Source organism: Anolis sagrei, chromosome 2 (assembly GCF_037176765.1).
Source record: "Anolis sagrei isolate rAnoSag1 chromosome 2, rAnoSag1.mat, whole genome shotgun sequence".
NCBI lineage: Eukaryota > Metazoa > Chordata > Lepidosauria > Squamata > Dactyloidae > Anolis > Anolis sagrei.
In genome coordinates, this window is record NC_090022.1 from 190,053,755 (window position 1) to 190,304,497 (window position 250,743).

At 40.9% G+C, this 250,743-nt stretch overlaps 2 protein-coding genes and 1 long non-coding RNA gene across 4 annotated transcripts; 2 read left to right on the forward strand and 1 right to left on the reverse strand.

The window, feature by feature from the left end:
* The first annotated feature begins 96,606 nt into the window (after nucleotides 1-96,606).
* On the forward strand, nucleotides 96,607-106,883 carry ATP5MC2 (ATP synthase membrane subunit c locus 2). Its single transcript, XM_060762880.2, has 5 exons — nucleotides 96,607-96,832; nucleotides 100,101-100,174; nucleotides 101,757-101,834; nucleotides 103,774-103,964; nucleotides 106,608-106,883. The coding sequence occupies exons 1-5, from the start codon at nucleotides 96,622-96,624 to the stop codon at nucleotides 106,720-106,722; spliced, it is 669 nt and encodes a 222-aa protein (XP_060618863.2). The 5' UTR covers nucleotides 96,607-96,621; the 3' UTR covers nucleotides 106,723-106,883.
* An 11,821-nt stretch (nucleotides 106,884-118,704) lies between these two features.
* ATF7 (activating transcription factor 7) lies at nucleotides 118,705-240,764 on the forward strand. 2 transcript variants are annotated; one of them, XM_060762877.2, is made up of 12 exons: nucleotides 118,705-118,939; nucleotides 152,609-152,673; nucleotides 199,062-199,158; nucleotides 203,130-203,248; nucleotides 210,210-210,344; nucleotides 213,231-213,388; nucleotides 215,168-215,267; nucleotides 217,239-217,352; nucleotides 217,791-217,931; nucleotides 220,381-220,578; nucleotides 224,896-225,004; nucleotides 228,701-240,764. In XM_060762877.2, the coding sequence occupies exons 2-12, from the start codon at nucleotides 152,626-152,628 to the stop codon at nucleotides 228,916-228,918; spliced, it is 1,437 nt and encodes a 478-aa protein (XP_060618860.2). In that variant the 5' UTR covers nucleotides 118,705-118,939; nucleotides 152,609-152,625; the 3' UTR covers nucleotides 228,919-240,764. The 2 variants fall into 2 exon arrangements, with proteins under 2 accessions (XP_060618860.2, XP_060618861.2); XM_060762878.2 differs by having other exon boundaries at nucleotides 118,705-118,858.
* Nucleotides 134,567-163,577, reverse strand: LOC137096116 (uncharacterized). Its single transcript, XR_010909287.1, has 4 exons — nucleotides 163,322-163,577; nucleotides 146,560-146,681; nucleotides 145,005-145,095; nucleotides 134,567-134,945 (listed from the first exon to the last, which is right to left on the reverse strand). It is a non-coding gene; the product is annotated as an uncharacterized lncRNA (long non-coding RNA).
* Nucleotides 240,765-250,743: the final 9,979 nt, after the last annotated feature.

Genomic DNA, 250,743 nt, shown 5'->3' on the forward strand with positions numbered 1-250,743 from the left:
GATAGATATAGATATATATAGATATATAGAAAGGATTAGCTAGTGTTAGACAAAATGGTTGCACCATGAAGCCTACAACCATGTCCAGAAGGCCACAGTCAGACATAAGGGAGCAATTTAATGAAGATTTGTATTTTGGAACTGGTGTGTGTGTGTGTGCCTTGTTCTGAGGCTAAAAGACTGTGACTTCCAATAAAAGGATGGATGAAAGAAGACAAAATAAATTGGGAAAGGGATGGAAAGAAAGAGAAAGAAGAGGATTGAAAGAAAGGCAGGAAAGGACAAAAAAAGGAGTTAAGAAAGAAAAAGAAGGAAAGAGAAAATAAGGACAAGAAAAGGGAAAGAAATGAATGAATTAAAGAACAAAAGAAGAGCAGGGAAGGTGTAAGAAGAAATACAAGAAAAGAAAAGGAAGGAAAGAGAAAGTTACCAAGAAAAGGCAAATTTTGGCAACACTGGTTATATACACTAGTAGCAACATAAAATGTATACAGAAGTAGTAATACTGATGATGATGATAAAACTTTATTTATACCCCGCCACCATCTCTCCAAGGGACTCGGAGCGGCAGATAGCATGTGTATGTATGTGTTTGATGTACTGAAAGGTGCAGTCTCTAACCCTAACCCTTTGCCTTCTTCCAAAGCTAAGGGAGTGTGACTTGCCCTGGCCCATCCAGTGGCTGAACAGGAATTTGAACTCTGGTCTCCAATGCTTTGTGCGTGTGTGTGTCAGAAGCAACTTGAGAAACTGCAAGTCGCTTCTGGTGTGAGAGAATTGGCGGTCAGCAAAGACATTGCCCAGGGGACGCCCAGATGTTTTGATGTTTTACCATCCTTATGGGAGGCTTCTCTCATGTCTCTGCATGGGGAGCTGGAGCTGACAGAGGGAGCTCATCTGCACTCTCGCCAGATTCGAACCTACAACCTGTTGATCTTCAGTCCTGCCGGCACAAAGGTTTAACCCATTGCGACACCAAGGGCTCCAGTGCTGAAAACACTATACAATGCTAGCCCCAGTTCTATATTTAGAAGATCTCTGCAATTCTTGTTACAGCAGATATGGAGAGGGACCTGTAGCGGACTACCTGTTCCACAAACTGTTCTCCATTGTATCCCCACAGAGATATTACAGCAAGGGTCCTCAAACTAAGGCCCGGGGGCCGGATGCAGCTCTCCAAGGTCATTTACCCGGCCCTCGCTAAGGGTCAACCTAAATCTGAAATGACTTGAAAGCACACAATGACAACAACAATCCTATCTCATCAGCCAAAAGCAGGCCCACACTTCCCATTGAAATACTAATAAGTTTATATATTTTTAAATTGTTCTTCATTTTAATTATTGTATTGTTTTGATTTTAATTATTGTATTGTTTTTCTCTTATTTGCACTACAAATAAGATATGTGCAGTGTGCATAGGAATTCATTCATGTTTTTTTCAAATTATAATCCGGCCCTCCAACAGTTTGAGGGACTGTGACCTGGCCTTCTGTTTAAAAAGTTTGAGGACCCCTGTATTACAGGGACTAATGTGAGAGTTTTCAATGACACCCCAATCCACAGTCTTTTCCTGACAAGTAGATCTCTCCAAATGACCCTGCTATGGTGGGGCCCATTTGATCTTTTTGCATCTGGCTTCCCAAGGAGCTCTCCGAGGTCCTGAACCTGTCACCTGCTCTCTGTTCTCATTATGGAGCTACTCCCATTGAATTGCAATCCCGCCAAGGCTGTTTCGCATAACACCTTGAAGGGCTCGCACAGCCGTGACAAAACAGGACAGCATGTAGATCTATTGCGCCCATTTACATCCCTGAGACAGGAGCCCACAAAGATGCATTCTCTCATGCAGTGCACATAAAACATGTGTTTTTCTCTCTCTCTCCATAATCCCTAAGGATCAGTAATGGTGTGAGGTTTTGCCTTTTCTCACGTATCCAGTTCCAATAAATATGTCTGCTCTCTCATTCTGGTTCAGCATATGGTTGTGTACCCATTCCCATATGCTTTCAGTGGTATACATATACACACACACACACACTTGCTTCGATTCCAGAAAGCAACGCATCTTATATGGACCTGCCTCCAATCCAGACAGGGACACTCACCCACACACATAGAAAAAGAGCTGGGCTCTTTAAATCAGTCGGCTGTGACATAGCCCCCTTCTCGCAGCCCTGCTAGCTCTCATCCCCCCCTTTCCTTTCTGCCCCCGCCAGCCCTATAATATATAGCAGGTCCTGAATGCATTCCAGTAAAATCGGCCATAATGGATGGGCACTATTTCAATCCAGGCTCCTCTTTATTGATTTTCCTTTAATGAAAGTTAATTATAACAATGATTTAATTAATAGAATTTCTCTCTTCCTTTATTGCTTCCCGCATTAGGACTATTAATAAATATGACCCAGACTGACAGCAGAATGAATCACAGCTGTGGAGTCCCGTCCCCACGGCCGCGCCTCCGTTCCCCTCCTCCCCTCCCTTAACCCCCCTTGCACCCCCGTAGCTCCCAGCCCATAAAATTTACAAGGGTGGGAGGGTTAATAATACGGGAATTATTATCAAACTTTTACATTCTTAAGTAGGTTTATGAAATCGTCTGTTGAGTTATGTCTAATGGCGTCTGGGATAGCCAAGCAGGGAGGCCAGAGTTTGTGTGTGTGTGTGTGCGGTGTGTAAAAGACATCCTACCTGCCTGAGAGATAAAAATCACACACAGCAATGCATGCTTGCTTTCCTTTTTTAATAGCCACCCACGTGCATGCAAAATAGCTGTCATCTGCTAAATCATTCTTCTCTAACCTGGAAGCCTCTGTCCATGGAAGACTACAACTCCCATCATCCCCAGTCAGCAGCTGGAAGAGCCCTGGGTTGATTGAGGAAAGCTGTGTTCAGCCATCTGAATATGCTTTTATATAAATTGAGTATTTGTATAAATGAATTTATCTATATATAAATAGCCAAGAAGCATTTTAGAAATAAACACTAGCCATCCCCTGCCATGCGTTGCTGTGGCCCAAATGGGGGTTCTGTGTGGGAGGTTTGGCCCAATTCTATCGTTGGTGGGGTTCAGAATGCTCTGTGATTGTAGGTGAACTATAAATCCCAGCAACTACAACTCCCACATGACAACATTCTATTTTTTCCCAAATTCCACCACTGTTCATATTTGGGCATATTGAGTATTCGTGTGGAGTTTGGTCCAGATCCATCATTGTTTGAGTTCACAGTGATCTCTGGATGTAGGTGAACTACAACTCCAAAACTAAAGGACACTGCCCACCAAACCCTTCCAGTATTTTCTGTTGGTCATGGGAGAACTGTGTGCCAAGTTTGGTTCAATTCCATCATTGGTGGGGTTCAGAATGCTCTTTGATTGTAGTGAACTATAAATCCCAGCAACTACAACTCTGAAATGACAAAATCAGTTTTTTTGAGTGAAGGACATACATTGGGTTGTTAGGTGTCTTGTGTCCAAATTTGGTGTCAATTTGTCCAGTGGTTTTTGAGTTCTGTTAATTCTACAAACTAACATTACATTTTTATTTATATAGATTGTAATATGCGGTAATGGCGCTCCATGCAGTCATGCTGGGCACATGACCTAGGAGGTATCTATGGACAATGTTGGCTCTTCGGCTTAGAAATGGAATTGAGCACCAACCCCCAGAGTTGGAAACGACTAGACTTAATGTCAGGGGAAAACCTTTACCTTTACTTTTTTATGGTAGCTATTGAAAAGTGGTTCAAATTTTAGAGACAAATGTTATTTCCTCTTGCCTACAAACATTTTAAATAGTGTGGAGATAGGAAGCAATAACATTCCTTTATCACTAACAAAAGGTCTAGGATGCTAAGGAATCCATTTTGTATTCAGATATTGGCTAAATCAAAATGCTGCCCACCTCTTCCTATCTTAGAAAAGATTTTTAAAATAAGTGTATGCCTGAAATAGAAATAATGGGAACTAGGAGAATGAAAACCTTTGGATTACCCCATAGTTCCTGAGAGTTTAAGCTCTGAACTGTAAAAAGAGTAGAAACCATCAGGAACAGCTAATCACCTCTCAACAAAGAATTCCCCCAGGCAGTAACAAGGCATGCCTAAAAACTGTCAGACCATCAAATGCTAATCAAGGCACATTCACACCTAGCTCCAATAGACAAGAGTTCTTTCTCCCACTCTGGACATTCCACAGATATATAAACCCAATTTTCCTAGTTTCCAACAGACCTCAAAACCTCTGAGGATGCCTGCCACAGATGCAGGCGAAACATCAGGAGAGAATGCTTCTAGAACATGGCCATACAATCAAAAAAACCTACAATAACCCTGTAAAAAGTTTATATAATATAATCTCACAACCACAAGCTATGAGATTTTACCAGACATTAGGAACCATGATGGTGCAATGGTTTACACCCTTGTGCCAGCTGAACTGCTGACCTGAAGATCAGCGGTTTGAATCCGTGAGATGGTGTGAGCTGCCATCTGTTGGCTCCAGCTTCCCATGCAGGGACATGAGAGAAGCCTCCCACAGGATGGTAACACATCCGGGCATCCCCTGGGCAACATCTCTGCAGATGGCCAGTTCTCTCACACTAGAAGCCACTTGCAGTTTCTCAAGTCACTTCTGACATGATAAAAAATAGACACTGCCTATCTGCCTTCAGAGATCTCATTGTAACTCATAAGTGCTAGAAACTTGGCTTTTAATAAAAGCTGATGACAATCTCTTCTGTGTCGAATGTCTATTTCTACATATTGTTTATTTGCCTTTAAACCCCATTTTTGAAGTGAAATATTTAATCTGTTCTGGCTTTAATATTCTGTTTGCCAACTTGAATCCCACTGTTGGGGAAAGGCAGGATATAAATGAATAAAACTATTATTATGATTGGGTCTATATGGCCATGTTCTAGAGGCATTCTCTCCTGATGTTTTGCCTGCATCCATGGCAAGCATCCTCAGAGGTAGTGAGGTAATAAATAGAAATCATAAATTATTATGATTTCTATTTCTATAAATAATGCAGCAACAGTAGCAACAGCAGCAATCATTCTTTTTTTCAACCCACCTTGAGCCCAAGCAGTTCAAGGTAGCACACATGGTCCTAGGTTAGGTAAGGCAAACGTTTTCCCCTGACATTAAGTCCAGTCATGTCCAAATCTCTGGGTTGATGCTCATTTTCATTTCTAAGCCGAAGAGCCAGCATTGTCCGTAGGCACCTCCAAGGTCATGAGGCCAGCATGGAGCACCATTACCTTCCTGCTGAAGTGGTAGCTGTTGATCTACTCACATTTACATGTTTTCAAACTACTAGGTTGGCAAAAGCTGGGGCTAACAGTGGGAGCTCACTCGCTCTCTGGATTCAAACCAGTCAGCAAGTTCAGCAGCTCAGCGGTTTAACCTGTAGCACCACTGGAGGCTACTTGCCCCAATTTAGTTCTCATAACAACCCAGAAACATAGGCTAAGCTGAGAAGAGGGTCTAACCGAAGTTTGCCCAGGAAGCTTCATAAAATACAGAGAACCCAACACTTTAGCATTTTTGTACTTGTTTTCAATTATGTCTCTTTGCATCCAAACCCTGTGCCCAATATTCAAAGCAATACAGGACTGAGAAACAGGGAGGAATGACAAAGGAAGGTGAAGATAAAGATGTAAGTGTAATGAAATGACAGGCATCAAGGATTCTATGGGACAAAAACAGAGAGCAGCTTCCAAGAGGAGAGTTGGTACACAAGTCTGCGGAAGAAATCTGCATCCTTTGAGTTAAAGGCTGTAAATCACACGCCCTTTGAGAGATGAGGTTAGATTGGCTGGGTGAGTGATTATTTCAGCCCGATATAGTTTATGAACTTGGTTGGGCCCACCTCTGGGATCTGAAATGGGATGAAAGCCACCGGTACCCTTGAAGATGATGAAGTGCCTTGAACAGCCTCATTCGCTTGGTGGAGAGCACCTTTTATTCTCCAGCGTGTCACTTCTGCATGTTGTGGATGCTATCAAGAAAAGTGGAAGAGAGCAGTTTGTAAATCGAAATGCGCATTCAAGTCAATGTAGCCTTTTCCTTTCAATGCTACTGATGTCAGAAATAAACAGAGAGAAAAAAATCCAAACTTCACTTGTTTGGCACATTCATGGAGGCAAGCCAAGGAGTAATGTTCATTAACAATACAGTATTTTGCACTCAGCACCATTTACATACTTTAGATTTTAATTGTTTTTTATTATTTTTCCCCATTTTCCTGGTTTGAGAGGTTTTTTGCAAAGGCAATGAATAAACATAGTCAATGAGCTTATGAACAAAAGAATGACAAGGTTGTTGTAGGGTTTTTTCGGGCTATATGGCCATGGTCTAGAGGCATTCTCTCCTGACGTTTCACCTGCATCTATGGCAAGCATCCTCAGAGGTAGTGAGGTCTGTTGGAACTAGGAAAAAGGGTTTATATATCTGTGGTATGACCAACTTGAGGACAAGAGGGATCCTCTCACTTCTGCAGGAGTCTACTGTGTACCATGCAGCTGTGGACAAGTCTACATAGGGACCACCAAACACAATATTGCCCAAACACGAATCAAGGAACATGAAAGGCACTGCAGACTACTTCAACCAGAGAAATCAGCCATAGCAGAGCACCTGATGAACCAACCTGGACACAGCATATTATTTGAGAACCCAGAAATGCTGGACCACTCTCACAACCACCATGTCAGACTACACAGAGAAGCCATTGAAATCCACAAGCATGTGGACAATTTCAACAGAAAGGAGGAAACCATGAAAATGAACCAAATCTGGCTACCAGTATTAAAAGAACTCTAAAATTACAACAGCACAACAACAGAGAGGAAACAAACAAGGACATCTAATCACCTCTCAACAAAAGTTTGCTCGAGGCGCTGTAAGACCATTATATGCTAATCAAGGTGGCCGGCTGAAACATTCACACCTAGCTCCTGCAGACAAGAGTCCTTTGTCCCACCCTGGTCATTCCACACATATATAAACCCTTTTTCCTAGTTCCAACAGACCTCACTACCTCTGAGGATGCTTGCCATAGATGCAGGCGAAATGTCAGGAGAGAATGCCTCTAGACCATGGTCATATAGCTCGAAAAAACCTACAACAATCCAGTGATTCCAGCCATGAAAGCCTTCGACAATACAAAAGAATGACAATACATCTTTTCCAGTTTTTTCTTTCTCTTTCTCTCTCTCTCTGAACATAAAGTTCAGCTGGCATACTTAGACAGCAATAACATTTTGCAGACAATGTTCTAGTGACCAATCTGGGAGCTTCCTGTGTCTGTTCTAGTTGATAATATGGTTCACGAGGGCCAGAACCAACACACTAGACCAGACTTGAAGCAGGTGAATTAAAAACTGCTTGTATAAAGGGGTTCTGGATACCTCTTTCTACAACAGTGGTTCCCAACCTATGGTCCATGGACTACCAGTGGTCTGCAAGAATGAAAATATGGTCTGCAGCCTCACCATTACTACACTGTCGCCTCAAAATCATGTGACAACAAGAGTGACTGGTCTCGCAAAACCCTCTTATAGTGCTGAGGCAATGGGGATGTCGGGAGGGAAAAGACTGACTACCCACGAAAGATTACTACTACCACATCAGCTCTAGATGATTAAATATGTTTTTCTGTGGGCAGATGGCGACTACTGGAATATTAAATATGTTTTTCTATGAGCAGATGGCAACTACTGGATGGCATATGTTCTGTATCAGAAACTAGAGCTGATGTGTTCTATCCAATGCAATTTTCTGAATCAGCACCCCAAATAACCAAACCAAATCCAAAGTCAACCAAAAAGTGATTCGTAACCCTTTTGGTACTAATTTTGGAGAGTGGTCCCTGGTCAAAGTGGTCCCTGGTCAAGTGGGCGCTGGTCAAAAACAGGTTGCACGTTATTGTGTAAGTATGGATGTAGCTACATGTTGTGTGTGTATCTGGGCTTTCAAGTTGCCTGCCAACTTATAGCGACCCATGATTTTAATCGGTTTCCTTAAGGCAAAGAATGCTCAGATGTAATTTATTAATTTCTAGCTCCAAAATATAGCCTTAGCATGTGTTATTTGTTGGATGCCTTCTGTCCAAGTACTAACTAGGATGGACCCTGTTCAGCTTCCAAAATCTGATGGTATCTGGCGCCTTAAGGTAAGTAACATCACTGTAATGTCCCAAAAGTATTCTAGCACATTTGGTACAATGGGGGGGGGGGGTCACCTTCCCCCTCTTTGCAGTCAGTACCTGAAATTATGGGCTATCATTGGCAGGAAGGCACTGCCAATCTAACAGTGGTCAGAATCCTGGAGACATTTTCCACGTGTGCACATTATACAATGGAAGCAGTTGGACCTTTTTGTCTGATGCAGAATATCTGCACCCATTTCAAGTGGAATTGCACGTGAAGGCTGATGTGCCTGAGATACACATATGTATAAGTTTGGTGTACACTCCATTCAACTCAAGAGCTGTGGGATCAATGTGTAACTGCACATGCAGGAATTTATACTGGGCAGTCCCAATATAAGATCTCAGGGTGTGTGTCAGCCCCTGAAGATGTTTAGTACTCTAGAAAGATTTTCAAACTATGTGTCAGGCAAGCCTGGGCTTCTTCATTGCCAAAACAGATTTTTTTTCCTCCTTGGAGTGCTTCCAAACAAGCCTTTTATTATGCAATCATACTGCCTCGAGTACAAAATTTTATATCTTCAATTTGTAGCTCTCTAATATTTTCCTATCGTTTTATCTCTCTTTTTTTCTACCAGAAATAAGTTCAGGAAAAAGGGGAAAGATGGAAAATAATACCATGCTGTTAGACTGTTAAAGTGAAGACTATTTTGGGCATTTCCAAGGCATGGGTTCCCTGCCCTAGGAAGATAAAGGTAAAGGTTTTCCCCTGACATTAAGTCCAGTCGTGTCAAACTCTGGAGGGTAGTGCTCATCTCCATTTCTAAACCAAAGACCCGGCGTTGTCCGTAGACACCTCCAGGGTCATGTAGCCAGCATGACTGCATGGAGCGCCGTTACCTTCCTGCCGGAGCGGTACCTATTGATCTACTCACATTTACTAGGTTGACGGAAGCTGGGGCTGACAGCTGAAGCTCACGCCGCTCCCCCGATTCAAACCTGCAATCTTTCGGTCCACAAGTTTAGCAGCTCAGCAGTTTAACCCACTGCACCACCGGGGGCTCCTTGTTTTCAGGGAATGGCTTATATTATGCATATGTTTAAAAAATCTGCTACAGCTTATTTTATGAGTATGTCTTATTTTCAGGGAAACACAGTAGCCATATATGCATTTGGAAACGGCTCTGCCTACTATGACCACAGCACATACTCAATGTGAAATTTGGGGTGCACTGTCAATTCAAAATGCCAGTAAAAGTAGACTAGGACCTAAAACCAAGACCATGAAATGTAGGGAAGACCCAATGGCTCTTAGGTTCAGGTCTCCATAGGGTTTCACATACACTATGAGAAGTCAAGAAGACTGGTTTCTAAACTCTCTGTAACTAGCTTTTCCATACTTAGTAGGGATTCCTAAGATGAGCTTGTTCTTTGGCAGGGATTCCTTAGAATAGCTCCCCTCCTTTGTTGCCCCCCCCCCTTTGTAATAAATCTAGGCAGATTCTGAAAGGTTTTTAAAATTTCTGATATTCATTACTTTTACAGTTAGCCAAGGCCAATGTTGCTATTTTTAATCAACGATGTTAATACTGTGAATATTCAAATTGTTATTTTGTGTGCCTTCAAATATATTCAGACTTCTAGCGACCTCAAGGTAAATCTATAATTGGGTTTTCTGAGGCTGAGACTGTGTGATTTGCCCAGGGTCACTCAGCTGGTTTCATGGCCAAGCAGAGAACTGTAGTCCAAAATTCAAACCACTATACCACACTGACTCTCTTGGAGGTTTTAAGTGGAAAACAATTATTTCTTCTCACTTTAGTGAGAACTGGAGAATTGGTCAAATTTTTGGCATTTTAAATAGTTAATTAATTCAAATTCAATTATTAAAAATGTACTTTTATTTAAATCTTATTTAATTTAATTAGTTACCAATAATGTTACTAACTAGTAACTGTCAACCTTTTTTTCATTTCCATTGGGTAGCTTTTTAAATGTTTAATTGAGGGGTGCAGTGTGAACTGAAGTGGGGGAAGAGAAAGAGACAAAAAATGGGAATTTCTGTCTTTATCCCTGTCTACTTTTAACTTTAAATCACCGATTGCTGGTGTTTAATTATTTATTTTAAACACTTGAAGCCAAACATTACTCCACAAAACTTTCACAAGTTTTTTTTAACATCAAGTCAACTCCAGTTCATGGTGACCCTATGAATGAGGCCCTTCTACACTGCCATATAATCCAGATTATCAAAACAGATAATCCACATTATGAGTTCTGAACTGGATTATATGAGTCTACACTTCCATACACTGTAATCCAGTTCAAAACAGCTAGCCTGGATTTTATATGGCAGTGTAGAAGAGGCCTGAGATACTTCCAAAAGCCCCGATCATCAATGCCTCTTGCCACGTTTTACAAACTTGGTTCCTGTGGCTTAATAAAAGTTAATTCATCTGTAATGCCATCTTTTTTTTCCCTACTTCTAGTTTACTCATCTTCTCTTCTATTTATATTTCAGGCTTGATTTGGTCTAAGATTTGGCTTTTTGACAATGAGTTGATTTTCCTTCCATCAGCTTTCTTCACTATCTGGCTTTCACACCCATGTGAAGTGTATGGGTGGCTCTCACATGGTTAAAGCAGTACAACCATAAATGTCTGATTTAATAAAAGCCAAGGGCAATAATAAAAATCCCAGCCAAATAAAAAAAAACTAATGTTCAAACAACTGCATTTAATGAAAAGACACACAAATCAAAGCCATGCAGGACCTAGACAGCTACCAACAAAACAGTATTCCTCATGCCTACTATTGGGGAAAGGCAACAACATACCATGGATTCATCCTACAATATGAGAGCCCAGAAAAATCAGGATCTTATAAAATCTTGTTGTTAGACCTTTTCCTTTACATTCTGTATACCACCTTTTACACTATAAAATTTATATATTTTATAGTAAATCATGTTAGACCTGACTAGTGTAAACTCACTGTATCAATGTATTGATTATTGATTGAACAGTTGATTTAATGAATCTGCTCCAGTTAGGACTAATCAACAGGATGTCAGCTTAATGTTTTTGTACAAACCTTGAGAGATTCTGGGAGATAAAAGTCACATTGCCCATCCAGGCCAGCAACTAATTGAGTCCCTCTGTGGAAGTCGAGATAGGACGGGATATACATGACCTAAATAAATAAATGGCAAAGACTGCATTTAACAAGAAATAAAATAAACAAGGTTACCCCTGGTTAGTATTTGGGCAGAAGTCTGACAATGAATGCCTCCAGCTGTATGGTACATTTAAGAGGAAGGAATTGGAAATACCATCTCTGAGAAGCCCTTTCCTAAGAAAATTAAGTGAAATGCACAAGGTCACCATAAATAAGTGTTTCCCAACCTGAGCTATGTGGATCACCTGTTTTCTTCAAGAACTAAAATATGATCCACAGCCTCACCATTACAACACTGTTGCAACAAGAGCGGCTGGTCTCACGAAACCCTTATAGTGTGAAGGCTTATAAAATACAGTAGAGTCTCGCTTATCCAACTCTTACTTATCCGATATTCCATCTTATCCAATGCCTCCCTTTTTCTCCAACATTTCCCCTTCAATTAAAGGAGTGCTCCCCAACTCTCACTCCATTCCCAATAAGTGAAAAAGGCGTGAAAAAGGCAAGAAAAGGAGGAGGAGGAGGAGGAGGAGGAGGAGGAGGAGGAGGAGGGAGGAAAGGGGGAAAATAGGCAGGATAGGAAGCATCCTCTTGCCTTCCCTCCGTGATTTTCATGCCCCTCTTCCGTATCCTGGAACTTCCTGCTGGGCCGCTCTAGTCCCGAGGCATTGCCTTGCCTTAATCCTCTGAGTCCCTGTTGTTAGTATTCAAGGTTTCTAGCACTGTGTCAGATAGGTAACAGTAGGAGACTCTATATTACCTGACATTTTCATTTATCCAACGTTCTGCCGGCCAGTTTATGTCTGATAAGTGAGACTCTACTGTATGATTTTCTGTAGGCGAGCAGATGGTGACTACTGGATGCCATATGTTCTGTATCAGAAACTAGAGCTGATGTGGTCTATCCAATGCAATTATCTGATGTATCAACACCCTAAATAATCAAACCGAATCTAAAGTTGACCAAAAACTGATTCGTAACCCTTTTGGTACTAATGTTGGAGTGGTCCCTGGTCAAAGTGGCCCCTGGTCAAGTGGCCCCTGGTCAAAGTGTTCCTTGATCAAAAAAAGGTTGGGAACCACTGCCATAAATCGACCGGCAACTTGAAGATGCAAACACCCCCAGGCACCCTGATGCTGGCAAGTCAAAGGGAGAGAAAGTACAGACTCTCATCTAATGGTATTTCCCAAACTAGATTTGAACTCAAGGCAAACAAAAAATCTTAGCACTCCTTTAAGTGCTGGAGGGCACTGTGCTTGTTTTGCAAAGAGGAGTAACCCATATCTCATATTACCTTTAATTGACATATAAAGGAAGACAACGGGGAAAGCCATGCCTGCAGTAACTTGACAATGTGGATACAATTCCCAGAAAGGGCTGGGCAAGTTAAGGACATAACATTTATTTATTTATTTATTTATTCATATTATAGTGTGTATATCCAGCCCTCTAGCTGGAAATCTCAGGATAATGTACAATAAAACCGATCTGCCAGATTTAAAACCGTTTCGAGATTTCAAATTTGATAGACAGGCTGGACCAGTGGCAGATGGATGGAGAGTGTTTATGTGAACTAATTGGAAAAAATTGACAAATTCCTATGCACACTGCACATATCTCATTTGTAGTGCAAAAAAACAAAAGAAAGAACAATACAGTATTAAAAATTTAAAAAAACAATTTTAACCAACTTAATGGTATTTCAGTGGCCCTTTCAGTCCAACCTGCCTTCTTCTAGATAGCCAACCTGGCGTAGTTGTTTGAGTGCGGGACTACAACTCTGAAGACTAGGGTCCAATTCCCCAATTGGTCATAGAAACCCACTGTGTATCTGAGTGAGTCACATCCTTCCAGCCCCAGAAACCCCTGTGATAGTGTCACTTATGATCATCATAGGTCAGAAATGATGTGAAGGAACACAACAACAACAACAACAACAACAACAACAACAACAACAAAGAATATGCAGACAATACTAAGGCAAAATACCATTACTCTATATTAATCAGCACACCAATATTAAAAACACCCTATCATTATTTATAACAATTTTAAACATACTTTACATTCAAAAATAATATATAGGAATGCTTATATTTTCTCTTTTCCCAAATGAGAGTATTGGATCCTTAAAGCCAAATTAGTCCTTCTGATGTCACAAAAAACTCATGTGTAAACATTACTGGCCTCTTGGATAAGTCATTTAATACCATAAATCCTATGGTGTGGTGAAATAACCAAGGAAGAGCTCATGCATTAAAACATCTAACAGCACCTGAAGAAAAAGAAAACAATACATTGTATTTCAAGAACTGGTCCAATGATAAAGGTAAAGGTTTCCCCTTGACATTAAGTCCAGTTGTGTCCAACTCTGGGGGTGGTGCTCATATCCATTTCTCAGCCGAAGAGCCGGCATTGTCCATAGACACCTCCAAGGTCATGTGGCCGGCATGACTGCTTGGAGTGCCGTTACCTTCCTGCCAGAGCAGTACCTATCAGTCTACTCATATTTGCATGTTTTCTTACTACTAGGTTGGCAGAAGCTGGGGCTAACAGCGGGAGCTCACCACACTCCCTAGATTCGAACCACCGACCTTTCAGACAGCAAGTTCAGCAGCTCCATGATTTAACCCACTGCTTCACCGGGGGCTCCAGTGGTCCAAGGGTAGAACTAGCCAAAATCCAAAATGGCAACCAGAATTGCCATGTACTGTATATCAATATACAAAATACACAGAACAGTGATGCCTTTATTGGGTCAACTCCAAAGCCAAAAAGTACATTGGGCAAGCTTTTGAACCTTCATCAGACAAAGATCTTTTAGAAAGGTGACAGTGATAGAGTCACAGGCCTAAATTTGTCTCAGGTATTGCTCTGTTGTCGGTTAAGATGGTCTGAAGGGATCCCAATGCAGGTCATTCCCCTTCTTGGTCCTATAAGGACAAAGGGCAATAAAGGCAGGACATATAATTTCAACTCCATTAGCAGCAGAAAAGTAACTTCCCAAAGAATTGCCGTGGAAATCTTTTAGAACTCAAGCGGAAAGAAGATAAATAAACAGAATGCCCCCTCCTTTTGTTTTCATTATGCACATAATTCACTTTAATACCACTTTTCACGGTGATAAAGCAAAATGAGCCCTTCTTCATTTTGCATTTAATTTCATTAAATCCTGAATTCGTTTAGGAAGACTCGGCTTCAAATATAGAAAAAAAAATAACTAAGTTAAGATTACTGCCAGCTTTACTGTGGTAGAAATGGGGGGTAGACAGGGTGGTGGGGAATGATTCTAATTATAAATATGAATATAAGTGGATATAATTTCACCATAAGGAAGAAACTACATTCAACCCAACCCAAATTAGTACAAGCTCCATATAAGACAAGGAACAGAGAGTTGAGTATTTCCTTATATCCATCTGTCTCTTTATTTATGGCCCCAACTTCCCATCAATATAAGAAATATTATTAAAGCAGTGTTAACAAAATCAAAATCATTTGAAATATTAATGAAAACATAAATAAGCAATCCTCCAACTCTTTTGTAGACATTACTGTATATACTCGGGTATAAGCCTAGTTTTTCAGCCCTTTTTTAAGGCTTAAAAAGTCCCACTCGGCTTATACTCGAACCAAGATTATTTATTATTTTACTCTGCTATTATTATTATTATTATTATTATTATTATATTACTTTTAATTTACTCTATTTATTATTTTTGTTATTATTACATTTATCATTTTGCTCTATTATTACTGTTATTATTGCATTTCCATTATTTTGCTATATTATTATTATAATTATTAAGTTTATTATGTACAGTTATTATATTTCCATTATTTTACTCTATTATTACTGTTATTATTACATTTCCATTATTTTTCTATATTATTATTATTATGTGTATTATTTTACTCTCTTTATTATTGGAAGATATGTACACACATTCACATTGAAGAAGGTTAGAATAATAGTTTAATCAGAGTTGGGCAGTCTTATCTTAAATGACAGTTTTATGTAAATATTCAAAAACATTTAACCAACTCATGCCTCAATTAATGTAATTATATTGGTATCTATTTTTATTTTGAAATTCACCAGTAGCTGCTGCATTTCCCACCCTTGGCTTATACTTGAGTCAATCCGTTTTCCCAGTTTTTTGTGGTAAAATTAGGCACCTCGGCTTATATTTGGGTCGGCTTATACTCGAGTATATATGGTATTTTTTGAAGGGCCTCAGAATTGACCCTGCTGTGCTTTAAATCTTCTATCTTGCTTCCAATTTTCCCTGCTGAATTATTAGAGGGAAACCTATATATACAGATTATTTGCTCCTGTCACATCCCATTCTTATCTAAGGGTCAGTTACAAAAAGTGTTGCTTGTTCTATGGTGAATTGGCAAGAGTCGGAAAGTGTTTGGGGGTGGAAACTATAACATCCAAAATCTTCTAACAACAGGGCTGCTGCGCAGTGAGTTAGGCTCCAAAAAGTAAATTTTCAAACTTTGCAGCTGACCCCATCTGTTGCACTAGGATGCATCTTTTCCTGTATCGGGCGGTGCATCCTGAGTAACTGATCTCAGATTGTTTCTTTTACACTGTTTTCCCTGACCTTTGCCTCGTCAATGGCATTGGCTGCAAATTCATCCAAGAATCCAATTTTTGCATGTACAGAGTGAGGGATGTTTCTCCAAGGCCTTTTACAGCCGTTTCTGCATTAATAATAAACCTGTTTTCATGTGCATTGAAGTCATTTCTTACTATCATGGACATTTCCTGATAAGATTGGTTCACCAAGGGTTGCCTTTCCCTTCTTATGAGTCTGGAAGAGTGTGACTTGCCCAAGTTCATGGCCAAGCAGAGTTTCAAACTCAAATTATTACACCACACTGGTTTTTTGTAAACCTTGTACTATACAGTTGTGAAGGATCTCCACAGTTGCAACTGTAGTGCCCTTTTTGTCTTCAAAATCCCTCACTCTATATTAATTCCAGCAGCTCTATCTTGTTCAGACCAGAACCCGTTTTTGGTTTGTTTGTTTTTTGCGGGGGGAGGGGGTGTTTTTGTTTGTTTTTTGTTTTTTATAAAGAATGACTTGAGAAACTGCAAGTTGCTTCTGGTGTGAGAAAATTGGTTGTCTGCAAGGACGTTGCCCAGATGTTTTACCATCCTGTGGGAGTCTTCTCTCATGTCCTCGCATGAGAAGCTGGAACCGATGGATTGGAGCTCACCCCACTCCCCAGATTCGAACAGCCAATCTTTCGGTCAGCAGTCCTGCCAGCACAAGGGTTTAACCCATTTGCACCATCGGGGGCAAGAGTGGGGAATGGGAGAAATCACCTCAAGTAATGTTCAGTATTGCTGTCTCAATCCACACAATCGCCTTCTGAATCCCGGTAAGAAATAATAAGAAACATGCCCAACAATCAGTTGAGAAGAAAACTAACAGGGGTTATAAAGGGCATTACCATTACCAGTATCCACTCTTTCTCCTCCATATGTTTTTTTTTTTTTAAGATGGGGTCATTTTCTCATTTTGTGTCAGAGTTTCCTAACACTCTCCTAACAGTTTCCCAACAGTTTTCTTTCCATCTTAAAACCGAACTACATATTAGAGCCAGTATGGGATAGCAGTTTGAGTGTTGGTCTCTGACCGAAATTTCAGTCTCCACTCAGTTATCTATCTGTCTGTCTGTCTGTCTGTCTGTCTGTCTGTCTATCTATCTATCTATCTATCTATCCATCATCTATCTATCCATCCATCTCATTAAGGAGCCCCCGATGACACAGTGGGTTGAACCCCTGTGCTGGCAGGACTGAAGACCCTCAGGTCGCAGGTTCAAATCCGGGGAGAGCACGGATGAGCTTCCTCTGTCAGTTCCAGCTCCTCTTGCGGGGACATGAGAGAAGCCTCCCAGAAGGATGCTAACACATCAAAACATCTGGGCATCCCCGGGCAATGTCCTTGCAGACAGCGAATTCTCTCACACCAGAAGCGACTTGCAGTTTCTCAAGTCATTCCTGACACAACAAAAAAACCTAAGTAGCCCTGGGCAAGTCACACTTCCACAACCCCAGAGGAAAGCAATAGCTAACTCTTTCTGAACAAATGTTGCCCATGCTAGGATCACTATAAATAAAAAGTGACTTGAAGGCACACAATTTTATAATCACTTGCACATTGCCAAAAATAAAAAGAAGGAACAAAGAAAGAGCTTTGCCAAACATTTCTGCATCATAGTCACATATACAAATGTATAGATATGGGCACTCCTTCAGAAATAAGTGTGTGTGTGTGTGTGTGCGCGCGCGCGCGTGTGTGTGTACTGCATGGTTCCTGTTGGGGGACCATACAGTCAATTTCACAGAAACAGCCCTGCCCTTGAAAGGTTTGTAGCTGAAGATGCATTGGAAAGGAGAAGAGGGGATGGCGTTAAGAAGCACTAAAATTGTCCATCTGACATCAGTGTTGCAGATTGAGGGATGCACATGGGTCACCCAGTCACAGTCTTCCTCACTGCATCAGATGTTAGCATTTCAAATTAAACTGTAAAATCCACCAGTAAAAATACCCTAAAGACACCAGATCATGTCTGATTTTGGAGCTGAGCAAGGTCAGCCTTGGCTAGTACTTGAATGGGAAACCACAAACGAATACCAGGTGCTCTAGGCTATGCTCCAGGGAAAGCAACTGGCAAAACCATTTCACCCTTAACAGTGGTTCCCTTTAATGACTGACATGATAAACATGGGGATGGCCTTCTCCAGGTGTCTCACAAATGTTCCCTTTGGTATCCCATCTCCAAGTGTGCAAAACCTTTTAATACCAGCAGGTACAATGCTCAAAATCCCTGCCAGAGTGTTGGGAGCCATTTTATTTTCGAATAATGCTCTCAGTGTCTCATTGTTCCTGGACACTATTTCAAATCTCAGCAAATGCCAGATGTAGATTCTGGGAGGAGAGGGCGAGAACAAGTGCCAGCTGTGATGCCAGCAGCTGCCCAAAAATGCTGCCAAAGCATAAGGAATGGACCATCATGTTCCTTCCTATCCACCCACACACAGAGATCAAAACCCTCCATTTCAAATTTCTCCAAACCAGCAAGTGACTCTGTCTATAACCATTATTTGAAATTCCAGTGGGTCCTTAGCCTTTGCTAGGGTTTGGTTCCATGGATGCTCAAATCCAGTGGTGCAGTAAACTTGTAATGCACCACCCTGAGTCCCCTTGGGGAGATAGGGTGGGTTATATATAAAGTATTATTATTATTATTATTATTATTATTATTATTATTATTATTCTGACACAAAAACACGATATGTCACAGCAAACAAGATCTAAATGCTGGATTTCATATCACAAAATTACAAGTCAAACACTTCCCAAGCGTCTAGGACTATGTCATTTATTTTTTAATTATGTGCGCAGATCCAAGTAAGGTGGCCTTTTGCAGTTGGCAGATTGTGATTTTGTCAATGTTTATTGTTTCAAATGCTGGTTGAGATCTTTTGGCATGGCACCCAGTGTGCCGATGACCTCTGGGATCATCTGTACTGATTTTTGGCTCACACGTCGGACACTTCATTGTCCAGGACTGTGTGATGTATCGGCGAATGACGTGTGCAGATCCCAGTAAGGTGACCTTCTGCAGCTGACAGATGGTAATTTTGTCAGCGCTGATTGTGTTTAAGTGCAGGCCAAGGTCTTTAGGCACTGCACCCAGTGTGCTGATCACCACTGGGACCACCTTGACTGGCATGTGCCACAGTCTTTGCAGCATCGATTACAACATCGACAATCCATACTTTTTTTTTTAACATGATCATGACGTCAGGAGTGGTATGCTCCAAAACTCTGTCTGAATCCGGAAGTCCCAGAGTAGCTTGACGTGTTCATTCTCTGTAACTTTTTCCAGCTTGTGATCCCACCAGTTCTTTGTTGCAGGCAGATGGTATTTGTGGCACAAGTTCCTATTATTATTATTACTATTACTATTATTATTATTATTTGCTATTATTATTTGCTATTATTATTATTATGTTCATTATTCTGCTTTTTGGATTCTTTTGTAATATGTTCAAGCCATGGGTGGTTGAATCAGAATCTGCTGATATAGAAAGTCACCTGTATTAGGGTGTTGTGTGGTTTCCGGGTTGTATGTCCTTTTTGTAACAGCATTTTCTCCTGACGTTTTGCCTGCATCTGTGGCTGGCATCTAAAGAGGATGGCAGCCACAGATCCTCTGAAGATACCAGCCACAGATGCAAACAAAACATCAGAAGAAAATGCTGCTAGAACCCGGTCATACAGCCCGAAAACCACAAAACACCCCAGTGATTCATTTGCATCTCAATCCTGCTATTATTCCAAGAAATTCCAGGCAACATATATGGTTCTCCTCCTCCTTGTATCCTAACTCCTGTGAATTATGTCAGGCTGAGATCAAGTGACTGGCCCAAGGTCACTCAGTGTGTTTTGTGGCTCAGTGGGACTGCCAATTTGGATTTGCTTCAATCAAGTCAAACTAACCACCGCCCAGGTAGGATCCCCCAAGATTCTGTGTGCAACACAAATTGCTACATTCAGATGATGTGTCAAATGATGAAGCATTCACTTCTATGCTCTATCTTTCAGTGGTGGAGGAGGGAGACGGTGAAGGGAGAGGGTCTCAGCCTTGGTTTTCCTGTGCTTCGTTTCCAATTTTCCAGACCATCCATCATTTGGCAGATTGTCTGAATTGAGCCTTATAAGGAAGCCAAGAGAAAAATACGCAGAGCTGTGGCAAGAGCTCCATGTCTCTTGTACAGCAACTACTTTGATCCCTATTTGATTCAGCAACTCTCATTTTCCTCCTTTTTCCTACCTGTTTATCTTCTTCAGATTGGAAATCTGCAGGCAACCTCTGCTTTTGCCCTCCCCTCCCCCTTTTATTTTATTTTTATTATGTTTGGGGTTTTTTGCATAACATTTTGGACAAGGCATCAATCATCATCGTTATTATTGTTTATTTTTGGATGTGGCAGAGACAATCCTGAAGGGTATCCACACAAGGCTTTGCTCAGTCCCAAGCACATCGCTCAGTCAAGGTCAGGTAGCTCAGACGCCAGCCTCCAACAAAAGCAGGTTTGGGGCAATGTGACAGAAGCTGAGAAAATAAGGGATTTTTTCATCCTTGTCTCCCTTGACTGTTTGAGCCACAATTCTTGATGTACTAGAGACCCCTGCTGGCCACTCCTCAGACTCTCCGAGCAAAATGGCCCCCAAGTTTGCCTTCCATACAAAGGATAAAAGCACAACCTCTTCCAGGGACAAATCTGGAGGCAATGCTCCTGGACTGTGTGCAGCAAAGGCATAGTTCCCTGCGGTGCTTTGCAGTCCCTTCTTTCCATTGCTCATGAAAAATAAGATCATAGTTGGTTAAACAAAGCATAGCCTATGCATTCATATGAAGTTTTTTTATTTAAAAAATCATTATTTTACCTCCCTCCCTCCCCCAGTTTTTTGCTCTTTTGCTTTTTCCCATCTTCTGCTGATTATTCCTGAGTTTATCAGAGGCTTATATTAGTCATACTGTGGGGGTTCACTCCTGTTTGCAGTTTCAAAAAGAGGTGAGGGCTGGCACAGCAATGCTTATTGCAGAGGAGAAAATGATGGAGAGCCCTGCAGCATTTTAATATCCACCGTGTTTTCTTTGGTACAAGCTTCACTAGGCTACAGACAACTTCATCAGACATATGGAGCATCATGTCAATTGGCAGATTTATACACCAGTGTTTCTCAACCTTCCTAATGCCGAGACCCCTTAATACAGTTCCTCATGTTGCGGTGACCCCCAAACATAAAATTATTTTTGTTGCTACTTCATAACTGTAATTTTGCTATTGTTATGAATCGTAATGTAAATATCTAATGTGCAGGATGCATTTTCATTCACTGGACCAAATTTGGAACAAATACCCAATATGCCCAAATTTGCATACTGTTGGGGTTGGGAGGGGTATTTTATTTTGTTATTTGAGAGTTGTAGTTGCTGGGATTAATAGTTCACCTAGAATCAAAGAGCATTCCAAACTCCACCAATGATGGAATTGAACCAAACTTGGCACACAAGACTCCCATGACTAACAGAAAATACTGGAAGGGTTTGGTGGGCATTGAACTTGAGTTTTGGAGTTGGAGTTAACCAACCTCCAGAGAGCACTGTGGACTCAAACAAAGATGGATCTGGACCAACCTTGGCATGAATACTCAATATGCCCAAATGTGAACACTGGCAACGTTTGGGGAAAATAGACCTTGGCATTTGGGTGTTGTAGTTGCTGGGATTTATAGTTCACCTACAATCAAAGAGCATTCTGAACATCATCAATGATAGAATTCAGCCAAACTTCCCACATAGTACTGTTTTTCAGAAATACTGTTTTTCTGATGGTCTTTGGCAACCCCTCTGACACCCCTTCATGACCTCCCCAGGGGTTCTGACCCCCAGGTAGAGAAACACTGTTATACACAATCAAAACAGAACCAACAGCCTTTTAGAATGGTTTTCATTCACCCACTTAAAGAGGTGTTACTGCTATAGAATATTACTTGGGTTGGTTTTTTGGGAGACAATCCAAAACAAGGCAAGATGGGATGTTCAGCCGACAGCCATGGAGTACAGTGGCCCTTGGTATCCACTGAGATTTGGTTCTAGGATACACGCACGCACGCACGCACGCACACACACACACACACACACACACGGATACCGAATCTGTGGATGCTCAAGTCCTGTTGTACAATGGTGTAGTTAAATTGCCACCCTTATATACAATAGAAAAATGAAGATTTTATTGTTATTTGTTCACCTCCTTCTGACTCTTCGTGACCTTCTGTACCAGCCCACACCAGAGCTCCCTGTTGGTCATGGCCACCCCAAACTTCTTCAAGGTCAAGCCAGTCACTTCAAGGATACCATCCATCCATCTTGCCCTTGGTCGGCCCCTCTTCCTTTTTTCTTCCATTTTCCAGTGAGCAGTCAGGCATTATTTCCCGAAGTATGGACTGGTAGGGTCTTCTTGCAGTCCAATGTAGGCTTACTTTGGGGATTTAAAAAAATACTTTTGAGTTATGATGGTTGAATCCACACACACAGAATCTGGGGATTTTGAGGGCCAACTGTACTGACTTTAATACTAACTAGTAATAGATTACTGCCTAGAACAACATTGTACCAAATGCACTGCTGACTTTTAGCCAATACACTGCTTGAATACATTGGTGCCATCGGGGCAGGAGTCAGAAACAGAAGTCCAGGAGGATGAAGGAGGTTGAGCTTAACAACTTTTTGAAAGAATGAGCAATTCACATCTAAAGATAAGAAAGAAAGGTTCAAGAATTACAGAGTTTAAAATGACCTAACTGTATTACAGATAGCAAGTGCAAGGCAGTGACTAGCATGCTGGAGATCAGGGACACTATTAAATTTCAAATTACTTGAAGGCACGAAAGAACAATAACAACTGCATGAGTAACACTTTTTTTTACTATCAGTGAGGTATTGTTCCATCACATTTCGCTGGGAACATGTATGAGTGGACCTTGAGAACTTGGGGGCAATCCCTTACATATGTTGATGGTTAATTTTGAGACAGGGATTCCTTCAGCTTTGGGTTGCTGTGAGTTTTGCGGGCTGTATGGCCATGTTCCAGGCTGCTTCCTGCCTGGACATTCCACAGATATACAAACCCCACTTGCCTATGGAATTTCCAGACAGGAAGCAGCCAGTCTTTGAAGTTGCAGGGCTATTCAATGCTAATCAAGGTCATCAACTGCAACATTCACACTTGCCTCAAGCTGGCAAGAGTTTTTTCTCCCACCCTAGACATTTCAGAGATCTATAAACCCTACTTGTCTACTTTCCAACAGACCTCACAACCTCTGAGGATGCCTGCCATAAATGTGGGTGAAATGTCAAGAGAGAATGCTTCTGGAACATAGCCATACAGCCTGGAAAACTCACAGCAACCCAGTGATTCCAGCCATTCCAATTCTATTATTCTATAATTCTATGATAGATTCCCAGCCAAACTACAGTTAACCAAAACCACATATATGACCAAATGGCATTAAATAACATGACTTCTGGTCCTGGAATACCACCGAGCTGCATTGAAAAAATTAGAGATGCCAAATTTAATGCCATTTGGTCATATATATTCCCTATGAATTTTCTAGATCTTTCAATGCAACTCCAAGGTAATTTCTGGAAGAAGTATAGAATCCACTGGATGAACTAGCAAATTCCATCCCCCACCCCCAGATGCAGGTAAGTGAAACCAGATATGGGTTCTGCAGTTACAGAGGTATTACTGTATAGCCCATTCCAAGTCAGAATTCATGAAGATAAGCCAAAAGGGTGTTATGCCTCTGAAAAATCCTGCAAATCTCTTGGGAAGACAGGCTGACAAATGTCAGCATGCTGGAAGAAGCAAAGACCACCAGCATTAAAGCGATGCTTCTATGCCATCAACTCCGCTGGACTGGCCACGTTGTCAGAATGCCCTATCATCATCTCCCAAAGCAGTTACTATACTCCCAACTCAAGAATGGGAAATGTAATGTTGGTGGACAGAAAAAGAGACTTAAAGATGGGCTTAAAGCCAACCTTAAAAACTGTGGCATAGACACGGAGAACTGGGCAGCCCTGGCCCTTGAGTGCTCTAACTGGGGGTCACCAGTGACCAGAAGCACTGCAAAATTCGAAGAGGCACGAACGGAGGGCGAGAGGGAGAAACATGCCAGGAGGAAGGCACATCAAGGGACCGCGTTCCACCTGGAAACCGATGCCCTCACTGGAGGAGGACATGCGGATCAAGAATAGGGCTCCACAGCCATCTACGAACCCACTGCCAAGACACCAGACTTTGAGGACCATCATCCTTAGGCTATGAGGGATCGCCTAAGTAAGTATGAATTTTTATAATAATAATAAAAAATTGTTCAATTTTCTTACAGGGTGCTAACAATTTTGAAGGCAGGGAAATAGTTATGACAACATTTTAGCTGTTGAAGGTGAAGGGACAATAGGACAGTGCTTTATAGCAGGTCAGATTCCTTGTCCAAAATAGTCACAATGGACTTGCTCTTCAGGCAATGACCAATGCAAAAGCATCAGTCCTTGCATCAGGGAAAGAAGTGGCAGGAGGGATGTGCCTCCTTGCTTTCTCTTTCCTTCCAAGGCAGGAAAGCGTTTCACCATCTTGCACAAACAAAAGCCCAGCAATTATCGCACACTTGCATGAATACTCATCTATCAATATTCACATGCGTGTTTCAGCAAAAACATTGAGGGCAGCTTTAGCATAACATCTTGTAAAGCGTCGTAAAAGAGCAATAAACCACCAGGATAAAGACCGAGTCTTAAAGCAGGGAGTTAATGAAACAAACAGAGGGGTTGCAGAGCGGCTCCACTACAGGGCATAAAATATAGGGATGGGGGAGGGGGAGTGGTAATGTTGCAGAGCAGAAGATCCCAAAGGCTGTGTCTTGCACCACACAGGATAAAAACAGGATGGAACCCTTTTCTCCTCATTTATTTCCATTACAATCATTACAACAACTACTCTTTGTCTGCCCAACATGCCAGCTTTCATCTCAGTGATGGTAGTAAAGGACATCACCAGAAAAACGCTTGGTTGGCAGAGAAAGTCTTTTCAATTTCAACGGCATGCTGGAATTTTATTTTTGCCCCTTTTCTTTCAGTTTGGCAGGCGTGCTACCAACACGGCAAAGTAATGCTTTGAGAAAATACTGGTAAAGCTGTCAGTCACTTTCCCCCTTGATTATCTTTGTCAAAGTATTTGACAGAAATTTGGAACTGGTGATGAAATTGATAACATGCCTCCTCCAATGCAGCCCCAAAGCTACTTCTATGGTCTCCCCAAACACTCTTGCCTCCCAAAAATGTATAGCAAATAAAAATGAACTCATATAAAGTTGAACATTCCTTTCTTCTCCCATTTGGATTGTGTTCCACATTTCAAAGAATCATAGAACCATAAAGTTGGAGGAGACCTCATGGGCCATCCAGTCCAACCTCCGCCAAGAAGCAGGAAAATCGCATTCAAAGCACCTCCGACAGATGACTATCTAGCCTCTGTTTAAAAGCCTCCAAAGAAGGAGCCTCCACCACACTCCAAAGCAGAGAGTCCCACTACTAAACACTGTAAACAGCTCTCATAGTCAGGAAGTTCTTCCTAATGTTCAGATGGAATCTCCTTTCCCATAGTTTGAAGCCATTGTTCTGTGTCTTAGTCTCTGAAGCTGTTGTTCCACATCCTAGTCCCTGAAGCCATTGTTCTTCATTTAAGTGCTGTGACATAATTTAGGGAGTAAAGAATGGACCCAGGGGCACATAATGTAACAGAATATCCTGCTTCTACCACTCTTACCGGAAGGATTGTAGTGAAATGAAAAGAAAGGAAAGGCAATCCTGTTGGTAAGATAGAAAAGTGTGAAGCTAAATTAAAGCCATCTCAACTAAGTTTTTTGGGCATTGCTTAGGTCGGAATTCCGTTCCAACAAGGCAACAACTGAAAGCTGCCTCCAAACCCACCCTACAAATCATGGAGCCCATCTCCCCAACTCCAGGCATACTCCAAACGTTGAGGTCGGTGAAGGTGCCATCAGAGTTCATCTAATTTTGTAAGGTCTTTAGCCTTTTCTGCCAGAGAGTCCTGGTGCTGCACTAAACTACAAATTCCAGGATTCCATAACAGTTAAAGTGGTGTTGGACTAGATTAATTCGACAGTGTAGATACGCCCATAGACACAGAGATGTTGTTACATGATACATATATATCTCCCAATTGGAGATTGCAGTCAATATTTATGATGGAAGTAATGCACTTTATCTGAACAAGGGAGTGATTCTCAAATCATTGATTAATGAACAAGGCAGTGATTCTCAAATTGGTACGTTTAGGCCTTGCTCAAGTCCCACTGAACTCAAGGAGACTTGCACTGGAGTTGGCACATGCAGGACTAACCTGCAGATACATGTGGATTTTATCTACAGTACACTTTAGGAATTGAAACACTAGTGTGCAGGTGTTTCTAGATACATTAGCATGTCAAGGAGGTACATTACACTTCAACTTTGTGTTCCCATACTTTCTAAGAGACAAGGAACACGTAACAGGCTCACCAGCTGTGGTTGCCTTCACCAGCTGTTCCTGGAAATCCAGAGAACTAAACACCATGTAACTTCAGCTGTTGGCTTTGTGATATGGGGCTAATCCCAACCACTGGAACTGGGGGGGGGGGGGGGGGGAGAATACAAAGATATGAGAGAAGTAAAGACTACAGGCTGAAGAATTGCCCATTTGAAGGCCAAATGAGGTTATGATGATAAATTTAAAAAAACATTGAAAAGGTTATGTGTACAAAATTATAGGCAAGGAAAGAATTAAAATGAATTACAAAATCCATGAATGGCCAAACTTTGGCTACTGCTTCATACATCTGTGAACAGTCTGATCTTTTCGGAACCTGGAAAGGTTGCCAGATGTGCTCTCTGGGGATTCTGGAAGTTGTGATACAAGCAAGCAAGCAAAATTTCCAAGTTCTGCTCTAAGCTTGCAATACAAGAGGTCACTCTTGTGAATGAGATGTGTTCCCTACAGGTTTCCTTCCTTCATCCAGAGTTGGTGGGTATGTATCAGCATTCTCGTTAAATCCCTGTTCCTTAATTTACCTATTCAAGCTAACTTGATACATCACAGAGTCTATCCCTAATACAAGGTAATGGTGTCCAAGGCTGTTGTACATCATCTGCCCCAAAGCAACAACAACACATAAAAGCATCCATGGGAAAATTAAGAAAATACTAAATTGAAATTACCTCACAACCTCTGACCTCACAACCTCTGAGGATGCTTGCCATAGATGCAGGCGAAACGTCAGGAGAAATGCCTCTAGAACATGGCTCTATAGCCCGAAAAAACCCACAAGAACCTAGTGATTCCAGCCATGAAAGCCTTCGACAATACATTAAATTGAAATTATTGAGTGGTGGAGATGTACAAGAAGCAAGACCTTTTTGGTGGTGGCACTTTCTCTATGGAAACTCAACAGGTCAACTCAGCAGAGAACTTTTGAAGGCTTCTACAATCTTTTAGCTCCACTAACTATTGGGAAGTTGATTCAATCTTTCATTGGGCATTCCTGCTGCTGTCTGTATTTTGATTGTGTATTTGCTTCTGACTATTTTATTGGTTCTTGTAGTGTTTTATGGATACATTTAATTGCTCTCTTTATGATATTGTTTTTATGCCTTTCTGTTGGGAGATTTCTTGAGTGCAGAAAAGTAACCTACAAATAAAATTATTTTTATTGTGACATATTATGCAAATATAATATTTTATTGTAAATTCATTTTATAATTGTATTGTTTTGTTACAGAACTATTTTATTTATTTGTTTTTATTACAAACAAATGTGCAACTGTCACTGATCAGAAGAAAACACTATCTTTGCATGGGAATATTCAGTCTCTCAGTTCATGCTAGTATTCTTAACTTAGGAAACTGACAGATTTTCCTAACTTGAATACAAGCACATGAGAAAAGGTTAATAAATATGGGGCATGGGCCAGATGGTATTTGATGTACATCATGCATTGTATCATCTAATTTAACTCCTTCTGATGAGTGAGTGTTAGATTGTTGGAGTAAGGTTTAATGCTCAAAGTAAGCCCACTACTTTTTTTTATCGTGTCAGAAGCAAATTGAGAATACCATTATAATGTATAAATAAACAACAAACAAAGTTAGACACTTGGCATTATGCTAAATGTCCTTTTACCAGTAGCTGGCCACTTGGAGTGTTTCTAGTGTTGCTATAAGGAGGTCCTCCATTGTGCATGTGGCAGGGCTCAGGTTGCATTGTAGTAAGTGGTCTGTGGTTTTCTCGTCTCCACACTTGCATGTTGTGGACTCCTGGAAACCATGGCTAATAGCGCCAAACAAAACAAAACAAAACAGCTTCAAGCAAAACAAAATTGACATAGTAGGACAGTGCCCTTTCTCAGAACTCTTTTTCAAGCATACTCACTATCTCTGCACCTCCTTGATATCAATTTCTTCATCGGTACTGTGGTGACATTAGGACTCAGCCTGACTGAAGACATTTTGCTGCCTAGCATCAAAACAAGACGCACCAAAATCAAAGACTAAAAGCCCCATCACACTGAGGACCTGAAGCCAGGAAACAGTGGGGAGGAGGAGGATACACCAGGTAGCATGGCAAATCCGTGAAACAGCAGGGAAAACTGTCACCCCACATCACCCGCTGTGCTGCTTTCCCGATCACATGGAGGAAAGTGTCGCTGCCCAGCTTCCACATGTTCTATCTAATGAGAATATGGGAAGCCTCCCGTGTTCTCTGAACGCTATCAGGATGCTTCCTTTGTGGAGCCCTGCCAGAAGTATCCTGAAGTTATGTGATGGGTTCCGGTGAGGAAATGTCCTGGAAAGACACTCCCCAAATTCCATGTGATGAGGTTCTTGGGGGTACTTACAGCCTACTTTCTTATTTAGGCACATAACATAGAAAGGTCTCCATAAGCATTTTTTCCCAACGATAGTAAATAAAAAAATAGCAATAGCCCTTTCAGTGACATCAAATATCTGCTATCTGAAGCACTGGTCTCATTCTAACAATCCCAGCCATAGTAACACATACTGATATGATTTCAGAGAATCTCAACTTTTCCATTCATATATTTTACCAAAAAAACCAACATGGTGTAGCTGGCATGTAGACCGGGGGGGGGGGGCTTGACGGGCTTCAGCCCCCCCCCTCCGAAATTCTCATGGTGGTCCACGAAAAGGCCTTACTGGTACATTATTTAAACTGTTATGTTTATCCATATCATGATCTGATCACCATGCTCAATATATCCCATATGCATGGGGGTATTGGGGTAACGATACAAAAGGTTTGCTAGGGTAGACCCTCTTTCACTCAGACTCAGCCCCCCGCCCCCGAACCAAACTCAGCCTCCCCTCCCCCCCCCCCCAATCAAAATCCTGGCTACGGGCCTGTGGTGTAGTGGTTTGACTTGGGCTCTGGAGAACAGAGTTTGACTCAACCATGAAACCCATTGGGTGACCTTTGACAAGTTATGCTCTCTCAGTCCAAGGAAAGCAATGGCAAAGCTCTTCTGAACAAATATTGCAAAGAAAGCCTTGAGATAGTTTCATCCTAGGATTGCCATAGATAGTAAATGACTTGAAGGTCCTGCTGAGCCATCTTGTGTGGTGGCTTGGAGCATGCTCTTATTTTAGGGAAACAGGGTGGCTTATGTGCCAGCTTATGAGTTATATCCTGATTTGGATGCTACCTTCAATTCATCAAATTTATGAGTTATTTCCGAAGTGACTTACAAAAGAAAGCATACAAACACAGCCAATGCAACACTGTATAATGCATAATCAATGTAATAAGGGAATTGCTCAGAGTAACACCGGTGACAGAGTGGGTTAAACCACTGAGCTGCTGAACTTGTTGATCAGCACAGGTTTGAATCCAGGGAGCGGCATAAGCTCCCGCTGTTAGCTCTAGCTATTGCCAACCTAGCAGTTCGAAAACATGCAAATGTGAGTAGATCAATGGGTAGATCAATGGGTACCACTCCGGCGGGAAGGTAACGGTGCTCCATGCAGTCATGCCAGCCACATGACCTTGGAGGCATCTACAGACAATGCCGGCAATTCAGCTTAGAAATGGAGATAAGCACCAACCCCCAGAGTCAGACACGATTAGACTTAATGTCAGGGGAAAACCTTTACCTTAACACCAAGAAAAAGAAAGAAGTGAAAACATATTCACATCACATAGTTAACCAACCCAGTCCAAGGGAGCTTTGATGGTAGTCCTAAGATTTGGAATGCTAGCAACTTTACTGCAGATGTTGTCACAGACACACATGCTGACAACCCAGATGGCCCCTCATAATACAAACCAAACTTCCTGCGACATACACGCATGGAATTCTATCACACCCAAAATAGGCATTCAGTGCTTTCTCCTTATCTTTGGAAATTCCCATGTGTGCATGCATACAGACACAAGCAGATGGTAGCCCACTAAAACATAAATACTTCTCTTCTCTCCCACACGAAGAAGTCTTCTTTGTCAGATGGGCCCTGCTGAGTCAAGAGTGGCATTTCACTTCCAAAGCCAGTCTAAGCAATCAATAATCTCTCCCATCAGGAATTCATTGACATCTGCTACCATGACTGAGCTGGCAGGACCACCCAACTTCTCCAGGAGGCCCTCCATTGTCTCTTTTAGCACTTCAAGCCACCCAAGCAGTCTTCTTCCTGCGGAAATGTAATACAGGTTGCCAACACTATAGTGGGAATGCTAAAAGGAATGAAACTATGAAGCATCCGGAAAAGGCAAACACACAGTTCAGTTACAGTCTCTAGCCTATAATTTCCTAGAGCTGGAGTTTTTTTTCCCCTGGTGTTGCTTATCTCCTCAGAAGGCAGGGCAATACTAGTCCTCTTCAGTTTAATTGAGCAGAAGTCCCTTTTAAAATAAGATCTTCCTCTGAGTTCTTGGCTATTTTAATTAACATTACCAGAAATCAACTGTTCAAATGTTATATTGTGTAGTCACTCCACATCAAGCATAAGATTTTTCCAGAGGTCCATATATAGTTTTGTAACAGAATTCTCCTGTAGTTTTGCATCATTTCTTTTTCTTTTACCACCCCCCTTTTCCAAAGTTAAAGAAGGGAAACAAATTTATTGCCTTTTGACAGGTAGCATTAGAACCCATCTGTTTGGATGTACCCAAAACATACAGCCTCACAGCCCGTAACAGATATAGGATGTGGAGAAAATTGGGATAAACCCATGAACGGTGCTGTTGTTGGAGGAACTGTGTCTAATCCTGTGTTGACATGGATGTTTGTCACTGTGTAGCGTTGAAACGGATGCTATAGCTCCCTGGCATATATCATTCCGTCCTGCCAAACAACACACATTCTTTTTACATTATTTTACACATTCTTTTTACAATCTGTGCCCAAGCATAACACAGTTAATGTAAATGCAGATGAAGGAGCTGTGTTAATACACAAAAGAGGGAAATCGGTCACTCTGGCCTTTATACTATTGGTGTTAGAATTTTTTCCTTCCATACGTCCTGTGATTGATCTGGTATCGGATACTTTTTTGATCTTGATTATCCATAGTTACCCTGCCTGTGTGACAAGTTTGAAGGACTGAAAGCTTTTTCTGTTGTACTAAACCTAAACTATGACAGGTAGTTGAGCGTCAGTAATATCCATGATATCTCTGGTACTTGAGATATCTCTGATCAAGTATCTCTGGTACTTCATCAGAAAAAAACAAGCCAAGTTGATTTTCTTGGTTATCCATGTATCCCATTATTTACTTCTTTTGGTACTATTCCTTCCTCTTTTTTCATGTCAGGAGTGACTTGAGAAACTACAAGTCATTTCTGGTGTGAAAGAATTGGCTGTCTGCAAGGACATTGCTCAGGGGATGCCCAGATGTTTTACCATCCTGTGGGAGGCTTCTTCTTTCATGTCCCCGCATGAGAAGCTGTAGCTGACAGATCAGAGGTCACCCTGCTCCCCGGATTTGAACCACCAACCTTTCGGTCAGCAGTCCTGCCAGCACAAGGGTTTAACCCATTACACCATGGGGGCTCTTTCCTTCCTCTTATTCATGCTGTGTTGTTGTAGTTGTGTGCCAAAATTTTAAAAAGCTGGACACTTGCTGAAATCAGTGAGCCTTAACATGTGTGAACTTGGCTGGATCATGGCTATCATTTGAACACAAATCGCATTCCTCCCAAGTACAGCTTAAGTGAGTCTGCTTTTCAAATTTTGCTCTGAATCTTTTTAAGTGTGCAAGAAGGAACTCAACACTCAGATTCCTTGCATGCATGATACCCTTGGCCCATAATGATAAACAGACTGGACACAAGAAAACAACCTGACTTGCTCTTTAAAATAATAATGATATAATGACAGTGGAATAGCACAGTATGGCAACATGTGTGTGTGTGTGTTTAATGGATGCCACCTACGCAATTTATTCCATTCATCCTTAGGATTGGGAGAGTATGCTTTTTTTTGGTTGCATCAGAAATGACTTAAGAACATACTGCAAGTTGGGTTGTTGTAGGTTTTTTCAGACTGTATGGCCATGGTCTAGAGGCATTCTCTCCTGATGTTTTGCCTGCATCTATGGCAAGCATCCTCAGAGGTAGTGAGGTCTGTTAGAACTAGGAAAAAGGGTTTATATATCTGTGGAATGATCAGGGTGAGACAAAGGACTATTGTCTGCTGGAGCTAGGTGTGAATGTTTCAACTGACCACCTTGATTAGTATACAATGGCTGACTTGCCTGGAGCAAACTTTTGTTGAGAGGTAATTAGAGGTCCCTGCCTGCTTCCTCTCTGTTGTTGTGCTGTTGCAAGTTGCTTCTGGAGTGAGAAAATAGGCCATCTACAGAGATGTTGCCTAGGGGATGCCTCGATGTATTCACATCCTGCTAGGAGGTTTCTCTCATGTCCCTGCAAGCTGGAACTGACAGATGGGAGCTCACCCCATCTCGCAGATTTGAACCAGCAACCTTCAGGTCAGCAGTCCAGCCGGCACTAGGGTTTAACCCATTGTGCCACTGTGGCTCCTCAGTATGCTGGAAAATGTGAAGAGCCATCTGTCATAGCTTCCTCTTGCTGGTTACCTTGGAATTTCTCTGAAAGGAGAACTGAGTCTTTCAAAAACAAAACCCAAAGAGAAAGGAATGAAAGTCCAAGAAGTATTCCCACCTGCTTTCAGATCCCAGTGAAAAGAAAACTCTGTGAATAAACAAGTGACTCACTATAATTGCATTTAGCAAGAGGAAAGTCTTAATCGGCTTAAAATTTATCTCTTTAGCCCAAAACTCCAGTCCAAAGATTATGGGCAGCAGATGCTATTGCTAATATTTCAGGATCGGGGGAAACCTTTCCAGCTGCGCTCTGCCCAGGAGGGGTCTGGTCCTGCTCCAGCAGTTGTTTGGCTTCTTTTTCTGCCCTCTGTCTTCTAAGAATTATCACCGTTGGGTTCCTCCTAGCTAAAGGGCATTTGAGCTGTCACCAGCTGGTGTTCCGACCTCCTGTGTCTTCAGGCGGCAAGCTCCCTTAAGGGGCCTACCTCCCACAGAGCTCCAAAGCACCTTCACCTGCAGAGAAAGGCTTTAGTCTGCAGCTGCAGCCTTTTTCCTTCCCGGCCCCAGCAGTTGAGGCAGTGAGGAGGCAGTGTGGCTTTTGATGACAATGAAATAAAGATTAAAATACCAAGCCAGAATGATTTACGGGCATGAGAGAACACAGCTCAGAACTGGCAGGTTCATGGTGCCCAACACCAAGGAGACGACTCAAGGATAATTGTGCAAAGCGTGTTAATGCCAGAAAGGGATGATGTAAAGCAGGGATGAGGAAAACTAGACCTAGACATTTTGGTAGATCTCAGGACGATTTCTGTCTTCCAGTTGTTTAACAATAATACAAACAAAATCATCCTTTTCCTCCTACACTAAATTTTACTGTTGAAATAAAGAAAGATCGGTGTGACTAGAAGGGATTGGGGAAAGTATGGGCTTTGTTTTGTCTTGGATGTCAAATCAATTCTGTATTCAAAGTGCATGCCTTTTTGGAGACTTCTGAATGAGGGAATATCAGAGTTCTAAGAAATGCAAGACAAGATATACCATAAAGTTGGCCATCCTATTAAGTCTGTAAGGTGAACCTATTACCATTTTTCTAGCAAGATTTCATGGAATCATAGAGTTAGAAGAGACCTCGTGGGCCATCCAGTCCAACCCCTGGCCAAAAAGCAGGAAAATCACATTCAAAGCACCTCCGATAGATGGCCATCTAGCCTCTGTTTTGTTGTTCATTCATTCAGTCATTTCTGACTCTTTGTGACTTCATGGACCAGTCCATGCCAGAGTTCCCTGTCAGTCGTCGCCACCCCCAGCTCCTTCAAGGTCAATCCAGTCACTTCAAGAATATCATCCATCTTGCCCTTGTTTGGCCCCTCTTCCTTTTTCCTTCAATTTTCCCCACATAATTGTCTTCTCTAAGCTTTACTTTCTTCTCATGATGTGGCCAAAGTACTTCATCTTGGCCTCTACTATTCTTCCCTCCAATGAGCAGTTAGGCTTTATTTCTCGAAGTATGGACTGGTTGGATCTTCTCGCTGTCCAAGGCACTCTCAGCACTTTCCTCCAACACCACAGTTCAAAAGCATCTATCTTCCTTTGCTCAGCCTTCCCTATGGTCCAGCTCTCACATCCGTAGATTACTACGGGGAATACCATGGCTTTGACTATGCAGATCTTTGTTGCCAGTGTTTAAAAGCCTCCAAAGAGGGAGCCTCCACCACACTGCAGGGCAGAGAGTTCCACTGCCGAACAGCTCTCACAGCCAGGAAGTTCTTCCTAATGTTCAGTTGGAATCTCCTTTCCTGTAATTTGAAGCCATTGTTCCGTGTCCAGGGCAGCACAAAACAAGCCTGCTCCCTCCTCCCTATGACCTCCCCTCACACATTTATATATGGCTATCATTTCTCCTCTCAGACTTCTCTTTTGCAAGCCAAACATGCCCAGCTCTTTAAGCCACTCCTCATAGAGGAGGAGTTTATTCAGAAGAGGCTTCTCATTGCCTCCCTCAAAAGCAGCAGGAGTGTTATTTGCCCAAGTCACATAGTGGGTTTCATGGCCGAGCAGAGATTGAAACCATGATCTCTAGAGTCATAATCCAAAGCTCAAAACATGCTGAGTTTAACTGTACATCAGGGAGGAAACCGAGCCCACCTCAAATAAAAATCCCATTTGACTTCTCTTTAAATATAATCTCTCTTTTCATCCTAAACGGCTAAGACCCAAATAAGGAGCCTTTGAGATGGAACAGTTCTGTTGTTTGGCTTCTTTACAATCAATCCTCCTACTCAGTATCTCCATGTAGCCAAGAGCAAAAGTCTGCTCAGCAAGTAACTTTTCACACTTCCCTAGTTTAGTGTCTGATATGAGCAAACATCTGTCTCAAATAGTGTACCGTAATGAATGCAGAATATCCACCTGGGCAAAATCAATACTGGCAAGCTAAAGTTCTCCAAAAGGACTGGTTTTCCTCCCTTGGTTTCACCTGCTTGCTGGATCACCCACCTGCCTGTTTACCCCAGTCCCTTGGCAGCTCTTGGATCTGTGCTCCTGACAAGCTTGATGCTCTGTAGTTCAAGAAATGTGCCTGCCCGGCCTCTCCCGATAAATTAGCCAGGAAAAGTTTATGGAGATGAATTCTCCACCATTACTTCTGCTCCAACCAATTACCTGCCCAGAGAAGTTCACTCCCCTCAAAGCATAAACCCTTGGCAGCTGCATAATTCCTTTCCAGTTTTTTATGCATATGTACAGTATATGTATATTTACTTAGTTTGAGTTGATGGCCTTTTTTATGACCAAGGTTGTAAAAGTACTAGAGAGCCTTCTATACAGCTTGTGCTCTGCAGCCTGGTAAATCCAGGTCAGAGGCAGGTGGGGGAAGGAGAGAAACAGGAAGATGGGTTATAAAAGTGGCCACTGTTAACCTGGATGGCATATACACACTTTCCTCTGTTTTCCCCTTCTATCTTTGTTAATAAGAAACCACAGGAAGCCTTTCAAGTAATGCTGGGTACCTGAAGAACCCAATCCATTTCAATGGAAGATACCTATCATGATGGAGGTCCACTCTGCAATAAGTTGGAGCAAGGTGCATCTGCACCAGTGGCTTCCACCCTTTGGGCCTCCAGGTGTTTTGGATTTCAACTCCCAGAAATCCCAGTTTACCAGCTGTGGGAGCAAGTCCAAGACACCTGGAGGCCCAAAGGTTGGGATCCACTGATTTACACTGTAGAAATAATGCAGTTTGACATTAACTGTTATGGTTCAGTGCTATGGAGTCACGGGAGTTCTAATCAGGCATAGCCAGTGAAGAGGAATGCTGGGAGCTGAAGTCCAAGGACAGCAGAGTTATAATATCAAATAAAAAATAACAATACTACAGCAGAAGCTTACTTTATTATAGCTTCATAGTGGAAACTCAGAAATCAGACATCAGACCCTAAACAAAAACCTCCAACCAAATCCAAGACCAATACCTAAAGACTGCAGGCAGATGCAAACCATTATAACAGCAGCAATGAGATCCACCTGCACCCAATTGACCAAACCCAAACCACAAGCATTTCAGCAATTAAAGGCACAAACTTACTTACACAAATATAACCAAATACATACAATGAACAATATAATTTTGCACATTTTACAATACTTCTAACACTCCTCCACAAAATTATATTAGTTCATATTTATACATTCATAAATTCAATTTTTCACAAAACTGGTTATGTTTTTCACAAGTAAGAGGTTTCGTCAAAATATCTGCAACATTTTCAACTGAAGGAACATAATTGAGAACAATTCTTTTGTCCTTAACAAATTGTTGCACATTTGAATATCTAACATTAATGTATCTAGACTTCGTTTTCATATTTTGACTTTTACTCAAAGCGATGCAGGTTTGAGAATCAACATAAACTTGTATTGGCAATTCTAAATCAATGTTCAGACTTTTAATCAAAGATTCTAGCCATTCTGCTGATGTCAAAGCATCAGACAACGCTGAGAATTCAGCTTCTCCAGTACTTAATGCCACAATGTTCTGTTTTCTGCTCTTCCAGCACACTGGTGTATTTGCGTATTTTATTACAAATCCAGTAACAGATTTATTTTCCTTTAGATTTGCGAAAGAACTATCGCAATGTATTTCTAAAGACTTTTTGTCATCTGGACAAATTCTGAAAACTTTTTCAGCAGTTTGTTTTAAATATCTCAGAACTCTTTTTACTCCAGCCCAGTCTGTATGTGAGGGATTTTGAATCCTTTGACTTAGGATACCAACAGAAAAAGAAATGTCAGGCCTTGTGTTGTTTGCAATGTACAATAAAGAGCCAATAACTGAACGATAAATGAAATTGTTATCAAACACTTCTCCATCTACATGTTGTAAAAACTGAAGAGCCATGGGTGTATTAACAGTGTTTGCATTTTCCATTCTGGTTCTTCTCAAAAGATCATAAATCTTGTCAGTTTGGTTTAATTCAAAACCACTTTCATTTCTGGCAATATTTATGCCAAGATATCTATTAACATCTCCAAGATTGTCTCCGGTTGGATTTCCACATCTCATCACACTAAAACAGTGGATGTGGCTCTTAATGAGACATGCCGCATTATCACGGGGTGTCTGCGACCCACACCACTGGAGAAATTACACTGCTTAGCCGGTATTGCACCACCTGACATCCGCCGGGAAGTAGCAGCCAATAGTGAAAGGACCAAGGCAGAGACATCTCCAGCTCATCCCCTGTTTGGGTATCAGCCAGCACGTCAACGACTTAAATCAAGACATAGTTTTCTTAGAACTACAGAGACACTCGCTGGAACACCCCAGCAAGCAAGAGTCCAAAAGTGGCAGGCCCAAACCCAGCACCTCAATTCATGGGTGATACCAGATGAGAGACTCCCCCCTGGGCACTCAGAAGACTGGGCGACTTGGAAGGCGCTGAACAGATTGCGCTCTGGCACCACGAGATGCAGAGCCAATCTTAAGAAATGGGGCTACAGGGTGGAATCCTCGGCATGTGAGTGCGGAGAAGAACAAACCACTGACCACCTGCTGCAATGCACCCTGAGCCCTGCCACATGCACGATGGAGGACCTTCTTGCGGCAACCCCAGAGGCACTCCAAGTGGCCAGATACTGGTCAAAGGACATTTAACCAAATACCAAATTTACAAAATCTGTGTGGTTTTTTTTTCTTTCTTTTTTTTCTTTTTCTTTTTAATCTCTGTGTTTGTTTTGCTCTGTTGGAATTGTAATACAATGGTTGCTGATGACACGATAAATAAAATAAATCTCCAAGATTTTTGATTTTCAATACTTTGCTCAAATTCTGAAATACTTCCTGAATTTGTTCCTCAGATCCAATACATAACACATCATCCACATAAATTACAATAAACATTTGTGTGTCTCCACTTCCTTTTGAGTACAAACAAGGATCAAAACTATTGGCAACAAAATTCAACTTTGTCAACACTTTGTCTAAATGTAGGTTCCAATTACGTGCACTTTGTTTAAGACCATAAAGACTTTTCTTAAGAAGATAAGTCCCTTCAGGAAGGTCAGATTCAAAACCTGGGATAGCAGATATATAAACTTTCTCCTCCAAGTCTGCATGAAGATACGCAGTATTCACATCAAAATGTTTGACTTTTAAATTCCTATTACTGGCAATTGCAAGGGTTATTTTTAGTGCTTCCCCAGACACTGTGGGGCTAAATATCTCATTAAAATTTTCTCCATATATCTGTTCAAAACCTCTAGCAACTAACCTGGCTTTGTACAAAAAACCACCATCCTTTGTTTGTTTACGTCTATAAACCCAACGACAACTTAGAACCTTTACATTGTCAACTGTTTTAGACTTCTCCATGACTTGCAAATCTTTCAAAGCATCAAATTCACTTTGCATTGCTTTTAACCAAAGATTTCTCTCAGTCTCATCTCTTTTCAACATCTCTTTATAACTTTGAGGTTCAGACCAGTCATGTTCTTGTATTTTCATAACTTCACAATGGTATCTCTTTGGAGGAATACCCTTAGTTGTCCTAGAACTGCGCCTAGGAATGGTCCTAGTACTATCTCCTCCATCAGTCTCATCAGTTTCTGAATTACTAGAGCTAGTACTTTCTGAACTAGAAGATTCAGCTTCAGCTTTTCTCTTCTGAGGTTCTGTCCTTTTAATTACAGGACTACTGCCTTGTAACTGACTAGAAACAGATTCTTGCTTCACTTGCACTTGTGTTCCAAACTGTGTATCTTGAGATGTGCTTGGTTGTATATTTTGCTGTGCAGTCTGTTGTGAAACTGATTGCACTTGTGTAGCAGGCCGCTGTGAAACTTGCTGTGTAGTTGGCTGTGTGGTTAGTGGTGTGTGCATTTGAGTAGCATTGAAAGGCAGAAACACTTCCTTATTTGAATGAATCCTTTCCCAACCACTGTGTTGTTGGAACTTCACATTTTTAGAAACTAACACCCTATTATTACCACACCAAAATCTCCAACCTTTTGACTCAGAAGCAGGGCCTAGATATTTCAATTTCTTCCAAATAGAATCCTTTTTATGTCTTTGTTGAGAAGGAATTAAGACATATGAGTCACTTCCAAAAACTCTGATTGAACTCAAATCAGGAGTTTTTCCAAAAAACAACACATAAGGAATACTATTGACACTTTTGCAAAAAGAACGATTGAGCACAAAAGTGGCGTTTGCCACGGCTTCAGCCCACAATCCATCAGATAAACTAGCATCTCTTAACATTTTTCTAGCCACAACCTTTACAACACCTATCCACCTTTCTGCAACCCCATTTTCACTGGGTGAGTAAGGATTTGTTAACCTGTGAACTATGCCAAACTTTTCAAGCAAATTTTGCATTTGTTTGGACATAAACTCAGCACCACGATCACTCTGAAAAGCTTGTACTGGGTACTCAGGAAACTGTGTTTGCATTAGCTTCAGCCAAGCAGAAATTTTTTGAAAAACTTCACCTTTAGTTCTTAGAAAGAAGGTGAACTTCAGCCTTGAAAAATCATCTACCAAAATCAAAAAATATTTTGACCCGCCTACAGAAGTAGGATGAGGACCAGATACATCAATATGGACAAGCTCTAAGATCCTTTTTGAAACTCTAGCACTGTATTTTGCTATAGGAGCTTTCTTAAGATTTTCTGCTGCACAAATTTCACAATCTAGAAAATTCTTACATCCTTGAATAGGAATCTCACACAACTCAGCTGTCTGTCTTAGATACTGCCATGACAAATGACCCATTTTCCTGTGAAATTCATGAATACATTTGTCGTGTAATGGCCTGGGATTATCAGGTATCTGCTTAATGCAAGCAGACACATTTGTAGCAGACTTTAAAACAAAAAATCCCTTTTCTTGTCTCAGTTGCACTTCATTACCTTGAAGATCAATTAGCATAGACTTTTCTTTCTTTAAAGACACCTCAAAACCTTCATCCAAAAGTTTGTTGACACTGAGAATATTATACATAATTTCTGGTACATAGTACACATTCTCAAGAGTACATTTCAGACTGTCAATATAAAGATCACCACAAGAAAATACTTTAACTTTTCTATCATCTGCCAAAGAAATAAAGTTTATATCAGAGTCTCTCACATTTGTCAACAGTTCTATAGTTTTTACCAAATGCTGAGAACAGCCTGAGTCAATAATGAAAGAGTTCATTGTATCCTTCTTAGAGGTCACCAGGAAAGCATGCTGTAAGTCTTTTGAAGAACTAGGTCTCTCCACTTGCTTGTTTCTCCATTGTCCTGGATTCTGTTTGCAATTCTTAGCATAATGCCCTTTCTTTTTACATTTAAAGCACACAATTTGTGACTTTGGCTTAGCAACACAAGCAGTGTCATTAGAAGCAGTCCCAGAACTTGAACTCTTCTGCATAGGAGCAAAACTTCTCAATTTGCGTTGAGCTTCAAATTCCATAATTACCTTTGAGCCACTTGATTGTCTTTGAAACAAGTCTTTAAACAGATTCCACGCAGTTTGTGCATGAGGAATATTATGAAGGTGAACCAACAAAGAATCTGACACAGACAACTGAAGAAGCGCCAAAGCTCTTTCATCTTTTTGTTGATCCGCAGGAGTTAGTTGAGCTGGCAAATTCTCAATTATGTCCCATAAATTCTGGGAAACAAGATAAGCTTTAAATCTGATGCTCCAACTGAGCCAGTTACTATCAGATAGTTTATCAAAAGGGAGTGAACCAACTTGAAGAGGCGGCAAAGCCATTTTGGTATTTCACTTTAAAGTCCCAAAGTTCCAGAAACAAATACTTACTGCACCAAAAAAGAAAGGACCCCCAGTATACCCGGGTTTCAGCCCAGCCAATTTATATTCACTTCTTCAAGTAAAATTGGCTTCTAGCAGTCCAATATCTTTCAAAACTTTGCAGTCATTCTCTGGAATTCAAACACAGGGTCTGACTCACAAACTGTTTGCTTCTTCTTTTGGCTTCAGAAACATTTGCTGAAAAAACCTTTTGTGCAAGGCAAGACAGGAAAGCAACATAGTTGGCCCTTGCTGCTCAGGCACGTAGAAGGCAAATTCTCCAACATAGCAAGCCATAAATCTTCTTGATTTCTCTGAAGGCAAATCTTCCAAGGTTTAGTGTTCAGCAGCAAGCTATCACTTTAAACCTCGCTGCTCACCAAAGCAGCCAGGAGCAGAAGACTCAAAAAATGCCTTCAAAAAACTTCTTAATGTTCCACCACATATTTCAAAAAACAAACATCACCTCAGACACATGGATTATGCAGCGTATCTGGGCCCATAACCTGTCAGCAGAGTTATAATATCAAATAAAAAATAACAATACTACAGCAGAAGCTTACTTTATTATAGCTTCATAGTGGAAACTCAGAAATCAGACATCAGACCCTAAACAAAAACCTCCAACCAAATCCAAGACCAATACCTAAAGACTGCAGGCAGATGCAAACCATTATAACAGCAGCAATGAGATCCACCTGCACCCAATTGACCAAACCCAAACCACAAGCATTTCAGCAATTAAAGGCACAAACTTACTTACACAAATATAACCAAATACATACAATGAACAATATAATTTTGCACATTTTACAATACTTCTAACAACCTAGAGGGCCACACTGAGGCAAGGATGAATTACTGCATAATTCAATGTCATATATTGGCTCCTCGAATGTTTGGACTACTACTCCTAAAATCCTTTACCGTCAGCCCTGTTGGATAGAGCTAAGTGGAATTTTAGGCACAAGTTTATATTCTTCTCATGTTATTTTTAAAATATGCTAAAGAAGGGATTCCTAGGAATACAACAATTTTGTTAACTAAGGCCCTTTCAACACAGCTGAATAAAATTCCACATTATCTGCTTTGAATTGCAATATATGGCAATGTGGACTCAGATAACCCAGTTCAGTTTTTTCTGAATGAAGCAGAGAGTGTTTGAGGACCGGGACATCTGTAGAGATACCAAGGTGCTTGTTTATAAAGCTATTGTCCTCCCAACCCTGCGACATGCCTGCGAAACATGGACTGTCTACAGATGTCATACACAACTCCTGGAACAATTCCATTAGTATTGCCACTGAAAAATCCTTCAAATCTCTTGGGAAGACAGGCAGACAAATGTCAGCGTGCTGGAAGAAGCAAAGACCACCAGTATTGAAGCGATACTCCTACGCCATCAACTCCTCTGGACTGATCACTGTCTCCCAAAGCAGTTACTATACTCTGAATTCAAGAATGGGAAGTATAATGTAAGTGGACAGGAAAAGAGATTTAAAGATGGGCTTAAAGCAAGCTTTAGAAACTGTGAGAGCCCTTAAGAACTGGGAAGCCCTGGCCCTTGAGCACTCTAACTGGAGGTCAGTTATGACCAGCAGTGCTGCAGAATACAAAGAGGCACGAATGGCAGGCGAAAAGGAGAAACGAGCCAAGAGGAAGGCACGTCAAGCTAACATTAACTGGAACTGTCTTCCACCTCGAAACCAATGTCCTCACTGTGGGAGAAGATGCAGATCAAGAATTGGGCTCCACAGCCACCTACAGACCTACCGTAAAGACACTGAACTTGGAGGACCGTCATCCCTGGGCTACGAGGGATCACCTAAGTAAGTAACACAGTGCAAAACAGATATTGTGGAATTTTTTTACATTGATATTCTGGGATATAGGACTGTGTGGAAGGGCCCTGCTCTTAGATTTGTGCAAAGGAACATTTGTGTGGATCCAGGTCAAAAGAACATTGAAGATTGCAGGATTGTTAGAACGCATTTGTTATGGGACTGGTAAATCCCTCAGTTAGGAGCCTGTAGGAAGCCCACGAAGAAGAAAGATAAGTATCACAAATAAGTATCAGTGAAAACAGGTTTGTGGTTGGGTGAAATCTACCCTCCCATCTCCCCAGACCCTGCAGGTGTGAGAATATTTCTATAGCTCACTTATCATTCAGAGCCTTGTGGAGCCTGGCTGTGGGGTCATTCCTTTGCTGCCCATTTTCCACACCAGGGGTGATCTAATTACACAGAAATTAGTGGCGAGAAGAATCATTTCATTTTATAGCACTAGGAGGCTAAGCTTGCTATAAATCAAGGAGAGAGAATTGACGAGTGGGCTGTCTCAAGGTAGGTGGGAATCATTGCTCATTGTATCTCCCTGGCAGAGATGCCATTTACAAATGATAGGCTGGCATTTCCCCGGTCCCCATTTTCCTTGCCCAGTTCACAGACTCTACACACACTACTCACTGAGCAACCATTGTTATCTCCAGTTGTGTGTGTTTGTACATCAGGACCTAAATCCAAATGATACGAGTTCCAAACGAAGTCAGTTCAAATAAAGTAAACACTGCTCTCCCTGTTTCTCTTTTTTGGCACATTAATGTGACATATTAAAGCAGAGTTGGTCGATTGAGGCTGTGCATATATTGTCTGACTGCAATTTCCATGATTCTTTGTCATTGGGTCTACTGACTGATGGGACTTGTGCTTCAATAACACCTGCAAGTTATAGGTTCCCCAACCCTACTTCAAACCTTCCAGAGAGGCTAAGCCAGGAGACATGGAATCAGACTTTGGGGTATGTGGAAAATATAATGCCTCAAAGAGCAACAAAGAAACAGATCAAGGGGAAGACTAGTTTACTCAAAACCTTGCTGTTCCCTTCATTAAATTTCAGTGAATCCTCTTTTAAAGCAAATATGTGAATGGGAAAACTAAATCTCAAATCTAGGTTCCTACTTACTTTCATTGCATTTGGCTGGTTATCTCTGGATCAGAGTTGGACTGAAGTGACCGCTGGGGGAGAAACAGAAACACATTTCAGAGCAGTTTTACATCTGTTGTTCCATTCTTTCACAATCAAACTGACACAGAAATATGAGCTGGGAGCGGATCAATTTTGTGATCTGTTCTTGGAGCACTTGTATGCAACTGGATCCATATTTACTCCACCAACACCAGGCCTGGCTCTGAGAGATTGGTAGCAGGGCTATAAAATGTTTAATTTATCAGCAACGGTTTATGATAGGTCACTTTTGGGTCACAATAAAATGGAAAAGACATGAAGGCCCATAACAACAAATTTGCAAAATGGATTCATGCAACCTTAACTACAAATAGGCACACTGAGCCTCCAGTTATTGTTGGGCTTGAGAATGATGTGATATTATTATTATTATTATTGTGTCAGGAGCGACTTGAGAAACTGCAAGTTGCTTCTGGTATGAGAGAACTGGCTGTCTGCAGGGAAGCCCAGGGGACGGCCAAATGTTTTACCATCCTGTAGGAGGCTTCTCTCATGTCCCATATGGGAAGCTGGAGCTGACAGACAGGAACTCACCCTGTCTTGAACTGCCAACCTTCAAGTCAGTAGTTCAGCCAGCATAGGGGTTTAACCCATTGTGCCACTGCAGCTCTGATGGGAATTGAAGCCCAGCAACATCTATAGAATCACAAGTCTCGCCCCCCAGCTGAATATTTTTAAAGCACTACTGGGTTTCTTATTCCACACCTGGAATATTGTGTCCAATTCTGGGCACCACAATTCAAGAGAGATATTGACAAGCTGGAATATGTCCAGAGGAGGGTGACTAAAATGATCAAGAGTCTGGAGAACAAGCCCTATGAGGAGTGGCTTAAGGAGCTGGGCATGTTTAGCCTGAAGAAGAGAAGGCTGAGAAGAGATATGATAGCCATGTATAAATATGTGAGAGGAAGCCACAGGGAGGAGGAGCAAGCTTGTTTTCTGCTGCCTTGGAGACTAGGATGCGGAACAATGGCTTCAAACTACAAGAAAGGAGATTCCACCTGAACATGAGGAAGAACTTCCTGACTGTGAGAGCTGTTCAGCAGTGGAACTCTCTGCCCCGGAGTGTGGTAGAGGCTCATTCTTTGGGAGCTTTAAAACAGAGGCTGGATGGCCATCTGTCAAGGGTGCTTTGAATGCAATATTCCTGCTTCTTGGCAGGGGGTTGGACTGGATGGCCCATGAGATCTCTTCCAACTCTTTGATTCTATGATGCTAAGTCCATTCCCACTTTAAACTGGGATTAGCAACTGGAAGTCTAAAAGCCAAATCTGTGTCTGCTCTCATTCAATTCACTCCGTTCCCTGTGCAAAGGTAACTGAGACATGGAGCAGTAATCACAGAGGCAATGTTTTGCTGACAATCTACCTGTGAAGCAGCGAGAGGGAAGCCCCCACCATATGCCCCTTTCAGTGCATCTCTTCCCTAGAATTAACTACTTGCTGATCAGGGCCATAGAAAGATCAGCCATGTCCCAGCTGATGCTGACTGGCTGTTTTTTAAATGGGAAGTATAGGGGCAGGCGGAATTAACCAGACATAAAATGCCTTTGCTCTCTAGATAAGAAACTTTCAGGAGGGTCAGTTCATCTCATAAAGCATTAAGCTTTCTCCCATCATTTAATAATTGCTAATAATTTTAACAATTGTTTTAATATTGCTGCTGATTTTTGGCTTTAATGTATATGTCTATTTTTACTGTATGTATGTGCATGCCATCAAATTGCTGCCTTTTTGTAAGGCCGCTCTGAGTCCCCCTTTTGGGGTGAGAAGGACAGGATACAAACATAGTAAATAAATAAATAAATCATGATGAGTAGTTGGCTATTCTTTGATCCACTTTGAACACCACTACCCCTAAACAGTGGAGCCCCCAGTGGCGCAGTGGGTTAATCAGCTAAATTTGCTGATTGAAAGGTCACAAGTTCAAATCCAGGGAGTGGCATGAGCTCCCATTGTTAGCCCCAGCTTCTGCCAACCTATCAGTTTGAAAACATGCAAATGTGAATAAATCAATAGATACAGCTCCAGGGGGAAGATAACTACTCCAAGCAGTCATGCCAGCCACATGATGTTGGAGGTGTCTACGGACAACGCCGACTCTTCAGCTTAGAAATTGAGATGTGCACCACTCCCCAGAGCTGACTGGACTTAATGTCAAAGGAAAACCTTTACCTTTACCTACCTCTCAACAGGAGTAATCAGCAGCTTTTCCATTGACGTGATGCAAACTGCTTGGTAAAATACACACACCCTGGGTTTGACAATGCCCAGATTCACTTACAGACACAATTTATTAACCTGACCTAGAAGCGCCTTGGGCCATAGCAACTTCCCTCCAAGAGACTCCTGCATATCCCATTTCCCACTCCCTGGTGCATCCCAACAAGTCCATGCAATGCCATAATGTCTTAGTTACTGCTCAATGGGTAAGAAATGTGATGCCAGATTTTTCCCTGTGGGAAAAAAAACATTAAAGCAGTAGAGGCTGGCGGCTTCCATGTCAGTGAAGCTGTAAATCCAAGTTTTAAGGTGCTGTCCAAGGTGCCGACTCCTATCCCTATAATAATTTCAACGTTTTGGTACATCCATTTGTCGCTGCGCCAAAAACTTTTAAAAGCAATAATCAGTATTTTTATAGTGGGTCTCTCAGTGGCACAATGGGTTAAACTGTTGTGTTGGTAGGACTGCTGACCTGCCCGCACACCAGTTTGAATCTGGAGAGAGCGGGTTGAGCTCCCTCTGTCAGCTCCAGCCCCCCATGCAGGGATATGAGAGAAGCCTCCCACAAAGATGGTAAAACATCAAAATGTCAGGGCGTTCCCTGGGCAATGTCCTTGCAGATGGCCAATTGTCTCACACCAGAAGTGACTTGGAGTTTCTCAAGTCACTCCTGACATGAAAAAAAGTATTATTACAGTATGTTTTAAGGCAGCACAAATGGTCAATGTCCAACTAATTCTGCAGGGAAACTTAACACACACTTAAGGCATCAACAGGAGTCCCATCACCGCTTCATTTTGCACCACATCCCCTTGACAGTTTCCTGCAGATGCTGTTCCTTTGTTCTTCTGTTCTCTCATGTTTCTTTCTGAAATTCTGGAAACCATTTGTATTTCTGGAATGTGGTGTCAGCACGTTGTGCTTATTGTCATGCAAATGCCTGACATTTAAATGTCATAATGACCTTCCTGAGCTGCAAGGGAAATCTGTTTGGTGAAATACATGTTGCAAAAAATGGACTCTGTGAGAGTGGTATTTGGCATACTAAGATCAATGCCTGGGAGGGAGGAGAGGAATTTTCTGTTCCTCTTTACAAATCAAACTTCAACCCTCTACCACACCCAGCACCTTGGAGTTGAATTAAGGTGCCAGCCACCATCTAGTAAATCCTCTCTTTACCATGTAAATACTTTTTCCTTGCATCCTGCTCTCTCCCCACTTCTCTCCCATCACAGAGAAGGAGATTCAGGGCTGCCTTTATGGCTCATAATAAGAATAATAAGCAGCCGGAGCTCTTGGCTCCGGGGGAACAGCCGGGAATGTCATTAGATGGATTCTTGTGGCAGCCACGGTGGAATGCCGTTGGCCTTGGGCCCAACCATGCAATGTTCCCCTCGGCCAGTGCTGTACGCTTTTACTTGGGAACCAAGCCAGGACTAGATGAGATTGGAGGGCCTGGAGGGGAACAAGAAGAGGCAGCAAGAGCAAAACTGGAGGTTGCCTCCACTCCCCACATGTTGTTTCTTTGAGTCATAAACATCCCTGCTGCCATCCCTCCAATCTTCACTGGCAAGCTAGAAATATTGCCTGACAGACCTCATAACATTCTGCACTACTTTGTTCCTCAAAGGCTCAGAGTCAGTGCTTGGGAAAGTAGCTTTTTCAAGAGTATATTGTCTAAAACAGTTTGTTTTGAAATTTTTCTAAAAGTAAAATTTTCCCAGCTAAACAACAGGATTACACAGGAATGATCCATGGCTGCTGAAGTAGAATCATAGCGCTATAATTTTAGAGTGAATGTGTCCCAGACTAAATGATCTTTGGTTTCCCTCCCAATTCTATTGTTTTGTGTCAACTCCTGTCGTGTTTTTCTCTTACCCAGCCTTCATCATCTCCATACCTTCCAATTGATGCTTGTTTGAAAGGATAATCCAAGTTGTAGTCCAATATTACTGGAGGAGGCAGCTCCATCATCAGGCAGAGTGAGGTAACCATCTCAAGCTGTAGATGTGGAAAGACTTCTTCCTGAGCCTCCAAACTTATCTTGAAAGACAGAGTTGTGTGTGCCGCACACTCTAAATGGGTCTGCTGCCCTTAACTTTAGTAGGAGATCCTATCCCATGGCTTATGTTCACTTTCCACTCCAGTCAGCTTCTACGCTTGGAATGAAAGTGGGGTAGCATCTTGGGGCTTGACTCAGTCAACAAAATGTATGGTCTGGTCCTGGGTGGTCAACAGATCAGAAAGGGCTATTCAAACCACCTATTTATTGATTGATTGACTGATTTATTATTTTATTTCATCTATTTACATCCCACCTTTCTCTACCCTGAAGAGGACACAAGGCAGCTTTACATATGGGCAACTATTCAATGACTTTGGACAATATACAGTTAAAATACAAGCACAGGGCCTCCCCAGATGAACTTAATCTTTGAGGTGGTTCATAGGAGGAGATATGTTCGGACAGGTAAGCTGGGCCAAAACCGTTTGAATTATGTTCTGCAGCAGTCATGCAGCCAGTGGAGCTGGCATAACAGGGGGTTGTGTGCTCCCTGTACACCACTCCGGTATGCAACTCCATTGAACCACTTGAAGCTTGAACGCTACTCCAAATAGAGCGCATTGCAGTAGTCAATTTGGGATGTAACCAAAGCATGGACATACTCACATGCATAAAAGCACAGATAGAAAAAGCCAGTATCCCAGCCAATATCTGGTGCAGTGTGATAGGTGTGCTTGTCGACGGACTTTGAATCACCCTGTGTCATGAATCACCCTGTGTCATGAGGGGGCATGGGGAACCCGGAGCCCCATGCCCCGCACTGCCCAACTTCTGAATCAGGTGATCCCATAAATTCCCTCCTTGGCTTCCTATGGCAACACAGGAAGCCTCCTGTGTTGCCAGGAGCAGTGACATGCACCGGTTCCTCCCTACTTCACCCACCGATCCCAGCCAATGTCATCTGAAGGGAACCAGCAGGCTCCGTGGGTGATATAGGGTGTAGCTGGCATATACTGCAGAAATCCTGCCCTTGTGATGAGATTGTAGTAGGTGAAGAGTCTTAAAAATAATTGAAGAAACATATTTGAGAACCATTAATATTTGTTAACTCAGTTATTAGCTAAGCCTAAAGAGGTGGAAATGGCAGTTCAAAAATGTTTTCTACTGGAACTGTGTTAGTAATGGTCTCCTGATACTGTTCAGTCCATTAGAACTGTCCTAGCATATTTCAAAGGAAGTAACAGTTCTCCAGCGTGGTAATTTGAATTTTCAAGCTCCCTCTGCCAGTTCCAGTTCCCCATGTGGGGACATGAGAGAAGCCTCCCACAAGGATGGTAAAACATCAAATCAAACATCCAGGCATCCCCTGGGCAACGTCCTTGCAGATGGCTAATGATCTCACACATGCAGGTTCTAAAATGTCCATGGATGAGTATCTCTGCTCAGGGGTAACTGATAGCTGCACTGTTTTTTAATCTGAAAGATTGAGGGTACAGCATTCAATTCCCTGAATAACTCCTTTAATATTCAGACTAAAAGCTGCAACAGGTACATCAGCCTCTATTGATTTTTCCATCTTGGCCAATATTGTTTATTTTGACTGCTAGTTTTAAGACTCCAAAGTTTTAGGGAGAGATTTTCCTGTCACCTATTATTGGATCCTAAGCATGTACGAGCAACTATTTATTGCCCAGATGTTGTTGGAATTCAGTTCTCTTTAGTCAACTCATCATTACCTCATCACACTAGAGCGGTAGTTCTTAATTTGTGGGAGCCGCCAGTGAGCCGCGAGGATGAAAATCTGGTCAGCGAGCCTCCTTCCTCTTTATTTTATTTCCGCTCCTTTTGCACCACCTGCCACTTCTTCCCTGACACTAATCATGGCATATGTTCTGTATCAGAAACTAAAGTTGATATGGTCTATCCAAATCATTTTTCTGAATCAGCACCCCAAATAACAAAACCAAATCTAGTTGACCCCAAACTAATTTGTAACCATTTTGATCCTAATGCTGGAGAGTGGTCCCTGGTCAAAGTGGATCCTGGTCAAGTACTCCCTGGTCAAACAAAGGTTGGGAACCACTGCACTAGAGCTTAAAGAGTAAGTAAAGATTGTGCATCCCACTTGAAATCCTGTTTCTTCCTCCTGCAGAATTCTGAGGTTTGTAGTAGAGTGAGTGATACAAGATTATAGGAAATGCAGCCCAGCATCTAGATATAGATACGGGAGTGACTAAACTCGGAAATGAGCTCAGCCGCTAATTTATAGTCTTTCTTCCCTATGGACCAGATGCAACAGGAAACATACCACAACAAAGCTGTCACAATGACTTTGAATAGTATTTTCCACTGGAGGCATGTCAATTATTCAGACTGAAGTCATCAGGCAATAAATTACCAGGGACCAAATTTCTGAGGAATGCACGCTTGCTTCAGAACTGGATTTCAAGTCCCATTCTGGGTAGGAGATGGGAAAATTCAGTGGTCATTGACCACGTTGTTCTTTTCCCTTGATGTGAGATCTGTTTTAGTTATGAAGCAGTCTGAGAGCAGAGTGGTGACTTGTGAAATAGCTGGTGATGTCACAAAGGCACAATATGACCCAAGGGAATATTCCTGTTGTTTTGCTATGCCTGGAAATGAGAAGTATGTGGCTTACCAGATGTTGTTGGACTACAGTCTCCATGATCCATCACCATTGGCTATGCTGGCTGAAGCTGCTGATTGCTGCACTCAGTAACATTTGTAGAGGTCCATGTTTCCCAACTTTGTCTTAAGTAATGACAAAGGAGAAGAGGCATTTCAGACATTGCATACACACAGAGGAAAGGTTTCAGATAGTACAGAGAGATACACAGTCTAGTGGCTGAATGTGGAACCTCTTTCAGCCTGAGGGTTGTATCAAATTTTGAAGTTGTTGGGTGGCACATTCCAGTGGTGGATGGAACTGAAGAATAAACAGTGGGGCTGCACTTACTAGCGTGTTGAGTGGAAAATTCTCTGATTTTCTATAATTGGTTTCATTTTCTTTTGACTATTGCTGTTCAGCCCACTCTGATTTATAGCAACCCCTATCCACGAATTTTCTTCTTAAAATAACCGTTTTGTATGTTCTTTCATATGGATCAGTTTTATTCAGTCTTCCTCTAGAGCAGTGGTTCTCCACCTGTAGATCCCTAGGTTTTTAAAGTGGATAGATGATCTAGTGCAGGGGTCCTCAAACTTTTTAAACAGAGGGCCAGGTCACAGTCCCTCAAACTGTTGGAGGACCGGATTATAATTTGAAAAAAGCATGAATGAATTCCTATGTACACTGCACATATCTTATTTGTAGTGGAGAAAACACAAAAACAATACAATTTGAGAACAATTTGAGCATTTAAATTGGAAGTGTGGGCATGCTTTTGGCTAATGAGATAGGGTTGTTGTTGTTGTGTGCTTTCAAGTCATTTCAGACTTAGGTTGACCCTGAGCGAGGGCCAGGTAAATGACCTTGGAGGGCCTTAGTTTGAGGGCCCCTGATCTAGTGTGACCTTACCCTCATCTAGGAAAAAACAGCCTTTCTAGAAATTTTCTAGGTCTTCCAGATGATTCTATGGTATGGTTTCCCTGAATGTTACTGTAGATCAGTGGTTCTCAGCCTGTGGGTCCCCAGATGTTTGGGCCTACAACTCCCAGAAATCCCAGCCAGTTCACCAGCTGTTAGGATTTCTGGGAGTTGAAGGCCAAAACCTCTGGGGACCCACAGGTTGAGAATCACTGCTCTAGAGAGAGTGATTTGCCTAATATCACTGAGTAGGTTTCTACAGCTGACTGGGCCTCTTATTCCAATTCTATCAACTTCAATTCACTCACATAAAAAAGTGTCCTGTGATGCTTCCACCCTATCTTGGGGATAGAGCTCCGCCCTGGTCATCACACAACATTGTGTCCCCAACCAGGGTAGAAGCATCATTGGACACTTCTCCATAACACAGAAGGTTTCCCATGTTGTGTGGGCTCCAATGGAGTCGGCACATATCCACAGCAGAATGGCAACACTTCCCACATGTGATGGTGAAAGCGTTACCAAGAGGAAGCTGCGCACAGGGTGATGGATTCGCCCTGCTGCCCCTCTCTTTTTGCTGCAAAGCCAGGCAAAGCGGGACACTTTGCCTGACCTTAGTGATGAGACCCTAGACTATTCTCCATAGAAGAGGCACTTCCAACTTTGAAAAGAGGAGAAAGGTGAACACATGCTGGGTTGGAAAAGAGGCATGGGCATGCCCAAAAGGACAAACTGGAATTACAAAAGGATTGGATTCAGCCCAAAGTCTTCAGGTCCTTCGCTCCTGTGGAATATCTTCTGCTATTTCTCTAATAGCATGTCTTCTATACACAGAATGCTGTTTAGAAAGAGATGCGCTAAACTCAAACCTTCCCTCCTGCTCCATGAACCATTTACCTCCCTGTTCCACTCTACATAAGATACAGAGTGAGCCAAACCTGCCACATTCTGGAGAAATTGGCCTTTATAGTCTCTCTTTCATCCTGCTACCTGGGCAGAGTCTCCTTGGACAACCTACCCTTTGTTTTCCCATACCCTACACACACACACCCCTGCTTTTCTCTTCAAGCTGTATGCTCCTCCAGCCCATCTCCCCACTCCATTGCTTCCCTCGTGCTTCTCTCTGACCTTCCTCTCCCCACAGCTGCAGCCAGTTTATCTAACAGGGTGTCTAATTTATGTATAACACCGATGTGTACAAACTGCAACTTATCTATTTTAGCACCTCACGTTAAACTTTCCCCAGGGAGGGATAATAAAAACCTGCAGGCCTTCCGTTCGCTTCGACTCCCCGCCTCCCTCCCCTGCTTTTTTTTCTTCCCCCATCACCAATTCGTGCCTTTTCCAAAATTGCACCTTCCCAGCAGATAGAAGGCAGATCCCACCTGCCCCCTCCGCCCGCAGGTTGTTATTTTATCAGCTGTGTCTGTCTAAACAACCTGCCTCTTGTCACCTCTGAGGGAAAGCAGTGCCAAGCAAAGTGGCGAACGGTCAGCGCAGGGGTCATAAATTGAGGGGTTGCTCCCAGCCCGAACGTTAGGAAGAAGAAATGATAACCAAAGACAGGGAGCATCACATTTATGAGTCGGGGCTGGTATATAGGTAGACCATGGCTGGTGCTACCATTGGGCTGAGCGAGGCTTTTGCCTCAAGCTGTTGATTTGGGATGTCACAAAAGGGCATTTTTCATGATTCATTATTCTAGATAGTATTATTGTATTTTTTACTGTCGGGGAGAGACATTTGTGGATGTTTTGTGCCTCAGGTGCCAAAATAACTTCCCGACCTTGAATAGTAAGTGCCTTTACTTCAGGGAGGGAGGAAGCCTTATTCTGCCTTGTTTCAGGTAGCCAAATATTTTGGGAGACCCTGAGAAAATGCAGAGTGAAGTGGGGGAGACTCCAGTTAGGGCTGGTTGCTGAAAGGCTGTATCCTGACCCAGAGAACTACAGCTTGCCAGGAGAGAAAAGCAGCCCATGTCAGACTCTTACTGAAGCCTGTCTCCTGGGGGCTACTTAGCATTCAGGCTGCGCACTCCATCAGCAATGAGCAAGATGAGCCCGCTCAGTTTTCTCGGCACGTTCGCAAGTCATTGGCAGGTTTAAGGCCCTGCAAAGGCAAACCCGGAATGAGGCAGTGATAGAGTGATGGGGGCACACAGCAACACATGCCCATGCACAGATAAGAGAATGGGACAGACGCATGCAGCACACTGATGTGGTTTTCACAGGCAAGCTCCATAACCCATTTATGCTCACAGTGTCCCTTTCACAGTGAGAAAGACATGCATATGCATACAACATCTTGTTGTACAGGCCATCCTCTGCACCCATAGATTCTGTATCCATAATTCAATAATCCATGGCTTCAAAATATTTTTTTAAATCCAAAAAGCAAACCTTGATTTTGTCATTTTGTATAAGTAAGCCATTTTATTACACTGTCTATATAAATAAAAATGTAATGTTCATTTGTGGGATGCACATAACGCAAAAATCACTGGATGAATTGCCACCAAATTTGGCCTCAAGACACCTACTAACCCAAGAAGTGACCATCACTCAAAAAATTCACCAAAAAATAGCGAAAAGAACTTTAAAATCAAAAAAAGGCAAATGAATTCCATAGCCCCGCTCCCTCCTGTGCAAGGACACAGAAAGCATGAGAGGCAACACCAACCATCCTCCCTCTTCCGGCCAGAGCAGGAGCTAGGAACAATGGTGGGTTTGGTGAGGTGGGAGCCTCATTCGCCACCAGGGAAGGAAGGAAAGAGGGAGGGAGGGAAGGAAAGAAGGAAAGAAAAAGGAAGAGAAGGAAAGAAGGAAAGAGAGAAGGAAGGATGGAAGCAAAGAGTGAAGGAAAGAAGGTAGAGAAGGAAAGAAGAAAGGAGAGAAAGAGGCAGAGAAGGAAAAAAGAGAAAGAGGTAGAGAGGGAAGAAAGATGAGAAAGCAGAAGGAAAAGAAAAGGGGGAAAGGAGGGGAAGAAGCAGAGAAGGAAGGAAGGAGAGAAGGAAAATAAAAAGGGGAAGGAAAGATGGAGATAAAAAGAAAGAGAAGCAAAGAAGGAAAGAGAGAAGGAAGGATGGAAGCAAAGAGCAAAGGAAGGAAGGAGGTAGAGAAGAAAGGAAGGGGAGAAAGAGGTAGAGAATGAAGAAAGGAGATAAAGGGGCAGGGGAGGAAGAAAGGAGAGAAAGGGGTAGAGAGGGACGAAAGGAGAGAAAGAGGTAGAGAAGTAAGAAAGGAAAGAGGTAGAGAAGGAAGAAAAGAGAGAAAGGGGTAGAGAAGGAAGAAAGGAGAGAAAGAGGTAGAGAAGGAAGAAAGGAAAGAGGTAAAGAAGGAAGAAAGGAGAGAAAGGGGTAGAGAGGGACGAAAAGAGAGAAAGAGGTAGAGAGGAAAGAAAGGAGAGAAAAGGGTAGAGAAAGAAGAAAGGAGAGAAAAGGGTAGAGAAAGAAGAAAGGAGAGAAAGAGGTAGAGGAGTGAAGATAGAGATAGAGATAGAGAGGAAAGAAAGGAGAGAAAGAGGTATAGAAGGAAGAAAGGACAGAAAGAGGTAGAGGGAGAAGAAAGGAGAGAAAGAGGTAGGGAAAGAAAAAGGGGGAAGGCATCATGTATTTTCTCCATAGTATAATTTCTAAGCTACAGTGTTTCTGAATTTAAAAATTCAGAGTTAGCATTAAAACAGTGTCTAATCTACTGTCCTCAATGGGGAGTAGAGTGTTTCCATTCGGGGAAGACTCCTAGAGGCATACGCTCAAAAGCAATGCAGATCTATTCTGGCTTGGATGGAAAGAATATTTGTCATTATTTATTCCAAGGACACAAAAAACATGTTTCCCAAAGGGCAGGAAACCCTGTCAGAAAGAGTAGAAGACAAGTGAGAATTTTATGCAATTTTCTGCTAATATTCAGTATCTTGAAATAATCTGTGTGTGCACATGCAAGTTCAAGTCACCTTGCTACTTGTGCCAACCCCATGAGTGTCATAAGGAGCTTTTTCAAGGCAAGGAATACTCAGAAGAGGTTTGCGATTGACTTTCTATACAATATAGCAAACAGCCCCTGGTAATATTCTTACTACTGGCACTTGTTGTTGCAGTTGTTTCTTACCTGCCTCTCCCTGTGGCAGTCCTTGGTGGTTCCCCATCCAAGTATAACCCTGACCCTGTTTAGCTTCCAAGCTCAGATGGGATCTGGTGCCTTTAAGACTGTGATTCTCAACCTGTGGGTTCCCTGGGGGGTGTTTTGGCCTACATTACCCAGAAATCCCAGCCAGTTTACCAGCTGTTGGGATTCCTGGGAGTTAAAGACCAAAACATCTGGGAACCCACAAGTTGAGAACCACTGCTTTAAGATATTTGGGCCTTTCCTGAAGTGTAGCTTAGGAATTATACTATGGAGAAAATGAATTGGATGCTCTTTGTTTTTTTGCCATTTCCAGTGCAGAACGCAAGGTTTTGCATTCTAAAAAAAGTATATATTTTCCTCCAAAGATTGGTTCCACTACAACACTTCAGTAGGTTTGAATATTGAAAATAAAGCAACAGTGAAGGAAAAGAAAGGAAACAGCTTGTATTTTTTGCCTTTCTCCATTTTGCCTAAATGAAGAAACTGCTGTTACTGCCAGCCGGAGAAAGAGAAAAAAATCACACAAGCGCCAGGAAAGCCTGCTTTACCAGCCTAGTTGCTCCAAATACTGGAATGGGTGGCATACTTGGACTGGCTTTCTTTGTGTAAATTGAACGAGAGAGTTTAAAAACATTGCAATTATTTCTCTGCTTCTCTGATGTTGGCGGAGTGCAATTGCTGGGGGAGAGGGAGATGGGAAAGGAAGAGGAATGGAGTGAGTGATTGCTTCTCTGCACCTGCTCAAAGCATCTGTATGCATCTCCATGGTTTGCTATGCAGTGCCAGGATGGGTAGGCGCCATTGGGAAATAGAAATGCAGAAAACCAATATTTTTCAATGGCACAATAATAATAGATATTAAATAACACTATATAGTAGTTTGTTGTTGTTCATTCGTTCAATCGTCTCCGACTCTTCATGACCTCATGGACTGGCCCACGCCAGAGCTCCCTGTCGGCCGTCATATAGTAGTTACTAAGTAAGTAATTATTATTCTGGGAGAGCAAGGTTTGAGTCCTCACTCAGCCATGGAAATCCAGCAGGTGAAGTGGAGCAAGTCACAGGTAATGGCAAACCGCTTTTTATAGAAGCTAACATATATTGAGTGTTTGACTCAATCCACTGGGTGACCTTGATTAAGTCATACTCTCTTAGCCTCAGAAGGAGGCAATGGCAAGCCTCCACTGAATACATCTTGCAAATAATAATAATAATAATAATAATAATAATAATACACAATACACCAGACATCACGATTGTGGAAAAGTCTGGATTATTGATGTCACCATATTGGGTGACAGTCGGATTGAGGAAAAACAACAGGAAAAACTCCGCCGCTATCAAGACCTCAAAATTGAACTGCAAAGGCCCTGGCATAAACCAGCACGGATGGTCCCACTAGTCATCGGCACACTGGGTACCGTGCTAAGATCTCATCCAGCACTTGGAAACAATAAACATTGACAATCACGTTCTGTCAATTGCAAAAGGCCACCTTACTTGGATCTGCACGCATCATTTGAAAATACATCACACAGTCCTACACGCTTGGGAAGTGTTCGACTTGTGATTTTGTGATACGAAATCCAGCATATAGATCTCATTTGCTGTGACATACTGTGTTTTTGTGTCAGTAAAATAATAATAATAATCTTTATTTATACCCCGCCACTATCTCCCCCAACGGGGACTCGGGGCAGCTTACACAAGGCCAAGCCCAAACAACAAATTACAATAAAATAAAATGCAAATTACAATAAAATAAACAACATATACAATAAACAATATACACAAAACATTTTTAAAAAGTAAACCAAACATAGTGACAATGAGCGGGTCGCATGTACATAAAATGATTAAAAAACTCAGGGTGAGATAAAGGAGCAGAATTATTTGTAAGGGGAAAATCGTAGAGAGACGGTGATAGACAGACCTTCGTACAAGGGTGGGGGGGAGTGTACTCCTAGGACAAGAACGTTGAGGGGAGCAATAGCTTAAAATTATGTGACTACTCTCCAAAAGCGCAATGGCAGAGCCAGGTCTCGAGATTCTTTTTAAAGGTTTCTAAGGTATGGGCTCTCCGGGCAATGACTTCTAGAGTCGGGGGGCACAGAGGAGAAGGCTCTCTCCCTTATACCCACAAGGCGAGTCTGAGAAACTGGCAAGGGCGAAAGGAGGGCCTCCCCCGAAGATCGAAGAGTTCGGGCTGGTTCATGGAGAGAGATACGATCATGAAGGTAGGCGGGTCCCAAACCGTTTAGGGCTTGATAGGTAAGAGCCTGTACCTTGAATTTTGACTGGAAAATGAACGGCAGCCAATGGAGCTCCTGTGGTGGGATCGCCACAGTCTGGACTCCCTTGAAGGTATACTGCAACAACAACAAAAGGGAAGTTTTTATATAAAATACAAAATTAATGGATAGTGCAGAGAAAATGGATATGAATACAGAATCTTTCAAAATACTAGGTTCTTACTCTATTGCAGTGGTTCTCAACCTGGGGTCCCCAGATGTTTTTGGCCTTCAACTCCCAGAAATCCTAATAGCTGGTAAACTGGCTGGGATTTCTGGGAGTTGTAGGACAAAAACATCTGGGGACCCCAGGTTGAGAACCACTGCTCTATTGGCTGTGAGCCAGTTTGGGATGTCTGCCATCTAATGACTGAGGGTGGTATTTCAGGCTTATGGAAATAATTAAAATTAATTGCTATAATTCAATAAACAATATCCAGGTTGCTCCAAGTTTTCATGTTAGATTTCAGTTTGCATTATCTTGAAACTATGTTTTCAGGCAGGCAGACATCTTTTATTATAATTTTAGATTGACTTTGCACAACTGACCACATGATCAGACTGCCAAGAAGGTGGTGGTTGTTATGAGTCTTCAAGTTGTTTCTAATTTATGGCCATACTAAAGTGAACTTATTTTTTTTAAATAAATTTTTATTAATCAGTTTAAAACATAAATACATGGAAAGAGGGGGAATATTCAGAAAGAAGATAGAAAAGTAGGAAATACAGTCAGTAAAAGCAAACACCAAAAAAAAGAAGAAAAAAAGAGAAAAATAAAAAAATACAAAAATAAAAATTAAAAATAAAATAAAATTACTTCCATTCCAATCTCAGGATCTTCTTATCTTTTATTTCATTATTATTTACCTCTTCTTTGTTTCTTTCTTTTTTCTATTTTTTTCATAGTCATAAAAAAGAACCCAATCTGTCTTTTTTATAGATTTACGCTTGCTGTAAACCGCGTTGAGTCGCCTGTCGGGCTGAGAAACTGCGGTATACAAGTAAAGTAAATAAATAAATAAATAAATAATTTCCCAGTATTTTTCTTTAGCAAAGAAGTTAATTCATCCATGTCTCTTATTTATTTAACCTTGTCCACCCACTCATCAATCGTGGGGATATGTTCCTTTTTCCAAAGTTTTGCAAAAATAATTCTAGCCACTGTTGTAATAAACGTTAATAGTTTGTCTTCATTTTCATCCAGTTGTAATTCCAAGTCAGTAAAGCCTAACAAATAATACTCTGTTTTTTCTTAAACTTTTTGTTTAATTTTTTTTTGTGTTTCATCACCTAAAGTGAACTTATTGTGGGGTTTTCTTGGTAAGATTTTAGTAGGAAATTGACTTTCCCTTCCTCTGAGACAGAAAGTGTGATTTGTCCAAGATAGCCCAGAAAAAATATATCCTCTGAATCCAAAGGCATATAATATAGAATCTGGGTTTGAACCGTTGACCTGGCAGTGAGAAGTGCTGCCAGCACAAGGGTTTAACCCATTGCGCCACCTTGGAGATATAATCGAATTAATTGCAGGGTGTCCTTATGTTTTATTTCAGTTAATATTTAAAAGAAAAAATCAGATCAACTTATCAAATTTAATTCAGTGTCTTACTCGGGATTGGAAATGTATTTTTAAAATGAACCCTGGGATTTGTTGACTTGCTTATTGGAACACTCTATGAGAATTTTCAGGTCACGCAAAAGCTCTTGTGTAGTAATTATTCCTGACAGAAAATCAAAATGACTAATCAAAAATTATATGCCACATCAACAGATAATTCCTTCTCGATATTGCAAAAAACATTACTCTCTGCAATACTGAGGAGAGACCATTGACTCTATGTGTTTGCCTTCAAGTCACCTGTTGAATTATGGCCACCCTATACATTTCATGGGAGCCCATAGTGGTGCAGCAGGTTAAACTGCTGAGCTGCTGAACTTACTGACCAAAAGATCAGCAGTTTGAATCTGGGGAGTGGGATGAGCTCCCGCTGTTAGCCCCAGCTTCTGCCAACCTAGCAGTTAGAAAAAATGCAAGTGTGAGTAGATCAGTAGGTACCATTCCAGCCAGATGGTAACAGTGCTCCATGCAGTCAGGCCGGCCACATGACCTTGGAGGTATCTATGGATAACGCCGGCTATTCGGCTTAGAAATGTAGATGAGCACCACCACCCCTAGTTGACTCGACTAGACAATATCAAGGGGAAACCTTTACTTTTTTATAAATAGGCAAAGGATTTTGTTAAATAGGAAATACTCCAAGATGGCTTGCCATTGTTATCCTCAGAAAGGCTCACATTGAGACAGCATTTTATTTATTTATTTATTTATTTATTTAGGGCTTTTATATCCCTGTCCTATCTCACCCTCCGCAGAGGGACTCAGGAGGGCTAACGAAGCGGCACCCCATGGCGCCCACATCAAAAGATAAATATACAATAACAGCAATGTAATGATAACAATATAAAACAGAATAAACAGTATAAAACCATATAAACAATATAAAAACAATATAAAAAGAGACAACAAATAGTCAGCGGTCACCGATTTAAATCATTATCCAAGGGCAGTCCATCAGTTCTAAATAAGTCAACACGTCAGTAGATCAGCCTACTCCCCAAAGGCCAGATCTCATAGCCAGGATTTTACTTGTTTCCAGAAGGTCAAGAGGGATGCAGCAGATCTAATTTCACTCGGAGGGAGTTCCATAGCTGGGGGGCCACCACAGAAAAGGCCCTGTCCCTTGTCTCCCCCAGACGCGATTGCTACATATGAAAGAGTTCCGTCTACATTGGACATCTGAAAAGTCATATGGAAAGATATTGGAAGGCCTCTGTATTTTGCCACATCTATATATATATAAATGCTCTGTGCATAATGAGTACATTAAAAACAAAAGAACCAATGAACGAAATCACACCAAATTTGGCAACAAAACATCTCACTACACAAGGAGTGACCATCACTCAAAAAATTATGATTTCGTCATTTGGGAGTTGTAGTTGTTGGGATTTATAGTTCACCCATAATCAAAGAGCATTCTGGACTCCACCAATGATGGAATTGAACAAAACTTGGCACACAGGATTCCCCTGACCAACAGAAAATACTAGCAGTGTTTGGTGGGCATTGACTTGAGTTTTGTAGTTGTAGTTCACCTACATCAAGAGGGCACTGTGGACTCAAACAGTGATGGATCTGGACCAAACTTGGCATGATTATTCCATATGCCCAAATATGAACACAGATGGAGTTTGGGGGAAATAGACCTTGGCATTTGGGAGTTGTAGTTACTGGGATTTATAGTTCACCTACACTCAAAGACCATTCTGAATGAACCCCACGAATGACAGAACTGGGGCAAACTTCCCACACAGAACCCCTATGACCAACAGAAAATACTTAAGGCCACCCAGTCCAACTCCCTTCACCAGGGCAAAAAAACGTAATCAAAGCCCTCCTGACAGAGAGCCATCCAGCCATAGATATAGATAGATATATATGATTCACACACAGACAGATAAAGTACATTTGACTAACCCTGTATTATAGATTTGAAAGGGACTCCTAAAGATGGACAATGATATGTTGCATGTTCCAGAGTAAGCAAACCAGACAATCTCTACGTCAACACCGTCAAAGAAACATCAAGAAATACTGTTTACCCACAAGCATAAAGACATTACATATATTAGAAACCAGCACTTTCTGTTACTTTATTTTCCATATCATCAGACTGGGCCACAGCAACACGTGGCAGGGGACCGCTAGTGGTATATAAATATGGGACTTGGATATAACCACTGAGCAATCCTTCCTGAAAGTAGTCCCAAATGAATACAAACACGTATTGTTGAAGGCTTTCATGGCTGGAATCACTAAGTTCTTGTGGGTTTTTTCGGGCTATATGGCCATGTTCTAGAGGCATTTCTCCTGACGTTTCGCCTGCATCTATGGCAAGCCTCCTCAGAGGTGAGGTCTGTTGGAACTGGGAAAAGGGGGTTTATATATCTGTGGAATAACCAGCGTGAGACAAAGAACTGTTGTCAGTTGGGCTTGGTGTGAATGTTTCAACTGACCACCTTGATTAGCATACAATAGGCTGACTGTGCCTGGAGCAAACTCTTCTTGAAAGGTAATTAGATGTCCCTGCCTGTTTCCTCCCTGCTGTTTTTGCTGTTGCAATTTTAGAATTTTTTAATACTGGTAGCCAGATCTTGTTCATTTTCATGGTTTCCTCCTTTCTGTTGAAATTGTCCACATGTTTGTGTATTTCAATGGCTTCTCTGTGTAGTCTGACATGGTGGTTGTGAGAGTGGTCCAGCATTTTTGTGTTCTCAAATAAAATGCTGTGTCCAGGCTGGTTCATCAGGTGCTCTGCTATGGCTGACTTCTCTGGTTGAAGTAGTCTGCGGTGCCTTTCATGTTCCTTGATTCTTGTTTGGGCTCTGCGTTTGGTGGTCCCTATGTAGACTTGTCCACAGCTGCATGGTACATGGTAGACTCCTGCAGAGGTCCTTTGTCTCACGCTGGTCATTCCACAGATATATAAACCCCTTTTTTCCCAGTTCCAACAGACCTCACCTCTGAGGATGCTTGCCATAGATGCAGGCGAAACGTCAGGAGAAATGCCTCTAGAACATGGCCATATAGCCCGAAAAAACCCACAAGAACTTAGAATACAAACACGTTCCCATTCAGTCGGATATGGGGATCCCAGCCATAGATAGCTGAACAACTAGCCATGCTATTTCAGCACTCCTTTTTAAATAAAATAAAAATAGTAAATCAAAGAACCCTTGCTCAAAATCAAAGAGAAGAAGAGAAAAGAAGGTCACTGTGCTTTTTTTAAAAAATCCCCTCCTTCTTTCTCCTTTTCTCTCTCTGCTTGGATGATAACAACCCAGGGAGACTGAAAAGAGGAGGAGGACAAGGCAGGAGGAGGGGATGGAGGGTTTGGAAATGGCAAGATAAGTTTCATTTAGCCGGATGGGTGAGCAGCAGCAAGAAGGGGGTGTCAGGCAGAGAGAGCAAGAGAGAGCAATGAAGAATAGCAGAGTGACTCTCTGCATATGTGCTCCTTCAGCGCTCTGAAAAATATCTCTAGCCGAGGAGGCGATAGTGGCGTGAAGGGCAGGCAGCTCGCTGGATTCTCCTTCCCTGTTGTAGTTTTGCTTAACTCTATACTCATTGTATCAAAGAGCTAGCGGTGGGACAAGCCGTAAAGATGAGTTATTGGCCCACGACAGGCAGAAATATAACATCATGGAAATGCTAATGACTCCGCGCTGCCTTTCTTTATGGCGAGTGTAATACAGACTTCAATCATAAAAACAATCTTCCAACATTTTAATGGGCTCCATCATGCGCACGCTTGTCCGTATATTTGAAAGATAAATCAAGGCCCCCAGTTGGAATGAATTTCCCGTCAAACTCTGCTACTCGTTGGAAATTGATTGGCTTTAAGTCTGGATAGTTTTCACAGGCAGGTTTGGCTGTAGAAGGGGGGTGCAAAAAGGAAGGGGGATGAAAGCAGGAATGTGGGGAGGTGATTGGGAAGATGGAGGTAGGAGAGAGTGCAGGGATCCATCCTTGCCCATTTGGCCTCCAGGGCTTTTTGTTTGCCATCTTGGTTGCCAAAGGCAGGCAGCCAGTCTTGCCTCTTTCATTTCCCTCACTGAAATACAGGGAAGAGGCACCAATTCATCCACTCTCTCCTTCCCCCATAAGCATTTGACAGACTTCCCATCTTTTTCTGTGTAATGAAAGAAGCTTGTTCTAGGAAAGGCTACCAAATAAATCCACCGTGAAAATTCGGCATCCGTATAGAGCGCAGATAAGCCTCACAGCATAGGTAAAGGTAAAGGTAGTCCCCTGACATTAAGTCCAGTCACGTCTGACTCCGGGGTGTGGTGCTCATCTCCATTTCTAAGCCGAAGAGCCGGCGTTGTCCATAGACACCTCCAAGGTCATGTGGCCGGCATGACTGCATGGAGCGCCTCACAGCATAGTAGAGGGGAAATTAGCTTTCAAAAATGCTTGGCCTAGCTCTCTTCAGGAGATTTTTGCTTTTAGTTCAGTTTCAGGGTTCCCATGGAAGGCCCAAGACATTTTGTTGTCTGAGGCAAAGGATGAGAAAATGTACTCCCCCCCCCATCCACCCCCTATTCCATGTATACTAGACTTCATCAACACTTCATCAATGGAGCCCCCAGTGGTGCAATGGGTTAAATCCTTGTGACAGCAGGACTGCTGACCAACAGGTCAGCAGTTCGAATTCGGGGAGAGTGGGTTGAGTTCCCTCTGTCAGCTCCAGCTCCCTATGTGGGGACATGAGAGAAGCCTCCCACAGGGATGATAAAACACCCAGGCGTCCCCTGGGCAAGGTCCTTGCAGTTCTCTCACACCAAAAGTGACTTGCAGTTTCTCAAGTCGCTCCTGACACACACACAAAAATCAACACTTCGAAGGGGAGCAGATTGGCAGAAGACGGACAGGGTGGGGTACTTATGGGACATACCGCCATTTCTCTTCCAACCAAGTCGAACTGTATGAAGAGTCCCAACTCAATGAAACAGCAGGTCTGGTGAAACAGCCAACCCACTCCACAACTTCCATTGCCTGAGACAGCTATCTCATTCAGTGTAATGTTAGGGAAGGCAGACCTCCAAATAATGTAAGCTCATGAGGGTCCAGGATTTTTTGTGTGTGTGTAATACAATTTTCCCATAATCTCGAATTCTGTCTTGAACAATGTCTTGGGCTTCAAGCTGAAATAGGGAAAGGATGTCTCTAGGCCTCTGACATGGTTGTAGAATCATGTCAGAGGTCTAGAGACATCTTTTCCCTATTTTCTAAGTCCTCCAGAGTGATTCTGTGGTATTCAAAACTCTGTATGTTTAAACAAAACAGCATTCAAACAAGATCATGTAATAAATGTGCCTACTGCATTATCAAATGGCAAGCCAAAAACCTGCAATGTGAGGATATAGGTAGAGGACATTTGGTTTTAAACAACTGTTGAAGTATGCAGTAAAATTATAAAATTGACCTGAAGTTGGGATAATGTTGTCATCGTCCCGTTTCCCCCCCCCCACACACACACACACACACACACACAACTCTTGAAGCTACAACATCTCCCCTTGCTGAATCCCCAGGCAATCATGGCTTCAACTATCCCACATAGGTTAAGGTATGATCTGCAGACTTCCAGATCCTCTTATTCATGTAGCTAATGATACCAGACCTTGTCCTCCCTCCTTTCCTTGAACACAGTTGTCCCAGAAACACATTTATCTTCACTGAAGATGGTCTTTTGTTGATCATTCCAAAGTCCACCTTCAATGCAGACTAACAACGGGAGGCCTCCCATCTAGGCATCAATGGGCTTTAGCAAGGTGGTTGTAACACTGCCAACACACATTTTTGTGCTTCAAATGTTAGCCCTGTTTCTAGGTATATTTGACCTGCTGCTGATTCCAAAAATGGTATCACCACCCACATCCCACACCCCACCAGCATCAGCTCTAGTTTTTGAGATACATAACATACGCTATCTACCAGTCTACATCTACTCACCTATAAAGAATCATAATAAGCATATATAAGAAACTAGAGTTGATGTGGTCTATCCAAGGCAAATTTTCTGAATCAGTGCTCCAAGTAACCCCAGGAGCAGATCTAAAAACCAAGACAAATGTTTTTGTTGGGCTGTGTTATAGGCCTTGAGACTATGTTGTACATGTAATGTTACCATCCTTCTTTCATGATGGATCCTTGTATTCTCCTTATATTCCTACATATCGTGCAAAATTCCTATCTTATGACACTCCACTGTGAATGGTTCCCCACACTATATCTGTGTGAGCTCTTTGTTGCCTTCTCACCCATACTCCCACTCACATGTGCTTCACCAAAAAACCAATTGGATATTAAAAGCCATAAATTATTCCACACAGTTGTTCAATCAATGCTAGCAAGTCGGTTCCATGCTCAGAAACTCAATAATCACATGGCTGGGTTTTTCTGATTATTTCTTGTCACGTAGATTGAGTAAAAACCTATTTAGATTGAGAATGTGCTAAAGCAGGATCTTCAATATCAAGCTACTGTTGTACAAAATGGGCAACCACATTACAAACAGCATTCCCTCATTTTCTCCAATATAAATAATAACTAGAGACTTATATAGACTTTGAGCCTCTCTTGTGCTATTGAAGTTAACATTTTGTGGTTGTTCTTGCAGAAGAGAAGGCTAAGTGTTGTCGTTACTGATGTATGCCTTCAAGTCATTCCCACCTTAAGGCAATCCTAAGGCAAATCTATCACAGGTCTTCCTGGGACTGAAAGGGTATGATTCTCCCAGTGGTCATTCTATGCCTCTATGGGTTTCTATGGTCAAGTGGAGAATTACACCTGGTCTTCAGAATCATAATCCAATATCCAAACCATTTCACCAGGCTGTGGAGGCAAAGGGAATCCCCGAAAAAAAATCTTACCAAGGAAACGCCATAAACTCCATGAATCACTACAACTTAGAAATGATTTAAAGACAAACAGTAACAAGGCTAATGAGTATTTTAGCCAAATTTATCTCATCCTTTCTCTAGGAAATGCATAGGGCCAAAACAGGTTCTGTTTCTCCATTGACTTCCAAACTTTGCCCTCCATTAAGAAAGATTTCTCCAATCTAATATCATTTAGGGCTTTTGGACTACAATCCCTCATGTCCCTAATAACTGAAAGGGTAATCAATGTGCCTCATCACATTATTGAATCCTAGTGTTGTGATTCACCAGCCTCCGTAGTGAATCGGTGAAGCAGTGGGACAATCCCGGTGTCCTGCACCTGCCTCGCTTGCAGTGACACTTCCCCATCACACGTGGGAAAGCATTGCAACATAGAGCCCTGCTGGAAGCAACCATGCGTAGTGTGATGGGCACTGTGGGGCTCCGTAGATCAACTGTGCTGCCAACGTGCTACAACATTAGCAGCAACCCATTTGATGAAGTTGTAAAATATGTAGGAGGACACCATGTTGGGTAAGACTTGTGTAGGACTTAACCAAATGTGGACAGAACACATGCACAAAAACCTATCTCATTCATACATATTGAACCACACATTCCCCCTAACTCCAAGAGAAGACAAAATGTGGCCAATAAGCCACATGTAGGTTGCAGGGAGCCCTTGAATGTGTACATTCCAACATTCAGCATAGAAGTGGACTATAGTACTTCCCAAACTTCATGTGGAACATAACTGGCCATTTAAATACCATCCCTGAATTTAAATAAATGGAAATGACTAGAGACAAATGAGCCAATTATATATACGAGTATGTATGTATAGTGTGTGTGTTGACAACATGACATAGTGGTATAATGTAACCAGTATTTTTTTAAAAAATAGAACAAATGAGAAACTTACGAGGCATTGCAAATTATTGCTCCCAAAAGAAAGATTTTCAGGGTTTATAAGAAATTTTTGTTTCATAGGTTCACAGCATGAGAAAATAACAATGAATTTATCACTCAAGTAAAGCATCTCTCCAAAGGTCCAAATGTGACCACTGAGGAGATGAAAACTCCCCACTGTCACTGCTGAAATTAATAAAAGGAAACCATGTTGAAAAGAAGCTTAGTTCTGACTAGTACTAGAACAGTAGATGGTAGATTTCCTTAGGTGCTATTTCACAATGAGCTATTTTAACATGATTTTTAATTATATATATTAATGGAAGATATTTTGGGTAAGTGGAGACTGCTGTAGTCCAAAGAAAGGCAAAGCAACCCACCAAAGCTTCCCATTGTGCTTTAATAGCAATGGCTCTATGCTATGGGATCCTGAGATTTGTAGTTTGGTGTGGCACCAACACACTGACAGAAAAGGCAAAAGACCTGGTAAAACTACAACTCCCACCCTTCCATAGCACTGAGTCATGGCAGTCAAAGTGGTGTCAAACTGCATTAATCCGAAAACCCTTGGTGAGAAAATAGCACTATGCAGGGTGACTTATTTGCATCTTCTAACTGTAGAAGTAGCAGAGTTGCACATGTTATGCATTGCACTTGTGAATTGTACTACAGAACCCAGTCGTGGACATGTCTTCTGCAGTGTTGCTATTCTGCAATGGGACATCTCAAAATTCAACAGTACAATAGCCACCAGAAGGAGAAAAACAGAAAATGGACTAATTTTAGGAGGGGGAAAGGATTAAATATGAAAAACACTCTTAGGCTAATGATAGTTAATTAAAGTTCCCAAAAGATCTCAGGAGCTTACCCCTTAAATAAGTTTTGGGTTTTTTGCAGCAGCTGCAAAACCATGCTGGTGAGATACATTTCCTGGCAGCCTGGGCTACCCAATGAGCTGAGTCCCGAGTTCATTAGGAAGTACGCAAGTAGGAATAAGCTGTACGATTGCCCAATTGCTTTAATTTGTATTCAATTGGATTTGAAGATTTATTCTTGGAAAGAAATCTTTTGAATTTCATTTGCACATCAGAGAAGCATGACTCATCCCTGCACTGGTCTCATCCGATTTTATTTGCAATAATGATAATACTAATACCGTTATAATTGCCAGGATTACGGCATCAGTTCATGACAGTCAATTGGCCTTGTCTATAAATACTGTCACTGGGGATAACGTTTTTAAAAAGTGAAGTCCATTGATGTGGCCGGGAAAGGAAGCCAATGTCAACGCAAGCAGGCATTTGTTGTCTCAGGCTGTCGGCTTTCCAGAAACTAAGGGAGCCACTGTTTGTCTCTTGGGAGACTATGCTGCCTCCCAGGACCTGTTATAAACATAGAAGCATAGAATTGGAAGGGTCCTCATAGGCCATCGAGTCAAACCCTCTTCCATTGACACATACATACAACGTTCATTTTTTTTCATCACGATCCAAGCCCATGAGAGATAACACCCTCATATTGCCAAAAAGTACCACATGCTTCAGTCAAAATCAGGACAAAATGTGATGAAGATTTGGATATGTTTGGCATAGAATCATATAGTTGGATGAGACCTCATGGGCCATCCAGTCCAACTCCTTGTCAAGAAGCAGGAAAATCATATTCAAAACATCCCTGACAGATGGCCATCCAGCCTCTGTTTAAAAACCTCCAGGGAAGGAGCCTCTACCACACTCCAGGGCAGGAAGTTTCACTGCATATACAATTAGATAATATATTGTTGTTGATTTTGGTTTTGTGTGCCTTCAACTTGTTTCTAACTTACGGCAACTCTAAGACAAACATCTCATGGGGTTTTCTGAGGCTGAAAGTATATCACTTGTGCATGATTACCCAGTGAGTTTCCACAGCCGAGTAGGGAATCAAACCCTGCTCTAGAGAACCATAGTCCAAAGCTGGATCTAAACTACCAAATAATGTAGCTGAAACCACAATATATAGTCAATGTAGACCCATATAAGGCATGTTCAATGCAGTTCAAATAGTCAACAATGGACTCCATGCTTGATTGTTCTTAAGTATTCAATGATTATGATATGAGGACAGCAACAAATACAGTCACAGAAAGTATAGTTTCCTTACTCCTGTAAGTTATGTATACATATTAAAATAACCATATAGTCACACTTTCCCCCTTTTTCAGAAAAAAGGGTGGGCACTGTTACAGATAGAGAGGGAGCCTTTCTTTTTTCTTCCAAAACAGTAACTTTTTAATAAAATGAAGTCGAAACTACTTGAGAAAATATACAAGAGTGTCCAGAAACACAAGTTTACATATTTAAACATATAAATCTTCCTTTTCAGACTTTGCACCATGATCATTACTTTTATTATCTGATGCGCTGTCCTCAGCACTGCTCAGGTCAGATGTTTTTGTCCTTCCCATCACTCTCCCACTGTGCATCATTTTCTAGTTCATCCAGTTTCACAAGGATGTCCTCTGTGATATAGTCCCAACTCTTCATTGCCCATGTTCACATCTTTCCTAAGGATGGGCGTCTCACATTTTCAGCAGGTGTCAATTGTTGATCACCACTCATAGTCCAAGATGCAATTGGTTTTTAAAGAGTTTGTTCACTGATACATCCAGTGTCTGCAATATAGAAGTTAAACTACTAGGAATCACTACCTTGGAAACTTGCAGAGCTGACTGATTTTGTAGTGCACCTGATATTCTGTTCCACACAGTTTTAACCCAATCTACTATCAGTTCTAAGTCCATCCAACCTTTTCCTCCACCCATACATGAATCCCAAGGCACATTGTTTTCCTCTTGAAAATGATGTAAGGTAGTAAATTCCTTACATCAGCTAATGGCAAACATTACTCTCTCATGACCATTGGTTCTCATGGTGACACTAGATCATTCTTTCAGTGCAACAGTGCTGTTGCAGGACATATCAAAGAACACAGCAGACGTCATCATTTCCAATTTGAGAAGTGGGTATGCATATGCAAGACAAAGAGATGAAAGCTTTCCACCTTCTTGGTGCACTCAGGTGATAGCTTTTAGTACAGGGTGATTCTCCTTCGCACAGACAGGTTGTGTTGATGCATGAACCTTATAACCCAACCACACCTTGCCTTAAACTGAGTTGGGGGAATGTTGTGTTTGCGAGCTGCCTTCTGTACTTTCATCTGCAACATCTCATTGTCACACATCTCCCTCACATATGCAAACAGTTCCTCATCAATTTGTGGAAACTTGCCTGTTTGGGGACCTCTAAATGCACACTGAGTAAGAGTGGTTTTTCCAAGCTTGTCTTTAACTTCCCAAGCTTGTCACACACTAACTTCTCATTCACACAAAACTGACTCCCTGCAGTTCTGTTTTCATGCTCCTGCAAAAGCAATGACTTTCAGCTTGAACCCTGATGAGTAACCTCATTATTTACCCCCTATTCATGGTCAGCAGTTCTGTGGAAGAGGGCAATCTCCAAGATGTAAACACTCAATTGTTCCCTCCATGTGTCTTGCTACCCTGCCCTGAAAAGCTTTACCGCTTTAGCAAGGGCGCATGGCTCACTTTCCCATCCTTCTGGCCAAAGACCTGCCTGTACACTGCTTCACTCACTCACTCTCTCACCCACCCACCTATCCACCCATCCACCTACTCACCTACCCACTCACGCACTTGTGCACTCACATGCCTATCCATCCATCTACTCGCCCACCTCCTTCCAGGAATACCACTTGAAAGGGTGGTACTCCACCATTTACTCACACATGGATTCACCCATCCATCTGCTCACCCACCCGCTTCTAGGAATGCTACTTCAAGTGGTATTCCTGAAAGGGGATGGGCAAGTGGATGGACGGATGGGCAAGTGTGTGTGTGCATGGCTGCATGGGCAAGTGGAAGAGAGTCCTAAGCTGTCTACAGTAGGGAGGAAGTTAATACTGAAAATGGGACTCTGAAAAGGGGGTACAACTATTATACAATGGTGACTATTATGGGATGAAATACAGTATTTTGTAGAGTTATACACCGGTTTTATTGTTTAATCATCATTTGCCTTATGTTTATTTGTAATATTTTGTTAGTTTCATACTGTCTTGACTTCAGATGCACCTACACTGTAGAATGTATGCATATTGACACCATTCCAACTGCCATGGCCAAGGGCTATGGAATCCTGGGAATTGTAGGGGGCGTTTTTAGGTATTTAGACTTCTCTACCAAAAATGTGGTGCCTCACCAAATTACAAATCCAATTATTTCATAGCATTAAACTTTGACATTTAAAATGGTGACAAACTGCATCAATTTTACAGTGTAAATGTACCTACAAAATCCTGGCATTTGTAATTTGGTGCCCAACTTATAATTATCAGCAGAATTCTAGTTTGCTCACCTGAATGACAGTTGGTAAGACACTGAAGGGAGGAATTAAGAATTAGGATAGTTTAGTTCTGTACTGTAAACAGGTACCATTACATAATTAAATTTCTATGCAAAGTACTATTTTGACTCAGCCTAACCATCTGTTCTGTGTCTTTCTGAGCTATGAAAGGAAATCCTAGGGAAGCCTGTTTTTCTCCATATATATTCTCTTCTGCAGTAAAGCAACCAGAACAATAGCAACATCGGCTTCCAAGGAGAAACAGTGGTGCCCCGACTTTTAAGCCACGGCAATTAAAACATACTTATTAATGAGGATTTTTGTTGTCAAAATGCTTGCAGAGCTGGCATTCTGGCACAGATGGGTTGCCATGTACAGATGATCTCAGAGGGTGAGGACCTGTTCACATGCCCATCTGGCACATGATGCCAGCCTATGCTGGAAAGAGAGCTCCGCATGCTTGTTCTCAACCCACAGGGAGCGAATCTTCTGAATTGCCAGGCAAAACAGGATTCATCCTTTGGGGAAGCATGTCCAGGAACACTTGGAAAGTGTTCCTGGAAATGCTTTCATTTTAGGGTTTTTAAAATTTAGTTGTGTCAGTAGCAGAGTTGAGTGGACGGACCTAGAGCCCTTCCACAAAGCCCTATATCCCAGAATATCAAGGCAGAAAATCCCACATTATCTGAGTGTGAACTTTGATAGCCCAGTTCAAAGCAGATATTGTGGGATTTTCTTGATATTCTGGGATATAGGGCTGTGTGGAAGGGCCCCTGGATTGCAATATCTTAAAAGTAAGAGCAAGGACCTAATGATTGTCATCCTTAGCAGAAAATGGCTGACAGTATAGCTTTTCTTGCTTTCTCTCCTCTTTGCCCAAGAGATTTTGTTATTGGAGATGTTCCCTCACCCCATCTATGGTTCTGACAAAAGCTGCCCAACCTTGCAGTTGAATCTTAGCAAGAGGATAACATCTTCTACCAAACAATAGAACAGCAGGGTAACTGATGGGGTGCATGGCAGAATATCTGACATGGGGAACCAACATCTGCTGTTAAAGTTAGGTGCTTCACTCATGGCAAGATCAGTAACAGCAAGGCCACACTGTGTTTGCATAGCAAACCAACCCACAGCTGAAAAAAAACCTGTGGGTTTTTTAAAAAAGAAAAAAGAAATTGAGCATTTTGGCAAGCATGAGGTATGGATAGGATGTTGCACGATTTCTTGTATGTGCCTGCAAGTCATCAATGGATCCATGGCAATTCCATGACTTTCATGGGGTTTCTTAGGGAATAAATACTTACTTAAGTATGGTTTTGTCAGTTCTTTTCTCTGAAATATAGCCAACAACACCAGGGCAGACACTGACTAGTTTCAAGATCAGATGAGATCTGTTGCTTTAGGGTATTCTTTTACCAAGGAGAAATGCCACAAGCAACTTCAGAAGCAAGAGATGCACCAGAATCAGGGGGAGGGATTATTCTCCAGAGGCAGACATGACCTGCAATACAAGCTCACCACTTTAAAAGGAAGAAGTGTGGACTTTGCACAACAGGTAATGAGCATCCATCACGTTTGTTTGTTTTCAAATGATGGCACAAAAAGCAGTGGAGTGGGAAAAGGCGGTTGTCCATCTTGGCTGTGAAAGAACATTGAGAGCTGCGATTGGCAGTCCCAGACCTGGCTGCTGGCCATCTCTTCCGAAGATGTTTCTGGGTGAGTGAAGCTGGCCAGGTTCCAATAGATTTTTTAAAAATTTATTTTATTGGCCAATAAATGCCAACTCCGCTCTTCGTTGAAGGGCTGGATGGGGAAGCAGGGAACTGAACCGTATCAAACTGCTCTTCTTCTCCAGCCACTTCAGTCTGCCAGATGCAGAAGCCCACAGAAGAACAATCCCTTCACTCCTGTTCCCTGGGAGGAGAAAGGCAGAACACTTTGTCCTTCCAGTCATCTCTTGCCTCCCTTCCCCAAACAATTGAAAACCTATTGTCGAAGGCTTTCATGGCTGGAATCACTGGGTTGTTGTAGGTTTTTCAGGCTATATGGCCATGTTCTAGAAGCATTTTCTCCTGATGTTTCACCCGCTTCTATGGCAAGCATCCTCAGAGATTGTGAGGACCTCAATGCCCACCAAACCTTTCTAGTGTTTTCTGATGGTCACGGGAGTCCTGTGTGCCAAGTTTGATTCAATTCCATCGTTGGTGGAATTCAGAATGCCCTCTGATTGCAGGTTAACTATAAATCCCAGCAACTACAACTCCCAAATGACAAAATCCATTTTTGAGTGATGGTCACTCCTTGGGTTAGTAGGTTTCTTGTGGCCAGCAGTTTTTGAGTTATGATGTCACAACGAACAGAGCATTTATATATAGAGAGATAGATAGATAATACATTTCTGCTGAAACACAACAAAAATATTATAGACAGCCATGTTACCAAAGGTTTTCATGGCTGGAATCGCTGGGTTACTGTGTGTTGGCCATACAGACTGGAAAATTTCGCCTCATCACACTAGAGAATGAGTCCACTTTAAATCCGGTTTCTTCCTCCTACAGAATTCTGGGGTTTGTTGTTTAAGAAGAAGCCTTTAACAGCCTCACTAAACTACAAACCCCAGAATTCTGCAGGAGGCAGAAACTAGATTTAAAGTAGATTCATTCTCTAGTGTGATGAAGTAGACAACACACAGCCTTTTGGCATCCCCCTCTCGGTTGGTGTCACACAGTGCAGTTCATACCCTATACCCATACCACTTGTGCCTATAAGTTGGGTGTTACGGGGTCTGTTTTCATGGAAAGCATAATGGTAGGCTTACAAGTCTAACTGAGTCCACTCTGCTTTCAATTTGTGCTTTTACAACTGGTGTACCCTATACTTTAAACCATGTATTGTTATGTGCCTTTAAATCAACCCTGACTTATGGCAACTCTATCATGGGGTTTTCTTAGAAGGATTTATTTAAAGGTTTGCCATTGCCTTCCTCTGATAGAATATGTATTTCGATGACTGAATGGAGATTCGAACCCTGGCCTCCCAGGATCCTATCCCTACACTCAAACTAGTATACCGTATCACCCTGGCTCTTTTAACCTGATACATCCAAAATGTATTGATTGAGTATGGTTTGCTGTGTGGTAAACTCTATACACGGAGAGTTCTGTGCCAAGATTGACTGGATTTCATATCCAGCAAAGTTGAATTTTGTGACCTTTATGCATTATGCAAATTAATGTAATATGCATTGCTTTGCAGAATTTATTCCATTTCTGCTGGGCCTCATTACAGTGTCACGGTCTTGCAGCACTCCCAGTCTAGCCCCCCTGACCTTGCCCAGCATGGACAAAATGTGTTAATGGGAAACAATTCAGCACTTAGAAAAGTTACTTTTGAGGACTTCAGTTTCCAAGACCTCCCAGATAAGGTGGTTCTGGCAACAGGGGCGGGGGGGAAGAACCTCCCCAAGCTCTTTCTCCCAATTTCTGTTGCCCCTACAAGCTGGGGGCCACAACTAGACTTCTCTAGTCCAATCTACATTGAACTTCATCATGTGGTGCAAGGCAGTTGACCTGCATTATGAAACTGCATTATATGGCAGTGTAGATGATGCCAAAGTCTAGACCTCCAGACTTTCCCAATTGCCTTCACTAGCCCTGCTCCATATTACTGATAATATTTCCTCAAAATTGTTCTGTGTGGAAAGTTTGCCCCAATTCTGTTGTTGGTGAAGTTCAAAATGCTCTTTGATTGTAGGTGAACTATAAATCCCAGCAACTACAACTTCCAAATGTCAAGGTCTATTTCCCCCAAACTCCATTTGTGTGCATTATGGAATATTCATGCCAAGTTTGGTCCAGATCCATCATTGTTTGAGTCCACAGTACTCTCTGGATGTAGGTGAACTACAACTCCCAAACTCAAAGTCAATGCCCACCAAACCCTTCTAGTGTTTTCTGTTAGTCAGGGGAGTTTTGTGTCCCACGATTGGTTCAATTCCATCATTGGTGGAGTTCAGAATGCTCTTTGATTGTAGGTGAACTATAAATCCCAGCAACTACAACTCCCAAATGACTAAATCTTTTTTTTTTTTTAGTGATGGGCACTCGTTGGCCTGATAGGTGTCTTGTGTCCAAATTTGGTGTCAATTCGTCCAATGGTTTTGAGTTATGTTAATCAGACAAACGAACATTACATTTTATTTATATAGATTAATCCCACAGACAGGGGAAATAGATGCAAATGTATGCAGGGAGAGTGTTGTCATGACATACTGACAGACAAAGGCAAGAGTCTAGATTCTTCACACTACACAGTTATAGCACTATGATTCCACTTTAACTTTCATCATTCCAACCTATGCAGCCGATGGAGCTTTATCTGCCATGACTCAATGCTGTGGAATCCTAGAAGCTATAGTTTTACAAGGTCTTTAGCCTTCTCTGCCAAAGAGTGCTGGCGCCTCACCAGCAGTTCCCATGTCCCATAGCACTGAGCCATGACAGTTCAAGTAGTGTCAAACTGCATTAATTCTGCAGTGTGGATCCACCTCCAGCAGCCTTTAGGAGGGATCCATGGATGTTTGTGCTCTAGGCTTTGCTGCCCCTAGTGACAGCAATGTGAATAGACCAAACCAGAGCATTGATGCATAACCAATGTCCAAACACTGCTCAGCTGCTTTCATTCAAATGCAAATGCATCTTATTGTTATGTTAATTTGGATGTGATTTAAAGAAAACATTCCCCAGCTGGGCAGAGACCACTTTACCACACGTGCAACTTTCATATTTTTTTTGTAATTGAGGATGATGAGGTTGCTGGTTTTGCTGATTAAAAAAAACGACAGTAAATTACATGCATAGAAGTGGGGCGGGGGGGGGGGGGGCGCTCTTATTAATCACAGATTTGAACTGTCGCTGAATTAGGTAGCTGGTAAATCTCCCTTGGCACGAGCCATGTCCACTGCGGCCTATTAGAAAATAAATCTGGGCTTCTCCAGCCCTCAAACGCATCTTTTCCCGAGTCAATTAATCTAGTAATTGGTTTTGAAAGGACATCAAGAGATTATCAAAGACAGATAGTTGGAGATGGCAAGAGGAGGGGGGCAGAGCCCATTGTAGCTCCACACAAGGTGTAAAAGAGCACTTAAGACTCCAGGGCAAGGCAGGAAACTATCTGGATTGGCCTGTCAAAGGTAGAATATGTGCAATCTGACTGTCTGCATATGTCTACATGTATATATCATGTGACAGAAAAAAACCCACTCTGCTTTTACATATGGTGTATGTATGTATACGTGTATGTATATTTATATGTATGTATGTGTTGTTGTTTATTCATTCGGGTCGCTTCTGACTCTTCATGACCTCATGGACCAGCCAGCGCCAGAGCTCCCTGTTGCACCACCCCCAGTGTCTTCAAGGCCAAGCCAGTAACTTCAAGGATACCATCTATTCATCTTGCCCTTGGTCGGCCCCTCTTCCTTTTTCCTTTCATTTCCCAAGCATCATTGTCTTCTCCAAGCTTTCCTGTCTTCTCATTATGGGACCAAAGTATTTCATCTTTGCCTCTAATCTACTTCCCTCCAGTGAGCCGCCGGGCATTATTTCCTGAAGGATGGATGGGTTGGATCTTCTCGCGGTCCAAGGCACTCAGAATTTTCCTCCAGCACCACAGTTCAAAAGCATCTATCTTCCTTCACTCAGCCTTCCTTATGGTCCAGCTCTCACTTCCATAGGTTGCTACAGGGCAGGCATGTAGCCGGGGGGGGGGGGGGGGGCTTGAGGGGCTTCACCCCCCCCCCCCCGAAATTCTCCTGGTGGTTCGCGAAAAGGCCTTACTGGTGCATTATTTAAACTGTTATGTTTATTCATATCATGATCTGATCACCATACCCAATATATCCCATATGCATGGGGGTATTAGGGTAATGATACAAAAGGTTTGCTAGGCTAGACCCTCTTTCACTCAGACTCAGCCCCCCCCCGAAACTCACCCCACCGAACCCCTCCCCTGAAAAAAAATCAGCCCCCCCCCCCCCAAAACAAAATCCTGGCTACGGGCCTGCTACAGGGAATACCAGACCTTAATTGCCAGTGTAATGTCTCTACTCTTAATTATTTTATCGAGATTGGCCATTGCTCTCCTCCCAAGAAGCAAATGTCTTCTCATTTCCTGGCTGCAGTCTGCATCTGCAGTAATCTTTGCACCTAGAAATACAAAGTCTGTCACTGCCTCCACGTTTTCTCCTTCTATTTGCCAGTTATCAATCAGTCTGGTTGCCATAATCTTGGTTTTTTTTATGTTTAACTGCAACCCAGTTTTTGCACTTTCTTCTTTCACCTTGGATAGAAGGCTCCTCAGCTCTTCCTCACTTTCAACCATCATCTACATATCTAAGGTTGTTAATGTTTCTTCCAGCAATTTTCACCCCAGCCTTGCATTTGTCAAGCCCCGCACATCGCATGATGTGTTCTGCATACAAGTTGAATAGGTTGGGTGAGAGTATACAACGCTGCCATACGCCTTTCCCAATCTTGAACCAGTCTGTTGTTCCTTGGTCAATTCTTACTGTTGCTACTTGGTCCTTATACAGATTCCTCAGGAGAGAGACAAGGTGGCTTGGTATGCCCATACCGCCAAGAACTTGCCATAATTTATTATGATCCACACAGCCAAGCTCAACAGCACATTACAATAAAGTAAAACCAAAACAAAATAACAACACAGTAAAATACATACAACATATGAGTACAAAAATGATAAAGCTAAATCATACACAGTAAAATAAAATAAAATAAAATAACAACAAGCGGGCCGCATGTGCAAGATAAAACTAACATACTAAAAATACTAAAATCAGGACGAGATAGGGATGGAGCAGATTGTTTGTGGGGGAGAAACTCATAAAGGAATGGGATCATAAATATAGACCTTCGTACAGGTGGGGAAATATACTCTTGGGACAAAAACCGTTGGGTAGGAGCAAACCGGAAATACATACTCCTGGTTACTGCTGAAACCGTCCAGCACAGGCTGAATCCTGTTGACCGACCAGGAGCACCTCTATCTTGTCTGGAATACATTTCAATTTATTGGCCCTCATTACTGGTTTAGAACTGAAACTGCTTCCTTGGTTTGTGATGGAAAGGAGTCATAGAGTTGACTGCCTCTCAGCTCACAGGAAAGAGGAAAATTGATGTGGGTGGCATGTGACATCATTGTGCCTGCTGATGTAACTGCTCTGGCTCCACAACAACTTGTCCTGTGTGAGTCAGATTTAATAAACTATTAAAATGGAAAACAGGGAAAAGCCTAAGGGTTGTAATTCCATACTAGCCTTCTGCACACACACCCCTTTTTTTTTGAAGTGACATGTTTCCTCCCCCCAGACCTTATGTTTTCTTTATCTCCCAGTTTTGGCAGTAGGTAATTGGCTGTCCTACCAAAGAATCAGCTAAGTGGATTTATTTTGACAGTTCTCAGTGGATTTTTTTTTCTGTAACAATGCATTGGGAGCATTTTCCCTGCCCCAAACTTACTTTATTTATTTATTTATTTATTTCCTGGGTTGTTGTAAGTTTTTTTGGGCTATATGGCCATGTTCTAGAGGCATTCTCTCCTGACATTTCGCCTGCATTTACGGCAAGCATCCTCAGAGGTAGTGAGGTCTGTTGGAACTAGGAAAATGGGTTTATATAACTGTGGAAAGACCAGGGTGGCACAAAGGACTCTTGTCTGCTGGAGCTAGGTGTGAACGTTTCAATTGACCACCTTGATTAGCATTTGACAACCTGGCAGTTCCTGGAGCAATCTTTTGTTGAGAGGTGATTAGATGTCCCTAATTGTTTTCCCTCTGCTGTTTTGCTGTTTTAATTTTAGAGTTTTTTAATACTAGTAGCCAGATTTTGTTCATCTTCATGGTTTCCTCTTTTCTGTTGAAATTGTCCACATGCTTGTGGATTTCAATGGCTTCTCTGTGTAGTCTGACATGGTGGTTGTTGGAGTGGTCCAGCATTTCTGTGTTCTCAAATAAAATGCTGTGTCCAGGTTGGTTCATCAGGGGCTCTGCTATGGCTGATTTCTCTGGTTGAAGTAGTCTGCAGTGCCTTTCATGTTCCTTGATTCGTGTTTAGGCACTGCTGCATTTGGTGGTCCCTATGTAGACTTGTCCACAGCTGCATGGTATACGGTAGACTCCTGCAGAAGTGAAGTATTTTTTTCCTGTTTGTATCTCTATGATTGAGATGCAAACAAATTGCATTGGAACTGACAGCCTATGGTTTATTTCAGAGGAAGGCACACAAGGCATTTCATTGTTTTCTGGTTTGTGCAAGCTATTCCTTTGGAATATAGTTCAGGAAAAACAAATCTCACTCTGCCTCACACACATATGCTCCAAAGCACCACATTAATAGTTAATCGCAAGATATTTTCAGTATGTATCTTTTCATAGCAGTAGTTCTCTTAATGTTCTAAACTTCAGTTCTCAGAATCCCTGACCATTTACTATCCTGGCAAGGACTTCTTGGAATGGAAGCCCAACAATACATGAAAGTCCTGATCATTGTTTGAAAAGACTCATTCATAGGCTTTGAAACCCATAACTACAATGAAAGGGACACTTGTTCCTCATGCTCAAGGTCAAAAAGAATGCCCACTATTGCTGGCCACTGCCTGCAACAATAGGGATGGATAAAAATTGATCAGCTGGTTGAACATCCCCTAAAGATGCAGCCCTGAGGACTCTCAAATTAAAAGCAGTGTGACTGTGCAGCTCTTAATTCCTCTCCCAGCTGACAACAGAATAGTGATGCTAAAGTGGTGCTAAAGGCACTATCCAACTGCGTTAACAACCTCGGAAGTTAGATCCATTCAAATCAACAAGACTTCCTTCCTGGAACATTAACTCTGATGTTGCTTTTCATTGTGCTGTGAGGTTTAAATTGTTACACACACTGTGCCCATTGTTTGTGGGTGAAGGTTTTTAGATAAAGGTTGCTGCTGTTGTGTGCCTTTGGGTCCTTTTCAACTTTTGGCAACCACAAGGCAAAAATATCATGGGATTCCCTTGGCAAGATTTGTTCAGAGGAGGGTTGCACTTGCCTTTCTCTAGGGGTGAGAGAAGCAGACTTGCCCAAGTTCACCCAATGGATTTCCAATGACAAGCAGGGACTTAGAATATATGTGTTTTCAAGCAGTGTCAGATTTTCCAAGAACTTAGTGAAGGCAACAAGCTTGTTGGGGGAAACTACCTTATACCATCCCAGGGTATTTGTTCACCTGTCCCAGATGAGTATATACTCTGATTGGCAGCAGTGCTCATCTCTCCAAAGTCTTCAATCATTTGCCGTCGGATCCTAACTGAAGATGCCAGGAAGCAAAGCTGGATCTACTACATTGAGACCATGCCATTGGAGCATGGCATGGTCCCTTCCAGATTAGACCATCCCTAGCACAACAAAGCACATTTAGTCATGAAATATTGCTGATGCAGGGGCATAGAACTGTGTCTACCTGCTGCTGATAGTAGAGCTGCACTTAGAAGGGATACACCTGCATCTCAGCAATGGAAACATGCAATTACACTAGATATAGCCTTGAAGACTTCCACACATCCTTTTATTTTGGAATAAGTGCTCCCTGTTGTATGAAATTTTGTAAAGAAATATTTACCAGTGTTGTATATAATTTTCAAATGAACCATGTGTGTGTGTTCCTGGGCATAAAAAGGGCTATGGTTATGGTGCACTGCCATCCAGCTGTGTTAGACATAATGATGGCATGGAGAGAGAGAAAATCCATTAAGGTTCCTGTTTCCTGACATCTCGGCCTCCTAAGTGTGACAATCACCCACCCTTTAATACCTTTGCTCCAGAGATGATGAGGCTGACTTCCCAAATTCAAGGACGGCTGTGTCTCTGCTCAGCGGGAGCTGAAATGTGATGGCATCCTTCTCTGGGCAGAGGCAAGTGCCCCCTGCTGCTTCTTCTTAACTTAGCTGGGCCCCCTGCTAGCTCTGATTCAATTACATTTTTTACACAAGCTTTGTTCCAAACCATAAAGGCAAACCCCTGAGTCTCCAAAGGCAGGAAGCTGCACTGCAGGCTGTGGCGATTAAACGGTAGGAGAAGCCATTCCACCTCCCAGTCTAAAGAAACACAGCTTGGTTGCTCAGAAATGACTCTCCCTTCCTCGAAGGTCACTGTTTCATGCTTGCCCCCCACCCCACAGATGAATGTGCATATGAGACCCTTGAAAAGACAGGTACACATTCATGCATGCCCTCCTATCACCAGGAGGAGTCAGAGCTCACCTTATTGTAAGTCTTCCAAAGGGCTGTTTGGGAGATCTGAAAGGTGAAGTTGCCATCAGTGGCGGCCCTAGGTAATTTTCAATGGTAAGCAAACAGTATTTTGGCACCCCTCCCCCCCAACCAATCACTGATATATATTTTCTGTTCGTCGTGGGAGTTCTGTGTGCCATATTTGGTTCAATTCCATCATTGGTAGAGTTCAGATGCTCTTTGATTGTAGGTGAACTATACATCCCAGTAAGTACAACTCGCATATGTCAAGGTCTGTTTTCCCCCAAGAGCACCTCAAGAGCGCCCCTGGGCAAAATCAACTATCCTGCAAATGCTTATTTTGCGTAATGGGTTGAGCCGCCCCTGGTTGCCATTTCCATTTCTAAGCCTCCTGCCTCAGGTTGTCCCTTGTGTCTAATCTATTCTTCTGGATCTGTTTTACTCATTGTATAAAGAAAGGAAAGAGGCAGAGGTTGGAAAATTGGGTGGAGTTTGCGTCCAGTAATGAATAGTGAAAAAGCAGGTGGGCAAAACCTTGGTCCCGAGTGCAGGAACTGGTGGGATTTATGGCGTGATGGGCAAAGTCAACAGAGGTGAAGTAAACTAGAGTTGGAGCCCTGTATCCAGCTGCGTGATGATTACCTGAAACCATAGATATGCTCAAATGCTATTAAGTCACCTGTCTTCCAATTCCAACATACCATAAGGTCATCCTGGAGGACCTAGAAATTCTAAGAGGGGTATCATCTCTAGGAATTTGATAGTTCCCCTAAGCAGGACTTTTAAAACTTTTTCCACTCTCAACCCCTTTCTGCCTAAGAAATTTCAGCATGTCCCCTGGGATAAAGGTACATAAATAGGCATATAAATAAAGCATTTACTTATAACAAATCAGCACTTGCAAGGTTTGCCAAACAGGCTGATTTCCCTTTTTATTAAGTATAACTGAAGCATCTTCTGCAGAGTCCACTGTAAACACTGCATGTTGCTATAAATGGGCGACATTCAAAAACTATTTACTGTTGCCAAATTTTTCGTGAGCTAAGGAGTCGAGACACACAGTTTAAAATGCAATGTTCTAAAGGTGTCCCTACAGTAACATCAAGGGAAACCATACCATAGAATTACCTGGAAGACTTAGAAAATTCCTAGAGATTCCATTTTTTCTGGATGAGGGTAAGATCATGCTAGAACATCTATCCACTTTAAATCCATTGGCTGCCTCCTGCAGAATTCTGGGGTTTGTCATTTAGCGAGGCCCAGGATCTCTCTGGTTGAGCAGTTCAAAGGCCCCTCCCTTAAACTGCAAAATTTTGTGTGAGGAGGTACTAAGTGATATGGGTTTCGCTGTTATAAGGGTCTTATTGTACATGTAGTTTTCTGCCAGTCTTCCTTTCCTTCAAGATATATAACTTTAGCTTAAATACTTTGAAGGCATCAGATCCTATCTGATCTTGGAAGCTAAGAGGGAGGAGACCTGGTTAATACTTGGAAGAGAAGAAAACAAAGACAAACCACTTCTGAGAACTCTTTGTTTAAAAAAAAACTATGAAATCAATGGGATCACCATAAACCAACAAGCAATTTGGAGGCACATACTGTTAGTATAACTATTACTATTTTGATCCTATACTCGCCACAGAATAAAACTCCTTGCAGGGTATATTGCTCAACAAAGAATAGCTCCACTATCTATGTCCCTTTAGGATCCACCCCTCCAGAAGACTGTTGATGAATTTCTCACCTCAAAAGTTGAGCTTTTTTTGATAATTTGAACCCAACCGCCTGACGAAGGCTCTTGTGAATCAAAACCGGTTGCAAGTTGGACTCAATTCATGTGACTACTGGAGTCTACTCATATGTAATAAAGAACAGGACATTTTCTCAAATGAAGACTTTGTTTTATACTTCAAGAGAAGAACCACTTGTTTCTACTTAATGTGAATGTGGCAGGGTTTTTTTGATATGTGTATTTGTAATATATACATTGAGTTAATTTAGTTATTTTCATATTACCACAATCAGTGTATTTTGGTCTCCACATTGACTAGAAGCCCCAGATCCAAATGCCCACTCAACAAGGAAGATTATTTAAACTAGTCACCAAGATGCATCTACACTGTAGATTTAAACCACTTTAACTCACTAATTTAGAATTAGTTTCAGTTTGGTGAGGCACCCCTACTCTTTGGCAGAGAAAACTAAAGAGCTTGAAAAGCTACAACTCAAAGGATTCTATAGAATGGAGCAATGGCAATTAAAGTGATGTCAAGCTACATTCATTCTATGGTGTAGAATTAGATGCATCCTCAGACAAACCTGGAAAGAATTCATTGCAGCTAAGTAGTTAACTTATTGCTAATTATTTTCATATTAAAACTAATTTAAATTGCTTCATGCATGAAAGCTGATATGGGACAAGACCCCTTTTAAGCTATACCTAACTTTTCAGTAGGTTTCATAGTTATTGTTGTGTGGTCTTCCTAAATGACAGATGAGGATGTGAGAAGCCAGGTTCCCTCCTTTACGCCCTTCCAAGCAAATTCTGAAACAAGTCTTGAAAAAGAGCTCTGTTTTCCTCCATCAGCCATTGATGTGGATGCCCTATGATGGCTAGGCATTAACCAAGATCTTTTTTTTTTTTACAGTTTTTACAGATGTCAAAGTGATGGGGCACTTAATTGGTGGCTTGACTTTATGCCCCCAATATACCCTCATGCCAGTATCTTCCGTAGCTCCCAGCTAACCTAAGCTCCTGCTTTGCCCATCTCATCACTAGCCGTCTTGCTTCTGCAACATCTGAGTCATCACCAGCTGGCTGTTGTCTTGCCAACCTGAACCCTGACCCTCTTAATGGCTATATCAGATGGTTATTTATGGTAGCGATTAGGCGCTCTGCCAGATTTATGGCTCCTCTTACTCTCACAAGGCAGACGGTGCCTGAGTAGCCCAGGAAAGAGCAGGGAGGCACAAGGCTTGCCCGCTGAGATCAGAGCGGTCCACCAACCCTAGGCACCCCACATCTGGCCTGCCTCCTTTTTCACATACAGACAGATGCAAAGGGAATCAGCAGCTGTGAATTCAACACAACAGCTGGAGGGAAGACGATGCTGGTATTACTCAATCCCTGTGCCATTAAACTCCGGAGATACACAGCAGGGAACATTCCTACTGGGCTCCTATATCTTTAATGGTTGTGTGGAAGGATGGATTCGGCACAAGGGTTTCTTATTATGCAACCAGGTAAGAAGCCACACCTGCTCTTTTATGTAATAACTAAAAGTAGAGGAGCCCTCTCCAGTTCTCCCTCTCCAGTTCTCCCTCTGGCAACCCTAACAGCAGGAGAATGGGAATTTTTTGGCTGCAACGGACTAGTACTGGAATTGGCACCACAAAGAGCCTCTAAGTCACAGAACCAAAAACCAACCAGGTTACTTTGGATGAGAGTCAGAAAAAGTTCACAAGCATGTCCCTCCATCCCAATTAGTAAAATTAGAATCATATTGTTGAAAGAGATCCCAAGAGCCATCCAATCCAATCCATTCCAATCCAAGAAAAGTGTTCAATCAAAGCACTCTCAACAAATAAACATGCAACCTCTATTTAAAAACCTCCAGAGAAGGAGACCACCACTCTCTGAGAATGGACTATCAGACTGTCTTAGCATCCGGAAATTCTTCCCAATGCTCAAGGAAAATCTCTTTTCTTGGCATTTGAATCCAATTATAATGACACATTGTACAACTAAGAACCGGTGCAGTCAGTTACATGTGTACAAAGACAGCCAGATTGCACAGTAGTGTAGTAATTCACATGTAACATTCAGCACAAGGACATTGTACACAGATTGCTGATCTGTACACATATACTTTTACCATATATACTTGAGTTGATTTGTACTAAAATTTCTAAATTTATCCATGAAGATATGGGAATTCCCAAATAATTGTTGGAAATTACAACCTTCTTCAAGCCTCCACTAGTAATTTGTTTATCTATCATGTTGCTGACTTATTCTATGTATGTTCTGGTATGCAGCTTTCTTTCCTTGCACTATGTTTTCTCCTGAGAAGTTTAGAGAAGCGGGGGCTACAGACCACATGATCTGCGCTGGGATGAGCACAGACTTCTTTAGACTTTGGGACTGCTCAGATTGCAGACTTGCAAACATTTGCCTACGTTTTATTATAAGAGAGATATTCTGACCGGATGGCACAGAAACAATCTCAAACATATCTGTAACTGACTTATAAGTTGTGTACCTGTGTATGCTAAACATATGAAGGTTGTGAGTAAGCCAAATACATTATTTTTTTTACCAAAGTCTACTTTATTTGTCTCTTGAGTGCATAATATAAAACAAGTTGTTTTATGGGAGAGTAGATATATTTTTGGGCACTGAAAAACACTTCTGAAGAACTGCTATTTTATGCACTGGCATAAGCTCTATTTCCTAACAGATCAGAGACAACAGGTTGTTCAGTCTAACAACTGAAGCCAATTGCTTTCCATAATTACATTTGGTTGTTATACCACTTGAGAAGATTCAAATGGGTCTTAGGTTATGATTTCTAAAAGGTCATGTTTTCTAAAATGAATGGATTGGGTTTGTGGATATATATGTGTTCACACAGAGATTTCTGGGTTTGTGCTGCCATTTGAAGAATCCAGACTTCAGGAATTAAATAGGAGAAATTAAACATGTTAGAGTCTTGTGTAAATTTATTTGTAACTAGCTTAGGTACCCAGGGATGCCTGAGTTGGATATTTTGTAGTGTTATTAGTTAGACATAACCAGTGTTTGTTTTTGGATTTTATGAATTATAAAATTCATAGGTATGTGGCGTAAACTGCAACTTGCATCACCATCTCTCATTGCCCCCAAACCATACCAATAGCTAAAATTGGTCATAATGGGTATGTGTGCCAAGTTTCATCCAAATCCACTGTCAGTGGAGTTCACGGTCATTTCTGTATGTGAGTGACCCCGTCATCCTGGGTCAATCCCCCCAAACCCTACCAGTACTTACATGTTGATCATGTTACATATGTGTGCCATGTTTGGTCCAGACCCATCATCAGTGGGAGTCACAAAGCTCTTTGAATGCGTTTTCGACATACATACATATATAGATATATCGATATATATGTATATTTACTTTTATATATATATAGATTTGGTGAGGTTCCAGAACTCTCTGGTAGTGAAGGCTAAAGAGCTTCTAAAACTGCCAATCAAGCTTCATTTCTTCTATGGCGTAGAAGGCATCCACGGACTCTTCTCAGGCAGACACTCCCAGCCTCTTTTTATGACAGCAATCTTTTCAATTCACTGCTGCTGTTTTTGTCTTATGTTCCACTGCTTGCGGATTACATTTTTGTGTGTTTTGTATGATTTATTTTTAATTTTGCTCTTTGTTATTTATAGCTGTTGCTTTGTTATGGTTGATTGTAAAGTGCTGTTTGAATTGTTAGTGATGCTTCTGTTTTTAACTGTGCTGAGGTGCTTGGGGACCATTTAGTTGAAAACTTATTGGTTTTATTTATTGCAAGGCTCTGAAAATATCTTTCAAGATGCACTGTATTAAAAAAAACTCTACCAAATGTAACACTACAGAAAAATTAAAGTCCTGTCATGCCACCAAACAAATGTGAAACAGGAGCATAGCAACTGAACCAAGTTGTTGTTATTGGTGTGTGCTTTCAAATGGTTTCTGACTTACAGGAACTCTAAGGTGAACCCATACAGGATTTTCTCTGCAAGATGAAAAGCGGGATATATGAGGCCAAGCAACATTGGAATGATTAAGATGACAAAATGTATTAATGAAGAAGCACACATAAACAGTAGAGGTTGCAGCAATTTGCTTTTGCCTAAGTCTACTGGGGAAACATGATTCTATATTTTCCTCTCTTCTCTCACCCTGAGAGATAAGAGAGGAAAATATAGTTACTATCAATCTAGATCAGTGTTTCTCAATCTGGGGGTCGGGACCTCTGAGGGGGTCGCGAGGGGGTGTCAGAGGGGTCGCCAAAGACCATAAGAAAACACAGTATTTTCTGATGGTCATGGGGATTCCATGTGGGAAGTTTGAGCCAATTCTATCGTTGGTGGAGTTCAGAATATTCTTTGATTGTAATGAACTATAAATCCCAGCAACTACAACTCCCAAATGTCAAGATCTATTTTCCCCAGACTCCACCAGTGTTGACATTTGGGCATATTGAGTATTCGTGCCAAGTTTGGTCCAGATCCACCATTGCATGAGTCGACAGTGCTCTCTGGATATAGGTGAACTACAACTCCCAAACTCAAGGTCAATGCCCATCAAACCCTTCCAGTGTTTTTCATTCACCATGGGAGCCAAGTTTGGTTCAAATCCATCACTGGTGGAGTTCAGAATGCTCTTTGATAATAAGTGAACTATAAATCCCAGCAACTACAACTCCCAAATTACAAAATCAATCCTCCCCAACCCCACTAGCATTCACATTTGGGCATATTGGGTACTTGTGCCCAGTTTGGTCCAGTGAATGAAAGTGCATCCTGCATATCAGATATTTATATTATGATTTATAACAGTAGTAAAATGACTGTTATGAAGTAGCAATGAAAACAACATTATGGTTGGGGGTCACCACAACATGAGGAACTGTATTCAGGGGTCACGGCATTAGGAAGGTTGAGAACCACTGATCTAGATAAACCAAAGGGGAGACATGGGAAGAGTCTACTTGCCTTGTTTCCCTCTCTTCAGTCTTGATGGGAGAAAGGCAAATCTATATTCATCCAAGAAGGGACGTTGTGCCCTCTAATCGGAGAACGAGTGACTGAGAGGTTTGTGGCAAGTGATAAAATCTAGCTGTAGGAGGTGAGATGGATGGGTGGATAGATAGATATAGGAAAAGAAGGAGAGCTAGTAAGGGGGTGGAACAAAAAGCAGGACAAGCACGTAGCAGACTGCATTCATGAATCCATTAATTGTGCCTTTTTCTTCCACTGTGTTTTTTAAAAAGAAGGCACATGTTAAAATTAATAATCATAGGAATAAATAATCACATCGAATACCAAAGTGGCATTTCATTCTCTGCCTCTTCTTCTCATGCACACTTGGGTAACCATTCTTTTAATAATCTTAATAAGTGGGAGATTTATTTTGAATATGATGAATATCTATATTAAATCCACTGTTTCAGAGGAATGTCATTGTCTGAATATCCAGTTAATAATGATTTTGTTCTTAACCCTCTTCTTGTGTTGGTCCAGGGGCAGACCAGGCAATGAACTAGACTAGACTAATTGTTGAATCCTCCTGAGGCAGCAAGTAAATGTGGTGGATGCAAGTGGCCTGTGCTCTCCATATTCATGGATTTGGTATACATACATTCAACCATAGAATCATAGAGTTGGAAGAGACCTTGTGGGCCATCCAGTCCAACCATCCATTGTTTGAAAATATTCCAAAAAATAAAATTCCACAAAGCACAGTTTGATTTTGCCATTTTATATCAGGGGACCCCATTTTACTATATATGATGAGACTTGATCATCCATGGATTTGGGTATCCCATAGGGAGTCTTGGAACCAAACTCCTGTGGATATTAAGGGCACACTGTATGTGCATAAGACTATTGCAGAATGATGGACACAGCAAAATCTTTACGTTTCAAGCATAAACCATCTCACTTCAGCACCGCTCAGTTACTACTTGTACTATCAGCAGCACAAATTCTTACCATAGCAATTCTGTGCCTTTTCTCTCTCTCTTTCAATTCATAAATGTGAATTTTGCTGCTTGAAGCAAAACACAACACACATGCATACACAACATGCATTGAAAGGAACTGAACTGGCTGCTAAATTCACTTGTGGGGAGAGAGTGCACTTATGAACACCAAATAAGGGTTTGCTCCACCACTAGGATTCACTGTAACATAGAAGGTTACACACTCACTGATGGAGCCCCCCCGGTGGCAGCAAGACTGCTGACCGAAAGGTCAGTGGTTGGAATCCGGGGAGTGGGGTGAGCTCCTGTCAGCTCCAGCTTCTCATGTGGGGACATGAGAAAAGCCTTCCACAGGATGGTAAAATATCCGGGCATCCCCTGGGCAACGTCCTTGCAGACGGCCAATTCTCTCACACCAGAAACAACTAGTCTCTCATGACACACACACACACAAACACACAAAACAATGAATGATTTCTATTAGAGTAAATCCACTCAATCTATTGTTGTCTGGTGAGCCAACGACTCTATGAATGTTTTGCCTTAGGGTTGCCGTAAATTGGAAACAATTTGAAGGCACACAACAACCCAGGACCAGCAACAGTATTTAGGCCAATACACTCAACTGTCCATATTCAGTTGGTTTAGGAGTCTCGGATTCCCTTTCCATTCGGAATAAATTTCTGAATAAAATTAAGAAAATTGGGGCATCCAAATGAAATTCATGCTCAGAGCAGCATCTCAGATGCACTCTGTTTTTTACTCTGAAGTTGCATGTGTTTGCTCTTGACTTCATATGGCTGCTCTAAATATTCTTTGTGTTTACAAAGTAGATGTTAGAGTTATGAAGTTTACATCTATTCTGGACTATATATTTGAGATTATTGTGTGTAATTATTAATCTTCGTAAACCACTAAGGGAGCCTTTTTCAAAAGAGAAAAAAGCACTTTTAATAATCCCCCCCCCCCTTTAAATCACAGGGAAATTTTAATCTATTCAAGTAAGTAAAATATAATATGACATGCCAGGCCTATGAGCTACAATCATGTCATTTCCATATATCACCTTTTTTTCCTTTCTTCTTTCATCCTCAAACTAGTCATGAAACATCTATACCTGGATTTTGCTTCTTTGCATGTCCCTTTTAACCCTTTCTAGCTTGCTTTTGACCTTTGTTCTATCGATCTTCAGGGATCAATAGCAACATTGCATGTAAATCGATCAATCTTTTCTTTCCTTGGTTTTTTTTTCTTCATTGGGATTTTTTCCTGCCTTGGTTTAATTTCTCCGTTGCTAATTATGCACTGAAAGATTGAATCAGCAGTTCTCTTTCTCGTCTAGTTTATCCCCCACAATCCCTTCAATAATTTGGGGAGGTCCTCCTTTCGCTCACATCTCCGTCGCAAGTGCAACTTGTGGGAGAGGGAGAGGGCTTTCTCTGTGGTGGCCCCTAGACTTTGGAACTTGCTACCCGGTGAGATTAGGCAAGTATCCACTCTGGCAGCCTTCAGGAAGAGCCTAAAAACTTGGCTGTTCCAGTGTGCCTTCGAGGATTAAACAAGTTCCTTACTTTGACCAACTCAGCACATAATGTTCTTCGATGCACTTTATCTCACCTTTCAGTGAATTAAAACCCATTGTTTGTCCCATTTGAATCTCCCACCGATACATTACCCTATTCATCCATCTCACCTAGGATTTTAAAAATCCTATTTGTTGTATTTAGTCCTGCCCACTTGGTTTAATGTTTTGTTATTTATGTTATACTCTTGTGTTTATTTTGTATTATTTTCTTTTAATTTATTTTATTGTATTCTATTTGTTGTATTATTTTATGATTTTATGTTGTATTATTTTGCCTTATTGTTAGCCGCCCTGAGTCCCCTTGGGGAGATGGAGACTCCACACTGATCTAGTTGTAACAAAGCTTGGAAAGTTACTGTTAATTCCAGAAACTTTTTTTTGTGGCTGCCACAAACTATGTTGAATTGGTTGAGACTCAATGAGATAGTCATTGAAAAAGATAGCAAAATTTGCTGCAGGATGTCCCGCAAAAACAAAAACAAAATTGCAGTTTAGTAAACTTTTTCCATATTTTTATGATAGAACCTATTAGGAAATGACATTTATAACCCTGGAACAAAAATGCTTTACATAGTGTAATATGCTTCCTCCAGAAGTGATTTCTTCACTCTATTTTACTATTTTCTGCAGTTTCGTGTATCCCTGCAAAGTCTTCTGCCTGAGACCCCAGAGACAATTTATGCCTATTGATAGTAGGTACTATGGGGTGGGAATCCTGAGATCCTTTTGCTGTTTTGGACTGCAACTCCCAGTGTTCTTCTCTTTTGGCCATTCTGTCAGCTGGAAGCTTCAGTCCAGCAATCTGTGGAGGATTTAAGGATATCCATCCCTGGAGCAGACGGACAAATAGTCTGAATCAACCTAAGGCAGTTTCCTACATTCCTAAACTGTGTACAATACAGGCACATTGTTTTCCCAAACTTACCGGGGGTACTTGTTTTTCTACACACAACACTACAGCAACACTGAGGTCACTAGTGAACAGTTACAAATCCGCAGTGTCCATCCCTCTCCCCTGACACATGCACACACACTGACTTTGCCTGATCGCAAAGCAATTATCCTAAGAAACTTGACCCTGCAAAGGATGAAATACCTTAAGCTGCATCCTGAGTTTTTCCCCTCAGCCATAAAGATGAGTTAACGGCTTTTCTTGGCCCAAAGAGCAGGTGTATAAATTACAAGCTCCGAAACCTTGGGTTAAGCAAAGACAACTTGATACGGTGCCATGGCTCCCAGCCTCCTCCCTTGAGAGGAAGCCGGCTAGGCAGCTACAAGGAGAAAGGGGAGGCAGGGGTGGAAAAGTTAATGGGAAGGGTACTTCAAGAAAGAATGAATGTTTATTACAAACCGCTGTATAATGCCCATGGTGTGTTTATTCGCCACGGTGTGCAGGATCTGTGGTTAAGGGAGAATTTACTGCTTGTCCCTGTATCCAACCTTAACTTTGTGGGGTGGGGGGAGTTCTTAGATGGATTCTGATTATGAGCATCAAGGTGGTGCTGGGGAATTTCTTTAGATAAAAGATTATCTTTTTCTGCTCAAGGAGATCAGAGTTTCAGGTCCACACATCACAGATTTGTGTGTCACTTTGAGTCTTCCTCAGCTTCCCATTTGTTGAATTTTCCCTTTCACTTCTCTCCGCTGCCAAGATTATGGAAAGGGCAAGTTCAAAAAATACGTTTAAGCTCTCTAAGGCTCCTTCTACACTGACCTATATTCCAGGATCTGATCCCAGATTATGTTTATACCAGATTATATGACAGTGGAGACTCATATAATCCAGTTCAAAGAAAATAACCTGAGGTCGGATACTGGGATATAAGGTCAGTGTACATAAAAATAAAGGTTTTCCCCTGACATTAAGTCCAGTCGTGTCCAACTCTGGGGGTTGGTGCTCATCTCCATTTCTAAGCCGAAGAGCCAGTGTTGTCCGTAAACACTTCCAAGGTCATGTGGCCGCATGACTGCATGGAGCGCTGTTTCCTTCCCGCCAGAGCAGTGCCTATTGATCTACTCACATTTGCATGTTTTTGAACTGCTAGGTTGGCAGAAGCTGGGGCTAGCAGCAGGAGCTCACGCCGCTCCCCAGATTCGAACCTGCAACCTTTTGGTCAAAAAGCTCAGCAGCTCAGCGGTTTAATCCACTGAGCCTATGGGGGCTCCCTTAAGGACAGTGTAGAAGGGGCCTAAAGTGTGAAAGCATGCCTGTGTTCAAAGGATGTTCACACTGATATGAAATCCCATGGACTCTGATGTGACTCCCCAGGAAATATGTAAAGATCGCAGCCTATCCCTATCTTTGGAACTATGTCAATAAACCTACTTTCCACAAATAAACTAACTATAACCCTTTGTTCATACCCTTGATCATGGGCTGGTATCTCTGAATATAATTCAGTTTTAGCTATTTCTCTTTCTAGTCTAATGGCGGCCAATCCATTTTACAGCTTTGCCTGAGAGCAATTTATAGACACTATACCAAACTACATATATTGGTCTTCGATTCCTTGTTACTGCACATAAAGTATCTCAGAGAAAGCTTTGAACCCTGGGAAACTGGGGGCCTTTCCACATAGACCTATAAAGCTATTGTCCTCCCAACCCTGCTATATGACTGCGAAATGTGGACTGTCTACAGATGCCACATGCAATTCCTGGAACGATTCCATCAGCGCTGCCTCCAGAAAATCCTGCAAATCTCTTGGGAAGACAAGCGGACAAATGTCAGCATGCTGGAAGAAGCAAAGACCACCAGCACTGAAGCGATGCTCCTCCGCCGTCAACTCCGCTGGACCAGCCACGTTGTCCGGATGCCTAACCACCGTCTCCCAAAGCAGTTACTATACTCCCAACTCAATAATGGGAAATGTAGCATTGGTGGGCAGGAAAAGGGATTTAAAGATGGGCTCAAAGCCAACCTTAAAAATTCTGGCATAGACACTGAGAACTGGGAAGCCCTGGCCCTTGAGTGCTCCAGTTGGAGGTCAGCTGTGACCAGCAGTGCTGCAGAATTTGAAGAGGCACGAATGGAGGGTGAAAGAGAAAAACATGCTAAGAGGAAGGCGCGTCAAGCCAACCCCGACCGGCACCGCCTTCCACCTGGAAACCGATGCCCTCACTGTGGGAGAAGATGCAGATCAAGAATAGGGGTCCACAGTCACCTACGGACCCACCCTGGAGGATTATCCTACTCGGACAGCGAGGGATTGTCTAAGTAAGTAAGTAAGATAACCCAGATCAAGGTAGAAAATCCCCCAATATCTGCTTTGAACTGAGTTATCTTAATGTATTGTCGAAGGCTTTCATGGCCGGAATCACTGGGTTGTTGTAGGTTTTTTCGGGCTATATGGCCATGGTCTAGAGCAGGGGTCCTCAAACTTTTTAAACAGAGGGCCAGGTCACTGTCCCTCAAACTGTTGGAGGGCCAGATTATAATTTAGAAAAAAAAAACATGAATGAATTCCTATGCACACTGCACATATCTTTTTTTAGTGCAAAAAACACTTAAAAACAATACAATAATTGAAATGAAGAACAATTTCAACGAATATAAAATTATTAGTATTTCAATGGGAAGTGTGGTCCTACTTTTGGCTGATGAGATAGGATTGTTGTTGTTTTTGTGTGCTTTCAAGTCGCTTCAGACTTAGGTTGACCCTGAGCGAGGGCTGGGTCAATGACCTTGGAGGGCCACATCCAGCCCCCGGGCCTTAGTTTGAGGACCCCTGGTCTAGAGGCACTCTCTCCTGACGTTTCGCCTGCATCTATGGCAAGCATCCTCAGAGGTAGTGAGTTATCTTAGTCCACACTGGCATATAATGTCTTGATGTACCGCTATTGTCGTTATTTTGCTTATTGTTTTGATTTGCTTTGTATTGTTGTGTTATGTTTCTACTGTATTGTGTTTTGAGGCTTTGGCCTGTGTAAGCCGCATCGAGTCCTTCGGGAGATGCTAGCGGGGTACAAATAAAGTTAATAATAATAATAATATGATCCACTTCAAAGCAAAGATTTTATTCAGCTGTGTGGAGGGGGGCCTGACTTTCAGTTGCTAAAAGTATTGTTTTCTCCCATCAATACTAACCAACCACTGTAAAGATCTGAAAAATTTGCACCACTCTGCCCAGCACTTTGGAAATTTGGGGCATATTATTCCTGGGTTTTATTACAGTCTATTGAATAAATACGCTTTATAATCCTGAGTGCCTTTGGTTTTATATCCACGGAAGCCTGTGCTAATAGAAGAGTTCATCACACTATAGAAAAAAAATCCACTTTAAATCTGGTTTCTGCCTCCTGCAGAATTCTGGGGTTTGTAGTTGAGTGAGGCTGTTAAAGGCTCCTCCCTAAACTACAAACCCCAGAATTCTGCACGAGGAAGCAACCGGATTTAAGGTGGATTGTGGTTCTCAACCTGGGGTCCCCAGATGTTTTTGGCCTACAACTCCCAGAAATCCCAGCTAGTTTACCAGCGGTTAGGATTTCTGGGAGTTGTAGGCCAAAAACATCTGGGGACCCCAGGTTGAGAACCACTAGGCTACAGCCTAAATCCCGTTCCATCCGACTAATTTCTTTTCCCGCGAGAAAATGTTTAAGGACACTGCAGTACCGCCTCCGCGGCCAAGAGGTGGCGCTGTGGCACACCAAGGGACGCCTCGCATCGGCACGGCAGCAGCTCTAGCCTCCGAACTCGAAGGAGAAAGCTTTTCCGGGCGGCGGGAGGATGCCGTCATTCGTCCTTCCGCTGGCGCATGCGCGGAAGGCGGCCCTTCTCTCCCTCTCTTCCCACGAGCAGCAGGTAGGGTCATGGAAGTGCCGGCCGGAGAGGCTCGGGAGCCTTTCCTTCTCCTCGCCCGGCCGCGAGCTTCCTTTCCTGGGTTCCTTTCCTCGCCGAGACTGCCTTCCGCCCTTGCTCGGCTCTGAAAGGACGAATGGGGGAGGGTCGCCTGGGGCACGCGCCGCATTGGCAGCGCCAGGGGGCGGGGCTAATGGCGGGGGCGGGGCCAGGCCTGGCTCAGTTCCTCCCTGTCACGTGGTCGGGGCTTAGAGTACAAGGTTCTTTCCCATCTAGATTGGTTCAGGGGCACAATCTGCGCATGCGCTGGCTCCTAACCCTGAGGCATTGATAGAGGAGAGAGCTAGGCCTCAATCTTTTTGAAGAGATTGCCACTCTCCCTCAGCACCTATGCTTTGGCTGTTTTTTTATTATTACTTTCTTTATCAAATTGTTGCAACCTAGCCGCCTACTTGATCCCCTTTTCACCCAAACACACAGATGAACAAGAGTCATAAGTTTGTGAAGAAAAGAGTAATATAAAAAACAGTTTCAAAATACACCCAGGAGCTAGATTTCCATAAGCTTAACAAAAAGCAAGAACCAACTTTGAGTATGAATTCAAAAAATCACTTAAGGCAAAAGCAAGAAATGTTAATCCAAGGGTTTAGAATATATCCAAAAGCTTGAAAGAATAATAACAATGGGATGTTGTAAGTTTTTCGGACTGTATGGCCATGTTCCAGAAGCATTCCCTCCTGATATTTCACCTGCATCTATGGCAGGCAACTTCAGAAGTTGTGCAGGTGAAGCGTCAGGAGAGAATGCTTCTGGAACATGGCCATACAGCCCGAAAAACTTACAACAACCCAGTGATTCCAGCCATGAAAACCTTCAACAATACAATAATGATAATAATAATAATCCACCTTATCTCCCCAACTTAGCAGTTCAAAAACATGCAAATGTGAGTAAATCAAACTCCAGCAGGAAGGTAACGTCGCTCCATGCAGTCATGCGGGACACATAACCTTGGAGGCATCTACTGACAATGGTGGCTCTTCAGTTTAGAAATGGAGATGAGCACCAACCCCCAGAGTCAGACATGACTAGACTTAATGTCGTGAAAATCCAACATTGATCTCCCCACCAAATATTGACTCTCAATTCCTTAAGAATACCCCCTCTTGCCCATGACATCACTCTTTCTTACACCTCCCCTCCCTTTGTTTATCTTTCAGTCTCTGGGAACACCGGATTTGTCTCTGTTTCACACTATCCTGTTGGATCTGTAAACGTTGGGTTATTTGTAATCCTCCTCTCTCCTCCACATTCCTTTCAGAGTCAATCCCTGGACAACAGATCTACCCAAAACATTCCCATCATCTCAAAAAAAAAAAAACCCTTTACCGAGCATCTCTCTTGTGTACTGACCAATGGCTTTTCCTCATCCTAGAGATAAGTGACACTTGGGTGCCACAGGGTTCTGTCCCAGTGTTACTCCACATCTTTATCAATGATTTGGATAATAGAAAAGAGGTCTTGCTTATCAGATTTGCAGATGACATCAAAATAAGAGGAGTAACTAACACCCCAGAGGACAGGATCAGAATCCAAAATTATCTTAACAGATTAGCTGGACCAAAACTAACAAAATGAATTTCAGCAGGGAAAAACTGAGGGTATTACACTTAAAAATTAAAAAAAATCAATTTGAATACGTATTCCTACATGACCGTGTTGGACCAGATCAGTGGTTCCCAACCTTTATTTGACCAAGGACTACTTTGACAGAGACCACTTGACCAGAGACCACACTGCGACAGTACCAAAAGGGTTACGAATAGGTTTTTGGTAAACTTTAGATTCCGTTTGGTAATTTGGAGTTCTGATTCAGAAAATTGTATTGACTGTACCACATCAATTCTAGTTTCTAATACAGAACATATGCAATACAGTAGTCACCTTCTGCTCACTCACAGAAAACCATATTTAATCATCTAGAGCCACGGATCTTATTTTAGGTCTCGCAGCCCACATGTTGAGAACCACAGGACTAGATGGTTTTATAGCCTCTGGAAATGCTTATTCCATCCTTATGGTACTGGTAATAACGCTGCCAGGACAAGTGGCCATAATGTATTCCTATATTAACTAATTACATTAGTTAGTCATTACATGTTTTTCACAATAGATTATAGTCCCAACAATGAATCACAGATCATCTTAGCATATGTGATTAAATGCCCTTTTACAGTTCCCAGAATTCTGCAGGAGGCATCCTCACAAGAGGAAAACAGGCTCCTCCTCTTTAAAACACTAATATGATATCTTCCCTCATCCCCCATATAAATTGCTTTGTGGACTTTCTCTGAAGTATTTGCATCTGGGTCAATGTGGAGCAGTAAGTCACTTGGCCAAGACACATCATAGGACAGCTCACTGCCAATGCTGTTTTTTCTAACATAGACATTGAAAGCCTCTTCATATCAACATATCTGAAAAGCAGTGATAAAAAAATAGGAGCAGTAAGTAATTCATTATCATTTGGAGGAGGTAAAAGCAAAGGTTGCTCATGATTCTGTGGTAATGCAAGTGCAGCCTGCATTCACTTAAACTTAAGTAGAGATGAAGAAATGCTGACATTTGAAGCAGCTGTCTTTCTGAATGCTATTCTCTCTTTAAAGGGTCTCTAAAGAGATCTACTTCAAATCAGGAAAATGCTCAGAACAGATATTTAGATACAGCGTATGTTCTGAACATTTTCCAGAATGATGTAAAGCCTAGTATTTGGAACTAGAAAAGGAAAAATTTGTTACAGGTTTTAAAGGAATAGCACTAGATCTATTTGATAGTAGAATATCCTCATTTGGGCAGTATCTTTCATTGAAACCACTGTCTTAGCAGAAAATGTGGCCTTGAGGGCTGAATAGAACAGACAAGCAGAATTCAAGTGCAAGAACCATATGTGGAGGGGTCAGAACCAAATCTTTGGGCATTCTGCTTAGGCAGGACAGATGTGGCTAAATTCTTGGACCGCACTTAGTGTTACCTGATGTGTGCCAACAAATTACATCTTTCTACCCATTTCATATGCTGTGAGTTGATCTTGTATAGTCATCTGAATTATGATCACCTTTCCATTTATTACTGCCATGGATTTGATTGCTTTGCTCTCCATAAATCAGCACTGCCATTTCAGTCTTCCCACTCTTCTTGAATTCTTTGGGTAGCAAGAAATAGAAGCTATGGGCACTTGCTTGTAACGTCATGCTGTTTTGTTCTATTCCAGCTGTTGAGTGTCGCCACCCCCCAACATCCCTGAATATGTATGCCTGTGCAAAGTTCGTCTCCGCTCCTACCCTTGTGAGTAACTAAGATCTGTCATCTTTGACTTATTACAGATAATACATTCTTTATCATCTGCCCTGTTTGGCAAAGAGGCACTAAACATTGATTATCTGGATAATGATAAGTCTGCCATAAAGCACAAGTTTTGTTTGGCTTTTATAGGCAGAGAATCTCTTGTCTGAAATGCTTAGGACCAGAAGTGTTCCTTATTTCAGATTTTGGAATATTTGGATATACATACATAATGAGATATTTTGAAGATGGGAATCAAGTCTAAACATGAAATTCATTGGTTTAATATGTACCTTATTATACACAGATCTTGGATGTAATTGATGTGCCATTTTAAAAAATAATTTTGTACATGAAAAAAAAGTTTGCGTACTTAAGAATCATCAAAACCCAAAAGTGTCACTATCTCAGCCACCCAAGTAGATGATTTTAGAACATTTTGGATTTTTAAATTCCAGTAAGTGATACTCAATGTGTATATTCTTCAAGTCCTTTTTTTTATTCCACTTTCTGTTTCTTATCACAGCAAATAAATATCTGAAATCTTGGTATCCTGCTGTCATAGAATTATTACTCAGGGCCCTTCCACACAGGCCTATATCCCAGAATACCAAGGCAGAAAATCCCACATTATATGAGTGTGGATTCAGATAACCCTGTTCAAAGCAGATATTGTGGGATTTTCTGCCTTGATATTCTAGGATATAGGCCTGTGTGGAGGGGCCCTCAGTAGCATGTTGGATAGACTTTTCGTGTTGGGTGGATGGCACTTACCTCTTCGGCACCCCTTCTTCCTGTCATTAGCTTCCATGAGTCCAAATTTTCTCACCAATGTGTGCACACAGTGCCAGTCTTCTGTTTTAAGTAAAATGATTCAACTTTTTGCACACACCATTTCTTGAGATTGTGGTGTGAAGAATAGGCTCTTTCCTGCATCTTCACCAGACCACTATTAGCTGGCTACTGCCAGTCAGAGATAGGCAGAATGGAACCCCTCTGCACCAAGGCAGGAAGAGGTACCATTGCTTCTGGAAGATTAGGATATGATTTGTATTCACCCCTGCAATGCCACCAGTAAGGTATGCCTGGCTTGGACAACTTTGCCTTTGTTTAAACCATTTGTGTCCTATTAATCATTCCTACCATTCAGTTCCCATGTATCCAATTCAACTTTTTATCAACACAGCCCACTTCTACACTGCCATATAATCTATATTATCATAGCAGATAATCCACATTATCTGCTTTGAACAGAAATATCTGAGTCTACACTGCCATATAATCCAGTTCAAAGCCGATAATCTGGATTTTATATGGCAGCGTAGAAGTGGCCCCAATTAGGAAGTGCTACACCATTGCTGTGCTCTGCAAGTTATTTGACAGCAGAGGATAGTGTCAGCAAGCATTATTGCTATAGTTACAGTGCCCAGAGAAGTTTTGTTCGTCACTGCTTTTGTTTTCTGGCTTTTAGTGATGCTGCTCATCTGTGCAAAATTGGAGAGTGCTTGAAAAAAGAGGTTTCTTTTGTCTGTGGGCCCTTCCCGCTGTTATACATACTCAACATGACCACTTTCCCTTTTTGCAGGTGAAGAACAGTACCCGGTTGCTCTACAGGCCCATTTCTGCTTCTATACTGAATAGGCCTGAGGTCCGGACAGATGAGGTAAATTGACCACATTTATAGGTCTGTAAGTTTTTTGTGCAAGGAAAAGGTCCCATATATGTAATGTTTATGTTTTCTGTCAGTCTTCTGCAAGGAAGTGACTCGTAATCAAGAGTGTTTATGAAAGCACTGATTGCTGGGTTTAAATTCTGCATGCAGCCGCAATCTGTCCTTCATGATTTATGCTTTTGATCTCACTGAGTCACTAGGGGGCATCATGGTACCACCGGGATGTCTTTGTAGGACTACAAATTGGAGGTGCCAGCTACAAATCTGACTACAAATCTGAGGATTGTTTAAATTTTTTCAGCATTACACTGAGGCATGTAATAATCACACTTATGTGGTGCTTTTCATCAAGGGGGTTACCCCATTTGATCTTACAAGAAGAGCAAAGTACGTCAGTAGTGTAACAGCAAGACTTTTATCAATTTGCAAATTTTAAATTTCATGATCTGTTCCCCCCTCGCCCCCGGCTTTTTCTCGTTTCAAGGAAAACTTTCCACATTTATTTTTTGTTGATATATTCCAATTTTATCCTGCTTTTCCAGAGAGACAAAGCAATATTTGTTTTTCTCTTTCCCCAATTTTGTTGTCACTTAACAACCTGGTGAGGTATGTTAGTCCGGCTTACCAGTGTCCTCCTGTGCACTTCATTTTGGATAGTAAAGATAAAGGTTTCCCCTTAACATTAAGTCAAGTCGTGTCTGACTCTGGGGGGTGGTGCGCATCTCCATTTCTAAGCCGAAGAGCTGGCCTTGTCTGTAAATCATGTGGCTGGAATGACTTCATGGGGTGCGGTCACCTTTCCGCCAGAGTGGTACCTATTGACCTATTCATATTGGCATGTTTTCAAACTGCTAGGTTGGCAGAAGCTATGGCTAACACCAGGAGCTCACCCCACTCTTCGGATTTGAATCGCCAACCATTTGGTCAGCAAGTTCAGTAGCTCAGTGGTTTAAGTCGCTGCGCTACCAGGGGGGCTAATTTTGGATAGTAGATCTAAATCCACATGTCCTTATATAAATTGTTAAAACTGCAACTCTCAACAGAGCTAGTTAGAAGTAGGGACTGACAGGATCTGTTGTGCAGGATTATCTGGAGGGCCACAAATTGCCCATTTTTGTCCTCATCACAGGAGCATGCTTTGTCATTTGGGGATCCCATTCATGTTGTAGCTGATGCTTTGCTGTTATTTTTCACAGGAAGGCTGTACCCCATAGTGTGCTCAAGTCTCCCCATGGCTTGCTTACTTTACTCTTTGCACAACTTGGAGTCCAACAGACAACAGTTGAGCAGACTGTCCCCTCCTCTAACCTCAAGGAAGCAAGTCATTGGATTATGATCCAATTTAGAAATCCCATAATTCTCTTGAACAGTGCTGGGGGAGAAAACTATCTGTATTACATTAGAGTGACTTTGGTTTCTGGAGGTAGAACCCTGCTGCACCAGTGATAAGCATGAGCATCAGAGATCGGCAATGGCTATTGGTATTGGGAGTTCCCAGTGGTGCAGCGGGTTAAACTGCTGAGCTGCTGAACTTGCTGACAGAAAGGTCAGCAATTCGAATCCAGGGAGCAGGGTGAGCTCCTGCTGTTAGCCCCAGCTTCTGCCAACCTAGCAGTTTGAAAACATGCAACTATGAGTAGATTAATAGGTACCGCTCTGGCGGAAAGGTAACAGCGCTCCATGTAGTCATGCCAGCCACATAGCTTTGGAGGCGTCTACGGACAACAGCGGTTCTTTGGCTTAGAAATGGAGATGAACACCATCCCCCAGAGTCGGACATGACTAGACTTAATGTCAGGGGAAAATCTTTACCTTTTATTGGTAGTGTTCTGAAGTGCTTGTTGTCTCAGAAGCTGCATCTAGTCACTTTCTGTTGCAATGCTTTCCCTTCTCACCGCCATTTTCTCTCTTTCTTCTTGGCTCCTTGCAGCCCCGTTCCATCACAGCTGCTCGGAATGAGCTCCTGCCAGTTTTACGCCGGGAGCTCCAAACCAGCGCTGTTTCCAGGGACATCGACACAGCTGCCAAGTTTATCGGCGCCGGCGCTGCCACTGTAGGAGTAGCTGGCTCCGGTGCTGGCATTGGGACTGTATTTGGCAGTCTCATCATCGGCTATGCCAGGTATATGGGATGGTTAAGCAGCAGAGAAGAAGCATCCACAGATGTGGAAAGATCAAACAGTGGGTTGGAAGTAGCGAGGTTGGCATCTGTGCACATATCCCTTGGCAATAAGCCTGTCACAGTAGGCTACATTTCAGGAGAAGGAACTGGCAAAACCACCTTTGAGTATTCCTTGCCTAAGAAAACCATTTGAAATTCAGTGGGTCTCTGTAGGCTGGTAGGTGACTTGAAGGCACTGACGTGACACATACAAAAGCAACCCGAAGAGCAACTATACCCTCACATAATGGGCAAGTAATGATAAATATTTGTATTTGAAATACTATAGTTTGTTAAAATGCATTTTCCATAAATCAAAACTTTACAGAGATGACTCTGGGTACTCATTAAAAAACAGTGAGTCACCTGGTTTCTGTGGCAAATAAATAATGTTTATTTTATTTATTTACAGTATTTATATTACACCCTTCTCACCCTGCAGGGGACTCAGGTTGGATTACAATGTACACATATATGGCAAACATTCAATGCCAAAGACACACAACACATATAGACAGACAATCAGAGGCTATTTAACTTTTCTGGCCACCAGGGGAGCTATCGCTTTCGTCCATCTGCGACACTGATGAAGTACTTCCACATTCCCCGCATTCTTTGCTGGAGTACTTTGCTGGAGTCTTTTTTATGGCCTCGTAAATTAGTTAAATTAGCCTCCCCACACATAGGTAGTACCTAATTTTCCTACTTGACAGATGCAACTGTCTTTCGGGTGCAAAGGTTGACAACAAGCTACACAATTGGTCGGAAACTCACTCCGACCCGGGCTGGCTTCGAACTCATTACCTTTTGGTCAGAAGTGATCTTAATTCAGCTGACACTCAGCCAGCTGCGCCACAGTCCCGGCGCTGATCTAGAAAAGTCAATTGGGCCCAAATAACTGTGGGTAAGCTAAGTTGCTTTCGCACTAGAAATGTTCTCTGCAGCTGTAAATAATTGTTTGGACTTTTAATGAATTTGCATTCCATCATTTTTGACATTAATAATTTTTAGACATAGTATGATCATTAAACTATGCCTTTAATATCACATTGACCATGTCCATGTTGATCAAAAAAGACTTACTGAAAATTTATCGAGGCTTCTGGTATTCTAAGAAGCTTTTTTTTATAGTAAATGCCTCCAGGGGTTGGAATTGTATGTCGTTGTATGTTGAAGTCCATCTCCTAGTATTCTTCCCCATTGCCTAAGGAGGTTCCACACAGCTGAATAAAATCCCACATTTTCTGCTTTGAACTGGAATATATGGCAGTGTGGACTCAGATAACCCAGTTCAAAGCAGATATTGACATTCCACACTCATCTCAAAGGGCACTCAGAGTAGAGCACAACATATAAACGGCAAACACTCAACTCTAACATAAGTTCTCCTCAGCCTGTGGCCTCCGGGTGTTTTGGACTTCAGCTCACAGGATTCTTGGCCATTGGACTAGCTGTCTAGGGCTTCTAGGAGTTGGAGGCCCAAACACCTGGAGGTCCACAGGCAGTGCAGACTTGACTTAAGTATTCATTGACTACGAAAACTGTATGAACTTCATAGGGTCACCATAAGTTGACATGTAATACCATGAATAGGACAAAATGCTAGGCAAAGAGCAAAAAAGAAAGATACTAATATTGAAATGGTGTGTTTTCCAGCTTATGGTGACCTCATCACAGTATTTTCTTGGCAATATTTGTTCAGAGAGTGTTTGCCACTCCCTGAATAAGATTATCTTCTGCATAAGCATTGTTAGATATTTTTGTCCATAAAATTTGACAATCTGTTATCTCATATAGCTAACTTGCTTTCCTTCCTTCCTTCCTTTTTCCTTCCTCCCTCCCTCCCTCTCTCCCTTCCTTTCCTTCATACTAAATGCCCCATGAAGGCAAAGATAAAGGTTTCCCCTGACATTAAGTCTAGTCATTTCTGACTCATCTCCATTTCTAAGCAGAAGAGCCAGCATTTTTCGTAGACATCTCCAAGGTCATGTGGCCAGCATGATTGCATAGAGAGTTGTTACCTTCCCACAGAAGCAGTACCTATTGATATACTCAGATTTGCATGTTTTCGAACTGCTAGGTTGGCAGGAACTGGGGCTAACAGCGGGAGCTCACCCCGCTCCCTGGATTCAAACCGTCGACCTTTCAGTTGGCAAGTTCAGAAGCTCAGCAGTTTAATCCATTGCATTACTGGGGGCTATATATAATACTAAGTGCCCTGTAAAGCCACTCTTAATTTAATTATTATAAAATACGGAATATAAAATGGTAAAGGATGTTACCAGATAATCCATTGTAACCAGTCGTTTATTACAACAGTAGGAATAGATAACTTTCCAGATAGTCTCAGAGCATGCCTCACCATTGGTTGTCCTGTCTAGGACTGGTGGGATCCACAGTCCAAGAATATTGGGCTCTAAACGGCTGTGCAGTTATCACTTATGCTTAACAGGCTATGTGGCTTTGTGTACCAAATGGCTGTACCAAGCAGCTACTGCTTTCCTTCTCTGTTAGAACAATGATCAGTTCAGCAGAAGATACTAGGGCAGCAAGAAGACTTTCCATCGTTTGTGTGTCACTGACTGGTTTCCCATTCCTTTGCAGAAACCCCTCCTTGAAGCAACAGCTCTTCTCCTACGCCATCCTGGGTTTTGCGCTCTCTGAGGCCATGGGGCTCTTCTGCTTAATGGTGGCCTTCCTCATTCTCTTCGCTATGTGAAGGAGCCAGATAATGCTGCCAGTCCTGAGCTCCCCCTCTTCCCCCTGCGTTTAGTCCAGTGTGTATACGGCCTGATTGTTCTGTGGCAGATAGGAGAAGCCCATCTGTTAACCAAATCCGTCCGACTTGGAAGGAGCAAGTTAATAAATACTGTATCGGTATACACGTTCCAGTTTCTTCATGTATAGTTGGTTTATTGACAAATATATGGGTTCCAAATCACCCCTGATCATGTCAATGCCTGTTTGGGGACTAGACTGATTCACTGCATAGCACAAAACAATTACATTAAAACATAAAAGATACTGAATGCATCTTTTAGGTGATCAAAAATCACAGTCCTAAAATGTCCCTTAAACCTTTGTTTCATCCTTCTCTATTTCCCTGAGACAGCTGTTATAATCTATATAAATAAAAATGTAATGTTTGGACACAAGACACCTAACAACTCAATGTATGTCCTTCAGTAAAAAAAATGATTTTGTCATTTGGGAGTTGTTGCTGGGATTTATAGTTCACCTACAATCACAGAGCATTCTGAACCCCACCAATGATGGAATTGAACCAAACTTAGCACACAGTTCTCCTATGACCAACAGAAAACACTGGAAGGTTTAGTGGGCAGTGTCCTTTGGTTTTGGAGTTGTAGTTCACCTACATCCAGAGATCACTGTGGACTCAAACAATGATGGATCTGGACCAAACTCTACACAAATACTCAATATGCCTAAACGTGAACACTGGTGGAGTTTGGGGGAAATAGAATTGTGACATTTGGGAGTTGTAGTTGCTGGAATTTATAGTTCACCTACAATCACAGAGCATTCTGAACCCCACTAACGATAGAATTGGGCCAAACCTCCCACACAGAATCCTCATGTGGGCCACAGCAATGCATAGCAGGGGGCGGCTAGTTGCAATATATATTTATCTCCCATAGTTTGGTGGCATCCATGTTTACCCAACTCCATGCATTTAAGGCTGTAGACTTAGGATACATCTATACTGTAGAATTAATATGGTTTGACACAATTTTAACCGTTATGGTTCAGTGCTATAGAATCAAGGGAGTTGTAATTTTACTACATATTCATGTAATTTTACTACATACTGCTGGTGTCACAAGAAATCCCTGGATTTCTTTGGAAGCTTTTAAACAGAGGCTGGATGGCCATTTGTCGGGGGGTGCTTTGAATACAATTTCCCTGCTTCTTGGCAGGGGGGTGGAGTGAATGACCCACGAGGTCTCTTCCAACTCTATGATTCCATAGCACTGAGCCATGGCAGTTAAAAGTGGTGTCAAACTGCGTTAATTCTACAGTGTAGAATTACGCAATAAGTGATGAAGTAAAGGACCCTTTGTCTACAAAAGATTATGCTACTAACTTTATTCTCTCAGTCTGTAAAGTGTTACAAGATCTCTTTATGTACCAATATTCTAAACTAATATTGCTGTGTCTTTGAAATCTACCCAACAGACTTAATCCTCAGTAAGCATGCACAGGATTTTGGCACTAGGAATATTATATTATTGACTATTATATTATTGACCCTTTTTTCAGAAGCCAGGATTGTCTTGCTATGTGATGTTTCTAAGAGCCTGCTGTGGGTGTGTGACACACAATAGCAGCTTTGTAGAACAGGATGCAGAAGATCAAACATAAGACCTGCCTTGATAGCTTGGACCAAGGTTTAAAATTATGTTTCCCAGAGCTACCCCTTTAATGCCTCTGGGAAGCTCAGGGTGTGGCAGTGATGCAGCCCCATGATTTGCCTGTTCTTCTCTAGTACTTTAATCTTTCAGATGTAAACCACCTTGACACATGGTTTGTTCCTCTGTCGTTCTATTGACCAGTTGAAGGCACAACTTCACAGGGGACAGGATGAATAATGTTTTACAAAATATTTCCATTAGAGTTCATCACTACATTATCACTACAATAAATACACAGTTTTGGGGAAAATGGAAGGAAAAAGGAAGAGGGACCGACCAAGGGAAATATTTATTCATTTATTTATAGTATTTGTATACCGCCCTTCACACCCCGAGGGGGACTCAAAGCGGTTTACATATAAGTAGTGGCAAAATTCAATGCCAGTACAAACAATTACAGTTATACACTACAATTAGACATGAATCAAGTTTAAAACAGTACATCCACAAGCATTAAAACAATAAAACAGTCCATCGAATCGCCGTTCCAGTCATTGTCTTTTTGAAATGCTGCATACATTTACTTCTACTGCCCGAAGGCCTGGTCCCAAAACCATGATTTTAATTTTTTTTTCTAAAAGCCAGGAGGGAGGGAGCAGATCTTACCTCATTTGGGAGTGTGTTCCATAGGCGGGGAGCCACAGCCGAGAAGGCCCTGTCTCTCGTCCCCACCAGACGCATCTGTGCTGTTGACGGGAGCAAGAGCAAGGCCTCCCTGGATGATCTTAGATGACAAGGTGGGACGTAGGCGTGGATGCGTTGGGACAAGTAAGCTGGGCCAGAACTGTACAGAGCTTTATGGGTGGATGGCATCCTTGAAGTGACTGGCTTGACCTTGAAGGAGCTGAGGGTGGTGACAGCTGACAGGGAGCTCTGGTGTGGGCTGGTCCATGAGGTCACGAAGAGTCAGAAGCGACTGAATGAATGAACAACAAAAAATACACAGTCTACAAAATCTTGGTTGTGAAGTTGCAGATGGTCATCTTCAACAGCCCCAAATTTAAAACGGTGGTTGGATCCTACAGTCCTTGGGAGGGCAACCATGGGGCAATAGGAATGCAGCCAAAACAGAAACTGGATGACTATCTGTCAGAGGTGCTTTGAATGTGATTCCTTCTTCTTGGCAGGGGGTTGGACTGGGTGGCTCATGAGGTTTCTTCTAACTCTAGGGTTCTATGCTTCCGTCATCATGAAATTACACTATCCACTTTGGATTGTTCTGCCCATCATATACTAGAAATTGAATTTCCCTTGTTCCACACAGTTCTTAATCTGCTAAGTTCTTGTTTTCCCTCTCCCACACTCATTCTCCCACCTTCATTAATTTGTTTTCTTTAGTTCCAGTTTTTGTCCGAATGCTCCCCTCCTCCCCCGGGAATGTGCATTGGCCCACTGGTTGTTTTTAGCTGCTCTCTTCTGTACATTTTCCAGATTTATGATCAAGGAAGTCTGTATGCCTCATTCGTCTGACACACTCATGACCCCAACTGTGGCTGCCACTGCTTGAGCAAATGGTTGGAAACTATTTTGGAGGTTCAAAGGAGCCTGGACCTGTATCAGTTAGTGTTGCTGCTTATTACGGGGCTCACAGCTGGTCGTGGCAATCTGCTCTTGGAGTTGCTTAGGAACCAGCTGAACTGGCTGTTACAGTTGTGCCTGTGTTTTGGAAACCTGTTGTTGATGCCAGGCTGGTCTCTGAAAAAAAACCACACACACACACAACAGCCAAGTGAGGGATGCAAAATGTTCCAGGGAATGCGATGAAGTTTGTATCTGAACCTTTTGAATATCATGTCTCCTGTGCAAGAAAGGAAGGAAAAAAGATCCTTTCCATTAAGGGAGATTCAGTTCTTGCCATTGAACTGCTTTGGGAACATTGATTTGATTTAGAACACACATCGTGAATTAAAAGAGAAAGTGTACTGAATTTGAAAAAGTGGCTCTTTAAGACTACAGTCGTCATCTTTAGTCCTGGAAGCTGTTGTCCAAATGTAGTTTTCCCAAAGTCTGGAAGAGACTAAACCATATTATGTGTAACTTGATTCGCTCGAAATTTTCAAATCGTGCAGACGTTGTAACCCTCCCCTTTCCAAACCAGGTTACTTTCTCTTCTAGCTCTGTGGAAAATATGAATTTAGGGGTTGTTATTAGGTAAAGGTAAAGGTTTCCCCTGACATTAAGTCTACTTGTGTCTGACTCTGGGGTGGTGCTCATCTCCATTTCTAAGAGCCAGTGTTGTCCATAGACACCTCCAAGGTCATGTGGCCAGCATGACTGCATATAGTGCCGTTACTTTCCTACAGAAGCGGTACCTATTGATCTACTCACATTTGCTTGTTTTCGAACTACTAGGTTGGCCGAAGCTGGGGCTAACAACAGGAACTCACCCCACTCCTCAGATTCGAATTGCCAACTTTTTGGTCAGCAAGTTTAGCAGCTCAGCGGTTTAACCCGCTGCACCACCAGAGGACCCTTAAAAGTTATTATCCACAACAATTGAGAAGTTGTGAAACTATTTTATTATTGAAACATAGAAGATGGACTGTTAGATTATTATAGATTGTTAATGAAAAGATACAGTGGGGGGGGATTGCTTTTGTTGTGTAGAACTCTGCAGTGTTACTGACACAAAGGGTCTATTTCTCTTTTCATGTAAGCAGTTTTCAGGCGTGATTGGTTGCACACAAAGGCAGTCCTTTTTGCCACAAAGAACTAGGTTGTCCATTCTGCCGGACTCCATAAATTATAAGCTGAGCACTTGTGCATTTGCCAGTGGCAGTTCCATGCTTTGATTCACCAACCAGGCATTGAAGTAATATTAGATTTAACACACTCAGATCTCCCCTTTTAAGTAATGTAAGTGTCATGGTATTAAATGCTGCATAAATAAACCAAATGTAATGTAAGCAGCTCGGCCTCCCAAATGCACGTGGAACTCCGCTAAGGCCCCAGAGGACAATTCTTGTGGCAGGGAAGAGATTTACACTGCGGGATTTTGCAGGAGAGGCATCTTCAGGTCATCTAAGTAAGAAGATAATTTAATAATTTTGAGAAGAAGGGCACATTGTGCAGCCTGGATCCATGTTTTTCATTCATTCCTTTCTATTTGAAATGGGGTGGCTGGGAGAAAGGGAATGCTCCTTTTTCACTTGGCAAAAACTGAGAGCTGGCATGCTTTCACACACAAGCCAATAAAAGGGATTTGGGCACGGATCCATGATGGTCTCCCTATGGTTAAAAAAGAAAAAGCAAATGCTTCATGTTCGTGCCATGTTTAGGTCTTTGTCTAGATCAATTTATAAGGCTTTCTATTTCTATCCTGTGCCAGATTAAACACTTCACAAGAGGTGACATTAAAGGTTGGGGAGACCCTTTCCACAGAGTTCTACCCTTCCTCAAGGAAACTCCATAATTACCATGAGGAATACACATGGGGTTATGTACCCAAAATGCACACGGTTATGTCTGATTTTGTGTGCTAAGCAGGGTTAGTCCTGTTTAGTACTTGGATGGGAGACTGTAGATGATCATCTGCTGCTGTAAACTCTACAAATTGAATATCCCTTACTTTATATTCTTGGGACCAAAAGTGTTTTTGGATTCTGTGTGACATGCTATTGAGAAAGGGTGCTAGACCAAGACCACTACAGCAAGGAAAATTCTACCTTTTACACAAGATATTTTTGACCATATGCACTTGCCTCCCCCAATTCCACTATGACTTAGTGTATGCATGTGTATTTCTGGCCAGATTCCTATGCCATTAATAGCTGTGTGACAAACAATTCCAACAGGTGTACCTCTGGGTTGCGAAAAATTGTCCTGCTGCCCGTCACATTTAAGGAGACAAGCGCATTTCCAGAAATGAAGGGGGTCGGTTCTAATAATAGCAGCACCTAGCTTGCCTCTTTTGAGGGGTGAGAAATGTGTTTCGTTGCTTCCCATCGCACACACTACCAACAGCTGTAGATGGATGAAACCTCTCATGTTGTGAGAAATGAGTAAGATTATTATTATTATTATTATTATTATTATTATTATTATTATTATTATTACAACAGCATCTGCCAGCATGAGGATGAAAGCCATAGTCCAGCACACATGGAAAACATCACATTGAGTTGGAAGGAGCTCAAGATTGGAGTTGAGCCAAGGCAAAGAGTGAAGAAAGGAGGAAGATGTATCTTCTTCTTTGAGCACCATTTTTACACAAGAAGAGCATCTATTCCTGGCAAGCAAAAGCCGAGTGGCTGATTGTTTTTAAACAAGGGGGCCATTCCCTATGCCATATGGTGTGCCCACTATCCTGCCCTGCTTTCAATCAATGCCTCTTGAGCTCTCTTGGCCCAGGGGTATTTTGCAGTTCATTCACCAGCATGCTGGGAGAGTGCTGTGGATTAAATAGCAGCATGGATCATAAATTTAATTAATGGAAATGGCACCAAATAGTATCTGGTTCACTTACATATCATTTGCTTAATCTTTGTCAATTTTGAGCTTATTGCTTTCAGTGACACAGTGTTAACAAGGCAATTAGGCTGTCTTTATATTCGGTCTCAGATTAATTGACATTCTCTCCCTCCATCCTTTTCGCCATGGCATCTGGTGTCATATAGCCCATGCAGCACTCCAGGACAATTTGGGGCTTCAGCCTGTTCAGTCAGGGATCCATTATGGGCAACATCTGGCTCTCCAAATGTTGTGGGGCTGTGAGTCCCACCATTTCTAAGCAGCATAGCCAATGGTGAGAGAGGATAGTAATTCCACTACAACAACCTCTGGAAGGTCTGATATTTCCCATTCCTGGTGTAAGAAGCTATCTTCTAGTTGCCGGTTGACTTAATAAGGTTTCCGAAGGCAAGGAATTCTCAGCAGTGTTTTTCCATTTCCTTCTTCCAAAATGGCTTGCAGCATCTGGTATTCCCTGGTGGTATAAGAACTAATCCTGTTTAGCTTCCAAGATCAGAACTTTATGCAATAAAAAAAAATCTGAGATCTGCTTATGAGATTTGGTACTTTTTGGGTACTTACATAGCCCTAAGGGACCACTAAATCAGTGGTTCCCAACCTTTTTTTTTTTAACCAGGAACCACTTGACCAGGGACCGCTCTACTTACTTACTTACTTACTTACTTACTTACTTAGGCGATCCCTCGTAGTCTGAGGATGATGGTCCTCCAAGTGTAGTATCCTGTCGGTGGGTCCGTAGGTGACTGTGGAGCCCTATTCTTGATCTGCAACTTCTCCCACAGTGAGGACATCGGTTTCCAGATGGAAGGCGGTCCCAGTTGGGGTTGGCTTGACGCACCTTCCTCTTGACACATTTCTCTCTTTCACCCTCCATTCGTGCCTCTTCAAATTCTGCAGCACTGCTGGTCACAGCTGACCTCTAACTGGAGTGCCCAAGGTCCAGGGCTTCCCAGTTCTCAGTGTCTATGCCAGAGTTTTTAAGGCTGGCTTTGAGCTCGTCTTTAAATCTCTTTTCCTGTCCTCCAGCATTCCATTTTCCATTCTTGAGTTCGGAGTAGAGCAACTGCTTTGGGAGACGGTGGTTGGGCATCTGGACAACATGGCCAGTCCAGCGGAGTTGATGGCGGAGGACCATCGTTTCAATGCTGGTGGTCTTTGCTTCTTCCAGCATGCTGACATTTGTCCGCTTGTCTTCCCAAGAGATTTGCAGGATTTTTTGGAGGCAGGCGTATAGCAGGGTTGGGAGGACAATAGCTTTATACCACTCTCCAACATTAGTACCAAAAAGGGTTACGAATCAGTTTTTGATCAACTTTAAATTCGGTGTGGTTATTTGGGGTGCTGATTCAGAAAATTGCTTTGGATAGACCACATCAGCTCTAGTTTCTAATACAGAACATATATCATCCAGTAGATGCCATTTGTTCGCACACAGAAAACTATTTTTAATAATCTAGAGCTGATGTGTCTATCCAATGTAATTTTTTGAATCAGAACCCCAAATAACCCGAGGAACAGGCCTAAAATTGAGGACATCAAGGCGGCCCCACTTCCAGGCACCACATGGAACGGCTCCGCTCAGGAGGAGGGAGGAGGAGGAGAAGCAGCAGTCAGGAGGCTTGTCGCGCCTTTCATGGGTAGTCAGCCTCCCCCCTCCCGATATCCCCGTTGCCTCGGCAGTATAAGAAGTTTTCGTGAGACCCATCGTGCTCTTTGCAACTGTGTAGTAACGTTGAGGCCGTGGACCATATTTTAGTTCTTGCGGACCACTGATCGTCCGTGGACCACAGATTGGGAACAACTGCACTAAATACATCAGAATCCAACCCTTTAACTAGACTCCTTTGACCTCTTCCTTCCTTCTTTGACTCTCCTTTCTAACTAGTCCCGTCCCTGTATGTGGCTTGGTTTCCAGTTCCCCTTTTTAGCATATACACATTTATTTCCTGCAAAGCCTGTTCCTTTTTAAAGAACTGGCCTGCTGCCTGGGGGATTCTAGGAATTGTAATCTAGAAGATAAATGTGTAAAGCTTTGATCTCTTGCAGGAAAATCCCAGTTCTACTTTTTTTGCCATTATCCTTTTCCCCTGGCTTCTTCTATCACAGTCACCCTCAACCCTTCATGGTCTACAACAATCTACATTTCCAGGATGAGGAACATCCTCAGATTTGTTAATTCCCCTTAACCTCATAATTTGATATTCTGGATAGCAGGACTGACAGAATTTGTAATCCAACAAAATGTGGAGGTCTATAGTTTCCCAACCCTGCTATATACAGACTACAGAGCTACAGATTACATTTCCTTTTTGTACAGAACCTGCCTTCTATGTACTAATCCATTTAATATAATCTTGTATAGAATTTCCAACTCCATCCATATCAGTTACTGAGAGTAATATGTTACTTTTTGTATTGTGATATTGGTAATATTAAGAAGTAACAGAATTTCTTTTCTCTTTAAAGTGCAATAAATTTGTTACCCTCAAAATGTTACTCGGGGGCTTCATTTCGGGGGGGGGGGGTTAAAAAGACAAATACAACTTTACATTTCAAAAACAGTATTCCAGGTAAAAGAGGAATATCCCTTACCCAGAATTCCAAAATCTAAAATATTCCAGAATCTGAAATTGTTCACATGGGTAGCTATGACAGTGACATCTTTGTTTTTTCAGGATTCAACATACACAAATGCTGTATAATAAACCATATTATTTAATACATTGTGTATAAACTTACCTTCTGGCAATCAAATCCCATCTTCAAAATATCTCGTGTATATATGTGTAAAAACAAATTTTCCCAAATCTGAAAAAATACTTCTAGTCCCAAGCATTTTGGATAAAATAGACTCAACCTATACTGATCACAGCCCTATGCATTAGGACGATCAAATATTGTGAAACACCAATTTCTCTAAGAATTTGTCATAATCTAAACAGTCAAAGGACTTACTATCGCTATATACAAAAGTGAACATTTATTTATTTATTTATGGTATTTTTACCCTGCCTTTCTTGAACCTGAAGGTGACTCAAGGTGGCTTTACAACATAGGCAGCTATTCAATGCCATTAAAACAATGTAAAAATTACAGAATTATAAAATGCATACATTAAAACCTTTAAAAGCATAAAAAAACCACTACCTTCACTATTGGCCTTGTCATCCTAAAACATCATCTAAGCCGTTCCAGTATTTGATTTCACATAGTTTCGTGTTTATCTATTGCACTAGTTTCCCAAAGGCTTGTTCAAGAAGCCATGTTTTAACTTTTCTGCGGAAGGTCAGGAGGGAAGGAGCTGATCTAATATCCTTTGGGAGGGAGTTCGATAGCCGAGGGGCCACCATTGAGAAGGCCCTGTCTCTCGTCCCCACCAGTTGCGCTTGTGAGGAAGGCGGGACTGAGAACAGGGCCTCCCCAGATGATATTAAACTCCTAGATGGTTCATAGGGAGAGATACATTCAGACAGATAAGCTGGGCCGGAACCATTTAGGGCTTTATAGCCAGCACTTGTATGTATGTATGTATGTATGTATGTATGTTCCACAAAGGCTCCTACATGGCGCGATGGATCTGGACCATGCTTGGTATAGTCCCTTCCCTTCCCCAACCTAAAATTTTGGCAGGCAGGGTGTCAATTAAAAAACCCACCCCTTTCATGGCCAAGGCTTCATGCATATACATATGTATGGTGTAGAGCTCAGGTGTAAATACAAGAGGGTGCTATAGAGATAGAAAAGGTACCCTCAAGAGGGAGATTAAAAAAACGGAAATATGCTATTAGAATGTGAGCTGGGCGACATTCTAAAGCCACTCTACACTGCCATATGATCCAGATTATCAAGGCAGATAATCCACATTATCTGCTTTGAACTGGGTTATTTTGCTTGGGCTTGGGAGATGGTGGTGGGGTATAAATAAAGATTATTATTATTATTGTTATTATTTTACTGACACAAAAAAAACAGTATGTCACAGCAAACGAGATCTATATGCTGGATTTCGTATCACAAAATCACAAGTCGAACACTTCCCAAGTGTCTAGGACTGTGTAATGATGCGCACAGATCCAAGTAAGGTGGCCTTTTGCAGTTGACAGATTGTGATTTTGTCAATGTTTATTGTTTCCAATTATCATTACTGACACAAAAGCACAGTATGTCACAGCAAACGAGATCTATATGCTGGATTTCATATCACAAAACCACAAGTTGAACACTTCCCAAGCGTCTAGGACTGTGTGATGTATTTTCGAATGATGCGCGCAGATCCAAGTAAGGTGGCCTTTTGCAGTTGACGGATTGTGATTTTGTCGATGTTTATTGTTTCCAAATGCCGGCTGAGATCTTTTGGCACGGCACCCAGTGCGCCAATGACCACCTGGACTGGTTTATGCCAGAGCCTTTGCAGTTCGATTTTGAGGTATTCATAGAGGCTGAGTCTTTCCTGTTGTTTTTCCTCAATGTGACTGTCACCCGGTATGGCGACATCAATAATCCAGACTTTTTTCTTTTCCACAATCGTGATGTCTGGTGTATTGTGTTCCAAAACTTGGTCATTCTGGATTCGAAAGTCCCACAGTATTTTTGCATGTTCATTTTCCACGACCTTTGTGGGTTTATGATCCCAACAATTCTTTACTGTTGGCAGGTGGTACTTGTGACATAAGTTCCAGTGAATCACCTGGGCCACAGAGTTTTTATTATTGGAATCATAGAATCAAAGAGTTGGAAGAGACCTCATGGGCCATCAAGTCCAACACCCTGCCAAGAAGCAGGAATATTGCTTTCAAATCTGGAGAACAAGCCCTATGAGGAGTGGCTTAAGGAGCTGGGCATGTTTAGCCTGAAGAAGAGAAGGCTGAGAGGAGATATGTGAGAGGAAGCCACAGGGAGGAGGGAGCAAGCTTGTTTTCTGCTTCCTTGGAGACTAGGACGCGGAACAATGGCTTCAAACTATAAGAGAGGAGATTCCACCTGAACATGAGGAAGAACTTCCTGACTGTGAGAGCCGTTCAGCAGTGGAACTCTCTGCCCCGGAGTGTGGTGGAGGCTCCTTCTTTGGAGGCTTTTAAACAGGGGCTGGATGGCGATCTGTCAGGGGTGATTTGAATGCAATATTCCTGCTTCTTGGCAGGGGGTTGGACTGGATGGCCCATGAGGTCTCTTCCAACTCTTTCTGTGATTCTATGAAATCACCCCTGACATGACAGATAGCCAGAGTTGGCCAGACAGATGGCCAAGAGTAGAGTTTGCGACATTTCGCATTTTTATGGCAGTGTAGACTCTATTATTATTATTATTATTATTATTATTATTATATGAGTCTACACTGCCATATAAATGCGAAACATCCCAAACTCTAGTCTTCCAAGTGTTTTGGACTCCAGCTCCCAGGATCCCTGGTCATTGATCAAGGCAACTGAGGCTTCTGGGAGCTGAAGTCCAAATCAGCTGCAGCACTAGTTTGAGAACTTATAGGCCCCTTCCACACAGCTGAATAAAATCCCATATTTTCTGCTTTGAACTGGATTATATGGCGGTGTGGACTGAGATAAACCAGTTCAAAGCTGATATTGTGGGTTTTATGGCTGTGTGGAAGGGCCCATAGAAATCTAACAGTGAGCAGAGTCCTTGCTTGCTTTCACCCTGAGGCTAAGTAACTGAATAGCTCGCACTGTAACACCTAGGTAGCCTAGGCCCCGCCCCTATGCTTGTAACCCCGCCCCCTTCCCGTCTCATTGGTTCAAGGAGTGACTGGCCACGCCCCCTCGCCAACTCTCGCGAGAATCTCGGGCGCGCAGAAAGCGGAGGAGGGGGCCTCAGCACACCACCGCCAGCCTCGCGAGTGGGGAGAGCCCCGTGAGTTGGCGGAGCGACCCGGGGCCCGACCGTGAAGGCGGGGAGGAAAAGCCGCGTTGCCTCTCCTTTCTGCCTCCGTTGCCCGCGGTGAGTTTGGCCCGCTGCCTCCGCCCGCTCCTCTCCTCTCCTCCCCCTCAAGAAAAACCGAACTCCTCCAAGACTTGAGAGGTGGGTTCCGCCTCACCGTGTGACGGGCGGTTGGGTTGAGCCAATCAGCGGCGCCGTCGCGGAGGACGGGCGGCCGGTGGGGCCAATGAGGGCGCGCGGCCAGAATCAGGGCCCGCCCCGTCTCAGGGGGATGGGCGGGGCTTCCAGGAGCCTGCGAGGAAGCGCTTGAGGAGGGGCCCGGGCGGTGGCCTGGTTGAGGCTGCGGAGGGGAGCTCCTCAAGGGGCTGCTGAGGCAAATGTGGGCTCCATGGGGAAAGCACATACTCTAGGAAAGGAAGGAAGGAAGCCTGAGCGGTTTGGGATTATTATCATGGTATTGGCAGAAGTTAGGGAGAAGATTGGCTGTGAAGTGAGACCCCACAATAATACAGGATGCCCCACAAAATGTAGACACCTCCCCCCTTAACAGCTGATAGTCTCTCAGGTGATTATTTGAAAGCGAAGGGTGCATCTACCTGTCCGAACGTATCTCCTACCTCGAACCATCACAAAGTTTAAGATGTTCAGGAGAGGCCCTGCTCTCGATCCCACCACTACCTCTGAGGATGCTTGCCGTAGATGCAGGCGAAACATCAGGAGAAAATGCCTCTACAACAGTGGTTCTCAACCTGTGGGTCCCCAGGTGTTTTGGCCTACAACTCCCAGAAATCCCAACCAGTTTACCAGCTGATAGGATTTCTGGGAGTTGAAGGCCAAAAACATCTGGGGACCCCAGGTTGAGAACCACTGCTCTAGAACATGGCCATATAGCCCGAAAAAACCTACAACAACCCGATCCCACCACTATTGCAAGCATGGTTGATGTGGACGACAGTCAGGGCCTTCTCAGCAGTGGCCCCACACCTATAGAACACCCTCCCTAGAGATATCAGATTGGCCACCTCCCTCTTATCTTGTAGAAGGAAAATCAATACCTGGTTAATGGGACCAAGTGTTTGATCAGTGAGCAGCAAGTGCAAGAAGATCACACAACTTATGGCAATGAATTGGCCCAGAAGGGTTTTTGGATTTTGATTTTAATGGATGTGTCTTAATTAATTGTTTTAATTTTTAATATTTTGATTGTACTGTGGGTGTTTTTATGATGCTAGCATCGTATGATGCTTTTGTTAGGCCGCCCCGAGTCCCCTTTCGGGGGGAGAAGGGTGGGGTATAAATGTAGGAAATAAATGAATAAATAAAATACTACACCTTAGGTTTAATGCAGTTTGACACCACTCTAGTTGCCATGACTAGGAGCAATGGAATCCAGTTTGGTAAGGCCCCAGCACTCTTTGGCAGACAAGCCTAGAGATCTTATGAAACTGCAACTCCTATACCTCCATAGAATTGAACCATTGTGTCAAAGTGCATTATTTCTACAGTGAAGATGCACCCCTAAGTCTGCGCATTTATCTTGAAAGTGAAATGTTATAATTGATAGGGAATTTTCCCAAAAATAACAGAGCATCCAAAAGTACAGACAGGATACTTAATTGAACAGTCAGCTCACAGCAAGTGGAAAGGTGAAGTGTGTGGCAGCAAAAGTATTTTTGAGCTTAGCAGGCAAAGATGCAGAGCCCAGTCCTTAAAAATTACCAAAAAGGTTTATTTACAAATAAGAATCACATTGTGTTGTCCAAAGCTTTCATGGCCAGAATCACTGGGTTGCTGTGAGCTTTCTGGGCTGTATGGTCATTTTCCAGAAGCATTCCCTCCTGACATTTTGCCTGCATCTATGGCAGGCATCCTCAGAGGTTGTGAGATCTGTTGGAAACTAGGCAAGTGGTATTTATATATTTATATATTTTTCAAATGTGCGTTTGAGGCAAGCGTGAATGTTGGAATTGACTACCTCGATTAGCATTGAATAGCCTTGCAGGTTCAAAGCCTGGCTGTTTCCTGCCTGAGCATTCCAAAATATATAAACCCCACTTGCCTAGTTTCCAACACATCTCACAACTTCTGAGGATGGCTGCCAACACATCTCACAACCTCTGAGGATGGCTGCCATAAATGTGGGAAAAAGTCAGGAGAGAATGCTTCTGGAATGCAGTCCAGAAAATGCAGTCCAGAAAACTCACAGCAGTCCAGAAAACTCACAGCAATCAAGAACTACATTCCTTGATAGGAAAGAATTGGATCTAAGTTTCTCTCTAACTCTCTAACTTCTAATTTCCAAAACAAAAGAAACATCCAAACACTACATTTCTTCAAACACACAGAGTAGAGTGGGTTCTGAGTGCAAAGATGAAAAACAGAAGTCTTAAACAAACACATGCAACTTGAAGAGTATTCATGCTACACCACCAGTCAGGATAGGAATAGAAAGAGAGAGAATGAATAGATATATTCCAACTGACATTCAGGAGTCGGGGGGTTCTCTCAGCCTATTCTAAAGCTAACTAACTGTTCCTCATTGAGGCCTGCAGACTTGGGCGGTGTGAATTCCAACAGTAATAAGGATCTAATCAGACTTACAAATGGCACCTGAAATTACAGTTTGATGGCAGTTCTTCTGATAGTTGTCCCTGCATTGCCATCCACTGTTCTCCTTGTCACAAAGTTGCAAATGCTGCTAAAAGCTTCTCTTGTTAATTTGTAACACTTCTCTCCTGTTGGGATCCTATTAATCCTGTTAAGGATGTATCCTTTTTTTAAATTGGGAGGAGGGGAGAAATTCCAGAATTGCTGCGATCATTGCATCCAAGAAGTAATTGATGCTTCCCTGCTCTTTCTGGACCGTGTTCCTGATGGGATGTGGCTCACAGCACCATCCAGAAGGAGGAGGTGAATGACATTTTCAGTGCCGCCATCGCTTTCCTGCTTGTTCACACTTGAAGCAACTTCTACTTATTTTCATATAGCAACCTTTTTCTCTGAGTGGCGATGGGACACAATCCAAAATACTCCTTAGAGCATGTAGGAAGCTGAATGAGGTGTTACTTGCTCTCCTTGTCTGAGAGAGATACAGGGAAACAGAGGTGTTTTTGGTACAAGAGGTGGCCGCCCGGCTGTACACACTTTTGACACATCTCAGGAATAGTAGTGGCTCTTGCTCCTACCTGGGAATTTGTATTAGTGGGCCTACCAAGATTTAGAAGAGAGGGGTGGAGCAAGGTAGGAGACGGAGTGTCAGGTTGGCTCCCTTTTCTTGAAACATAATGATGGTTGGGTTGTAGTAGGTTTTTTTCGGGCTATATGGCCATGTTCTAGAAGCATTTTCTCTTGACGTTTCGCCTGCATCTATGGCAAGCATCCTCAGAGGTAGTGAGATGAGGATACCTCTGAGGATGCTTGCCATAGATGCAGGCGAAACGTCAGGAGAGAATGCCTCTAGAACATGGCCATATAGCCTGAAAAAAAAAACTACAACCCAGTGATTCCGGCCATGAAAGCCTTCGACAATATAATGATGGTTGATTTGGGCTTCCACAGCATGATCTATGACAGAGATGGGAAAAATCTGATACAAAATGGTTCAAAATTAGACAGATATTCTTGTGTTGTGTAGATAGTGAGTTTACTAACAGCTAATAGAACTAGAATTCTTTCACCTAGCTTTCCAAACTCTTCATGGGTTGGATGAGTATTTATTTATTGTATCAGAAGTGAACCAAAGGTACAGTTGTAATGTAGTTTTGAAAAAAACAGAGTTTAAAAACTTGTCTTTTGACCAATAGCTGGCTACTTGGAGTGCCTCTGGTGTTGCTGTAAGAAGGTCTTCCATTGTGCATGTGGCAGGGTTCAGACTACATTGTAATAGGTGGTCTGTGATTTGCTCTTCTCTACACTTGTATGCCATGGACTCCATTTGTGGCCCCGTTGTTGGCTCTGCATTCATGGTGCCAGAGCGCAGTCTGTTCAGCGCCTTCCAAGTCGCCCGGTCTTCTGTGTGCCCAGGAGGAAGTCTGTCATTGGGTATCAGCCATAGTTTGAGGTTCCAGGTTATAGCCTGCCACTTTTAGACTCTTGCTTGTTGAGGTGTTCCTGCGAGAATCTCTGTAGATCTTAGAAAACTTTTTCTTGATTTAAGGCATTGGTGTGCTGGCTGATATCCGAACAGAGGATGGGCTGGAGATGTCACTGCCTTGGTACTTTCATTATTGGCTGCTACTTCCTGGCGGATGTCAGGGGGTGCAATACTGGCTAAACAGTATAATTTCTCCAGTGTTGTAGGGTGTATACAACCTGTCCTGGGTGGGTGAGTGGAGCCAATGATTGCTGACTTTCCTGAGCTGGCAACCAAACAGTGAAAATAACCATAAAGTGCATTCTCGGCCCACCTCATTTTGTCACTGGGCAAGTGGTTTGTACATTAGATTATGACTTTGGAGTAAAGGGTTTTAATCCTTGTTCAACGCAGAAACCTACTGTGTTATGTAAGCAAGTCACACTCTTTCAGTCGCAGAGGAAGTCAATGGTAAGCCTCCTCAGCCTAGAAACCCCTGCTATAGATTCGTCTTAGGGTCACCATCATTTGGAAAGAACTTGAAGGCATACAACAGCATCAAATCTTTGCAAGCAATTGTTATTTCTGTTTGTGTATGTGTGTGTATTCACAGAACTGTATTAGAAAGACTTAGTTTGTTAGCCAGCTGGTTTTATGCCATTATATTGGGAATCAGGTAATAGTTATAATTTCAGACAACCTATCTGTTCTTCCTGTGCTCCATCTTAAAATAAATAGTCTCATTACTGTGGCAATAAAATGCCCTTATTTATAAATTAATTGTTGTTTAGTAGTCATAACAGATTTTTAACCATCCCACATGTTATTGGTGCAGGGTATTATATGCAGTTTATATGGGTGCTGCAGGATCAGTAGCAGACTGGGCCTAAAAATATTGGTTGCCAGGAGACAAAGGAGACATGGCATTCACAACTATAAGGCTGAGCTTCATGGTGGAGTCACAGTAGTGAAGATTTGAGCCTATATAACATGCATCAGCTTCACATAACTTGAATTGGGGGATACTTATTTAGAGTTATTTATCATATAACGTATCCTTAATATGATGTTAGTATTATTTTTAATCCAACTTATATTATATTTGTATACAGTAATAATATTGGAACTCCTATTATATTTTCAAACTACTAAAAGGACATTAACATATTTAACATATTGTGTACGTTTTGTGGGGGGTTGCTATTAGGCAAGCAGACACCCTGGCCTCTGCACAGGACAATAATGGGTTTCATTAAAGTGGTAAAAAGAAATTCTTATTTCAGTGACTGGACTTTTTTTAACCAAAGTTGCCCATTATATAACTTATTCTAAGCTATATGAGTTCAGATCCTTCACATGTGACCTTAGTAACTGCAGCTTGTATTCTTATTCAGTGCAAATAGGAGATAGGAGAATGAGATAAAAATAGCGTGATTTCCCCAGGCCAGTTTGTAGCCAATGTTGGATTTTCTGGCCTCACTTTCATAGCTCTTATGCTTTATCATTCTTTATCTTGTAACTGCAAGGGTTAATGCACAAGCATTTCCTGTATACCAATGGTTATGTTACAGTGCCAATTAGGAAGTTGTTATCCACATGGGAAAGTGATTTTACAGTAAGTGAAGCATAAGAAAGATTACATCTTGTACACATCTGAAGAAGATCATTTCAAAGCCTTGAGAAATGACATTAAAAATAATGTAAACAAACTTCCATGCAGTTTCAGTCTGCAAAGAAAATCTCTGAAATACATCCAGGCAGACCATCCCCTACTTAACTAGCTGCAGTTCAATACTGGGGCTATTAAATGTTGAATTTTGGGGTTGATGTTCACATAATGTTTACATAGCTCTATTGCTTGCATGATTTCCAGCTCTTTGTAGTTCTTTTGGCTGTCAGTTTTTTTAAAAACGCCTGCAGTATTGTCCAATTATCAGGATGTTTACTTCAATGACAGAAATTTGCTTGTTTTAGTCTAGTTGTGCAAAGAGGAATTGTACATCACTTGATTGACTTTGATGTCCAAAGAGTCTAATACAGTGGGTCTCAACTTGGGGTCCCCAGATGTTTTTGGCCTACAACTCCCAGAAATCCCAGCCAGTTTACCAGCTGTTAGGATTTCTGGGAGCTGAAGGCCAAAAACATCTGGGGACCCCAGGTTGAGAACCACTGGTCTAATAGCAACAGCAAAGCAGAAATATTGAGTAGTGCTATTACTATATGGATGAGAGAAAGGGAATGCATGTGATTCTATGGATATGAAATCCTCACCTGTTCACAACCAAATCCAACAACGTATATGCCCCAAGCTTCCACATGAAAGATGAAAAAGTTTGTTCACTCTGCTCTAGTCTTACAAAGCTCTATATTTTGAAATTTTGGGAAGCAGCCACCAGAGGTGGAAAATCCTAGGAGCCTGTTTGCCAGTGTGCCTTAATGTTTTGTTACAACATGTAGGATAGGAATTACTGTAATCTTTCTTCAACTTAGGAAATATTTGTTTTTGTTTACCCTTTGCAGATGCAAATAGAAAGTTGTGTGCATAAGTGGTTAAATCTCTGTGCATCTGTTGGCCCAGCAGGAAGAATATCTAATGAAAGGAAAGTTGCTTCAGTCTTCTGTTATAACACATGTAATTACAGATTTCTTTTCAGTACCAAGTGGCATGGCTATCCAGTTTTAGTATCTCCTTCAGTAATACAAGGGGAAAAAATGACAATTTTGTGATAAAATATTTTTATTTGTGGCTCTTTTTACATCATGTTTATGTTGCCGTGTCTACATACAGCATAAAGAGTGAAAATAAGAAACACTGTTTTCTCTATTTGTGCGCAAAACAATACCGGGAAAGTGTTCTCCCTATGATAATTCCATATTGTATCAGATAATCCAAAAACATGCCCAGATATAGTTGGATGAGTACAAAACCAGAAAATTATCTATAGTTTTGTTCACACTGGTCTTATCTTGCAAATAATTTAACAGAAAAATTGTAGTTCTCAAATTTTATGTATCTGCCTAGTACAAAATCAGCAGGAGTCATTAATGGAAGACCAAACTCCTGAAAGGGCAAATGTGCCAGCCAGCTCTTTTCCAGTTCACACAGCCATCCTTGCTGATTATGTAAAACCATTTTATGCCCAAAAGATTGGGCATATAGCTCCTAGAAATGCTGATGGACATAACTCCTATCATTTGTAGTTAAGACAGAGAGGATGGCATGTGCACAAAATAGAGAAATACGACATGATCCCTGTTCTTCTGTCAAGTCTAGCTCAGTAGCCATCTCTGGCCATGAATTTAGTTCAGGAAACCTTTTTTTTTTGTCGTGTCAGGAGTGACCTGAGAAACAGCAGGTCGCTTCTCGTATGAGAGAAATGGCCGTCTGCAAGGACGTTGCCCAGGGGACGCCCGGATGATTTGATGTTTTACCATCCTTGTGGGAGGCTTCTTTCATGTCCCCTCATGAGGAGCTGGAGCTGATAGAGGGAGCTCACCCTCCTCTCCCCGGATTCGAATCTCCGACCTGTCAGTCTTCAGTCCTGCCGGCACAGGGGTTTAACCCACTGCACCCCACTGTGGGCTCAATAGGATCAGGAAAGCAGTGGGATCAGGCAACAGTAATAGGCTCTAGTGGCTGCCCAAGAATACTGATGTCACCATGGCTTTTCAATACTGTTTTCAGCCTTCAGCAGACAGATTCTAGGGGCAGAAGAAGCTGGTAACTTATTTATGAGGCTGTTCAGATATTTCTGAATTTCTCTGGTTGGTTTAAGTTCTGACTGTCTTATATGTGTGCTGCTTGGGTATTTGAAAGACATAACCTAGAGTTTAGAGCAAACTGGTTTGCAACTGCTCAGTGCCAGCCAGCACATTCATGCAGCCAAACATGCAGAATTCCCCACAAGCAATCAAGTAGGCTGATGATGAAGGAGCCAAATGCTTTGTTCCTCTTCTGCCAGCGTACTTTGCTTCTATACTGGCTGTGGAGGAAGATCCTTCTCATTATGGAAGCTGAATGGACCAGCAGAGAAGAAGCAAAGTGTTTTCTTTCTCCTTTGCCAGCCTATTGCTCTTCCCCCCTCAAGACATAACTAGCCTGTTTTCTTTTTCCAGCACACTGGCTAGGAAATACAGTTGTTTGAAAACTAATAACTTTTGGAGGCTTAGTAACAAGACTGCGTTTTGATCTACAGTTGTGACTAAGAATAAAAAAGAGTCAGGAAGTCCCCAAGTCAAATCTCATTTTACCTAGGCCTCATCTACACTGCCATATAATCCAGTTTCTGAACCCAGATTATCTGCTTTGAAGTTGATTATATGACACTGTAGACTTTGAACTGGACTATATGGCAGTGTAGACTCAATCAGACCTGATTGGGTTCCGAAACTGGATTATATTGCAGTGTAGATCCAGCCCTAGAACATAAGCAAACCACTATAGTCTTAGCTGCAGTGCAGTGCATTTGCAGTAAGTCAAGAGCAATACTGACCTGTCTTACAAAACGTCTACATACTGTTTTTGAAAATGTGTTTGAAGCACTTTGGAACTCTTGCAATGGTTTGTGTGAGTGCTCTTGTTTTGTTTTGAAAATATTTCTATTCCATTTGTATATGTTGGCAAACCCCATCGGTTTTTTATATTCCCCACTATACATGTCCACCACAGGTAGCATATGTGACCTCCTGTTAGGTGCCTGTTCCCCTTTGCTGCAGAAGAGTTGGCAGGCGCTTTCACCTCGCTATTGAAATTTCAGTGGCTTCCTCTCTTCTTGTCACTCAGGGAAAGAAATAGACATGCTGTACTGCAATTCTTGTAAGGCTCTGTTTTGTGACTGCTCTGGCCAGCATGGTAAAACACTACTGCAGCTGTTGACAGATTTCAGCTCTAGTGACAGTGTCAAATCCAGCAAGGTGCAGACCCTGTTGGGTTTAAAATAGAGGGAGGGAACAGTCTAGTGAGACTCCTTGATCCTGAGAGATTGCCCACCATTGTCCTATAGAAATGCAAAATATAGCATTCCCTAAGCATATTTGTTATGGAATAAATTTTCTGAAAAAATAGTGTCTTTTGTCATTTTTAATTATTGGGTAACTGGAGTATTTTTTTTTAAAGCATTCAAAAAGTTTTCATAGTGATACATGTTTTGGACAGGTCTGTGGGCTTTTCCAGCTCAACAGATAAGGTGACTTTTAAAAATGCTCCTCCTTACACTGTGTTAGAGAATTTGGCATCCAGTATGGTGGGGCGATGAACTTTCTTATGAACGGATTCTACCTGATTGCTACATCATCTTTTCAAAGTTGGAATCATAGCTAATAAACTCTGGAGTATCAATAATAGTTGGTACAATTAGACAATGGATAGCAATTACATCGCCTTAATGCTTTCATTTGCAATTAGTTATGTATGCATTTATGTATGTAATATATTTAATAAAATATTTAAAACATTGAGATGGAGCTGGAATACAGTTATCAAAACTTTTATGAGTACAGTTATAATGTTATACTATGCAAACTGCAATTAAAACGACATTGGTAAAGAAGAGAGCTAACTGCTCTGAATACAGCAGTTAGAACTGGACTTCACCTAACAGATCATTTGTATTTCCTGGGAGGGTTGGGCCTGATACAACACGAGGTGCCTTGTTGCTCAGAACATTATAAATTTTATATTGGTCCCCAAGGACATCAAATATTTGTTGCAGACTTTGCGAAAATGCCTCCTAAAATGTGATATTGGCTTATTTTAAGAGATGCATAAATGTGTTACTGTGTGAAGTCAGTCTTTTACTGCAGATAAACTTGCTTTCTAATAGGGATGGGAATCATATGCTAACATTTCTTGCCATCATCAATGCTGGTTAGATATGATAAGAAGTGTAGTTCTACGACTTCTGGTAAACTGCATAATTTACACTCCTGCTCTGCAGTTCACTATCATTGGGATGTTTGTTCAACAAGACTGCAGTTGGTTATGGGTCACCTATGTTACATCCTATATCGTTTTGTCATTTAGACAGTTGAATATCCTGTCAATATCAAAGTATCAAAATTGTAATTGTTATAGGTAAAGGTAAAGGTTTTCCTCTGACATTAAGTCCAATCATGTCCGACTCTGGGGGTTGGTGCTCACCTCTATTTCTAAGCCGAAGAGCCGGCATTGTCCGTAGACAGCTCTAAGGTTGTGTGGCTGACATGACTGCATGGAGCGCTGTTACCTTCCAACCAGAGCAGTAACTGTTGATCTACTCACATTTTCATATTTTTGAACTGCTAGGTTGGCAGAAGCTGGGCCTAACAGTGGGAAGTTACACCAGTCCACAAATTCAAACCTGCGATTTTTTGGTAAGCAAGTTCAGCAGCTCAGCGGTTTAACCCACTGTGCCAGTGGGGGCTCCTAGTAATCATTATAGCAATGCTAATAACAGTATTAAGAATAATGCATGCAGTCGCTATAATTATAAAGGGTTAAATAGGTTATAAAGAGGAGACAAAGTGATTTTCAGTGAAAGTGTACATGTGTCTTCAAGTTATTTGTTGATTTATGAATTTCTTGGTCAAGGAATCCTCAGAGATGGTTTTGTCTATTCTTTCTTCCGAAATGTATCCTGCAGCATCTGGTATTAGTTGGTGATATCCCATCCAAGCATTAGCCATTGCTGACATGTTTAGCTTTAAAGATTAGATATGATCTGATGCCTCCTATCACAACCAGGTTGTATTATAAATGATTGTCTTCCTGGCATGTGAATCTCATGTGACTAGAGATCAAAAATCTGATAATAAAGAAAATGTATGTACATTCCACACATTGAAGACTATAAAACATAGACATCTGGAACTTGGTACACGTTCTTGGAATACCAGTAGGGTCAGCTTGGTGGTTACATGGTTATTGGAACTGATTAATAAATATACCAGTAAATATTCTTATATTAGAAGTTTTCAGTAACACATTCAATCATTTAGATGGCATTTGCCTAACATTTCCAGTGCATAGATTTGTTGTCAAGATGGTTTGAAGTGAGAAAGGAGTGATTTGAGAGAAGGCCCTATAGGACTGCCTCCTCCAAAAATTGCCATATTGACTTGTGGTGGTAAAAGCCCTCTTCATCAAGCATGAAGGGTTGCATCATGCAAGTGAGTGTGCTCATTGGTCCCAGTATTCATGACTTTACTCCAAGTGGATGCTAAGATTGTTGGCAGCTGTGTAGCAACTGTGAGACTAGAGAGATCATCCTGTGGAAAAAGTGTAATCCATGCAGTAAGCTTGTAGTAAAAGTATAGCTACTGGATTTCTGTGAGGAAGCCTCCCTCAGAGGAAGTCAAAAGATATGTCTGTGATGTCGCAGTCCATGACTTCAGTTACAGAGAGAAGAACAATGTGTCTGCCTATGATATTTTTGTAAAGTTGCTGTTTGTATGTGCAGTCAGATACTATTAGAAAGAAGAGGTCTCACTGATTTGTGGATTCTGCCTTTTGGCTATAGATTGTCAGGTGACATGGCACACAGGTTAGAATAAGAAGTGGCCTTTGTCTTCACCTGTTTTGTTGTTGTTTTTGCCAAAACCTAGAGTAGGAAGAGGAACCTATCTGTTGAAGGGCTGATATTGCCCTCTGTGGATCTGAGCCTGCCCATGCTAAACTAGGAGATGGTGATCATGCCATCTTTGAGTGATTAGAGATGGTGTGAGGAAAATCCCTTTCCTAATTCTTAGTTCCTCATTCTGCTCATTACATCCTGCACATGCTTTACAGGGTAAGGAGCAACCTCTGGTATCATAGGCATAACTTTCTCATGTTGTCTGAGTAAGGCTTTTGTAAAGGAATGTGTAGGTAAAATAAAATGCTCTCAATGAATGCTTTTAGAGCACCATGTAAGTAAGGGGAAATGGGGAAAACCCCAAACCCAACCAAAAGCCTATGTAGAAATAATGCCACTTGGTTCTTTGGAGAGGACTCTGATGATGTCAGTGTGTATGGCTCTCTCACTGCCATCTGATCCTTCCTGTTTTTCCCCATCTCGGATCTAGAGGTATATCACAAACATTATCTCAGGATCCTTGTAACTTGGGCCCCATCTATACTGCCAGATAAAATCTAGATTATCTGCTTTGAACTTGATTATATGGCAGTGTAGACTAATACAATCCGGTTCAAAGCAGATAATCTGGATTTTATCTGGCAGTGTAGATAGGGCCTTGCTCATGGTAATATGAGGCAGATAATGGCCTGATTGGTTTTGCTCTCTTCAGTGGTGACCAGCCATCCGGAGTATGCCATTTTAACCTTTAGCAGGAGATGATGGCAGAATGTGAACACAGAACTCCCACAATGAACAGAAAATATATATCAGTAATTGGTTGGGGGGGCGGGGGTGCCAAAATACTGTTTGCTTGCCATTGAAAATTACCTAGAGCCACCTTTGCATCCAAGGCAGGTCTGTCTATGCATGGTGGATGATTATCCTCAGAGGAATAAGCGAGTAATGGGACTAACAGTGGCAAAGATAATTTCATTCCAACCTGACATTTTACAGATATAGTGAACAATTGTGCTCGTCTGAACCAAGCATGCTGGCTGGGGTGTCGGAAATTGTAGTTCAGCTCATCTGGAAAGTACCACATTCTGGAAGATCTTGTCTTCAGTGTCATCAGTTGGGAGCCCCTCCCCATAACACCAACTGTTACTCTGGGACCAGAGTAAAGAGAGGGGCAAAGAAGATATTGTATTTATTTTATTTATTGTATTGTATATTACTTGTAAGCTGCTCTGAGTCCCCTTCATGGTGAGAAGGATGGCATATAAATGTCATAAATAATAAATACATATGATCGTAAATTGAAATTGCCCCCAGATAAGAAATGAACTCTCTAATGGGCTTAATTTAGAATTAAGTCCATTAGTGTTTGGTCTTGCTACAATTCTGTCCCACCTCTACCACTGTAGTCTTGGAATTGGTGCCATTTCAACATGTTGAATAGTAACAGTCATGGAAACGACATTGGAAACCTCCCATTTGAAAACAGTGATTATCTAGGATGGATTTGTTTAAAAAGAAGCCTCTTGGGTATAATTAAAGCTGAATTTAAAGTCTGTTTTTCCCATTTCACTTAATTTATTAGCCACAGGTTTCAATGTTTCTCAAATTTTGCTAAAACCCAGCACTCAAATCTATGTGGAATTCTATGGTTACAACCTCCTCCCTCCTCTTCAGATTTCCATATGGCTGAAAGAGTTAAACTTTGTCTGCCCCTAAAATTACAATAGATTAAAAGCATAATTGTCAACATGGTTTTTTAAAACTTGCTATTTGTATTTGGTTTTGATGTGTTTTGGGCGAAACCCAATTTTGTTGGATTAAAGTTAGCATAGCTTTATACATAAACCAAAATAAGTATTAACACATGGTTTTGCAACTGGGTATATTTTTGAATTGCAACTTTAGAAATGGGTGTGTGGCTGCATTGGGGAAAGCCAGTGAGGACTTCAGGCATTGCTTACGAAGCGCATAGGATCATCTTCGAACTCTGGGAATACCTGTTGTCATTTGTTCAGGGTTTTCCTGTGGCCATAATTACAAATACATTTGAAATGGCAGTTACAAAAAGTTAATCGATCAACAAGAACCAAGTAAGATTTTCACTCAAAACACCATGATTTTTCAAGTGCTCATGTTCAAATTTGCATGTAATTGTTTCAGGTTATCCTCAGCATATTGTGAGCCAGGAGCTGCATGTCTCTGGTGGCTGAGAGATCCTTGCAGTGGATTCTTAGGTGTCGGACTCTCAGTGGGCCATTATATGAGAGCTTCCCAGAGTTCTTGAAGAATTCCATAAGTAGTAACTGGAGAGCAGACTTTGTTTTCTTCAGGGCCTAACTAATTCTTATGACGAACAAGGAAACAGTGATGGCAGAGCTTCTGCTAAAATCTTCAGGATCATTTCCCCAATTTCACAATTGTTATATGCATGACATTGTCTGAATGCTTCCATACAATTGTCAGTTGATTGGTTGGGATGAGTTCCAATATCAGAACTTGAACATGATTTTTTTTATCATAACTCCCAGAATTCTCCAGTCAGCATGTGTCCAAGCTCTGCCCAGAATGCAGATTAAGAAAGAGGTCTAATGCTAAAAATATGTAATTTCACTTCTCATGTAATAAGAACATGCCAAATCTTTTACGTGCTGCTAAGATAATGCTAGTAAAGCAAGGTCTGTCTTATTATATTTTTGCTGGGTGGTCTCTCACACAAAAAGTTACCTCTGGGTTTCAAGAAAACGGTAGTTTCCTGAATCTAGCTCAACATTGTTAACTTCTTGAAACTCCTATCAACATTTCCTCCCAGTGTTTTTTTCTTAAATATTTTAGATATTGTACACTTACACAGTGCAGTTCTTTTCAGCTACTGTTTCAGAGCAGGCATGGGATCGAACCTTTTCAGGAAATTCGTTATCTGCTGTGTTCCATCTGTATCACCTTGAGTAGAGCAATAGCAATGTCAGATGTCTAAGGCAATGATTCTCAACCTGTGGGTCCCCAGATGTTTTTGCCTTTAACTCCCAGAAATCCTAACAGCTGGTAAACTGACTGGGATTCCTGGGAGTTGTAGACCAAAACACCTGGGGGGACACAGGCCAAGAATCACTGGTCTAAGGAGTGGGTATTTGCCCCAACAAAAAATGGTGGTTATTAGACTTCAGCTTTCAGAATCCCTCATTATTGGCCTTGCTTGCAAGAGCTTCTGTGTGTTGAAACCTGACATCTGCAGCCAGAGTTTGAAGGCCATTGGGTAAGGACATTTGACATCATATATTCCTTCTCCTCAAATAGCCTTCAAAGATCACCTATAAATTTTAAATGCATTTGGTACTTATATATATATGTTCTCACTTTATGTCAGCTTCTATGGAAGGGTGTTGATAAGCAGAAATGCAGGGTGTAATTTTTTAAAACAATGCCAATAAGAAGTTGCTGGGGACTACTCCTTCAGTTGCATTAAAAGAAGGCATAATGAGCCAGAATGGTGGTCTCTGTTTCATAGTTAAAAGAGCACAGTAAGTTTCCTTTTCATCTGTGCTCTGAAAATACCATATGAAAAAAGACTAAATGTTTATTTATTATTTATTTATTTTATTTTATTTACAGTATTTGTACAGTGTTTTTCTCACCCCGAGGAGGACTCAAAGCAGTTTACACATAAGTAATGGCAAAATTTAATCTCTGGTGCGGTTACACCAGGTTGGAGTGTTAAGGTGCTATTGAGAACCACATAGAAATGAAACTATACCATACATGGACAAACTTCGACCTTCCATGTGTTTTGGACTTCAACTCCCGCAATTCCTAACAGACGGTAGGCTTTTAGGAATTGTTGGAGTTGAAATCCAAAACACTTGGAGGGCCAAAGTTTGCACATGCCTGAACTACAGTATCTCTGGTTTGCTTGATCACAGAGCTCTAGATTAGTTCTGTAGGACACATTTCCACACACATATAAAGTAGGAGGATTTATGTCCTCAGTTATACATAAGACCACCCAAATGTATAGTTTGAGAATACTATTAGCTGTTGCATTGCTGAGACCAGGTTGATATGGATTTTGCTAGCAAGTTGCACGGGGAGCCTCTGGAAGCAATATTTATTATTTATTTTATTTATTTACCCTGCTTATATACCGCTGTTCTCAGCCCGAAGGCGACTCACAGCGGTTCACAACAACAAGAGACAGCAGAATTCAATGTTACAGTATAAAAGCAGTTATCAACTTAATATAGTTGCACAATTAATAAACAATAAACAATTTAACAATTAACAATTACTACAATAGCCATTCACTATCGTCTCATCATCAAAAACATGATCCAAATTCGTCATCCAATGATCCATTCCAGTGTTCATTAACCAATCATTGCACTCATTATTCGAACACCTGCTCGAATAGCCAGGTCTTCACTTTTTTTTTTTAACAAACTTCGAGATGTCCAAAGGACTCACTTGGAAAGACATGATGTACATGAGTCTTCGTCACTTGTGAACTGGAGTACTTTAGGACTGTTGTGACCTAAGTTACACATTTTACACATGTTAGAATTTTTTAAACTCTGTGTTTCATCACAATTTTTGAAGATAATTTGAGGCATTTTTTTAATGCTAAAATCTATTTACCACAGTTTTAAAAAAGGGTTCATGAAAGGTGATTTATTCATGAATAATGTTATACCCTATTCCTTTGGTCTTTTAATATATGCCCGCCTCCTTTTCATTGAATAGTTTGTTTTACTGATATCATTCTGATGACATGGAACAGTACACTTAATGCTTTCAAAGCAGCAACAGGATAATTAACATCGAAATTTGTTGTCCAGGTGAAAACTTTGCTGTTCGGCGCAACAGATGTGCTAGGAACAATATTTTACCCTCTTGGAACATAGGTTTTTGTAAGTAAAAAGCCGAGAAAGTTCTGTTCTAAAGAACATGCTGGCTAACAAAATGATACTAGAGAAATTTTTAACATTATAATGAACCAAACACTTATGTCTTAAATCACTCTTAGATCGTGAACCCTTTAGAAATAAATGATTTCTGGCAGATGTTACCATAGAGTTCTTTGGGCAGCACATTTTACATTGTTGGTAATTTTCATTCAGAAGTCTTAAAAAATGCACTTTCCAAAATTTGCAGTCCTGATGTTACTGCTGGTTAATATCTTGCCCTCAAGAAAACCATGTCTTATCTAAATATTTATTAATAAAAAAGTGCTACATGATAATAATGCTATGTAACAAAAAATGAAAGATTTTCTGTTCCTGGATTGAAAGTGTTATTTCCTGTTTAATTGTGTGGTACTTACTTTGAAATAGTTGCTATATTCCAGAAACTTTGCTTCTGAGACTGCCACAAACAATGTTCATTTGGTTGAGACTTCATGAGATATTAATATGTGTTGCAGGATGTCCCACAAAAACACTTTTTTTAACAGTTTGATACACTTTTCCCCTGTTTTTATGATAGAGCCAATTCAGAAATGACATTTATATCAGGGAACAAACATTGTGTTACATAGTGTAATATATATTAGTTATAGTCTGTTGATGCCTTCTCTTCAAGAACATCAGTTGTCTGTATGTTTTTGGCTTCAAACTCTTACTTAGTGCTCTTTGATCCCATTTTAGCACCACTGTAAAATGGTATTTAAAATTTGTTCCTTATGTTTTTTAAACAGTCATATGTTTTTAAACAGTATCTTACTTGCATTCCATTTTATATCAGCTAGAGAGCTTTGGTAGAGAGAAGAATAATTAATACATATCTTACACAAAAAATAAGTAAATAATGATCTTTGGGATACTAGCTTTGATTTAGGATTGTTGTGCATTAAATTCAACTGTGGTGTAAATCTTATTAAGGCTTGCTGTTACATTTTGAAAAATACCATTACATATATTTCTAAAGAGAAATGATTTGGCATATTGAGTCTTTGTAATTTGGCATTAGCTTTCTACCATACATTGTACAATTTGGTTTGTATGATTTAACAATAAAAAAGACTGCTAAATAAACTGGAACGAAACTTCATACTCAAGAAACTACGCTGCTGTGGACTGTATGTTTGCCAGAAATGTTGAGTAATAATAATAGAGTTTCTCTCACAAATCCCCCAGCTAGCTGTATGAACACAGATGGTTTCATGAAGAATTTGAGATATGAAGCTATAGTAGAAGTAAAGTTGGGCCAACTGTCTTCACTTACTCCTCTGATGGGTGCTAGATGGTTGTCATTAGCAAAAAAGTACTGCTTACTAGTTGGTGGCTTTAGTTTCTGAAATTATTCCCAGGCAAGAATTTCATCAGATTAGTATCCTTTGGCACCAAGAGAAACTTGGTGTCAGACTGTTGGCCTGTCTACCACAGTGCGAAATGCCAACATATTATGTGAAGTACTCATGGTGTACTGGGATCCTTTGTGGAATACAATTTTGATACAAAATCTGAAAGCCTTTTTTTCTAGGGAAATATTTCACCAGCTGGTTATTTCTCTGATTAGTATTCTGCTGAAAGCTGAAAATATTGTGTATTTTTCAAATTATCACACACAAATGCCTCACTTGCTGTCCCACATGGCAGAGAATAGTTGAATGAAAGACCCACATATTAGGCGTAGCTCTCCAAAGTAACCTCCTCCTCAGCGAGAAGCCCTGCTGTTTAGAGCTATACACCTCTTTGCACTGATAAAGGAGTTTCACTCCTTCCTCTGCTAAGAGAAGCACAGCTAGGCGTCCATCATTTCTCTTGAGTCATTTGTGTTCATATAACTAGCTGGGGGTTGTTGAGTTGGATTTGTGAGAGAAACTCCAAGAAAGAAGTTTGTTTCTTTTCACTGTGATTCATGACCTGCTGCATTTGGCACCTCAGAGAGGGAATATTTTTAGGAGCTCACTGTAGGCAAGCTGCTGCCTCACCTTCATCCACAGAGGGGGTCCTCTTGTATAATTGAACCTGTGTACTACAAGCTTGCATAATATGCAGGCCTATGTACTGTGAATTCTTACAGACAGCAGCCATCCAGGCAGCATTCTTTTCTTACACATAGCTGGAGATCCTGGTATTTTGTGGTAATCTTAATCAGAGTACTAATATGGCTTGTTCACTTTCCTGGGTAACATATTTTTTCAAACACAAGTACCAATCCCATGGACACAGGAATTGTATTTTATATCTATGATAAAAATATTCTTTTTCCCCCAAAGTACAAACTGTTGGTTTTGACTTTCAAAACCCTGCATGTTTTGTGTCCAGGTTACCTACAGGGTGATCCTCCCACACAACCCATGGTCCCTTGAGACACTGACTCCCTGACTCCTCTAGTAGATGCTTATTTCAACCAGCCAGAATCTGACTGGTGATCGTCACCTAGAGGACCTTATAAACAAACTAGTCAAATGTGGGCTAGGAAATGCGACTATTAGGTGGATCTGTAATTGGTTAAGCGACTGAATGCAAAGGGTGCTCACCAATGCTTCCTCTTCATCCTGGAAAGAGGTGACTAGTGCAGTGCCACAAGGTTCGTTCCTGGGCCCAGTACTATTCAACATCTTTATTAATGACTTGGATGAAGTTTTAGAGGGCATACTTAGTAAGTTTGCAGGTGACACCAAATTAGGAGGGATCCAGAGGACAGGATCAGCATTCAAAATGACCTTAACCCAGTGGTTCCCAACCTGTGAGTCCCCATGTGTTTTTGCCTACAACTTTCAGAAATCCCAGCCAGTTTACCAGCTGTTAGGATTTCTGGGAGTTGAAGGTCAAAACATCTGGGGACCCACAGATTGACAACCACTGATCTAGAGACTTTCCAGGGCCAGCCCTAACTTTAACAGATTAGAGAATTGGACCAAAACTAACAAAATGAATTTCAACAAGGACAAATATAAGATACTACACTTAGGCAGAAAATAATGAAATACAAAGGTAAAGAATGGGTGATGCCTGGCTTGTCCATGTGAAAAAGATCTTGGGAGTCTTTGTGGACAACATGTTGAACATGAGCCAACAGTGTGATACAGCAGCTTAAAAGCCAGTGGGATTTTGGGCTGCAACAAAAGGAGTATGGTGTCTAGATCAGTGGTTCTCAACTTGTGGGTCCCCAGGTGTTTTGGCCAGAAATCCCAGCCAGTTTACCAACTGTTAGGATTTCTAGGTGTTGAAAGCCAAAACATCTGGAGACCCACCAGTTAAGAACCACTGGTCTAGATTGAGGGAAGTCATGGTGCCTTTGTATTCTGCTTTGGTTTGGCCTCACCTGGAATAGTGTGTCTAATTCTGGGCATCACAGTTTAAAAGACACATTGACAAGCTGGAAGGGGTCCAGAGTAGGGAAACTAAAATGATTAGAGGTCTGAAGACCATGTCGTATGAGGATCAACTTAAAGAACTGGTCATGTTTAGCCTGCAGAAGAGAAGGTTGAAAGGAGACATGATAGCCATGTATAATATATGAAAGGATTTCATAAGGAAGAAGGGAGCAGGCTTGTTTTCTTCTGCCCTGGAAACTGGGACTTTGAGCAGTGGTTTAAAGTACGGGAAAGGAGATTCCACCTGAATATTAGGAAGAACCTTAAGAACTATTTATCAGTGGAACTCTCTACAACAGAATGTGGTGCAAGGTCTTTCCATAGAGACTTATAAACAGATTCTGGATGGCCATCTGCCAGGGGTGCTTTGATTGTGCTTTACCTGCATGGCAGGGAATTGGACTAGGTGGCCTATGTGGTCCCTTCCAAGTCTATTATTCCATGGTTCTATGAGTCTTAATTGTCAAAGGTTTCAAGTGGGCCTTTTTCAAGCTCTATCTGGAGATGCTGGAGTTGAAACTTGTAATAGTTTGCATGCAAAGCATGAACTGCAGCAAGAGGTTTTGTGGCAGAGGATAATATGTGCAGTACTTTTGAATGTATTGCTGCATAGTGGTATGATTTTGAGACAGATGGAGGACACAAAATTGGGGTTTTTGTAGATTCTATAGGATAGATGGGGTTGCATTTGACCCTGTTCATGGGTTAGTTGGTGGTAGTCAGTATTTTTCCTAGGCGCTTGAGAAGCTGCAGTGAGCATTTTGCTGAATGGTGTTTCCTCTGAAACATTGTTAAGGAATAATTTCACAGCATACACTTCCTTCCTAGTATTTTTTTAGTCTGGAGTTTTATTGTTTTGTACAATAGTCTGTGTATCATTGTACTTGCTTTTTGATAGCTAATGAAGAATGTTTCTTTTTATGGCATGTTGTAGTCAATTTTTTCTTAGCATGCAGGGAAGTGTAGTATTTCTGTCTTGCAATTTTTCTTCTTGCCAAAAGCATGCTCTGTAATGCTTAGAATAGTAAAAAAGTATCTGCTAATACAGAATATGTAACTTTATTCTAGTAGCCTCATTACCCTTAATGACATCTGCTTCCCCATGTATGTTTTTTTGTGTATTACCGCAGTGTGTTATCGCTGCTATGATTTAGAATAGTGTTTCAAGTAAGTAGGGGTCTAAATATTAATGGTATTCAAAGAAGATGCTAAAGGTGTATATCAAGTAATCTAGCCCATGTGGAGATCCAGAGCTTGGACTTTGATTTGGAAAAGTCACTAAAAAAATTAATAATATAATTTTTAATACTTGGTTTGTGTAATCACCACCCAGGCCTCAAACTGATTCCAGAATTTTCAATGAAATAATCTGCACAGTGAGCCCACTTTCTTCTATACTGGGTTGAAACTGCATTAAATGGTCAGTGTAGATGGGCCCTAAGTTAACAGATATGGAACAGCTTTACTACTCTGTTTGTAGAATATTCTGCCCAGAGAGAAATATTGTTGAGCCTTGTAAATTACAGAATCAAATTTCCCATTTTTAAAATACTCAGCCCCCCCCCCCCCAAATAGGTTTCCTGTAATCATAAATCCCTTAGATTCATAAATGCCTACAAAGAAAAAGCTTGGAAAGATTCCAATTTTGGACCACAACTCCCCAAACCCGGTCCCCCACTCCAGTTTGGCAGAGGAAACAGACTCAGTCTTAGTAATATGTCTTCTGTCTTCTCTTGTGTGTTTTATTGGTCTTCATGAAAATGTCCTTTAATACAGGTATCCTTCAGGAGTGGTGTGTGTGTGCGTGCCTGCCCGCTTGCCTGTGTGTTGGAAGTGAAGCAAGCTTAGCGGCATAGTTTATCTCTCAAGATTATGATTATATACAGCAGCTTGAAATCTCTTGAAAAGGAAAAAGTGCTTGAAAGAGGCACAGTAAAAGTTTTCATTTGATGTTATAAAGCCTACATTAAGAACTACAGAATCAGATGAAAAGAAATATGTAAGCCTTGAAGCTGTAAATGAGATAGCTGACAACAGGCAATAGTGTGGAACAGGTTTGGATCTCCAAATTGGGACTTTTTCTAGTGCCCTGCGATTGCTCCTGGCTAGTGGCAGAGCAGTCGTTCGAAAGATTGGCTTCCTTAAGGACCCTTAGGTCATGCCTTGGCCCAGCCAGAGGTAGTCGTTGGAGTTTCTGAGGGAGAGTATTGTGTACAACTCTTTGAAGTTGAAAGTTTTGCTTATTTTCACATTTGTTTTTACTGGAATGAAAAATGGACTTTTCTTGCTGTAAAATGTGGTGTTCGTTTGAAAGTTCTTTTTAAAAAGTGTACTGTTCATTTCTTTCATGAAAGCACCTTTGAATGGCAGCTTTGGCATTCACTTTTGTGCTTTGTTTTCCCAAAAAGTGATAATAACTGGAAGAAGGGATGGGAGAATAAGGGCATCATTGAAGAGATCACATCCCATGATTTTTAATAGCCTTAATTCTGTTTTCTCTGCCCATGTACCTCTAGCACAATGTAAGAACTCTCAGCCTTCTTACCTGCAGGATACCATAGGATCTGATTGTTTATTGCATTGTGGATTTGCCTGATTGGACTCTGAGGAGTATACACATCAAAGAAAGGTTGTTTTTGGATTGCAGCTAACATGGATGGTGGCCACACTTGTTAAGAGATTCTGGAAGCTGTTTAAAATAAATTAACATTTCCAGGCCCTAATTCAGGCATAGGCAAATTTCGGCCTTCCAGGTGTTTTGGACTTCAACTCCCACAATTCCTAACAGCTGGTAGGCTGTTAGGAATTGTGGGAATTGAAGTCCAAAATACCTAGCGAGCTGGAGTTGCTCATACCTGCCCTACGTAGTAGGTATACGGAAGGAGAGGTGCTAATGAAACAAACAGAGCATCCTATACTTTCTGTTCAGAGGCTGTCCAAGAATTTTCTTATGCACAAAGCTGTTCTTCTTTAATAAGCTGTTTAAAGTAATGGGAAAGCATGTTCCGTGCAACATAAACAGAAATTAGCCTGCAAATGTATCTGTGAATGACAAGAAGTGATGATATGTGGTCCCTCCCAGGAACCTTGTATGGACAGGATTCTTTTTCTGTAGGGTATACTTGGGAAAGGTAACACATTATCTCTTCCTATAATTTCTATGTAATTTGTTTCTCTATTGTATCACATCAGTGCTTGTGGTAGAGCAAAGTAGGCTGGATTTGAATGAACCAAGCAAGGAGAATTGGGTTTAAGTTTTCTAAAGCCAATGATCTTTCTACTAGATCATTACAAAAAAAAAAAAAAAAAAAGACCAAGGTGCTAGTTGTACAAGGGCATAATTATCACACTGTCAGTTCTGAGGAAATGATGATGTCATATTCCAAAATGCATGGGAGTAAAAAAAACAACAACCAAAAACCTAGATTTTGAATCTTTTTGGATTTTGAAAAAATTGCATATACATAATCTTGAAGATAGAACTCATTTATTATTTATGTTTCGTATATGCCTAGCTTGATGTCAATTTTATGCACAATATTTTTAACAATGTAGTGCATGAAACAAAGTCTATGAACATTGAACCATCAGCCGATAAAGATGTCCCAGTCTCAGCCATCCATGTGAACAATTTTGGGTTCTGAAGAATTCCAGATAAGGGATGCTCAATTTGTAACAGCTGATGGACCATAGAACCACAGCAATTCAAAGTCTAGCTGTAGTTCAAAATATGATACATCAGTATTGGAGTAGGAAAAGCTCTTTCTTCTCTCATGCATCTCTCCTTTCTTTACACACTTGTTCTGCACCTAGTATTTGTGTGTCAACAGGGATAGTTTCTGAGACCAGATTTGATTTTTCAATTATAATGAAATCTGTACTGAGATTTTGTGCAGAAGGAAAAAGGAAATTGTATCTCTACTCCTTGTGTCTTATTCAATTTGATGTCCATATCAGCTCCATTCTGCCATCTAACTAGCAAAGCACTCTACCCCCACACAAACACACTCACATACTTCTGTGATGCTCTTTTCCATTCTCAGCTGGCAATTCCAGGAAATCCTGTCTTTTCAAGCATCCCTGTTCTGCTTACTTGAGAGTAAGTCTGATTCTACTCTTTGGGACTGATTTATCAGAAGTTATGCCTTTAGATGACACTCTGAAAGTATTCTACTAGTGACTTGTCAAAGAGGGCATTGTGAAAATAAGGAAAAGCTCAGCTGTTTAAAGCATTCTTTGAAAAGGAAAGGAGGAGTAGGAATGCTGCCACATTTGCTTATCATTCTTTATCCCCTTGTACATTGTATCAGTGTGCTTTCTTGCAATGGATTCTTTATTGAGCTGCCACAGAAACAAAACTAAGAAATTTACTACTGAAAATTGTACATCATTAACGGAATGAAATTAAAAAGGGATTTCAGAAATGAAAGCTCCAATTGTGATTGAAGACAGGATATGGAAAACGGCTCACAAATGAGTTAAGTTTGTTTAAGGGAGCCCTCATTTTGGCACAGAAGTGGACCTGGTGAGCCAGTTGGTCACTGTTATTGGTGTAAACAGTCGCAGAAATGTCCAGTGTCAGTTCCTGACTTTGGATGAAAAATTAATCTTCCTTCTTCATAGGTGGATTAATTTGAGAATCCTGTTTTTCATTCTCCTTTTTGATAGGAGCAGACATGGATTAGGATACAATCCTCGTGTCCATGGAACCAGTAGTTGCAGTTTCATTTACCAGTGTCTGACAAAATACGTCATTACTAGGCATTTTCTAGTAATTCTATCGGATGCTTATGCCAGAAGTTGACCATAAAGTTGCTCTGGCGAACCTAGCGTTGCCTAGAGAGGTGTCCTCTGAAGGTATTTCATAGGTTTTCTAGTGCAACTTTGTGATATACTTCCATTGGAAGGGTTTTGTGTGTCCACATGAAGCCCTAGAACATATCCATCACAGATATGGGCATAGTGCATCATATTGGTGACTCAGGCCATTAGAAATGCAAATTTTGATGACTCAGAAATGACACTCATCAATTTGCCCACTCCTGCTTTAGACATTCTGTAAACTTCAAATTAGGGTGCCTTTTAATACTTCATTGTAAATTGTGTTCTCTGTGTACTGGAGTGTAGAAAGTACAGCTCCACAAGGCAGCTGTCATGAGCCCCCAATCACCACCCCCTTTTTGAACAAAAAGAAATAAAATGCCATGGGTGAGTTGTGTCTCTTGCAAACTTGAAAGAGTGAAGGGTACACTACCTTGGATTAACTTTTGTCTTGGCTGATATCTTTGGTAATCTAATCAGATCCAGGGCAAGAGATATCACAGGGCACAAAATCTCCCACCTTCTTGTACCCTTCCATGTTTTTAACTCTAGCTTATACGTTGATAAAATTTAATTCCTTTTGCCCTAAACATTTTCATAATCCTTCATATAGACAGTGTTTCAGTTATGGAACTGTTCTTGTTCAGATTTCCAGCAGGTTAGCCATGCTGTCATCCAGGATATTCAATTTTATCCTATTTTATTTTCCAACTCATATTTAGCCTTCCATGCCCATTGAGCATATCTAGTCATGCTTAGTATGTTGGGATTTTTCTTTTAAAAAATGTCCTGTGTAGATTTTTGAAAGAGCCACAAAGTTCTGCAGACATTGGTGGTTTCCCTGGTTATGCTTTTATTTCTGTTTTGTTTCTTAGAGGTTGTCTTGCGGCTACTGTCCCATCACCATTCACAATTTGAGTTCACAGAAGGAGTGATAAACATTGCCTTCACTGCTCAACATTAAGCAAACTTAAGTTTTCAGCTTCAGTTTTTAACACCACCACACTGCATCAACAATAGAAGAATGGATTTCTAAGGTCATTGAACCAGCCAATTGTCCAAATTAATGAAAGTCAAATGAAGATATTTTGAGCAATAAGAAATCTAATGTTTGTGGCATTTTTGAGCAAAAACAAAATTAACAATGTCATAATATGTCCTGATAGTTGTTAGTAATTAGCATGATTGTTTAGTTGGTTCTTTAATGGTAGAATAATATTTTTCTCATTACAGTTAGGATAGGGTGGAGGGAGTCAGAGTCCTACAGTGCTTTAGTTATGTCTTCCTCTCCTTTCCCCCATCTTTGCTTTTGTCTTTTTTTCTGCCTTTTCTTTTTTTAATGTATATACATCAATCAGCTAAAAAATCCACACCAAATCTCATTATTCATATGCTTCTCAAATCTGAATAGTGCTTTTTCTCTAGAGCTGAGCAATTACATGTACTTACGTTTGGCTTGTTAAACTGACCGTCACATGCAATGTGATGAGGTATGGAGAAAGCATGAGGATGTTGGTCCCACTGTAATTTGCATGATTTGCTAAACCAAAGTGGAAAAGAAAATGAGTCAGGAGTTCTTTGCTTTACTAGGAAGTGTGCATTGCTCCCTGTCCTACCTTCACTTCAGCCTCTGACTCATCCGTTGGATGTGTAAACAAAGTGGATTATGAGCTTTATGTCCCGGTACAACCAGTCACTTGTGGTAGCATGCCTTCTGCTTCCCCTTGCCATCTATGAATCAGACATGAGTTCTCATCTCTTTTTAAAAATAGAATTATGTATACAGCCTCCAAGCACTGGAATACTTTTCCCCATGTTTTAGAAGTTGGATTAAAAAGTTGTTTAGACAAGCTAAGTTTCCTTTTGGTTTGGATGGGCACTGTGTCACCCTCTCAAAAAAAGTTGGGGGGAGGATTGATACTGAGCAGAAATGATGAGTGAGGCTTGAATACTTGTGTTCTGACACTGCAAAATATGGTGACCTGGGCTTTGATTACTATCAGATCTGGTAGCCAGAGATGCAGGTATCATTAAATAGAGCCTAGAAGTGTTGGTGGAAATGGGTAATAGTGAGATTTATTGATGGAAAGAGATAATATTTTATTTTAAAATCCATTTGAAATTTGATTTTAATATATATCAGGGCATCCAGTGAGGCTTGCATGGAGCCCAGTTTGGGAACTGCTGGTTTAAGAAATAGCCTAATAACATCCTGGTTAAGGCAATGGGGAAAAAATAGAAACAGTTCCAGATTTCCCCATAAAGGTTGAGTGCGCTCTCTCTCTCTCTCTATACACAGACACAGACACACACATATACACACAGTATCCCAAATACTCCAAAATCCAGAGTTGTTCACATGGGTGGCTAATATAGGGACACCTTTGTTTTCTGATGGTTTACTATAAACAAACTTTGTTTCATGTAAAAATTATGAAAGGTATTGTATAAATCTACCATTGCGCAATGTCCATAAGTTGTATATGAAATGTAATTCATTTTAGGTTTTGATTTTTATCTCTTCTCCGAGATATCTCATTATATACATATGTTCAAGTGTTGTAGTTAACATTTGTCTAGCTGACTTTGATTTATGCCAACTCCATGAATGAATATATACATTATATAGGTATATGCAAGTACAGGTGTTTAAATATCCAAAATTTTCTGAAATCCAAAATAATTTTACTTGTAACATCTGATTTCCAAGCTCTGGGTAGAACAGAAATAGTTCCTGAAAACAAGTGAGGGATTTTATCCATATCAGTGACTTATGTGTAAATGGTCAGTCTCAGAAGGGTCTCAATTAAAAACTTTTGGCAGGAGTAGAGAATGTTGATACTCCATTTATTTTGATCTACAGACTGCTGAATCTCTTATTGACCATCTGTGTAGGGCTGATGATAACTATAGGGCAAAAACATCTGGAAGGCAAAGATTTGCCACCTTGCTATAAAGAAAAGTCTTAATAAGCGGAAGGAATCACAACAATATTTGCTGATACCTGAATGATTCACTGATGGGTATAGGTGGAGGACTGTGTCATCCTGTTCAGATGTATGTAAATGTGAGTCAGTTCCTTAAAAGCTCAAAGTTGTGTATGTCTCTAGCAGTAGTAGGTGGCACCTCAGGTAAAAAAAGGAAGAAAAAAGACCTGATTATGTAAGAGCAAAGACACTTTATTCCCAAGTATCCAGTCATAAGCCATGTCTGTTACTACATTTGAGCTCAATTGAGGCAATTTAATTGGGTTAGATTGGGTGTAATCTCCCCATATTGATCAAATGAGAATACACATCTCATATACTTCACATTTGAAATGAAATCTCCGACAATATGAGGGAAGGGTATTTTTTTAATGTGACTTTTAAATAGAACTGCCAATTTGACAGCCATTAAAACTGTCCTCTTTGCAAAGGGTAGATTCTATATGGCAATATACAACAAAAGATCTCTGCTACTGGTCTGTGTGCTTCCTTCTCTCTTATGGGAAAGACAGTGTTATTGTTTGATTTTTTAAGGAAACACAAATCTAGGGAGCCATTGATTCTTAAGCACACCCATTTTTTGGGCTCTAGATTTGGGGAAAAATGCATCTTAAAATTAGTGAAATACAGTATTTTGATGTTTAGGGCCACGTGTCTTAGATCAGTGTTTGTCAAACTCTGCTCCTCCAGGTGTTTTGAACTTCAGCTCCCAGAAATCCTAGCCAGCTTTTAGGAATTGTGGGAGCTGAAGTCAAAAATACCCGGAGAAGCAGAGTTTGACAAACACTGCCCAAGATGTTCAGTGCTATAGCCGCCCAATCTTTTCTGTAAAGACTTTCCCTAAATTTGTTTCATGTATGAAATATAGCAGCTTCCCTTCCACTCTGCACAAGCAGCAAACATATGAAACATGCAGACATACTTCTCAGGCCTTTGTGTCTTCCCCTGGGTCCTGAGCCATTCTTTTTTCACATTTCAGCAGAAATATAAATGATGTGAGCAAAATGCACTGTATGTTTTGAGAGCTGCCTTTAGTTTGTAATGTTTGAAAGCACTCTGAATTATGCCCTCTTATAGCAGGGCATGTGCTGTCACATAAAACCTTGAACCTTTGTGTGCCTTCAGGCTTTGCAAAATTACCTGGATGTGTGTGTGTATGATTTTTGGTGAAAAAAGGGTTCAGACCGTTCTTGTAAATCCCACTGGTCTTCTTAAAGCTTGTGACTTGTGAATATTGCCTCTAGGTCAGCCTCAGAAGGGCTTATCTTAAGACCTTTTCATAAACACCTTTTTCATTCTGGAAGTACACAACACTGCTGTACTCAGGTTATGTCGGTTTTAAATAGAAAATAGCCATTAAGCAGCTGTTTATTGTCCTGTGTCTTTACAAGGAGATGCATGGAGCTGATCCCTGTGTGCATGTATGTGTGTGTATTAGAAAAGCAGGAATTTCTTTGCTGGTAATGCCCAATCTTGCCAAACCTTTTGCTTAGTACACTAAATGAAAATTTTAGTGTTCTAAGCAAATTTTATTCATTTTAAAAGACACAACCTTACATATTGTATTTTCTGGCGTTTAAGACTACTTTTTAACCCAAAAAGTCTTCTCAAAAGTCAGGAGTCATCTTATATGCAGGAGTAGCCTTATACGTGGGAGTAGTCTTATACACTGGGAGTAGTCTTATACGCGGGAGTCATCTTATAGAGTGGGTGCTGAAACTTCCAATCTGGATTGGAGAATCTGTGGTTGCTGCATATGGTGGGGGGAGCTCAAAAATGACAGTGGCTGTGTCCCTGCCGTATGCAGCGACTGTATGAAAGCATCAAGGGCAATGCTGTACAAGTACAATAGAAGAAAATCCATTCATCAGGATTTGTGGATTTAATGCAGTCCCGATGGTGAGGTGAAGGGGTGCCTCACCGGGAAGTTGTAAGTGAAGGACGGAGCAAGCTGCAGGCATCCGGAGGGCCTGGGATGTGGCTCTGGGCCCAGAAAACACATAGAGTGGCTCTGGGCCCAGAAAAACACACCTCTTTTACATGTCTGGCCTGCCCTTGTATCCTATTACCGTTCCTTCTTCTCTGCCTCTCAGATCTTTCTCCTGAAGACTGCAGTGAAGCGGTGCAGGTGCACATGTGCGAGATCTGAGAGGCAGAGAAGGAGGTACACTAATAGGAAAATTACCATATTGAAATCAAATCTGATGCTTTTTAAATTTTTATTTGGTGTGCATTGGAAGAGGGGTAGTCTTATACGGCGAGTATATCCCAAACTCTATAACTGGAAAAGTTGGGGGTCATCTTATACGCCCAGTCGTCTTATATGCTGGAAAATACAGTACTTTGCAGACAAAATTGCTCAGATGTACTTTAGCTTGAATGCTATGGTTGATACAGGCCCGCTGAATGTAACTTTGATTCTTGCTTGTCCTGTGTTATTGAATTGTTTCAATTTCTGCAGCTTGAAGATGTGGATTTAGAATGACCAGATGTGGGTGAGCCAAGTTGATAAAGGGAGCAGTAAATGCCTCAACACAGCGGGATCAGGTTCCGTTACGTATAAAAAGGCTGTGGGGAGGACTTTACTGAAGAAAAAACTGAAAATACCATACTTACTCATTACTGGCCAGTGTACAACAGCCTTTTGAGCAAATTTCTGATACACATTGCGGTTTTCCAGCTATAGGTGCTTTTTTTGTTTAATAAGATGGGTTATTTAGATCAGGCATTGGCAAACTTTGGCCCTCCGGGTGTTTTGGTCTTTAACTCCCAGAAAGACCAGTTTACTGGTGTTGGGTATTGTGAGAGTTGAAGTCGAAAACATCTAGAGGGCCAAAGTTTTTCCATGCCTGATTTAGCTCCATTCCAAACTGGCTTCAGATCTGGATATGGGATAGTTAGTTGGCCTGTACCAGGAGCTGGATGGGAAAGGAGGTGTCTGTCTTCCTTTTGGTTCTCCTTGACCTGCCAATGGCTATTGATGCCATTAGTGGTAACCTTCTGTGCTGCCTCTTTCTTTTCAGACTTTGCACCATTGTTTTTCAGTAGTCCCAGTCTTTCTTTGAGGAGTGAATTGAGAAAAACTTCCAAGAATTAAGAACAAAGGAAGCTGTTCAGTTTTCTGTTGTCAATAATAGATTGAAAGGGGATGAAGAAATTGCAGAAAGCGCAAAGGTGTCCTGGTCAATTGAAAGATTCAGCCCATGGTCAGCTGAGTGATTGCTTCTCCTGAAATTTCATGCTTGTAGCTCAAGTATACTCCTGAACCCAGCCTAAGCGTGGATGCCCAATTTTCTGATGTGGCTAAGAGTGCCTTGGCACAGTGAAAACGAGTTACATATGTGTCTGGAGATGTTTGATCTTGCTCAAGTGACACCTACCTTGATTATGTACAGTTTAGATTATTGCAATACACTGTACACTGGTCTGTCTTGGAGCCCCCAAACAACTGTGACAAGGCAGTGAACTGAGACTAGTTGCAGAGAACATGCAGCTGTCCTGTTACAGTAGCTTCACTGGCTTATTTCCAAGTACAATTAAGTGTTCTTGTTATGACCTATAAAGTTTTATATTCATTGGGTCTGGACTATCTGAAGTTCTGGTATCCTTAGAGAGAGCTATTGGGCAGAAGGGTGCCTCATGAGGACATGCGAGAAGCCTCTTCAGTGGTCTGCTCCCAGGATGTGGAGCCCTCTCCCATGGGACACTGGGTTGGCTCTCCTTCTGTCCGTCTCCTTTCCTTCTCCTGGCAGACACAAACCAATTTAAACAGGCTATTGACAATCAGCTCAATATTACAGAGAGGACATTTGATAGGGAGTGTTGCTCTTAGGGTTTTAAACTGATTTATGTTAATTCTGTTTTATTAGAATAGTATATTTTGTTTAAAGTGTTATTATAACCCATTTTAAGACTATTCTATAGTTTGACCTGTCTTGGGTCTAACATTGGAAGAAAAATGAGTTCTAAATGAATTGAAATGTATACTCTTTGTGCTGCTCTATGACCGAAATAATTATTTATTTGATGCATATTCTAGCCAAACAAATTGTTTATTCAGTCATTTGAGTTGCATACTTATGGTTTTAGTTGTCACTACATTTTGATCAGTACTTCTTGTCTCACACAGTTTTTAGATGTTTTTTGTCAGTCTTCAAGGCCATGTTATTAATCATGCATGATATCAGTTTACTAGAGCTAACTGTAGTTTGAATCAACCTTTTAGACAAGATTGTAAGCCATGGTTTGATTGGATTTATTAAACCACTTCTCATGCAGTTCAAATAGGTTAACCCTTTTGTTGGTAGGACTGCTAACAAAAAGGTCAGCGGTTTGAGTCCAGGGAGCGGGATGAGCTCCCACTTGTCAGCTCCAGCTTCTCATACAGGGACATTAGAGAAGCTTCTCACAGGATTATAAAACATCTAGGCACCCCCTGGACATCATCCTTGCAGATGGCCAATTATCTCACACCAGAAGCAATTTGCAGTGTCTCAAGTCGCTCCTGACATGAAAATAAAGGAAATTTATGAAAGAGAAGAGAAGGGAAAGGAAAGTGAACACTAGCAATCCCACCTTTTGTCTTGAAATACAACCATCCAAATGTGACAACCATCAACACGCGCCAAAATAGCCCTGAGGGCAGTATTTTTCCGTAAATACACCAATGCGTGAAGAAAGATTGCTTCAATGCACCTTGTATTTATTTAATCAGGTTCAACTGAGTATATTCCAGATCTTGAATTCACAAATTCTAATAGTGTTTATATGTAAAGCAGCCCTAGGAGAATTTGTGTTTCCAAATAATCATTTTTACCTGTAATTGTCTCATTTTGCTACAAGAACATTTGTCAGCTTCTAACAGGACTCAAACTGGGAGATGATTAGAATATAAACAGTCGCAGTGTGTTAATGTGGCAAATTCCCTGAAGAGATGTTTGCTTTATTACAGATTTTTAAATCCCACTATTAAACAGTTGTTGCTAGAGCTATTATTTCTGGAGTTTACATGATAAGGGGTTGTTTTATTTACCTTTTTATTAATAAGAATAGCTTCATTTACAATATAATAGAACTGAAGCTTTGTTATCCTGGGCTATAGTCAGTGACAAGCCATTTTTACCATCAGTTTTGCGATTTTCCACGAGGGAGCTATATGATGGCCTTGTAAATTGGAGCACCATTACTATAATCCCTGAATTAATTACATTTTTTTTTTAGATTTCTCCCACTGGAAATATCACATCAAGATGACTTGAATTTATTTCCTTATGCTTTAGTTCTATGTGTCTGCATGTGTGTAGAGTTTCCTGTACAGATTGTCTACATATACTTTAAACTTCACCTCCGTCAAAGGCCCTGATCAAAGAACATAGAAAGTGGAGCTAATGGGAATTGCAAATCAGTGATGGATCAAGTATAACCTATGGGCTTCACATGGCCCTTTGGACCCCTAAGTGTGATCCCCGAAGCCTCCTAAAGCCCCCATACTTGTTTTAAAAAACCCTCCCAAAATACATATGCCTAAACCACAATGCTTTTGTTCCCTTGACCAACCAAAGGTCCTAAAGCTCCCCCTTCCTCTGTTTTAGTTTTAAGGTTGGAATAGGTAGGAGATGGAGCTGGAGCAGGCCATGGTCTCTCATTACTCATATGACTGGCTACAAATATCTCCATGGTTATCACAGCTAGGTTTGCCCTTATGGTCTTCTCCTCAGTGATGGTAGTGCACCAGATCCTCTCAAGTGAAAAATGGCTTCAGACATTTCTGTGCCTTTAAAAAAAATGCAAAGGACATAGTGGTAGCCAGGGTGGGAATTGTTTGGGGTCATACCTCTGCAACAAGATGGCGGTCAAGAATTATTCCACCCATGGCATGAGTAGGAAAGAGGCGTGTTCCCACGGATTCTCTTGAGCCATTCCTACTCCCAAGCATCTGTATTATTGCTGCTGATGAACTGTTTTCCTGAATAGTACTGTACCGTCGGTATTTTGCCTTCTTTGTTGGCTTATTTAACATATTTTTTCTTCTTTTCTTCCCCTCCTTCCTTTTTTTGTCTTGCATAGTTCAACAGTTGAAAAATATGGGAGACGACAGGCCATTTGTGTGCAATGCCCCAGGCTGCGGACAGGTAAGTTTACAGTATACTTTATTGCGAGTGTGTCGTTGTGAATCAAAGTGGCTGTTTTATCACTAAGGGAAAGAGTTTAAAGCCAGTATTTTACGTGATCACTGGAGGTAATCAGATCAGGGGATTTGCAGTGTGTAAATCCAAGTTACGAGCAAGTTCAAAGGCTCCAAAGTAATGAAATTCACCTGGCTTTGTGCTGTAGTGGTGTTCTGTGGCGTTCTCCCTGTCACAACCATGGAATTCAGAGGAATAAGGTCCTATACTGATCTCTCATAAATATTATTTGACAGTATAACTGGGTTTCTTTTTCCTTGAGACTTATTTAACCTGAGAAGATCCCTCACATATGTTAGCTGCTCTACCATATTTTTGAAAATAGTTCTGAGATTATTTTACTGTTATCTATTTATTAAATGTGTGTATTTTTCCATAGGTGGATAACCTTGAGCAGTGTACAGTAAAATGCCATAATGTAAACAATAAAGCAAAGAACACAGGCAGAAAAGAAAAACAACTACTTCTGGTATAGAATCCTAGATTCATTCAAAGGAGATGCTCCTTGTGTAAGCTACTAAACTTCAGGGATTTGTTTGGAGATTCAGGGATAGCCCTTAGCACTCTTTTTGGGTCACTTATTTAGCTCAGACACTAGGGACATTTTATCTTTTTTTTAGATTTAGTTTGAACTACCTATATGATGCCCGTTGAAACAATTGTATTTTAAAAATGTATTTCCTGCACTGCAGGGTGTTGGACTAAATGGCCCCCGTGGTCTCTTCCAACTTAATGTTCCGTTAGTCTATGAGTCACCATTCAATGACTGATTCAACAAGTCTGTCTAGTTGGGACCAGTGGAATTCAGGCCTAAGTACTCTGGGTTCATGGTTCATTGGGTCTGTTTTGCTCCAATGTGTGCTTGCAAGCAAAGGTCAAAGGAGTAGTTTCTTCATGTTTAGATGATCTGCCAGGAAGTGATTCTTTTACATGAGTGTTCTTATTTCTAGGGTATGTAAATTCCTAAAATTATTTATTTATTTATTTATTTATTTACAGTATTTGTATACCGCTTTTCTCACCCCGAAGGGGACTCAAAACAGTTTCCACATAGGTAATGGCAAAATTCAATGCCAGCACAAAGAGTAAACTCCTGACGTTCACACATTTAGCAACTCTTACACTGGTGTAGAAGTTCATATGAGAAGTAAGCCCCCTTAAGATAAACAGTAAGTTCTGTGTTCTGCCATTTGCTTATCCATAGAAAGAAAATGATATAATGACAGTAGATTTGCCATGGTACATTGATCTATTGCAGACAAAAGCAATGGGAAGAAAATGGAATCATGCATTGGCTTGGTTGTATCCAATCTGAAATATATTTATTTTCTCTCTCTCTTTTTAAAAGCCCTGTCCAGTTAAACGTTTTGCTAAGATACTATTGTACTCTAGTGACAGAAGAAAGAGGACTATGATGTAGGTGCATTGTCCAGCAGCCTGCATTCACACTGTGAAATGGCAATGCTGGTTTAGCGCTCTACGTGGGGCTGCCCTTGAAGACTGCCCGGAAGCTTCAGATGGTCCAGCACTCGGCAGCCAGGTTGTTAACAGGAGCGGCACTCAGGGAGCACACCACTCCTCTGTTGAGCCAGCTCCACTGGCTGCCAATATGCTACCGGGCACAATTCAAGGTGCTGGCGTTAGCCTACAAAGCCCTAAACGGTTCCGGCCCCACTTACCTCTCCGAACGCATCTCCACCTATGAACCGACGCGGACACTAAGATCGTCCGGGGAGGCCCTGCTCTCGGTCCCGCCGGCGTCACAGGCACGGTTGGCGGGGACGAGGGACAGGGCCTTCTCGGTGGTGGCCCCTCGGCTATGGAATGCCCTACCTGTAGACATCAGACAGGCTCCTTCGCTGCTGGCGTTTCGGAAGAAGGTTAAGACTTGGCTCTACGAGCAAGCGTTTGGTTAAACGGTGCAACTGAACACAGGAAGACGGTAAAATTGAACATAGGAATGGCACAAGGACTTTGAGAATGGATTTGCTCTGTTATCGAGGCGTTATGAATTGATAATAATTGTTGATTTTGTTGTTGTATTTGATGTGTTTTAACTGTTTATTGTTGTGATAACCTGCATTGTGTAAACCGCATTGAGTCGCCTAATTTAGGCTGAAAAATGCGGTATAGAAATAAAGCAAATAAATAAATAAATAAATTAGTTGTCACATTTTTTTCATGTGAGGGTGTCATCCCTTCTGGTGAAATGTGGTTGACACTGAACTAGACAGTCTGTTACTGGGTGACAATAGTTTCTTATCCAGTGGCAAGTGCACATGAGAAACTAGTGAGAGTAAACTGTACTGCTAATGGAACAGTAAGTTTTGTACCACCTTAAAGACAAAAGAAGTATGTCATACTGTGGACAAACTTTTGTGGCACAGTCAACTGTTTTTTAATGTATAAAGAATGAATGGTTAAGGTGTCATAAGACTATTCATTGTGTTTTTTGCAATAGACTAATAAGGCTGTCTCCATTGCACAATAGACAGTTAAGCCTCAAGGTGACCTGAACAATTGTACAACTTTGCAGGAAATCAAGGCTGCTTTCTATGGCAGGTGTGTCTGTTGAAAGTTTGTTCCAGCATATCTGTAGAATGTGTTTTCATAGTGGATGTAAATACATAGTCAGAATAGTCAGAACAGTTTTTTTTTTGTGTCCAGAACATCAAATTATCAATATGCCATTAAGTTGTGTCCAGTGGAGGCTCCACTACAAAATTTTCATAGTGGAGATACCTATATGTAAATACATAGAATCATAAAGTTGGAAGAGACTACGGGGGCCATCCCTTCCAACCCCCCACCAAGAAGCAGGAAAATCACATTCAAAGCACCCCCGACAGATGGTCATTAAACCTCTATTTAAAAACCTCCAAAGAAGGAGCCTCCACCATACTGGACAGTGTTTTGTCGCCAGGACATCAAATTATCAATATGCCGGGAAGATGTGTCAAGTGGGGGCTCACCACCATATATCTACCACATGTTCCTCCTGTATTTCTGAATGTGGTTGTTTATTTTAAATACTACAATGTTCATAGCATGATGAGCACCTTGAAAATGTATCTGCTTTATGGAGCATTTAGCCAACTTCAAAGTACTGAGTTCCAAGATGGAACTTCTCTGTCTGCAGTCACAGGAGGGAAGAAAATATCCACACTACTGCAGTTCATGTCTACTCTTGTATCTCCTTTGGCTGGAAATGAATTTGTCATTTTCTAAAGTACACTGTAGTGGGAAGAAGGCTCAAGACCATCTATCCTGTTTCAGAGGTGGAAGTAATTTAATTATATCTGTCAATGTTAGTATGCTATTGCATATTGCACTGACCTTATATGGGGAAGTACAGGCAATCTTCTGAAGTCGTTTTGGGAATTAATGAAATAAGGGTTTGCTTTGCAGTTGAACATAGAAGAACACCTGAGTCCCAAGAGTGCCCTCTTATTTGTCCCTGTATTAGTTTTAAAGGAAGTAAAAAGAATAAATTAAACAGGTTTGAAAATGTGGCCGCACTCTATTTATTCACTTACTCTAGAAAAGTTGAAATAGTGTGACTGTCTATTCAGTATTTCAGTCTTTGAAGTCTACAAGCATATATTTGTGTCATTGGCTGATTGTTTAATTCCTAATTCTTCCGTTATTACTATTTTCTGAAAGCTGATTAGAAGGAGGATGGCCTAAAATTGATTGCTATCCTCTCTACTTTACTGTTCAAACCTCTGGGCTTTTAATGGGCCTGTAAACATGTTTTTGGTTGCTAGGTCTTTAATGGCTGTTATTTTTGGATTCCCTGCACGATCACTTCCCAGCAGTAAGCTTGGTGTGACACAGCTGAGATCTAAATGTACTGCATATACTTCTTTTAAAACGATTCTACTGAAGGTCGTTTATCTCGTTTCTTTTCTAAGAGGACAGGTGACAAGTCTTTACATTCCTCTCCACATTCTCTCCTCCTGCCCCTGCCCTCTGCTCTAAAGTAGTTTCTCAACAAAAATGTGTCTCTTAAGGGAATTGGGGGCAGTAGGATCCAAGACTTCCAATGTCTGGGACTATATACAATCTGGAGTTACAGTCATGGGGTTGGCTCTCTTTATTTCAAATGAAGTATGCAAAGGTCTGTTTGCTATTTCAGCTTTGCAACATTTTGGTTTGTGCCCCTTGAAAATCTGTGAGAGTTAGTATATACGAGTATCATACAACCTGATGCTAGAAAAAAAAAAGTCAATTCACAACGGGTGATCTTTTTTTCATTAAAAAATCCAAATAGGTGTCCAATTACATTAATGTGATCCCTCCATTCAAAAAATGCTTGCAGCTAGAGAAAACATTTATAAAACATGCTGGAAGATACAGGCCACCATCTTACTTTCAACCAGAGTTTAAATACCAGGTGTTTTAATAACTTAGTGGATAAGGTTGTTCATACAAGTTAAGTAAATAGTGGGATATAAAGTCTACTTCTAGGTAGAGTATAACCATTTTGTCTGCTAAAAATGGGGTCATGGTGGATGGTGGCACTGGTGAAAACTGCACTTTATGTTTAGTAGACATCCTCTTTCCATTTCATTCTGACTATTAGAGGCCACAAAGTATTTGCTGGGTTCACTGTCTTATTATAGTCTTTCTGTAGACAGTTCCAGGGCAGTATAGACAATTGCGATCCCCACTTTTGATACTCACAATTCTTTATTTATTAGATTCTTATATGGTGAAGATATCAGTCTGCATGAATTCTAGCATTTACGTAGAGCAGATAAAAATGTCCCTCATTCAGCACTGTCCATACAGATTATAGTACAGATAGGGTTACCTTTGTTTACATAAATTATGAAGGAAAACATCCCTTGCAATGCTCAAGCATCCGTCCCAATCAGGAAGTTTTCCCATAAGAAGCAGCTCCGGGTTTAGCTGAAAGCGTCAAGTGAAATAGATCCAAATAGCCCTATTGGCAAAAGCACTGGGCATCCCCAAAGGCTACTTAAAACAATCTTCTAAAGCTATTTAAAATACTTTTGAGATAATAAAGCACACCCTCAATGGAGCGGGATGTGGGCAATAAACTTTAGCAATGTCGTTAAAGCAGAAAGGTATTGACTAAAAATGTATAATGATGCAACCTTCTCATTAGACCTGTTGAAATACACTCTTGCATTAACTGTCTCAAAGACATAAAATGGCTGTCGTTAGAAGAATGAACTGATGGCCATTTTACACAGACGAATTGCCATGTAAGGCAGTTGATTCAGACTGGATATTTTTTCCTCATGGGGAAGTGCCACGCATCCATTTCATTTTATATTCCATCATTGGCTCGGTGTACATGAACAACCAAATTCTACTCATCTCCTTACAAAGGCTTTTCACAATGGCTGGCAAATGGAAATTGTAGTTGGAGTCTGCCAGGTGATAACTGAGAATCATGTAGTAAAGGTTGAGCATTCCTTATCTTGAATTCCTGAATCCTCCAAAATTGTGCACATAGGTGACTGAGATATAGTGATACCTTTGCTTTCAGATGGTTCAGTACACACAGGCTTTGTTTTGTGCGCACAGTTCTTAAAATACTCAGTGTAAAATTACCTCCACGCTATAAGGTATATGTGAAACATATTTGCATTTTGTGTTTTGATTTGATTCTTATCTCCAAGATATTTTTAAAAAACCCCAAGCAAAACAAAATCGGAAATACAGGACCAAGCATTTTAGTACCGTTCCTTGTTGAAGCTATTCTGAAATGCTCAGTTGAGAGGTTCAACTCATTCCTTATCTGGCTATCAAAATATAGCAGTCCATTGTTAATACCATGAACTCCTATTTCCATCCACTTTTATTAATTCCAAACACATGGTGTTTGTAGATAGCATTGTCAAATATTAAAAGTAGAAGACTGTTACCGATTTGCTTTATCCAGCATGGCTGCCTTGTTGCAGGAAGGTGTTTTTTTATGGTTGGTGCAGTAACACTGACTATATTCTGCAAAGCAGAGGATTTAGACAGCTACCAAGGAAAAAAATCGGAACATTTCACTTTTTAATACTTACCACAAATCACCACTTAGAGTTTGATCGCATCACTACTTTTATACAAGCCATTTCCTCAAACAATTGTCTGCTTTTTAAACCTACCTCTTGGACAATTTATTCCCCTTAATCCTGTGCTACTAAGGGTGTCATCTGTGGAACGTCCAAGAAATCAAAAGCACAGAACTTGTATGAGGCCGGAAAATGACTCCCCTTCTTTGTGCTTTATTGTATCCTCTTATCTTGTCATATAATAGAAATAATGTTTATGGCACTGAAGCCTCAGCATCACTTGGCATTTAACCAACCTCAAAAGTAGTTTATTGCTTTGTATACTCTGCCACTATAACCATTATCCCTTAAATCTCTATTGCTTTGTAATATACGAGCCAACAAATGGCTTCTGTGATTGGCTAAACATGGTACTGAAGCTAAGGTATATTTTATAGCTGGTATAATACAAACCAATATAGATTATTCCTGTTATACAAGCTCTTGTATTAAAAAGATTGAGTGTGGGGATGAGGGAAGGTGCCCTCTCCTTCTTTCAGGAAGCTTTTCCAGTGGCAGGCTGCCCTTGTTGTCTTTGACTTTTAGTGGCAAATCACATGATTGAAGAAAATATCTCATCTTTGTGCATTGGTGCATTCAAACAAAATGTCCTACCATCATTTAGAGAGCATCTCACCTCTCATGTGTTAGCTGTGTTGGTAGCTAGCTACTGGAGATTAGTTGCAGGTCCCAACCCCATTTTCAAACAGTTCTCTAAAATGTGTATGTTGAATGCCGCTCTGCACTGAAACTTATAAAACTGGGCAAGTGTGGGTGAAGGAGAAGCTTCTCCTGTTTGCTTTAAAATTGTTACATTTTCCTAATACTGATTTAACCAATGAGATTTATGCAGCATTCTCTTGTACTTCTCTGTTACTTATCAAGTTACAATTCATCATTTTGTGGAAACACAAACACCTTCACATTCTTCTTTCTAGGTTTTACACTACCACCAGGGATGTTTAAACGATTCAACTCTCTGTATTACCATTGCATAAAGTTTGTTGTGTTACCTTTGGCATTTAGGCTCTATGAAACTATTTTGATGGTAGAACTAAAGAATATAACGATCTATATCTATGTTTGACTTTTTATAACACATATATACTTGATTGCAGTGTCAACAATGTTCAACTATTCATTTGTACAATCTATAAAAGTAATCAATACTTTCAGGTACCTAGGTACTACTGACTGCGGGTATACACTTGGAGATAAGACTCCCACAACCCTCCAGATATTGTTTGAATACAACTCCCAGCAACCCTAAATTGCATAGCCAGGGATAAGGGATGCTGAGACTTGCAATCCAACAACATCTGGAGAACTTCATATTGCAAAACTCTTAAATATGATGGGTTGCTGTGAGTTTTCTGGGCTGTATGGCCATGTTCCAAAAGCATTCTATCCTGACATTTGATGGCCCCTAACATGAATCAAGCACCCAAACATAAATCAAGGATCATGAAAGGCACTTCAGACTAACTGAGCCAGAGAAGTCATCCATAACAGAACATCTGATGAACCAACCTGGCCACAGCATATTATTTGAGAACACAGAAATGCTGGACCACTCCAACAATCACCATGTCAGCCTGCACAGAGAAGCCATTGAAATCCACAAGCATGTGGAGAATTTCAACATAAAGGAGGAAACCATGAAAATGAACAGAATTTGGCTACCAATATTTAAAAAAACTCTGAAATCAGGACAATAAATAAAGAACAACACTCAGAAAAATAGGGGAATTCCAGACAGGAAAAAATCAGGGCCAGTGAACATCTCTCAACAAAGGATTCCCCAGGCAGGAAGCAGGCAGGCTTTGAAGCTACAAGGCTATTCAATGCTAATCAAGCTGATCAGTTGCAACATTCATATTTGCCTCAAATAGACAAGAGTTCTTTCTCCCACCCTGGACATTCCACAGATATATAAACCTCACTAGCCTAGTTTCCAGCAGACTTCACACCCTCTGAGGATACCTGCCATAGATGTGGGCAAAACATCAGGAGAGAATACTTCCAGAACATGGCAATACAGCTCGGAAAACTCACAGCAACCCAGTGATTCCACCATGAAAGCCTTCGACAACACCTTAAACATGCTTTTCCCACCTCTCAGTACATATGTTCTGGTCACGTATTGATGGCTCCTCTAATAGCAAATACAGATGAAGCTTGCAAGTAGCCATATAGTGGTACCATGTAAACATCTCTCCACACAATGATGGACTGGCTTTTTGTAAATTGTTCCCTGTGCCTGCCTGTCACCGATCTACAAAAAAACCGAGACAGGGACAACTTGACATATTTTTGTGCCTAACAAACGTGGTGGACTTGTAAGTCTGGGCAGGTAAACGTTAAAACAGTAGTGTCCATGCCACCTGTATAGGAATATATCCATGCTCCTCTGATACTCAAGGAAGATATCTTTCTAAATAAGCTGGTAGAAAAACCAGGTAAGAACCTGCTATATAGTGGTATCTTAAGGGCTTCTTCTGATACTGGCTGATACTGTCTTGCACCTACTTTAAATGTTCAAATACTAACTCACTGACACTTTTTACATATTAAAAAAGCTATCTCTGGGTCTTAGTTAGATTTGCTATAATCCATCTGCAAAATGATTGCATGGTAAGTTTAAAAAGGGTGTCTTGTTTTATGGCCGGGGTAAATATTACAAAACGAAAGTAATCAAACTCATCAATCAAACTCTTGAGAGCGCAATTTTCTGTTGGTGAGAGTTAGCATTGTATCTTTGCCACACAACACAATTGTCCTTTTCCCTTTCATATTTGGCTCAAAAAAGGGTCTTTCTGTGTGGGAGTGTGGTAAGCTAATTTCTGAATAATAAGTTTGAGAAGTCATCTGAATCCAGAGAACATTTATTTTTTAACAGGCTTATAACTTAAAAATGGCCAAACTAATTTAAACCAAATTGGATAATAAAGAAAAAGCTCATGGGCTGAGTTCGTGTATGCCAAGTTCCAGCCTAGAATGAATTTTTACGACCAAATTATAAACCCCTTAGAAATGAGGGTTTAAAATGGAAATGTTGACAGACCTTTAACGACAAAAGCACTATAGCATGTTCTGTGCTCTAAAACATAATTAAAGGCTTAAATATTGTTTAATAGCAGCACTTCCAGTAACCCGAAAGCTTAATCATTCTTACAGTGCGGATTCATTGCAGACCTTAAGAACCCGTTGAGCCCCCACATGCTGTGGCTGAATCAACACAAGCACTTGTCTGTCAAATGTAAATTAAGTCTGGACAGCTCTCCAAATCCCTTCTTCTTCTAAACAGGAGCCAGTTGGTTTGATAACATTCTGCTTTGTAAGTGTCAGGAAGCCTAAAGCACACTGCTATAACAGAAGACCCAAGCACACTGCAGTATTGGAAGTTTCTCCGCTGTTTAGTACAACAAACCCCACAAAGCAACAATGCCTTTATTGGTTCAACTCCAAAGCATAAAATACATCCTGCCAGCTTTCAGAGCTTCACTGACTTTTTCATCAGGTAAAGATGTTAAAAATCATACAGGAGAAGGCCTTCAGATTGTCTCAAGTGTTACTCTGTTGATAGTTAAGACAATCTTGAGGGAATCCCAGGGCAATCAATAGCCATTTCTCTTTTTGGCCATATAAGAACTAAGGACAAAAGGCAATAAAAGACAGCTAATAAAATTACAACTCCATTAGCAGCAGAAAAGTAACTCCTGGTATCCAACGGTTCCTATTACATCAATAGCTCTTCCATGTGCAACAGCCAACAGCTTCTTTCTAAGAGAGCAGAAAATAGACCATATACTATTGGGACAATGTGTAAATTACACTCCCATGTTCATCATTGATCTGCAAAGGACTGAAGCAGGGAGAACACTAGGGAAAATGTGGCTAAATATCTGGAAACTACAAAATGCATGTGTGTGTTTGTGTGTGTGTATATATATATAGAGAGAGATTTGTTATTATTTCTTCCAGGACGCTGAACCATTTTACTGTGGTTCTTTGCAAAGTACTTCCCAAAGGATTTGATATAGAGCAATTCACACTTCACACTTCACAGAACTTTTATACAGAAGCCCTTCTGTGTATGATTTCCTAATGTTTGCTTTTCTATCTGAAAATATAACACATTAGCCACAATCATTTTGAAAAGGGCTTAAAACAAATGTATTATTCAGCACTATATAGGGTGTATATATTAAGAATTTGGAAAAGTATTTTTTTGACTGCAACTCCCAGTTGTTAGTACCAGGTAGAGTTAGATTTATTGAATCACTTGCTGCTTGGCAAGTTGACTCTTAAGTAAATCACATTGATTCAGTGAGTTAGATTTAAGTCTTCAAATCCCCAACCCACTATGGCCTTTTTTCCTAATAGCAACTCCACCAGCTGAGGAATGCTGAGAAGTCTCCTGGTGGATTTCCTTAGATGGGGCAAAGAGAAGACTTAATACTCATATTAGCCATGGATATTTATTTAGCAAACAAGAAAGACCAAGCAAGACTTACCACTCTTATATCAGGTGCAAGTTTGGTGACCCAACATTGCTACATCTGATTCCAAACCAAGATTGCATGTGTTCCTCAGCTTAGGTCCTGTGGGCAGTTCTTGTTTACAACTACAAGTGTAAATGTCTAATGATTTAATAAAATGGCTGCTCTTCATAAAGAGAGCTTGCTTTCCTGCATTTAGACACAAATTTGTCATCACAATAGGGATGTGAATCTTTGTGGTTTGTGGGTAATTCTGAGCATTGTTGCAATGCTGTGGTTTTATTCTTGGAATAGTTTGAAGGCGGTGAGTAACTGTGAGTGACATTCTTATGCAATACCCCAGTGCTTCTTTAGGGTTTGAGCTCAATCTGATTTCTTTACTTGCTTAAACTTATTTATTTCTATATGCCCCACTTTTCTTTTTCAAATAAACCTAACATTAAAAAAAACTAGAAATCACTAACATTTAATGTATTACATTCTGAAAATGATAGTTTTACATAATCAGCACCATAGTGATCAGGATATACCAAGGTTGTATATCTTGTCTTTCTGAGAAATGATCCCTGACCAGAGCCCACTGTATTCTGTATGCTTCTCAGAAGCCTATGTGGAACACTTCTTTCTCCTCCTCTAGATTAAGTTAAATAATAGTTCCATTTCAAAATAATGTCATAAGAAATTGATTGTCAATATGGGGTGGTGGTTAAAGCCATACTGTTATCGCATAGTAAAAGTTTGTACAGCACAGCGCTTCCTAGATGTACAACATCAGTCTGCTTTAACTAGGAATATGTGTTTAATGTGAAACCAGGACATTAAGGCTCTTACTGAGTGTGGGTATTGTTAGTCTTTCTACCTCATCACACTAGAGAATGAATCCACTTTAAATCTGGTTTATGCCTCCTGCAGTATTCTGGGGTTTGTAGTTTAGTGAGGCTGTTAAAGGTTATTCCCTAAACTACAAATTCCAGAATTGTGCAGGAGGCAGCAACCAGATTTAAAGTAGATTCATTCTGTAGTGTGATGAAATAGTTTATGATTGGTCTAATGCTTTTTCTGTTTGGATGACTTAGTAGAGTATGACCCTGATATTCACAGAGATATGTTCCAGAACTTTGTTTGGATACTGTGGAAAATAGTGAATTCTTTTGGATGGATAATCTCTCTAGGCATTGCTAGGTCTTGCAGCATAACTCTATGGTCAGTTCCTAATGGAGTCATACCATAGAATTGCCTGGAACACCTAGGAAATGCCTAGAGAGGGCATATTTTGTTAGGATGCCGGTGATTGAAAACACTGGTACAGTCCCATGGATATGGGGGTTGCACTGCATACTGCTTGCTCTCAGAAAAGTACTGATCCAGCATTGTCATTGGTGTGGTTTGAAAGGAAGTATGTTGTAACCTTTTTAATGGCTTCAGTTTTTTTAATTACAATTCTGACCATGGTTTATGAGCAGAGGTGGAAGCCACCAGAAGTCCGTAAACTGTTTTGTGTTTATGAGTGATTGCTTGGGGCAAGTGTTCAACTGAAGGAGTTCCAGTAGTGAGACTCTGATTGCATTATTCTCTCAAGCAAGTCATTTCTGGCTGTTTTAATCAAGTAACAAAGTCTCGCACTTCCAGCTCTGTCACCAATTTCTGAATGCTGTAAGGCTTTTTTTGGTCATGTCGCACCTAAGCATCTCTAAAATCTTGATGCCCCACCCGTCCAGTGCAACATACGTTTCTTATTGTTGATAATATTTTTTTCATACAAAAAGATTGATTAGCCTATGAAAATGATAATTGTGCTTTGGGTTTTTTTTCATAGATTACTTGCTGCATTCGTATTCAGGATAAAAAGACATTGTATATATTTTGTATAGTTTGTAATGTTAAAAGAGCGGGGAGAGAAGTGGGGTACTTGGAATTAAAGTGGCTTCCCTTTTCTGTGATCATGCTCTCTAGTTCACTCCATGCTCTCACCTTCCTCTCTATGAATGGGATTTCCCCTCTCCATTGTCACCACCTGACCGCCATGTACATTCTGACTTTTACACATATGTATGTATGTATGTCACAATATATATTTATATGCTATATGAAGCACCTAGAACCATAAGAAATAAAAAAAATCACTGCTAATAACTCATTCTCATAACTCGTTTAAAAATCAAATTACCCCCTTGTGGGCATGTGCCCCACATTGGGGCCCAGGGCTGTACGGTGTCTTATATTAATGTTGTGTAGTTTTTAAATAATTTGAAAATAAAAAAACTGGATATAAAGAAGCGATGTTCAGTCATCCCTAGACCTTTTTTTCTGAAATATTTTTATTGGTTTTCTTAGAATATATCAATACATTAATACCTTCAATAATCTTATATTCCATCCTCAATTCATTACATCAACCAAAATGTATATCCCTAGACATAAGCTCCAGAATGTAGGAACCCAAGTTTGTCTTATCTCTTGTTTTAATGATATTGTATTCCGCTTTGAGCCACAAGGGAGAAGCAGGTAATAAAATTGTTGTTGTTGTTGTTGTTGTTGTTCATTTACCTTGAGACCTAACAAGGGAAATTACACTAAATGGTGGTAGGAATAGAATAGTGTAACAAAAAATTAATAGACATACAGAGTTTTAGCCAAACCATCTCCATATTACAGTCTTCTAAAACTGTATCTAACAGTGGGGGTCACAAAAAATATCATAGGATGCCTGAACACATAATTTGGACACTGAACAAGTCTCCCTGATGGACAAAGATATAGTTCAGACTCAGAATCAACCTGAAATCATCAAAATTAACTATTGAATGATACAGTGCTGAAAACAGATGTCTTTTTATATGACATTAATTTTATGGCACAGAAGCTTTGGATGCCATGCTGTGAGAAAGCTAGGATGTAAATTATTTGATTGATTGATTGATAACATTGTGTGTTTTGGGACAGAAGATAAGCAAGCAGCCCCTCAGGTAAATAGAAGAGGGATATACATTTGAGAATCCCCTTAAAATGTAACATGTAAGGGTTCTTTCCCAGACATGTGGGGAGGACTCACTTAGCTGACAAGTTAGTATGGAAAAACTTCCCTAAAGTGTAATGTTCAATCTACATTTCAAAAAAGAAATGGGATCTCTAAATATTTATAACATAACTAGAAAATTGGGAAAATGACAATATCTCTAAATGTTGAACAGTGTTTGTGCGAAACTTACTCTGATAGCCTATGAAACCTGAGTAGATTTCATGGTTGATAGCTCCACAGTTGGGCAAAAGAATAGTTGGGGTATTAACCATTCTTCTTGAAGACTCTACTGATTTTCTTTTCTTGGAAAACAGAGCAATGTTTTCCTTAATTTCTTTTGGCTGCTGTTAGGACAGTATTCCATTCTATTGTTCAAGCAATAATCAGTTGCTGATCCAGCTCACTTCTAGAAGATTGAGCTGCGAGATCAGGCCAGGTGTTAAAAGCAAAAACGGGGGAGAATCCACTAAAATCTGTAAATCGGAGAGTAGACAAGTGTGAAGACGCTTAAATGTGGTATTTTATTAGCCGAAGAAGGCTAAAAGAATATCCATGGGGTGAAATTCCACAATCTTTTAGGCCAACCAAGGAGAATGGTTTAAGCATCCTGAGAAGTTGCCTTAGATGGCAACATGTTTGTTTATAAGTTCTCTGTTATGGCATAGTGTATCTTGTTGGTTCCAGCTGTGAGCTGCTTTTGCATATTCCTGAAAATGTTCATTCTGGAACCACTATTTAAAAGAAGGAAGGACAATGCAGAACAGCTTCACTTGGGACTAGAAATCAATTCTGTAGCCTTCCTTCTACTAGCAGTATAGATGATTAATAGCACATGGATTTAATTTTATTTTTGGTTAAGGAAAGTACTTTGGATTCCTATCCAGGTTATTGGTGCAGAGAATATCCTCAGAAATGTCTAAATGGGATGTAATCTCATTACCAGTTTTTCACTGCAGAGGCAAGACTGTGAAGGTGACTGACGACTCCTGCAATAGTGCCGTTTTTATTTTTTTAATAGCCATACATTTTTTGAACTGCCATTTTAAATCAGTCCCATTTAACAATAGAAGAACTGAAAGGACTTCAGTTCTGTTACCTAATGCAAGCTTCCCTTAGACATTTAGAGCAGCTTCATTATCTCTGTATGAAACAAGATTTCTGTATAGCTGCATCTAATCAGTTGGAGGGAGTTCTGCCCTATCATACCTTGCAACACCCTTAGAAGTACAATGCTGCATTCACATACTACTTTTTTGCACGTTGGAAATGGAAACAGTTGGCTGTGAGGGACATCTTAGCCAAGAGAAAGATGTATAATGACAAAGAGAGCTTATATAGCCTGAAAGTTGAAACCTGGAGGCACAATGGCAACCATTTCTAATACAGGCTATATAGTCCTAATGAGAGACATAGCAATCTGTAACATCCTAAATGGGTAATATTCTGTATTACAAAAACAATCTTGAAATTCGAAGAAGCATTGATTCTGCACATCAGATTGTAAATTACTAAATGATGTGTTTGCTCATTTTTACTGGTTCTTGCAGTCTGCTCCAAATGTTTCTTCTCCTCCTAAAGGATATATTTCCCAGCGTGCCTGTTGCAAGAGCCTTTTCTTTTAAGAGATTCTGGATGAATATTACCCCAGGAAAGACCACTAGAGCTTTAAAGGTGTTGAAATTTACAATTCTTGTGTTCAGTAAAATCTGTGTTCATCCATTTTTGTCTCTCCCTCTCTTCCTGTTGCATTTTATTTATACTGGTATTATTCAGTTGTGACTGTGATTTAACACAAAAGTAGAAGCATATGCTTATTTTGAATATGGGTTGTTGTAGGGTTTTTTTCGGGCTATATGGCCATGTTCTAGAGGCATTCTCCTGGAGAGAGAGAATGCCTCTAGAACATGGCCATATAGCCCGAAAAAAACCTACAACAACCCAGTGATTCTGGCCATGAAAACCTGCGACAATATTTTCAATATGTTTTGAAAACAAAACAATGATTAAAATCTACATTTTTTACCTTTATTCTTGATTTGCTTGCTTTTTGCTGATAGTGTAGTAGCAAAAAGAGAAATGCATGAGTTGAGGGAGTAGAGTAATTAGAAACACGTGATTATTACCGGATCCATGCTTAAGAGAAATGTAGTTACGCAGTGTATAGAAATGTCCACTCCTGAATGCCAGGGTCATTTATATTAGCAATTTCATGATTTTAACCTTTTTTTTCTGCATTCATAAGTTGATATAGTTTTTTTAAAAATAATAATAGATAAAACATTTCAAGATTTTGCACCAGGTGCCTCATGGAGGTGCGTAGTCAGTTGCTAAACTAAGCTATGCTACTGAAAATGGCAGGAACTAATTTTTTCCATTCTACAAAAACATCCAACATTGGTGGATTTCCCCATCAATCAGCATGTGTAGGGGAAAAAAGTTGTGAAGAATCTCACTGCAATCTATTGCTCTAACTAAGATGGTTTTTGCTACGATTTATGATGGAATTATTACAAAAGAACATTTTAGGGTAACAGCATCCATGCCACACTTCCCAGTTTTCCTTATATGCCTTCATCTCTATGTTATTGCTCTCCAGGTGTCTGTTTACTATAACTAGAAGGCAATAGCAGTACACTCTGGGCCAAATGATGTTATCACAGACCATGGTGCATAAGGGGAACATTCTGAATTAGTTTATCACACCAGTTGAAGGCAATTTGTTGCAATGTTTACAGCAGTCATAAAATTAAAACCTGGACAGATTGTATTGATTAAAGAGCAGAAAATGGCAAAAATACAACTGAGTATTCTTTGCCTAAATCTTAAAAAAATGTGAGGTCACCATATGTTAATAGGTGACTTGAAGGAACACACATAGTCAATGTCTTAAAGAACTCGGACTTTCAATCTCTATTTAGGAGTTTACTATTGTCAATTGCCCAGGAGCAAAAGGCTCTATGCCTAGTATAATTTTCTTCTCCACTCTTACTTCCTCTAGATAGATTTCACACTCTTAGGTCCTACCTTTCTCCCACCACAGGATTCAAGACAGCTTAAATATTCTGTTCCAGCTTTCCTTTATTCCATTAATTGTAGCTATATGCATTTTGTATTTTAATTTTTTAAAAAAGGATTAATGTATTTCCCGATAGCTCCATTTTGGTTACTTTTGCTAAGCAGTGTTCAATTGTGACTTACATATCTCATGCATATTAAGTACAACTCTATATATGTTTACTTCACATTGCTAATTTTGCTTCACAAGTGGATAGAAGCTTTGTTATAATCATATCTGATTCACAAAATGTGCAAGTGTTGAGTTCTCCAGAATTCTTCTTCACAGTGACAGAAAATCAGAAAGCAGGACTGGGACAAGCATGCAGTCTAAAAAAATGTTTTGGTTGGATGCCCTAAGCTCCTGGGTTTTGTCATTCAACATACCGTATATTCCGGCATATAAGACGACTGGGCGTATAAGACGACCCCCAACTTTTCCAGTTAAAATATAGAGTTAAGACGACTCCCATGCATAAGACTACACCCGCGTATAAGACGACTCCTGACTTTTGAGAAGATTTTCTTGGGTTAAAAAGTAGTCTTATACACCAGAATATACTGTAGTTCCAAAATGAAGAATGCTGCTTTATTCGTCTCTTCCATTAGATATGGAGATGATAGATTGACTGGAATATGTATATCCCATTGTCTTATCCGAGGGTCCCAGGCTATAACAGATAATAAAATCATAGCAGAACAGTTTAAGAACAGAATAAGAATTTTAAAAATCTGAAAGTATTTTGTATCCACTTTGAGTCTCCTTCAGGAGAGATAAAGCAGGGAATAATAATAATAATAATAATAATACATAAAACAAATAAGACATATTCTGATTCAATAACAATAAAAACATTAGATGTAGACAAAGTAACAAAAAGAAATTATTTCTATTCCTTTCCTTCTTGGTCTTTCCAAGAACTTCTGCAAGTTCACTAAGTATCACCTAGAAATGTTTTCAAATGTGGTTTAGCAGACTGTGGACTGGAAACACATTTTTGTGCAAACAAACTCAGGCCTCCTTTTTGTTGAATGCTGCATTCCATGTCATAATCTGGTTTATGAGCAGCAGAATTGCAATGTACACACCACACTACCACTGTCTATTGTCATGAATTACAAAGTGCTTACTTAGAACTTTTAATGAAATCAGTGGGTTTTTTAAGTAAATGTTTTCAGGTTGGAGAAAATCAATTTCAGTGTCAAGTCTTTAGTTTTGGTTAGTTTCTGAATCTGGGTTTTTTCCTCCCAAAAAGCAGAGCTACGTTGCTGTCAGGCACAAAAACCAAGAGAGCACGGCCAGCCGTTTTATATAAATACACCTTTACATTCCCTCTTCTTGTCTGAAAGGATTTGAAACCTTTTTGCCAACTGCAACTGTACAAGACCTTTGAAATGAAGCCAAGTGCTGTAAAGCATGTAACAACATGGCAGGGCCTCCGAGATATTTTTGGCCCTGCATACCAAGTCGAAAACCCCATGAGTGAAAAGTTCAATGAGATCTTTATTTGTACAAGGGATGAGGAGGGATTTGGTACATAGGTCAGTGGAGACTGGGGTTTGAAATATCTTTTGTTTCTTATAGATACTTGAATATGAACTGTTTAAACATAATGTTCCCATTTTGGAATGCGCCCTCTCCTTCCAGATTTATGCCTTTTTTATGTGTATCTACACATTTGAACTGTTGGGATTATACTTTCATAATGTGTGTGCAAGCTAAAACTACTTTTTGATAAGGCACATGTACGAAGCATTTCTGATGGCGCATTCGCATTCACTGCAGAAAAAAAAAACACTTGATGTAACAACGTTGACTATAGATTAAATCAGCTGCTTTTATATTTCTTTTCCTCATTATCTAACTGCAGTTATAAAATAATGGCATGGAGATTTTGGAAACATATTGTCTAGAAGGTGTGCTTTACATAGGATTTTAAAGGAGCTGCTCATATTGAAAGAGCTATGAGGCAGATCCCACCACACACATTTCACACCTGCAGTAGCAGTTGGTTGGGCTGCAAGAAGAGTTCAGTTAGGCCAAAGTGGATAATAGATTGAAAGGCTCGATTTTTGTCTCCTTTCCAATTTTTTAATGAAGTTGGTATTAAACTACTCTCATCACTGTAGTATTAAATGAATTTGGAGAGTACCTTATTTGAAAAGCATCCCGCCCCCAAACCTGTGTGCTCTTCCCACCCTAATGCTACCTTTTATTACAATTCTCTGTGAATGGTATATTTTAAAAATTCCTCCATATTTTCTTTTTCTTACTTTGCACAGTTAGTTTCACTACCTGTAATGAATTTCTTTGTAGAAAAGAAAGGGTTTCAGTTGCCTCTTACGTGTTCCTTCAATGCCTGAAATATAATCTAGGAACAGATAATGAATTATGATGCAGCCCATCATAGTTCTTGGGGGTGTTTGTTATGGGAAGCAGCCATTATCATGCTGTTCTGTTGTTAGTCTCCTGTCGCGTGACAACTTTGCTTGCCTGCCAGCAGCCTCTATTAGTGGAAGGATTCTAGAGATGGCAGGAGGGTGGAGATGTTTTCTTCCTGATCTCCATCTTTTGTTTTATTTATGAGCAGCACATGTTGCTTCTAACCTGTCATCTATTGCTCACTGAGCAAAGGGAATGAGTTAATTATCCATCCGCAAATTCTAACCATTTCCATTTGCCATCTGTCTGTACTGGAAAGAACGCTACATTGAGTTGTTAAGATGGAGCCTAAGGCGAAAAGCAACTTGAACTACCACTATTGGGGAAGAAAATTTTGTTTGTGATGTTAGAAACTGTTGTCTTAAATGAGCTTCTTTTCTGAAGGGTGTGTGTTCCCTGCTGCTTGATTAGCTGTCCACTAACAAGATCTGTTTTTACTGACATTGATAAGTTATACAAGTTGGCAACATTGGGTTTAGGAGAGGTCAAGTGGTTTTGTGACGGGACTAATGTACCATGCTCTGAAAAACCTTCACAAAGTGGATTGAAGTAGGATATGGTTGAAATAATTTTGGCACATAGAACCGGTCTTATGGATGCTACAAATAGTGCAGAATTCCATAAGAACAGTACTATATGCCAAAATTATTTTAAAATGAACTAGTAGAACAAATACATTCTTTGTCTATTTCAGTTATGAGTCCTCTTCAGCAGTGACATCCAGAATATAGAAAGGAAGCACCAGGGCCTTAACCTGGACTGATTGGTTTCCTCAGTTTTATACAACAGAGGTGTAAGATGGAGTACAGATACTCTGAATTAAACTAAAATTCACAAGTGCTGGTCCAATTTCCTCCACTTTGTGGTTCATGATCAACATTTGCTGCTGTGATTATAATACGCTGGAACAAAGAACAAGACAAATAAGAACCCTTATTTTTCTTCTTTAAAACCTTGTAATTACTGGTTTTTGATCACTCTGGGAGCAGCAACATTTTTGTTATAAAGGCAAGAATGCTCTTTAATGAGTGTGGTACTTTTGCACATGAACAAAAGGCTTAATGGTGATGATAAATAGCTTAGGAACAGGGGAAATTGATACTTGAACTGGACATCTTTCATTTCTTTTTTATGAATGTAGTTCATCTTAAGAAAGGAAACACTTCTCAAAAATCAAGGAATTGAGTGTTGAACTTCTATACAAAGTGGACAGTAAACAAACTGTTTCAAGGGTCTTGTGTGCTAATGGAAGGTATTATATTATGACTTTACGGGTGCTAGAGTACACCTATTGGTTTAATCATATTGGTACGAAGGACTTCATATTTCAGTGAGAGAGTTGTTTTACAAATGTTTACCAATAATGTAAGTCACTTTGAGCCATACATGCTGAAATTCCTTTAGTAACTACATCTCTACACACTTATATTCTTATTCATTGTAAATTGGAGATATGAGAATGAGGTTAAGGCAGAATGTTTTCTCCAGGTCACTTGTGGCTGAGGTTGGATATGAATTTGGTTTTTTAGGCTCACTCTCATAACTCCTCTCTCTTTAACATCTATCTATAAGGATTAATGCATATGTTATATGCCAATGGTTATGTTATACTGTGTATTTCCTAATTACTTTTTCATATGAGAAAGCCGCATCGGGAGGCATAGCTACAGAGATCTCACTACCTGAGGCATATATGTCTTCCACTGCAGGATTTCAGCCTAGATATATATCTTAAATTTCACAATGGCAATAATAGGAAGGAAAAGGGGGTCTCCTTTTTGTACCTACAGTAGTTAACATAGTTCATAAATCCATGTATGGACCACAGGTTAAGAACACCCAATATACAGCCAGTGTTCTTGCCTTTCTATTAAAGTTTTCGAGCCCAACTGGTTTTATCCGGGATGCATGTGTGTTATTTAAAACAAAATAAAGAAATCTACCTGTAATGTTTTCTTTCTGGCAAGGGCCCAATACAAATTTTCAAACATCTCTCCCCCTCATGCTCATAACAATGAATAACAAAGCACTTGTGGTCTTAGAGGTAATATCCTAGAGCAATGTCTACTAAGCAGTCTGAGATCTGAGTTATCCTTTTCTTTGTAGAGTTTGAGCACAATCCCCATACTGCAGCTGGATGCTCCAAACTGTGGGAGAGAATACTGTTTTTTTTCTTAACTCTTTCACTTCAGATTTTATGACAAAGTACTATTGCAAACAACCCCATACAAAAACCCTGACGTCTCAGAGAGAAAGGTTCTGGCTAGCATTCTCCTCTAACATGCTAGTTCTCTGTATGCAGGGATAAATGTCAATGTATGAGGATGTAGAGCAGATCTGCATAACATGATGTGATCTTCACAAGAATTTGATGCCATCCACAGAGGATCTCAGTTTAAGCCTTAGATAGGGAAGTCACATGCAGGTCTACAGCAGAGTAGCCATTGGAATCCGCTATTCCCTCCTCCAAGTGTTTTACCTTTTTGCTTTTCTTTTCTATGTTGACCAAAGTTACCTGTGATAAAGGCGGCAACACTGATAGATCCAATCAGGATGCTGGAAGTGATGGTCTCAGTTGGGAACACAGCTTGGGGAGGTTGTTGGACTCAGTAGTGGGGAGTGGGAATGACATTTTAGTGGGTATTGGACGTTTATTCAGGACTGTTGGAATCTTGGGCTCCAGGTTATGTGAAAATGTAACATTAGATGGGCTGTTTTAGATGGAGGAGGAGGAGGAGCTATAGAAGAAGGGCCTCAATTTTTGCCTCTGCCACTTTTCCTTTCTCTTTGCCTCTGTTGTGTAGTTCTCATCCGAAAAACCACCAGCATCGCACTGTTTGCTTGTGAGAGAATCTTGGCTACATCTCCCATCCTTTTTCCTTGCCTACGGGTTACCTCTGTTGCCTCCTCCTCTATCAGTGGGAAAAACCACCAACTCCCTGCCATTCATTTCCCTCGCTTGTGAGGGAGAAATGTAGCTCCACCATGAAGCTGTTGTGGAGTCTTCATTGCTGAGCTAAGTTTCTCCCTCACAAACGAGGGAAATGGAACAGTGCAGAGTTGGTGGTTTTCCCCTCTGTAGGAGAAGACAGAGGCAGCCTAGAGGCAAAGAGGAGGCAAAAGCTGAGACACTTCTTTTCCTACTGACAAGTTGTGCAGTCCTGATGCAGAGGAACACTTTATTATAAGCCCCAATTCATAGGTAAATATGTTTTAATATGTGTATTTTACAGAGTGTTTTAAATGATTTTGATTGTGTGTGTTTAACAATGTTGTAATCTGCCTGGAGCCCTAAGGAATAACATCATCATAATCATCATCACCATCATCATCATCATCATCATCAGTAGTAGTAGTAGTAGTAGTAGTATTAAAGTACGAAAACCTTTACCACCTTATCTATTAATTTGAAATTGTAAAATGAATTGATGAAGAGCAATAAACCAGTATCTCAAATAAAACAGTATCCAACACCAGCACTCAGAAGCTTATCTAAATATCTTTTTCACTGCTTTTAGAAGGTGGACATCATCCAACCTTGAGGGGGAGTGGATTTCATTGGGCAGATGTTTCTACTGTTGTAATGCTACTCCGGAAAATGCTGTATCTCTTTGCCTTTCCATGTCCCTTGCCTTTGGAACAGGGCTTCAGAAACTGACTAGGAGCATACAGTAAATACGTGAGAACCGGGCTTACGTCTCCAGCTGCCAATTCAGCCCTGGCAGCCTTCCTAAAAGACAAGCAAGGTTTCTGACCTTTCCATTTCAGAAGGAACTCCAGACATTTGGCTGATGTGTGCATAGCTTTCCAGTCCTTGAAGCTTTCAGACAAAATAGTTTGACTTTCTGTCTGAATTGAATTGCCCCCATACCAGGATTGGAAATGGGTTTCAATCAGTTGATGGTCACCAGGATGTAGAAGGCTGATCTACATAGTGAGTCTAGCAAAATGACATTATAAGCTGCACTACTTCCTCAAACACCTATAAATTGAGTGCTCTCATCTAGGTTTGCTGTATCAATCCAATGAATTTGTTTTATTTAATCCATAGATCATTTGCCATTTACAAGGGGAAAAGAAGCCATTCAATATCTAATTATAAAGTCTATAAAAACTCATAAAATATCAACTCATAATGAGAAAAAAGACAAATCTGTTAGTCATTTTCTAATATCCTTGCTTGATTTTCAAAAACTGGACTTATAAACGTTGCAGTCTTCTGAGTAATTTTGACATTGCATCCTTCCATATGTATTGAGAGCAGTAACTTGTCAGAATGACTCGGAAAGGATGCTAAAAGCTATTGTATATTTCACATATAGCTCTGAAATCACCAAGCTGTACACCCAAATTAAAAGTAAAAGCAGCTGAAAATTTACTTTTAAAAAGTTCTTGGTTACAGTTAGAATTCTAAGCTGCTAATAAAATTATTAATAACTACCAGAGTTACAACTATAAAAAACTATTTTGCTACTCACAAACAAGTCTAGAAACTTTAGTCAAAGAAATCAGCCCCTAAAAGCTGTGTCAAATTATCCACTACTATACCTTAACTTTGAAAAAGTCCAACAAAAAAGGAACCACCCCCTTCCCTTGAGTAGGGTACCAAAAGGCAAGAGCTTACTCTGTTGTGAAAGAAGCACCAAGCACCCTCTACTCCAGGGTTCCTCAACTTTTTAAACAGAGGATCAATTCATGGTCCCTCAGATTGTTGGGGGGGTCAGACTATCGTCTGAAAAAATGAACAAACTCCTATGCACACTGCACATATCTTATTTGTAGTACAAAAACCATGAAAGAACAATACAACATTTAAAATTGAGAACACCTCTTTCATTCCTTCCCTCCTTTTTCTTTCTTCCCTTCTTCTCCTCCCCTTCCTCTTCTCTTTCTCTTCCCTTACATATCTTTCTTTCCTTCCCTCTTCTCATATTTTTCTCCCTTTCCTTTCTCTTCCTTCCCTCTTTTCTCTCTCCCTCCCTTCTCCTTTTTCTTTCTCTTCTTTTTCTCATTCTCTTCTCTTTCTTCTCTTTCTTTCCTTCCCTCTTCTCATATCTTCTCCTCTTCCCTTTCTCCTCCTTCCTTCCGTCCCTTTTCTTTCTCCCCTTCTACTTTCCTTTCTTTTTCTTCTTTTCTTTCTGGTTCCTTTCTTCTGTTTCTTTCCTTCATTCTTCTCATATCTTTCCTTTTTTCCCCCCTTTCTCTTCCTTCTTCTTTCTCCCTCTCCCTTCTCCTTTTTGATCTCTTCTTTTTCTCTTTCTTGTTTCTTTCTTCTCTTTCTTTCTCCTCATATTTCCTCCTTTCCTTTCTCTTCCTTCCTTCCCCCCTTTTCTTTCTTCCCCTGTTCCTTTCTTGTCTTTCCCTTCTTTCCCTCCCCAGCTTTCCTCAGCCCAGCATGTTGTCCTCCTCTTCTAGATTAGCTTGAAATGGTTGAATTTTTTCCCCCACCAACCGAATGTGGTGTGAAAAAATCTGGATGGGGAAATGAGTGGGAGGATTCTGGAGCTGGAACAAAATGGAGTCTGGGCAGCAGCAGTGGCCAGTGCGGCATGGTTTGGGGCTCCTTGGAAGAAGAGGCAATGAGGATTTCGACGGCTGTGAGTGGAGGGGTGGGGTCCAGGAAAATTGCCTTGTGGGGCCAGATTCCACACCTTGGGCATTAGTTTGAGGCTTCTTGCTCTATCTGCCTTGGTTCTACCTCTAGCCTTTTCGAATGGGAAAAAAAACCTACTGTACTTCCATCAATTTTACATTACCTGCTTGAGACTCCAGGGATCTCTGTGGATCTGAGTGTGTAAAGCTTCATTATTTGTTATTGCGCCTCCCTTTTCTGTACATCCAGTTTTCCATGGTTGAAGATGCTTGTCCTTAGACATTACAAGTCAGTCCCACCATGTGTACTATTGTCCCCAAAACCTTTCTAAATTGAAGCAAACTCTCATCTCTTTATATAATCTGATGACTTTTCATATTATAAAAGTAAACAAAGCATTAGGAACCCATAGAGTATCAGGCTAGTGGGATTTAAGAGATTTTGCTGTTCTGAAGCGAGCCCTGTGGGGTTGTGAGAACTGAATCTCTTGAGAAATGTAGCAATTTGTTGGAATCTAACACAGTCTTAGTGATACATGCTGGCAAACCGAACCACTGTGTTTTAGAGCAACCAGCTGTGTTTCTTGAATAATCTTTATAGGCTAGCTAAAAAGCAGCATGCATTTTTTAAAAAGAAGAAAGAAAAACGAAGAAGAGAAAATGGTTCTATGATCCCCCTGAGAGTAAACATCAACAAATTAAGAATTGTTTGTGTAAAAGGAATGGGATATATGGGAGTCGGAAAGCGCAGCAAAACAAAGCAATAAATTAGCCACTGTAGTAAAACCTTGTTAAATAAAACCACTTTATAATGTGGAACTAGGACCAGGCATGCAAATAACTGATGCATCTAAAATCACTGTAGTGTCTGAGGTTTAGTTTCACGTGGTTTGAGATTATTTAAAAATGTTAAGGTGCCTTTAAGTTTGGGTGTGTGTGTGTGTGTGTGTGTGTATACACACATACATATACCTACACGCTTGCCCTAAGGGCAAATCAACCTCTGGCAGGAGTGCATTTGAATATTGTAACTGCCTTATAGTGGAAAAAGATAGTCTTTTGGAACTTGGGCTCAAATGCTGATGAATTTGGTTAATAAGAAGTGGTGCAGAGTTGTTTATCTTGTACACATGTGCTAGGTTTTAAATCATATCTAGACAGGTGAAAGTTATATTGCATTTTTCATGACAAATTCAGTTCTTTGTGTCAGACACTTTTTTCCTTTCTTACAAAGAATTCTGGAGTTTTCCTAAAACGCAGTACATGGCAGCCATGCCAGCATCTGTTGATCTTCCCCTGTTATGTGCATCCTCAGGGAAAACACTAAAATATACTTTAGATTGGCCATTTGTTTTACATGGGGTAACATCTAACTTCAGCGGTCCTGGACACAATTCCATGTAAATTTAGTGTGCACCTTGGTAGACACTGACTGAACTCAAACTGTTATTTTGATAAGGGCTTCTTAAACTTTTTCCGCTCATGATCCCTTTCCATCCAATAAGTGTTTACATGATCCCAGGTATATAGGTATAAAAATAAGTATAAAAATCAAACATTTACTGATAATAAACTAGGCAACAAGCTAATTTTCCTTTTTATGAAGTATAGCTGAAGCATTTTCTGCAGCATCCACTGTAAACAATGCAAGTTGCTGCTAATAGGTTCATATAAAATTCTGGGTGACATTCAGAAACATTTTACTGTTACCTATTTTTTTTTTTTGCAGCCCCAACACTGAGCTGAATTTGGGGCCAGGACCCACAGTTTAAGAAGCACTACTTTAGATGATCAGTGATAGGTTACTCTAAGCTGTAGCTTCCTTTTGCTTTCTTCTGTCTGTGACAAGAGACAGTATATGAACCCTGGGCTCATTGTGGCTTATTCCTGGTTTACACTGCATATCTAATGCTCCCTACAGACTGCTCTACATGTTCTGTAATGCACACGGCATTTTAGTATGATGACAGGAGGCATTTCTTATAGAAGTCAGTGTGGAAATAATTTCAGAAAAGGAAGGAGAACTTGTAAATTGTGATTGATGGTTGATTGATTGTCCTTTTTATAATAAAATTCAAAGTAGCTAACAATGAATTGAAAAACAAAATGGATTAAAACTATATGAAGTCGTTAATAAACCTATAAGATTTATGTAAGAAGCGATTAAACAATTTATAAAATTAAAACATTAAGCATTTAAAACTCATTAAAAAAGCCTACACAAAATTTACAGGTAATATTGTGCAGCATTAAAATCCCAACCCAGTCAGTCTTTAAAAGGCTGATGGCATACAAATGTTTTGACTTTGGCTGTTGGAAGGAAAGCAAGTAGCATCTCATCCTAGACCAGTGGGTTAACCTGTGGGTCCCCAGATATTTTGACCTTCAACTCCCAGAAATCCTAACAGCTTATAGACTGACTGGGATTTCTGGGAGTTGAAGGCTAAAACACTTGGGAACCCACTGTCCTAGACTCTTGAAGGAGAAAGAGGGGTTCAAAATCTGAGAGCAGCCACTGAGAAATCCTTCACCCTTTCCCCACCATGATCCTGAAAAAGAACTATTTAAGTTTTTCATAGGGATAGATGCAGTCCTTCAAGTAGCTCTTTGGGTCAGTTGGTGACCATGCAGCACATCTCTTAAGGTATTACCAGCCTTCACCCCCAATTTCTATCTTTTGTGTCAGTTGATTTATGATGCAGATACTCAAAGCTGCTTTTCCACTCTGGGTTTAATGTATTTTACCAAGTCCCCAAACAGTGCACCTACATACGATTTTTAACAGCATTAAAGCCTCTTGCATCCAAATGAAAGTTTCTCTCTCTAGGGGAGGGACTAAGTGTATGCCTGTGTTGTTGATGAGCAATTATACTGAAACTGTGTAAGAAAGGATAGTGAAGCTGAGGTCCTTTATGCAGTCATGCTGGTTGGTCACAGTGATTGAGACTTTGTCATAGGGCATAGGCCCAACTGTTCTTTATGATGTAAGGGATATTACACCACTGCCAAGGACAAATCTTCACATATCTCATCTACTTCAACATTAGCCATATTTTCTGATGGTGACATGATGGCATCCAGGTGCCATGGGCTGCAGATTGTATGTCCTAGTACTCCCCCCAGAATTTTATTACCTGCCCATAGATGGTTTAAAGATTTTATCTTAGTTGAGGAAGAAGAATGCTATTGTTGGAGCTGTATGGCTACTATGCGTTTGAAGAAATATAAATTTTGTTCCTGAAACCAATCACTTCAGTTACCTACCCCTTTTTTCTCTGGAACCAAAATGACAAGGTGAGTTATGCACACTAAAAGATGTTCAGATAGTTTGGAGGTGGAGCAAGTCTATACCCTTGTATGAACTCTGCTGGACATTGAGACTTCAAGCTCCTTTCCTGCATGATAACTCTTTCAGGAGGTCATTTCCCTTCTGAGTGGTAGTTTCTCTCACATCCTGTTGTCTCACCCCTGTTTGTACCTAGGAGATGTATGTTACATGGATGTCTAGGGGATTGCCTAATTTGAAAATGGAATGTCACTATTTTCGCCCTATTTCCCTCTAGGGCCTGTTGTGGCACAATGGGTTAAACGCTGAGGTGCTGAACTTGCTGACTGGAAGGTTGGTGGTTTGAATCTGTGGGACGGAGTAAGCTCCCGCTGATAGGCTCAGCTTTTGCCAACCTAGCAGTTCAAAAACATGCAAATGCGAGTAGATCAGTAGGTACCACCTCTGTGAGAAGGTAACAGCACTCCATGCAGTCATGCCAGCTAAATGACCCAGGAGATGTTTATGGACAACGCAGGCTCTTTGGCTTAGAAATGGAGATAATCACCACCACCCCAGAAACCTCAGAGCCAGAAGGGAAAGCCTTTACCTTTATCTGTGTTTGGTAGTTTCTAGGCATTGAATGTTTGCCTTTGTGTTTGTGTATGCTGGAATCCACCCTGAGTCCCCTCGGGGAGATAGGGAAGAATATAAATAAACTTATTATTATTATTATTATTATTATTATTATTATTCCCATTGCTGCTTGGCAAAGGACTGAAATAAGCCTTCTTTTTTCTAAGCCCATTGAAGTCCTAAACACTTATTATTGTCCCCTGTTATATTGCTGAAATTTTATCTCGAGGAAAAGAATTTTGAAATGTTCAGCTACAATATCAGGAAATGGGGAACTGAAGAAAACAAAGCCTCTGTCCTTAAAAATAAATTAAGCATATCATTTTGTCACAGATTGTTTCCACAGTGGGTCATCTGCTAAACCACTTTACAGTAGCCACTGGTGCCTGATGCCAGCTGGACAATATTCTCAAGTGTAGTTGGCTTCCTTCAGGCTGTGCCAGTAAGAGGCTTGCTTTGGACCCTTGCCCATACTATTCTTCCTCTCGTATCCCATGAATCAGTTAAGAATCTGTACTATTCAGTCTTTTGATATCTAATGACTCCGGAAGATAGGTGCGGTTCTTAGGTATAGAAGTTTTTCTTCTGCCATTGTTCACTAGTTTAGTGAGAGAGAGAGATAGATAGATAGATAGATAGATAGATAGATAGATAGATAGATAGATAGATAGATAGATATAGAGTGAAGTTTTGCTTTCTTGCCCCTTGGCAGTCAGTGGCCACCTTATTGCACCCTTGACAATATTTTTCAAAAACAGAACTGGGATTATTACATTCATTATGTGTTTTAGTTTGTTTGCGATCATGCTCACATTCATAAATTTCAAAGAAGAAAACAGCATACAATTTTGAGGCATGCATGTCTTCCTTTCTACAAAGAAGGGATTTTGTTGTTAAACCAGTTTAATCTTCCAATTTGAAACAAATGAATTACCAGTTTGATAGTTAAGCTCTTTCAGTAGTCTGGTTTTTGTTTCTAATCCTGTTCATTGTTGACTTGCCCCATTAGTTGTTGCATTTCAGTTTGGGATAGACAAGACTTTTAGTATCATAAGAAGGGGAAGAGGTCACTTGAAGACCAAAATATGGGCACACTGGGAAAACAGGATGGGCAAAGCTTGTGTTAAGACTATCAATACTGATCTCATCACCATTCAGTCTTTATATGAAGAGGCTGCAGCTGGAATGTAAAATGCTTAAAAGCCTTGGATACTGCTCAGGACTACTTTAAAAAAGCAATTAGAACTGTAAATTAGAGACACATCAGGCACACAGTTGCATCTGGGAATTGAGAAGCAACAAACATGGGAAGGCTCTTCATTGAGGACTTTATCAGCCGGCTAAGTACACAGCTAGTATGGGTGCATTGGGAGTTTGCTAATGGACTTGCCAGATTTCATTCTCTTCCAGTTGAAGTGTCTTTTCTTTGTCTCATCTTCTCTCAGTTGTGTTTAGACAGAATAACTAGGGCACAGTTCAAAACAGTCATTTTATTCTAGCCATGTATATAGAATAAAAGAGCAAGCCTGGTGTAGTGGTTTGAGTGTTGGACTGTGGAAACCGAGATTTTACTCCTTGCTTGGCCGTGGAAATTCATAGAATCATAGAATCAAAGAGTTGGAAGAGACCTCATGGGCCATCCAGTCCAACCCCCTGTCAAGGAGCAGGAGTATTGCATTCAAATCACCCCTGACAGATGGCCATCCAGCCTCTGTTTAAAAGCTTCCAAAGAAGGAGCTTTCACCACGCTCCACGGCAGAGAGTTCCACTGCTGAACGGCTCTCACAGTCAGGAAGTTCTTCCTCATGTTCAGATGGAATCTCCTTTCTCCTTTCATTATGTGCCCTTGGGCAAGTTACAGTCTCACAGCTTCAGTGGAAGGCAGAGGCAGCCTCCCTCTGAACAGATCTTGCCAAGAAGCCCCTGTGATAAGTTTGCAATACGTCATCAAGTACTGCAGAGTCCTTCTACCAATTGCAAGTAGGAATTTGTTGTTTAGTGACTGGAGTCATGGAGAGTTGTTATTCAAGTTATGATTAAAGTATTATACTTCAGTAAGAAAGGGATTGGATTTGGGATGGGTTGGGGACTTGAAGAATGATTTGGGTGAATTTCCATGCATTCCAGTTGCACTGGGTTTGGCATTCAGGAAATCTGCTCTGCTGTTGTAATGTGAACATCCCCTTTCATTCTGCAGCTACATAATGTTTTAAACTCCAACTGTGCAAACAGATTTTGTTTACTCTAACCAAACAAGGTAATAGTGGTCTTATTCAAGGAAGCAACAGTGTAAGGTGTCCGTTTGCAGAGTGGGGTTACTTCCCAAATTTAGCAGTTTAAACATAATGTCAACTTAAATGTAAATATTATTTTTAAAATCCACCTTGATTTTAAAAACCAATAATTTGCAGGAAAGCAAATGGAATTAAGTTGGACCATTACCCAAGTAGTTTTAAAAAAATAAATCCAGGTTGCAGGAACATTAATTTTATCATGAGAATGTCATTGATGGTGAGGATAAAACTTCTTTCTTGGTTATTTTTCATTTTTTCTTATACTGATGCATATGTTACCCCAATAAACTGTATAGTCTTCTCAACATAATAATAGAATAGCATTATCACTTCTGGTTGTTGTTTTGTTGTTGTGTGCCCTCAACTAATTTCCAACTTAAGATTACTCTAAAGCGAAGCTATCACAATGTGTTTTTTTTCCCTCTCAAGATACAGTATATGGTGAGTAATTACAGTTGCAACTGGACTGGGAATTATTCAGTCCTCCAGTTATCTTTTAACTCCAATTGGCTATGCTGATTGTTGTTTATTCATTCAGTCCCTTCTGACTCTTCGTGGCCTCATGGACCAGCCCATGCCAGAGCACCCTGTCAGCCTCAGCCACCCCCAGCTCCTTCAAGGTCAAGCCATCATTTCAAGGATACCATCCATCCACCTTTCCCTTGGTCAGCCCCTCTTCTTTTTTCCTCCCATTTCCCCCAGCATCATTATCTTCTCCAAGCTTTCCTGTCTTCTTCTTATGTGGCCAAAGTACTTAATCTTTGCCTCTAAAATCCTTCCCTCCAGTGAGTAGTCGGGCTTTATTTCCTGGAGGATGGACTGGTTGGATCTTCTTGCGGTCCAAGGTACACTCAAAATTTTCCTCCAGCACCACAGTTCAGAAACACCTGTCTTCCTTTGCTCAGCCTTCCTTATGGTCCAGTTCTCACATCCATAGGTTACTACGGGGAATACCATTGCTTTAACCATGTGGACCTTCGTTGCCAATGTGATGTCTCTACGCTTCACTATTTTATCAAGCATGGCCATTGCTCTCCTCTCAAGAAGCAAACGTTTTCTCCCTTTATTTGCCAGTTATCAGTCATTCTGGTTGCCATAATCTTGGTTTTTTGATGTTTTAACTACAACCCAACTTTTGCACATTCTTTTTTCACCTTGGTTAGAAGGCTCCTCAGTTCCTCCTCGCTACAGCCATCAAAGTGGTATCATCTCCATATCTAAGATTGTTAATGTTTCATCCAGCAATTTTAACTCCTGCCTCGGAGTTGATTGAGCTGCTGGAAATCTCAATTTATCAACACTGTGACTGCAATTCTATTTCAGAATAAAACCTATTGTAAATGGTTGGTCTTACCCTTGTGAAAACATGCAGCGTATTTTTCTGTAAGAGAAAGAGGGTAAAATTTGTAAGAGCTGAATTGCCGTATTCTGTTTCTAAAAGTTTGCTACTCCTCCAAAGATAACAAAGTTTGTAAGAGTACAGCTGCCAGTCAATAAGAAATGAAGCAATTGAAAGTCTCTAGTCAGCTGTTAATCCTCATCACTTGACAGAATAAAAATAACTTTGATTTGGCTTTATGGAAGAATGTGAATTGAATGCAAATATTTAAAATACTTTTACTCTTAAAATAATTGTGGGGATTTAATTTTGTAATTTTACTATTAGCAATCTTTCAAAGAATTATATTTTATACAACATGGGTTAAAGATCACCTCCAGGTTATGAGGACGGAGCTTGACACGTATGCTGTTTTTCTGTTGTAAAATGTTCAGAGAAGGAAAATACATATCAGTATGGAGATCATGGAAAAATATCAGTCAATAACCTAGTGTCCTTTTAATTGTAAGTAGCTCTGACAGTCATTACATGCAGACAGTCTGATTGCTTGTCGTTTCACCGAGTGGTTTAGGACTTTAAAAAGTCATTCTTCTTCAGGCCTACTGTAATCTGTCATCCTTAGCCTTTGATGCAAGAAAGTTGGTCCTTTCTGAAGAGAAGAAGTTGCAGTTCATGATCTTAATATTATTTCATTCATTGTAATTCCATCTCTTGAACAGAAGCTAATCATTTATCAGAAAGAGCACAAACAAATTTTAACAGTTGCCTGTGAAGTTGCATGTGTTAAGCTTGTATAGTTAGGGGAGTAATTAGTTTTGAAAGGTAAGCTAATTTGTCAAATATTGAAAGAAGAAGGTGTGAAGGTCTGTCTGTCTGTCTGTGTCTCTGTCACATGCTCTGTCACATCCACTTGAATAACTTCTGTCCTGCAACTGAAGTATGTTCAATTCTGCTGGGAGTGCATATGTGTACATGCCCTCCCATTTGTTGCCAGCCTTATGAAACCAATTTGTGTGTGTGCACTTTAAGCCATTGCAACTTTTGCCAAGGAATCTCAAAATCATAGTGGTTTGTATTGGTTACACTTAAATGTTTGTGTTAACACTCTGCTGGCAAAGGCTTCCTTGCTTCCATTTAACTGACAAGGCCAGGCTGGATGCCAGAGATGTTTTAAGAGACCGGTATAACCTCCCATGGCATTCATGCCCAGTACTGTAGATAATTGAATTGATTTCTGTTGTTAATCTAGATATTTTATGAGAACATCAGCCATTTTGCCATATCCTCCCCCTCCCCTCTACTTTGAGAAACGATTGTCTTTACATTCGCTTGAAAATAATGGTTGGGTCCACAGGTGAGCATTTGCTGTGAAGCTATTGCAGTGGGAAGTGAAATTCATTTAGTAAGCAGGAGCATGAAAAAAGGCAGACTCTAGCCCTGCATTTTTGCAGTGGATCTCTCTGTGTGTTCTTCCTCTAAACTTTCCCCATTTCAGCACACATGCTCCCATTTGCAATTAAATGCAAGCAGCATCATAGATTGCAGTTTGGTGAGTGTGAAAATGACTGGCAGGTTCATTATATTAGTGTAGTGGTTCTTAACTTGTGGGTCTCCAAGTGTTTTGGCCTACAACTCCGGGAAATCCCAGCCAATTTGCCAGCTGTTAGGATTTCTGGGAATTGAAGGCCAAAAAATCTGGGGACCCACAGGTTCTAAACCACTGCATTAAAGACTCTTCTGGTTAATGAGATAAGCCATGTGACCAGTTTAGATTAGATGTGTTTTTGTGCATGGCTGTCCCATGTATGAATGGAAAAGCTGTGAGTCTGAATTTGAAAGAAGAGATACATAGGTAAGAAGAACTGAAACCTCTTCTCCTGCCTCAACCTGCTTTGCTTTGATCTTTCCCACAGAATGAACAGGAGCAGTTCTAGGGGGATAACACAATGAGGCAAAGTACAGCAAAGTAGGAGATTCCTGCTCACCTACATTTACCTACTCTTTCAAAAATTATGGCTGTGCCTGCACTTACATTTCCTGAGACATTAAAAGCACAAAAAAGCAGATCTGGCTGCCTTTGTCTTACCTAGTTTTGGCTTTCCAAGTTTTAATATCAGTACTATTTTCAGCAGCTCTATGAGGCAGGAAATTGTGATCTTATGCTCCTATAAGGAAGGGTAGTCACAGTAATAACAACAACCACATGTGATCATAGGACCATCATGTGTAACCGTCACTCCTGTATTTTACATTTATTCTGGGAAGCTGTGTCTGGACATACGTAGGCATCTAGCATCAACACTTATACTGACACAGATTCATTCATTACAGATCTTTCCTTTCCAATACCTAAATGTTTTGTGCAATGCAGGACCTTTTCATAATGTTTGAAGAAGTGCAGCATAACTATTCCATGTGAGAGCTGAGAGGTGGGAAGTCAGCAGTTCAAATGTCACCTCATCTCACAAGATGATTTTTTTAATTGCCATCTATTCAAACTTTAGTATCCATCAATTTCTAAAAGGGGGATAGTACCAGATTCTCATATAAGGTGATATACTGTACATAAAGTACTTAGCATCAGAGAGCCTTTTCTAAAAGCATAGTATAATTATCATGACATTGTTAATTTATTGGAGGCTGGATTGTCACTCTTCAGAATCTGTGTATTACAAACATGATGCTATGGATGATGATGGACTTCAATAAAAGTTGTGCATACCTGCATTTTCAGCCTGCAAATAACAGCTTCCGGGTTAGTTATGATGACTTAGAATTTTATAAGGAAACCAAGAGATGAAAGTTTTATAAATGAAAAAGCAATCATCCCCTACTATATGCACACTTGAACCACTGCTATGCCACCCTTTAACATAACCATGCTTGGGCATGCAAAGGATGAAAAATATTTCTTAGACTTGCCAATTTCATGCACTACTTTTATTCTAAAGCTATGTTTCATTTCAAGTTACCACGAGGAAAAAAAATGTGATAGGAATTGTAATAGTCTAGTCATCAGTAATTTTGCAGGGTATTTCAGTCTTAACGCTTCTCTTGGTGTATCACCATTCATAAGCCGGGATACAAGTACAGTTTATGTAAGGGATGTTATCATAAGCTCGCCTCCCTATATAAATAAACTGAGAAACAAAAGCAACATGGAGTTAATTCAAAAGGTCAGAGAATTGGAACAATATAATAAAAATAATGCAGATAATGGAATCTTTAGAGGAAGTAAAAATTACTGAAGTAAAATTACTGGAGCTAATACGAACATTAAGCAAATGTGTTTTTTGAGAGATGACTAGCTAGATAAGTCTGTAGCTGGGAGATTAACAGGAGGCAAAATGGAAGGAAATGATTTCTCCTGAGGTAGAAGAATGAAAATGGCCAATAAGAGATTTTAGACGAATTCGTAGAATTGTGCAACAAGATGGATAGTCCAAATTATCCACAAGGAACAGATTTAAATTAGTTCTTTGCCAGTGTAGGCATTCTGAGGTGAAATGAGGAAAACATCCCATAGTCTTCCAAGAGAAAAAGGCAAACAATACAGAAATGAAAAGCAAAAAGGTCTCTCTGTTCAGATAGGTTCTCAGCTGAATATTATAGGTACTGTATTCTTTGACTCCTATATTCCTTTAAATAGTATGTAATCAATAAATAATATGTAATCCATATTGATTCAAGTTTGTATCAGTAAAATGATAAAAGATTGTGTGCTGATGACTGACTGGATTTTGTTAGAAGTTAGCCGTGAATATGCATGGAGCATCATTGCTACATGTAAGAAGAATAAGAAAATTCTGTTGCTGTAGAAAAAGCTTTTGATAATCTTAAATTGCTATATCCGTTTAAACACTCAAATACTTTGGGTTACAGGGATGAGGTCATGGCAAGATATTTCACCATGGAGTCAGAGCAGTAATTCCCCAAGGACTAAAGGGTATCTGTATTGCTTTGCCACCTTAAAAATCACATAAGCATCTCTACCTGGCAATGACAGCACACTATAAATTAAATAACCACCATGTACTTGATTTTCATAGCACAATTCTCAGACCAGCTTGCAGCAGCCGCATCAATCTACTTCCATAGCATAGGGATGCAGCACAATCTTAGTGTATATTTGCTTTATTCACTGAAGCATACTGCTAAGTAAAAGTGGAACGCTGAAGGATATGGAGTAAGCTGTATAAACGTAACTTCTATCAGCTGTAAATGTATTTGGCCCCTTCTACACTGTGATATAATCCAGATCATCAAAGCAGAAAATCCACATTATCTGCTTTGAACTGGATTATATGAGTCTACACTGCCATATAATCCAATTCAAAGCAGATAATCTGGATTTAAGAGGCCTTAGGACATAGGAAGTGTAAGCATGTTATTCCTTCCACTATAAAAGCATGCTCAGTATATTTTCTCTGTTTGATTTTATGGATGCAGGAAGATGATAGTGAAGCAGGGATAGAGGATTAAGTATTTAAAAGCTAATTTAACCACCAGTTATTCAGACAACTTTTATTTTGTGGTGCCATAAAAAGCAGTTTCTGAAAAACTGCATTCAGTGAGTTAATGCCCCAGATATTTACTTGAAGCTGCACTCCTAGTATCCTTGAATTAAGCCCCATTGATTACATTATGTATTGGGACGTATTCCTTAGTATATAAGAGTAGCACTGAAACAGATGTTGGTGTGTGTATGTGAAGCGTCCATACACACTTCTTAAGATTTCATGACTGGGAAGCTGGGCAATAGAGATTTGGTTAGGAAGCCAAAATAACTTTCAGTTTACATTTGAGAGTAGCATTCTCAGACATTTCTGTAAGATATAACACTAAAGAGATTTTTTAAAAAAAATCTGGGATATTTGAAAGCATCCATCATTTGTCAAGTTCAAAATTCCATCATTGGTCAAGTTCAAAATGCTCTTTGGTTGTAGGTGAACTATAAATCCCAGCAACTACAACTACCAAATGACAAAATCAATCCCTCCCAACCCCACCAGTGTTAAAATTTGGGTAAATCGGGTATTTGTGCCAAGTTTTGTCCAGTGAATGAAAATACATCCTGCATGTCAGATATTTACATTACGATTCATAACAGTAGCAAAATTCCAGTTATGAAATAGCAATGACAATAATGTTATAGTTGGGGGTCACCACCACATGAGGAACTCTATTAAGGGGTACTTGGAAGGTTGAGAACCACTGCCTTATCTGTTCTAAAAAAGAGACCCAACAGTTTAGTATTGGCTCCTCTTTGCAGTTTACAACTGCTTCTTAACACAAATGACTCTTCAGATCTAGAGTATTGTTTTTTAAGCTGTGGTTCCCGGCCCCAAATGGGATCCCCTTAGGTCAATGTTGGGGGCATAAGATTTTTTGCAACAATAAAAGGTTTCTGTACGTCACCCATTTCCACAAATAGGTTAGCTACAATCTGCAGTGTTTTCAGTGGACTCCGCAGAAAATGCTTCAGCTGTACTCCACAAATGATTTATTATCAGTAAATGTTTGTTTTTATATATCTGCTTTCTATATCATATACCTGAGTTCATACAAAAAATTATTGGGCGGAAAGGGATTGCAAGTGGAAAAAGTTTAAGAAGACCTGGTCCTGGTTTAATAAGCACTGTAGATCCCAACCCCAAATGGGGTCGAAAGTCCCCATCCCCCCCCCCCCCAAGAGGAACAGGGGCTAATAGCAAAATAGTAAAAGAAAAAACAAAACCAAAAAAGGATAGGAGATGTGACCTTCAGTCATTATGAAATAAGGCACAGATATTAGTCTGTATGCTTCTGGGTTCAATCACATCAGTTCACTGTTTCCCTGCTTCATAAACTCCAACAATTCTGTTTTACAATTGGGACTGCTGTGGATAACAAAGCTGTGTAAAATGGAGCATTTCAGTAGTTGTGTCTTACCCCCAGAACTATGATGGAAAAAAATAAATCTAAGTTTTTCTTTGTATATAACTGATACATTCATGTGGTTTTAATGTCCCTTTTTCCACTGAGTGACTGCTTCTCAGCCGACTATGAAACAGTGCAAAAGATCCAAGGCTTCAGTAAAGGTGGACAGAAAAAAACCCCCAGATAATTCAGGATAACAGAACCAAAGTTTGTTCACACATACTCTGGCAGATATGTTTAATAAATGGAGTGAGCTTTTCTGGTGGGTGTCACTGTCACTCAAACAATAAAGTGTAAAATTTAGGTCAGCCATTTTAAACCTGGCATTTGCGAACAAGGAGGAATAGTATGAACTTGTGATGAATATATTTTTCCACCCTACTCAGTTGATTTTTTTTTCATCCAGCTATTTTAAATTTTGTTATTTCTGGCTGGAGCTCAGGCAGTGGGCAATGTTTGAAGCTGCATTCATTTTCAGATACTGAGACTTGGCTTGCTCATACCATAAATAAGTGTTGCCCAAGAATGTAGCTTGTATTTCTGATTTAGTTTATAACAACAGAAGAACATGGATTAATCATACTTCAGGATGTAAGCACATTTTTAAAGAAACTAAAAAGCATATATATCCACATGGGTCTCTGAAGCTGACAGAGCCAAAAATAACATTTTAGGATTTAAGCATGAGGCAACATTCTGAGTCTCTGCATTGCTCATAAATGCATTGAAAACCTGTTTCCCAGGGGGGCACGTCTAGTTGTGGGTTTCCTGATTTCAGCAAGCTGCTAATAAAATTGAAGGGAAAATAACTTCTTTCCTTTAACTTTTTTTCTCCAAGGTTGATCTGAAAAGGCACTGTATATCTTATACCCGAATCATTTCAGATACCGACATCCTGTTTCAGTAGTAATGGAAATGGTGGGCTTGGAGAGGAAACAAAAGGAAGTTGTTTCAATGAATTTGCCTCAGTTCAGATTCTTTCCAACCAAAAGATTATTCATCATTCCCTTTGCATGTTTACCATCCAACAGATTGGTTCAGTAAAATAGGTAATTACGACTATTTGGTTTGGATGGTTCATTTTGTTCTGGTATTTTGTTTGAGTTTTTATTTCTGTTTTATAAAGTGGAATTCTCTAAGCAATGTGCAGGATCAAAGATAAAGCAAAATTAAAATAATAAGAATACAGCAATAAACAATAAAATCTAAGCTTCTCACAGAAAATAAAATCAGCACGTTCACAAGATATTTGCATAAAAAAGCAACTTACTTAGTGTGAAAACAAACATTTTAGCCAGTAACTGTCATAATATTAAATTGTTATCAGTGTCACATCAAATGCTGAACAAATTCTATTGTTCATTCCTAGAGGATTAACCAGTTACATAACATCAGTTAGACTTGTGTGTATTGACCAATATTCCACAATATGACCTATTCTCAGTCATTATGCAGATGAGTAAAGGAAAGGCGCTCCAAAATGACCAATATTCAGGGACAGCTATATTAGTTATGTGGCAAAATATACAAAATTCACAAAACAGTGATACAAATGCATAAAATATATCATGCAAATTTTTGAAGCTTCATTGGTTTCTTAACTGTGTTAAAAATAATACCAGACAAAAAAAATATTAAGACATTAGAATTACAATGTCATAATATGGCTATTAATACTGTTTTTTACTGTTTTAATGAATGTTTTATTTACTGTTTTAATTATTATATTTCTTTGTTATATGTAATGGCATCAAATTGCTGCCAAATGTAAGCCGTCCTGAATCCCCCTTCAGGGATTGAGAAGGAACAGGATAGAAATACTGGAAATAAAATAAATAAATAAACAAGTCTACATTTTTTTTCTGATGTTGCTTCTGTTATCAGTTAAGATAATCTGCGAGGATCTCAATATAGGCAGAGGCCATTTATTTATTTATCATGTCAGAAGTGAATTGGGTACAGTTATAATGTATTTAAAAATGCAAACAAAGTTAAAAACTTGGCATTATGCTTAATGTCCTTTGACCAGAAGCTGGCCACTTGGAGTGTCACTGTCAGAAGGGCATCTGTTGTGCATGTGGCAGGGCTCAGGTTGCATTGTAGGAGGTGGTCTGTGGTTTGCTCTTCTCCGCACTCACATGTCGTGGACTCCACTTTGTAGCCGCATTTCTTAAGGTTGGCACTGCATCTCATGGTGCCAGAGCGTAGCCTGTTCAGCGCCTTCCAGGTCTCCCAATCTTCTGTGTGCCCAAGAGGGAGTCTCTCATCTGGTGTCAGCCACTGATTGAGGTTCCAGGTTTTCACCTGCTACCTTTGGACTCTCACTTGTTGTGGTGTTCCTGCGAGGCCATAATGACTATTGAAAATGCACCAACAATATGATTGTTATGGGAGTTGCTCTTTGGTTGTATTTGTGTATGTAAGAGCATGCAAAATTAGTTAACCTTGTTCTTTGATACTGTCATTTGTCAAGCAGAATGCTCAAGTTTAGTTAGTTACTTCTGCTGGATGTTACCATAGAGTTGTGCTGGAGTAACTAGAAAAAAGGGAGGGGGGGGGGAAGCAAACTTCTGCAGTGCAGGGTATATATGTTCGTTTCTTATAATAAGGGATACCTGGCAGCCCTATTTCCCAGAAAAACTGCAGAGTTGGTGTTGGATGGATCTGTGTGGCATGACTCCAGTAATTAATATCCCAGATCCCATTAACTAAGGTTGGGGCAAGTGGGCTAAACCCCATTACAAATTCCCTCCTCAAAACTTTGGGTTCAACTCTGCAATAAATAAATACTTCATGCTCTACCCATTAGCAAGAATATAAAAGAAGAGTGTCCTGGCTTAGAGCCTGGTATTCCTCTTGTAGCTGGGCAGCCTCCAGCCATCTGTTATAGCTTTCGTTTTGTTTTGCTGGGCGGCTTAGAAGAGTGTGAAGGGCTTTGGGCAATTTCATCGTGGTTCTTCGAAGTCTCTGTAACGCATAGATTTGGGTCTTGTGCCTCTGCAGCAGCCCTGTTTTGATGAATCTATACTTCTATGAACTCTCTTTCTTCTCTTTCCTCAAATGGCCTGTACTGTGCTTTCCCTCAGGCTGGACCTCCAACAAAGAGTGCATCTACACTGTAGAATTAATTCAGCTTGACACCACTTTAACTGCCATGGCTCAATGCTATATAATCCTGGGATTTGTAGTTTTGTGAGGAATCGCCACTGTTAAGCAGGGAAGGCTAAAAGACTTGTAAAACTACAACTCTCAGGATTCCATAGCATTGAGCCACAGTAGTTAGTGAATTTAAACTACATTCATTCTACATTCATTCTACAATGTCGCGGCACTGCTGCCAACATAGTTCTAAAGATGCACATCCAAATTCCCATCTGACATCTTTGGATTCTGGAGTGCGAGAGCGTGAAAAAAATTTGTGAAATTGCACCAAATATAGCTCAATATCAGAATAGACGCAAGCAATCTTCAGAGTTTGCACTTTATGGAGGAACTTGGCTTACATCTTCATGTGCCATGATTATGTGGCAGTGCTCTCATTATCACTCCTTGATGAAATATAGCATGGTGTCACAGCACTTACTTTAAAAACTTGATGCCACAAATCCTTCCATAGTGGCAAATAAATGCGCTTGACTCCCAATTCCAATGCTTTATAGTCCTGCTGCCACTGCGTACCATCCTCACAAAGCAAATTTTCCCTCTCTGCTTGTTTAGTGCCAGATTGTGGTGTCAAAAGGAAGAAGACTTGTAGATGCAGATTTTAATTTTATTTTCTTCATTGAATATTTTATTTTTAAAGCTGCTTCTGGAATGTGGCAGATTTGCTACTAAATGCTTTAGTTTGTTACTACCAAAGAAAATAACTTGCTTTCACATTGCCTTCATTCATCTATCTGCTTTAAAATTAATGCCATTATTTTTTATTTTTCTGAGGTGTTGGGTTGAAGAGAAAGACAAAGGAATGAGCTTTTACAATGGATCATAGCAAATGGGCTTTGGAAGCACCCCAGTTAAAGAGCTTAAAGTAATAACAGCTGTCCTTATAAGTTGTTGCCTGTTTTGCTAAACAGAGCTCCAAAGTTGCACTTAAGACAGTTGTCAGTAGAAAGAAGAGTATATTAACTGTCAAGTTATGGCAACACATTTCAACTTTCAACCTACCATATATAACTATTTGTAAGTCAACCTCATGTATAACTTGAGAAGATTATTGTGGGCCAGAATTGTGGATTTTGATATGACCTGTGGCTAAGTCAAGGATTGGGGATAAGGAGAGGGAAAACATTAGTAAGTCTCAGAGGTAGTGTAAAAGAGTTGGTACTTCTTTCAGGTTGTCCCTGGATGGACTATGCTCTCACCTTTCCTTGTCCACAAAAGGGAATGATAAGGAATGTCTGGATTTTCCCCACTGGACATTGCTAAATGTAAAATCTGGCCACATCTTTTGAAAATTGGAGAAGGTTCATAGAATGATTTATTCGTTCTGCCTCTGTTGTCTATATCTGGCTCTCTGGGTTACAGCTTGGTGAGCACAAGCACTCTTTGTCAGAGAATGCTAAAGACCTTGTAAAACGACAACTCATAGATATCACAGAATCAATAGAGTTGGAAAAAGACCACATGGGCCATCCAGTCCGATCCCCTGCCATGCAGGAAAAGCACAATCAAAGTACCCTTGACAGATGGCCATTTAACCTCTGTTTAAAAACCTCCAAGGAAGGAGCTTCCACCACATCTGAGGCAGAGAGTTCCAGGAAGATCTTCCTGGTGTTCAGGTGGAATCTCCTTTCCTGTAATTTAGCCCATTGCTCCGAGTTCTAGTCTCCAGGGCAGTGGATTCCATAGCATTGAGCCATGGCAGTTGAAGGTGTTTCAAGCTAAATTAATTTTACAATCTAGATGCACCCTTAGATGTTGGGTGCATCTATTCTAGACATTTTTACATGACACATACCTTATAGAAATAGAATTAAGAGGACCCCAATAAACTAGCAAATTGAACAAAAAATAATATAATGAAATTCAATATAGATAAATACGGAATTCTACATTTAGGCGAAAAAAACTCAAATGCATAAGTATAGATGGGGGAATACATGGCTCAGCAGTATTGCATGCAAAAAGAATCTTGGGATTATTATTGATCATAAATTGAATTTTAGCCAGCAGAATGATGCTATAGCAAAGTAGGTGAATGCAACGTTAGTCTTTATTAATAGAATAGTAGGGCTATTACTTCAAGGGGCAAACCAAGAATGGGCAACTTGGAAGTCCCTGGACAGACTCAGAAGTGGAGTGAGCAGATCAAAAGACATCCTGGCAAAATGGCACTACCTAGAAGAATCCTCCACCTTGTGTGACTGTGGAGCAGAACAAACAACAGCATCTGTATGCTTGTCCACAATGCCTTCCTTCATGCACAGAGGAAGAACTATTTAAAGCTACAGACAATGCAGTCGCTGTTGCCCATTTTTGGTCTAAAACTATTTAGCTGCTTTGATCCCTTTATTTTATCAGTTTTTAAACTTATTTATGTATGCAAGGCTTTTGACACTAAATAAATAAATAAACAAGCTTCAAGGGGAGATAATAGCACCACTCGATTTGACACTAGTTGGGACTCTGGATGCCTCATTTTAAGAAGAATAGAGACAATTTGGAGAAGGTTCATAGAAGGATAAGAAAGATGATAATAGGCATGGAGAACAAGACATATGAGGAAAGGTTGAAGGAGCCTGATGTGGTGTGACATGATCATACTCTTTAATACCTCAAGGACTTTCACACAGCGGAGGAGACAAGCTTATTCTCCTGTGTTTCAGGGGGTAGAACCAGATCTAATGGTTTTAAGTTGCAGCAAGGCAAATTTCATTTGAACATTGGAAGGAACCTCTTGACAGTAAGAGCAGTTTGGGCAGAGAAGGTGGTGTCTCTTTCTCTGGAATAAAAAGCCTTGATAGGTACTTCTAAGGATGCTTCAGTTGGAAATGCTGTATTGAGCAGGGATTGGACTGTGTTTCTGTTTTCATGAACAGATAATTTCCCATTTTAAACTAGTGGAAAGTGTTCTCCCTACATAGTATTGATCTTGAAGACAAGTTGAAAGCTGCAGTCAGTTGGCCAGAACTTATCGCAAAAAGCCATGGTTTTAAAGTCAGTGGATAGCCTTGCAGAAACAGTGTAGATCTCAAGGGAAGTTACTTTTTCTGTTGCTAATTTTGCAACTGGGTTTTTCAACTCTTCATCTCCCACATAGCCGAAAAGGGGAGTGACCTTTGCCTGCATTTTTATCCCTCCACATTATCTTAACCAACAAGAGGAAAAACAACACTTTGATAAAATGTAGGCCTGTGACTCTCACATAATCATTTCCCCTTCTGTATCATTTATAACAACTTTGCCTAATGATGAAGCCAGTGGAGCTCTGAAAGTTTGTATCATATACCATTTTGTGCATTTTGGTTGGCCCAGTAAAAATATTGTTGTTTTGGATATTGATGTATTTCAATTTTAAAAGAATTGCTCTGGCAGACAATACATTTATAGACTAAATCTAGGATGCTTGTCATGACCTTACTACTTGCATTTAGGAGCTCAATGATTGCAGAATCACTTCTCTCTTCATGTGCCTCTCTGAAGATTGTCAATTGGAGAAACCTTGATGTCCCACAAGTGGCAACAATATGCAATAGGAGAACATAGGACTTCTGGTTGTAGAATGCCCTCCTCTTAGAGATCCAGTTGGCTTTAGTTTAGTACCAAGCAAAAACATGGGATTTTATTAAAATCTTTGGGGGTCTAATTATTTTATCCAATTCACATTTATGCATCATAATTTGTTGAACCTATTTAAAACTATTATATTATTGAATGTATATTTTAGAGTGTTTAAATTACCTTTTACTGTTTAACCATTTTAAAGAGTTTTAAATTGGTTTCAGTAGATTTTTTGTATGCTGGCCTGATAGTTTTCGCTTAGGGTGGGATATAAATATTGTAATAAATCCAAGTCATATCCATCCATTGCCAAAGCTACATACAGTATGAAATTATGGAGTATGGTTCCAGAAAAATTGTTTAAAACTTTTATAGCATGTTAGAAGAGCCAAAATCAATTCAAGGAGGGTTGGGGTTTCCTTGTTTCATTATACAGTATATGGTTTTTCTTCTGCTGGCATGGAGCATAAAATAAAACACTGTAGCCCTAATGGCCACTTTTGAAGCTTCCCAAAGACATCCAATATTTTAAAAATTGTGACCAAGAATACCCACCATTCTCTAGGGGTGGGAGCAAAATTTCATCAAATTGGAGGAGGATTTGGCTGTGTTTTTTTCAAAGTGAAAGTTAGCTAAATGTTGACTTTCAATTTTTTCTTGTTTGGAGGGTGAGAAGGAAGGCCTCTGGGAACAGCTCAGATGGGGTTAAAAACATGGTGAAATTCCTCACTTGATGCTTACATAGTAGAGAGCTCTGAAGCCATTTAAAGTTCACTAGGAGATGAGTGTCCATTCCTAAACACAGAGTTGCCTGTCCCAGTTTAAAAGAGATATATGGGACCTCTGTTTTCTTAATTCTTTTAATTGACAAATAATAAACAAGTATGATGTAATTTTGTAGAGAGAATTCCCAGAAACTGGCTGAGGCTTTATTCTTACCTCTAATCATCCTGAAGATGCAACATAGCATATGTACAGTTGCATTTCTCTGTATAGGTCCAGTGTGGTTCGTAAACGGGAAAACCAAATGGCCTTGTAGATTCCAGTTCCGCTTAGCACAACCCAAGCTGTAAACAGATCCTGTGTTGAGCTCCCCATTACCAATTATAAATAATTTCTCTCTGTGTTAATAATAAAGTGACACATTTTACCAAGCACCACAGGGACAATATTTCACATTTCCAAGGTTTGTTGCAATAAATACATGCTATTGTTCTATTTCCCCTTCTTATTTTTTATTATTAAATCTATTTGCTACTTGTAGCTTTCCCCTGTTCTGCTAAGAGAAAATGTGTTCACCCAGACTTTCCTTTGTACTCTGTCCTGTTCTCTTTTTGCTTAGCTTTTTGGAATGATAATATGGCCTTTGTCTTGGGGCATTCACACTTTACTTTACATGCGGATGCGAGATGCACAGCGTAATACAAAATGTGTCTATTCATTTACTGTTTCTTCTCCAAACATTTCATTTCAGAGGTTTACAAATGAGGACCACCTGGCGGTTCATAAACTCAAGCATGAGATGACACTGAAATTCGGTCCTGCCAGGACAGATTCTGTCATCATAGCAGGTATGTATTTGTGATCTAGGTCAGCTAAAACAAAATAGTATATTTAATACAACCCAGCTATAAGATCAATATCAGGTACCCAATGCATCAAGTAATACATGTTCAATCTATTCTGTGACTTTCATTTAACTGGGATGATTTGGGGAAGGCAAGTGATAGATTTCTAGATCTTTATGTATTAGTGCCTGGTTTTGTGACTTGAGAGTGAAAGATTTACAACGAAAGGTCTTTCACATTTCTTCATGTTCTTTTCAGTGCAATGAACAAAAGCTGACAGGCTCGGCTTCCTCTCCTAGTCCCAGGTGTCGATTCTCTCAAGCTTTTAGGCTGTCAGTTAATAAATTTGAAACTTCATCTTGCACTTTGGCTGTTGCTAGGAGTGCCTTTGCAAAACCCAGGTGGGTCTCTCAGCATGTGCAGTCCATGAAGCCTTTTTATACGGCATTTCAGAAAAAATTTACCTGATTGTTTGGCAGTAGACTGTTAACAGGGAGGAATATACTCCTGTACTCTCAACTATCCTGGATTCTGGGCCCTTAGACGCAAGAAGGTGTAGAACCAACAATTATTGAAGGAAATTGTTTTTTGTTTTTACTCTTACCAAGCCATAGAATCATAGAATTGGAAGAGACCCCAAGGGCCACACAGTCAAAGCACTCCTGACAGATGGTCACCCATCCTCTGCTTAAAAGCCTTCATTCACAGAAGGAGACTCCACCACACTCCAAAGCAGCATATTGCACTATCAAACAGCTCCTAATATTTAGGTGGGATCTCCTTTCCTGTAGTTTGAATTGGTTGCTCCGTGTCCTAGTCGTTGGAGCAGTAAATATTTAAACATGGCTATCAAAAGGCATTTTTTAAAAAATAATTTGAGAATTCGTCCCTATATTAAAGTCAGGGCTTGGAAGAATTGTTTTTGCATGACATTTCTCTTTATCCCTTAGCCAGCACAGCCACTGCTGACTGGGCAGTTCGGGACTTTCTTGTCCAAACAGTTTTTCCAAGCTCTGTGTAAATTTTGTGCTGTGTACATTGTAGCTTCTTTGGTGTCTGTACCTTAGGCTGAAAACGGGTTGGGATTTTTGAACTGCCTAAAGCCTTTAACATTTGGTTAGATGGGACAACTTCCCTTATAGCATCACTGACAAAAGAATGGCCACATCTGCCATTCTTCCATAAAACAGTCTATTGAAAGTCCTTATAACCTGATTTTATACAGGATTTTGATCGATACCATATTGGAATATTTGTTCATGTCACACAATATTGCCTATTGTGACTGGCAGTGATTCACTCCAGGATCTTGGACAAGAAAGGATCTTTACCCATTGTTATTGCATGCCTTTGTTCCAACTATGGCATGTGCTCGAGTCCTGAGCTATGGCCCCTTCCCTCTGAATTGCTGCACTTAGTACAGTTCTTTATACGTTTACTGTACCAAAAGATCAGGATTGTCCATCTTGTTTTGTGGAGCTGCTGTTTCTAACTTTTAATGTGTTAGTAGCAGAATCCTTCTTGTTCTTTGAGCTTATGACAAACAAAGGAGCTGATGCAAGAGAACATGCTGAGTTTGAATTGCTAGAGTTAGAACAAAACAGAGCATTTGTCTGCCTTTTTTATTTCCTTTTGTCCAAAGGAAAATGTTCTTAGTAATCTAACATTGACAACTCCCACCATCTCCATTGGATGTTGCAAGGCTGATAAATGATCCTTTCAAGGATACCGGATTCACATCATTTATTCTTCTTCCAGCAGCTATTCGATTAAGCATATGAGTCACTCAGAACTCCTCTCCTATCATTTGCAATGTCATAGAAATATCAGTCTACACATCTTGTCCTTTCAAATCAGAACAAACCAGGTTTTTTTTTATCTCTGACACCACTAATGTACTGTCCAAATAGAACATTCCTGTGCGATCCTGGGTTTGCTAGTGTTAGTATACCAGCAAAATCTTAGTTACATGTACCCACACAAATTACTTTTGCCCTCACTTTTTACTGTTCCCAACATGTTTACTGAATTTTGAAATGGATAGAGTATATGGCACTTTGAGAACATCACATTTCACTTTAGATGGAAAGCAAATTTTATTGATTTGAAGCTAAGCTTGAAAAATGTGGTAGTGGTACTTGTGTGCTTTTAGGCTGTTTACTACTTATTGTGGCCCTAATTAGCCTATCACTGGGTTTTCTGGGAAATATTTGTTCAGAGGGGTTTTGCTTTCGCCTTCCCTTGAGCCTGAAAGAGTCCGATTTACCCAAGGGCACACAGTGGACTTCCCTAGCAGAGTGAGAATTCAAACCATGGTCTTCCAACACTCAAATCACTTCACCACACTGATGTAGCAGTTTGTTTGTGAGTAGTTAATTTATGAAGCTTCATATGTCTCCAGTATTTTATGTATTTTTCCCTGGCATAGCTTTAAAACGTGGAGCGGTTTCTGCAGAATTATAATTGTCTAAGCTCTGGAGACCACAGTTTGAATCCCTGGTGTGGTGAAGGCTCCTTCTTTGGAGGCTTTTAAATAGAGGCTGGATAGCCATCTCTCAGGGGCGCTTTGAACGTGATTTTCTGCTTCTTGGCAGGGGGTTGGTCTAGATGGCCCATGAAGTCTCTTCCAAATCTATGATTCTATATTCAGCCTTGGAAACCTACCAGATGACTTTCGGCAAGTCAACTCTCTCAGTCTCAGAATTAGCTCTGAACAGATCTTGCAACAAAAAAAAAAAACTGGAATAGTTTCCCCTTTGGGTCACCACAAGTCCCAAATTACTTGAAGGCAAGCAACAACAACAACAATAAGGATAGACATCTACAGATGATGCCATAGTATATTGCTGTATTTTCATCCTCCAAACTTCGGATTTGTCAGTTTCCAGGTTTTATATTCTGAAAACCAGCTGGTGTTATGGTTGTTGCGGGATTTGTAAATATGGGGGGCACTACTTTAAGTGATGTAGTTTCTATTAAGGCATACCTGGTTTTTTGTTGAAGTAGGATATATTCAGCCCTTTAAATATAAAGCAGATATTATTTCCATATGCAGTACTTGAGAACAGACATTGTAAGGCAGGAATTAGGGAGGGTTTTTGAAATAATATTGTTTTAGATCATTGATGTCCCATAGATCTTTTGATCTAATGGACTAATTTTTAGGGAAAGTATGGCTGTAGTTGTTGGTCGACTTCTTTATTCAAAAGCCATGAGTGATGCCATTGATACCAGCCATAGTGTTGATGAATGTGAATACCAATGACCCTCAACATTAATCAGATTGGAGCAGGTAAGTAAGAGTACAACCTTTGGACAGCCACAATCTTCCCAGCTCTAGAGGACCAAGGAAGCTGGTTAGGTGTGGCTGTGCAATGCCCATTATCCATGCTTAAGCCACATGATATATTATGAGACTATAGAACATGTATTTTAGATCATGTGATAATACCATCTGAGACTGCAAAATATCTTTTGACTTTCCTTATAATCAAAACTGTCATAAGTTACCACTCTCCTTTCTCAACCTTTCTCAACCAATCTTACATTATCATTGTTTTTAAATAGAATTTTCTTTCTGTATCTTCAAAGATACACATGTTCCTGCTTCCATGTTTTCACCAGCTTCACCTAACCCAAACTGCTAATGCAGATTTTTATTTTTCCAATGGATGTTCATTTGCACTAATTCTGCACCCTTATAATGACAAAAACCCCAAAGCCTTTCCCTACAGATTCCCTTTCCCTGCATGTCTCTTCAGTAGATCAGAGTGTATTTTGTAAGACTGCAAAGTACAAGTTGCAGAGATGTATAAATTAAGGAATCTTAATGTTCTAGGAATTAAGACTGACAGCTTCGGTGGTAAGAAACTGTGCTTTGAATCAATCTCCGTGACTCAGCTTTCTAGGATGTGAGTATTACAATCCTTTTCCTCTTGTTTCTTAACTGTCTCTTTATTTTGCTCCCTGAACAGATCAGACGCCAACACCAACCCGTTTCTTGAAGAATTGCGAGGAAGTTGGGCTCTTCAATGAACTGGCAAGCTCCTTTGAGCATGATTTCAAGAAAGCCACAGAAGATGATGAGAAAAAGGCAAGGGCCAAAGCATTGATGTAAAATATTGAGAGCTTGCAGAAAACTTACTGTTCTGCATTGGTTTTTCAAAAGTGGGCATCACCCAAACATTGCCCACAGAGATTTCTCTAACTTCTTGTCTTTTTTCCATTATTGTCCAGCAGTGAGTTACATACTGTCGATCCAGAGGCCTGCTTAGTTTGGTTATTTCTGCCTCTCCAATACAGCTTTCTCTGGCAGAAGTCTGTTTTCCTATTTTCATGAGTCAGAGACAGCAGCTGTGTGTTAAGTACTGTCTTCTAGCACAGAGCTTTGGCCCTTTGTGTTTTTGTGGTTTGGTTTTTGCTTTTAGAAATCAGATGGTTATGGACATCTTGAATAGAAACAGCTGTTCTGCCTTACTGGTTTGGTTAACAGATGGTGAGAAATGCAACTTTGGTAAACTCATTTTTTATTATAGAAGCATATTAACATCAACTATCCAATGGGCAGTGTGAATCTGAGTAGCTCATGGGCTGTGGAAAGTACACTTTTGCCCAGAGGGATTGCACTAAAATGGCTTGATATTTGAACCACTGGACTTGATTTTGGGGTCTACTAATAGCCAAGAGGAAGAAGGGCTCCCAGCCCATTCCTACAAACGTGGCCTTCAACCATAGACTGCAAAATAGCAGTTCAGTTCTCTGCCACCGGACTCCTGTTAGAAGAATGGATAAACAGTGGAACACATTGAGAGGTCCTTGTCCTGCTTGAAATGAATCGACTCATTGCTTTTGCCTTTGTTGCCAAAACCAGTTTCAATCTGTGCAACCTAAAAGACAGCTAGAATTAAGGTGAAGACAAAACAAAAAAGGTGTTAACATAGAGGAGGCACAGAAAAAGTGAATGAGGATGGTCTATGAAAGTCTTTAAGGAAACACTCAAAGGGAGGGTCAAAGGTACAATAATTATCTCATTATTCCTCAGAATAAACCTGGTATTCATCTCTACAGCTGGAGTGAATTACCTCCTGCTTGTTGTTTCCTGTTATTTTGTCAGATGTTCTCTTGCATGTTCCAAGCCTACATGAAGCGTCAAAAAACCTAAATTCAGGTAGTGTTATGATGTTTGGTTTTCAAGCATACGTAAGAAAAGTAATAACTTTAAAATAAATGAGAAATGCTGAAGCACTTGCCATTCATTTTGGCATCTCTGCAGTCATTGACCAGACCAGCATAAGGCAACAGTGAATTTGCTTCTTGCTTAGCCAGTTTGGCAAATTCCAGCTTGTGCACATTTCGTTAAAGAAAACTAAAAAATACCAGGAAGTAGGCTGTTGGAGCCTCCCTCTGCCTGTTGACCTTTCCTCCAGGAAAGCCACTCTCATTTATAATGTGCAAGATGCAAAACCAGTGGATATTATTAGTATTGGTATTAGTAAATCAAACTGGTAAAGGTTTCCCCTGACATTAGGTCTAGTCATGCCCAACTCTTGGGGGTGGTGCTCATCTCCATTTCTAAGCCGAAAAAGCCAGTGTTGTATGTAGACACCCCCAAGGTCATGTGGCCAGCATGACTGCATGGAGCACCGCTACCTTCCCACATAAGCGGTATCTATTGATCTACTCACATTTGCATGCTTTCGAATTGCTAGGTTGGAGAAGCTGGGCATAACAGCAGGAGCTCAGCCCGCTCCCTGGATTCAAACTGCCAACCTTTTGATCAGCAATTTCAGCTCAGCGATTTAACCCACTGTGCCACCAGGGTGCCTATACTTTAGCACAAATTAATTACTCATACATTGATTGCTACCCCAGTGTGATGTAGTGGTTTGAGTGTTGAACATGATAACAAAAACATTGATAATGTGAAGTAATGTCTCATGGCTGTCATGATCTCAAAGCTTTGCAGAAAAATAAATGGGAGATAAGCCTGTTCTGTAGGCCTACAATATCAAAAATCTAGGGTTAGAGTTTGCAAGGATAAAGTTCTGGATACAGACAGAATTGATTCCGTGTGGGATTTTCTTGCAACCATTACAGGATTTAAGTCAAAACATAAAATGGGAGGTAAATACTTTATTGACCCAATTCATAGTCGCAAACTTTGGAAGCTATCCCAGCCATAGCTGAAATCAAGTTTCACAAAACTAATGTAAGATTTGCATCAAATACTAGAGTAAAAGCATTATGTGAAGTTTCTTCCCAGAACACTTTAATGGGGAGAAAAGAGATTTTATGGTGTACATGTGCGTTCATTTATTTAAACGGACCTCATCACACTGGAACAGTGGTTCTCAACCTGTGGGTCCCCAGATGTTTTGGCCTACAGCTCCCAGAAAGCTCAGCCAATTTACCAGCTGTTAGGATTTCTGGGAGTTGAAGGCCAAAACATCTGGGGACACACAGGTTGAGAAACACTGCACTTGAGCATCTTTCCACTTTAAATCCAGCTGCTGCCTCCTGCAGAATTTGGGGGTTTGTAGTTTAGGGAGAGGCCTTTAAACTGCTCAGTCATAGACTTTTTGGGCCTCACTATATTGCAAACCCCGGAATTCTGTAGACTTCTCCATAGCTGCATGGTATATGGTAGACTCCAAACGTAGCACCCAGACATGAATAAAGAAACATGAAAGGCACTGCAGACTACTTCAACCAGAGAAGTTAGCCATAGCAGAGCACCTGATGAACCAATCTGAACACAGCATATTATTTGAGAACACAGTAGTGCTGGACCACTCTAACAACTACTGTGTCGGGCTACACAGAGAAGCCATTGAAATCCACAAGCATGTGAACAATTTCAACAGAAAGGAAGAAACCAAGAAAATGAACAAAATCTGGCTACTATTATTTAAAAAACTCTAAAATCATAACAGTAAATAAAGAAAAACACTCAAAAAACAGGGGAACTCCAGACAAGAAACAATCAGGGACAGCTAATCACCTTCCAACAAATCAAAGTAGCCTATTGAAATATTCACACCTACCCCCAACAGACAAGAGTTCTTTCTCCCACACTAGACATTTCACAGATATATAAAACCCCATTTTCCTAGTTTCCAACAGACCACACAACCTCTGATGTTGCCTGCCATAGATGCAGGCAAAATGTTAGGACAGAATGCTTCTGCAACATGCCCATACAATCCAAAAAACTTACAACAACTCAGTGATTCCGGCCATGAAAACCTTCAACAATAAATTAAATAATTATTGTTATCGATCTGCCCATAAAATGCTCCTCCTTATGCAGTCAGTATATTAAAAACTATCTGGTGCAAAATGTGAAGTTAGAACAAAAATAAAAATAATTAAGTTGATAAAATAGATTAAATTTCTGATTGAATAAGGATGTTTAGCATCTAAAAATCACTAAAAAGGATATTTCTTTTTCTTTTTAGAGTATAGATGATAACTTTCAGATATTCAAAGGCAAAGACAAACCTCTAAACTAATATAGCTAAGAAAATCCCATAGCAAACCCTTCAGGATTGCCCTAAGTTGGAAACAACTTGAAGATACGTGGCTACAAATTTTTGTAACGTTTTACATTTTAAATAGATTAAAAATAATTTAGTGGTTCTCTTTGCCATGTCTTTATCTTGCATTCTGATTTTGCTGTCATTTTCTTCTATAGTCGAAGTCCTTTGTATATGTTCTGTGTTTCTCACCTACTATTAGTAGTGTTATGGCACAGAATATTAACTTTCATTTTGAGGTCTGTTGTATAAATAATTGACAACCCACAGTCTAGCCAGACATTTTATATGTTAAGACCACCCATTATAATGTTGTTGTACCATTTTAATAGCTGCTGCTACAACTTATGGATTGCTGGAAGTTTATTTCTTGTTAAATATGATTTGTTCTAAAATTTCTGATCTCCAGCAGGAGACTGCAGCATTTTAAAGCTTGGCTAGTTTCAGACAGACTGAAGGAATTACTCCAACTAGAATTGCCTGGATTTTTAAATCCAGCTGGTTTGCTATTCAGAAAAATTGGCAGGCGCGGCCGGGCGCATTCATGAGATGCTTTGAACATTTGGCTCAATCAAGTCCAGTTGCTAGTGCTAGTTTTAGTTTGTGTGGGATTTTTTGGAGGGAGGACTGGATAGTTCCAGCCACTGAGTTGGTTGTAATTAAGTTGAGAAAATGGGGATATTCCTGGATGTGCTGTTTTTTAAGTGATGTCCTTCTCATTCAGAGCATCCCTCGGTGTAAGGCTAATGAAAGTCTCTGTGTTAATCCCTTTTGGATGTTTACACACAGTAGGATCCAAAAAGGTGTTATATCCAGAGACCTGGAGATCCACTACCAGTCAGGGTTGATGATCCTGGTCTTCTCTTGGACAAGTGGAAGGATGAAGCAGTAGCCACCATCCAGAAAAGGTGTAGTGTAGTTCACGAAGAACTGTTAGAGATGGATTTTAAAAAAGTAACGGATTTAAGGAGCAGGGGTGTCTCAAACAGCTTCATAAGGTAGAAAAAAAATCTGACTTGGAATGATTATTGAGGAAAATCAAGGCAAAAATGCAAAACTTTGTTTATATCTGAACATTAACAAAACAAAATTAATATGCATAAATTATTTATATAACTTTATAGGAACGGTTCAAGCTTTACCACCTCTTGGTTCAGTGTTAATCCAAATGGAGACTTAAGAAACCAGAAAAAGACTAGGACTTGGATGGGCAACTATGAATGAACTAGATAAGATCTTGAAGTTTAAAGATGTATCATTGAATACTACTTGGGGTAATCCAAACCATTGTATTTCCCATTTCTGTGTATGGCTATGAAAACTAAACAGTGAAGAAAACTAATAGGAAGAAAATTAACTCATTTGAGATATGATGCTGGAAAAGAATTCTACAGATACTGTGAACTGCTAAAAGGATAGTAGAAACCAAGCTGACTAAATTGAGGGAGTCTTATTTTGGGCATCCAATGAGAACACATTACTCACTGCTTAGAGGCAGCATGAAAAATTATTATTATTATTATTATTATTATTATTATTATTATTTCTTACGTGCCTATTTCCATGGCTCAAGGCGGGTCACAGCACAGTTAAAAACACACAAATACTATAAAAATTCTACAAAGACACATTAAAATTCAGTTTCCTAAAAGATACAGATCAAAGCATTTCTGTAAAATACACATTAATCACGCAGCACAGAGATCAAAACACATGACATGAGTTTAAAATTCATGCTTAAAGATGCATTGCAGATGGATGTATTCAATCAAAGAAGCCACAAGATCTGAGCAAGATTGTTTTGAGAATGGAGCAATTTGGGGAGGACTATTAGGGTCGGGGTTGACTTGAAGGCAGTTGACAATAACAACCCCTTCAGCTCTGTCTACAATAGACAGATAAGATGTTGACCCTTGCTAGTAAGGGCATATTCCTTCACTTTACCTAGGCTTGCAGGCTTGCTTAGGGCATGCAGAATGAGGAGTTTGAGGTGCCAGAGGAGAACAGTTGGAACCACTGCTACTTTCGCCTCGGTAGCATCACCCAGCATTTGTTCCCTTGTGGTGACCACTGCATTCTGCATAATGATAATTTTATTTCCTGATAGTCTGTGCACAAGAAGTAGTACAGCAGAGATCATCAGAAGGCATTAAGCAAAAGACTGGGAAATAAGAAACAGGAAAAGCTATATGATTCAGTTAAGTGTTTCTTGTTCATGTTTTCTAGAAAGCCACTAAAGACAATTTCCTGCCTTGAATAACTCCAAGAACATCTTGCTCATGCTGACATACCTATTGCTTCTCAGAAGATCATTATATTTCTCCCCCACCCATGTCTGTCTGTCTGTCTGTCTATCTATCTATCTATCTATCTATCTATCTATCTATCTATCTTGGCAAGCTACCATCCGAGGACTTTGAGGAGGTGCTGTGCTTCTGTTTTTGATCACTCCAGGACCATTTGATGTGCTCTTTTTCCTTCCTGATTTTCCAGGAGCACACCATGCCCCTGGTTTTTACCATTTCCTCTTGCACTTACTCCTTGATCTAGAAAGGCAACAAGCAGCTGTGGGCAAAATTGAAAAAGGCCATGCAGCACGGCTGAAATGAAAATAGGTGTGGTGGCATGCTGCCAGGCGTAGGCATATGGCGAGGTTTTATTGCGTTGGACTGGTCATAGATCTGTAATAACTTGCATAGCTCTCTTGTTGGCTTTTGACAGATCAAGCAATGATTCAAAAATGACTTTTATAGTAAGATATATTGCTTCTATGAATGAGGGCACCTTATGTGACCTTAAGTTTTCTTTTTATATTGACAAAGCTTTTTTAAAAAGGATGAAGAAAGAATAGCGCATGTAAGCATAACTTAAAGAATCTGAAAAAAATACCACATCCTTTTGTTAATAACCAGTTATGATATGAGCTGCCAGAACCTCTATATAACTCAACATTTTCTTTCTGGTGTAGAGCTAACTTCTCCACTTTTAAAAAAATACACTTTCTCAGTCTAGAGCGGGGTTTCTCAACCATTGCTTCCTGGAGCCCTAGGTTTCCACCAGAGGTCACTAGAGATTCCACAAGACGTTGTGATTGTTAAAAGAATAAACATCTTTTTAGCTACAGATTAATAATTTCAATACAAGGGTTCCCTGAGATCTGAAAATTATTTCAAAGCGTTCTCCAGACTAAAAATGTTGAGAGCACCTTATCTAGAAATTTCTGCACACATAGCATCAATAATATTAGTTTGTGTCCTCATTTTTAAATGGAAGAGTTAATACAGAGTTAATAAAAACAGCATATGGAAGGCCAAAGGTTCCTCAACCGTTTAGTAACCTTTAAAAGCTAGGATTTGTTTGGGGGGGGGGGGGCGAAATACATCCTGCAGGAAAATGTTGGTGACTATCCCAAGCAGTCCTAGAAGATAAAAGGCAGTATCCTGTAAACATCTTGTGTGCATGCAAAAGACAAGTCACATAATGACAAAACACCGAAATATGTATTCTTTCTTTCCATAGTGTTCTGGACCTCTGGATATGTCTCTCCCCTCGACTCCAGATGTCAAAATAAAAGAAGAAGAGCCAGTTGAGGTGGACTCTTCCCCTCCAGATAGTCCAGTAACAAGTCCACGGTCACCACAGGCCAAGGAGAAGGTGAGCTCTCTGGTAGTTGTGTTTCCATCTGCTTTCTTGATTTTTCTGTGCTATATATATAGCAAATAATAATTTCTTTGTTTATTCTGGTCATGTTCAACTTAAGCAGTTTGGATTTCTGACATAGTGCATATCTTGTGCACTACTCAGTTATGTTGGACTGACACATCATTTAGGGGAATAGGCATTAGAGTTCTTTAACCAGAGACTTCTAACTACATCAAGAACCCCATTCCTGTGGCACCAGTACTTGCAGTTTGACTTACCCCATCCAGCAGAATAAGACTTTCCTAGGTCCTCCAGGTTTATTTTCTATGGTGTGCTTTTGCGGGATGTTACCAAAGAGTTGCCCTAGAGACCCTAGCAGATTCCTAGAGAACACACCGCTCTAGGAAATTTCTAGGTCCTTCAGGAGGACTCTGTGGTAACTTCTGATGTATGTTGTTCATTTCAGTAAGGTTGCTATTATCCATGGTTTCCAGTTTGCATTGTAAATTCGGGAAGCTATCCCCCCACAAATATAGGGGTCATACAATACCTTACTATTAAACTACAAGTCCCAGGAATCTGTAGAAACGAGACCTACAAACAAAATGCTACCGCACTGTGATAAATTGTGAGGAGTACTGGGATGTCATGAGTTTGTATTAAGAAATAATATTTCATTTATTCGGACATATAATAGAATAAAATGTAAGGAGCTATTGGGGCGTGGAAAGGAATGTTGGATTGAATGCTAATTGGTGGAATGCTTTAGCAGATTTGCATAAGGCTGGTGAATGACAGTTGGTGAATGGCCATTAGATAATTAGCATTTATTTTAGTTAGACTGCTAAGATCGCTTGGAAGTGTAGACAGTCTTTGTGGGACTGGGGAAGATATATTATTAAGAGTCAGCTAGGTATAGGAATATATTATTGGTTTTTATGGTTTTGAGTTAGCTAGTGAAGAGTGTGAGAGAGAGTACGCTGTATTTTTAAATGTAATTGTACAGAAGTGTTTATTATAATGTGTTTAAATCTGTATTTGTGTTTTACATTGGTTGCCTATGGCTGGAGCGGCCCAGCTGTGAGAGATAGGTTGCCATGGAAACAAGGCAGAAGAGGAGGTGGGAGGAGCTTAGAGAGAAAAAGGTTTGAAAGTGACAGTTAAGTTTTCAGTCAGGAGGAAGAGACCCTGAGAGTGTAACAGAGTCAAGAGAGACTCTGAGAGAGTAGCAGAGTCAGGAAAGGGACTCTGAGGGAATAGCAGAGTCAGGAGAGACTCTGAGAGAGTAGTACAGTCAGGAGGAAGAGACCCTGAGAGAGAGTAGCAGAGTCAGATAGGGACTCTGAGAGAGTAGCAGAGTCAGGGAAGAGACTCTGAGGAGTGAAGAAGTGTAGAGTTAGTCTAGTGTTCGTGAATATTTCTTCAGCTAGGGAGCTGAAGGGTAAAACCTCGTTAGATTGCTTTGGTTAAAAGAACTAACAGAGGCTTTGTACGATTGCCAGTCGGTGGAAGACTGGAGTTCTATTATTTGACCCAGTATAGATCAAACAGTGAGAATATTCACAGCAGGGAACACTGAATAATAAAACCTTCACTACAGCAAGAGTTTATAAGTTGTAACATCAAAAGCCTGAATTGTATCTCAACCAAGTCATATTGTAACCATCAAGTATATGCCAAGCTGAACATCTTTATATTGCAACCAATAGCTTTGTACAACAATAAACGTGTTCTCTTTGTTATGTTATAAAACTGCCTCATCTCCATTGATTTTACGTTCGGTGCATTCCACTCTACCAAAATTACCTCACAACGCAAATAGAGACTAACAGAGACTTTAATACCAGAGTCTCTATACATTTTGGGGTGGCAGTTTAATTAGCATTGTCGGAGGTTCTTTACAATTGTTGGTAGCATTAATACTTCTTTACAGTAATAAATACTTATTCGGATTTGTTCTGCTTAACGTTTGTACATAAATAATTGTTTTTGGCTTTATACATTCAACCCTTCATGTTTGCTGGGGTTGGGGCACAGGACCACCATGAAAGTGAAAAAACACAAATAAATTGCTATTTTTCAACCTCTAGGAATCTCTAGGTCTTCCATCATGATTTGGCTTGCAGTGAAAGCTGAACATACAATTGCACTGGAGGACCTTGACATTCCTAGAGAGATGTTCTCTCTAGAAATTTCTAGGTCCTCCAGCATGATTGGAGGAAGTTGACCACAGAATCACACTGGACGTCCTAGAGATTCCTAGAGAGAACATTTTAAAGCAAAACTGCAAACATAGAGGAGCAACTATACACTTTCGGCCTCTGAGAGCACTACCTAGATGAAGTGTGATGTCTAGTGGGGATAAACATTGTATAAAATCTTCATATAAACCTTATATGATCCCTACAATTGGTGTCACACAAAAGATTACAGGAAGAAATTCTTACATGGTAAAAGAGGTGGGGTTCAGGGAAATCCCACATTTGGTAATTTCAGGGATAAGCACCGCAGAAGTCTTCGTGTTTGGTGGGTTAAGGACCAGACACTAGACATTTTGCCATAGTAGTGTGATTTCCTGAAAGGAATCCCAGATTTGGTGGCATAAGGGTTGGAGAACCCCCAAATGTATGTAAAGTATTAGATTCTGCTTTTTTATTTTTGAATAAACAAGGATTTCTGACAGTAATGTTTAGAAGTTCCTGAGAATTTTTTTGCAGATGAATTGAGGATTTTAGCCTTGTGGATTTAGGATTTTTGGTTTTTGCCTGTTGAAATAAGTTATTGGTTCTGTTTTTGCATGAGAGGTGGCTTGGAAATTCTGCAAATGGGATAAGAGGGATAAGTACTTGGTCACATTACATGAGAATATCTGGCACTGAATGTGTACATATTTTTTAGGAGAGCGTCTCAAAGCCTGTGATCATTTCTACGCCAACTCCAACCATTGTACGTCCTGGGTCACTGCCGCTGCACTTGGGATATGATCCCATCCACCCTACTCTACCTTCCCCAACCTCGGTCATCACCCAGGCACCACCTTCCAACAGACAACTTGGGTAAGTAACAGGATGGTGGTTGAAATGGGAAAGAAGCTGTGGGCTTCAAGGTGCTTACAGCTAACCATTGAATGAATTGGCAAATTTTCCTTCAAATCACATTATTACAGGTCTTATGTAGGATGGCAGTGATATATAGAACTGTGCAAGAACTGTTCAAGAATAGCATCTTACTATTCCAAGCACTTGGTTGTTACTGCTCTTTGTCCCCTAATTAAAAGTAGTGAACAGAAGAAGAAGCAGTCTTAAGCTCTGTCTTATGCAGTTTCCCACAAGACTCCAACCACTATCTTCTCCCCCACATCACTGCTTGCTGTACGCGGGTGCTTTCTCAGGAAAAACATGAGACCTCCAGTCTCCTTTTTAGAGATCTCTGACTTTTGGCCTCCATGCTTGTTTAGTTTTTTGTTCCTCCTATCTAGCTTTTAGAAGAGATTCTAAACATTCACTTTTCCTGGCTACAATCTTTAATCTCAGAATTGCAAAGAAACATTGCTGCACTTTCCAGACTTTTCCATGCCTCAGCTGTGTAGGCTTCCTTTCTTTTTCTCACCCACTTACATGCTTACACATACAGATATCTTATAGGTAATGTCTAGTTTGATCCTCTCTCAAAAGCATGGGTGGGGAACTTTTGACCTGCTAGACATTTTGTTTGTAATTCCCACAATTCTTGCTGTTGGCCATGCTGGCCAGGATCAAAAAGATCCACCTGAAAGGCCAGTGACTCCATGCCTTGTTCTAAGCCAGTGGTTCTCAACCTGTGGGTCCCCAGATGTTTTGGCCTTCAACTCCCAGAAATCCTAACAGCTGGTAATCTGGCTGGGGTTTCTGGGAGTTATAGTCCAAAACACCTGGGGACCCACAGGTTGAGAACCACTGTTCTAAGCAGTAACTTCTTCCCAGATTCTGCCTGCTTAAGTTAGTTTAGGTACGTGCAGACAATTCCTATTCCACCTCTGAATCTTGACACTCTGTATTTTCCCCCATATATATAGGACAAGTGGTTGTCAGGTTAGGGCAGTTCTTGAGAATTGAGAATTCACTGAAGGACAATTTTCAAGAGGACTCGTGATTTTTCTTTGTCTTTTGCTTCATTTAAGTGTAAAAAGTGACAAATATCCCACTGATGGTCTGATCTGGGTTAAAAAGCTACTGGCCACCTTGCATAACCCTTTGAGTGTCTCTGTTGCAGTGGTACAGAACCCTGGGGGATAGGTACTATTTCTACAGCTCACCAAGTGGTGCTGCAAGTTGGCTCAGTTTTCACTTTTAGATCCAACATAGATCACTGATTCGAGCATTGTAATTGTCATGTCAAATGATAGGAAAGTCAGAAGTGCTTGCAGTTCTGAGCAAGAGCAGATTAGTACATATTTGGTAGTCTCTGTGCTTTTTCAGCTCATGCCTTTTCTGGTGGGTGTATTTCTTGAAACTTCTTCACTTTATGCTTTTCTACCGACTATGGGCCCCTCCAGACAGGCCCTTTATCCCAGGATCTGCTCCCAGGTTTCTGTTTATCCCAGATTATCTGGCAGTGTGGACTCATATAATCCAGTTTAAAGCAGAAAACCTGGGATCAGATCCTGGGATAAAGGACCCTTATTTTCCATAGCAGTGAAATCCTAGTAATCTGTGAAGAGTTGCAAAAAGGTGGATAAGTGGGCTGTTGGATTCTGAGACAATGCCTTGCATCTAGAATGCATTAGGAGACATCTGTGGTTTTACGCATGAGTGGGATTCCTAGTACCTTTTGCTTATTTGTTTGTTTTCTTCCAGGTCTCCAACCAGCTCTGTACCACTTGTCATGCACCTTGTGAATGGGCAGACCATGCCTGTCCTTCCTGGCCCTCCCGTTCAGATGCCTTCTGTCATATCGGTAATAGAAGCTTCCCACCCAGTTGCTTTTGATAAAGGAAGGGACAGCTTTTCCCTTTGCAGAGCATATGTGGGCACTTTAATTTGCAAAATTGACGTCTCTCTCTTTCTCCCTCTGAGTGAGATAAGCCAGGGCTGGAGGGGAGGATACGGGGGTGGAGGAGGATGGCTGCCTGCAAGGTAGCAGTGCCTGCCAAACACATTGTAGGGCAATCAGGCCTCAAAACTGAGCCTCCGTCTGAGCAGATGGCTGACTCTGTTGGTTCCAGGGCTGGGACTAGCAGGCTCCCTGATTAGCTAACTCTATGCTGAAATCATTCAAGCTTACAGAGAACATGTTGGCCTCTCCGAGCCAGAAAACCTCCCTTCCTGGACTCTTTGGGGCATGAAATGGTTATTTAGCTTTTATTTCTGCATATGAATTTTCTCAGGATCTGTGAGTGACAAATGGGAGTGCCGTCTGGTGTAGTTTGCACTGTTTCTGCTGCTGGTGACACAACCTGTGCAAATCCAGAGCTGCTTTCTTTTGAGAATGTGCTTTGCATCCTTTCTGCCATGTTTTGGAAATTGGAATCAACTGAGTGGAAATACAATCTCTTTTTTAACATTTCTTAAGAACTCAAGGCAATGTATATGCTTTATTCATTTCATTTGATTACCACAATTTTCTTGGAGGGTAGGATAGACTGAAAAAGGATTATTGGCACAGGTTCACCCAGTAAGTGTTGTCGGTGAGCGAGGATTTGAACCTGAGCTTTCCCAATACACAACACTACACTTACTCTTCAGATTGGCCTTATCAGAGTTGTTATGTGAGGCCAATCTCACAACCTCTGAGGATGCCTGCCATAGATGTGGGTGAAACATCAGGAGAAAATGCTTCTAGAACATGGCCATACAGCATGGAAAACTCACAGCAACCTTTTAAGTTTTCTCATTACCAGTGGCATCTAATTTCATAAAGAAATTTTTGTGGGGGGCTGCATTACACCTAACATATTTTGGTGCAATGGAGGCTCACATCCAGCTGTTGAACTTTCCATATCAAGTGATTTAAACAGAATATTGACCTAGGTGGACATTCAGCCTGATCCAGCATCTTCTTAAATATACGTTAGATGTTGCACATATTACCTACAATTTTAACAAGTAAAGTAGAGTTTCGCCAATCCAAGCCTCTCCATATGTTTTGAATCACAATTCCTAGCATTCCTTGTAGTTGGCCATGCTGGTTTGAACTGATGGGAGGTGAAATCCAAAACATCTGGAAGTTCTCATTGCAGAAGGTTGGATAAAAACATCATATGGGAGTATTATCTGGGTAACAGAGCCAGGAATTGCTGTGGATATCTGCTGGGATTTTCTATAGTTTAGTTTGTAAAATGATTCAGAGACAAAGGGGGAAAGACATTAAAATTTTCCTTTTTGCTGCAGTTCCTTTCTCTTCTGAACTGCTGCTGAATTGCTTCCTCTTTTGAATTGCTATCAGCACTGTTCCTCTCTGTAAAGCAGCTACAGTGTTTGTTGATTTCTCATATATACTATTTTAGCAAGATTTTTGTTTATTTCTCCTTTAAAGAAAGAGCCAGGCCCGTAGCCAGGATTTTGTTTCGGGGGGGGGGGGGGGGGGGCTGAGTTTGGTTCGGGGGGGGGCTGAGTTTGGTTCGGGGGGGCTGAGTCTGAGTGAAAGAGGGTCTACCCTAGCAAATCTTTTGTATTGTTACACCAATACCCCCATGCATATGGGATATATCGAGCATGGTGATCAAATCTTGATATGAATAAACATAACAGTTTAAATAATGTACCAGTAAGGCCTTCTCGCAGACCACCATGAGAATTTTGGGGGGGGGGGGGGCTGAAGCCCCCCAAGCGCCCCCCCCCCCCCCCCCCCCAGGCTACATGCCTGGAAAGAGCTTATTATAAATGTTGTTTAACACAATGTGTTTTCTGTCCTCTTTCCAACATACAGCTAGCAAGGCCTATGTCTGTGGTGCCAAACATTCCTGGTATTCCAGGTCCTCCAATTATCAGCAGTGGCTCCATTTCACCATCAGGCCTTTCAATGCACTCAGAAGCCAAAATGGTGAGTTCCTTGATATAGTAGTATAATGGTGAATATGTTCCAAGTTCATTAGACTAATCATCCAGTGTGGAATCTATTGTACAAGGGAGAGGAGGGTCTGTCTACTTTCCAGGATGGGCTAATATCTCCAAAATTCTCAGGTCATGTGTGTTTGTTTTACTTTAAAAGATGAGATAACTTGAGCATTTCCCTCTCAAACATGCACACTTTCAGTTTTTAAAAAAGGTTTTTTGCAACCACATATGAAGTAGATCTTTAGTTCATGCCCTCTGGCTACTTGCCTGAAAGAGAATGCAGTTGGGAGAAGCTTAATTGTACTGATGAGCGATAAAAACTGTCTATTCAACCATTCTAAAGAGTTTTGCCTGTTCTCACTCTCCATCTGGAAAAAAAACCATTGAACCACTGTTGATCTTGTGTTGTTTTTCTCCCTCATAGAGACTAAAAGCCAGCCTGACTTCCTCACTAAATGGAAACAACATGGTAGTGGGTTCTGCCAGCACCATGGTGACATCTCATCCAGAACAGGGTCAAATACTCATCCAGCACCCAGATGCACCTTCCCCTGCACAGCCACAGGTGTGTTTCAAGTTGGAATGGATTAGGGTTTGGGAGGGGATGCTGTGTGTTGAAAGGTGGGCTGGGGAATTTTTGACCCTCCAGGTGTTGTGGCATTCAGTTCCCAGAAACCTCAGCCAGCATGGTAACGAACGTATCTATCCGAACGTATCTCGGCCTATCAGCCCACCAGGACCCTAAGATCTTCTGGGGAGGCCCTGCTCTCTATCCCGCCTGGTTCACAGGTGCGGCTGGCGGGAACGAGAGACAGGGCCTTTTCTGTGGTGGCCCCTCGGCTTTGGAATGCCCTCCCCATAGAGGTGAGATCAGCCCCTTCGCTGATGGTATTTCGAAAAAGGTTGAAGACATGGATGTTTAAACAAGCATTCGATTAATCTGGTGCAACGAAACTGATGAACAAGGATTGGTTAATCACAGACGACGAAATTGGATTGCGACTACAATTAAGAGATGCATTGGATTATTATTGGTGGCCCAATAATATTGTGTATTGTGTATGTGTTTTTATGCTTTTTAATGGAATATTGCTGCTTGTCGTTGTGTTGTAAACCGCATTGAGTCGCCGATTTAGGCTGAGAAACGGCGGTATATAAGCACAGTAATAAATAATAAATAAATAAATAAATAAGAGTTATTGTTCAAAAGAACTGAAAAATTCCCCCACCACTGCCCTAGAAAAAGTACTTGGCTTCAACTTTATACAATGAGCACAGCTAATATCAAATCGAATGGCTTCTGTTAAATTCAGGAAATGGGAGCCATCACATAAAATGAGCAGTTTATCAGAAGTAGGAATAGAAAATTGTCCAGGTCTCTAGATGGTGACTAGAGACAATAAGCTTGTGTCTAAGAGAGCTAAGACTGACAAGTATCACTTGTGAGATATACAACTTACACTATATGCAAGATTTCTTGTTCTGATGCCATTCTGATCTGCTTGGGCATAATTTGCAGTGTTTTGAAGCATTTTAATATGTTTCCAGAGACAAATAGATGAATGTGTGCACACTGAAGGCATTTATGGCTCTTTTATTCTCAAAATAATAATCTCTGCAAAAACATGTCAGCCCGGCCATCTTATAGTCACCAGGAAATAACTAGTACTTTACACAATGCCTTGCTGTTCTGGGGCACATATATGATGCTGACTTAGGGACCACCTCCTCTCTATAGTCTGCAGTCTCAGAGAAAGTGGAGAGCCTTTTCTTAGTCCTTCAATTTGCATAGAAAGATCTCTGAAAGCAGAAAGAATATAGAGGCCCTCCACCCTTCTAGCAGCAAATTCTGACCCAAATCTCTCTTTTGTTGCTGCTTCCAGCAATAGGGAAAGTGTCTTCTATATGAAATCAGTGAGAAATTGGTGGTGATGAGGGATCTGATGATGGAACAGTGGTCAGCAAATCCAAGGAAAGCTGTGTTTACAGCCATGTGGAGCTGCTGGTTATACAATCTGGTGAAGACCCATTGTCTTTTCTGTTTTTTGTTAAATCTTCCAATTTGACCAGAGTCCTTTATTATAACAATAGATTCTGCAAATAAAAATAAGTATAGTATAGAAATGTTATGTGTGTTTATCTTACATCCATATGTTTTTCCAGTTGTCAAGTTTAGGTTTTCTAGTTGCACAATTTATGAGACGCTGGCATACCTTGGCCTATATTATGTTGCTTCTGTCATCGTTGCTGCCAGGCATTTATCACTTAGGCATCATAAGCGATAGGGACACAGTCTGGAATATAAAAGGCAGTATTTTGAGATCTTCACTCCCTCTGTCTCTCTTCCTATTTTAATTACTTGGGTTTAAATGCTGCTCCATTTGGTCCTGCCAGCTCACCAAATGCCAGCATTTCATCAAGACTGCCACCTGCTCTGTCAGCTAGACAGAAGCTTCCAGAAGCTTACTATCCATATGCTGCCTGACTTGATAATGAATAGTAGTAAGGTGTAAACAGGGATTCCTAGTTATAGATCCCATTTGATGGGGCTGAACTGAGGCAGAAAACCTGCAGATCTGTTTTTGCTCTCGACAGTTAATTTCCTTTGTTCTTTAAATGAAATAACATATAGATGCCAGAAGATTTGTAAATTAGTTGGTTCTACAACTGAAGGAGTGCAAATGTAAAGAAATTCAATGTGATTATCACATTGCAGAAATCTTTTTTTAAAGAGTGTAATGTAGTCCTCATTATACAGTATGAATTTGGTTGGTGTTTGAATGGCTTTTAAATCATTTAATTGTGCAGGAAAAATCTTATGTTTCTTTTCAACCTAAATAGTCTGATGAGAATTCATAAGGATGATGTGAGATCAAGAACTGGAAAAAAATGTTCAGTCCTCAGTATTGATCCTAATTACCTTCTGAGTTCATAACAGGCTTCCCCAAGACAGCTGAACTGGCCTATTATTCATCTTGCTTATTCATCTTTCATTTTCTTTCCTTCGTTGCCAGGTTTCCCCAGCTCAGCCCACTCCTAGTACAGGAGGCAGACGGAGACGCACATTGGATGAGGATCCTGATGAACGAAGGCAGCGTTTCTTGGAGCGCAACCGCGCGGCAGCCTCCCGCTGCCGTCAGAAACGCAAGCTATGGGTTTCATCCCTGGAGAAGAAGGCAGAGGAGCTCACAACCCAGAACATCCAACTAAGTGTAAGCCTGAAGCCAGCACCATAATGTCTCAGCGTCTCTCAACGTTACATGAACCCCTATTTAAATCACAAAAATACAACATACTTAGATTTTAAGGCCTGCATCCCCTGCCTGTTCAGGTGAGATCTCTTGCTACATACCATCAACTGAAAAGTATGCCCAGTAATATCCGTGCAGATTTATTTTTTGACTAAAATTTCTAGGTTTGTACATGAATAGGGTGGCACAGCGGGTTTAACTGCTGAGCTGCAGAACTTGCTGACAGGTATTAATTAATGAGATAACTATCCCCTTATTTCCACAGTGAAGTGATCAGCTTTTTTCATTGGGCATAGAGACATCTTTGTTCTGTAGTGGCCAGGATTTTGATAGAGGACTTTAACACTTCAACATTCAGATGACCTACCCTAAAGGTAATGGTAAAGATTTCCCCTTGACATTAAATCTAGTTGAGTCCAACTCTGGGGGATGGTGCTCATCTCCATTGCTAAGCAGAAAAGCCGGCTTGATCTGTAGATGCCTCCAAGGTCATGTGGCCAGCATGGAGCGCCATTACCTGATCTAGTCACATTTATATGTTTTCACACTGTTAGATTGGCAGAACCTGGAGCTAATGATGGGAACTCACTCCATCCTGCAGATTTGAACCACCAATGTTCTGGTCAGCAAGTTCTGCAGCTCAGCAGTTTAACCCACTGCGCCACTCTACTCATGTATAAACCTAGAAATTTTAGTAAAAAAATAAATTTTAAAAACCTGACTCAACTTATCCACTGGTCAGTATGAGTACAGTACCTTAACTCTTATTCAAAATGGAGCCATCCCCTACTCTAAGTAGAGAGGATCCTGGGGGAACTGGACACTCTCTACTCTCTCTGCAGCTGTGCCTCTTCTGGGCATTTTGAATTCTGGATGAGAAAGTGGTGGCGGCAGCTAGGGGCCACTGGCCCTCTAAATTGGTGCTTTTTTCTGTCTATGGAATGAGCCATATCAAAAATTATAATCATAATCCATAATAATCTCCATATTCCTTCATTGACCCTGATTTTCCGATTAATTGACTGACTCCTTCAAGGTTGCATAGTAGTCACTAGTAGAAACACTGTTCTTCATCCTCACTGCCTTTCATTCTGAGTGCATGGAGGAAGAAAGCCCAATTAGGCCAGCCGTGGGATCCCACTTCAGAGCAGTCTCAACTCCCCTAGTTTCCTGTAGGTGTTCCTCAATCTGTGCCTACAACAATACTGGGAAAGCCTTCACTGTTCTTCACTGCAGCTGTTCAGGAAACAACACTTTGATTCTTCTTCAAGGTGGTTTGTATTCTGCTCTCTGAATCAGTGTAGCAGGAAAAATGTTTAAACCCTTTTCAGCTATGCTGGAGTCCTAAGGTGGAGGAGATGCTATCATCCAGGCCAATAGGTTCTTAATGGCTTTTGAATCCTCTCTTTTCTAACACATCATCATGAACTCTGGTTGCAACCTTTTGCTATGTTGGACAGACAGACAGACCAAACAACGTGACACAGCGTCTTGAAAGCTCTGGCACATAAGCTTCTTTCCTTGGGGTGTGTTATCTTCAAAAAGCAAAGAGGACTGATGACATAGAATAGATTTGATGTGGGAAAGATGTTGAAAAAATATAAGCTTGTTGCAGCCACTTTGCACCATAAATGCAAAACAGGTTATAGTGGCCATTTTGACCATTTTCTGAGATAATCAATTTGTCTATCATACGTGACTTTCTAGCTCACTTTGCTATGGTGTGGCTCTCTTTGCAGTCCTTGAGCATCAGATATGACTTCGGTTCATAGCTTTTCATTGAGCTCTGATGTCAGATGAGGTGATCTTTCCAACCAAGGCATGGGGAAATTATTCTTTCCCTGTGGTATTATCATCATAGGTGATCACTCGCGGCTGAGTTTGATTGTCTTCCAAGAGTAAAGTCTTGATGGTGGGTCTGAGGGGCCTGTAGAGATCTATTCTGGATCCACATGGTCTTTCACAATGAGGACATCAATTTTCAGATGGAAGGCAGTCCCGATAAGGGTTTACTTGACATGCCTTCCTTTTGACACATTACCCTTTCGCCCTTATTAGTGTCTGTTCAATATCCATAGTACCATTGGTAACTGCTGATATCCAGATATAGTCTTGTGTATAACATTGGTGGATCATTTGCCCATTTGTTCTCCAACTTTTGACCTAATTTGTGATACTCTTTATGGTAGTTGAAACCAACAATTCTGTGAATATTTTTATTGTTATATTGCTTAAATGTCCTGGAAAATGGTGGGATGTTCCCATCTTAAAGAAATTGGGTTTTAGCTTTACCATAGATTGTGGAAGTTGGGCTAATCCAGTGTTAAATAGTCCTATCTACTTAGGAGAAATAAAACAAAACATAATTTTGCCAGGAAATAATTCATCACAAGATCAATTTGAGTTCTCCCTGTGTGTGTGCTCCATTACTAACTTAATCCTCCCACGCTTTTATGATGGCATTAAATGGTGACTTTGAAATGCCGCTAGTGATTCCTCCACCCCAAGGTCAAAGTGCAGGCAACTTCTGTCCAGGTGTTGAAACAGGTTGTGACCTGTAATCCTCAAAGGCCACTCCAGCAAATATTTATTGGTAAAGTGGCTACAGGAGATGTCTTTTGGTCCAGTTTGGGCCGGTAGCTCAAGATAATAATAATAATAATAATAATAATAATAATAATAATAATACTTTTTTCTAGACCACCCTCTCTCCCCAGAAGGACTCAGGGTGGTTTACACATAAACAGGCAAACATTCAATGTCTCAAAATAGGTACAGACACATCAAATAACACAAAATAATGGAGAGTAACAACAGAAAACTTACAACAAAGGAATTAAGTATCAAAATAAAATAAAAACAATGACAATTCATTAAGACATAAAAACCAAAACATGAATAAACATTACAGTGTACACCCTAAAAACAGATTATGAGATTTTACATTAAAAATGGCTGACATTTAAGATGTATTATAATAACCATCTGATTCACATAGATCAGCCAGCAGTCCGAATCATCCTTGTTTCCATACGCTAAAGTGCATGGGTGCATTTTTCAAAGTTTCTTAGAAGTTAGAAAATTTCCCTTGTTTTTGACTGTGGCTCCCAAATTCTCCAGCCAGCTTAGTGAGTGGCTAAGCCAACTAGAGAATTCTGAGAGCTTTAATCTCCTCAAATGACATTTTGTCCCTCTGTTCTTTAGCACTTAGATTGTGTATACTGTTGCAATTCTTCCTCTTTCCCTGCTACTTGAACAGAATCCTTCTTTCTGAATACCTTGGATGATATCTAGCCACTTTTATACTTTCACAAAGGAGGCACATTTGAGTTCTTTATTCTTCTACCAGTAATGTCTCTGTTGTTCTGAGTTCTTGTGTTGTTTAGCCCACCCTGTTTCAGTTGGGCATGAAGGCAATTTATTTATTTATTTACTTATTTTGAACATTTATATCCTGTCCTCCTCAACCCCTGAGGGGGGATTCAGGGCAGCTTACAACTGGCAATCATTAGATGCCAACAAACAAACAATTGCAGTACAGACTATTTATTTATTTATTTATTTATTTATTTAAAACTTTTATATCCCTATCTTCTCTACCTCCGTAAAGGGACTTAGACCGGCTGACAGCAAAGATTCAATGCTAACACTAAAATCTAAAATATCATACATCAACATTAAAATTAACCAATACATATAGGATAAATTACATAACAGCCATTCGCCAAGATAAAATCATGTCCAACTCAGTCCGTATATTCAGTCCATATATTGTGGTCAGTAACTTTGGTTGATTGCCGGACTCAGACATCGTCTGCAAACAATTAACATTAAGTAAACCAACAAGATTATTGAAATATTGACCATTAACGTATTAAAACACAACCAAGACTAAGTTCTCAAATCCAAGTCAATAACAGTTCCTTTAAAAAAAAATAGGGCATTCCATATTTCCATCTAACTCAGGTGATACTTTTACTATACTGAAAAGCTCACTAGTGATTTGATCGCATTGCTCACTTCAGCCCTTACGATAATTTGCAGACACAAAGCACCCCCTTAGGAACAAGATTAAGCCATACAGTAAACATAGTTTAAATATCCCCTGGCAAGGCATGCAATATGGGGCATTTCTTGCTGTCAGTAACCAGCAACAGGCTCTCTGACTGGCTAGCTCACACCCAGAGGAAAAGGGAAGGGGCATACAGAGTCACCATTTTATGCAGTGATTGCGAGAGGCACATGAAATGAGGGCAAATGTTGTTTCCTTTCCCATAGAATGAAGTCACACTACTAAGAAATGAAGTTGCTCAACTCAAACAACTGTTGTTGGCTCACAAGGACTGCCCAGTGACTGCATTACAGAAAAAAACACAAGGTTATCTTGGTAAGTGGAGTCCTCTGACTGTGACTGTGGGTCAAGTAAGGATAAGACATATAAATTTCTTTATCCTTCAGTGCTTGGTAAAATAATCATCTATATAAAAATCAAAGTGTGTGTTGGCTTGTACCATAAAGGCTCCTCCATCGCTTGATGGATCTGGACCAAAGGAGGCATACATATTTTTCATTATCCAACTTTGGATATTTGAACCTAAAAAAAAATCCCACCCCTATCAGGCACAGAGCAAGAAGAAAGGGACAATGTGGATTGGCTTTGGCTAGGTGAAATGGCCCTCTGTCATGTCACTGGAAAATAAAGGGAATGAAGCAGAATCTGTCTTGTTGGGTGAAATGGGGAGGGAGAGACAGAGGGAGAAAAAAACTAAGGAAAGAAAAGAAGGGTATAGAAGGAAGAAAGAGAAAGGAAGGGGGAAAGTATGAGAAAAGGAGAGGAAAGAAAACGAAGGGAAGAGCAAGGAAGGAAATGAAGAGAGAGAAGGTATATGAGGGAAAACAAGGGAATAATGAAAAAGAAAAAGAGAAGGGAGTACGAGGGAAATGGAGGAAGGAAAGAAAGAGCCACAAAGAGGGCCTGTCCACCATTGTCAGAACATTGTAACAGAGGAGGGCAATGTCAGGTATATACATTTGTTGAATTAAATTAGAAACAAATTTAAACTGAATAGATTAATATTTCTTACAATAGAAAATTGGTGGGATTATAATGGTTGAAGTGGCTTGCTAAGAAAGCCTAATTCAAATCTTACCTCAGCCTTAATCACAATTCGTGGGCATTTGTCTGGCAAAAAACAGTGTGTGCGTAGAGTTGCTGTGAGTTTTCAGAACATGGCCATACATCCCAGAAAACTCACAGCAATCCAATGATTCCAGCCATGAAAGCCTTCGACAACGCAATGTGTGCATACATACCTTTCTGGTGGGGGTCATTCTATTCATGTTTCACAGGTTTCACACTTTACTATCCAGGTTTGCATACCATAGGGATTATCAGACTTGGCTCCTTATGAGAGCTAGATATATTTGCTGCTTTCACCTATCTACAAAGCAAGTCTAGAAGCCTAGTTGCTGTGACTGAGCAGCTTTGTATGGCATTGACTCTTGACTACAACTCAGATTTTGAAATTCTGAACCAGCCCCCTGTTTTTAAAGGAATGTTGTTCCATGAAGATGTTTAAAGGATGGTGATAAGTGTATTTGAGTAGGATCCTGGAAGATTGCCTTTCTGTACCTGTACCAAAATGACATCTACTACCTATACAAGTGTTACCCCCTTCCTAGTTCAGATATTTATAGAAAAATATTTCTGTGTAGTTTGTTATGACAACCTATTTACATGGCAATTTAATAGGCTTTGCTTGTATTTTGTAAACATGATGTTTGTGGGAACTACATATGCAAAAGGCTTGCATATAGTTGTGGCCTGCAGCCATGGAAGCAGTTCCAGATATGCTAATACAGGGGCAAGTAAGTGAGGCTTTATCACTGGCCTCACTGGGAAACACAAAGAATGTCATTGCTTAGAATGTGTGTAAAGGTACATACTGTTCCATAAGGTTTGGTTTCATAGGGGAAACATGAAAGCCATCAAGCTTGAAAGAAACTAAAGGAAGGATATATATTCTGCTTAAGCATGAGCCGACACCCTCTTTTGTCCCACTGAATCTCCAAATTAAGAACACCTAAGGGAAACAATAGGAAAAGTGCCACATCCAGAAATCTCTTCCTGTTTTCTGCTGTCCGTTCCTTTAATTTAAACTGCTTCTTTCCTGCTGTTTCATATATCTCTCTCCCCTCCCTCCTCCTTCCTACATTATTTTCCATAACCCGAGTTCTTCAGGTTTCTTGTTAATAAAATCTCTTATCTGTGTTGCCCTTTGATTCTCTCTTTATATAATATTTCTAGGATCAGGATGCCAGAAAGAGAGTGGAAGGTAGTGCAAATGTAAATCACAAAAATATCAATGCTCCAGAAGGCATTCCTGCTGTGGGTATTCAGAAATGCCACTTGCATGTAGTGAACACACAATCATGCCTTGCAGGGCTCTTGGCATATGCGGTTTATTTTGATTCAGTACAGTGACTCACAGCTTGAGAAATGTGGTAATGAAACCAAATCTCCTCCTTCTCCCCCCCCCCCCCCCCAGGCTTTGTGTACAATACAGAGAAGCAGAAAAAAATCTCCCCCTGAACTCCATCTCCCTGTTCACTTCTGGAGTTTATAGTTCATGTTATTAGTTTTTGCTTTGTGCTAGCTGCAGGAATAGAAATTCAGCTCACATCAGACTGATTAACATGAACCCCCCCCCCCCCCCCACACACACACACACACGAGACTGATGAACAAGAAATTATTTTCCTCCCTCACACACGCATGCATACACAGTTTTATTACTTAGATTTGTGACTAAGCAGCTCCTCAGACAAAAACACTAGTAGAGCAGGGATGGAATTACAGCTTCCTCCTGCACTGTTGGGTTATTTTTATTTGTAGTACCTTGTAAATCATTTTTACAGGTTGGGGGAGGGTGTGTGTGTGTAGAATGCCCCAATATCTTAAAATGCAAGGAGATAATGAAGCAAAATGCAAGATTTACCATCTATTCTGCTAAAGGATTTTAGCCCCCCCCCCCCCCCCCAAAAAAGGCTTTGGAAGTCAAAGAAAGTAGCTGACGTAAAGTAAGGGTGTTCATATTAAGCATCATATGAATATTGGTTTGGAACTGAACTGCGGTATCACTACTATCAAGCTAGATTTTCATCTTTGTGTTTGGCTGTGCAGGATGCACTCTTTCTATCAGTTGCCTATTTAGTTATATTTTTGCCATTTGTTTTGGGTTTTTTTTGTTGTTTTTTGGTATGTGTGTGTGTGTCAGGAGTGACTTGATAAACTGCAAGTTGCTTCTAGTGTGAGAATTGGCCATCTGCAAAGATGTTGCCTATGGGATGACTGAATGTTTTTCCATCCTTGTGGGAGGCTGACAGAGGGAGCTCAACCCACTCTCCCCAGATTCGAACAGTCATGCCGGCACAAGGGTTTAACTAATTGTGCCACCAAGGGCTCCATTAGTCTTGGTGACATCAGTTTGTTTCAGCTTTTTTTTCATAATCTATCTGGAGAAGTGTAAGTCCTATTCATCCTGGATCTGCAAGGATGATTTTTCCTCCCCGTGCTTTTGTTTTAATGGAGAATCTCCAGAAGTGGAACTGCAAAGATAACAGAGAATGTACAGCATGCATTATTACCATTTTGTTACCTGGGTGGTGTTGGGTTTGTTTTAGACGATTATGTTGAAATAAGTGAGTTATTTTGGCAACACCAGAAGTCCATTGTGAATCCTTCTTCATTGATTTCAGAAACTGGAGCTACCTTTTCCCCCCTATAAAACTTAGGTTAGAATATACAAATCCTTCCAGTTGGGCTGCAATTCCCATCATCCTTCACAATTTGCTGTTCTGTATTTGGCTGATGGGCGTTACAGTCCAGCAACATCCTAGCCCACCCTGTAAATAAATTTTTGATCAAAAGAGTAGAAATCAGCTGATTGGTTGTTTAGGTTCTGTTCTAGAAACCAGAAATTGATAAATAGTACGATGTGGTAGCACCGCTGTTACTAATGTTTATGTTTTTCTTTTTCTTCCTTCCCCCTGCCCTTTATTTTTTAAAAAAACAAACAAACAGAAAGCCCAAAGGAAAGCTCTGAGCCCACGGGTTCCCCAGCTCCTGTCATCCAGCATAGTTCTGTGACAGCCTCTCCCAATGGCCTGAACGTCCGCTCTGCTGCCGAAGCCGTCGCCACTTCAGTCCTCACTCAAATGGCAAACCAAAGGACAGAACTGAGCATGCCTGTACAGTCGCACGTCATTATGGCTCCGCAATCACAGTCTGCAGGCAGATGATGCCACAAGCCATCTGACATAGAACTAACCAATCAGAACTTGCAGCCGGAAAGACTGATCGCAACTAAGCCCCTTGAGCAGTCTGGGGTGGATACATTTTTTTTCTTTTTTTTCTCTCTTTTAAACGTGAGTAAAGGGCAGCTATGGAGCTTTCAACAAAGTATGTCCCATAACGATCTTGGCCCAAAGCAGCTGTCGTATTGCCGTCCGGTTTCAAAAGGATGGCTTCAGAAGGAGCAGCCTTTCCATCCCTTAGGGGTGATCGCTCATCGTATAGAACCTCATAGTATTGCTCAATGTGGTCTTAAATGGTTACTGTTCAGGTATAGGTTACGCTAACACTAAGCCTTTTGCAGTATGGTGATTTATGGTGCTTTCTGGAGTTGGCCACTTTAGCGAACAAAGTAACTCATTGGAGAAGCTGTAATATTTTGCTGGTGCTGTCCGTTGAACAAACAAAAGGCACTCACACTGCTTTCAGGCATCTCCGGTGTTTCCCTTGCCGCTGTGATTGACTTTCAGTTCTGCACTTTCACACAGAACTCCAGCTCAAGGCTCTGAAGGTGGTAAGCTTTGTACATTTGTAGGGTTTTACTGCCTACACCCCTAGTTCCCCCAAATTGTTTTGTGGGTCATGTAGGGAACATCACTCTTAGCTGCTTTGACTGATGTGTGTTTGTAGTTGGAATAGTGGAAATGATGGCTTTGCCTGCCTGGATCTCAGTTGGCATTGTCTGTGACTGTGTCCATTACCAGAGATGAGGTAATAGGTAAAGGTTTCCCCTGACATTAAGTCTAACTGAGTTCAACTCTGGGGGTGGTGCTCATCTCCATTTATAAGCCGAAGAGCTGGCTTTGTCCATAGACACTCCAAAGTAATGTAGCCAGCATGATTGCATGGAGCGCCGTTACCTTCCTGCCAAGGCGATACCTATTGATCTACTCACATTTGCATGTTTTGAAGTACTAGGTTGGCAGAAGCTGGACCTAACAGTGGTAGTTTACCCTCCTCCCTATATTCAAACTGCCAACCTTTCAGTCAGCAAGTTCAGCAGCTCAGCGTTTTAACCTGCTTCACCACCAGGGCCCCTGAGGTAGTATTCTCGGTCATTTTATCTGTCAAAACTTGTAGGCTTTTTGGCTGTGGAATCAGTAATCAAGACACAAAGTGGCATTTTAGATATCAGCAAGGTGGGGTCAGCCTTACGATTTCAAATGGTTAGAATGCAGAATTTGTGAGCTCAAAGCATTTTCTTGCTCCTTTCCCCTCTCCTTTTCTCGCAGAATGAATTATGTTGATATCTACAGAATATACGGCATCCTACCTGATTTGGGGGGATCACATCAGCCTGAGCTTATAGGGTCAGCCTTCACTAGGCACCGAGCTGCAGTGTATGGCTTCATACAGAACTAAGTTTGGACAATGTAGGAGTCAACCTGCTGCAACCCACCCCAAAGAAGTCTCCATAACTCTGTAAATCATAGATTTGAAAGGCCACGGAGTCCCTTTTAAGCCTTGTACATTTCAAAGAATCACCTGTTACATTTCAGGCCAGTGAACTCATGAAGACTGTGGCCTTAAATCATTGGCTTGTCTGTCTTAAAGACAAGAGGATTAGATGAATATGCCCACCTGTTTCCCTCTTCCCCTTTTCCTTTCAAAACTTTTCCTCCCATTCTTTTTTGGGAGTAATGTCCCCTCCATATCATTCACTCCTTTTGGGGGAAAAGTGGTACCCCCTTGAAGTCCTGGTCTGACAAGGTGGATGCCAGCAGAACAAAACACCTTAAGTTGTTGTAGGTTTTTTTGGGCTATATGGCCATGTTCTAGAGGCATTCTCCTGACGTTTCGCCTGCATCTATGGCAAGCATCCTCAGAGGTAGTGAGGTGAGATTTCACCTTGAGATTTCAAAAGCTCTTCAACTGTTTCTTCTCCTTACCTCTCCTTATTGTTGAAATGCAGACAGGTTTGTATTTTCCTTGGGTTGTTCTTGATTGTATGATAACTGGCTCATTTGACTCTTGAGTGAGGAGAGATTATGCCATTTTGTGATTAGGATACAGAAGCCATCTTACAAGCCCACAAAATGCCCATTCTTCCTCTTATTTTGTATTCCTGATTATGCCTCTTTTTCTCCCCGTTTGAAACATTTTGTCCTCTGTAGTCTTTGCAGCTATCTGAGGGTCATAGTTATTTTCTTTTATCAGCTGCTTTTCACACATTTTCACCCATTGGAATACATAGTAATCTAACTACATTCCCAGTGCCTACTGCAAGATGTAGGGGTGTCAAAATTTACCGAGATTTTCTTTCATAGTCTTGTTGTCCTTGTCCCTATTCCTTCAGTAGCATTGTTTCTTGACTGGTTTCCTTGCTTCTATTCTATTATTTTGTGATTTTTTTTTCAACCTCCTCTTGGGTTCCCTTTCCTTCCTTTTTTGTTTAAAAGCAGCAAGGAACTCAATTCTGAATGTCCACAGACTTCCTTTGAGCAGGCATTTCAGACATCCTGTCGTATGTCTCCCCCCCCCCCCTTCCATCTCCCTTCCCCATTCTTTCTTGATACACTAAAAATGCACATTGGCAAGGGCTTTGAAATATAACTTCTCCCAGCAGGGTATCTGTTTCCTTAGTGACAGCCCTGATAACAACACTCAGCAGGTGCAGCCAGGAAACATAGAGGATAATAGAACAGGAAAGGTGCTGGCGGGATGGCTGGAGAACAGATTGCAGCGTGTGTCTGTTTACGTATATTTATATATGCACCTTTCAAAGTGGATTTCAGGTTATTTCTCTTTAAGAAAGTTTTGGAATCTTTTGCACATTTGTATAATGCCACAAAGGTTTAGAGAAGGTACTGAAGGACTGGGTCAGAATTCTTAATTGGTACTTAATCTTTAGTTGACAGCTAGTACCTTATTGTGCAAAAGAAGATAGGATAGAGTAATGGTAAAGGTTTTCCCCTGACATTAAGTCCAGTCGTGTCCGACTCTGGGGGTTGGTGCTCATCTCCATTTCTAAGCTGAAGAGCCAGCATTGTCTGTAGACACCTCCAAGGTCATGTGGCTGGCATGACTGCACGGAGTGCCATTACCTTTCAGCAGAAGCAGTATCTATTGAGGTACTCACATTTGCATGTTTTTGAAATGCTAGGTTGGCAGAAGCTGGGCCTAACAGTGGGAGCTCACCCTGTTCCTCAGATTCAAACTTGCGATCTTTCAATTAGCATGTTCAGCAGCTCAGTGGTTTAACCCACTGTGCCACTGGGGGCTTCCAAAAAAGCAGTGCTATAGCCCGTGTGACTCTTAATCTGGTTTGGTGTGCAATGATACAAGAGGGAGACCACATATGCCTCAAGGCAGTCCTCTGCCTCCTGATAGAGCAAGATTCCCTCTCTTCTTCCTTCAGTTTTGGGGTTGGTGGCATGAGAAGAGTCCAAAAGTCTAGATTAAGAGTCATAGGAGTCTGCATTTGATCTATGGTCCATCGATACTCTTGTCTGACTGGGACGGAATTTTCCCCTCACTGCTGTGTAAGATCTCTCTTAACTGGCGATACAGAGCCTGCCTTTATACTAGCCTTCCCCAGATTTGGAGCCTTTCGGTTGTTCTGTATCACAAACCCAATAATAATAATGACTTTATTTATATATCCCACCACCATCCCCCAAAGTGACTTGGGGCAGCTTACAGCACAAAGTGCCTAAAAGCAAACATAAAAGTGAACACAATATAAAATACAATAAAATAAAACACACACACATACAAAACCATCAATTCATAAACTCTGATTAATCTAGGATGGGGACGGGTGTCCCTGTACCAAAGTCTCTTTCCTGATCAAATCACAGCGTGTTGAATGTTATCATTGGTCTGTCCCAAGAACAACATTTCCCAGCATGGTGTCCTCTACTTGTGTGGGATCACAGTTGGCCACAATGGCTGCAGATAATTATAAAGTTGTATTCTTAATACAGCTTGAACACACTCGCATGGAGAAGGTTGCATAAGCATGTGGAATTGTGAGTTACATGTGGCCTTCTTGGCCTGTAATTTCTGAATGCATTGCCTGTGCCCGTTTCTTGTAGTTCCCTGGGGCTATCACAGTTGTAATTCCTACTTAACTGCATGCAAATTCTGCTTACAGTCATCTGCAATATTAAATTGAGGCTGGGTTTCGATATTGACATTATAAGTTGCAGAAAAACGGGTACATTATGAGTGGAAGTTTAGGAGTCGAATTGGGTAGGTGTTCTTCACAAGCTGCCTTTTGAAATGGAGGTTGTGCAGGAGCTGTGACCTCAAAATGTGACAATATTCATAAGCCATTTTCCAGACCAGTATATTCCCCAACCTCTTTAATAATGTGTGTTGAGTTCCTTAGTATGATTTGCATACCTTAGATCAGTGTTTCTCAACCGGTGGGTCCCCAGGTGTTTTGGCCTACTATTCTCAGAAATCCCAGCCAGTTTTCTGGGAATTGAAGGCCAAAACATCTGGAAACCCACAGGTTGAGAACAACTGATTGGGTTTGTTCATGATACAGATGACAACCACAACAGATTCAGAAGCTACTTTTATGTCCTGAGCTACACAGAATATAAACAAAATTAAACACCCATGGCTGGAAGTTCATTCTGGTTCTCAAAAATAGGTATTTTTAAAAATGCTGAATGATAGATGAAACTAAACTAAAACTAAATGATTGCATCTGAGGAGCTGTAATTCACCCTCTTTCTTTGTTCAGAAGAAGGTTAGTTCTGGGGAGTCTTGTGGTATAAAGGGCCAAAATACCTTATTGGGAGTCACGTGTACTTAACAGGGCCTATTTTTGCCCATTCTTAGTTCATGCTGAAGACCTTGCCTCAGACTGATGAAATAATTAAGCTGTAGTTTCTCTGAACAGTGAAACCCATCCTCACCAAAAATGGTTAGTAGTTCTTCAGACCCTGGTGTGTATCTGAACGGTTGCCATCTAACACGCTCAGATGTATCGAGGATTATAGAGCATACAGACAGGTTGTCCTGTGTTGCATAATGTTCCTAAGGCCCCTTCCGCACAGCTGAATAAAATCCCACATTATCTGCTTTGAATATGGCAGTGTGGACTCAGAGAACCCAGTTCAAAGCTGAGATTTTGAGATTTTCTGCCTTGGGTTACATGACTGGGTGAAAGGGCCCTAAGAGAGATGTAGCAGAATATTTCTTTACATTCATAGTGTGAAAAGACTAAAACAGAGAACTATAGCGGAGCTTAAATATCTCTAGCGACTTCTTATTAACGCATGGTTATGGAGCAATCTGTTTTAAAAGATGAAGAAGCAGCATGTGTGCAAGATGCCTACAGAGATTTAATAACTCATCCTGTTTCAAATGTTTGAAACCAGTTTCCATTGAAATGTGGCTTGGGTCTCTTAGTGGAGAACATCTAATTCGTTCCTTTCACAACAGGAGCTCCATGGTGGCTCTGGGGGAAAGGAATTGAGTAGAACAGTGGTTCTCAACCTAGGGTCCCCAGATGTTTTTGGCCTTCAACTCCCAGAAATCCTAACAGCTGGTAAACTGGCTGGGATTTTTGGGAGTTGTAGGCCAGGAACATCTGGGGACCCCAGGTTGAGAACCACCGGTGTAGAAGCTGTGCTGTGACTTACAAAGTTGAGTCTCTGCAGGAAAGGCTTTCAACCAAAGACTGTTTTTTGCATTAGCGGGGCCTCGCTTGATTCCTCTTCTTGTTAGGGTAAAGGAGTTGTTGTTGTTGTTGTTGTTGTTGTTGTTGTTAACTGCCATCAAGCAAAATTCAACTTACGGCAACCTTGTGAATGAGAAACTTTCAAATTAATCCTTTCCTTAGCAGGGCTGCTGAGGTCTTGCAGACTCAGGGCATCCATGGTTTCCTTGATTGAGTCCCTCCATCTGGAATGTGGTCTTCCTCTTTTCCTACTACTGTCTGTCTTACCAAGCATTATTGTCTTTTCCAGTGACTCATGTCTTCTCATGCTATAGAGATCACTTTTTCCTTCTTACAAGGAGAATCTTGTCAGTTTGTTGTCTTCATAAACCTCTGCTACATTTTTTGATGGTTAGGATGTTCCTCATTCCCTGATAGGACAAATGGGTAAGTACAACCCTGCCTGTCCCAGCAAGCAGCATTGCTATTTTAGCTATTTATTTCAACCTCACTGTTTTGGTTATTTATCATCCCACTGCGGAAGCCTCATCCATCTGTTCTTCCATGACCTTGTGTGATGATACCAAGGGGAAATAAGTGCCTTTATTTGGATTGTCTCTTACCCCATGCTGAGAGATCCATGCCTGCTTATATAGTTTTTGCACTATGTGAGGACTGTGGAATGACCATGCTATATAAAAAAGAAAATATTTGAGAATCTCAGGCTAAAAATTTTGTTTTCATCAGATTATCCATCTCCAATGACCTGGTTGTGGTAGCAGAAGCAGCTGTACTTGGTGGAGTGGGGCCTCGCATTCGTCTTGTCTATTAGCACCGCAAATTAAGGGCTCAGGCTGCAATTATTCATTTTGATGTTTTCTGTAAAAGAGTTTACTGCTTGCATGACCCCTCTTGAAGAGACTGTGTGTATTGCATGTTTTCTAAGAAAAATATCTGACATCTGCAAAAGACCGTTCTTTCTCTTCCTGAATGCCATACACTATTGAAGAAATGTCCTTTTGCTTGTTGAACAGTCTAGTGATGAGGATGAAGGTTCATTTAGTTGCTCTTTTCCTAATCTTGAGCCAAAGTGTTTGTTTACTTCCAAATGCCCATTTGTCTTCCATTCCTTTGTGGGATTTTAAAATCTTCTCACAGCAAGCTGTTTTCCTGAAATTACCAAATGTTTCGTTTCTGTAGGAAAAAATTGTGTGCCTCCTCATTTTTTCCTGTAGATCTAATTTGTGAAATAATGTATTTTTAAGCAACAAAATCTACAGGCAGTTCTGGTTCCATCAAACAGTTGATTTTCTCCTGGCACCCTATCACACATTTCTGTTTTGTGTCACCACTCATCTGTATCCTAGCACTCTGCCAAAATCCCTTTAGCAGTAGTTGTAAGCAATAGTTGTCCTCTTGTATTACCATCTCTAAGTAGCTTCTTGGATGGAAATCTAGGCTTTGCTCATTGACATCCATGCATGCCCTTTCCATAAAGTAGTTTTTCTTTATGATAGAATGTGGAATGTTTTGGCATATGTGTGTGTGTGCATGTAAGTATGGTGATTTTAGGGTCTGTATGTGCAATCTGCTTGTCTGGACTCGTGCTGCAAATAATACGACATGGTTTCGAATCTTGTTCCATTTGTTCAAGATTGTGTTTATGCTATGTTCAAAAAAACAAGAGCAGAACCACATATTCAGAGGCAACGCCCTCTATGGTTTAGACCAGAAAATGTTAAGCACAAAGTTCTAAACCACTTAACGGCTGCTTCAGGCATTTGCAGAAGCCCACACAACATTGAAACATCACTCCTTTTTCCCCAGTGGTGGCTCTTACGCACAATCCCCCCAAATAGATTAAGCTCTGAACTCCCCTCTAGGTTCTTGGGGTTATCTAGATCACTGCTTTTTAAACTGTGGGTCCAGACCTCAAATGGAGTCCCAGTAGCTCAATGTTGGGGTCACGAAAAATTTGGCAACAGTAAAAGGTTTCTGAATATCATCCTGTCTCTGTTTGAGATGTCTATACAAATCTGTTGTGCTGTGTTTACAGTGGACTCTGCAGAAGATGCTTCAGCTGTACTTCATAAAAAGGAAAATCAGCCTGCTTAGCAAGCCTTGCAAATGCCGGTTTGCTATCAGTAAATGTATTGTTTTTATACCTATTTTATGTACTTATATCCCTGGGGTCACATAAACATTTATTGGGCTAAAGGGGGTTGTGAATGGAAAAGTTTAAGAAGCCCTGATCTAGATGGTGCCAAGTGCAGATAAGTCGCTGTTTCTCTCTCACACTGCATTTTCAAAGTGTCTTCCTAAAATTGTCACTTCATAGACATAAAGCTCCATAGCTGCCCCAGAATACATAGGAGTTGAGTTATAACTAAGACTAGCATATTTCTCAAGTTGAATTGAAATTGTTCTCTGTGCCTCTCTCTTATGGAAGAATGGGAAAGGGGACTCGTGTTCATAATAACTGCATCAGGGGTGAGAAACAGGCAGACTATTAAAGCTGAAAGCTGGCTGAAGGGTAATGTGATGGTGGCAAATGTCAGCTTTGTCTGTTGATCCCCCTGCAAAGAGATTTTTAGCACCTTAGAGACTGAGAAGACAGAGTTTGTAACCTAAGCTTTTGTAAAGCTAGTCCAGTTCCTCATGAATGCATGGAGTGAAGTGATCCCCTTGTTCAAGTTCCTGTGATGCATAAAGAAACCTCTGGATGCAAATTCTAGAAGCAGAGAGTTCGATTTGCTCTAGCACTTTACCACTAAAATTATGAATAGAAGTGCCTCCGTCACTGCTTAGATTTCCCCTGAACAAATCTTGTGTTTTCTGGTTTTCATTTTTGATGCTCCTTTGCCCTGCACACCTCTTTGGTTGACACACCATGTGTGCCAACCAAACAAGGAACGTCAATACAGTTGGCAAGAAAAGGTGAATAAATGCTGCAGATGAGAAGTGGAAAATTCATTCACCATAGTGGTCAGCATGATGCCAAACTATATCTGCTTTCAGCCTGATCTAGCAGGGACTTTTTTTACTGTTCTCGGTGATCATGTTGTGTAGAATAAGAATTGAGCTTATGAGAGTGTGATTGCCTTTAGCAGGAACAGTAGTCTTTGTTCCTCTTGATGTCCACTTAGTAACAGGAGACAGGAGACAAATCCAATGTGGTGATGGATGGTAGGGAATTTAGATCTTGCCATAGCTGTCTCTTCTCATTTTTTTTATCTGAAGACATGCTGAGCTCCCATCCTCACTCACAATTTCCAATAGTGGGGAAATTGTGATTGAAACACAGCGCTGTGTGGCAAGCAGACTGGGCAAGAGAGCTCCTTGTTTTCTGAAGCCTTCCTCTCATTCTGGTACCGACCTGTGAGGAACTTATATTAGAGCCCTCTAAAATTAAAAGCATACTTTATGCCCCTGTTCCTCTACCATTTGTGCTTCAGGTCATAGTCTAAACTTAAGAGCAGAGTCTGGGTTCATCTAAGGCAGTGGTTCTCAACCTATAGATGTTTTGGCCTTCAACTTCCAGAAATCCTAACAGCTGGTAAACTGGCTGGGCTTTCTGGAAGTTTTAGGTCAAAACAGCTGGGGATCCACAGGTTCAGAACCACTGACCCAAACAACCTTTGTTTATTTTTGCCCTGAATTGTTGTTGGTTTTCCAACAACAATTCTCTATATTTAATGTATAGGGACCCTTCAAAATAGCATTCAGAAAACAGAATGAATTGCATACTAACGTGGATCTTTTCGTCGCATATCTCAGAAAGCTTAGGGTTGATCTTGAATTTCTCCCTTCTTTTTGCTCAGAAGGAAACCAGGGTGAAGCAAAGCGGCAATAGGCATCATTAGTTACCCCATCTCAGACTCTTCTATAAAAATCTATGCTGCCATCTGATATTCAGCCATAGAGGTGTTCATAATTTAATAGCTCTGTCTTCCAAAAAAATTTTTTTCAAACAACTGCATAAGAAGAGAATATGCCTGTGTCGCCACAACTTCCTTTTGAAAGGAAACTGTGAATGCAAGCAAACTTGATTTTAGAATAAAATCTGCATTCTCTATGTTTAATGTATAGGGACACAATCAGACAAAGCACCTAGGAGTGTTGAAATTGATCTAATGAATGTATCCCATGGGTGTGCCTGATGGACTCTGTCAGTTATATATATAAAAAAGGAGGAATGAAGGACATTGTAGAAAGTGTCTTGAATTGCAAGCCTGCTCTCCTTAACACTGCTTCATGAATGTTGTGGGAAAGGTGGTGCAACCGCTCCAGGGAGGCTCTGGCACAGGAGCCAAAGTGAGAATTGCAGAGGTATTGTGCTGGTTGTCCTTATTGGAGAATAGCAAGATCCAGTGTCTCTTCCTCTTGCTTCCTAGCAAAGACAGATTGAGTTGTAGCTTCTTTACCTTTGTTGCTTTTGCAGAATGTGCATATCCTGGTGCCAGAGGTGACTCCTTTGGAAGGCATTGCCCTACATTTATAACTGCATGATGAAGACATTTTGACAAAACCAGCCAAGTATTTGAAAAAAAGCCACTTTTATTCCTCAAGCGAGAGGAAGCACATGTGTGAGGAAAACTTAAATGCAATAATGGCTCAGGAAGCTTGGCAACACTTGAAGTTCAAATGAAGTCTGTATTTTCAATGGTGTGGTTTCTCCAACAGAGCTAGAGGCATTTGGAGAAAGAGGGCTACAATATTTTTGAGGGACAGGGGAAATCCCATGCTGGTGGGGCAGTTGGGGAAAGTGGCATAGCAAAGACTGGGCAGATGGGAGTGCTGAAAGCAGTTGTACTGATTATAGATACACGCAAACATTCCCTTTACGATCCCTATTATATATCTGTCTAAGATCAGACCCCACCTTGAAATGCCCCCAGTTGATTCTGCTCCACCTTCCTTGTTCATCATCACTTTTCTTTAGAAGAGTGGTTCTCAATCTGTGGGTCCCCAGATATTTTGGCCTTCAACTCCCAGAAATCCCAACAGCTGGTAAACTGGCTGGGATTTCTGGGAGTTGTAGGCCAAAACACTTGGGGACCCACAGGCTGAGAACCACTGCTTTAGGAGATGGAGGAGCTGTTTGCCAAAGCCAGGTGCTCCAATATGGATGAGTTTCCTTCTCCTTGTGGGGAGACAGAATGAAATACCAAGCAAGGTATCTTTTGAGATCCAAGCGTAAGCCTGAGAACGGTGACCTTTCTTTGTGGTTGAGAAGAGGCTTGGAAAAGCCCCCCTTGTTTCCAAGGCCTCTTGGTCCTCAAATCGTCCAGGGTACCTAACGCAGATCATATATTTCTGTTCTGAATGTGTCAGAGGTGCTCCGTTTCACAAACCTGCCACTTTTACATGTCTCTGCTTCAGACGTCCAATCTCGCATTTCCAGCACCCTCCATTGTGGTTGCAAAACAGCCATCGGCATAAGAATCCCATGCAACAGCTTCCTTTTTGTTCCCATGAGTAACTGCCTGGTTTTGTGTTTTGTTTATTGATGCATTTTCAAATATAGATATATTCTATGGAGAGCTTTTACGATCAATAAATTGAGGGTAGGAGGGCGAGGGAAAGGAACCGAGAGATCCCCGAATGCTTAGCCATAAGAGGGGAGGGGGTTAGTATCTCATAAAGTGAAATATGTATCTATGAATATATAAATATATATATATATAGAAATATATAGGCATATATCAAGTCTTTCCTCAATGGCTGCCATTCTTTATGCAATGACGTTGTGAACCATGTGCAGAGAGCTGGGCTTCCCAGCCCCTTCCCCTTTCCCTGACAGAGATTGTGCGCAGGCCCTTCTGCCTTTTGAAGAGGAGAGGGGAGGGGAGAGCACGAAAGCCAGGGAAGACGTTTCTGCTCTACTGGTAAGCCAATCAATAATTCACCGAAGTGCTCCTGTGAGCAGGTCCTCACAAGCTAAGTGTTTTTGCCTGTCCCCATGGTTCCCATGGACCTGTGTCTGTTACCACAGGCCTGGGTGAGCTCTGTGGCATTTCATCTTTGTATTCTGCTATTTTTGAAACTTAAATAAAAAAAACCTAAATACATACATAAAACCCCGGCACTTGTTCTTTCAGCCACTGTTCTTACCAAACATATAATGTGCCTTTTTATTTATGCTGCAAATGTAACATTAAAATATTAACAAGATTACATTTTGTCTGCATCCTATCTTTCTACCCACCCCAACTCCCTCCCTTTTTTATTTGTTCTTACCTAGTATGGTTCATGGGAGGTGCCTAATGCAGAAGACTGGAACATTACTCAATTATCAAATAAACTCATTTATTTCGGTCATTGACCAGCACAGGAAATAGTCACATTTTCATACAAACTTGGTACTACTCAATTATGTTTTCCTTTAGCTTAGTATTTTGTCATTTGTTGTTGTTGTTTATTTGTTCAGTTGCTTCCGATTCTTTGTGACCATCCCACGCCAGAGCTCCCTGTCAGCCGTGGCCACCTCCAGCTCCTTCAAGGTCAAGCCAGTCACTTCAAGGATACCATCTATCCATCTCTTCCTTTTTCCTTCAATTTTCCCCAGCATCATTATCTTCTCTAAGCTTTCCTGCCTTCTCATGTGACCAAAGTACTTCATCTTTGCCTCTAATAGCCTCCCTCCAGTGAGCAGGCATTTCGTCATACAGTGGTGCATACATTTTCCTTCAATTGCACAGATCACAAAGAAGTGCCTGGTGTTAGTTCCTTTGGGGTGAAATGGGAACTAAATACAGTTACTTTGGAATTGGGCAAGGAATACTCACAGCATTCTTTTTCTCTCTGCCTGTGTCCCCCAGTTCCTTGTTGGGCTGAAGAAAGGTGGCTTTCCATATCTTGAGTTAGGGATTTAATCACTGGGCTTGGCAGTTGTAGTCCAATGTTGCACCAAGCTGCTTCTAACCTTTTTTATTTTAAAAGCCGAAACTAAGCTGTGCATCCCACACGAAGCTTCTCTCTTAGGATCCAGTGCACTAGGAAACCTCCTGGAAATGGCCCCTTTCAAGCAGGTGTACCCAGAGTCCTTCCACAAAAGTGCTCTTTCAGTCTAGCACTAGAAACCCAGTAGCTGTGCCACTAATTGCTTCTGGGAGGCTTCCTGAAGCACTGGCAAAGAAACCAAGCAGGGTGCTTGAGACTGTGCTGTACTTTTTTCCAAAACGAAGAAATGGTGAGCAGGGAATCAGTAGAAGAGGGGAAAGCTCTCAAGTGGTAGCTCCAAGGACATATGCTGCCAATAACTGTCCCATGGCTCCAGATCTTTGAATCGTATTGCCCTCCCAGGATACTGCAACTCCCATCAGCTGGAGGCCTGAAAGGTCTCTACTCAGCCTCTTTCTTTCTTTCTTTCTTTCTTTCTTTCTTTCTTTCTTTCTTTCTTTCTTTCTTTCTTTCTTTTTCTTCCTTCCTTTCTTCCCCCCTCTCTCTATTTGTATCTGATCTATTTCACCCTCTATCATGAGAGCTCAGATCAGCATACAATTAAAGAAGTGTAATAGTTTAAGTCAAGATAAAAAATATTTTCCTGTCAGGAGCAACATGAACTGCAAGTCGCTTCTGGTGTAAAAGAATTGGCCGTCTGCAAGGACATTGCCCCAGGGGACGCCCAGATATTTGATTTTACACCATCCTGGGGGAAGCTTCTTTCATGTCTCCACATGGGGAGCTAGAGCTCAACTGATAGGAGTTTACCCCGCTCCTCAGATTCCAACCGCCAGCCTTTTGATCTACCAGTTTAGCTGGCACAAGGGTTAACCTATTGCACCACCGGGGCCCGCAAAAGAGATGTTAAATATATTTAAAGCACTTATATAAATTGTCAGGTTAAAATAGGAATACAGGCCAAAAAAAAAGTTAAAACTATGTAGATGTAGTGGTTTGAGTCTTGGACTTGGATTCTGGAGTCCAGGGTTTGGATCCCCACTCAGTCATGGAAACCCTCTGCGTTACATTGGGCAAGTTGCTTCACAAGAAGGCAAAGAAAAATTTCTGAAAAAAAATCTTGCCAAGATTTGAAGACACAACAACAAACAATGTGCATGCTTTTTTTTTTATGGAGCCCCCATTTGCGAAACACCGTATTCTAACAATGTTGGTGCCAAGTATTTCTCTAAGAGGAAGGTGCCACAATGGAGAACACCCTCTGCAATATCCCTTTGTGACACATAATTTCCTCTTGTGGGATATTGAGCAGGGCCCACCAGTAGATCTCTGTTCTTGAGCAGATATATCAGTGGTTCTCACCTTGTGGGTCCCCAGGTGTTTTGGCCTACAACTCCCAGAAATCCCAGCCAGTTTACAGCTGTTGTGATTTCTGGGAGTTGGACCAAAACATCTGGGGACCTACAGGTTGAGAAAAAATGATATATAGAGAGGTGCTACTATAAGTAAAGGGGTTCCAAATTATTAAGCTGTGAGGGTCATCTGAGCACCTGAAGCAAATATACTCCAAGTAAGTTGGTGATTCTTGTTGCTGGCTTTTTGAACTGCTGTCATTTCCAAGACACCCTCAAGGGCAGCCCCACTAGTCTAACCAGGAAGTTATCCATGGGTGTACTACTATGACTAAGTTAACCCTGTCCAAGAAAGATTGTAGCTGGCAAATCAGTTGGAACTGGCACCAAGCTGACTGCAGTACAAACCCCATCCATTCAAGCTTACAAAAAACTTCCCAGAACAAAGATGAAGATGTTACTGCTTCGATTCTAATTTTAAAATAAACCAGAGTGGGAAGGTAAGCATTGGAGGAAGCAGGTCATGCCTTGAAGGGTGGGTGGGTCTTGGGGTGAGACTTTGCTAATTGGGGAGGGGGGTGTTATGCAAACGTTGAGCATATAACTGACATTTGCTCTATACAGAAACCTTGAACAGGAGGTAACCTGTTTGGGGTCTGAAAAAACAAAGTACTCAAATGTAACATTCTGCGTGGTATGAAATTCGGGCAGTTTATCACATCTGATCCAATCTCAGCCGCTCTGCTGACCCAATTCTCCAGGATCTCCAGCAAAGGCCAATCTCAACCTCTTGGACCTTCTGCAGGCAAGTGTAGTACTAGACTGACAGAAGGAAGTCCTTCTCTCAAGGATTACCTTACTTTTTGACTTGAAAGAACATGAAGGAAATCTTTATGTTCTTTATTTGGATGGGTGGGGGGTGGGTGGGAAGTAGTTTGGGAGTCCTCTTGGATTCATCTCTCACGCTTGAGGCTCAGGCGTCGGCGGTGTCCGGGAGGGCTTTTGCACAATTGAGACTCGTGTGCCAACTGTGACCTTACCTCGTAAAGGCTGATCTGGCCGGGGTGGTCCACGCCTTGGTCACCTCTAGATTGGACTACTGTAATGCGCTCTACGTGGGGCTGCCCTTGAAAACGGCTCGGAAATTTCAGCTAGTCCAGCGGGGGGCAGCCAGGATGTTAACTGGCGCTCTGTACAGAGAGAGGTCAACCCTCCTGTACAAGGAGCTCCATTGGCTGCCGTTCATTTTCCGGTCCCAATTCAAGGTGCAGGTACTCACCTACAAAGCCCTAAACGGTTTGGGACCTGCCTACCTGCGTGACCTTATCTCCGTTTACGAACCCGCACGTTCCCTCCGATCATCTGGAGAGGCCCTGCTCACAATCCCACCTGCGTTGGAGGCGCGCTTGGTGGGGACGAGGGACAGGGCCTTCTCTGTGATAGCCCCCCGACTCTGGAACTCTCTCCCCAAGGATATCAGACAAGCCCCAACGCTGGGGTCTTTAGGAAGAGCCTGAAGACCTGGCTGTTCCAGTGTGCCTTTCCAGAACAGGAAACTCCTGGCCTCAAGTCCCAAATGCACCTTGTTAGAGACTCAGGATTATCTGCACATTGCACCTACCTCCAAATACCTCTACATATTACCTGTCAAGCTCAGCATTTTTAATTTTGTCCATTACATTTGGCCCGGCCTTTGGTCACGATGTTATTGTTTATTGTCTTATTGTCTTGCTTGATGTTTTATTATTTGCTTATGAGTTTATTGTGTATTGTATGCTGTGTTGTCGGTGGCCTTTGTAAGCCGCATCGAGTCCTTTGGGAGATTTTGCGGGGTATAAATAAAGATAATAATAATAATAATAATAATGTATTACAAAACATTGTTGTAAACTAGCAGCCTTTTGCCCCAATATTCTTATCAACTTGGATCTTTGTTTCAGCAAATAATTCTTCAGGTTGCCGCTACCAACCATTGACCAAAGCACATTCTGCAGGAGTATTTGCTTCTTTTTGGGGTTTCTGAGGAATTTTTTGAGGGAGGGAGGGAGAACAACAATGACGGATGCTGTTCCCTTGTAGAAAGCCTATCTACTGCTACAGGTACATTTTCCTGGGACAAGAAGAAAAGGAAGATTCAAACTGACAGAGCCCTGCTCATGAACAAAACCTGCTCCCAAATGCACTCCAAACTCCTCAACTGTCCTAAAGAACCCCATGGCAAAGATTAAGAAAATAGAAGTCAGCGTGGAAGTAATTCCTAAAATGGAAAGCAGTACTCCCTTGAGAGTGAATTTTGGAATAGACCACACTTGTATAGGGCTACTTTGATCTATGGAGCTCAGTGCAGCTATGAAATAGAGCATGGTGCTGGCATTCTCTACAAGATCCCAAGCATGGAGGAAAGCCTGATGAAATTCATGGTAAGGGTTAGGGCTAGGGATAAGATCTGCCTTAGAATCACTATATGTCAGAAATGACTTGAAGGCATACAATATCTAACTGGTTAATGAAAAGGAGAGTCGTTTTAAAGTTTTGCACATAGGTTGCGAGCTCCAATGTTGGCATGTTTGACTGACAAGGAGTCCTCTCCAAAATAAAGCCTTCACGTTCTGTCATGCCCTTGATCCAATTCCCCATAGTTTTAGTGTTCTGCATGCGAGTGTGGAACTCTTGCTCCCTTTGTCAACTTCTTTGAATCACAGAAAGGTCATAAGCTGCAGTGGCGCAATGGGTTAAACCTTTGTGCCAGCTGAACCACTGATCTGAGGGTTGGTGGTTTGAATCCACAAGGCGGGGTGAGTTTGTCAGCTCCAACTCCCTAGAAGCCTCCCACAGGCGTCCCTTGGGCAACATCTCTGCAGATGGCCAATTTTCTCACACCAGAAGTGACTTGCAGTTTCTCAAGTTGCTCTTGACACGATTTTTTAAAAAAACTAAGCTGCTCCTTCAAATCTAGCAGAGACTTTGTTTTTAGCAACTCTAGCTTAATCCGCACTTCCTCCATTCAACCGCTTGGTGGCAGCATTGCTCTACTCATCATTCCGGAACAGCTCCCCATCAGAGCTCCAAACTTATTTCTTTGGATTTCTCTATTTTGCTCATTTGGGGACTAACTAAAAAACTGCAAAACAGAAACACCTACATTGTGGCCCAGTGACAGCACTGTCTTCCTAAGAGTGTTCCAGAATGTCAGGCTGATAGATCAATTGATCAATCAATCAAGAGATCCACATTGTCTCTGTGCAGTTGTCACTTTTGCTTCACGCTTCAGTCTCTGCTGTCTCACGCTCCATCATTTTACAGATGAAAACCAACATGAGAGTGTGATCAAGATGTTAAAAGCTACTAATGAAGAAGAGCAGACAAGCAAGAAGAGGCGGCAAGAGTTTGCTTTTGCCAGAGCCTAATGGGAAGGGAGATTCTCCTTTTCTCTCCTCTTTTTTCCATTGAGTTTATTGAATATACTTGAATTTAAAACTACTCTTAAAGCTGAAGTAGGCTGAGGACAAAAGGGGAGGGAAAGTACAAGGAGAAGAGAAACTGGAAGCATTTCAAAACCAACTGAACCAGCTAGATGAGAGAAAAATAATCAGGATTGTCGGGTTTTGTGTGTGTGTGGCAGGAGTGACTTGAGATAACTGTAAGTCACTTCTGGTGTGTGAAAATTGGTCATCTGCAAGGATGTTGCCCAGGAGACGCCCAAATGTTTTACCATCCTGCAGCAGGCTTCTCTCATGTCCCCACATGAGAAGCTGGAGCTGACAAACAGGAGCTCACCCTGAAGGAGGCATAAGCATAAGAAGAATATTAAGTTGCTAAACTGCTCGGCTTACATAGGAAATTGGTTTGCAGTTAGGTGCAACACCCAAACTCCACCAGTGTTCACTTTTGGGCATGTTGAGTATTCATGCCAAGTTTGGTCCAGATCCATCATTGTTTGAGTCCATAGTGCCCTCTGGTGAACTACAACTCCAAAACTCAAGGTCAATGCCCCCAAAGCCTTCCACTATTTTCTGTTGGTCATTGGAGTTCTGTGTGCCAAGTTTGGTTCAGTTTCATCATTGGTGGAGTTCAGAATGCTCTTTGATTGTACATGAACTATAAATCCCAGCAACTACAACTCCCAAATGACAAAATCAATATCCCAGTATTCAAATTTGGGCATATCGGGTATTTGTGCCAAATTTGGTCCAGCGAAAGAAAACGCATCCTGCATATCAGATATTTACATTACGATTCATAACAGTAGCAACATTACAGTTTTGAAGCAGCAACAAAAATAATTTTATGTTTGGGGGTCACCACAACATGAGGGGTCACAACATTAGGAAGGTTGAGAACCACTGCTATAGATGGAGGGCAGTCATGGTGCCCCTCAAGGCTGCTTTGGGAAGAGCTCACCTAGAATAACACTGTGACCCGTTCTGTGACCCGTGCCAATTCAAGGGGGATATTGGCAAAATGCAATGTGTCCAGAGGAGGGTGACATAAACGATCAAAGGTTTGGAGACCATGCCCTCTGCGGAATAGTTGAGGGAGCTGGATCTGTTTAGCCTACAGCAGAGAAGAATAAGACACGAAAGCCATGTTTAAATATTTGGAAGGATGTCACATTGAGGAGGGGGCAAACTTGTTTCCTGCTACTCTGGAGACTAGGACACCAGTGGACCCCCCACCATAAAGGATCCTGTCTGTCTGTGGCAGGAACAGGGTTTGGCTTTCTATAGCTTAAGGAGAGCTTACTTTCTTAGGCGATCCCTCGTAGTCCAAGGATAATGGTCCTCCAAGTGTAGTATCCTGGCGGTGGGTCCGTAGGTGACTATTAGGGCTGGGCGGTTTCGTTTCGTTAATTCGTAATTCGTTAATAATTCGTTAATTTTTTTAATTACAAAACGATAACGAACCATTCTGGAGCAATTTTTTTAAAAAATGAATTTTTAAATACGTTTTGTAAATGCTTCGTATTTCGTTATTGTATTCGTTTCGTTATTGTTTTGAGGTCGTTTCGTTATTATTTCCGCATGTCTGGGGCAAGTTTTATGGTTGTTTTTTGTTTAATTAGTGAAAAAAAATTATAATATCACACCAACAGTCAACAACAGAGGGAGAGGGAAGCTTCAGAAGTTTTTGGAGGTTTTTTAGCGTATTTTGCGGTCGCGTCCGCCATTAACGAATCGATTCGTTATTGTTTCGGAAATCGATTCGTTAATGTTTTGTAATTTTTTTCACATTTACGAAATTTCGTAAATATCGAACTTTTTAAAAGGAAAATTTTGTAATTATTTTAAATAACGAAACGCAAAAACCCCCAAAAAACGAATCGATTTTAGAAACAAATTTTTCCGTTGTTACCCAGGCCTAGTGACTATGGAGCCCAATTCTTGATCTGCATCTTCTCCCCCAGTGAGGGTATCAGCTGCCAGGTGGAAGGTGGTCCCAGTTAGGGTTGGCCTGGCATGCCTTCCTCTTGGCACGTTTCTTTCTTTCGCTCTCCATTTATGCCTCTTCAAATTCTGCAGCACTGCTGGTCACAGCTGACCTCCAACTGGAGCGCTCAAGGGCCAGGGCTTCCCAGTTCTCAGTGTCTATGTCAGAATTTTTAAGGTTGGCTTTGAGCCCATCTTTAAATCTCTTTTGCTGTCCTCCAACATTCTGTTTTCTGTTCTTGAATTCGGAGTAGAGCAACTGCTTTGGGAGACAGTGGTCGGGCATCCGGACAACATGGCCAGTGCAGCGGAGTTGATGGCGGAGCAACATCATTTCAATGCTGGTGGTCTTTGCTTCTTCCAGCACGCTGACATTTGTCCGGTTGTCTTCCCAAGAGATTTGCAGGATTTTTCGGAGGAAGTGCTGATGGAATCGTTCCAGGAGTTACATGTGACGTCTGTAGACAGTCCACGTTTCACAGGCATATAGCAGGGTTGAGAGGACAATAGCTTTATAAACAAGCACCTTGGTAGCCCTGCGGATGTCCCGGTCCTCAAACACTCTCTGCTTCATTCGGAAAAATGCTGCACTTGCAGAGCTCAGGCGGTGTTGAATTTCAGTGTCAATGTTGACTTTTGTGGAGAAGTGGCTGCCAAGGTAGCGGAAATGTTCAACATTTTCTAATGTTACACCATTAAGCTGTATTTCTGGCATTGGAGAGCGATTGGCCGGTGACTGCTGGAAGAGGACCTTGGTTTTCTCGATGTTTAATGACAGGCCAAGCTTCTCGTATGCTTCTGCAAAAGTGTTAAGAGTGCAGCCTATTCTCATGCTGATGCAAACTAATCGCCTCCTCCCTCTGGATGGAGCTGCATTACTGAGAAATGGACAAGATCTGCACTGACAGCTCTCCGCCTCCCCCAAACACTAGCAATGCCTGAGACGAGCGGATTGTTATTGGGAGCATCAATCAGGGGCTGATCAGATGGTTCCTGCTTGGCCTCAAGGAAGAAAACATGATGTGGAAATTAATATCTCCATTTGTATCGATGTCTTGCTTTCTCTCCTGGCCCACAGGCAGTGCAGCCCAATTCTCCCAACACCTTGTCAGCCCTTCCTTGCTCTCTCTTTTCTTAAATGGAGAAGTTCAAGAAAGGAAAGTCGGCCTTGCTCAAATTGCATCTGCGTATTGCTTTTCAGCTGTCAGCAGATGGTGCTATTTATTTTCTTACCTTTGCTTCAGGAGCATTTCAAGAACCAAGGGTGCCAGCAGTACAGCAACTAAATTTCTCGCATTTGGACCCAGCTACAGTACTAATTTGCCCTGGCCTGTTTTGAAATGATCAGCAGCTGCGGCAACTACTCCGAGTTGCACTACGTTATGAGTTGCTGTTTGCCATCAAGTCAGCTTTGACTTACAGCAACTCTGAAGGAGAGACCTCCAAGATCATCAACTGCACTGCTCAGGTCCTGCAAACATAAGTCACTCCACCTGTAGAGCAGTCGGCTCTTTTCGAACCACCTTCAACCATCAAACATTATCATCCTTTCCCATGAGTTTTGCCATCCCATGATATGCCCACAGTACAAGGCAATGTTGGGAAGCAGTCCACAGTATCCACAGAACTTGTCTCCAATACCATATCTCAAATGAGTTCTTCCTATCACTTTTCTTCACTGTCCAGCTTTCATCATCATCATCACGAGATGCAGAGCCAACCTTAAGAAATGGGGTCACAAAGTGGAATCCGTGACATGCGAGTGTGGAGAAGAGCAAACCACTGACCACCTGCTGCAATGCAACCTGAGCCCTGCCACATGCACAATGGAGGACCTTCTTGCAGCAACACCAGAGGCACTCCAAGTGGCATATACTGGTCAAAGGACATTTAATAGAATACCAGATCTGCAGACTTTGTGTTTTGTTTGTTTGTTTGTCTGTTTTTAATGCAATACAACTGTTTTGGTTCGCTCCTGACACGATAAATTAAGTAAATAAATAAATCATCAATAATTTTATTTCTTACCTACCTCTCCTCTTGGCCAAAGACTGGGCAAAATAGAAATAAAACAATGTACTGTCGAAGGCTTTCATGGCTGGAATCACTGACTTTTCCAAGCTGTATGGCCATGTTCCAGAAGCATTCTCTCCTGACGTTTCGCCCACATCTGTGGCAGACATCATCTGAGGTCATGAGGTCTGTCGGAAACTAGGCAAGTGGGGTTTATCTATCTGTGAAATGTTCAGGGTGGGAGAAAGAACTCTTGTCTGATGGAAGCAAGTGTGAATGTTGCAATTGGCCACCTTGATTAGCATGGAATGGCCTAGCAGTTTCAAGGTTTGGCTTCTTACTGCTTGGGGGAATCCTTTGTTAGGAGGTGATTAGCCGGCCTTAATTGTTTCTTGTCTGGAGTTCCCCTGTTTTTGAGTGTTGTTCTTTACTTACTTATTTAATTATTTACTGTTATGAACA

What these genes read in the sequence shown, in the direction of transcription:
- ATP5MC2 (XM_060762880.2), top strand. Translation starts at nt 96,622, where the DNA reads ATGTTTAAGGACACTGCAGTACCGCCTCCGCGGCCAAGAGGTGGCGCT. An exon ending in TCGTCTCCGCTCCTACCCTT is followed by an intron (nt 100,175 to 101,756) that starts GTGAGTAACTAA and finishes CCCTTTTTGCAG; the next exon opens with GTGAAGAACAGTACCCGGTT. An exon ending in CTGAGGTCCGGACAGATGAG is followed by an intron (nt 101,835 to 103,773) that starts GTAAATTGACCA and finishes GGCTCCTTGCAG; the next exon opens with CCCCGTTCCATCACAGCTGC.
- ATF7 (XM_060762877.2), top strand. Translation starts at nt 152,626, where the DNA reads ATGGGAGACGACAGGCCATTTGTGTGCAATGCCCCAGGCTGCGGACAG. An exon ending in AGATTCTGTCATCATAGCAG is followed by an intron (nt 199,159 to 203,129) that starts GTATGTATTTGT and finishes CTCCCTGAACAG; the next exon opens with ATCAGACGCCAACACCAACC. An exon ending in CTTCCCCTGCACAGCCACAG is followed by an intron (nt 217,932 to 220,380) that starts GTGTGTTTCAAG and finishes CTTCGTTGCCAG; the next exon opens with GTTTCCCCAGCTCAGCCCAC.